Source organism: Ovis canadensis, chromosome 19, assembly GCF_042477335.2.
Source record: "Ovis canadensis isolate MfBH-ARS-UI-01 breed Bighorn chromosome 19, ARS-UI_OviCan_v2, whole genome shotgun sequence".
In the NCBI taxonomy this organism is placed as follows: domain Eukaryota; kingdom Metazoa; phylum Chordata; class Mammalia; order Artiodactyla; family Bovidae; genus Ovis; species Ovis canadensis.
This window is the reverse complement of record NC_091263.1, coordinates 21880593-22151101: the sequence shown is the minus strand read 5'-3', so window position 1 is coordinate 22151101 and position 270509 is coordinate 21880593. Positions and strand designations below refer to the sequence as shown.

The 270509-nt window shown below is 45.4% G+C and overlaps 5 protein-coding genes and 1 non-coding gene across 7 annotated transcripts; 4 read left to right on the top strand and 2 right to left on the bottom strand.

Moving 5' to 3' along the window:
• Window positions 1-30685: 30685 nt before the first annotated feature.
• On the top strand, window positions 30686-77868 carry SUSD5 (sushi domain containing 5). The gene is made up of 5 exons (XM_069561334.1): window positions 30686-31248; window positions 40257-40434; window positions 50466-50584; window positions 61881-62069; window positions 74694-77868. The coding sequence occupies exons 1-5, from the start codon at window positions 31158-31160 to the stop codon at window positions 75986-75988; spliced, it is 1872 nt and encodes a 623-aa protein (XP_069417435.1). The 5' UTR covers window positions 30686-31157; the 3' UTR covers window positions 75989-77868.
• A 5869-nt stretch (window positions 77869-83737) lies between these two features.
• Window positions 83738-121433, bottom strand: CRTAP (cartilage associated protein). The gene is made up of 7 exons (XM_069561335.1): window positions 118920-121433; window positions 114967-115116; window positions 110517-110688; window positions 105920-106048; window positions 92608-92753; window positions 91608-91691; window positions 83738-84703 (listed from the first exon to the last, which is right to left on the bottom strand). Exons 1-7 carry the CDS (start codon window positions 119388-119390, stop codon window positions 84650-84652), a joined length of 1206 nt encoding a protein of 401 aa, XP_069417436.1. The 5' UTR covers window positions 119391-121433; the 3' UTR covers window positions 83738-84649.
• Window positions 121434-134959: 13526 nt separating this feature from the next.
• On the top strand, window positions 134960-236289 carry GLB1 (galactosidase beta 1). The gene is made up of 16 exons (XM_069561332.1): window positions 134960-135257; window positions 161050-161219; window positions 162866-163016; window positions 163556-163616; window positions 164798-164892; window positions 172464-172644; window positions 177902-177960; window positions 179671-179792; window positions 179903-179943; window positions 182128-182240; window positions 205297-205371; window positions 207614-207703; window positions 210261-210374; window positions 213217-213348; window positions 215224-215478; window positions 235735-236289. Exons 1-16 carry the CDS (start codon window positions 135186-135188, stop codon window positions 235942-235944), a joined length of 1941 nt encoding a protein of 646 aa, XP_069417433.1. The 5' UTR covers window positions 134960-135185; the 3' UTR covers window positions 235945-236289.
• Window positions 135437-144082, top strand: TMPPE (transmembrane protein with metallophosphoesterase domain). Its single transcript, XM_069561333.1, has 2 exons — window positions 135437-135550; window positions 137295-144082. Exon 2 carries the CDS (start codon window positions 137404-137406, stop codon window positions 138736-138738), a length of 1335 nt encoding a protein of 444 aa, XP_069417434.1. The 5' UTR covers window positions 135437-135550; window positions 137295-137403; the 3' UTR covers window positions 138739-144082.
• Window positions 236290-260190: 23901 nt separating the features above from the next.
• LOC138424965 (U11 spliceosomal RNA) lies at window positions 260191-260320 on the top strand. The gene has a single exon (XR_011251056.1). It is a non-coding gene; the product is annotated as a U11 spliceosomal RNA (small nuclear RNA).
• Window positions 260321-261182: 862 nt separating this feature from the next.
• On the bottom strand, window positions 261183-266552 carry CCR4 (C-C motif chemokine receptor 4). 2 transcript variants are annotated; one of them, XM_069561330.1, is made up of 3 exons: window positions 266408-266552; window positions 266069-266215; window positions 261183-263648 (listed from the first exon to the last, which is right to left on the bottom strand). In XM_069561330.1, the coding sequence occupies exon 3, from the start codon at window positions 263596-263598 to the stop codon at window positions 262519-262521; it is 1080 nt and encodes a 359-aa protein (XP_069417431.1). In that variant the 5' UTR covers window positions 263599-263648; window positions 266069-266215; window positions 266408-266552; the 3' UTR covers window positions 261183-262518. The 2 variants fall into 2 exon arrangements, with proteins under 2 accessions (XP_069417431.1, XP_069417430.1); XM_069561329.1 differs by having other exon boundaries at window positions 266069-266333; window positions 266408-266456.
• Window positions 266553-270509: the final 3957 nt, after the last annotated feature.

Sequence of the window (270509 nt, the reverse complement as noted above, 5' to 3'; positions counted from 1 at the left end):
TTTGCCCCAACCAGTAATGCTGAAGAAGCCAAAGTTGAACAGTTCTATGCAGATCTACAAGACATTCTAGAACTAACACCCAAAAAAGATGTCCTTTTCATTATAGGGGATTGGAATGCAAATGTAGAAAATCAAGAAATACCTGCGGTAACAGGCAATTTGGTCTTCTCCAGTAGACCACATTCTGTCAGCCCTCTCCACCATGACCTGCCTGTCTTGGGTTGCCCCGCAGGCATGGCTTAGTTTCACTGAGTTAGACAAGGCTGTGGTCCTAGTGGGATTAGATTGACTAGTTTTCTGTGAGTATGGTTTCAGTGTGTCTGCCCTCTGATGCCCTCTTGCAACACCTACCATCTGACTTGGGTTTCTCCTACCTTGGACGTGGGGTATCTCTTCACGGCTGCTCCAGCAAAGCACAGCCGCTGCACCTTACCTTGGATGAGGGGTATCTCCTCACCGCCGCCCCTCCTGACCTTGAACGTGGAGTAGCTCCTCTCAGCCCTCCTGCGCCCACACAGCCACTGCTCCTTGGAATGGCAAACCACTTCAGTATTCTTGCCTTGAGAACCCCATGAACAGTATGAAAAGGCAAAATGATAGGATACTGAAAGAGGAACTCCCAACTCCAGGTTGGTAGGTGCCCAATATGCTACTGGAGATAAGTGGAGAAATAACTCCAGAAAGAATGAAGGGATGGAGCCAAAGCAAAAACAATACCCAGTTGTGGATGTGACTGCTGATAGCAGCAACATCCGATCCTTTAAGAGCAATATTGCATAGGAACCTGGAATGTTAGGTCCATAAATCAAGGAAAATGGGAAGTGGTCAAACAGAAGATGACAAGAGTGAATGTTGACATTCTAGGAGTCAGCGAACTAAAATGGACTGGAATGGGTGAATTTAACTCAGATGACCATTATATCTACTACTGCGGGCAGGAATCCCCTAGAAGAAATGGAGTAGCCATCATGGTCAACAAAAGAGTCCAAAATGAAGTACTTGGATGTGATCTCAAAAATGACAGAATGATCTCTGTTCGTTTCCAAGGCAAACCATTCAATATCACAGTAATCCAAGTCTATGCCCCAACCAGTAATGTTGAAGAAGCTGAAGTTGAACAGTTCTATGAAGACCTACAAGACGTTCTAGAACTAACACCCAAAAGAGATGTCCTTTTCATTATAGGGGACTGGAATGCAAAAGTAGGAAGTCAAGAAACACCTGGAGTAACAGGCAGCTTTAGCCTTGGAGTACAGAATGAAGCAGGGCAAAGGCTAATAGAGTTTTGCCAAGAGAACACACTGGTCATGGCAAACACCCTCTTCCAACAACACAAGAGAAGACTCTACACATGGACATCACCAGATGGTCAACACCGAAATCAGATTGATTATATTCTTTGCAGCCACAAATGGAGAAGCTCTATACAGTCAGCAAAAACAAGACCAGGAGCTGACTGTGGCTCAGATCATAAACTCCTTATTGCCAAATTCAGACTTAAATTGAAGAAAGTAGGGAAAACCACTACACCATTCAGGTATGACCTAAATCAAATCCCTTATGATTATACAGTAGAAGTGAGAAATAGATTTAAGGGCCTAGATCTGATAGACAGAGTGCCTGATGAACTATGGAATGAGGTTCGTGACATTGTGTAGGAGACAGGGATCAAGACCATCCCCATGGAAAAGAAATGCAAAAAAGCGAAACAGCTGTCTGGAGAGGCCTTACAAATAGCTGTGAAAAGAAGAGAAGCCAAAAGCAAAGGAGAAAAGGAAAGATATAAGCATCTGAATGCAGAGTTCCAAAGAATAGCAAGAAGAGATAAGAAAGCCTTCCTCGGCAATCAATGCAAAGAAATAGAGGAAAACAACAGAATGGGAAAGACTAGAGATTTCTTCAAGAAAATTAGAGATACCAAGGGAACATTTCATGCAAAGATGGGCTTGATAAAGGACAGAAATGGTATGGACCTAACAGAAGCAGAAGATATTAAGAAGAGGTGGCAAGAATACACAGAAGAACTGTACAAAAAAAGATCTTCATGACCCAGATAATCACGATGGTGTGATCACTCATCTAGAGCCAGACATCCTGGAATGTGAAGTCAAGTGGGACTAAGGAAACATCACTACGAACAAAGCTAGTGGAGGTGATGGAATTCCAGTTGAGCTATTTCAAATCCTGAAAGATGATGCTGTGAAAGTGCTGCACTCAATATGCCAGCAAATCTGGAAAACTCAGCAGCAGCCACAGGACTGGAAAAGGTCAGTTTTCATTCCAATCCCAAAGAAAGGCAATGCCAAAGAATGCTCAAACTACTACACAATTGCACTCATCTCACACGCTAGTAAAGTGATGCTCAAAATTCTCTAAGCCAGGCTTCAGCAATACATGAACCGTGAACTTCGAGATGTTCGAGCTGGTTTTAGAAAAGGCAGAGGAACCAGAGATCAAATTGCCAACATCTGCTGGATCATGGAAAAAGCAAGAGAGTTCCAGGAAAACATGTATTTCTGCTTTATCGACTATGCCGAAGCCTTTGACTGTGTGGATCACAATAAACTGTGGAAAATTCTGAGAGATAGGAATACCAGACCATCTGACCTGCCTCTTGAGAAACCTATATGCAGGTCAAGAAGCAACAGTTAGAACTGGACATGGAACAACAGACTGGTTCCAAATAGGAAAAGGAGTATGTCAAGGCTGTATATTGTCACCCTGCTTATTTAACTTCTATGCAGAGTACATCATGAGAAACGCTGGGCTGGAAGAAGCACAAGCTGGAATCAAGATTGCCGGGAGAAATATCAATAACATCAGATATGCGGATGACACCACCCTTATGGCAGAAAGTGAAGAGGAACTAAAGAGCCTCTTGATGAAAGTGAAAGTGGAGAGTGAAAAAGTTGGCTTAAAGCTCAACATTCAGAAAACGAAGATCATGGCATCTGGTTCCATTACTTCATGGCAAATAGATGGGGAAACAGTGGAAACAGTGTCAGACTTTAGTTTGGGGGGCTCCAAAATCACTGTAAATGGTGATTGCAGCCATGAAATTAAAAGACGCTTACTCCTTACAAGGAAATTCATGACCAACCTAGATAGCATATTCAAAAGCAGACATTACTTTGCCAAGAAAGGTCCATCTAGTCAAGGCTATGGTTTTTCCAGTGGTCATGTATGGATGTGAGAGTTGGACTGTGAAGAAATTGAGCGCCAAAGAATTGATGCTTTTGAACTGTGGTGTTGGAGAAGACTCTTGAGAGTCCCTTGGACTGTAAGGAGATCCAATTAGTCCATTCTAAGGGAGATCAGTCCTGGTGTTCTTTGGAAGGAATGATGTTAATGCTGAAACTCCAGTACTTTGGCCACCTCATGCGAAGAGTTGATCATTGGAAAAGACTCTGATGCTGGGAGGGATTGGGGGCAGGAGGAGAAGGGGACGACAGAGGATGAGATGGCTGGATGGCATCACCGACTCGATGGACGTGAATTTGAGTGAGCTCCGGGAGTTGGTGATGGACAGGGAGGCCTGGCGTGCTGTGATTTATGGGGTCGCAAAGAGTCGGACACAAGTGAGCGACTGACCTGAACTGAACTGAAGCACTATGGATGGAGATTCGTGACATTATACAGCAGGCAGGGATCAAGACCATCCTCAAGGAAAATAAATACAAAAACGCAAACTGGTTTGCCTAAGGAGGCCTTAGAAATAGCTATGAAAAGAAGAAAAGCAAAAGGCAAAGGAGAAAATGAAAGATATATCCATTTGAATGCAGAGTTCCAAAGAATAGCAAGGAGAGATAAGAAAGCCTTTCTCAGTGATTGATGCAAAGAAATAAAGGAAAGCAATAGAATGGGAAAGACTAGAAATCTCTTCAAGAAAATTAGAGATACCAAGGGAACATTTCATGCAAAGATGGGCTCGATAAAGGACAGAAATGGTATGGACCTAACAGAGGCAGAAGATATTAAGAAGAGGTGGCAAAAATACACAGAAGAGGTATACAAAAAGATCTTCAAGACCCAGATAATCATAACGGTGTGATCATTCACCTAGAGCCAGATATCCTGGAATCCAAAGTCAAGTTGGCCTTAGGAAGCATCACTATGAACAAAGCTAGTGAAGGTGATGGAATTCCAGTTGAGCTATTTCAAATCCTCAAAGATGAGGCTGTGAAAGTGCTGCACTCAATATGTCAGTAAATTTGGAAAACTCAGCAGTGGCCATAGGACTAGAAAAGGTCTGTTTTCATTCCAATCCCAAAGAAAGGCAGTGTAAAAGAATGCTCAAGCTACCTCACCATTGCACTCATCTCACACACTAGTAAAGTAATGCTCAAAATTCTCCAAGCCAGGTTTCATCAGTGCATGAATCATTAACTTCCACATGTTCAAGCTGGATTTAGAAAAGGCAGAACCAGAGATCAAGTCGCCAACATCCATTTGATCATCAGAAAAGCAAGAGAGTTCCAGGAAAACATCTACTTCTGTTTTATTGACTATACCAAAGCCTTTGACTGTGTGGATCCCAACAAACTGTGGAAAATTCTTCAAGAGATGGGCATACCAGACCACCTGACCTGCCTCTTGAGAAATGTGTATGCAGGTCAAGAAGCAACAGTTAGAACAGGACATGGACCAACAGACTGGTTCCAAATAGGAAAAGGAGTACGTCAAGGCTGTATATTGTCACCCTGCTAATTTCATTTATATGCAGAGCACATCATGAGAAATGCTGGACTGGATGAAGCACAAGCTGGAATCAAGATTGCAGGAATAAGTATCAGTAACCTCAGATATGCAGATGACACCACCCTTATGGCAGAAAATGAAGAATAACTCAAGAGCCTCTTGATGAAATTGAAAGATGAGAGTGAAAAAGTTGGCTTAAAACTCAACATTCAGAAAACTAAGATCACGGCATCTGGTCCCATCACTTCATGGCAAATAGATGGGGAAACAGTGGAAACAGTGACAGACTTCATTTTTGGGGGGCTCCAAAATCACTGCAGATCGTGCCTGCAGCAATGAAATTAAAAGACACTTGCTCCTTGGAAGAAAAGTTATAACCAACCTAGACAGCATATTAAAATGCAGAGACATTACTTTGCCAACAAAGGTCCATCTAGTCAAAGCTGTGGTTTCTCCAGTAGTCACGTATGGGCTTCCCTGGTGGCTCAGAGGTTAAACTGTTTGCCTCCAAAGCGGGAGACCGGGGTTCGATCCCTGGGTTGGGAAGATCCCCTGGAGAAGGAAATGGCAATCCACTCCAGTATTCTTGCCTGGAGAATCCCATGGACGGAGAAGCCTAGTAGGTTACAGTCCACGGGGTCGCAGAGAGTCGGACACGACTGAGCGACTTCACCTTCACGTGTTGATGTGAGAGTTGGACTGTCAAGAAAGCTGAGTGCCGAAGAACTGATGCTCTTGGAGGTCCAAGAGAGATGCTTTTCATGTTCATGAAAAGACCCTGATGCTGGGAAAGATTGAAGACAAGAGGAGAAAGGGGTGACAGACGATGAGATGGTGGGAAGGCATCACTGACTCAGTGGCCATGAGTTTGCGCAAACTCAGGGAGACAGTGAAGGACAGGGAAGCCTGGTGCGCTACAGTTCGTGGGGTCTCAGAGAGATGGATGTGATTAGCTACTGAACAACAATTGACAACTTAAAATTGGACATATTTAATGGTACAGTGCTATGATTTGATATGTATACACTGTGAAATAATGACCACAATTCAGTTGATTAACATATCTATTACCTCGTATAATTACCACTATCTTCCCTTTCTTCCTTACTTTCTTCCTTCCTCTCTTTCTTCCTCGTGGTGAGAACTCTTAAGATCTACCTTCTAAGAAAATGTCAATACACAAAACAACACTGCTAGCTATATTCACATTGTTATACATCAGATATCCAGAACTTACTCATCTTGTGTAACTGAAATTTGCACCCTTTGTCCGGCATCTCCCCATTTCCCTCTACCTGCAATCCCTGATAGGCACCATTCCACTCTCTCTGTGTGTATGCCTATTTTAGAATACACTTACAAGTGAGATCATGCAGTAGTTATCTTTCTGTGTCTGGTTTCTTTCAATTAGCATAATATCCTCAAGGCACATCTGCTGCTGCTGCTGCTGCTGCTGCTAAGTCGCGTCAGTCGTGTCCAACTCTGTGCGACCCCATAGACAGCAGCCCACCAGGCTCCCCCGTGCCTGGGATTCTCCAGGCAACAACACTGGAGTGGGTTGCCATTTCCTCCTCCAAGGCATGAAAGTGAAAAGTGAAAGTGAAGTCGCTCAGTCGTGTCCGACCCTCAGTGACCCCATGAACTGCAGCCTACCAGGCTCCTCCGTCCATGGGATTTTCCAGGCAAGAGTACTGGAGTGGGGTGCCATCGCCTTCTCTGACAAGGCACATCTATGTTGTCACAAATGGTAAGATTTCCTTCTTTTTAAACACTGAATAATAGTCCATTGTGTAGTATATAGATTGCCCTTTCTAAAAGTTTATATGAATGTATTCACACAATAGTTGAACTTTTGTTTTAATAGCTGGGTTCTTTCAGCACAACATTTTCAAGATTCATCCAAGTTGTAGCATCTATCAGTATTTCATTCCTTTTTATAGTCAAATAATAGTCCTTGAAAGGATATATATCACACAGTTTTGCTTATCCATTTGTCCACTGAGAGACATTTCAGTTCTCTCCGTCTTTTGGCTATTGTGAATAATGCTGCTATGAATATCTATGAACATGGTTTTATACAGACACGTTTTTCTGCCTGTTGGGTGTCTATCTAGGAGTGAAATTTCTGGGTCACATGGAAACTGTGTTTCAGCATTTGACAAACTGCCAGACTATTTTCCAAAGAGGCTGCACCAGTCTATACTCCCGCTAGTAGTGTGTGAGGATACCAATTACTTCACCAGCCTGTCACATGTTGAAGAAAAAAGTAGTAATAATTAAGATAGTTTAAGACAATTAAAAAATAAGCCGCAGATTGGGATAATGTATTTGCAAAACACATATTTGATAAAGAACTTGTATCCAAAATACAGAGAACTTTTAAAGCTCAACAATAAGGAAAGAAACAACTCAATTTAAAAATGATCAAAAGATCTGAACAGACACTTCAACAAAAATGATATAGAGATAGCAAATAGCATATGAAAAGATAATTAAGGCTAAGGTGGCCAAGAAGGCAGAGTAGGAAGACCCTTAGCTTACCTCCTCCCATGGGCAAACCATGATCACAACTATTCACACAGTGACTGTCTATAAGAACAAACTAAAGACTAGCAAGAAACATTTTCAAAAGAAGGACCCACAGTGAGATGGATAGGAGGGGCAGAGATACAGTACAGTCAAGACCCATATCCTCGGGTAAGTGACCCACAAATGGGAGGGTAATTACAACTGCAGAGGTTCTCCCCAAGGAGCCGGGGGTCCTAGCCTCAGACTGGGCTCACTAGCCTGGGGTCCTCCACCAAGAAGACAAGCTCCCAGAACATCCAGCTTTGAAGGCCAGTGGAGCTTGCAGAAGAGAGCCGGAGGATGGTAAGGAATAGAGACTCTGCTCTTAAAGGGCACAAATAAAATCTCACACATTCCAAGTCTCAACCGAGAGGCAGTAATTTGAAAGGAGCCTGGGTCAGATCCTGAAATTGAAGACAATGTCAGGAGATCAGTCCTGAGTATTCATTGGAAGAACTGATACTGAAGCTGAACCTCCAACACTTTGGCCACCTGATGCAAAGAGCTGACTCATTGGAAAAGACCCTGATGCTGGGAAAGATTGAAGGCAGGAGGAGAAGGGGACGACAGAGGATGAGATGGTTGGATGGCGTCACCAACTTGATGGACATTTCAGTTCTTTCTGTCTTTTGACTATTGTGAATAATGCTGCTATGAATATCTATGAACATGTTTTTATACAGACACATATTTTTATGTCTATTGGGTGTCTATCTAGGAGTAAAATTTCTGGGTCCCACCAACTTCTGGAGTCTGCTGATAGACTCCAGCAGTTGGTGATGGACAGGGAGGCCTGGCATGCTGCAGTTCATGGGACCTTTGTCAACAAAGGTCTGTCTAGTCAAAGCTATGGTTTTTCTAGTAGTCATGTATGGATGTGAGAGTTGGACTATAAAGAAAGCTAAGCACCAAAGAATTGATGCTTTTGAACTGTGGTGTTGGAGAAGACTCTTGAGAGTCCCTTGGACTGCAAGGAGATCCAACCAGTCCATCCCAAAGGAGATCAGTCCTGGATGTTCATTGGAAGGACTGATGTTGAAGCTGAAATGCCAATACTTTGGCCACCTGATGCAAAGAGCTGACTCATTTGAAAAGACCCTGATGCTGGGAAAGATTGAGGGCAGGAGGAGAAGGGGACAACAGAAGATGAGATGGTTGAGTGGCATCACCGACTTGATGGACATGGGTTTGGGTAGACTCTAGCAGTTGGTGATGAGAGGGAGGCCTGGCGTGCTGTGGTTCATGGGGTTGCAAAGAGTCGGACACGACTGAGCGACTGAACTGAACTGAACTGAACAGAGGGCCCAGAGATGAACCCACACTTATATGGGCAATTAATAACTTGCCCTAAAACAAAGGAGTCTAAAATATACAATATGCCTAGGTGTAACTTTCTTTGTATTTATCCCACGTGGCTTTGTATGTCTTCAAGTATCTGTGGCTTGGTATCTTTAATCAGTTCAGAAAAACTCTCAGCCATAATCTCAGGATATTCTTCTGCCCCATCCTTCCTCTCCTTTGCTTCTTGCACTTAAGGTATCATATGACTGATCTTCACACAGAATTTTCTATACCTATTACTTCTTTATTTTATATTTTTCCTTTTGTCTCTTTATGCTTCCTTCTAAATATTTTCTTCCAAAATATCTTTCAGTTCACTAAATCTCTCTATCAGTGTTTAGTTTGCTGGTAAAAATATTCATTGAGCTTTTTTTTTTTTTTTGGTTGCACTGGTTCTTTGTTGCTGCATGCAGGCTTTCTCTAGTGATAAGTGGAGTCATTCTTCACTGCCGTGCACAGGCTTCTCACCGGGGTGTGTTCTCCTGTTGCCAAGCACAGGCTTCTCACTGGGGCGTGTTCTCCTGTTGCCGAGCACACGCTTCTCACTGGGGCGTGTTCTCCTGTTGCCGAGCACAGGCTTCTCACTGGGGCGTGTTCTCCTGTTGCCGAGCACAGGCTTCTCACTGGGGCGTGTTCTCCTGTTGCAGAGCACAGGCTTCTCACTGGGGCGTGTTCTCCTGTTGCAGAGCACAGGCTTCTCACTGGGGCGTGTTCTCCTGTTGCAGAGCACAGGCTTCTCACTGGGGCGTGTTCTCCTGTTGCAGAGCACAGGCTTCTCACTGGGGCGTGTTCTCCTGTTGCAGAGCACAGGCTTCTCACTGGGGTGTATTCTCCTGTTGCCGAGCACAGGCTCCAGGCGTGTGGGCCTCAGCAGTTGCAGCACACAGGCTCTGTAGTTGCTGCAGGCTCAGTAGTTGCTAGAGCATGGGCTCAGAAGTTGTGGTGCTCAAGCTTAGTTGTTCCGTGGCATGTGGAATCCTCTTGGACCAGGGATAGAACCTGTGTCCCCTGCATTGGCAGGGAGACTCCCATTTACTGCACCGCCAGGGAAGACCCTCATTGAACTTTTAATTTCAATTTTGATTTTTAGTTGCAGACTTCACATTTTTTAATTTTTATAGTTTCTAGTACTCTGACATACTTCTCACAGTTGTCTTTTATCTCTCTGAATATAATGAATAGATATTTTAAACTATGAATCTGATAGCTCCAATATGTGGTTTCTCTATGCTTCTTTTCTTACCATCTCTTGTTTCTGTTGGTTTTCATTATTATTTTCTTTTCGTCCCTCATGCGCCTGTTTTGTTTTAATTATAGATCAGACATCTACTTGCAAAATTGTTTGTAGACTAATTTCTTCCCCAGAGTGATATACTCTTCCTCTAGAGAACATATTTTTATTTCTGGTAGGCACATACATGCCCAAGTAACATGAGTTAACTTTAAACCAAATTCATGACTGAAGGCCAGACACTGTAAACCTCTTAGAGGAAAACATAGAACACTCTTTGACATAAATCACAGCAAGATCTTCTTTGACCCACCTCCTACAGCAATGAAAATAAAAACAAAAATAAACAACTGGTACCTAATTAAAAGCTTTTGCACAGCAAAGGAAACCATAAACAAGATGAAAAGACAACACTCAGAATGGAGAAAACATTTGCAAGTGAAGCAACTGGGAAGGGATTACTCTCCAAAATATACAAACAGCTCCCACAGCTCGATATCAAAATAACAAACAACCCAATCAAAAAATGGGAAGCCTTAAATAGACATTTCTCCAAAGACATACAGATGGCCAATTGACACAGGAAAAGGTGCTCAACACGCTAATTATGAGTGAAATGTAAATCAAAGCTACAACAAGGTATCACATTACACCAGTCAGAATGGCCATCATCAAAAAATTTACAAACAATAAGTGCTGTAGAGGATATGGAGAAAATGGAATCTGATTACCCTGTTGGTGAGAATGTAAATTGATACAGTCACTATGGACAACAGTATGGACAGTCCTTAAAAAGCTAAAAATAGAACTACTGTATGAACCAGCAAGCCCATTTCTGGGCATGTACCCAAAGAAAACCGTAATTCAGAGACACATGCACCCCAATGTTCACTGCAGCACGACTTAAACTAACCAAGACGTGGAAACGACCTAAAGGCCCATTAACCGAGGAAAGGATAGAGAAGATCTCATGTATAGATGTAGAACTGAATATTACTCAGCCATTAAAAGGAACAAAGCTGTGCCATCTGCAGAGATGTGAACTGACCTACAGACTGCCACAGAGAGTGAAGTAAGTCAGAAAAACAAATATCATATACTGATGCATATCAGTTTAGTCGTCGCTCAGTTGTGTCTGACTATTTGAAACCTCATGGACTGCAGCACGCCAGGCCTCCCTGTCCATCACCAACTTGCCGAGCTTGCTCAAATTTATGTCCATCAAGTTGGTGATGCCACCCAACCATGTCATCCTCTGTCGTCCCCTTCTCCTCCTGCCTTCAATCTTTCCCAGCATCAGGGTCTTTTCGAATGAGTCAGTTCTTTGCATCAGGTGGCCAAAGGATTGGAGCTTCAGCTTCAGCATCAGTCCTTCTGATGAATATTCAGAACTGATTTCCTTTACAATTGAGTGGTTTGATCTGCTTACAGTCCAAAGGACTCTCAAGAGTCTTCTCCAATACCACAGTTCAAAAGTATCAGTTCTTCAGTGCTCAGCTTTCTTTATAGACCAACTCTCACATCCATTCATGACATCCATTTCTGCCATAAGGGTGGTGTCATCTACATATCTAAGGTTATTGATATTTTTCCCTGCAATCTTGATTCCAGCTTGTGCTTCATCCAGCTCGGCACTGAACTGAGTAAGTGAATTGAGCAAGACTAATTTATAGCAGCAGGAAGATAAGTATTCTCAGGCTTCTATCATGTCTAACAGTAAGATTCTCACTTCTTTAAAGGTCACAGAGTAACCACTGAGCTCTGTCCTTTTGCTCTGGGAAAGCAGGGCAAACTGACCATCTCTGCTGAATTCCCTGTGGAACTCTCAGTCTGCTATTCGGGACTGTTCTTCCTAGAGCTCCCTCAGATAGTTCATGTATTAACAGTAGACTGTCCTGTTGTACTCACTGGTGTATCTGTACTTGTCAAGCAATGCGTCCAAGCCTTCATTTCCAGAAGAATGGTCATCACACACATGGGACATGGTGAGAAGACAGGAAAACCCAATCCAACAATGTGACATGTTAAATATCTCTTATCTTAGCCCATATGTTGATTTTTTGCTTTTTGCTGAAGTACAGCAAAGACAGAGACATGGAAAATTTTTCTTTGAGAAGTAGTGTGATAGGAGAGCCCAAGATGCTCGGCTTCTCCTCTTAGTCTGTCACCAACCCACCGGGTTAATCATGCCTTTGCACTCCATTTCCTGTTCAGCAGAGCCAAGCAATGAAGAGGTGGCTTCTAAGGAGACTTCCACTATTCTCTTTGAATCCAATGGCCCCTTTCCTCGTGCATGGTGGTTTTCTGTGTTTAGAATGCCTCCTGCTGGCCAGACCAGAATCCCTACCCCTACACTCTCCAAATTTGTCAGCACATGGGACTAAACTGTGTATTCTGCTGGAAAGAGAGTTGGGTGGCGGTGTCCTGGTCCTGCTACACAAGACTATCTGGAAACAGAAAGAGACCCCCGCAGGAAGAGGACAGAGGTTTATGTAAGTTGCCCAAGGGCTGTAGGGGTCCCCAAAAAGGGCTGTAAGGGGTCCCCATAAAGAGCTGTACTGCTGCTACTGCTGCTGCTAAGTCGCTTCAGTCATGTCCAACTCTGTGCAACCCCATAGACGACAGCCCACCAGGCTCCCCCATCCCTGGGATTCTCCAGGCAAGAATACTGGAGTGGGTTGCCATTTCTTTCTCCAGTGCATGAAAGTGAAAAGTCAAAGTGAAGTCGCTCAGTCCTGTCCGACTCTTAGCGACCTCATGGACTGCAGCCTACCAGGCTCCTCCGTCCATGGGATTTTCCAGGCAAGAGTACTGGAGTGGGGTGCCACTGCCTTCTCCGAAAGAGCTGTAAGGGGTCCCCAAATAGTGATGCGCCACAAAGGACCCAGGAGCCCACACAGGGAGAGGAAGACCTAATGCCAAACAAAGTCGTGCGTTTCTATTGCAAAGTGTCTAGTGCCAATTTCTGAAACAAAACCGTATCTTCAAATCTAAGTGGTAGTGTGACTGTTAACCTTGAAGTGAGAAAAAAAATCCATGGACTCACTGGGAATTTGGGGGCAGGGATGATTATGCTCATGAAATAATGTTCAAAAGAACAGTTGAAGGTAAAAACAAACCTGTGTTTTGATCACAATCCATGTATCACCTCTGTTCAGTATGCCAATTCATATACTTTAAAGATATACATTTTATTCATTTTGAGCCTCTGTTTACTGTCTAAAGATATGTATCAAGCTGTGGGCAAATATTTTCTCTTTTTGGTATTAGGTACTGGAAGCTAAAACCACTCACTGAGAAATTAGCAAATCGTCAATAATTAGGTTAAATTATGTACAAATAACAGTAGGAATGCACACATGACAATTTTCCAGGCGCTTAACTAGAACTGACTTGGACCCAGGTAGGCAGTGGGAGAAAGTTATGCTTGGTGTTTCTCCTCTATTCCCTACTAAGTGGGTAGCAGGGCGCTGAAGAGAGAAACAAGTGCATTCTGCTACTGGGTAGTACTGTGAACAAGGGCAAATTGCTTTGCTCTCATTTATTCATTCAACAAACAAGTGATGGGGAAACAAGATGTTGAGAGGAACATGCACGTTGGAGGAGGTTGACAGCTAAAATCTAGGGATGCTGCTGGGTGTGATCGAGAGAGGGAAGCTGGAGCACTTGGGAGGTGCTGCAGAGGCCACGAGCCCGGGGGGACCCACCAGACATTGAATGAAGACCAGAGGAGCATCCCTGTTCAGGGGAGACTTGCATACGTGCCTCGGGTTGCTAGGCATGCCATCGGCTGTCTTAGTGCCTATTAACTTTGCATTCCAGCCTTTAAAAGGTGATCAAGCTTGCTTTCATTTATTTTTAAAAGGTAGGAATAGCCTTGAGAGAATAATTAAAAGCCCACTGTTTTTTGTTACATTATATTTTAAGACAGCATATTTTTCTGTCTACTGACTTTTAAGAGGGCCCTGCCAAATAGTCTGTGTAAGAGTAAATGAGCATATAAAAGGTTTGCTCTGTAGCTATTTGAACTTGGTTATTACAGAATTTTATCTTCATTCACATGAAAAAATAAACAAATTCTTCACTTCAGCTTCTCCAGGCTCACCAAAAATGCACAATGTGTGCCTACAGAAGCAAAAGGGGAAAAGATGAAAAAAAATAACTCAGTGTGCAGGGGAAAAGATTCTCTTACATGAACAGAGGGCAACATACGGATTGGTTAGATGGTGATGTTGACCAAAGTATTGGGGAAAAAAACGGAGGAATAGGATCTTTTGAAATACTGCAGGGGAAAAGCTGCTACAAACACACAGTGTAGAAAATAATCTGTAAATGCCAGGGAAGTTGTCTGGCAGAATGACACTCTCTTTCCCCAAAGGTCTTCTGTTTTTATTCCAAAATGCGCTTTTCACCCATATAACTTTAATGCTTTATCAAATTTTAAATTTCACAAGTCAAAATGAATTCATTGACTTCTCTAAAAAATGTCATATAAAAGCCAGAGTACCCTTTGACTGCTGATTCTATCAAAGACAAACCCTCGACCTTCTAGCGATGTCCACTGTTAAGAGTTCAGCGGGTACTATTGAAAGAGAACGAGGAAGATCTATACGTTCTAAAATAGAAGTCTGTGGAGAAAACGAAATTTACTGAATATACATTATGATGCTACTCTTGTGAAAGGTGAAAACACACTCAGCAATTCTATCAATATATTATATCTATATCTGTGTATCTATATTATAGTTATCTAGTTCTATTTATGTCTATACTATCTACATGCTGTGCTGTGCTTAGTCGCTCCGTTGTGTCTGACTCTTTGGGACCCCATGGACTGTAGCCCACCAGGCTTCTCTGTCCATGGGGATTCTTCAGGCAAGAATACTGGAATGGGTTTCCATGCCCTTCTCCAGGGGATCCCTTGGAGAAGAAGGATCCATGCCCTTCTTCCCACCCCAGGGATTGAACTCAGGTCTCTTGCATTGCAGGCAGATTCTTTACCTTCTGAGCTACCAGGGAATATCTAAATCTATATCTACTGAGTAGAAAAGGTTTAAAGAAATTTTCACTTCTGGTAATGGTGAAATAGATGAATTTCTTTCTGAGGGTAAGGGACATTTAGAAACGTGTGCAAATTTTGATAAAAGCATTGCTCATCTAATAAGATGGTGAATAATTGTTAGACCAGGGTCTATGGAAGAGCAGGTGCTCAAAGTTATCTTAGGGATTAAAACTTCTTTCCTTCTGGAGGATTATTTATTCATTTTAGAGGGGACTGCTGAGAGGATAGGAAACTGAATGGTTGTTTTGATAGCCCTGTCAGGCTAAGGAAATGGAAAATAACACAGTGCAACCAAGAAGGGGTGTTTCTTTGCTTTGTGTTGGGACCTCAATGCTCCACATTAGTGATAAAGTTATACCAAAAAAAGGCTGGTTCTTGCAGAGATTGCAACTCAGCTTTGAATAATCTCAGTCATGGATTTTTCTCTTAAACTTTTATTTTGTATCGGGGTATAGCCAATTAACAATGTTGTTAGTTTCAGGTGAACAGTGAAGAGACTCAGCCACACATACACATGTATCCATCTCCCCCAAACTATCCTCCCATCTACGCTGCCACATGACATTGAGAGAAGCGCCATGTGCTGTATAGTAGGTCCTTGTTTGCTATCCCTTTTGACTACAGCAGTGTGCCCATGTCCCAAACTCCCTATCTCTTCCCCTCGTCGGCCATAAAAGTTCATTCTCTAAGTCTGAGTCTCTTTCTGTTTTGTTAAGTAAATTCGTTTGTATAATTTTTAGATTCCATATAAAAAGGATGTCAGACTCTGTTTCTCCTTCTCTAACTTATTTCACTCAGTATGACAATCTCTAGGTCCATCCATGTTGCTGCGAACGGAGGTATTTCACTCTTTTTAATGACTAAGTAATATTACTTTGCATATAGTTACCCATCTTCTTTATCCATTCCTCTCTTGGTGGACATGTAGGTTGCCCCATGTCTTGCTTACTGTAAACAGTGCTGCCGTGAACATTGGGCTGTATGTATCCTTTCAGATCATGTTTTTCTCTGGATATATGCCCAGGGACGCGATTGCAAGGGCATATGGTAGCTCTGTTTTTAGTTTTTTGAGGGACCTCCACACTGTTCTCTATAATGAGGGTACCAAGTTACAGTCCTATGAACAGTGTAGGAGGGTTACCTTCTCTTCACACCCTCTCCAACATTTATTGTTTGTGGCTTTTTTTTTTTTTTATGATAGTCATTCTGATTGGTGTGAGGTGATACCTCATTGTAGTTTTGATTTACATTTCTCTGATAATTAGCACTGTTGAGCAAATTTCCATGTGCCTCTTGGCCATCTGTTTGTCTTCTTTGGAGAAATGTCCATTTAGGTCTTCTTCCCATTTGTTGATCGGGTTGAACAAAACAATCATTGGTTGAACATAGGCAGAACACTCTCTGACATAAATCACAGTAATATCTTCTTCAGTCTGCCTCCCAGAATAATTGAAATAAAAACAAAAATAAACAAATGGGACCTACTTAGACTCAGAAGCTTTGCACAGCAAAGGAAACAATAAACAAAACAAAAAGACAATCTACAAATTAAGAGAAAATATTTGCAAATGGTATTACTGACAAGGGATTAGATTCCAAAATTTATAAATAGCTCATGATGCTTAACAGCATCAAAACAAACATCCCAATCAAAAAATGAGCAGAAGACCTAAATAGTCATTTCTCCAATGAATTTTTTAAATTAATTTTTAGAGGTGGCAAGAATACACAGAACTATACAAAAAAGATCTTAGTGACCCAGACAACCACAATGGTGTGATCACTCATCTAGAGCCAGACATCCTGGAATGTGAAGTCACATGGGCCTTCGGCAGCATCACCACGAACAAAGCTAGTGGAGGTGATGGAATTCTAGTTAAGCTATTTCAAATCCTGAAAGATGATGCTGTGAAAGTGCTGCACTCAGTATGTCAGCAAATTTGGAAAACTCAGCAGTGGCCACAGGACTGGAAAAGGTCAGTTTTCATTCTATTCCCAAAGAAAGGCAATGCCAAAGCTGTTCAAACTACAGCACAATTACATTTGTCTCACATGCTAGCAAAGTAATGCTCAAAATTCTCCAAGCCAGGCTTCAACAATACATGAACCATGAACTTCCAGATGATCAAGCTGGTTTTAGAAAAGGCAGAGGAACCAGAGTTCAAATTGCCAAAGCTACCAGATAATTGAAAAAGCAAGAGAGTTTCAGAAAAACATCTACTTCTGCTTTATTGGCTATGCCAAAGCCTTTGACTGTGTGGATCACAACAAACTGTAGAAAATTCTTAAAGAAATGGGAATACCAGACCATTTTACCTGCTTCCTGAGAAATCTGTACGCAGGTCAGGAAGCAACAGTTAGAACTGGACATGGAACAACAGACTGCTTCCAAATTGGGAAAACAGTTCGTCAAGGCTGTATATTGTCACCCTACTTATTTAACTTATATGAGAGTACATCATGAGAAATGCTGGGCTGGATGAAGCACAAGCTGGAATCAAGATTGCAGGGAGAAATATCAATAACCTCAAATATGCAGATGACACCACCCTTATGGCAGAAAGTAAAGAGGAACTAAAGAGCCTCCTGATGAAAGTGAAAGAGGAGAGTGAAAAAGTTGGCTTAAAACTCAACATTCAAAAAATTAAGATCATGGCATCTGGTCCTATCACTTCATGGCAAATAGATGGGGAAACAGTGGAAACAGTGACAGACTTGATTTTCTTGGGCTCCAAAATCACTGTAGATGGTGACTGCAGCCATGAAATTAAAAGATGTTGCTCCTTGGAAGAAAAATTATAAGCAACCTAGATAGTATATTAAAATACAGAGACATTACTTTGCTGACAAGGGTCCATCTAGTCAAAACTATGGTTTTTCCAGTAGTCATGGATGGATGTGAGAGTTGGACTATAAAGAAAGCTGAGCACTGAAGAACTAATGTTTTTGAACTGTGGTGTTGGAAAAGACTCCTGCGAGTCCTTTGGACTGTAAGGAGATCAAACCAGTCAATCGTAAAGGAAATAAGTTTTGAATATTCATTGGAAGGACTGATGCTGAAGCTGAAGCTCCAATCCTTTGGCCACCTGATGCAAAGAACTGACTCATTTGAAAAGACCCTGACCCTGGGAAAGACTGAAGGCAGGAGGAGAAGGGGACGACAGAGGATGAGATGGTTGGATGGCATCAGCGACTTGATGGACATGAGTGTGAGTAAGCTCCGGGAGTTGGTGATGGATAGGGAAGCCTGGTGTGCTGCAGTTCATGGAGTCGCAAAGAGTCAGACATGACTGAGCGACTGAACTGAATTCATCTACCCTTTATCGAGCACCTACTCTGTCCCATGTACTGAGTTAGAAAGTGAAAGTGAAGTCACTCAGTCGTGTCCACCTCTTTGTGACCCCATGGACCATAGCCTACCAGGCTCCTCCATCCATGGAATTTTCCAGGCAAGAGTTCTGGAGTGGGTTACCATTTCCTTCTCCAGGAACCAAACCCGGGTCTCCCGCAATGCAGGCAGACACTTTATCATCTGAGCCACCTGGGAAACCCACTGAGTTAGAAGCAGATACTTAATATGACACAGAGCGATGCAAGTGGCTAAGGCACCATGCATGTAGAAACTATTATGGATAATCATTCTTTCTGTAGAAAGGTTTTTTATTGACAAATTCCAGTCTCAAAAACCCTGTATGTTAGGTGGCACTTCCATCTCTATCTTACGGGTAAAAAGATACATTCATTTAGTTGCAAAAGTCAGACTGAAACTCAGATACCTTTTCATAGGTGTCCCTCAATAAGGATCTCAATAAGGATCAAAGACTTCAGCGAATGAAGCAGAATTCAAATTGGGGATTGCAGGAGATGTCGGGAAGCCTGGAGTCCTCCCCAAAACGCCAGCACAAAAGGAAGGTGTAGGTAATACCACCAGGAAATCAGCCTTGTCCTGAGGGGCAGCACTGTAGGGCCACTCCTCGGCTGCCCTGAATTGCCTTCCTGCCCAGTCCAAAGCCTGTCTTCCTTCAGAACCAGATCTTCAGAATTGTTTTCTGAGTTCTCATTCCTACTTCTCCTTAGATTAGGTGCAAACACTCTGAGTAAACAAAATAAAATTTCCTGACCATTGGCAGCCTGCTGCTAACTGTTATACCCTGGACGATTTCCTTTTAGTTAGTAATTCAATTGCTGAAAACAGGGGTGGGCGGGTGGGGGGGGGGGGCTTGGTTGGGACTTGGCTCCAGCTGCAAATCAAGTTCAGACCCCAGAGGAACTTGAAAGAACTCCCAGCGCCCACAATGGCTCTTCAGTGTAGCCTGTGTTTACTCAGGACACAGCCCACAACCTCTGTAGCCCTGAAGGCAGCCTGCATGTAAATGCTACATTGTGCAGTGATTTCTCGGTTAGGTGGCTTCAGACTGGAGGCAGATGATTTGCAAGACGGCTTTGGATCCATCACGTCTGAAATCTACATTGGCTGATGTATACTGCTTTTGAGCCTCATTTATTAATCTTTCTGCTCACTGCAGTTTAATTAAATGCCTACTAGCTATCAGAAACAGAAGAATATAAGTGGACTTGGTCACAGCCCTAAAAAAGAAGACACTAAGAAGAGATTCGTGCAGTCCCTTGGCAAATGCATTGTTTTACTGAGAGCATTACCATGACCCTTGATCTGCTCTCTTCTTGGATGAGTTAACCCCATGGAGCTGGGTGTATGATGAATTCATCAAGAAGAGGTTGAGAACCTACCACGACCCAGGTACTTCCCAAGACATCAGAGATAAAACCACAGAAAAGACACGGTGTCTGTCACCAGGGACATGCAGACGAGTGGAAGAGACAGATCTATAGGACAGTCACTCCATTAAAGATCCATCGACTTCCCTGGTGGTCCAGGGGTCAAGACACTGTGCTTCCACTGCAGGGGGCAAAGATTCAATCCCTGATTCGAGGACCAAGATCCCACACGCCACGTGGCATGGTCACATAAATAAATTAATTAAATCAAAAATTTTAACTAGCTGTACAGCACAGGTAACTCTACTCAATGTTACCTGTATGTTACCACAGAGTAACAGACATGGGAAGGAACATACATGGTAACATACATGGGAAGGAAATCCAAGAAACAGGCGATCTGTATGTATATATGTGACTTACTGACTTTGCCATACGGCAGAAACGAACACAACACTGTCAAGCAACTCTACTCCAATTAAAGAATAAAACCCAGAGGCTTCCCTGGTGGTTCAGTGGTAAGGAATTTGCCTGCTACTGCAGAGTCACAGGTTAGATCCCTGGTCCAGGACGATCCCACAGGCCACAGAGCAGCTAAGCCCGTGGAGCAGCTCAGCCTGTGCACCACCACTGCGGAACCTGTGCTCTAAAGCTCACGAGCCACAGCTTCTGAGCCTGCACACCTCGAGCCTGTGCTCCGCAACAGGAAAAGCCATTGCAAAGAGAAGCGCAGGCACTGCAACCAAGGGCAGCCCCACTCGCTGCAACTAGGAAAAGCCTGCACGCAGCAATGAAGACCCAAGAGCCGAAAACATTAAAAATCCATGATTACTGAGATGATGTTCAGGGTACACTGGGAACACAAAAGAGAGCACTGTGAGTGGGGAGACTGGACTGGCCCAGAAGAAGACTTCTCAGAGGAGACGGTGCTAGGATTGAATCAAGAAAGATGAACATGCGTTCGAGCAGGTGGGTCGAGGGAGGCAGGGTGCCCGCAAAACCATGGGGAGTAGGGACTCATTCCTTTATCAGGCACTTGCTGAATATTTATTATGTGCCAGGCACTGGGATAAGGGCTGTGGAGACACTGACATACAGAGATAGTGAGCCACAGCCCCTACTCTCTGGAAACTTATTCTCCAGAGATAAGGGAATAACCCGTAAATAGCATTGACCTACACGGTACAGTCACAAAGAGCTGGAGAAGTTATGGTTTCTTGTTCACACCTGCACATAGAATGCAGTAAAAGCGTTTAAACTACATACTCAGTGCTCCAAAACAGGAGTTCTCAGTCTCTATTTTCTGCACAGTTTTCATATTAACCTAACTTATAAGGTCCCACACTCCTGACCTGCTGGTGGTATGGTGGGCTCATGCCTAGTAAACTGAGTGGCTGGAGGGGCTTTGAATACTTTTCCCACCATGACTAGAGACCATAAAGAGTGAGCTGCCCCTCACTCCATGTGTCTGCGCGCACTTGATTTATATCACTGATCATTTCCGCATACTGCGCTTAAAAGGGTGAGGTTGGTTACAAGGCCTCAGAGAATGACCAGGGAACATGGGATGGGTCACTGCTTATCATTCCTGTTTAATCATGTTTTCAAGTGAGAAATACACATGCATCTCAACCACTACTAGACGAAAACATACAGAAGCCGGGAGTGCAAAATTGAGGACTGCCATTGTGGCTTATGTTAGTTCTAGTGTTAATAATATTTCTCTAGAAAATGGAAACTCTGGGTCACATATGAAACTGGATGGCACTCTGTGACAACAGGTGCAAAAACGAGATGTAAACCAGGACTTTTTGTCACTTAATCTTTCTTTCCTGTTTGCCAGAGCAAAAGCCGGAAAATATTATGGAATTATTGGAAAATATTGCCAGCTTATCTTCAAACTAATCAGAGGCTGATGCCAATTGCATCTGCTCTTGCAGGTATACTGTCATTACTAGAATAAATATGGGCTTTGGCATCCGTTATGTTATTAACCCACTAAATGGTTCATTTTTCATTCCTTCAGCCACAAGAATAGCAGCACATTTTCACTGTTTATTTCAGGGCTGTATCTTGAGAGAAATTGACAGCCACGAACTACATCATGAATAAAAAGGTACAATGGTTATACAGCAAAGGAAGCCATAAACAATACAAAAAGACAACCTATCGCCCGGGAGAAAGTATTTGCAATTGATGCAACACGGCTTGATTTCCAAAATAAACCACAGCTCACATAACTCAACAACAAAAAAATCAAGAACCCAATCGGAAAATGGGCAGAAGAGCTGAAGAGACATTTCTCTGAAGGAGACATACAGATGGCCAACAGGCACATGAAAAGATGCTCCCCATTGCTAGTTATTAGAGAAACGCAGATCAAAATTACAATGAGGTACCTCCTCACACCAGTCAGAATGACCATCACAAAAAAATCTACAAACAACAAATGCAGGAGAGGGTGTAGAGAAAAGGGAATCCTTCTGCACTGGTGGTGGGAACATAAGTTGGTGCAGCCACGATGGAAAAGAGCTTGGAGGTTCCTCAAAAAACTAAACTTAGAGTTGGCACATGATGCGGCAATCCCACTCCTGGGCGTATACCTGGACAAAACTCTACTTCAAAAAGATATGTGGTGGTCCAGTGGCTAAGACTTTGATCTCTCAGTGCTGGGGCCCTGGGTTTGATCCCTGGTTGGGGAACTAGATCCCACAGGCCACAACTAAGACCCTGTGCAGCCAAATAAGTAAATAAAAATAGACATTAAAAAAAATATATATATATACACGGGATTTTCCTGGTGTCTACTGATTAAAAATGCAACTGCCGGTGTAGAGGACATGGGTTCAATTCCTTGTCTGGGACGATCCCACATGCTGCAGAGCAGTTAAGCCCACGCAGCACAAATACTGAAGCCTGCTGGCTCTAGAACCTGTGCTCTGCAAGAGGAGCCGCGCACAGTGATGAGAAGCCTACACATGGCCCCTGCTCGCTGCAACTAGAGAAAGCCCACATGCAGCAACAGAGACCCAGAGAAGCGGAAAATCAAGTACGTTTTTTAAAAGGTGCCTGCACCCCTGTATTAAGAGCAGCACTATTCACAATGGCCAAGACACGGAAACCACCCGAAAGCCCATCAGCAGAGGAATGGATAAAGAAGATGCAATGCACACTTCCCTGGTGGTCCAGTGGCTAAGCATGTGCGTCCACCGCTAAGGGCATGGGCTTGATTCCTGGTGGGGGAGGTCTCCCATGCTGTAAAATGTGGCCAAAACAGTTTTTAAAAAGATGTGGTATACATACACAATGGAACACTGCTGCTGCTGCTGAGTCACTTCTGTCGTGGCCAACTCTGTGACCACATAGACTGCAGCCCACCAGGATCCCCCGTCCCTGGGACTCTCCAGGCAAGAACACTGGAGTGGGTCTCCATTTCCTTCTCCAATGCATGGAAGTGAACTACTCAGCCATAGAAAGAATGAAATAATGCCATTTGCAGCAACATGGATGGACCTGGAGATGACCACAATGAGGTAAGTAAGTCAGAAAGAAGAGAAAGACAAATACATAGTATCAACTATAGGTGGAATCCAAAATATGACCCAAGTGAGCTTATCTACAAAGCAGAAACAGACACAGAGACATCGAGAAAGGCTGCGGGGAGGGAGGAGCGATGGACTGGCAGTGTGGGATTAGCAGATACAAACTGTTATATACCGAATGGACAAACAACAAAGTCCTACTGTAGCGCACAGGGAACTATATTCAAAATCTCGTAATAACCTGTAACAGAAAAGAATCTGAAAAAATATATATATATACACAGGCATATAAGTGAAGATATAATCACATGTACATATACATGTATAACTGGAGAAGAGAATGGCAAACCAGTATTCTTGCCTCGAGAACCCCATGAACAGTAAGAAGAGGCAAAGAGATATTACAGCAGAAGATGAGCCCCCCAGGTCAGAAGGTGTCCAATATGCTACTGGGGAAGGGCAGAAGGTAATTACTAATAGCTCCAGAAAGAATGGCACAGATGGGCCAAAGCAGAAACGATGTTCAGCTGTGGATGTGACTGGTGGTGAAAGTAATGTCCAGTGCTGTAAAGAAGAGTATTGCATAGAAACCTGGAATGTTAGGTCCATGAATCAAGATAAATTGGACATGGTCAAGCAGTAGATGGCAAGAGTGAACATCATCAACATCTTAGGAACTGGCAAATGAAAATGGATGGGAATGGGTGAATTTAATTCAGATGACCATTATACTACTACTGTGGGGAAGAATCTCATGGAAGCAATGGAGTAGCCCTCATAGGCAACAGAAGAATCTGAAATGCAGTATTTAGGTACAAAAAACAATGGATGATCTCAGAAAACCCATCACAGTAATCCAAGTCTATGCCCCAACCACCAATGCCAAAGTAGCTGAAGTCGACCAGTTCCATAAAAACCTACAAGACCTTCTAGAACTAATGCCAAGAAAAAGATGTCCTTTTCATCACAGAAGATTGGAATGCAAAAAGTAGGAAGTCAAGAGATACCTGGAGTAACAGGCAAGTTTGGCCTTGGAGTACAAAATGAAGCAGGGAAAAGCTAACAGTGTTGTCAAGAGAATACACTGGTCACAGCAAACACCCTTTTCCAACAACACAAGAGATGACTCTACACATGAATACCACCAAATGGTCAATACTGAAATCAGATTGATTACATTCTTTGTAGCAGAAGATGGAGAAGCTCTATGCTGTCAGCAAAAACAAGACCTGGAACTGACCATCCAGATCATCAGTTCCTTATTGCCAAATTCAGGCTTAAACTGAAGAGAGTAGGGAAAACCACTAGGCTATTCAGGTATGACCTAAATCAAATCCCTTATGACTGTACAGTGGAGGTGACAGATAGATTCAAGGGATTAGATCTGGTGGACAGAGTGCCTGAAAAACTATGGATGGAGGTTCATAACACTGTACAGGAGTCAGTGACCAAAAGCACACCAAAGAAAAAGAAATGCAAGGAGGCAAAGTCGTTGTCTGAGGAGGCTTTACAAATAGCTGAGAAAAGAAGAGAAGCAAAAGGCAAGGGACAGAGGAAAGATATACCCAACTGAATGCAGAGTTCCAGAGAACAGCAAGGAGAGATAAGAAAGAATTCTTAAATGAACAACACAAAAAAATAGAGAAAACCAGTAGAATGGGAAAGACTAGAGATCTCTTCAGTAAAATTGGAGCTATCAAGGGAACATTTCATGCAAAGATGTGTATGATAAAGGACAGAAACAGTAAGGACCTAACAGAAGCAGAAGAAATTAAGACAAAGTGGCAAGAATACACAGATGAACGACACAAAAAAGATCTTAATGGCCCAGATAATCACAACAGTGTAGTCACTCACCTAAATCCAGATACCCTAGAGTATGAAGTCAAGCGGGCCTTAGGGAGCACTGTTATGAATATAGCTAGTGGAGGTGATGGAATTCCAGTTAAGCTATTTCAAATCCTAAAAGATGATGCTGTGAAAGTGCTGCACTCAACATGTCAGCGTATTTGGAAAACTCAGCAGTGGCCACAGGACTGGAAAACCTCAGTTTTCATTCCAATCTCAAAGAAGGGCAATGCTAAAGAATGTTTAAACTACTGTACGATTGCACTCATTTCACTCGCTAGCAAGGTTGTGCTCAAAATCCTTCAAGCTAGGCTTCAGCAGTACGTAAACTGAGAACTTCCAGATGTTCAAGCTGGGTTTAGAAAAAGCAGAGGAACCAGAGATCAAACTGCCAACATTCATTGCATCATAAAGCAAAGGAGTTCCAGAAAAACATCTATTTCTGCTTCATTGACACCCCACTCCAGTACTCTTGCCTGGAAAATCCCATGGATGGAGGAGCCTGGTAGGCTGCAGTCCTTGGGGTTGCTGAGAGTTGGACACAACTCAGTGACTTCACTTTCACTTTTCACTTTCATGCATTGGAGAAGAAAATGGCAACCCACTCCAGTGTTCTTGCCTGGAGAATCCCAGGGACGGCGGAGCCTGGTCGGCTGCTGTCTATGGGGTCGCACAGAGTCGGACACGACTAAAGCGACTTAGCAGCAGCAGCAGCAGCTGCTTCATTGATTATGTAAAAGTCTTTGACTATGTGGATGACAACAAACTGTGGGAAATTCTTAAAGAGATGAGAATACCAGACCACCTTACCTGTCTCCTGAGAAACCTGTATGTGGGTCAAGAAGCAACAGATAGAACTGAACACGGAACAACGGACTGGTTCCAAATTGGGAAGGAGTATGACAAGGCTGTATATTGTCACTTTGCTTATTTAACTTATATGCAGAGTACATCATGCAAAATGCCAGGCTGGATAAATCACAAGCTGGAATCAAGATTGCTGGGAGAAATAACAACCTCAGATATGCAAATGATACCACCCTAATGGCAGAAAGCTAAGAGGAACTAAAGGGCCTTTTGATGAAAGTGAAAGAGAAGAGTAAAAGAACTGGCTTAAAACTCAACATTCAAAAAACTAAGATTGTGGCATCTGGTCTCATCACTTGATGGCAAATAGAAGGGAAAAAAGTGGAAGCAGTGACAGATTTTATTTTCTTGGGCTCCAAAATCACTTAGGTGACTGCAGCCATGAATTTCCTTGGAAGGAAAGCTATGACAAACCTAGGCAGTGTCTTAAAAAGCAGAGACATCACTTTGCTGACAAAGGTCCCTATAGTCAAAGCTATGATTTTTCCAGTAGTCATGTACAGATGTGAGAGCTGGACCATAAAGAAGGCTGAGCACCAAAGAATTGATGGTTTCAAATAGTGATGCTGCAGAAGACTCTTGAGAGTCCCTTAGACACCAAGGAGATCACACCAGTCAATCCTAAAGGAAATTAACCCTAAGTATTCATTGGAAGGGTTGATGCTAAAGCTGAAGCTCCAATACTTTGGTCACCTGATGCAAAGAGCCAACTCATTAGAAAAGACCCTGATGCTAGCAGAGATTGAAGGCAAAAGAAGAGAGCCGCAGAGGATGAGATAGGTAGACAGCATCACCAACTCAGTGGTTTTGAGCAAACTCCAGAAAGACAGTGAAGGACCGGGGAGCCTGCCGTGCTGCAGTCCATGGGGTCGCAAACAGTCAGGCACAGCCTAGCGCTGAACAACAATATAACTGAATCTCTTTACTGTACACTTGAAGGTAACACAATGTTGTAAATTAACCAGACATCTTTTTTTTTTTCTTTTTGGCCTGGACTGGTTGACCACTTGAGTGTGAGACTTCAGCTGATCTCATGAATGAGGCATTCTGAATAACACGCAGAGTTCCACTGTTCAGTGGAAATGGTGTGTACAAGAGCAGGCCTGGAAGGAACAAATAACTTACTTGAGCAGGTGGCTTGGGTCCCCAGGGCACTCGCTTCTGCTGCTTTGCTATCTCTACCTCAACCCACATCTATGGGCTCACAAGGGGAAAATTGGGGCTTGCTCTACCCTTGAGTGTCCATGGTGTGGCACTAGTCTTCTCTACTCTGGTGCAGAAATAAAAACAGTAGGAACATAAAAGGACAAATATTGTATGATTCCATTTACATGAGGCTCCTAGAATCGTCAAATTCATAGAGACAGAAGGTCGGACAGCGATGGCCAGGAGCTGGGGGTAGGGAACGGAGGAACAGGATTTACTGTTTAATGGGTACAAAGCTTCAGCTGGGGGCAATGAAAGAGTTCTGACGACGAACAGGAGTGATGGCTACACAACAATGTGAAGGTATTTAATGCCACAGAACTGTACACTTAAAAATGATTAAAGTGGTAAGTTTCATGTTATGTATATTTTACCACACAGTAGCACAAGAAACTTCTCCCAACATGCGGGACTTTAGTTTACATGAAAGGAGAGATGGCCTTCTCCATGGATCTGCACTGGTTTATGCACAATGCCTAAAACAGCTAGTCAGAAAATTGAAAAGCTCAACGCTGAAAAACTGGTAATAAGATGTCAGTACGGACCTCTTGAAATGGGCAGCCTGGAAATGTGCACATAGCCTATGGCCCCCAGAGGCCTTCAGTGGGGAGGGTGCCCCTGGTAGTCCAGTGGGCACTTTGGCGCACTGAACTTGTTCTCTGGTTGGCAGTTGCCTCTGTCTCCAGCCATATCTGTGCTTGTGTAACGCAACCATGCACGTCGGGGCCATGGTGGCAGAGACGGAACCCAGGCAAGAGCACAATGACACAAGCTTCTCTTCTTCCTTAGATTTGACCTGGTTACCATTGCTGCTCAGTGTCCAACATGCCAACAGGCAGAGGCTACAGTGAGTCCCCAAACAGCATTGATTCCCTCGCTGGCCCCTCTTGTTGATTATGTGGGATAAAAGCTTATACTGGATCCCTTTTCTCACAGCGGTTTTAGTTATTAATATTTGTCCTCATTGGAACAGATTCTTAATTTCGATACGATTTTGTCTTCTTTGCCTGCCTTGCTTCTTCTGGCATCATATTGTCAACTCAGAATGCCTCATTGATGGCCGTGGAATCACACAATACATCATCTGTAACCAAGAAGCTGATTCTGCCACAAAGGCGGTAGGGAATGGAGTCATGTTCTTGAGTCCTACTGTGCGCACCTCACCCGGAAAGAGATGGCTTGATCAAAAGGTAAGGTCACAGGGTACTAGCTGAGCTAACACTCTAGAGTGTTTAGGGCGCTTGCCCAGGATACAGTATATGCCTTAAACCAGTCGCCAATGTATGGTGTCATTTCTCTTATAGACAGGGTACACTAAGGACCAAGGAGTGAAAGTAGGAATGACCTCCCTTCTATTGCATATGATAAATCACCTATCAAAATGCTGCAAATCAGCCCCACAACCTTTAGACTGGTGAATTAGAAGGGCTGGGTAGGCAAGGGAGATATATTTCCACGAGGAACACACGGGCATGTGCCAGTAAATTGGAAACTCAAATTGCTCTCCAACAGACAGAGGAGGTCCCTCTACTGGCTAGTGACTGGTCCCGATTACCGAGGGGGTTGCTGCTACCTGATGGGGGAATGGATGACTATGTCTAGATCCCAGGAATCTGTCCAATAGCAACAATCCGTGAGAAATCATGGCAAACTAATAAAGGTGGGTCCTCAGCAGGAATGAAGGTTTGGATCTCTCCTACCAGTTAAAAAAAATCACCTTGGCCAAGAGGGCAAAAGGGCAATATTGCAATGATTACTAAATGACACCTCTTGGCCAGTTGTGGGATTGAGGACTGTACTATCTACATTTAATGGTAAGCATTTACTTTTTTCTCTGTATGTGAGATATAGCACTAATGTGTAAATAAGCAGTGATGGTGGTTAATATTATTGTTTAGCTCCGAGTGAAAGTCTGATTGAATGGACATATTCCCAGATCATATAGAAAGTGATAGAACTTTGCGTTTCCCCTGTTTTGTTTCCAACTGTGCTCATGCAAATGAAAGGAAAAAATAGATGGACTGTGCTGGTTGATTTCCAGTTGCCTCTCCGGATCCACTCTGCACCCACTCTGCCTGACTCTGCAGGCAGGATTACCTGGGAGGATGACTGCTGAGGATTGTGGCACCAGTGCTCCCTTCCCTTTCAGCTATCAAATGGTTCAGCCACCAGGGGGCATCAGGGGAAATTTGAAGGGTAGAAGAAGAGAGATATTGGGGTATTTCTTCCCCACTCCCTCCCCACCAGACCACTGGCAACCATTATGTTCTTCCACCTGTGGTTAACCTCTGCTTTCATGACCACATTCCTGCTGGGTTTTGATAACACCTCCACCTCCCCTCACACCGTCAGACCTCAAGGTGGTACCCCTTCCTGCTGTTGATAATCCCAAGAGCTTTAACATCCCTTACTGGTTCTCTCTGTCTGTGGTCCTTTCATTAAACTCTCTTCTGTTAAACCGACTTAATTTTTCAGGGCAAGAACTGAACTCGTTATTTTCGAAATAGTTGTTATTAAGGTATAAAAAACATGCAACACAATGCACAGAGTTTAAGTGTACAGTTTACACTTAAACTGACCATCATCCCCATCATACAGAAAGCTCTCATTTCTTCAGAAGCTCTGTATGTTCCCACCTCCTCAAAGTGACAACACCATTGTTTTCACCACAGATTAGTCCTGCCACTTTGTGAACTTCATATAAAAATGGAATCATGCAGGGACTTGCCTGGTGGTCCCCTGTACAGTAAGAACTCTTCTGCTAAATCTTCTTTCACTCATCATATCTTCAAGATTCATCCATGTGATTGACTGCATCAATATTTACTTCCTCTAATTGATGAAGGGTATTCTATTGCATAAACGTAATACAGTTTGTTTTTCTATTCAGTCAATGGATGACATGTGGGTTGCTCCCAGTTTTTAGCTATTGTGACTAAAGGTGCTATGAAATTTGAGTATAAATCTTTTTGTGGACATTCACTTTTTTTTTTTTTTTAATATACACCCAGGAGTGGAATTCTCTGTCTTTGGGGAGGTGTATTTTCACTTTATATGAAATAACCAAACAGTTCTCTAAAACAATAGTACCAATTAAACCTTTAGAGCATGCTATGTCTCCAAATCAGGCCAGGCGAAGCCAGGGCCTGAATAAAGGCAAACTTGAAAATGTCATTCGGATTCGCTAGTAATATCCAATGGACTATTCTAAAAAAACGGTGGCAGGCGCAGTTCCTGAAGCAAGCAAAGCGCAGCTCCTCCTACAGGCGCCTCCTGTCCCCTCCCCACTGTTCTCAGCGATCACCAGGCGTCAGAAGGTCCCCTCCAGCCCAGACGTGTGAATTCTCACTCCTCAGCTTACCAGCTAGCTGTTAGAAGATGAACAGTTCAGTAAATTCATTTACACTTACACGTGAATGACTGTCAGGCCTTTTAGGGGAAAAGGAGTCTCACTAGTCAGTGCGTGTCACTCCTCGGAATGAGCTTGGCCAGTTAGTTTTCTTAAAAAAAAAAAAAAAAATCCACTCCAGGAGGACCCCAGCTGCAAAGTCAAGAAGCAGAGGACAGAGTTAGGCAGCCGACTTTTCCCGGTCCTCCTGGAGGGGCTAGGCCTCTCAAGACCGCGTCCCCCTGTCTCAGCGGGTCCCCAGGCAGGCGGGGATTCCCTGAAGCCGGTGCTCCGGTCTCCCGCCTCCTCAAGCCCTTCCCCTTCGTCCGGGAGGCGCCCTGGGAGCCTGCCGTCCGTCCGGCGCAGCCTCCTTTGGCACCGAGACCTCCAGGTGCCCAGCGCGAAGGCGGAGCCGGGCTGCCGCCGCCTCCCCGGCGCCGCCGACGAGACCCCCGGGAGTTTGGGCCCCCGCGCTGCGGCTCCGGCGTCCCCAGCCTCCCAGGCCCGCCGCGCTCCCCCCTCTCTGCGTGCGCGGGGCTAAGCCTGCGACGCGCGAACACAGCGCAGCGCGCGGAGCCGAGGGGCGCGCGCCGGGCAGCGGCGCGGGCAGCGGGATCTCAGCGCGGTCGGAGCCCGCGCTCCAGCTGCGGGCCCACGGACGCCCGCACCATGGCTGCCGAGGGACCCGGCCCCGGCGCCCGGCTCTGGGCGGCGGCGCTGCTCCTTCTTGGCCTGCCGCGCCTCTCCACGCCGGCGAATGGTGAGTGTCCGTGGAGCGTCCACGAGGCGGCGGGCCCCGGGTGGCTCATAGGGTCTCGGTGGGGAAAGCGAAGCTCGCCTGGGCTGCCCCCTGGGACGAGCCCAGAGCACGGCCATCTGGGGCGAGAACGAGGCGAGCGGCCGTCCTGCCACCCTGCGTCCCCTCTCCCGGCTCCTCGAGTAGCCTCGAGCCGAAACGCGCCCCGGAGCCCCTCAACCACCCCTTCCTGCGGGGCGCGCGCCGGAGAAAGCCTGTGCCTTGATCTCACAGCCCTGCCGCTAGCTTTCCAAGATCTCCTTGAAAAGTCTGTGAAATGACATCACGTCTAGGGTGCCTGGAACCTCCGCTGCAGAGATACGATTTCCCACGTCTATTAAATGTGCTCCTATGCACCGCCGGTGATTACAGGACCCCCTCGTAGTTTTGGCTTGGTCCAGCGAGAGCTGAAAGATGAGAGGAAATCAGCTAGGCGAAAGAGAGAGGAGAATATACTGGGGAGAGACGACGGCACGTGCAAAGGCCCTGTGAATGGCAGGGGAAATGGGATAAATGATAGAGTGGCTAGAGTGCAAAGTTCAAGGTGAGGCTGTCCTTCCACAAGAAGCTGGAAAAATAGGTAAAAACCAGATTATTGCAGATTTTTGAGAATTGACCCATCTTTTTGTTCGTTTGTTGAACCTGAATTCAGCTTTCAGTACTTCTCTTAAATTAGCAGAATCACCACCTTAGATCAGTTCAGTTTCAAAAAGCTAATTTAGCTGTCTTTTGATTTTGAAACAAAATCCCTATTGATTTGTGCAGAAGGATATGATGAAAAAGAAGCCATGAGTTCTCACATCCATGAGGGATTTTTAGTAAATCAAGCTTGGGACAAGTTAGGTTGATGAAGTAAAAAAAACCCTTGGCTGATTCAGGATGCTTTGTATATCTTAATATGTCATCACTATTTAGCAAACAAATTGGGTGAAAGAAGATTTGACAAAAAAGAAGCACAGTGGTTAGGGAAAAGAGAAAGCCAGAGGAAAACCTCCAGGTATTATCTTAGAAGTTTTGTCTTAAGTGCCAGATTGTAGGACTCGTTGCTCATAATTAAGGTCAGTGTCTTATTTCTCCATATTCTCAGAGAGAGTGTGTGAGAAAAAAACAAACAAACACTGTTAACTTTGAAAGCTTCTAGTGAACACTGTTAATTTTTAATTAAGATAAAATTCATGTACAATTTACTGTTTTAAAATGCGCAATTCAAGTGTTTTTTAATATAGTCATTTTGTTTTACAACCATCACTACTCTCTAATTTCTGAGTATTTTCATCACCCCCAAAGAAATCCCGTCCCTATAAGCAGCCAAGCCACTCTTAGTTCTTTGCTGTAGTAGTTTTTGGCCTAACATAGAGTCATGAAAAATTAAGCTGATTTTAAAGAATGCAACTAGAATACATTGGAGCTGGTACTAACTTTTGAACAATGTATACTATTGTACCCATTTTATTTCCTTTTAAAGAAATATCCTGCAATCCATGAGACTTTCATTTCACCCCATTATAAGTGCTTAAGTGGAATGCCAGATGGATATGGAGCCGTATGGATATGGATGTGGCTTGATTTGGGTCATAGAAAATTTAAGACAGAAATATCATCAGACAAGGAGAAAGCACCAAGCCTGGCTGTTGTTCAGTTGCTAAGTTGTGTCTGACTCGCTGCCACCCCATGGACTGAAGCACACCGGGCTCCTCTGTCCTTCCCTATCCCCCTTTTCTTGTTAACACTTGCCAGAAATGCCTCCATTTCTCCCTTTTCTCCTTTTCTTCTCCCTTCTTCCCCGATGGCGAACTATAGGTACCTTTGCTTTCAAGAAACTCCAGTTGCTGAGCTCCAACTTTTATAGCAGAGCCACTGAAGAAATTAGAATCTATTTATGAAAGGAATCTTTTCTTTACTAAATGTATGCTTAACTACCACCACTTTTCACACTCAGGGATTTGTGTTCTACAGGGATGGAAGGAGCAAGATGAAATGTGCAGCTAACCTGATGTGTTAGGACATTTGAAGAGAGAAGTTGGTGTTATTAGAAATTCCATAGGCCTATTAAAAAATAAGTCAAACTCAAATGACAAACATTTAGTTTTCCATTGGACTAATTAGATATGTATCTTATACATACAAGAGACCTGCTACTGTAATTTTAAAATACTTTTGAAACTGAAAAAAAATCTTCTCATTAACTGGATGCAGATTAACTGTGTTTGGGTAATGACTGCAGGAAAAGATCATTAATTCAACAAGTAATTTGAGTGTCTACCTTATGCTAGGTTACTACCCTTGCTGTTGAGGATAGAATGGCAAGGAGAAAAAGGTCCTTGTTATCAGGGAGCTTAAAATCCAACGGGGGAGGGACTTCCCTGGTGGCTAAGACTCCATGCTCCCATTGCAGGGTCCCAGGTTCAATCCCTCGTCAGGGAACTAGATCCCACATGGTGCAACTAAAGATCCCTTGTGCTGCAACGAAAAGATTCCACATGCTTCTGCTAAGCTGTGGCCCAGCAAAAGAAAAAAAAATCCAGTGGGGGGAAGAGACTCATTAAGCAAATAATTATGTGAACAAAATGTGAAACTGCAGTTCTGATAAGATTAAAAGACAGAAGTACTATGACAGCATGTATTAGGAGATTTTTTTCATTTGGCGTAGGAGGGTCTGCAAGATGAGCAAGAGCTGACCAGGCAAAGGGGGGAAGAAGAGGGATCTGAATAGAAAACGATGTACAAAGAAACTGTGAGTCACAGAGGAAATGGGACATGTGATAAGAAACGGAGTTCTGGAGTCCAGAGCCCAAGGTGGAAGTAGTTTGAGATGATGCTAGGAGAATTGACAAGGGGCCGAGTTTTGTTTCAATCCGCAAATGGAAAGGAAACCACTGAATGGCTTCCAATAGTAGAGTGACTGATCAGGTTTGCATTTTTAGAAGCTCATCCTGAGAGCAGGAAGAATGGATAGGACCAGGGCAAGACTGGATGTGGAGAGACCATACAGGATGGTATTTCACTTGTCCAGGTGAGAGAGGCTGGAGGTGGAGAGAAGGCTGGGGTGAACAGAACGGGTCTGGACTGAAGAGAAAAATGTGAGTCATCATCTCAAGATGGTCTGTGAAATGATGTGTGTAAATGCAATCCTAGGGAAAGATTTTATAGCAAGATGACCTACTTTAGTTTCTCCACATATTCACTGAAGTATAAATACTGAACTAGTTCTAGTAGTTTTTTAGTGGATTCCTTAGGATTTTCTACATTCCAAGATTATGTCGTTTGCAGATACATTTTTCTTTTTTCCAGTCTGGATGCTTTTTATTTCATTTTCTTGCCTAATTGCCTTGGAGAGAACTGCCAGTACAGGGTTGAATAGACGTGGCAAGAGTGGATAATCCTTGTTGACAAGGATCATAGCAGAAGGCACTCAGCACTTCACCATCAAGTGTAATGTCAGCTATGGGATTGTTGTAGATGCTTTTATCAGGTTGAAGAAATTCCTCTTCATTCCTAGTTTGTTGAAAAGGTATTGAATTTTGTCAAGTACCTTTCTGTATCTATTGAGATGATCATGTAGTTTTTGTCCTTTATTCTACTGATAACGTAATACTGGTATTACGTTAATTGATTTGGGGGTATAAGTCAACCTTCCTGGGATAGATCCCACATAGTCAGAGTGTATAATTCTTTTTTTTTTTTTAATTCTGCTGGACTTTGTTTGCTGGCATTTTTGTTGAGGATTTTTGTGTCTATATTTATGAGAGATAATGACCTATAATTTTCTTTTCTTGTGTCTTTTGTCTGGGTTTGGCATTAGGGCAATGGTGGCCTCCTAGATCAAGTTGGGAGGTATTGCTCTCTGCTAATCTATTTTTCAGTTTTTGTATTCTAACCATTTTTTAAATTGAAGTATAGTTAATTTACAGTGTTGTATTAGTTTCAGGTATAGAGCAAAGTGATTCACTTTTTAATAGTGTTTTCTATTATAGGTTATTACACTATATTGAATATAGCTCCCTGTGTTACATAGTAGGTCTTTGTTGTTAATCTGTTTTATGTATATTAATCCCAAACTCCTAATTTGTCTCCTCCCTCAAAAAGGATGAGGGCATCCTTTTTGGTAACCATATAAGTTTGTTTTCTGTGTCTGCGAGTCTATTTTTGTTTTGTAAATAAGCTCCTAGCACCAAGAGGACTCCTCCAGCAGTCTTCAGAATGAGGGGAGGGGGTATAGTTGACCCTTGTCCCCTCTTTCATCTTGAGAGGTGAACGTCGCAGACTCTCAGAGTCACGTGTGCTTGTAGCAGAGCTGGAGCAGGGAAGCGAGGGCTGTCAGACTTCTTGCATCATGTGAACCCTTGGCTTTCACTTTTATCTCCGGGGTTTGACCATCAAAACCTGTGTCTAGTTTCATAGCCCTTTTTTTCCAGATACACAAATGCTACTGATACAAAAGTGTCTTGAGGGTGCATGCTTGCTTCTTCAGGTAGGACTATCAAGGATTAATATAGTTATTCAGGCCGTTTTCTGCATACTGGTACCATGTCTGAGGGAACCCCAGTCACCTACAGGTATGTTTACTGTGAGAAGTTTTTGCATTTCTTTTATTATAGCTTTTGCCTCCAAAGCTCGGCAGATTACTGTGTTTGTGGTAGTAATTTTGCAGTAGACGACTGCTAAGTTTCTTTGATTAAGATCAATAATTTATGGTAATTTTGCTGACGGAAGTGAAACGTGACATTTTAGGTGGGCTTTTTCTCCCTGCCTTTACCTTAGATTTGACAGGGTCTTGACTTGGTCCCTTCAGGAGGTTGCTGGGGGCCCCAGCACTCCCTCCTGCACCATGGTTTTCTTGCCTAACGCTGTCCTTTGCCTTTAGACTCAGCTTTCACCTCTCCTGAGTTCACGTCCTGTTCTGCCCATCTCCCTATGTCTCTTGAGGCTTTTTGCGCGTAGATTGATGTAGTGCCGGCGGCCAGGGTGCAAGAGACGAGGCTACTGCTCTCTTGGCCGGTGGGGAGAAACGCAGCAAACACAAGCACACTCATCGTGGGAAGTGACGATGTCCTGAGACAGGAGGGAAGCAACCTGCTGGGTGTGAGGTCACCCTCCAGGGCCGGGCAGCAGAGGAAGGCAGAGCTGAGGCTGAATCAGGGCCTTGGACACCAAGTGACCCTACCCAGGGGAACCTAGGACACTTAGCCTTAGCATACACTGTTTGTAAGATGCCTTTTAATTTGTTTTTATTCAGTATTTTGATTTTTATACAATTTTGAAGGTTACTTTCCATTTACAGATGAGTGATCACACCATCATGGTTATCTGGGTCGTGAAGATCTTTCTGTATAGTCTTCTGTGTATTCTTGCCACCTCTTCTTAATACCTTCTGCTTCTGTTAGGTCCATACCATTTCTGTCCTTTATTGAGCCCATCTTTGCATGAAATGTTCTCTTGGTATCTCTGATTTCCTTGAGAGGTCTCTAGTCTTTCCCATCCTATGGTTTTCCTACATTTCTCTGCACTGATCACTGAGGAAGGCTTTCTTACCTGTCCTTGCTATTCTTTGGAACTCTGCATCCAGATGAGTATATCTTTCCTTTTCTGCTTTGCCTTTAGCTTCTCTTCTTTTCTCAGCTATTTGTAAGACCTCCTCAGACAACCATTTTGCCTTTTTGCATTTCTTTTTCTTTTTCTTGGGGATGGTCTTGATCACTGCCTCCTGTACAAACACGAACCTCCATCCATAGTTCTTCAAGCACTCTATCAGATCCAGTCCCTTGAATCTGTCGCTTCCACTGTATAATCGTAAGGGATTTAATTAAGGTCATACCTGAATGATCCACTGATTTCCCCTACTTTCTTCAATTTGGCAATAAGGAGTTCATGATCTGAGCCACAGTTAGCTCCCGGTCTTGTTTTTGCTGACTGTATAGAGCTTCCCCACCTTCGGCTGCAAAGAACATAATCAATCTGATTTTGGTATTGACCATCTAGTGATGTCCATGTATAGAGTCTTCTCTTGTGTTGCTGAAAGAAGATTTTTTGCTATGACCAGTGTGTTCTCTTGGCAAAACTCTATTAGCCTCTGTCCAGCTTCATTCTGTACTCCAAGGCCAAACTTGCCTGTTATTCCAGGTATCTCTAAACTTCCTACTTTTGCATTCTAGTCCCCTATAATGAAAAGGACATCTTTTTTGGGTGTTAGTTCTAGAACGTCTTGTAGATCTTCACAGAACCATTCAACTTCAGCTTCTTCAGCATTACTGGTTGGGGCATAGACTTGGATTACCGTGATATTGAATGGTTTGCCTTGGAAATGAACAGAGATCATTCTGTTGTTTTTGAGATTGCACCCAAGTATTGCATTTCAGACTCTTTTGTTGACTATGAGAGCTACTTTGTTTCTTCTAAGGGATTCTTGCCCACAGTGGTATATATAATGGTCATCTGAGTTAAATACACCCATTCCAGTCCATTTTACTTCACTGATTCCTAAAATGTCAATGTTTACTCTTGCCATCTCCTGTGTGACCACTTCCAATTTACCTTGATTCATGGACTTAACTTTCCAGGTTCCTATGCAGTATTATTCTTTACAGCATTGAACTTTACTTCCATCACCAGTCACAGCCACAAGTGGGCGTTGTTTTCACTTTGGCTGTGTCTCTTCATTCTTTCTGGAGTTAGTTCTCCACTGATCTCCAGTAGCATTCTGGGCACCTACTGACCTGGGGAGTTCATCTTGCAGTGTCATATCTTCTTGCCTGTCCATATGTTCATGGGGTTCTCAAGGCAAGAATACTGAAATGGTTTGCATTCCTTTCTCCACTAGACCATGTTTTGTCCAGACATCCTGGAATGTGAAATCAAGTGGACCTTAGGAAGCACTACTACAAACATAGCTATTGAAGGTGATGGAATTTCAGCGGAGCTATTTCAAATCCTAAAATATGATGCTGTTAAAGTGCTGCACTCAATATACCAGCAAAGATAACTCTGCAGTGGCCACAGGATTGGGAAAGGTCAGTTTTCATTCCAATCCCAAAGAATGGCGATGCCAAAGAATGTTCAAACTCTCGCACATATTGCACTCATCTCACACGGTCGCAAAGTAATCCTCGAAGTCCTTCAAGTGAGGCTTCAGCAGTACGTGAACCAAGAACTTCCAGGTCTTCAAGCTGGATTTAGAAAATGCAGAGGAAACACAGATCAAATTGCCAACATCCATTGGATCATAGAAAAAACAAGAGAGTTCCAGAAAAACATCTACTTCTGCTTTATTGACTGCACCAAAGCCTTTAACTGTGTGAATCACAACAAACTGTGGAAAATTCTTCAAGAGATGAATACCAGACCACCTGACCTGCCTCCTGAGAAATCTGTATGCAGGTCAAGAAGCAACAGTTAGAACCAGATATGGAACAATAGACTGGTTCCAAATTGGAAAAGGAGAACATCAAGGCTCTATATTGTTACCCTGCTTATTTCACTTCTATGCAGAGTACATCATGCAAAACGCCAGTCTGGATGAAGCATAAGCTGGAATCAAGATTGCAGAGAGACGTATCAATAACCTCAGATACGCAGAAGACACTACCATTATGGCAGAAAGTGAAGATGAACTAAAGAGCCTCTTGATGAAAGTGAAAGAGGAAAGTGAAAAAGTTGGCTTAAAACTCAACATTCAAAAAATTAAGATCATGACATTTGGTTCCATCACTTCATGGCAAATAGATGGGGAAACAGTGAGATAATTTATTTTCTTGGGCTCCAAAATCACTGAAGATGGTGACTGCAGCGATGAAATTAAAAGACGCTTGCTCCTTGGAAGAAACACTATGACCAACCTACACAGCATATTAAAAAGCAGGGATGTTACTATGCTGACAAAGATCCTCCTAGTCAAAGCTATGGTTTTTCCCATAGTCACGTATGGATGTGAGAGTTGGACTATAAAGAAAGGTGAGCGCCGAAGAATTGATGCTTTTGAACTGTGGTGCTGGAGAAGACTCTTGAGAGTCCCTTGGACTGCAAGGAGATCCATCCAGTCCATCCTAAAGGAGATCAGTCCTGGGTGTTCATTGGAAGGACTGATGCTAAAGCTGAAACTCCAATACTTTGGCCACCTGATGTGAAGAACTGACTCATTGGAAAAGACCCTGATGCTGGGAAAGATTGAAGGTGGGAGGAGAAGGGGATGACAAAGGATGAGATGGTTGAGTGGCATCACTGACTGGATGGACATGAGTTTGAGTGAACTCCGGGAGTTGGTGATGGACAAGAAGCCTGGAGTGCTGCAGTCCCTGGCCCTGCATTTACAGATGTTACAAAATACTGGCTATACTCCCTGTGTTGTGCAGCACATGCTTGAGCCTGTCTGACACTCAGTGGTTTGTGCCCCTCCCCGCACCTCCCCTCCCCCTTTCATCCCCCCACTGCTTTGCTCTCTGTATCTGCGAGTCTGCTTCTTTGTTGTTATATTCACCAGTTTGTTGTATTTTCTAGATGCCACATTTAAGTGATATTGTCTTTGTCTGACGTGTTTCCCTTAGCATAATGCATTCGGAGTCCACCCATGTTGCTGCAAATGGCAAAATTTTGTTCTTTTTTATGGATGAATAGTATTCCGTTGTGTGTATCTCTCTATCCATTCATCTACTGATAGACAGTTAGGATGCTTCTTTGTCTTGGCAAGGAAATTGCCAAGCATTGTAAATAATGCCTCCAAGCATCTTTTTAAATGGAAGATTTGAAGGACTTATCCAGATAAACATGCCAGCGCACTTAATTTTTTTTTAAGAGTGAAAAATTGTAATTGTCATCACCTGGTCCCAGGGATGAGTGCACTGTGGTAGTTGCTGTGCTTCAGTCTTTAAGCAAGTGGGAGAGACTACAGTCCTGACAGGTGTTTGCCCGGGGGGTGTCTGCTGAGGTTAAATTCCCTTGGATCCTGGAATCAGCCTGTGTCCGTGCTTGTCCTCACACAGGGAAGCTCTTCGTGCTGGAGTCTCAGAACGGCTCTCAGGGCCTGGCACTGGAGGCCGCGCGGCTTTCCTGCAGGAGCAGAGGTGCTCACCTGGTGTCTGCAGATGAGCTGCGGAGGGTGGTCCAGGACTGCGCCTTAGCGGTGTGCACCACGGGCTGGCTGGCGGACGGCACCCTAGGGTAAGTCAGGCCAGCTGGGGGCACTCTCCTTCCAACTCATCCCACTACCCCATCAGGGCTGATTTGGTGGCTCAATAATTGTTCTCTTGAGGCACCAGGATAGACAGAGGGCAGTGGGCTATGGCTTGCAGTTTATTTGTTGTTTTGAGTTCTCATATAAAAACATATCTCTGGAGCCCTGTTGCAGTCTTTTCCCCCTTGCTTTGTTATTTTGAATTGCCTTTTAGGTTACAAAAATAATACATGCTCATAAAAATTTCAGATAATTCATATCTATAAAGCACAAAGTGAGTTTCTCTCTTCTTCCCTATCTCCGAGTTAATGACCCTTAACTGTTTGACATATGTTCTTTATCTCTTTTTCTCTGTGGATGTTCATCTGCATCCATGAGAAAAGAGGAACACAGCATGGAGGTTTTAAAATATAATTACAAATTCTTTCACATTACTCCCATTGAGAAGTGGGGTCAGTGTCCCTTCCCTTTGTATTTTGTTTGTTATTATATCACTCCTTATTTTTTGGGCCTCACCATGTGACCTGCGGGATCTTCATTCCCCACCCAGGGATCAAACCCTTGCCTCCTGCAGGAGAAGCACAGGTTCGTAACCACTGGACTGCCCAGAAAGTCCCAGTGTCCTCTACCTTGGAATGAGGGACAGCATAGAATCGCCTCGACCAGCAGAACACAGCAGGAGTGATACTCTGAGGCGAGGTCGCAAAAAGCCACTCTCTGATTTCTGGGGACACTCACTTTTGAGATGCTACCACTGAGAAGTCCTCGGAAGCCCAGGCCACATGGAAATGCCCTGTGTATGTACTCTCGCCAATAGCCCCAACTGATTTCCCAACCACTAGCAAGCATTAACTGCCTCTGGGTGATTCCAACCGCCTGCTATTGAGTGAGCCAGCCCAGCTCAGCCTTAGACATTGTATAGCAGAGGCAAGCCTTTCCCATCGTGCCCTATCTGAATTCCTGACCCTTGGGATCCCTGTGGAGAAATAAGTCTGTGGCTGACTAGGAGAAAACATCCCATTAGTGCTGCTAACTGCTCTGTTTATTAGTCATAAACAGAGAGGGCAGGAGCCGTTCCACTTTTCCCTTCATGCCACAGGAATGTGAGAGAACAAATGGGCTCCAAGAACTACTTGACCCTGAAGATGTCTGGCTGGGAATTAGCCATAGAAAACACACACAGCCATGCTGATTCACATCCCCAAAGGTGAAGCAGCAACTGGATAAAGAGAAAAATGAAGCCACCTCCAGAACTGTTCAGTGAGTCTGGAACCGTGACTATCTGCCTCCCATTTTACTTCCAACGTCCTAAATCAACAAAATATGACCAGTGATAGTACATGTTTCCCTAGTGTAGTTAAGTACGGATACTTTGAATAACTCTGTTACTATCATTGAATCAGATAATCAAGGTATTCAGAGATTCTAAAGAGCCAGCTTGGAGCCAGACTTACGTCTCCTAGGCATTGCAAATAGAAACGAAGTCACGGGAAAGGTTTATCTTCTCTGGGTTTGCTGTAACGTGTTAAAACATATTACATAGTGGATCTCTACCTTGCTTAGATGATATTTCTTTATGCAGTAAACATGCTTATTTGAAATATTTACTAAATGACATATTAACATAGTTTTCTGTGTTAATATTTCTGGAACCATGAAGTATCTGACCATGAGTAGTACATTTCACTGTGGGTCCATCTCCCCTCCCCACCAAAAACTATTAAATGCACAGTGCAAGGACTTCCCTGGAGGTCCAATGGTTAGGATTCCAAGCTCCTAATGTGGGGCCCTCAGGTTTGATCCCTGATCAAAGAACTAGATCCCAGATGCCACAACTAATAAAATAAAAAATCCTGCATGCCACAATGAAGATCAAAGATCTCACATGTTACAATTAAGAGTTGGTGCAGCCAAATAAAATAAATAAATACGTATTTTTAAAAAACTTCTCTAGAGGAAAATAATATTATCCTAGACAATTTATTTCTACAAACTATGTTAGCAAATAAAAGACTTGTCACATAGTATAAAATAACCAGTCACATGGGGAGGCACCAGTCACAGGAGGTCAGTTTTCATTCCAATCCCAAAGAAAGGCAAGGCCGTAGAATGCTCAAGCTCCCGCACAATTGCACTCATCTCACACGCTAGCAAAGTAAAGCTCAAAATCCTCCAAGGCAGGCTTCAACAGTACGTGAACCGTGAACTTCGAGATGTTCAAGCTGGTTTTAGAAAAGGCAGAGGAACCAGAGATCAAATTGTCAACATCCGTTGGATCATTGAAAAAGCAAGAGAGTTCCAGAAAAACATCTATTTCTGCTTTATTGACTATGCCAAATCCTTTGACTGTGTGGATCACAACAAACTGTGGAAAATTCTTCAAGAAATGGGAATACCAGACCTCCTGAGAAATCTGTGTGTAGGTCAAAAAGCAACAGTTAGAACTGGACATGGAACAACAGACTGGTTCCTCATAGGAAAAGGAGTACATCAAGGCTGTATATTGTCACCCTGCTTATTTTACTTATATGCAGAATACATCATGAGAAACGCTGGACTGAATGAAGCACAAGCTGAAATCAAGATTGCCAGGAGAAATATCAATAACCTCAAATATGCAGATGACACCACTCTTACGGTAGAAAGTGAAGAACTAACGAACCTCTTGATGAAAGTAAAAGAGGAGAGTGAAGAGTTGGCTTAAAACTCAACATTCAGAAAACTAAGACCATGGCATTTGGACCCATTATGGCAAATAGATGGTAAAACAGTGGAAACAGTGACAAACTTCATTTTTGGGGGGCTCCAAAATCACTGCAGATGGTGACTGCAGCCATGAAATTAAAAGACCCTTACTCCTTGGAAGAAACACTATGACCAACCTAGATAGTATATTCAAAAGCAGGGACATTACTTTGCCGACTAAGGTCCGTCTAGTCAAGGCTATGGTTTTTCCAGGGGTCATGTATGGATGTGAGAGTTAGACTATAAAGAAAGCTGAGTGCCAAAGAACTGATGCTTTTGAACTGTGGTATTGGAGAAGACTCTTGAGAGTCCCTTGGACTGCAAGGAGATCCAACCAGTACATCCTGGAGGAGATCAGTCCTGAATATTAATAGGAAGGACTGATGCTGAAGCTGAAACTCCAATACTTTGGCCACCTGATGTGAAGAACTGACTCATTTGAAGATCTTGATGCTGGGAACGATTGAAGGTGAGAGGAGAAGGGGACGACAGAGGATGAGATGGTTGGATGGCATCACCAAGTCAATGGACTTGAGTTTGAGTAAACTCCAGGAGGTGGTGATGGACAGGGAAGCCTGGTATGCTGCAGTCCATGGGGTAACAAAGAGTTGGACACGACTGAGTGACTGAACTGAGCTGGGGAGACAAGGCAACAATAATAAAAATAGCCAATAGAAATTCTAGATGTTAACATTGGTAGATGCAGACTTTAAAATAACTCTTTAAAATGCTCAAAATACAAAGGACAAAAAAGAGAATTTTGGCAGAAGACTGAAAACTATGAAAATAACCAAATAAAAACTCTAGAAATGAAAAATGCAATAGCTGAAATTAAGAACTTAATGGCCAAATCTAACAGCTGATTTTAAGAGTCAAAGAGAAAAGTAATGAACTGGAAGATATTTTAGAGGAAAATGTCCAGAATAAAGAACAGAAGAAAAGGGATGAAAATATAGAAGAAAGAGTACAAAGCAAAGAAGATGCATGTAACTGGAAATCCAAAAGGAGAAGAGAAATAAGATGAAGCAAAATTAATATGAGATTTAGCCACAACGGTGGAAAAATACTCACACCGATTTAAGAAGCCCTGCAAAGCCCAATCAGGATAAATAAGAGTTTCACAACCAGGAACAAAACAGTAAAACTGGTAAGGATCAAATATGAAGAGAAACTATTAAAAGTAATATGGAAAAGAAAGAGTACCTTCAAAGGAGCAGCAATAAAGTAACAGTGAAAGCCCAAAGACCACTGAATGATGCCTTCAAAGTGCTGAAAGAAAATACTACCAAACTAGAATTCTATACCCAGTGAAAAATCTTCAGAGAATAAAGGTAAAATAAAGAATTTTCAGACAGATATAAGTTGAGAGAATTGATTACATATGACCTGCACTAAATGAAACCCTGAAACACGTTCTTCTGGCAGGAGGAAAATAATTGGAGGTGGCCAACTGGAGACGCAAGAAAGAATTGAGTGGTAAAAGTAAATATAGGGGTGAATTGAAATTACATACAGATGGTCCCATCGCTTCATGGGAAATAGATGGGGAAACACTGGAAATAGTGTCAGACTTTCTTATTTGGGCTCCAAAATCACTGCAGATGGTGACTGCAGCCATGAAATTAAAAGACGCTTACTCTTTGGAAGAAAAGTTATGACCAACCTAGATAGCATATTCAAAAGCAGAGACATTACTTTCCCAACAAAGGTCCATCTAGTCAAGGCTATGGTTTTTCCAGTGGTCATGTATGGATGTGAGAGTTGGACTGTGAAGAAGGCTGAGCGCCGAAGAATTGATGCTTTTGACCTGTGGTGTTGGAGAAGACTCTTGAGAGTCCCTTGGACTGCAAGGAGATCCAACCAGTCCATTCTAAAGGAGATCAGCCCTGGGATTTCTTTGGAGGGAATGATGCTAAAGCTGAAACTCCAGTATTTTGGCCACCTCATGCAAAGAGTTGACTCATTGGAAAAGACTCTGATGCTGGGAGGGATTGGGGGCAGGAGGAGAAGGGGACGACAGAGGATGAGATGGCTGGATGGCATCACTGACTCGATGGATGTGAATCTGAGTGAACTCTGGGAGTTGGTGATGGACAGGGAGGCCTGGCGTGCTGCGATTCATGGGGTCGCAAGGAGTCGGACACGACTGAGCGACTGAACTGAACTGAACAGATGGTCCCTGACTTATGGTGGTTCACCTTACAACTTTTTAACTTTATGATGGTAGGAAAGCATTATTCTTTCAATAGAAATGGTTCTTCAAGTTGTGAATTTTGATCTCTTTCTAGGCTAGTGAGATACTATCTGATACTTTTTTGTGATGCAGGGCAGTGTCAGTAAGCTGCAGCTCCCAGTCAGCTGTGCGATCATGAGACTAAAAAACTGATACGCTTACAGCCATTCCGTGGTGAGGCGACCATTCAGCTTTTTCACTTTCAACATCAGTTCAGTCACTCAGTCATGTCCAACTGTTTGTGACCCCATGAATCGCAGCACGCCAGGCCTCCCTGTCCATCACCATCTCCCGGAGTTCACTCAGACTCACGTCCATTGAGTCTGTGATACCATCCAGCCATCTCATCCTCTGTCGTCCCCTTCTCCTCCTGCCCCCAATCCCTCCAAGAATCAGGGTCTTTTTCAGTGAGTCAACTCTTCACCATAGTATTGGAGTTTCAGCTTTAGCATCAGTCCTTCCAATGAACATCCAGGACTGATCTCCTTTAGGATGGACTGGTTGAATCTCCTTGCAGTCCAAGGGACTCTCAAGAGTCTTCTCCAACATCACAGTTCAAAAGCATCAATTCTTTGGCGCTCAGCTTTCTTCACAGTCCAACTCTCACATCCATACATGACCACTGGAAAAACCACAGCCTTGACTAGACGGACCTTTGTTGGCATAGTAATGTCTCTGCTTTTTAACATGCTATCTAGGTTGGTCATAACTTTCCTTTCAAGGAGTAAGCGTCTTTTAATTTCATGGCTACACACCATCTGCAGTGATTTTGGAGCCCCCCAAAATAAAGTCTGACACTATTTCCAGTGTTTCCCCATCTATTTCCCATGAAGTGATGGGACCAGATGCCATGGTCTTAGTTTTCTGAATGTTGAGCTTTAAGCCAACTTTTTCACTCTCCTCTTTCACTTTCATCAAGAGGGTCTTTAGTTCCTCTTCATTTTCTGCCATAAGGGTGGTGTCATCTGCATATCTGAGACCTACAAGACCTTTTAGAACTAACACCCAAAAAAGAGGTCCTTTTCATTATAGAGGACTGGAATGCAAAAGTAGGAAGTCAAGAAACACCTGGAGTAACAGACAGCTTTAGCCTTGGAGTACAGAATGAAGCAGGGCAAAGGCTAATAGAGTTTTGCCAAGAGAACACACTGGTCATAGCAAACACCCTCTTCCAACAACACAAGAGAAGACATCAGCAGATGGTCAACACCGAAATCAGATTGATTATATTCTTTGCAGCCAAAGATGGAGAAGCTCTATACAGTCAGCAAAAACATGACTGGGAGCTGACTGTGGCTCAGATCATGAACTCCTTATTGCCAAATTCAGAGTTACATTGAAGAGAGTAGGGAAAACCACTAGACCATTCAGGTATGACCTAAGTCAAATCCCTTATGATTATACAGTGGAAGTGAGAAATAGATTTAAGGGCCTAGATCTGATAGACAGAGTGCCTGATGAACTATGGACGGAGGTCCGTGACATTGTACAGGAGACAAGGATCAAGACCATCCCTATGGAAAAGAAATGCAAAAAAGCAAAATGGCTATCTGAGGAGGCCTTACAAATAGCTATGAAAAGAAGAGACGCGAAAACCAAAGGAGAAAAGGAAGGATATAAGCATATGAATGCAGAGTTCCAAAGAAAAGCAAGAAGAGATAAGAAAGCCTTCCTCAGCAATCAATGCAAAGAAATAGAGGAAAACAACAGAATGGGAAAGACTAGAGATCTCTTCAAAAAAATTAGAGATACCAAGGGAACATTTCATGCAAAGATGGGCTTGATAAAGGACAGAAATGGTATGGACCTAACAGAAGCAGAAGATATTAAGAAGAGGTGGCAAGAATACACAGAAGAACTGTACAAAAAAAGATCTTCACTACCCAGATAATAACGATGGTGTGATTACTCACCTAGAGCCAGACATCCTGGAATGTGAAGTCAAGTGGACCTTAGAAAGCATCACTTTCAGCATGGCATTCAATAAATTACATGAGACATTCAATGCTTTATTGTAAAATAGACTGTTAGATGATCTTACCCAACTGTAGGCTAATGTAAATGTTTAGAGCATGTTTAAGGTAGCCTGGGCCAAGCTCTCAGAGAAGGCGATGGCCCCCCACTCCAGTACTCTTGGCTGGAAAATCCCATGGACGGAGGAGCGGGGTAGGCTGCAGTCCATGGGGTCGCGAAGCGACGGACATGACTGAACGACTTCACTTTCACTTTTCACCTTCATGCATTGGAGAAGGAAACAGCAACCCACTCCAGTGTTCTTGCCTGGAGAATCCCAGGGACGGGGCTGCCGTCTATGGGGTCACAAAGTCGGACACGACTGAAGCGACTTAGCAGCAGTAGCAGCAGGCTAAGCTCTGATGTTCAGTAGGCTATGTGTATTATATGCAGTTTTTACTTACCATATTTTCAACGTATTACAAGTTTGCAGGGATATAACCCCCATTGTAAGTTGAGGAAGGTCTATAATTATATAAAGCAATAACAGTAATACTAAACACTAAAAAATGGCATATAAGTCAGGAAGTGTTTGAAGTATGTTAATACATTGTACTTTAAGTTGTGTTGTTGGGAAAGAGGGTAAAAGAAACATTAAATTTTAATAAATCAAAGAAGCATGTTATAACCTCTGGAGTAACCACTAAAATCATTCACCAAAAAATCACATATTGTATGATTCCATCTATATGAAATATCTAGAATAGACAAGTCTTTTTGAGATAGAAAGCAAATTAGTATTTGGTTAAGGTGGTAAGGGGAATGAATTGAAGGGAAATGGAAAGTAACCTAATGAGAATAAGGTTTCTTTGGGGATGACAAAAATGTTCTAAAATTGCAAGAATGGTTATGCAACTCTCTTCAAAAATTAAAAAAAAAAGAATTATAAAAGGAAATGTAACTTCCAAACCAATACAGAAGAAGAGATTGCTGAAAAGGAATTCAAACAATCAAAATCTGGAAAAGAAAAGAGGAAGAAAGAATGGGCAGGACTAACAGAAATACGGCAGATTTAAATTCAAAGAGATATGTGATTAAATTAAGCAAATATGATGCTCTGATTAGAAAACAAGGACCATCACCTCCTAACCTGTTGGTGGGAATGTAAGTTAGTACAGCCACTCTGGAGAACAGTGTGGAGGTTCCTCAAAAAAAGTAAAAACAAGAGCTGCCATATGATCTAGCAACCCCACTCCTGGGCATATATCCCCAGAAAACCATAATTTGAAAATCGCGATACACCCCAGTGTTCAGTGCAACACTGTTCACAGGAGTCAGGCCATGAATGCAATCTAAATGTCCGTCAACAGGGGAATGGGTAAAGAAGTGGGACATGTAGGCAATGAAATCCTACTCAGCATAAAAAAGAAACAGCACCTTTGGCAGCAATATGGGTGGACCTAGAGATGATCGTACTAAGTGACAAAGTCCAACAGAGGAAGACAAATTTCGTATGATGTCACTCATATGTGGAGTCTAATTTTAAAAAGATACAGACTTCCCTGGTGCTCCAGTGGTTAAGAATCTGCCTGCCAACGCAGGAGACATGGGTTCAGTTCCTGGCCCAGGAAGATTCCAGATGCTGCAGGGCAACTGAGCCTGTTGTGCCGCGCTACTGAGCCCACGTGCCGCAACCACGGATTCCACTCTCAAGAGCCTGTGCGCCACAAGGGGAGCCACTGCAATTAGACACCCATATACTACAAACAGAGAGCAGCCCCACTCTCCACAGCTCGAGGAAGCCTGCACGCAGCAGCAAAGACCCAGTGCAGCCGAAGACAGATAAGCATTCTTAAAAGATACGAATGAACTTATTTACAAAACACAAACAGACTCAGCGGCAGCTCTTTCCTCCCTTTCTACCTCCATCACCCGTTCATCCACCTCTGTGCCAGATAGCTACTGATCAGGTTTCTGACACCTGAGGCTAATTTGTATTTCATATAAATAGAGTCATACAGCATATGCTCTTTTTCTGACCCCTTTCACTCAAAAATTATTTTGATATTCATCTATAGTTTATGTTATTAATGGTTCATTGTTTTTTTACTGCTAAATAATATTTGACTGCATCAAGTATGCTGCAATTTATTTATCCATACACTTCCTGATAGGCATTTGGCTTGTTTCCATTTTTGTTCTGTAACAAATAAACCTGTTGTGAACATTTATGTACAAGCTTTTCTATGAACGTGTGTTTTCATTTATGTTAGGAAGTACATAGATGTGCTGTGTGTCTACATCATACGGCACAAATGAAAAAAGAAAAAGAAAACAAGAACCATCAGGTGGATTTTAAAAAATTCTATTTGTTGATTTAAGTGATACCCCTAAACAAATCATGGGACAAAAATAAATTATAATGGAAATTTACATATATGTGGAAATGAATGATGTTAAAATATAACAGGGACTTCTCTGGCAGTCCAGTTGCTAAGACTCGATGCTCCTAATCCAGGGGGCATGGGTGCCATCCCTCTTGGAACTAAGGTCCTACATGCCACACAGCGTGGCCAAAAATTATATATATATGTGCACACACATACATGGACACACATATATAGCACACCCAAACTCATGGGATGCTACTAGAACTATACCTGGAGGAAAATGCATTAAATGCTTTAACAAAAACATTAAATGCTTCTGTTAGAAAAGGAAAGAGTCTGAAGGTTCAGGAACTAATAACGATCTATCTTAAGAAATCTGAAAAGAACAGCAAAACAAACCCATCCCCCCCAAAAGAAGGGAGCTAATAAAGAGCAGAATTTTATGAAATAAAAAACAAGCAAATACTGGAAGAGATCAGCAATGTATTTTACCTGAAACTTGAATCAATTTATGTGACCTGAACTCAAGCATCACCTACAACTTCCTGCTTTTAGACCTATCTCTGGGAAGAGTATTGATACTTTCAGCCAAAACTCCCGAATCAGAAAAATACTTGCTGATTCAGAGCTGATGGCAGAGGAGAGTTCTTTCCCAGTTTTGGTTAGCTCTCCTAACCCACTGTCGTCTTTGTTTCAGGACGACTGTGTGCAGCAAGGGGAGGGGTGAGCAGCAAGCCGTGCGAGCTGTCGATGTGAGGGTTGAAAGCAGCCCGGTTCCTGGGGGTACCTACAACGCGCTGTGTATTAAGGATGAAGGTCAGTGCCGGAGCCTCTGCAAAGGTTTTGGAGGGTGTGCTTGTGGGGGTTGACCTTTCGGTTGTGTTCTATTAGAAGCCAGCTTTACGATGAGGATTCACTGAACATTGTGAATCAGGCTTCTGAAGAAAAGCCAGCGGGGCAGTGGGGACAGGGAAAGAAAGGGGGCCAGAAGGAGGGGACACTAATCAATGTCCACAGGGCTTGGGAGGTGGGGGAGGTGGGGAGTAACTGGTGCGGTCCTGCAGCGGCTCTCTGGAGACAGTGCCCACAGGTCATCATGGGATTCCTGATCAGGAGCAAGAGCAGGGCTATCTATACCACTGCTTCTGTCAGTCACTGGGTAAGGGCTGCTTCAGGGAGCTGTAAATTCCCAGACTCTTCTGGATTTCAGTGTGCTCAGACAAAGCGTTCCAATAGGCAAGCCAACCTCCAACAGAGATGCACAGATGCCTACCTAGAGCCCCCGTCCATGGACCCCTGACAGCATCTGCTACAGCTGCTGATACTGCTTGCCCTTCAGTCTGCCTTCATGGTGGAAATTTTTCTATGAAGAAAAAAAGAAAAAAAAAAAAACTTTTTCCCTGAAAAGAAATTTATAGGGTTTAGGAAACTGCTCCTAGAAAGGAAAATTGGACTTTCTTATGGGAAATCAGCTGAATGATGAGGAGAAAACCATAAGGGAGTCTCCAGGGCCGCGTATCATGAGCCCTGGGGAAAGGACACCTTCACTGCCAGAAATTCTCGCCACTGAAAGGGAATGTCCGTGCACAGCGGGAGAAAGCAAGCTGCTTACTCATCAGTCATAGACATCACCACAGCTACTGCCTGGCTGCACAGTGTTCTCACCTGGGAAGTTTTAAGAAATACTGAGGCCTGAGGGTCAGCCCTAGAGATTCAGATACAAATGCTGTGGACGTTGGGGCTTTTTAAAGCTTCCCTAGGGGTTCCCAGCTGGCTCTAGAGGTAAAGAACCTGCCTGGCAGTGCAGGAGATGTTAAGAGGTGCAGGAGATGTTAAGAGATACAGGTTCAATCCCTGGGTCAGGAAGATCCCCTGGAGGAGGACATGGCAACTCACTCCAGTATTCTTGCCCAGAGAATCCCATGGACAGAGGAGCTTGGCAGGTCGCATAGAGTCGGACACAACTGAAGTGATTTAGTGTGCACGCACACACTCAGTGGTTATAAGACATAACCCAAGTTGGAGAAATACTTCACTAATGCAGTTTCCCAAAGCTCTTTGATGGTGAGCAATACCAGATGAACATACTAGAAATACAAACCCTCAGGCTACATCCAAGAGGCACCAAATCCCAGTCTTCAGGGAAGGGGGTCAGAGGAGTTGACAAAGCAAAGAGCCACAGCGGGGATTTCCCTAGTGGTCCAGTGGGCTGAGACTCAGCACTCTCAGTGCGGGGGGGCTCTGGTTGGATCCCTGGTCAGGGAACTAGACCCCACATGCTACAACTAAGAGTTCACAAGCCAAAGCTAAAGATCCTGTGTGCCGCAACTAAGGCCTGGAGTAGCCAAATAAAGAAATACATATATGTATTTTTTTAAAAAGAGCCGCAGTGAACCCTACAGCCCCGGCTGGTGCCTGTTAAATGTGTCTTGGTGGTAGATTTCTCTGCTGCTACGGCATCTCCCTCCAGAAAAGATTCTACATCTGTTGGCTGCAGTCAAATGACTGAACGACATGCCCTGGAAAGGTCTGGGGAGAACAATACCCGTGGTTTGTTTTTAAACCACATAAGTAAATGAAAATGATTTTTTGAATCTCAAACCGAGGCAGAGGTTCAGATCTCTGAGGGAGACAGGACAGAGCTAAAAGAAAGCCAGCCTGACCTTCTTTCTTTCGTGATCGCAATGGAGATGCAGGCCTTCTGAGTCTGAGCTCTTTCCCCTGATGAACAACGGGTATCTGCTATCCTTTGCTGTGGAACATACCATCCATGGGAGAAGGAAATGGCAACCCACTCCAGCATTCTTGCTTGTAGAATCCCAGGGACAAAGGAGCCTGGTGGGCTGCGGTCTATGGGGTCACACAGAGTCAGACACGACTGAAGCAACGCAGCAGCAGCAGCAGCAGCATACCATCCATAAATGTAGTGGCTTAAAGCAACAACCCTTTGTTTAGTTCACTGTTTGGGGGATGGGGTGACAGCAATCTGTGTTTCTCTGCTGGGCTCAGCCAGGCTTATTCATGAGCCCACCATCAGCTGCTGGGTGGGGGCCTTGCTTCTGGACGTTGGCTGGCTGTTGACTGGGGTGATGGGGGCCACTGATCATCCAACCACATGTTCCACACCATCCGAAAGGAAATCCTGGGCCTTCCACCTCACAGGCCCAGGTTGTGTGTCTGTGAGTGTGTGCCTCACTGTCCACAGCTGTAGTGCGGGAAGAAGCCAGAGGTTGGCGATACCTGTTCACATCCTATAGGGCACCAAGCTAAAACCCATGAGTGTGACTCTAAAACTGGGTTCTTGTCAAACCGATGAGATGTGTCTCCTGATATCTTGCACTCTAAGGAGCACAATTTGATTTCAGTAGCCAAAAATGCATACCTCGAATCTGATCATGAAGAGACAGTAATCAGACTCAAACTGAGAACCATCATACAGAACGACTGGCCTACAGGCTTTCCAAAACATCAAGGGCGAGGAAGATAAAGAAGGGCTAGGGAACTGTTTTGAATTAAAATAGACTAAAAAGACTTGACGGGCTTCCCTAGTGGCTCAGAGGTTAAAGCGTCTGCCTCTAATGTCGGAGACCTGGGTTTGATCCCTGGGTCAGGAAGATTCCCTGGAGAAGGAAATGGCAACCCCCTCCAGTATTCTTGCCTGGAGAATCCCATGGACGGAGGAGCCTGGTGAGCTACAGTCCATGGGGTTGCAAAGAGTCGGACACAACTGAGCGACTTAATTTTCACTTTTCTTTCAAAAAGACTTGACAACAAAATGCAGTCTGTGATCCTGGATCAGCGGAAACAGCTATAATTGATGAAGTCTGAATATGGATTATGAATTAGACAGTAGTGTTGTGTCAGGGCTTAAATTCTCTAACTTTGGTAACTATACTGCAGTTATGCAAGAGAATATCCTTGTTCTTGGAAATGTGTACTAAGGTTTTTGGGGACAAAGGGACATCACATCTACAAATCATTCTCAAGTGGTGGAGAAAGGGATTACAGATACACATATATACATATTTGTACATGTATATATACACAACCATGCAGCCAGGAAATTAAAAGATGCTCACTCCTTGGAAGGAAAGCTATGAGAAATCTAGACAGAGTCTTAAAAAGCAGAGACATCACTTTGCTGATCAAGGTCCATATGGTCAAAGCTGTGGTTTTTCCAGTAGTCATGTATGGATATGAGTTGGGCCATGAAGAAGACTCAACACTGAAGAATGGATGCTTTTGAATTGCGGTGCTGGAGAAGACTCTTGAGAGTCCCTTGGACAGCAAGAAGATCAAACCAGTCAACCCTAAAGGAAATCAACCCTGAATATTCATTGGAAGAACTGATGCTTTAGCTGAAGCTCCAATCCTTTGTCTACATGATGCAAAGAGGCAGCCCAGTGGAAAAGACCCTGACGCTGGAAAGATTGAAGGCAGAAGGAGACGGAGGCAGCAGGGGATGAGACAGTTAGATAGCATCGCCAACTCAATGTGCGTGAATTTGAGCAAACTCCAGGGGATGGTGGAGGATAGAGGAGCCTGACATGTTGCAATCCATAGGGTCACAAAGAGCTGGACATGACTCAGCAATTGAACAACAAAGCCTACACATATATGTATGTGTGCATGTATATATGATATATATTTTCTCTATATATAGATATCTATATACATATCTATATCTGTCTAGAGAATGATAAAGCAAATGGCACAAAATGAAAACACATTAGTAAATGTGGATAAAGCATTTATGGGAGTTCCTTATTCTTAGAATTTCTCTGTAACTTTGCGATTATATGTAAATGAAAATTTCCCCTCAAAAGGTCTACATACTCCTCCCAAACAACAAAAACAATAGGGAAGCAAAAAAGAAAACCAAAAAAAAAAAACCAAAACTGAAGCAAATTCATGACGTTTGTCAGCTTATGTGAGGACTGTTGCCACTTTAGCAGAGTGAGCTCTGTGTGGGGATCTTTGAATCACAGCGCTTGAGCCCTGCACCGCAGGGCAATTTTCTGGAGCCTAGCCTGCCCACCCCCATCACCTCCAGACCAACAGGGAGAGGCTTAGGTGGGAAAATGTGGGCTCAGGAATGCATGCTGAGGCGGGATTGGGGTCAGAGGGATGCTGTTTCTTGGGCCTTCCAGGAAAGCAGGATGGGTTCCCCAAGTTTTCCTTAGAGAGCTCTGTCCCTGATGCTCTGCCTTTGGCCCTTTGGAAAGAGCATGTAAACCACTCCCATACGGCCCCCCACTTTTCCCTGGTTGGAACCATGTAGACAGTCAACAAGAGATTATCATACTAAGCGAGGTAAGTCACACAAAGACGAATACCGTATAATATCACTTATATGTGGAATCTAAACTTTGATATAAACGAGCTTCTTTACAAAACAGAAACAGATTCTCAGACCTAGAAAACAAACCCATGGTTACCAAAGGGGAAGAGGGGTGGGAGAGAGGTAAATTAGGGGTTATTAGCACACACAGACTACTGTGTGCGTGTTTGCATGTATATGTGTGTATACAGCATGGAATCACTTGGCTGGACACCAGAAACTAACACAGCATTGTAAGTCAACTATACTGCAGTTAAAAACAAAAAATCGAAAACAAGGGAAAATCTGTGTGCCGAAGGAAGGTGGTGGGAAGCAAGGAGAGGCTCCTGGGGAGTGCACATGAGGTCTGGTTCAGCAGAGCCCGGGTGCAGCATCACCTCTAAAGGTTGCCTTTTTCCTAAAGATGCTTCACGACACTTAGCCCTGGGCTGCCACTTCTTCTCAGCAAGACAGGGAGAATGAAGGGTGCTCGCTCCAAAAACGGCAGACCTGTGCCTCACAAGCTCTGAAGGCAAACAGAGCCTGTGGCACGTGCAGGCAGCTTCCTCCTGTGTGTCTTTTTTTGAGCTAAAGCTCACCATGAATGTAGACGTTTCTGCTTCCTTCTACTATTTGTGTTTCACTGACAGTGAATTTCCAGCCCTGTAGTGATCTCACTTAAACTAATAAGGGAAGTTATTTTTAACCAACTGGATGCTGATTAAATGAGCTGGCTCCACTTGGGTTCTCCGGCTTTGCTTCTCTTGGCAGCTTGTTTGTGGGGTCAATGGTGTGGGGTCTGGAGGATTCAAGTCCCCTCTTGCCTTCTCCCTGTTGCACCCCAAGGCTTACTTGAGGTGTGCTTCTCTTTCTCCCCCTCCAAGCTAGGGCTGGCCTGGCTGCTCCCTCCACCAGCCCACCTCATTCTCTTAGCACTGCATTCCACCCTCCCCTGCACATGCTACTCCTGCCTGTATTTCCCATAAAAACAGAAATGGAATGATCTCTTCGTTAATGTCTTCAGACAGAGAACTGAATGCTCACTTCTCAGGGCAAGCAAGAATTTTTGAGAACAGCTAATTCCCAGGTCTGCCTGCAGGAGGGGCTATGCCTCCAGGTGGGCTTTGGGGAAATTCTCCAGTGGTGATGGGAGACTGAGACCAAAAAATTGCAATACTTTGAGCAGCTGATAGAACCTATCCAGTTTAGGGTCTCCCAAGGAAGTGTGGAAAATTCTGTACCCATTACCAGCTGGCACTGGCCAATTGTTAATTTATTTGTCTAGGGTAATGCAAAGCAGTGCTCAGACTTACAGGTGCTTTCAATGGATAGATAGATATACAGACACACAGACCGTTGGATGGATGGATAGATGGGTGGATGGCTGAGTGGACAGAGAGATAGATGAATGGATGGGTAAATGAATAGATAGATGATAGGTAGATAGATGAATGGATAAATTCAAGATAGATAGATGGATTGTTGGATGGATGGGTAGATGAATGGAGAGATAGATGAATAGATCAATGACAGGTAGACAAATAGCTGGATGGGTGGGTGGATGGATGGATGAATGGATAATTAGAGAGAAAGATGAGTGGATAGACAGATAGAGATAGAGGACTTTTCACCCTTCAAGGAGTTGACAGTGTAATGATAAGTAAGAGCCGAATGACACAAAGGAGGAGGATAATTAGGGAGACTTCCTGAGGTGGTGGCAGTTGAGGTCGAATTTCATGGGGATTGTGGTTAGGGAAAGGAGGAGAGGACACTCCACACAGAGAACAGCCGGAGCACAGGCCAGACGAGGATCTTCAGACAGACAGAACAGTGGTTCTGGGCAGACGAGCTCTGGATGAGCCCTAGTCCTAGCGCTTCAGAGAATGAACTGGGCTTGGCACATCCCTGAGGGCATCCCATCCCTGCTGGGCAAGTCTGAGGAGGCTGCAGAGGGCAGCCCAGATAATCCTATCGTAGTTGGGATTCCCAACTTGATCTATAGATTCAGTGCAATCTCAGTCATAATTCTAAGCAAGTTACTTTGTGGATATGAACAAACCAATTCTGTAATTTGTAAGGAGAGACAAAGACTCAGAATAGCTCACTCATTATTGAAGAACAAGGTTGAAGAACTGAGATGATGACTTCCAGACTGGCATTAAGATGCAGCAGCCAGGACCGAGTGGTGCTGGTGAAAGAAAAGACAAATATCCGTGGAAACCAATAGCCCAGAAATAGACCCACATAAATGTAGTTGACTCATCTTTGACAAAGGAGCAAAAGCTAGTCTTTTAAACATAGATGCTGGGACAACTGAACATCCACATGCAAAAGAAAAGAATCTAGACCCAGACCTCACACCTTCACAAAGTTTAACTCAAAGTGGATCATGGACCTAAGTGTAAAATGCAAAACTACAAAAATCTTAAAAGATAACACAGGTGAAAACCTAGAGACCATGTGTACGGTGATGGCTTTTTCAAGACAACACCAACGGTACAATCTGTGAAAGAAATCACTGATAAGCTGGACTCCCTTAAAGTTAAAAATTTAAGCTTTGCAGAAGACTATCCAGAGAATGAAAAGACAAGCCACAGACTGCGGAAGTTCTTTGCAAAAGACATATCTACTGAAGACTCTCATGCAAAATATACAAAGTGAAGTGAGAGTCGTTCAGTCGTGTCCGACACTTTGCGACCCCACAGACTATACAGTCCTTGGAATTCTCCAGGCCAGAATGCTCGAGTGGGTAGCTGTTCCCCTTCTCCAGGGGATCTTCCCAAGCCAGGGATCGAACCGAGGTTTCCCGCATTGCAGGCAGATTCTTTACCAGCTGAGCTTACCCGAGAAGCCCTAAAATATACAAAGAACTCTTGAAATTCCATATTAAGAAAATGAACAACTCAATTACAGAAGACACAAAAGGCATTTCCCTGATGGTCCAGTGATTAAGACTCCGTGCTCTGAATGCAGGAGGCGTGAATTCAATCCCTGGTCAGGGAACTGGATCCCACATGTTGCAACTCAAACCCAGGGCAGCCAGATAAATAAAAAATAAATGTTAAAAAAATATGCAAAAGACCCAGACAGATACCTCACTAGAGAAGATATACGGACGGCAAGCAAGCATATGAAAAATTGCTCCATGTCATATGTCATCAGGGAAAGGCAAATTAAAACAAGATACAACTACATCTCTAGTAAAGTGGCCAAAATTCAGAAGACTGATGACACCAGATGGTGGCGGGGATGTGGAGCAACAGGAACTCTCATTCCTTGCCGATGGGAACGCAAACTGACACACCCCTTTGGAAGACAGTTTGGCAGGTTCTCACCAAGCTAAACATCTTTTACCATGCAGTCCGGCAGTCACAGTCCTTGATATTTACCCAAATTAGTTGAAAACTTTGTTGTTTAGTTGCTCAGTTGTGTCCAACTCTTTGTGACCCCCATGGACTGTAGCTTTCTAGGCTCCTCTGTCCATGGGATTCTCCAGGCAAGAATACTGGAGTGGGTTGCCATTTCCTCCTCCAGGGGATCTTCCCAGCTCACGGATAGAACCTACGTCTCCCCCGTCTCCTGCATTGCAGGTGGATTCTCTACTGCTGAGCCAGTACTGAGGAAGGCCCAGCTGAAAGCTTAAGTTCACACAGAAACCTGTACATGAATGTTTATAGCATTTTTGACAGTTTTCATAATTGTTAAAACTTGGAAGGAACCGTGATGTCTCTTCGGTAGGTGAATGGATAAATAAACCGCGGCACTGCCAGACAATGGAATATGATTCAGTGCTCAGAAGAAATGAGGGGACTTCCCTAGTGGTCCAGTGGTTAAGATTCTGTACTCCCCATGCAGGGGGCCCGGGATCGATCACTGGTCAGGAAACTAGATCCCACATGCCACAGCTAAGACGGGCACAGCCAAATAAATGAATAAATAAGAAAAAGTTATTAAAAGAAGTGAGCTATCAAGCCATGAAAAGACATGAAAGAAACTTAAATGCATATTATGAAATGAAAGAAGCCCGTCTCCAGAGGCTTCCTACTACATGATTCCAACTAAATGACATTCTAGAGAGAGCAAAACTAAGGGGACAGGAAAAGGATTGATGGTTGCCTGGAGTTAGGAGCAACGAACAGACGAAGCACAGAGGATTTTTAGGGCAGTGAAACGATTTTGTGTAATACTACAATGGTGGATATAGGTAATTACACATTGCTCAAAACCCATAGAATGTGGAACATGAAAAGTGAACACATAGGTAACCGTGGACTGTGTGTGATAATGACATGTACGCTCATCAGTTGTAATGAACATACCACTGTGGTCCACGCTGTGCCCGGTGGAGAAATCTCTGAACCTGTACCTTCCACTCAATTTTGCTGTGAACCTAAACCAGCTCCAAAAATTAGTTTATTTTTTTTAAAGCAGGGACTCAGTAATAAATATTCAGTTCAGTTCAGTCGCTCAGTCGTGTCCAACTCTTTGCAACCCCATGGACTGCAGCACGCCAAGCTTCCCTGTCCATCACCAACTCCTGGAACTTACCCAGACTCATGTCCGTTGCGTCAGTGATGCCATCCAACCGTCTCATTTCTCTATCATCCCCTTCTCCTCCCGCCTTCGATCTTTCCCAGCATCAGGGTCTTTTCCAATGAGTCAGTTCTTCGCATCAGGTGGCCAAAGTACTGGAGTTTCAGCTTCAGCATCAGTCCTTCCAATGAATATTCACGACTGATTTCCTTTAGGATTGGCTGGTTGGATCTCCTTGCAGTCAAAGGGACTCTCAAGAGTCTTCTGCAATACCACAGTTCAAAGGCATCAATACTTCGGCGCTCAGCTTTCTTTATAGTCTGACTCTCACATCAATACATGATTATTGGAAAAACCATAGCTTTGACTAGATGGACCTTCGTTGGTAAAGTAAGGTCTCTGCTTTTTGATATGCTGTATAGTTTTGTCATAGCTTTTCTTCCAAGGAGCAGGAGTCTTTTAATTTCATCCCGATCTAACCCATTTATGGGCTTCCCCAGTGGCTCAGCAGTAAAGAATCCACCTGCCAACGCAGGAGACGTGGGTTTGATGTCTGGGTTGGGCAGATGCCCTGGAGGAGGGCACGGCAACCCATTCCAGTATTCTTGCCTGGGAAATCCCATGGACAGAGGAACCTGGCAGGCTGCAGTCCATGGGGTTGCAAAGAGTCAGACAGGTCTAAGCACACACATGCACACACATACACACACACACAGATGCACAGACACATACACATATATAATTGTCTTTGTGTGTGCTGTAATGTAAATGTTGTTGAGTCACTAAGTCCTGTCTGACTCTTAGTGACCCCATGGACTGCAGCCTGCCAGGCTCCTTTGTCCGTGGGATTTCCCAGGCAAGAATACTGGAGTGGGTTGCCATTTCCTACTCCAGGAGGTCTTCCCGACCCAGGGATTGAATCTGCTTCTCTTAGTCTCCTGCATTGGCAGAAGTGTGTTACTCCTTGGAAGAAAAGTTATGACCAACCTAGATAGTATATTCAAAAGCAGAGACACTACTTTGCCGACTAAGGTCCGTCTAGTCAAGGCTATGGTTTTTCCTGTGGTCACGTATAGATGTGAGAGTTGGACTGTGAAGAAGGCTGAGTGCCGAAGAATTGATGCTTTTGAACTGTGGTGTTGGAGAAGACTCTTGAGAGTCCCTTGGACTGCAAGGAGATCCAACCAGTCCGTTCTGAAGGAGATCAGCCCTGGGATTTCTTTGGAAGGAATGATGCTAAAGCTGAAGCTCCAGTACTTTGGCCACCTCATGCGAAGAGTTAACTCATTGGAAAAGACTCTGATGCTGGGAGGGATTGGGGGCAGGAGGAGAAGGGGACAACAGAGGATAAGATGGCTGGATGGCATCACGGACTCGATGGACGTGAGTCTGAGTGAACTCTGGGAGTTGGTGATGGACAGGGAGGCCTGGCGTGCTGCGATTCATGGGGTCGCAAAGAGTCGGACACGACTGAGCGACTGAACTGAACTGAACTCCAGGAGATCTTCCCAACCCAGGGATTGAATCTGCTTCTCTTAGTCTCCTGCACTGGCAGAAGTGTTCTTTACTGCTAGTGTTCCCTAGGAAATGCTTTATATCTGTATCTGCATTTATTTGTAAAAACCAAACCGGTAGCAGGGTTATCTTCAGGGTCAAGGTTGGGGGAAGGGAGAGGCAACTTCTATTCTATAGTTTGTAACAGTTTGAAAGTGAAAGTGAAAGTGAAGTCGCTCGGTCGTGTCTGACTCTTTGCGACTCCATAGACTGTAGCCCGCCAGGCTCCTCCATCCATGGGGTTCTCCAGGCAAGAGTACTGGAGTGGGTTGCCATTCCCTTCTCCAGGGGATTTCCCGACCCAGGGATCGAACCCGGGTCTCCCGCATTGTAGGCAGATGCTTTACCATCTGAGCCACCAGGGAAATCCGAGTTTAGTATTTGTCAAAGAGCATCTACCATTTATATAAATAAGGCAAAAAGGAACTTGCTGCTGGGCATTGCCTCTGGTCCTGTTGCCTGGCAGTTTAAAAATACAAAGCTATATTGGAGCGCACACAATTCAGTCAACATCTGAGTGCCTGCTTCATCTGAGCCAGGCCCTCGACCAGGTGTGGGGGATGCCAGGGTGAAGGCGATCTCCATTCAGGGTGCAGGCAGCACCCGTGAGGGAAGAGGGGGGTCACTTTTTCGGTTTTTTATTTCTCTCAGGGTGAAAAAGTTCTGCGGAGTTTGGGGAAACTTACTGTGCTTCCTTGTCCACAGAGAAGCCGTGTGGAGACCCGCCCTCCTTCCCACACACCATCCTGCAGGGCCGCACCGGCTTGGAGATGGGGGACGAGTTGCTGTACGTGTGCGCCCCGGGCCACGTGACTGGCCAGCGCGAAACGGCCTTCACCCTGCTCTGCGACAGCTGCGGGGAGTGGTACGGGCTGGTCCAGGCCTGCGGGAAAGGTAAGCAGGAAGGCAGCTCCATGACCGCTGTGTGGATGGCGCCCCTGCGGCCTTGCTCTACCCCCTACGCTGCCCCTTGTGTCTGATTGAAATGATACGGTGGTGGTTTAGTAGCAGAGTCATGTCCAACTCTTGCGACCCCATGGACTGTGTCCCGCCAGGCTCCGATGTCCATAATCCAGGCAAGAGCACTAGAGGGGGTTGCCATTTCCTCCTCCAGGGGATCTTCCCAACCCAGGGATGGAACTCAAGTCTCCTGCATTGGCAGGCGGATTCTTTACCACTGAGCCAGCAGGGAAGCCTGAATGAAATTATAGCTGAGGCTAAAAAGACTCCTGGTGGGCAGAGCTCCCCAAACCTGATCTGACTCCCCGAGACGTTCCCCAGTCCCTCAGCAGCATTTACCTGGGGGAGTGAGTCTTCTGCCTCCCACCCCTGCCCAGCCCCTTGGGAATTCTCCCAGAGAATTAAATTTCTCTCTCTCTCCTGTGACTCCTGCACTGTGGACCTCATGCCGACCCTGCATTGCTCCCTGACCTCACAGGTCTCCTCCCTCCCCAGGACTCCTTCAGGGCCACCTTCCTGATGCCCATGACATCTGAGTACCAAGCGGAAGTTGGCTTTCTAGAGGGGGAGGACTCCAGCACCACGATGCTACTGAATTTATAGGGCAGTTTGTCCCCAGGATGCCCAGCAGGTCATGCGGTAGAACCGTGATGACACTAGGGTGCTGTCCTGTCTGTGAGCTTCACCCGTGTTGCGGCCTGAGCTGTGGTTTGTTGTGTTCATTGCAGTTCACTCTCCATGGTGTGAACACACTGCCCGTGGCGTCTGCTGATGGTCATTTGCCTTGTTCTCACGTTCTGACCGTCACAAGCTTACGCTGCCATGATCGTTCCCATCTACATCATTCATTTCACACCTGAACACCTTTCTGTTGGCTTTTGGGAGAGGCGTCACCGCCCATGGAATGGGTGGGTGTCCAGCTTCTGTGGACGCTGCCAGAGAGTTTCCTAAAGGGTTTTGACCATTTTCCTCTCCCACCAGCTGTGTGGAAGAGTCCTGCTTCAGCACCCTTCCTCACCAAGCTTCAGGAGCGTGAGACTTTCTACCTTTCTGCTAAGCTGGTGACTGCTCCGTCAGATCCATTTCTCTACCCAAGTAGAACCTCTGTCCAACATGTTTGCCCGTTTCTCTGATTGACTTGATTAGGCATCTTCCTGGTGGCTCAGATGGTCAAGAATCTGCCTACAATGCAGGAGTCCCCGGGTTCAATCCCTGGGTAGGGAAGATCCCCTGGAATAGGGCATGGCAACCGACTCCAGTATTCTTGTCTGGAGAATCCCATGGACGACGGAGGAACCTGGCAGGCTACTCTAGTCTGACTCCAAGAGTTGGATACAGCTGAGGGACTAACATGCATATAACGTAGGATTTCTTCTTTATATAAAACCTTATGTGTTAAAATTTTCTCTCTCACTCTGTGGCTTATGTTTTTCCCCTCGGAGTGTTTTATGATGAATACTGAGATTTTGTCATTGTTGTCTCAAACTCTCTGTGTGCAACTTTAAATTTTTTTTTTCTGTGTGCAATTTGTAAACAAATTTCTGTTTTTTAGTTATTATAGACTGACAGGTTTTGGTAAACTGCAATAAAAGTGAATTAGCATAAAGCTAAAGCAAAGATATTCCAGATATAAATAAAAATAGACATAAAATTCCCCCATCGAATTGTTACAGAAACTTCTAAAAACTTCCTACTTGCTTGTCACATTCTCGTAACAAAGTGACAGCCTGGGACAAGTCCTTGAAACACAGTTTGAGCCATTTCCCAGCACTTTCCTCGGTTGCTGGTGTCTTGTGGCAGGCAGGAGTTCCTCCAGTCCTAATGGATTCACCCGTCCGAGAAGAATCAGGCTGAAGACCTGCCTTCCTGTTTGCTGAGGGTGTCACCTCACAGCAGACCCGTGCGCACCCCGAGGTGTGAGTGAGTTGGCTGCATCTCTGGCGCTGTATCATCCCACGAGCCACACCCACCCCGCCAGCGGGCTGTTTACTGGCCCCAGCAGAATGAGCACTATAATGCAGGTCTTGTGTGTCTGAAATGGTGTTTATTTTCTCACCGCAAAGCAGAGTTGCTGGAGCTTTCAGTTGCTGGTCAGGAATTTTGATTTCTACACTTGGCTGAACACACAGACTGTTATGGTTTTCAGTATCTGTGTCACTGGAAGTGTGCATTACAAGAACATTGTCACCAGCTATTTGACTCCCCCTTTACATGTTCACTTTTCCAGTGAACTTTTTTGATTTAAGGAACTTTTTCAAATTGGAGAGGAGTCATCTTGGGGAGGGTGGACCAAACCAGATTTTGGAGTTGGATGTGTCTGACTTTGAACAACAACATGCTTTGTACAACTGCCCGGCCATTCATTCATTCACTCTCTCCCCCTCCCTTCATCTGGCAGGGTCCAAGCTACTGTGTAATCAAGATTGAGCAAAATTGTCCCAACCCTAAAGGTAACTAGTAAACTGAGTGCCTTAGAAGAGACAGAAAAGCCACAGATGATGAGGCAAAAGGCAAAGCTAGAAAACGAGGCTTCATAGAAGGTGAAATTTTAAAGGAAGTGTATGTTTCCAGGTGGAAGAAGTGCTCAAAGGATGTACAGATCCAGTCCATGGAAGCTAAAAGTGTACACTGGCTTCCAAGTATCAGAAGATTCTGGAAGCCTCATGTTTTCAGCGTGTATCTGAGGCATGGAATATACCTAGGCAGCACTGCAGTGATCCCAGGAACGAGCTGGAGGGAGGAAGAGAGCCAAGGCAGGCAACTGCTGCTGTTCACCAGGAGGACGTGGGTCGGGTGGGGTGCAAAGGGTGGAGCCGGAGGAGGATCAGGCGCCCAGCAAGGAGGCGAGGTTTTGTCTGCCTGCTGGCTGCTGTTATTCTAAGATGGGAAGTACATCACTCAGAACAGGACCTGTGATATGGTCTGAGCCCAGTGGAGCCCAGTGAAGCTCCAATCTTTTGGCCACCTGTTCCGAAGAGCCGACTCATTGGAAAAGACCCTGAGGCTGGGAAGGATTGAGGGCAGGAAGAAAACTAGGCAACAGAGAGTGAGATGGTTGGATAGCATCACTGACTCAATGGACGTGAGTTTGAGCAGGCTCCGGGAGATGGTGAAGGACAGGGAAGCCTGGTGTGCTGCAGTCCACAGGGCTGCAAAGAGTCAGACCTGACTGAGCAACTGAACATGAAGGGTCCTTCTTTCCCTTTCACTCTTGTGCTGATGGAGGAGGGTATGAGGCCCCTGCACTGAAGGATGTAAAGATTTGTGTGATGCTGGCCTCGTTTCCCCATGCATTATTGACTCCAGCCCCCTGCACAACAGACAGTCAAAGGCAGGCAGTGACTCTAGCTGTCTAGTACTTGGGTGAGAAATTAGTCGCCGCCAGCAGGCGTCTCAGATTCTGGAGACAGCCGCTGATCGTTCCAGAAAGGCATGGCCCGTGTGGCTTTATGACTCAAGGGAGACCCCGTGGGCAATCAGCTGGTAACTTTCTAACATGTGGCTCCCAGGCTCTCCAGACCTGTGGCCCTGCTGTCTCACCTCCCCAGGGAGCACGTGTCACCTCTGCCCTGGGCTCAGCCACTACCCCCCACTCACTACACATTAGAGCCCCCACCACAGAGCATTTCCTTCTGTTCCCTGTGAGCTGCTGGAGCCCACTCCAAGCCCTCGGCAGAACCTGCTCCAGAGCTTCCTGCCCTTTATTCCCCTCACAACCTCTCCAGATCCAGAGAGCCTCAAGGCTTGGGAACCTTGGAGGTCAAGTGTTAAAAGAACCTGGAGCTCAGATGACTTTGGTCTGAGATTCTAGCGGCTTGGAGGCTCCAGGCTACTAGGAAGACTGTTTCACTCAAATTTGTCTAGTTTGGGCATGTTGAAGACTTGAGTTAGATTCTCTAAAAGCAGAGCCTAATCACACGTAGATGGCCTGTTGAGGGGGAGTAGGGGAGGCAGGGAAGGTGAGGGGAGGAGTTAAGGATGCAGTCTCAGGTGGATTCTTGCTTTGCCTGATCCCTTGGGGAGCTAGGGAGCATGAGCTGCACCGTGTGGTCCCACTTGGAAGCACGGGGACCGGCCTGAGCTCCTCTGTTCTAGTCTGTCATTGGCTGCAGGCTGCTGTCCATGGAGGGCAAAATGAAAGTGTTACTCACTCAGTCGTGTCCAACTCTGTGCTACCCCATGGACTGTAGCCCACCAGGCTCCTCTGCCCATGGAATTTTCCAGGCAAGAATACTAGAGTGGGTTGCCATTCCTTTCTCCAGGGGATCTTCCTGACCGAGGGAATCGAACCCAGGTCTCCTGAACTGCAGGTATCAGGTGGCTTGTAATTAAGGCTCCCATTCCTCCAAGGGCATGCATGTTTATTAGTGTTTTATGAATCTGTAAGAATAAAGATATTTCACCTAGTGTTAGTAATGCCTTATACTGCACATTTTCCCATTTACAGAGTTTTCAAATGTATTATCACACTGACTTCAGAGCTACTGTAGGCACTAGAAAAAATTATTTGCTATATACTAGATAGGTAAACTGAGGAACAAATAAACTGATAGTATTGAATATATATCAAATACAATTTTGACTTGGGGATATTTAACCTAATGACCTCTGCTACCAATATATTGAATATTAATAGAAATGAAGATTCAGTGATATTACTCTTCTTTCTTTTTTCATTACTTGGGTTTTTTTTAAAACCTTCTTTTTCTCATCACTCATAGAAATTCTCCCTTCTCTAGAGGAAGGGCAGCTGTTGCTTATTAAGGCATCAGTTCAGTAGAGCAGATGTTTAAAAAAAAATGTTTTTAATCCATTAGTAACATGGGGACTGCCTGAATGGGTGTGATGAAATTTAAACTTTGTAATGGTGGTCACCAACTTGATGGACATGAGGCTGAGCTAGCTCCGGAAGTTGGTGATGGTCAGGGAAGCCTGGCATGTGTGCTGTGGTCCATGTAGTCACAAAGAGTCGGATGTGACTGAGCGACTGAACTGAACTAAATGGTGAGCAGGCGTGAATGCACAGGGGCACATCCACCCAGAGGGGTCAGACAGTAGCTGGTGCAGGAGGGCGCCTCAGCCATACACCAACCACCCAGGTTGTCCGTTCACTGTGACATTAAGGTCCAGCCTCAAGTGGTGATGGTGAGGTCTCTCACTGACGCACAGGGACTTCAGCCTTGACCATCAACCTGAAGGGTGGGGGCTTAACTGCCACTTTTTCCCTCCTCTCTGTTGGTACTTCTCTAGTTTTGGGTCCTAGAGTCCAGGGTTGGGTCTGGCCATTTTCTTTTCCCTTCTATCTGAATCCACACATCTTCTTGGTTCACGTTCCCAGTTGGGCAGCACAGAACATCCGTCCTACCTCTCTAATGTTCTCAGTGTTAGCCGCTCAGTCGTGTCTGACTCTTTGTGACCCCAGGGACGGTAGCCCACCAGGCTCCTCTGTCCATGGAACTCTGCAGGCAAGAATACTGGGGTGGGCTGCCTTTCCCCTTCTCCAGGGGATCTTCCCAACCTGGGGATCGAACCTGCAGGCAGATGCTTTACCCCTGAGCCACCAGGGAAGCCCAGTGTTCTCAGTGCTACATGCTCGGCATCTGACTGTAACTGGCTATTGCCTCCCTATAGAAAAGTCCCGGTGCTTTGCGCTTCAGCTGTGTGTGCAAATTTCCATGTTATGTTGCGTTTTCCTTGGGCTTTTTATTATACCAAGTCCCATACAGTCTTCAAGGCCATATCCATCTCTGGCCACTGGTACCCTAGGGACAGCCTCTGACCTCCCACCACTCCACGTGGCTGCCCCTGGCCACATGACCACAGGGCCACGTGCAGTTTCCAGGGCACGCTGACTGCTCCCTGCTCGCTGTCCTGGCCCCTCGGGGCCTCTGACACCGCTGCCCGGTGCTTTCCCTGGTGGCTCTGCCGTCTCCTGACTCAGCACCCTGTGGTCCCGTGGCCTCTGCAGAGTAGCCCAGGATTGACCCCCCAGGATGGGAGAGGCTCATAGACCCTTGCTCTCTGATTTACCCCATGTTTCTCCCTGGAGAAGGAGATGGCAACCCACTCCAGTATTCTTGCCTAGAGAATCCCATGGACAGAGGAGCTTGGTGGGCTACAGTCCATGGGTCGCAAAGTGTCGGACACGACTGAGTGACTTCATTTTCACTTTCTCCTTTAAAGGTGGCTTCCCTGGTGACTCAGACAGTAAAGAATCTGCCTGCAATGCAGAAGACCCAGGTTCAGTCTCTAGATTGGGCAGATCCCCTGGAGAAGGTAATGGCAACCCACTCCAGTATTCTTGCCTGGAGAATCTTATGGACGGAGGAGCCTGGCGGGATACGTACAGTTCATGGGGTCACAAACAGCGCAGCACGACTGAGTGACCAACACTCCACTTCTCTAAAACTTGCCCTGACAAAGGGTATCTGCTAGGCTCTGAAAAGCCTTTGAGATCTTCCACCCCAAGCTCCATGGTTCTGTTTGTGCATTCGGGTCTGTGGCATCAGGAAAGTGAGCGACCCCAAGCTTGACCTCAGTCTGCCAGCCCCACCACCTCTGAGTCCCACAACAGATAGACTGAGGTTCTCACTCCCTTCTCGGGTCTGCTGCGGCTATGGCAACAAGACTTGTTCCCCCGTTGGGCACTGAGGGCACTGTCATAAACAGTGCCAAACCTGTCTCATGTTATCTCTGTCTTGGGAGTTGTCTTTTGTTTTTGTTCTGTTTTTTGACAACTCTCTTGAGGCTTAATTTGCATACAAGAAATGGTACCCATTTAAAATATAAAAGTCCTGGTGGTTCAGTGGCTAAGGTACCATGCTCCCAAGGCTGGGGGCCTGGGTTTGATCGGTGGTCAGGGAAGTAGATCCCACATGCTGCGACTAAGACCCGGCCTAGCTAAATAAGGGAAACCACCCGCAGAACCAGATTACAGAATATGTCCATCTTCCCCAAGCCTCCTCATGCTCCTTTCTGATAGGGGAGTTTGATATGCTTTAATCCTAGCGCATCTTCACAAGTCTGAGTAGAAACAGCCACCTCCCACTGACAGATGGGACCACCGAGGGACAGAGAGGCTCGGTGACTCCCTGTATCAGCCAGCCAGAAAGCAGCAGAGCCAAGATGTAAAACCAGGCACGCCTCATCCCGGCATCTGCGTCGTGTCCGTGTGCTTCTCTGGGGCCGCTCAAAGCGTGAGGGCAGAGCAGGGCTGGCTTTGCAAACGAGCTGTTCTCTCACCAAGTTTCTTTGCTATTTTCTCTCATTTCTGAAGCCCTTCTTTTGTTTTCTTAAATTAACTTCAATGTCTGTTTTTCTCCATCTTCTAGACTTCCTTCATGGAATAAAAGCCAGACACTGAACTGAATTTAGAATTGCCTTGTCAATGTTGCCATATTTGTTCAGAAGTTCATTGAACCGGTGGTTATTTCTGGCGTGTCTGGTTGCCTTTTTTCAAAATTACTATTTTTAAAGGCTGTGTAGCCAAGACCAGAGGGGAAAAAAGAAGGCATGTGTGGGCTTCCAGAAACGCAACAAGAAAAAGCATGGAAGCGGCAGCACTTGGAGAGCCCAGCATTCTGGGCTCCGGCTTGTACACTCCTGCCCTGGATAAAGGCATGGCCTGGGTGCCCCTTTTTACCCCTGACTCCTATTGATCTGTAGTCTTGTGTTTTCCTAAAGTAACAGTTAATTATAAACACAGGGAGGGATTTGATTTTTCCCAAGAGAGTCCATGAAGTTTATATGTCCTGGACCCGTTGGTCTAAACCAGAAGGCTGGGCATTGTGCAGGCCAGGTTTCAGGAGGGCGTGGGGGAGGGGAGGGTGGGGCAAGAGGAGGGGGGCACAGTTTCTGGATGGTTCGGGAGAGCTCAGACTGGAAAGCAGGGAGAGGCGAGAGAAATAGCACCTCGACAGGCAAAGAGCTGGTGTTCCCCATCGTGATGGCAGAATGTAACTTGGGGTTGACATTCAGTGAGTAACTTTACCGTTACTCAGGAGGGGAAAAACAGCCTTGGGATACTTTGTCATGAGTAGACTCTTTGTAAACAGTTGGTGTCTGTGTCTTCATTTGAGGTTTTGGTGTGGCTGAGACTGTGACATAATGAGAGCCTGTTTCTGAGTCAGACCTTGACCTGAGAGCCTGGGCAGACAGGAAAGGCTTGGCTCTGAGCCCCGGGCTGCTGTCCAGGGATGCTCTAGACCCAGAGAGCTCTGAGGGAAGAATCTCCAGATGGACAGAGAGATACACACAGAGCTCAGAGTGACCCTAAGAGTCCAGGTCAGGGCAGGCCCACCAGGCAGGAGGGGGCTTATTGTTGTAGTCCAGTCACTAAGTCGTGTCCCTCTCCTTGCGACCCCATGGACTGCAGCATGTCAGGCTTCCCTGTCCTTCACAATCTCCTGGAGTTTGCTTCAATTCACATCCATTGAGTCGACGATGCCATCCAACCATCTCATCTCAAATCCCCAGCTCTAACATCATACACTAGGCCAGTGTTCCCTATATAAGAAGCAAGGGTGGATGAGAACATGGCTCCTTTCCTGCCCATATTCCAGGTGCCTTTTGACTTCTTGAGCTCATAGGGTGGGTTACATGGGAAAAGGAATTTAGCTGAGATTGATTATGTCCAGTCCTGGGACTCAGAGGTTTACCATTCTTTAATACTATCATAAACCAAATAATGCCCTGGCTGAAGACAGCCAGTGCCGAGCAGGGGAGAAACCAGGAGGACCCCCGAAACAAATGGGTTTTGGCAGCTGCTAGGAACGTCCCCCAAACTCCCTCCCGGGGCCAGCAAACCGTGAGCATCATCTCCTTGAATCCACCTCATAGCGTCATCATGGCGGCAGCTCTGCTTGTGGAAACCTGGGGAGCCAGATATCGCGGGAGTGCAGCCTCACGTGGGCACCAAAATCTGTTCTCTAAAGTGGGTCCAGGTGCTGGCAGCTCCAAAGCCAGTAAAGAAAAGGTTGATGGGAAGGTAAGTTTGCATTATTTTGGAGGCCGGCAACTAGGGGTAGGGTGTTGTCCAAAGGCGGACTCCTTCCCCCACCCCCACCCCCGACAACCAGTGGGCAACAGCTTTTAAAGGGGAGTTTGGCGAGGCATGTGGGCAGAAGGAAGGAGCTACATACAGAAACAGCACAGTCAGCTCCGAGGCTTCTTGATTGTTTTAAGTACCGTTAATCTTCATTTCCAGGGTTGGCTGGTTCCCATTTCTTTGAGGCCAGTTCTCAGAATTGTGGCAGCTCATGTCAGGCTACCGTCTGGTCTTCTTCCACCTGCTGGGTCTACAAAACAGCCTTCTTTGAGTTGTAGTAGTAACATCAAAGATCATGGGTCGAGCTTCCCCGGTGGTCCAATGGTTGTGTCCACCCTGCAATGCCTGGGACACTGGTTCGATCCCTGACCTGGGAGGATCCCACGTGCTGTGCAGCAACTAAGCCCGTGCACCGCAACTACTGTGCCTCCGCTCTAGAGCCCGGTAACTGCTACTACTGAAGCCTGCATGCCTAGAGCCCGTGTTCTGCAACAAGAGAAGCCAGCTCAATGGAAAGCCTGTGCACCACAACGGCAGAGTAGGCCCTGCTCTCTGCAACTAGAGAAAGCCCTCGTGCAGCGACGAAGACCCACCATAACCAAAAAACAAATAAATCATAGAAAAAATCGTGGATCACCATAACAAATATAATAAGGAAAAGTAAAATGAATGGGCAAATGAGTGTTTTAAAAGATACATATTTAGTTAAACATGCAATCATGTCACTTATGTGAAATCTAAAAACGAACTAGTGAATAAAACAAAATAGAAGCTGAGTGGAACTTCCTTGGCAGCCCAGTGGTTAAGACTGTGTACTTCCACTGCAAGGGACGCAGGTTCAATCCCTGGTTGGAGAACTAAGATCTCACATGCCGTGCAGTGTGGCAAAAAAAAAAAAAAAAAGCCAACTCAGATATGGGAAATGAATGGTTACCAGTGGGGAGAGGGGAGTAGGGTGAGCAACATAGGGGGAGGGGATAAGAAATGAAATCATTATGGAATTTTATGGACTCGTGTGTGAAACTTGAAAATTGTAGAGCACTGTAGAATTTAAAGAATCTTTCATCCAATTAAAAAGTTTGAAAAGCCATACATCCAGATCATAAGAGAACAGGTTAGTAAATGGTCAAAAAATACAGCAATTTTGCCACCACACAGGTCAAGAAGTTGAATGCTGCCAGTGCCCCCAGAAGATTGTGCTCTTGTGCAGGATTTCATGGCAGTGGGAGTCCATGTTGTGTGTGCCAAAATGTGTGTGTCATTTCTGCAGTTAGTGGCCATTTGCAGTATGTCCAGCTTCTGGCTATTATGAACATGCTCGCGCGTGTCTTTCGGTGCCTATGTGCACACACACTTAGGAGGAGAACTGCTGTATGTCATATCCGCTGGAAAAGGGATAGGCTACCCACTCCAATGTTCTTGGGCTTCCCTTGTGGCTCAGCTGGTAAAGAATCTGCCTGCAATGCAGGAGACCTGACTTTGATCCTTGGCTTGGGAAGATCCCCTGGAGAAGGAAAAGGCTACCCACTCCAGGATTCTGGCCTGGAGAATTCCATGGACCGTTTAGTCCATGGGGTCCCAAAGAGTTGGACACAACTCAGTGACTTTCACTTTCCACTTTCATATCCTTGTTAATACAAGGATAACAGAGCCTGTCGGTCTATTTAATTTTAGCCATTCTGGTGCTAGATAATGGAATCTCACTCTGGCTGTGATTAGCATTTCCCTGTTACTAATGAGGTTAAGCATCTTCACACATGTATAATGACTATTTAGATTTTTTTTTTTTTTTTTTTTAGCCATGCTGCATGGCATGCGGGATCTTAGTTCTCCAGCCAGGGAACAAACCTGTGCCCCCTGTAGTGGAAATTTGGAATCTTAACCACTGGACCACCAGGGAAGTCCCAATACCTTTTCTGTGATATGCTGATTCAAGTATCTTGCCAACGTATCTAGCATTTGTCTGCCTATTTATTGTTGATTTGTAGGAGTTCTTTATAAATTCTGGAACCCTCCAGAGGTTATATGTGCTGCTGCTGCTGCTGCTGCTGCTAAGTTGCTTCAGTCATGTCCGACTCTGTGCGGCCCCATAGACGGCAGCCCACCAGGCTCCCCCGTTCCTGGGATTCTCCAGGCAAGAACACTGGAGTGGGTTGCCATATATGCTGCAGTTATCTTCAAATATGTGGCATGCATCTGAACGCTCTTCATGGTGGCTTTTGACGAACAGAAGTTCTTAAAGTTAATGTAACTTGATTGTCTATCTTTGTGCCAATACCAAACACAGTCTTTGAAAGTACTCCAGTTTTATAGTAAATCTTAAAATCTTGTAGCATACCTGCTACAGCATTTCTCTTCTTTTTTCCTTGTCTCTTCTTGGCCCTTTGCATTTCCGTAAATTTTAGCATCAGCTTGTCAATATCTGAGATTTTTATTCAGTTTCAGTTCAGTTCAGTTGCTCAGTTGTGTCTGACTCTTTGCAACCCCATGAACCGCAGCATGCCAGGCCTCCCTGTCCATCACCAACTGCTGGAGTCTACCCAAACCCATGTCCGTTGAGTTGGTGATGCCATCCAACCATCTCATCCTCTGTCGTCCTCTTCTCCTCCTGCCCTCAATCTTTCCCAGCATCAGGGTCTTTTCAAATGATTAATTTGGGCAGATTGACAGCTTAACAATTAAACTTCCATTATACTACTGTGGAATAGCCCTTTACTACTTACGGTGAAGATCGCCCAGTTGTGTCTGACTCTTTGCAACGCCATGGACTGTAGCCTAACCAGCCTCCTCTGTCCATGGGATTTTCCAGGCAATAGTACTGGAGTGGATTGCCATTTCCTTCTCCAGGGACCTTCCCGACCCAGGGATCGAACCTGGGTCTCCCACATTGTAGACAGACGCTTAACTGTCTGAGCCACTAGGGAAGTCCCTTTACTACTTAAGTCATCTTTTAATTTTGCTCAGAAATACTTTGTACCATTCCATGTACAAAATCTTACACATCTTCTGTTAGATTTATTCCTAGGAATTTGGGGTGGGGGGTTGGATGTGCAGTGATAGTCTGCTTCCCTGGGTGGCACAGTGGGAGAGAGTCTGCCTGCTAATGGCAGAGAGGATCCCCTGGAGTAGACAATGGCAACCCACTCCAATATTCTTGCCTGGAAAATTCCATGGACAGAGGAGCCTGGTGGGCTACAGTCCGTGGGGTCGAAAAGGAGAGCACACACATGCGATGGCAAACAGTATCTTTTAACTTTTTTTCTGTTTATTGCTGGTATACGGAGACACAGTTGGTGTTTTATGTTGCCTGTAGAACCGGTGTCCTTGATAAACTCATCTGTTAATTGTAACAGTTTGTATGTAGGTTCTTTGGGTCTATCTGTGATACAGTCATAGCATCTAAGAATAACAGGTTCATTCCATTGGTTCCAGCCCCTGTGCTTTTTATTCCCTGTGTTCCATGCTGGCTCTGTGCCTTGGACCTCATGAGGCTTTTCCCTCTTTCCTTCCAGATGAGGCAGCGGTACACATTGACTATGAAGATAATTTCCCTGATGATAGATCCGTGTCATTCAGAGAGCTCATGGAGGACTCCCGCACAGAGGCAGAGGACAGGAGTCAGGGAGAACCCTCTGAGGAGGCTCCAAAACAGGACCGTCTGGTCTCTATGCCTGTGGCAAGGGAAGACAGAGCCCAGGATACAGGCTTTGTGCCAACCACAGGCCTGCTGGGCGCTGGGAGCCCTGTCCCCACAGAGCTTCCGGGATCCCAAGGCAGCGGGAAGGATGTGCTCTGGTCTCCTGCTGGGACCTTCCACAAGCCTGAGTGGGAAAAGGAAATGGATGATGACGCCAAAAAGCACCTTCCTGCTGCAGACCACCACAGGGGCAGCACGTTGGCCCCAGGGGAGCCGGAAACCAGGGTCGTCTACCACAGCACTGATGGTCCCTCGGGGCCCCCGGTGGGCAGGAATGACAGCAGGGCTGGTGACGCCATGGCGAGCAGCAGCGATGAGTCCTGGTTAGATGGCTACCCTGTGACCGACGGGGCCTGGAGGCAGACAGAGGCAGGAGAGGAGGAAGATGAGGAAGAGGAGGACAAAGGGAACGGGTCAGCCAGGCTGGAAGCAAGCATGCTGATTACGCCCAGCCAGCCCGCTCTTGCGGGAAGGAAGGGGTCCAGGAGCACCGCCCGCACACCCAGTGAGGACGTGACTTCACTTCTTCCATCTCAAACGCTAGATGGAGAAGCTTTGGCTCTCAGACCCATGCATGTGTCTGAAACTGAGGGTCCTGGCAAAGGGGCTGGTGACTTGACGGGAAATCAGTCAACCGTTCCCTGGAGATATGCCGCAGAGAAGCCTCCCACGTCCACCCTGCCCTATGAACTCACCAGCTCGACCCTGGAGACCGAGACGACCGCCATCCAGAAGACGCCCAGCCTCACTCCCTCAACTGTCGTGGCGGCCACGCAGACCCCCCTGGAGACCACTGCCCCTGCCGTCCAGGACACCTTCCCGTACCTGCTGTCGGAGGACTTCCTGGGACAGGAAGTCCCCGGCCCGGGTGCAAGCGAGGAGCTTCTCCCGACCTTGGAGCCCTGCGCTGGGGGAAAGTGTCCCAGCCTCGGCAGAGGCCCCATCGTTGCCACGGTTGTCACAGTTCTGTGCCTGCTGCTGTTCCTGGCAGGCGTGGGGGCCGTGTGGGGCTACCGAAGGTGCCAGCACAAGAGCTCCGTGTACAAGCTGAATGTCGGCCAGCGGCAGGCTCGGCACTACCATCAGCAGATCGAGATGGAGAAGGTCTAGCCGCCTTGGGGCGGGGGCTTCCCCCGAAGCCCCCCGGGGAGAATAAACGGTGACACATCACAGTGAGAACCGCTGGCCTTTCACTAGCACACGAGACAGGGGAGTAGGGCGGCTCTGCCTCCTCTCAGGGCTTTTTTCTCTAGGCTGAGACGTGGGTCTGGAAGCACCCGGCAGGCTTGGGCGGGGTCAGCACATGTCAGCAGCCTGTGCACCACCTGACCTGGGCCCGGTTGCCCTAACCCCAGACCTGTGCTTTGGCCCTAATTCCAGCCAGAGGTCAAAATTCACCTCTTTATCATACTATTGTCGTCTTCTTTTTTTCTTTTAAAGAAAGAAATGAGTCTGCAACCTGAAATTTTCAAAACAGGCATGACAGAGTATTTAAGAGCAGGGTTATTTTGGATCAGGTATTTAATTGTTGGGAGTGGGAGAGGGAAGAAAAACAATGAGTTATTTCCTTTCAATGGTGCAATGTTGCTGAGGGCAAATGAGCCAAGATCCAGGACACAGTCTAGAAGCTCTGAGATTTTTTTCAAAATTGTTTGTTGCAATTGGAAAGAATTTACAACTGACATTGGTTTCGGGGAGGGGGGGGGACACTCATCCACCCTGTTCCCTCTGTCCTGTGAGTCCATCTTTTTTTTTTTTAAACAAGGTTAGCTTTGTACTGGTAAGCACCGTTTCCTCTCAGAAGCAGTGGCCTGGCTGTCCTTGACCAGTCTGTGCCTAGGAATGTCTTAGAGTTTTTGCCAGGACTAACAAAACTCAGTCCTCGGCTTCCTCTCTCAGGATTAACCATTTCTCTGAACGCCAGGAAGAAAGAATGACCTAGGAGGGAAAAAAATGTTTAGAGAGGGCCAAGGGCTAGGATATCAAGTGTGGGTACCTACTTGATGGAGAAGCAGAGGAATTTCAAAGGAATATGAAGTGATCTGTGCCGACCTAATCTTTACCCTGTCGTGACGACTGTGAGCTGTCCGGAAACAGCCTGAGTGCATCGCGGGCTCCCCCGGCTGGTGAGCTTCCAGTTCGTGGCATCCCAGGCATCTTATGGTGACTCAGCACGTCTCACTTATGACAGCAGTCCTCAGACCAGCGGCATAGATATCACCTGGGAACTTGCTGGAGATGCAAGGCCTCTGATTCCACCCTGGATGAAGGGAAGGCCCTAGGGTTGGGGCCCAGCCGCCTGTGTGTGTGCTGGCATGTCTGACTCTGTGACCACATGGGCCGTAGCCCACTAGGCTCCTCTGTCCATGGGATTCTCCTGACAAAAATCTTGGAGTGGGTTGCCGTTTCCTCCTCCTGGGGATCTTCCCAACCCAGGGATTGAACCTGCATCTCCTGGGGCTCATGCGTTGGTAGGCAGATTCTTGACTGCTGAGCCACCTGCTGCTGCTAAGTCACTTCAGTCGTGTCCGACTCTGTGCGACCCCATAGACGGCAGCCCACCAGGCTCCCCCGTCCCTGGGATTCTCCAGGCAAGAACACTGGAGTGGGTTGCCATTTCCTTCTCCAGTGCATGAAAGTGAAAAGTGAAAGTGAAGTCGCTCAGTCGTGTCTGACTCTTATCGACCCCATGGGCTGCAGTCCACCAGGCTCCTCCATCCATGGGATTCTCCAGGCAAGAGTACTGGAGTGGGGTGCCATTGCCTCCTCCTAGGAAGCCCATTTACTGATTTAGTGTCATCTAAATTAACGTAAAAACACATGTAGAAAGGGAATGATTGAAACCATGTAAACTTCAATTGTATACCATTATGCATGTTTTGAGGTTGCTAAATGTTCAATGTTCACGAAAATCTGGGGGTGGGGGATGGGCAAGGATCCATTAACACAAAGCTTCTGAGATATTTAAAATAAACAACTATTTCCCCAAATAGTTACCTAGTGTATTTTATATCTGGGTTACATCACAGCTGTTGCTGTTCAGTCGCTAAGTCGAGTCCGACTCTTTGCGACCCCGTGAACTGCACTATGCCAGACTTCCCGGTCCTTCACTATCTCCCAGAGTTTGCTCAAATTCATGTCCATTGAGTCATTGATGGTATGTAAGCATCTCATCGTCTGTCTCCCTCTCCTCCTACCCTCAATCTTTCCCAGCATCAGAGTCTTTTCCAGTGAGTCAGCTCTTTGCATCAGGTGGCCAAAGGACTGGAGCTTCAGCTTTAGCATCAGTCCTTCCAGTAAATATTCGGGACTGATTTCCTTTAGGATTGACTGGTTGGATCTCCTTGCAGTCCAAGGGACTCTCAAGAGTCTTCTCTAACACCACAGTTCAAGAGCATCAGTTCTTCGGCTCTCACAATAAGTTTTTTTAAAAAAAGGATTCTCTAGTAATCTTGAAAGTAGTCTTAATACTTGCTGGATCTAAGACCAGCTTTTCTAAGCCTAATTCTCAGCCACATGACTTTCTGCAGCAGGATTTTAGGGTGTCAGCTGAGCTCCTACCCCTCTTCCATCTTCCTAACACCAACCAGAGACCATGCTTCTCAGTACAATAAAAAGTCCAGGACCTTGCTACTCAAAAGTGTGGTTCCCAGGCCAGCAGCACAGACACCAATTAGGAGCTTGTTAGAAATGCAGAATCCGGGCCTTCCCTGGTGGCCCAGTGGTTAAGAATCTGCGTGCCAGTGCAGGGGACATGGGTTTGATCCCTGGTTCGGGAAGAGCCCACATGCCACGAGGCAATTAAGCCTGTGCTCTAGAGCATACCCATACCCTTCTCATCCAGAGAATTGTCCTCAGCCTAATGGGCGTTCCCTTACCCAGGAGTCAGGCCCCACCCCCCACTCCCACTGGCTGGGCAGCCTGCATGCAGCCAGCGACTAATGGACATGGTCACACGGAAGGTTGGCCTCTTTGCCTCCAGGTGGGAGAGCTCCCGTGAGATCAGGCGGAGGCTGGTCTCCAGTGACCACACCCCTGCCAGCTCCTTCCTGCTCCCCTTCTCCTGAGAGCACTCCATCACTCACACAAGGCTTTGCTTCACGAGATCTAGACCTGGACTTACCTGGTGGTCCAGTGGATAAAAATCCGCCTGCCAATGGCGGGAGACACAGGTTCAATTCCTTGTCCAGGAAGATCCCACATGCCCCGGAACAACTTAAGCTCATGCACCACCACCACTGAAGCCCGCACGCTCTGGAGTCCACGCTCAGGAATGAGACAAGCCCACACACGGCAATGAAGACTGGCCTCGACTTGCTGCAACTAGAGAAAGCCCATGTGCAGCGACGAAGACCCAGCACAACCAAAAATTTTAAGACATTTACTAATAATAACTTTTAAAAAAGTGATCTGGAATTAAGACGTCCACTGATGGGTAAACTCTTACTTCCTACTCCCCCCGTTCCTGCTCGACCCAGACTTTTCCACTGTATCCTCCGGAATTCTTGGGCTGACATCAGCAGAATCCCCCTGTCCTCCCCCTCCTCTTCCAGTGGCTGATGTGTGAGTTCTCTATGCAGAAAGTCCGCTTTTGCCCTAACTGGCTCCTTACTCTTCCCACCTGCCTCCTTCTACTCTTCTCTTTCTCCTCGCTTGTCCTTGGGTGACAGGCATGGAGCACGGTAGCTGTCAGCTGTCATGCTTGGATTGGTCCTTGTTGGAAACAGTAAATACTTTGTTACTTCTCAGACCGTGGCAGGAAGGGGCCAGCTCATTGGACCCAAAGCAAGCCCTAGATTCCCAGTGTTACCCCTTCGTGGGATCCCAGGTATCTGACAGAGAGCCTTACTTGGGGGGGAGGAATGAGCCTGCATCTCCTGAAGGATCCGGGCGGGTAAGGTTCACCCCCTCTCCGTCAGTCAACAGTCTTTGGGGTGAGGACTCTGCTTCTGTAGATGCACGTCAGAAACCTCACAGACCTGAGAAAACAGCTCATGAGACACGTCCTAGGAATTCCCAGGTGGCCCAGTGGTTAAGACTCTGCATTTTCGTTGCCTAGGGCAGAGTTTCAATCCCTGGTAGGGAACTAAGACCCTAAGATCCCATAAGCAGCTCAGTGTGGCAAAAATAAACACAAACAAAAACAAAACACCACTCAACACTATCCTAGAAGAACTGGGTGTGGTTAGGACAGTCCCACCACTGGACAGAGAAAGAAATAGCCAAGAATAAGCAAAGTAAAACATTTAATGTGATTTCTTTTAAAAAGTTTTGTTTCCAACCATTTTCCAAGTTCTAATTTTCCAAAGAGTGAGACCATACCCACTGCCCTGATCCCAGGAGGGAGGTGGAAAAGACATTGGTGACAACGTTTCAGTGTGGCCTGCGGACCACAACTCTACAGCGGGCCATCTTGGATCTGTGGGTACAACTGAGAAACTGCATCAGCGTGGTGGCCTGGGTGGGAGGGGAGTTTTGGGGAGAATGGATACACGTGCATGTGTGGCTCGGCCCCTTCACTGTTCACCTGAAACTGTCACAACATTGTTTGTTAATCGGCTGTACCCCTGTACAATATTTAAAAAAAAATTTTTTTTTAATCAATGAAAAATAGACAAAAAAAAAAGAAATTGCTTCATTTCCTCCCACTCTTTTTCTTGCAAAAGGAGGCACCATCATCTTACTCTGTCAGTTCCAAGAAGATAGCCAGCCAACTCACTCAACAAGACACCCAAGCCAGATCTGGGAGGTAGAGTGGGGGGATCCTTGAGTCTGAGGCCTGCCTCGGGGAAGACGCTGCAACAGTGCGGGCCACGGCCGCTCCTGACTCGGGTTTCTGGGTAGGAGACGGTCAGTGAGGACGAAGCTGGGCTGTCCTGGTGGCATCCCCCTCAAGGAGAGGCCCCGGGGACGGGGCAGCAGGCACAGGAAGTCCTTGCACAAAACCTTTGGCCAAGGCTTGCTTAAGGTCCCTTCCCTTCCCACCCCCCTCCCTCTCCTTGTATACAGTTTAAACTCTCCACACTAGGTCATTCAAGCCTGGAGTCCCCAGAAAAAAAGAAGTCGCTGTTTGGGGGATGGCAGATGGTCAAGAGTTGGGACAGCTGCGATGAAGGATTAGTTGTGGGTTTTTCTCGGAGCCTCGCTACAAACTGTGTTGCCGTTCCATGTGCAAACACTATTAAATGAGAATGTTTTCTCTGGCTGCAGTCCACCTTCTCCCCACAGTTTAAGTATTGAATTTTTTTTTTTTTTAAACCGAAGTAGCTTAGGTTTACAGCTCACATTTGAAACTTAAAAACGTTATTTCCATCCATGTTGGCAGAAACGGGCCACTGTTGATTCCACCGGCAGTCATAATAAACCCTTTCCCACTGACAATCGAACAAATCATTTTCTGTTTGCTGCTGAGTTTGGTTCAATAAAATTTTTGTACTCTTAACATTCCCTTAGTAAGGACTCCTAAAAGCAACATTTCCTAAGGCGGCCTCTGTGGGTGACGGCCTCAGTGGTTCTGGACCCCAGAGGTGAGCCTGACAGGTCGGTGGCAGTAATTAGAAAGCCTCAAACTCAGAAAGACATCACTGCGCTGAATACACTGGTATATGCGACATTTCCATTAGTTGCTTTTAATTCTTTGTGTACACCCAGACCTCCCCCCAGCCCCATCCTTCCCCCCACCAAAAATCTGAACGTTAACATGGGTGCAGGGGGTGCCTTTAGACCCTCCCCAGGGGGGGTCCTTGCCTGGGCTGCCTGAAAGGCCTCGGGGCTGGACAGACTCCATTGCCCCATGGTGGGCAGCCTCCGTGGGCAGAGACCTAACTGGTACCCACTGGGCTGAGTGCAGGTGGGTCAGAGGACAAGCCAGACATCTTAGCCTTGGTCTGGAAACTCCCACACAGCTTACAAATGTGCTTCTTTTTTTCCCTCCAAATGGCTGGCCAGACAAATGCTGAGCCCACGAGGTCTCAATCCAGGATTCTTCTAGGCTCTTCCAAGAAAACCCACTCAGGGAGGTACTGGGCTGAGGTTGCTGAGTGCAGCTGGGCTTTCATGTTACATTTGGAAGAATTGGCCCACCTTCTTCTTTTTTTCAAAAAATTGGTTTGGTTTCTTTTAAAATAAAAACTTAGTAACTTGGTTCCACAGCCTTCAATCAAAGCAAAGGGCTGACAGTATTGATCCCACTGTCCCCAGGGGACAGTCCCTAGGATGGGGGTAGGAGGGGCTTTCAGCCCCCAGTAGAAAGAAGCCAACCTCAGATACCGCCTGCAATGCGGGAGACCTGGGTTCAATCCCTGGGTCAGGAAGATCCCCTGGAGAAGGGAATGGCTACCCACTCCAGTACTCCGGCCTGCAGAATTCCATGGACAAGAGGAGGCTGGCAGGCTATAATCCATGGGGTCGCAAAAGAGCTGGACATGACTGAGTGATTTTCAGATAGTGAACCCAAACCTCTCCCCACACCAGGCAACCCTGTGGAGACACCCTCGCCCCCAAAGTCCCTGGGGAGGCCCTGGGGGAACAGAGAAGTGGAGAGAGTCAAGCCTCCTTGCCTGTCCTCACGCAGCTGCAGAGAGCTGAAGCCTGGAGCTTCGAGGACAGTCAAGCGTCTAGGGCCCAGAGCCTCCCCTGATGGGATCCTGGGGAAGGGTGTCCATGCCCGAGGCCCCCCACTCTGCTTTATATCCCCTCCCTGGGACCCCTCCCCACTGGATCCCTGACTCAGGCTCTGCCAACCACCTGACCTGGGAAAAATCTCAAATCATATTTGCAGCCTGAACCCGGCATCCCAGCCTCAGATGGCTGCAGGCACCGAATGCCCGACTCACCAACCACCCGCCTCCCCATCTCAGTCAATGGCAACTCAGTCCTTCCCATGCGTCAGGCCCCAAACCTTCAGGTCGCCACCAGCCCCTCTCTTTTCTCTAATGCTCTACAGTCAACCTGTCAGCAACTGTGACTGGCCCTGCTTTCAAATCCATGACGGGACCACGTCTCACCATCGCCCCCTGCTATGCCCGGCGTTGCGCCTTCCTCCCCCTGCCTGGATCTCTGTAGCCATGCCCTGATTGACATTCCCGATTCTCCCCCTAAGCGCTTCCAGGTTTCTCACGGTACGGCAGCAGGCAAGCTCCCTGTAAAGTGCCAGGGAGCCCAGGCTCTGCTCTGCTGCACGGCTCCCGCCCCACTCAAAGCAGAAGCCCAGGGCCTTACTTACACTGTCTGTCAAGGCTGAGCCATGCCCCCTGCCAGCCACACACTTACACCACCTTCCACTCTGCCCATGCCCACGCCTCCCCTGGGCTGTGGGCTGTCCCGACGGCACAAGCGCATCCCCACCGCTGGACGCCGTATAAGCAGCCCGCTCTGCCTGGAAGGCTCTGTCCTGAGACCCACCTCCCCAGGTCTCTGCTCTGCTGTCATGCTCTCAGTGATGGCTTCCCTGACCACCCTATTTAAAACCCCAGAAGGGCATGAAAAGCCTGGGTCAACCCAGAGGGATAGGGTAGGGAGGGAAGCGGGAGGGGGGGTCAAGATGGAAGGACACATGCACCCATGGGTGATTCACGTCGATGGATGGCAAACACCACCACAATATTGTAAGGAAACGATCCTCCAATTAAAATAAATAAATTCAAAACAAAACAAAACACTGCAGCCTTGGGACTTCCCTGGGGGTTCACTGGTTAAGACATCACACTTCTAATGCCAGGGGTGTGATCGCTGGTGGGGGGACTAAGATCCCACATACAGGACCACCAAAAAATTAATGAAACAAACAACCCTGCAGCCTCATCTCCAAGCTTCCTTACCCCTCACTGCTTTTTCTCCATAGCAATGATCACCCTCCGAGGCCTTGTATATATTTATTCTTGTTTACCTGTGGTCTGTCTTTCCCTGTAGAATGTAGGCTCTGTGAGGACAGGTTTTTTTTTTTCCTTTCTGTTTTGCTGTGCAGTGTCTCCAGCGCCCAGATCGAGGCCTAGCACATAGTAGGTGCTCAATAAATATTTGTCGAAGACTGAGTGAAACTAGATCCTCTCTCCTCCCTTCCATTTCCAACTCTGAGACTAACGGCTGAGCACTGTCCTCAAAAGGGATCGACCGGCCGCTGGAAGCCTTCGGACACGCACAAGTATTAGGCAAAAGTCACATGTCTGTTCTCCACGCTGTTGCCCCAACTCCGTTCTCAATGGGTGCCAGCAATGATGCAGGTCAGATGGTGTGCAGACCATTATGAAGAGAAGCTTAGCCTTTGTCCTCAACATCTTTGCTGGATCAGGGGATGGGGAGAAAGGAAACCAAAATGGGGGAAAGCAGAAAGGCCAGAGTAGGTTTTTATAATTACCATATTTTAGGATTATTTTTCTTATTTAAAAAATAATACTGATTTTCTGGGGGGGAGGGGGAGCGGATTCCATGGAAAACTGTCCTTCTAACCAAAATGGTGAGAAAGGCAGGTATGAAAATGGAGAAGGCAGGTGTGAAGACGGGGAGGCAGGTGTGATCATGGGGAGGCGGGAATGACGATGGAGAGGCGGGTATGAAGATAGAGCGGCAGGTGTGAAAGGTTGGGGAGGCAGCTGTGGGCACGGGGAATGCAGGCTCACCCCTTGTTAGCTGTAGCAAGAGACGGGGGCTTCCCTTTCACTTCACAGAGAGAAGAGAAGGTTCTGAGGTATCAACAGCCTGGACTATTAGGAAAAGGAAGACAAAGAATTGTGTTTTCTGAACATGGAAGGAACAGCTCTCTGGCTTCTGGGGCTAGCTGGTCTCCTCCAACTCCAGCAGGTCATCCACGTATTCCAGGACCTCTCCCTGCAAGAGCAACAGGACACCTCTGTTAGGCAGCTACCTGACCTTCACAGTGTCGGTGAGCAGAGACTGTTTCCAAGAGGCCGCTGCCACCCGCCCCCGAGGCTGGAGCAGCCTTTTCCCTGCTGCCCTCGGGCCCAGAGGATCTTACTTCTTCTGGGGAGACATGGCTTCCACATCATGTGAACTTGGCGTCAAGTGCTCCAAGACCCCCACAGATGGTGTGTGAAGTGGGGGGCCCAGCACCTTCTGAAAGATCCTGCTTAGCACCCCCTTTTCTGTGCATCCCTCCCTCACCCTTACCCCTCTCCCAACAGCAGTTACCCCACAGGGAGACCTGTCTGTGCCCCTTCTGCCTTGATCACCAGACCATGAGCTTTTCAAGGGACCAGCACCTGGGCTCAGGTTCTTTCCCAGAGCCTGGCACACACAGGTCTCCGTAAACCTGCTAGAGGAAGGATGGCTGACTGCGTGGACACGTGTTATCCTGCTGCAGCTGAAGCCACCACGCACTTTCTTATCTTCTTTGCATTGGCTTCTCTCCCACAAAGCCCTTGGCCAACCCACAACCAAGCCCTTTACTGCACAGAAAGAGTGACTCACCAACAAGGCCCAGCTCCCATGCCCTGGGGTCAGCCCAGGCTGACCTGCATAGCTCCTCCTTTGCCCCTCAGCTCCTTTCCCAAGAGCGCTCCCTCAGTCAGCCACTCCAGCAAATTCTAATCTATTTCTTTGTCAACTACAAATGGGCACTCGCCGTGGGCACTTGCCATCTACCACCACAAGGATTAAGTCAGGTGCTGCTACAGCTACTGACCTTCAACACTCCCTGAAAGGAGTTCAGGGCGGAGAGCAGAAATGAAGCACTCTGTGCTCTAGGAAAGACCGGCAGACCAGGGCTTCAGATACTTAAGATTTTATGAGCCCAATTCTTATATCTCTTCGTTTCTAGAAAAGCACTAAAATCCTTCATGGTGACTAAAGACTAGCAGAAAGCTTCTGTGAAAAATACGTGCTAGATTGCATGTACTCCCAGCTCACCCAATAACATTTATACTGACCGTCCCTCTTGCTTCATTAGCGCAGTTTCTCAGCCATCTGAAATGCTGTCGCCCAGGTTATAGTCCTCATTTTGCCCCCAACAAAACTTAACTCTCAACTCTAATGCTGTGCAGTTTTAAAAAGTTAATACCTTTTAGACTTTCCCAGAGCAAACAATTATCCGAACCTGAAACCTGAAACATCTTGTTGCAGTTTATAAACTTTCTGAAATGGTAACAGGGCCTCTGCCAAATTTTTAACCAGTGTGCAAACTTCCAGATGTTCTTACACACATTTCAAGCCCAGAAAGCTATGAAGAACAATACCACAGATATCAGTAGACTGTATTGATGCTTTGTTTCAAGGCAGCATTTGGTCCTTTGAAACTTTTAAGGCTTAACTAAGAATTTTATTGTGTTAGTTACAGTTTATTTCAAATAAATGATGACTTGCCATCATTTGATATATAATTAAAAAAAACAGGTCATTCTTTAGAAATTATTTCACAATTCTAAAGCCTTGATTAATAACCTAATTACTCTGGGATCTTCAGTGGAGCCCTGTTATCTTGAGAGCACCAAGTTCAAGAATCCTAGGAACTGTAAAGCCTGGAAGAAACCCAGTCAGTTCACCAGATGGTTACTAGGCAGCTGTGTGACTTTCAGTAAGTCACGCTACCTTTCTGAGTTTGTTTCCTCATCTGTGACATGAAAGAACTTTACTGTCTCATAAAGGGGCTCTTCTTGTTCTAATACTTGTGATTTTTCTAGGTCTGCTCACAGATAAACATGATCTTACGCACAGAAACTCCTGAGGAATACACACACAACAAAAAAAGATTAGAACTGATAAACAAGTTCAATAAGTTTGCAAGATTACACTATCAATATACAAAAACCAACAGTATGTCTATATACTACCAAGACACAACTAGAAACTTAAAAAAAAAAAAAAAGGAAAACAGTTCCATTTACAACAGGGCTTCCCTGGTAGCTCAGCTGGTAAAGAATCTGCCTGCAGTTCAGGAGACCTGGATTTGATTCCTGGGTTGGGAAGATCTGCTGGAGAAGGGATAGGCTACCCACTCCAGTATTCTTGGGTTTTCCTGGTGGCTCAGCTGGTGAAGAATCTGCCTGTAATGCAGGAGACCTGGATTCAATCCCTGGGTTGGGAAGATCCCCTGGAGAAAGGAATGGCTACCCACCCCAGTATTCTGGCCTGGAGAATTCCACGGACTGTATAGTCCATGGGGTCACAAAGAGTCAGCCATGACCGAGCAACTTTCACTTCACTTCCATTTGAAACAGCATCTAGAATAACAAAATTTGAGAAAACTTTATTGAAGGAAGTTATTTTCCAGGCAAGACTACTGGAGTGGATTGCCATTTCCTTCCCAACTCAGGGATCAAACCCGGCTCTCCTGCACTGTAGGCAGATTCTTTACCACCTGAGCTACCAGGGAAGCTCCTCAAAGGAAGTTAAAGAAGACCTAAATAAAGAGAAAGCTATCCCATGTTCATAGATCAGAATATTTGATATTGTTACAATGTCAACTGTACCCAAAACAATTTTCAGATTCAGCACAATTCCTATCAAAATCCAAGCTGCTTTTGGAGAAACTGGCAAACTGATCCCATATCTCATATGGAAATGGAAGGGACCCAGAACAGCCAACACAATCTGAAAAAAGAAAATGAAGTTGGAAGACTCACGTTATCCAATGTCAAAATGTAATACAAAGCTATAGCATTTAAATCAGTGCAGTACCGAACTTCCCTGCTGGGCCAGTGGTTAAGAATCTGCCCGCTAATGCAGCAGACAAGGGTTTGATTCCTGGTCCAGGAAGACCCCACATGCTGCAGAGCAACTAAGCCTGTGCACCACAACTTCTGAAGCCCACAAGCCTAGAGTCCGTGCTCCGCAACAAGAGAAGCCTGTTCACCGCAACTAGGGTAGCCCCTGCTTGCTGCAACTCGGGAAAGCCCACACACAGCAACAAACTCAGTGCAGCCAAAATTAAATAAATAAAATCTAGAATACATACATAAATTAATGGGTTACATTGAAAAAAAAAAACAATAAAAACAAAAAGTGCAGTACCAGCATAAGGATAGAAGTCTAGATCAACAGAATAGAATGGAGAGTCCAGAAATGAATCTTCACATTTAACATCAATTGATTTTCCTATGAAGGTACCCAGACAGCTGAACAGGGAGAGTCTTTTCAATAAACGGTGCTGGAACAACAGCATTTCCACATGCAAAAAAAATGAAATTGGACCACTGCCTCATATCATATAGAAAATTAACAAAAAGTGGATTATAGATAAAAATGAAAGTTAAAACTATAAAAACTTTAGGAAAAAAACACAGTATATTTTAGTGATCTTGGATGAGTTTCTTAGATATGACACCAAAACACAAGTAACAAGAAAAAAATTGGTAAGTTGGGTTTCATAAACATCTAAAACATTTGAGCTTCAAGAGTAAAGTGAAAAGATAACCAACAGATTGAGAGAAAATCTTTGCAATTAATGTATCTGACAGGGAACTTTATAAACAGAATATATAAAGAACTCTCACAACTCAAAATGAAAAGACAAATAACCCAATTTGAAAATGGGCAAAGGAAAACAAAAACACTCCTCTCTCAAAAAAAAAGTGGGCAAAAGGTTTGAATAGAATCAACACTTCTCCAAAGAAATATACAAATGGTTAGTAAGCATGCGAAAAGATGCTCAACATCATTAGTCAACAGGGAAATGCAAATGACAACCGCAATGAGGTACCACGCCACACCTACTTCACACCTCTAATAAAAAAGACAGACACACACTCAAAAACAGACAGATGCTACAAATGGTGATGAAGATGAAGCAGATTAGAACTTTCCTACATTTGTTGGTGGGAAATCCAAAATGGGTCAGCCACTTTGGAAAACAGTCTGGAAGGCAGTTCCTTAACAAGATAAACACAGAGTTATCATGGGACCCAGCCATTCCACTTTTAAGTATAAGAGAATGGAAAATTCTTACCCAAACAAAAATCTGTACACAAATGTACACAGTATCATTATTCAAAGTACCAAAGAGTGGAAACAACCCAAATATCCATCAGTCAAAGAATAAACACCACGTGGCACGGCCACACAGCAGAATAGTATTCAGCAATGAAAAGGAATTTTTTCATGTAACGTGATCCATGTTACAACATAGCTAAACTTGGAAAACATACTCAGTGAAAAGGAGCTAATCGCAAAAAGCAAAATCCATTTGATTCCACTCATAGGAAATGTCCAGAACAGGCAGATTCAGAGACAGAGAGAAGGTTAGTGCTTGCCAGAGGCTGGGGGCACAGGCTGTGTGGACAGAGGGGAAAGAATGTAAGGTGACGACTAATAGGTTTCGGCTTTCATTTGGGTGAGGAAAATGTTCTCAAATCTGATAGTAGCATGAATGTACAACTTTATGAATACACTAAAAGCCACTGAATTGTACACTTTAGAAAGGAAAATTGTATGGTATGTGAGTAGTATGTCACATACCAGTTTTCTGTTCTAGAAAAATGTAACAAGGGAAACCGCTCATATCAATGCTAAATGGAAAAGCTCTGATATATAATTACCATTAGGTTTATGGTGAATATATTAATATATTGGAAATATATGGAAAACTTGGAAGTATAAACACCAAAATCTCAATAGTAGTTTTGCCTTTAGATAATCAGGAACCCAATCCATCCCCATTTTCCCGAATATATTTTTCTCTACTTCTTAAACCACAGCGGCCAAGCTAGTTTGTGTCTGGCCTGTGTTCCTTCCTTTTCAGCATCCTTGTGATCTTATTCCAGGATCTGCCTCCAGAGAACCCAACCCAAGACACAAGGCATGTGCGTCACTTCCTACTCTGTAAAGCACTTCCATGTCCAAAGTGGTATTTTCTTCTTCCAACCCTGCCAGGTCAACGTTATCAGCTGCATTTTCCACAAAAGAATTGAGGCTCAGGGCAGCTAAATGCATGGCAATGGTCCATTCAACTCATGTGAATTTGTCCACAAAAAACAAATTTCATGATGCCATTTTACTTACAGGTGCTTCACTGAAAACTGGGGCAGAGGAAAGAGCAGACGTGGAGGCTCGGGGCTCTGGGTCTGGCCGAGCAGCTTCCAGACTTTCCTGTTCCCTGGGGTTCCTCTTCTATGAAGTGAAGGGTCAGCTGAGAACAAGGCCTCAGCTGTCTTCCAACTCTGAAGGATGGCGAGTCCTCAGCTGTCTCAGAAAGAATTCCATGGTCTGTTCCAAACACATCTCTCTAAATGCTACCCCTGCATGCATGCTCGGTCAGTCGTGTTCGACTTTTTGCGAACTGTAGCTCTCCAGCTCCTCTGTCCATGGGATTCCCCAGGCAAGAATACTGGAATGGGTTGTCATGTCCTCCTCTAGAGAATCTTCCCAACCCAGGGATTGAACCTGCATCTCTTACATCTCCTGCACTGGCAGGCAGGGTCTTTACCACAAGTGCCACCTGGGAAGCCCAAACGCTAACCCTGATGATGGCTTTGCTGTGACTAGACTGCCCCAACACAGAATGACTGCCCCATAACCAGCAGAGTCTCCATCAGTAAAGGAATCGGCTGAGTAAGACTTAATCAGGAATTTCAAGAAAATCCCAGAGAAGGATAAAATGCTTCACTCATTAAACACACACACACACACACACACACACACACAAACTGACAGAAAAATTGGGATGTGGGTTTCCCAGAGTCTTCAGAGTGCTGAGTAATTGAATATTCTATTCTTATAAAGTTAAAAAATGAAGCTTGTTGCTCAGACACAAAAAGGAATGCAATTATGCCATTTGCAGAGACATGAATGGATGTAGAGATTTTCATACTAAGTGAAGTCAGAAAGAAAAAAACAAATATCATATATTAATTTATGTATGTGGAATCTAAAAAATGGTACAGATGAACCTATTTGCAAAGCAGAAATAGAAACACAGACATAAAGAACAAAGGTACAGACACCAAGGGGGAAAGGGCCAGGTGGGAGGAATTGGGAGGTTGAGATTGACATATATATACTATTGAGACTACGTATAAAATAGATAACTAATGAGAACCAGCTGTATAGCACAGGGAACTCAATGCTTTCTGGTGACCTAAATGGGCAGGAAATCCAAAAAAGAGAGGATAAATGTATATATATGGCTGATTCACTTTGCTGTACAGCAGAAACTAACTCAACACTGTAAAGCAACTATATTCCAGTACAAATTAAAAAAAAAAAACAATGCCTGGGAGCTTCCCTGGTGGCTCAGTGGTAACGAATCCGCCTGCCAATGCAGGAGACATGGGTTTGATCCCTGATCCAGGAAGATCCCACATGTCATGGAACAACTAAGCCTGTGTGCCACAACTATGAAGCCCGTGCTCTAGAGCCCCAGAGCCTCCACTACTAAGCCCACTTGTCCTAGAACTCATGCTCCAATACAAGAGAGGCCACCACAGGGAGAAGCCTGCTCACCACAACTAGAGAAAAGCCGACACAGCAACGAAGGTCCAGCACAGCCTCAAATAAATAAACAAACAAATAAAACAAAAACGATGCCTGGACGGCTCCTATGACCGTGACTACAGCATGGCTCTGAACTCTGCCAGGAAACGTGGTGCTTCAGCCTGGGTTTCCTAGAAGCCCTTCTTGTCCAGGTCAGTCCACTGACGCGTTAAAACACTCACAGAAACCGTGTTTCCCAAGGCCTCTTCTGGGTCTCATTTCAGGAATGACGGGGCCTCCCAGTGATTTTTAACAAAGATGTAAAGAATATTTTGTCTCAGTCAGTCGTGTGCTAAACATGAAAGCTCACCTCATCGTCATCCATGAGATTTTCCTTAGCAAAGTCATACAGCTCTTTCTGGAGCATGGTCACGTTAAAGAACTGGACTGCTTCCTGTTCAGACACAAACAGAGAACAGTGTTTACAACCAACCACTTAACAGGAAAACTGGGGTGCAGAGGGAACAAGGGGTTGGGGTTTCTCTGGTGAGGGGATGATGAAAATATGCAAAATTAAATAGTGGCAACAGCCACACAGCGCTGTGATTATGCAAAAACCTCTGAATTGTGCACTTAGAATGCATGAGCTTTCAACTATATGAATTATATCTCAATTTGAAAAACAGTGGCCAATCCCAAGTGAATGAAAGAGAAATGTGTGTGTGTGTGTCTGAACAGTGAGGTTGAAGGAAGATGTATGTACAGAAAACCAGGACAGCCAGCACAAATCTCAATGAAAATACAACTTACGGGCACATGAGAAAAGATCCTCTGAAAGTGATAAATAATCCACAAGTTTCCCTGAACACGTGCAAAACTGTGTGTGTGCATCAAAAGAATGAAATGATGATCCATCCATAAACAACCCTGCCATAGAGTTATTAATTATGAAAAAAATATATATATGGCATGAGAGTAACAAGGGAAGCATTCATGATGAAATTCTTAGAACACACAAAGCAAGTTGTAAAACAGTATGTAGGACCCCATTCTTATAAAAATAAAGAATTACATGCTGCATATACGCCACACATACAGCTTTACCACAGCATGAGACAGAGAAAACCTAAAATCAAGAGGCAGTGTCAATTCCTAACTGAAATGTTTCTGCAATGCTTGAAATTTCAGGAGAGTGTGCGGATTTAGAAAAGAGAACAAAGGGGTAAAGTGTTAAAAGACAAAAAAGCGACAGAAGCAAGCTGAGATTCCCTTGTTTCTGAAATAGCCCTTCTCTTCAGGTGCCAAGCTGTCTCCCGGAAGTGAGATGAAGACGAGAGCGGAAACGCGAGGCCCGGTGCGCAGGCGCTCACCGGTCTGGGCTGGAAATGCTCGTCCGCCAGCGCCCACTTGTCCCTGTGGTACTGATAGTACACCAGGTTCTGCTGCATGACCTTGTCGCTCTGGTCAAAGAGTAGGTAGCTGACCGCACAAGGTGCCGCATTCTTCAGGTCGTTCACTGTGGGCGGAAGAGAAAAAACAGGAACAGGAAGTCAGCCAGCCTCTCAGAAGAACAGTTCTCCGGGGAAGAACAGCTTCCAGGAGAAAAAGATCACCAACAAGCCCCCTCTCCAAGCCCCTCCGACGGAACTCCTGCAATGACGAAAAAAACCCCAAAACTCAGCAATGAACGGGCCGTAGACAGGATCTCCAGGGAAAAGTGGAATCCATTTGTGAAAACGACAGGAGTTCCTCGGTACACAGAGGCCAAGGCAGAAGTAACGAATCAATCCCCGTCAGGCCACCGTGACCTGGGCTGGTGTCACATCCCTGGGGCCTGAGCAGGCCTGCGTCTGGAGGCTCAACTCTCACGGGTCTGACGGAGGATGTGCAAGCAAATGAGCCCCCTTGGACCTGTACTGCCCGCTCCCCTCTTGATGGGACCACAATCTCCAAAGCCAGGCAGGCCCACAAAAAGCCACAAGAAGCCCAGGGCACCCAAAGATCTGTGGATCCTCCCGGGCTGGAAGAGCTTCATAAAGTCACCTGGTCTCCCCTCCTCGCGTCCTGGTGTTGGGTTCCCACCTCCACCCTCCTTCCTGACAGTCGCCCCCACTTACGGAGGAGGTGCTCCCTCAGCAGAATGGTTTTCCAGGTGCTGAGATTTCTCCATGGGGGGAAAGGGAAAGGGAAGAAGGAATGAAACACCGTACCCTGGGCGTTTCTTCTGGCACATTCCCCTCTCCTTGACAACCCAGGAACAGGACTTCCCTAAGGCTCTGTCTGCCCAGGTAACCAGATCTGGGTGTGAAGTCAGATCTGTCACCTTGTGGCCTTTTCCCATAACTACAACTTTAAAACCCCCACTTAAGGCCATTTCCTGTTCATCAACTCTGCAAGGACTGGAAATGACACCTACCTTCAAGAAATGTACTGCAGTAGGCTATGAAAAGATATTCAACACTGGGCCGACTTTCAAAATGCCAACTTCAAAAGGTAAATTTCATTCATACTGTTTTTTTAGAAGTAATGGAAGAGCTGCTCCACATGACTCAGTTCAGTTCAGTCACTCAGTCATGTCTGAGTCTTTGCGACCCCATGGACTGCAGCGTGTCTGGCTTCCCTATCCATCATCAACTCCCGGAGACTGCTCAGACTCATGACTACTATTGTATGTATGTGACATATATCCATATGACTACTGTTAGAGAAATGCAAATCAAAAATGCAAGGAGGAATCACCCCACACCCGTCAGCATGGCCATCCGCAAATGGTCTGTATACAGACAACAAACGCAGAGGCAGAGTGCAGCAAAGGGAATCCTCCAACCAGGTTGTTGCGAATGTAAATTGGGTATCAGCCACTCTGGAGAACAGTGTGGAAGTTCATTAAACAAACTAACAACAGAGCTAGCATATGATTGGGCCACCCCAGTCCTGGGCATGTAACTGGAGAAAACCAGAACTCCAAGAGACAAGCGCACCCCAGCACTTAGTGCAGCCCTGATTACAACAGGCAAGACAGGGAAGTCACCACAGTGTCCATCGACAGATGAACGGAAAAAGAAGAGATGCCACATGTTTACAACAGAATATTACTCAGCCATACAAAGGATGAAATGATGCCACTGGCCGCCACACTGACAGACCCAGACATGATCAGATCAAGTGAAGTAAGTCAGACTGGGAAAGACAAATGGTATACGAGATCACTTAGATTTGGAATCTAGAAAATAATAATTCATTTATGCAACAAAAGGAGACTCACAGAGTTGGAAAACAAACTTATGATCCACAAAGGGGAAATTAGGGCAGAAGAGATGAATTAGGAGGTTAAGACTAACGGATGCACTCTTTTATATATAATAAACAGATAATCGAGAGGGACCTACTATACACCACAGGGAACTCCGTGAAACACGGTGTAAAACTACCGGGAAAGGATCTGAAAAACAATACATCCATGTGTGTGCATAACTGAACCAATTTGCTGTACACCTCCAACAAACACTATAGTATAAATCAGTTCTATTTCAGTTATATTTAAAGTTTTTAAAAATTACATAAAAAGCAATGCCTACCATATTGCCCTCAGGTCATGGGGACCTGGGCAGGTGTCCCATCCTAGCACCCTGAGAGGCTTGGGTCTCAAGACTGGACTCTCACGGGGCTGAGGGAGCTAGGGACTACATGCCGTCAAAGCAGAGCCCCTTGCACCTGTAAGGACTGGTCCCCTCAGGATGGGACCACAATCTCCAGATGCAGGCGGGCCCTTCAGAAGCTACATGAAGCCCGGAGCATCCAAAGACTGGTGGGCCCTCAGGCTGGAAGAGCTTCCAGAAGCCAGCAGGTCTCTTGGACGTGTCCTGGTGAGGGAACTCATCACCAGCCTCGGACGACATCACCCTCAGCAGAGTGGTTTTGCAGGGGCTGGGATTTGTCTGTGGGGAGAAGGGGTAAAGGAATGAGACACAGGCCCCTGGGCCTTTGTCCTGGCACCTTCTGCTCCCTTGACAACCCAGGAATTGACTGGCTTTCCTGAGGTTTTGGCTGCCCAGGTGATCAGACCTGGGTGTGAGGAAGTCCTCCTGCCTTGTGGCTGTTTCTTATCACTACAACTTTAAAACCAAGGTTTATGGACTCTTCGCCTTCAATAACCCTGCTGGGCTGCAAATGACACCTGCCCTCAAGAAATGCCCGAGGGTAGGCCACAGGAGAAAAAGTCAAAACAAGGTCGCCTTTCAAGAAGCCTGCTTCAAAATGTAAATTTTACTCATACTGTTTGAGACAAAGTATGAAAAAGATGCTCTCAATGGCTATTACTAGACAAATGTCAATCAGAACTACAAGGAGGTATTAACTTGCACCAGTCAGAATGGTCATCAGGAAAATGTCTACAAACGTAAATGCGGAGACAGGGTGGAGCAAAGGAAGCCCTCCTACAATGTTCTTGTGAATTTAAATCTCCAGGAACTCTGGAGAACATCGTGAGGCTTTTGAAAACTACTGAATAAAAATAGAGTGGGCATATGATTTGGCCACCCCACTCCTGTACAAGTGGAGAAAACGGAATTTCAAAAAACACGTGCATCCCAACATTCGGTGCAGCACTGCTTATAACACCCAGGAATGGAAGCCACAGCAGTGCCCATCGTTAGATGAACAGAAAATGATGTGGCCCAGGTATACAATGGAGTAGTACTCAGCCATAAGGAAGGATGAAATGATGCCGTTGGCAGCCACCTGGATGGTGCTAGACACCTGGATGGACCTAACTCGGACTGAGAAAGACAAATATTGTATGAGATCACTTACAGTTGGAACCCAAAAACTGATACAAATAATTTATGTAACACGAGGAGACTCACAGGTTCAGAACCAATGTATGATTCTATAAGGGGAAACTGGAGTGGGAGGAATGAAGTAGGAGGTTAGGATTGACAGATACACTCTCATATACATAATATAGAAAATTAAAAAGGACCTCCTGAACAGCACAGGGAATTGTGAAACACGCTAACAACCCAGAAGGGAAAAGGATCCAAAACACAATACATCTATGTGTGTGCATCATTGAACCAATTTGCTGGACACCTCAAACAACATTCTCCTTGACAGCCCAAGAACTGACTTTCCTGACGCTCTGGTTGCCCAGGTGACCAGACCTGCACATGAAGTGGTGCTGCCTCCTTGTGGTCATTTCTCTTTACTACACCTTTAAAACAGGCTTTTATGCGCACTGTTAAGTGGGCTTTAGGAAGCATCACTACGAACAAAGCTACTGGAGGTGATGGAATTCCAGTTAAGCTACTTCAAATCCTAAAAGATGATGCTGTGAAAGTGCTGCACTCAATACGCCAGCAAATCTGGAAATCTCAGCAGTGGCCATAGGACTGGAAAAGGTCAGTTTTCATTCCAGTCCCAAAGAAAGAACGCCAAAGAGTGTTCAAACTACCACTCAATTGCACTCATTTTACACGCTAGCAAAGTAATAGTAAAAATTCTCCAAGCCAGGCTTCAACAGTATGTGAACTGAGAATTTCCAGATATTCAAGCTGGATTTAGAAAAGGCAGAGGAACCAGAGATCAAATTCCCAACATCCGTTGGATCACAGAAAAAAACAAGAGAGTTCCAGAAAAACATCTACTTTTGCTTCATGGACTACGCCAAAGCCTTTGACTGTACGGATCACAACAAACTGGAAAATCCTTCAAGAGACGGGAATACCAAACCACCTCACCTGCCTCCTGAGAAATCTGTATGCAGGTTGAGAAGCAACAGTTAGAACCACACATGGAACACAGACTGGTTCCAAACTGGGAAAAGAGTATGTCAAAGCTGTATTGTCACCCTGCTTGTTTAACTTATATGCAGAGTACATCATACAAAACGCCAGTCTGGATGAAGCACAAGCTGGAATCAAGATTACGGGGAGAAATATCAATAACCTCAGATATACAGATGACACCACCCTTATGGCAGAAAGTGAAGAGGAACTAAAGAGCCTCTTGATGAAAGTGAAAGAGGAGAGTGAAAAAGCTGGCTTAAATCTCAACATTCAAAAAACTAAGATCATGGCATCCAGTCCCATCACTTCATGGCAAACAGATAGGGAAACAATGGGAACAGTGAAAGACTTTATTTTGGGGGGCTCCCAAATCACTGCAAGTGGTAACTGCAGCCATGAAATTAAAAGATGCTTGCTCCTTGGGAGGAAAGCTATGACCAACCTAGACAGCGTATTAAAAAGCAGAGACATCACTTTGCTGACAAAGGTCCGTCTAGTCAAAGCTATGGTTTTTCCAGTAGTCATGGATGGATGTGAGAGTTGGACCATAAAGAAAGCTGAGTGCCGAAGAATTAATGCTTTTGAACTGTGGTATTGGAGAAGACTCCTGAGAGTCCCTTGGACTGCAAGAGGCTCAAACAAGTCAATCCTAAAGGAAATCCACTCTGAATATTCATTGAAAGGACTGATGCTGAAGCTGAAGCTCCAATCCTTTGGCCACCTGATGCAAAGAACTGACTCACTGGAAAAGACCCTGATGCTGGGAAAGACTGAAGGCAGGAGGAGAAGGGGACGACAGAGGACAAGATGGTCAGATGGCATCACTGACTTGATGGACATGAGTCTGAGCAAGCTCCGGAAGTTGGTGATGGACAGGGAAGCCTAGCGTGCTGCAGTCCATGGAGTCGCAGAGAATTGGACATGACTGAGCAACTGAACTGAACTTGCCTTCAAAACTCCTGCAGGGCTGGAAATAACACCTGCCTTCAAGAAATGCCCCAGGGAAGGTCAAGAAAAAAAAATTTCAAATAGGGCCAACTTTTAAGAAGCCAAGTTAAAGATGTAAATTTCAATCACACTGTTTGAAAAGAGAAAACAGAAAGACAGTGGTTAAAGTGCCCCACAAAGCTATTATTAGAAAAATGCAAATCAGAACTGCAAGAAAGTAACAGCTCAAACCAGTCAGAATGGCCATCAGCAAAACATCTATAAACAGTAAATTTGGAGATGGGGTGGAGCAAAGGGAACCCTCCTAAGCTCTGGAGAACAGTGTGGAGGTTCTTTTAAAACTGAAAATAAAGCAGGGAAAAGGATCCACGCCACTCCTGGGAGTATAATCTGAGAAAACAAAATTTCAAAAGACACACACACCCCAGCGTTCAGTGCAGCACTGCTTACAACTCACACATGGAAGCCAGTGCAGCGTCCATCGACAGGCGAACAGAAAACGCTGTGGCACGCGTGTACGACGGAATGTCACTCAGCCAAAGAGAGAGACAGCGACACACCGGGAGCCACGTGGATGGACCCAGACGCGCTCATCTGCAGTGAAGTCAGTCAGACTGAGAAGTACATGTGTCATGTGAGACCATCTACAGGTGGAATCTGAAGACTGACACAAACGAATTCACATATGCAGAACAAAGACACTCACAGAGTTACAAAACAAACATATGATGCCCAAAGAGGAAATCAGGGCAGGAGGGATGAATTAGGAGGCTGGGATCAACATATATACTCTCACATACATGAAACAGGTAATCATAGCACAACTGTGCTCAACACTCTGTGATATAAGGGAAGAGGGTCAAAAAAAATACATCCACAACTGAATCAAGATGCTGTATACCTAAAACATATCCAATAGTAAAATTCTACTCCATCTAAGATAAAATATTTAAAAACCCAGTGCCTGCCATATTCCCCTACGGCCTAGGGGACCTGAGCAGGCTAGGGTCTGAAGACTGGACTCTCGTGGGGCTGAGGGAGCTGGGAGCTGTGTGGCAGCAAAGCAGCACCCCTTGGATCTGCAGTCCCTGGAATCCTACCCATTAGACCATAATCTCCAGATCCAGGCGGCTCATTAAAAGCCACAGGAAGCGCAGTGCACCTAAAGACTGGTGAGCTCTTCAAGAGCTTGGAAAAGTCACCTGGTCCCTCCCCATGTCCTGGGGTTCCTACCAACAGCACCCTTAGCGCTGCGGTTTTTCAGGGGCTGGGGTTTCTCCGTGGGGTAAAAGGGTTAGGGAAGAAGGAATGAAACACAAGCGCTGGGAGTTTCTTCCGGCACATTCCGCTCTCCTTGACAACTCCGGAAGGCGACTTTTCTGAGGCTCTGGCTGCCCAGGTAAACCAGACCTGGGTGTGAAGAAGTGCTGCCTCCTTGTGGCTGGTTCTTTTTACTACAGCTTTAAAACACCCTGCGGGGCTGCAAATGACACCTGCCTTCAAGAAATGCCCTGGGGTAGATCACGGGGAAAAAAAGTCAAAACAAGGTCGACTTTCAAGAAGCCTGCTCCAAAATGTAAATTTAACTCTTACTGTTTGAAACAATAACGTATGAAAAAGACGCAATGCTCTAAACTAGACAAATGTGAATCACGGAGGTACCAACACACACCAGTCAGGATAGCGATCAGCAAAACATCCACAAACAGTAAATTCAGAGACAGGGTGGAGCAAAGAGAACCTTCCTACAAGGTCTTGTGAATGTGAATTGGTAACAGGAACTCTGGAGAACACCGTGAGGTTCTTTCAAAACTACTGAATAAAAATAGAGCGGGCATATGATTTGGCCACCCCACTCCTGGGTGTACAAGTGGAGAAAACTGAATTTCAGAAGACACGTGCACCCCAACATTCAGTGCAGCACTGCTTACAACACCGCAGGGATGGAAGCCTCCGCAGTGTCCATCGTTAGCAGGAAATGACGTGGCCCATGTACACAGTGGAACCTTATTCGGCCATAGGAAAGGAGAGACGGCGAAGGACAGCGAGGCCTGGTGTGCTGAAGTCCACAGAGGCACGAAGGGTCGGATACGACCGAGCAGCGGAACAATAAGAAAGGATGAAATGATGCCGCTAGCAGACGTCTGGACGGGCCTAGCCATGATCACACGGAGTGAAGCAACTTGGACTGAGAAAGATGAGCATCGTATGAGATCACTTACAGTTGGAACCCCAAAACTGGCAGAAATGGATTCATTTATGTAACACAAGGAGATTCACAGAGTTTCAAAACAAACATGACTTCCAAAGCGCAAATTAGGGTGGGAAGGATGAACTAGGAGGTTGGGATTAATAGATACACTCTCATATACATGACACAGAGGGTCAAAAAGGGCTTCCTGGATAGCCGAGGAAATTGTGCAACACTCTAAGAACCCTCAAGGGAAAAGGATCCAAAAAACAATACATCTATGTGCATGTGTACCAGTGAGTCAAGTTGCTGTACACCTCAAACACAGCGCTGTAAGTCCACATAAACTAACATTACATAAAAAAGGAAAAGCAGGGCCCACCATACTGCCCTCAGGCCGTGGGGCCCGGCTGGTGTGGCATCCCCGCAGCCTGAGAGGCTTGGGTCTCAAGACTGGCCTCCCTCGGGGCTGAGGGAGCCGGGGACTACGTGCCGTCAAAGCAGCGCCCCTTGGACCTGTAGGGCCTGGTCCCCTCCAGATGGGACCACGAGCTCCAGATGCAGGCAGGCTCTTCAGAAGCTACGTGAAGCCCAGGGCACCCAACGACTGGTGGAACTTCTGGGCTGGAGGAGCTCGCTAACCGGTCTCCTGGACGTGTCCTGGTGAGGGAACTCGGTACCAGTCTCAGGTGACAGCACCCTCGGCAGAGTGGTTTTGCAGGGGGCTGGGATTTCTCCGTGGGGTGAAGGGTAAGCAGGGGTAGAATGAAAGAGACACAGCCCCTCGGCATTTCTTCTCCCACACGGCGCTCTCCTTGACAACCCAGGAACAGGCTTTCCTGAGGCTGTGTCTGCCCAGGTGACCAGACGGGGTGTGATGTAGTGCTGCCACCTTGTGGCCTCGTCACACAACTACAACTTATTTAATTTAAAGAAACCTTGCGTGTGGACCCTTTCTATTCACTAACCCTGTGGGGCTGGAAATGACACTTGCCCTCAAGAAATGGTGGCTCGAGGATAAAGCATCTGCCTGCAGTGCAGGAGACCCGGTTCGATCCCTGGGTTGGGAAGATCCCCTGGAGAAGGCAATGGCAACCCACTCCAGTATTCTTGCCTGGAGAATCCCATGGACAGAGGAGCCTGGCAGGCTACAGTCCACGGGGTTGCAAAGAGTCTGGACAAGACTGAAAGACTTCACTTTCTTTCTTTCTCAAGAAATGACCTGGGGTAGGGCAAAAAAAATCAAAACATGGCCAACTTTCAAAAAGCCAATTTCAAGAGGTACCTTTCACTCAGATGGTTTGAAAAAAAAAACAACAGTGGAAAAGATGCTCCACAAGGCTATTGTTAGAAAAATGCAAGTATGACCTGCAAGGAGATATCACTTCACACCAGTCAGAATGGCCATCAGCAAAACGTCTAGAAACAATAAATGTGGAGATAGCATGGGACACAGAAAACCCTCCTACGCTGCCGTCTGGGATGTAAATTAGTAAGAGGCACTCTGGAGAACAGTATGGAGTTTCTTCAAAAACCTAAAAACAGAGCTTGCATATGATCCCACCACCCCACTCCTGCGTGAATAACCGAAGAAAACCAGAATTCTGAAAGACTCATGCACCCCTATGCTTAGTGCAGCCCTGTTCACAACAGCCAAGACATGGAAGCCATCACAGTGTCCATTGGCAGATGAACAGAAAAGAAGATGCGGCTCAAGCATACAATGGAATATTACTCAGCCATAAAAAAGGGTGAAATGGTGCCACTGGTAGCCACATGGATGGACCCAGACACGATCAAAATAGTGAAGGAGGTCTGACTGAGAAACACAAACGTCACATGATTGCTTACAGTCAGAATCTAAAAATTCATACAAACGAATTAATTTGTGCAACACAAAGAGACTCAGAGTTAAAAAACAAACGTATGATTCACCCTAAAGAAGAAATTAGGGTGGTAGTGATGAATTAGGATGTTGGGATTAACAGATACAAGAAAAGGACCTATTGTACAGTACACAGAAGCCTGCCCGACATTCTGTAACATCTTATACAGGAAAAGGATCTGGAAAACAGCATAACTGAATCAAGTTGCTATACAGCTAAAACACAACACTGTCAATCTAAAAAAAAGCAGTGCTTACCACATCCCCTCAGGCCTTGGGGCCCTGGGCTGGGGCCACTTCCCTGGGGCCTGAGCAGGCTTTGGTCTCAAGGTTGAATTCTCATGGGGCTGAAGGAGCTGGGGAGGATGAGCCAAAGAGACCTTCGGACCTGTGGTGCCAAGTCTGCCTCAGATGGGACCACAATCCAGATTCAGCCAGCCCCTTGAAAAGCTGTTCCAGGTCCAGTGCACCCAAAGACTGGTGGACCGCTGGGCTGGAAGAGCTTGAAAAAGTCTCCACGTGAACTGGTGGCTGGTTTCTGACTCCAGCCTCCCTCAGTTAGTCGTCCCATCTCTGTACAACCGCACCCTCAGCCTAGCCCTTTTGCAGGGGCTGGGATTTCTTCGTGATGTGAAAGGTCAGTGGGAAAAAGGAATGAGACACAAGCCTCAGGCCATTTCTTCTCCTATATTCAGCTCTCCTGGACAACCCAGAAAACTGGTTTAAGGCTCTGGATGCCCAGGTAACCAGACCTGAGTATGAAGAAGTGCTGCCCCCTTGTGGCCACTTCCCATAACTACAACTTTAAAACCCTTGCTTACAGACACTTCTGGGCTTCCCTGGTGGCTCAGAGGATAAAAATATCTGCCTGCAAGGCAGGAGACTGGGGTTCGATTCCTGGGTTGGGAAGATCCGCTGGGGGAGGGAATGGCAACCCACTCCAGTATTCTTGCCTGGAGAATTCTATGGACAGAGGAATCAGACAGGCTACAGTCCACGTGGTTGCAGAGTCAGACACGACTGAGCAACTCACACACACACGGACACTTGCTATTCACAAGTCTGTGGGGCTGGAAATGACATCTGCCCGCAAGAAGTGTCCTGGTGTGGGTCTCGGGAAAGAAATTCAAAACAGGGCTGACTTTCAAGAAGCCAATTTCAAGAGTTACATTTCTCTCACAGTGCTTATTCATACTCCCGAAAACAAAGATTTCTTGCAGAGCAGCAATAAATGCTGAAAATCTCGTTTTTTTAGCTCCTTTGTCCTTGTCAGTTTCTGATAAGCTCGGTGGTTTTTAGAGCAAGTAAAGGTTTCAGAGGCGTGACCAGTGAGTTGCCAGAGCCTGGACGTGTCCAGTACAGTGCTGAACTCCAGTGTTCTGGCGTGTTGCCACTGAACCCAGCCTGCTCAGTGGTTGGAAGAGCCAAGTTTCAGTGTCCATCACAATTAGCTCAGTGAAGTGCTGGCACAGCCTCTCATGAAAATGAAACAAAAACACCAGCTGTATTTTCATCCAACAGAACATGTAGAAACTAAACCCAAGATCGGCAACGTGTTGATAAATGTTTGAATTGGGTGATAGTCACCCCTAGTCCATGGGGCTTCCCTGGTAAAGAACCTACCTGCCAATACAGGAGAGAGAATAGACCAGGTTTGATCCCTGGGTCAGGAAGACCCCCTGGAGGGGAGCATGGCAACCCACTCCAGAATTCTGCTTGAGAATCCCATGGACAGAGGAGCCTGGCAGGCTACAGTCCACAGGGTCACAGAGAGTCAGACACGACTGAAGCAACTTAGGACGCACCCCCTAGTTTATGATACCATCCTTTCTAATATGTTTTTCAATCTTCAGGAAAAAAAAAAAGTACATAATTTTCTGTAATTCTCATTAAAATAAGATTTTTCCGAGTGTGGATAAATATAAGCCAGTAGTTAAATCTGGGGTCGGGTGAGAGGGAGCAGGGAGATTAGCATGGGTGATGTGCTTGACGTTTTTCTGTATATCTCTGTGATGTTTAGTTTACTGCACTAAACCTATACTACAAGCCTTTTTAGGGGAAAAAAAACAAAACCAGTTACCTTAAACCAGGTACTTATTTTTAAAAAGAAGGCTCTTCATAAGCAAAGACATTGTCCGGCAGAAGACCGCCCCTCCACACTAGAATGCAGTCAACAGATATTTGCTGGAACACGCTGTGAACTCGGTGCTGCCCGGTAGGGAAGCGTGTCCACACATTACACAGAAGTAGACTCTTGTTCTCGCTGCTAAAGAATCCTTTACCAGACAGTTTATGCCAGGCCGACAGTGGCAGATAAACTCACCCTTCCCTCCACGAAAGGGGGCACGAGAAAGACACCTCTCTAAAACAGTCCTCGGCCCTTCCCTCCACGAAAGGGGCACGAGAAAGACACCTCTCTAAAACAGTCCTCGGCCCTTCCCTCCACGAAAGGGGCACGAGAAAGACACCTCTCTAAAACAGTCCTCGGCTTCCTGCTGGTCTCTGAAGTGTCCCGACCAAGCGCCATTTCAGGCCGCTTCTTTGCACATTTAGATGGGGTTCAGGCTGGTAAAGATCAGGTTCACTGCTGAGAGAGGCAGTTACCTTCCTCAGAAAAACATGGTGTAAATGTCAGTATCAGAGACTTTTTAGGAACAAAGGAATCATCTTGATTAGCAGCAAAAGTTTAAATTTTTTAGTTAAAAAAATAGAGAGAGAGGGAATGAAGCAAAATTTTTCTCTTTCTTTTTTTCCCCTTTTTTGACCTTCCGCAGGCAAGGCCTCTGGTGTGTCCTGGAGAGGAGACGAGGTGGGATTACCAGGTAGGTGGGCAGGTGTCTGCTGTGGGCAGAGGGAACTCCGCAAAGAACAAGATGCTCACAGCGGGGGAGGAGGGCTGTGGAAGCCAAAGTCACCGGTCAGTCCTCCAAGACATCCCTGAGGCCCCATGACCAGCCACCCGAGTCTGAAAGACAGCCTCAGGGAAGCTAGTCAGACTCCTGCCCACAGACCAGATATATCATCGGGAGAGCAGAGTCTTCCCCGTAGCAAGTGACCCTAGCAACGTCCCATGCTCATTACTGAACCGCCAGGGCACACGCTGCTCAAGCAAGTGGCCCCCGGCTATCTTGGTTACAGGGAAAGAAGGGAAGGCAGGAAATTGGGGCTTTGAAGTCTGAATTCCTCTCTCTCCCCCATGTGAGCCCTTTGTCCGTCTGGAAGGTTCTGATTGAGAAACTCCAAGTTCAAAGCAGGATCAACTGCAATGATCTTAGGGTTAAGAGTCTGAAAAGGTCAATGGTGTGGAGGAAGGGAAATAATGATATATACAGTGGTGGGGGTTTAATCACTCAGTTGTGTCCGACTCTTCTGCAACCCCATGGACCATAGCCCGCTAGGCTCCTCTAAGTCCGTGGGATTTTCCAGGCAAGAATACCAGAGTGGGTTGCCATTTCCTCCTCCAGGGAATCTTTCCCACTCAGGGATAGAAACTGCATCTCTTGCCTCTCGTGCATTGCAGACAAATTTTTTACCACTGAGCTATCAGGGAAGCCATTGGGAATTTCTAAAAGGACTTCCGTTGCAGTCCAGTGGTTAGGACTCCACATTTCCACTACAGGGTGTTCCATTCCTGATCAGGGAACTAGGATCCTGCAAGCTGCATGGAGCAGTCAAAAAAAAAAAAAAAGATTAATAAACAAAAACACCAGTTATATAGAGTTCGCCCTGTGCCAGTATGTGAATTCCATAAGCATTCCACGTCTACCAACTCATTTAATCCCCAAGACAATCTTACAAGGTCGGCACTCTCCACTGAGGTGGAAGCTGAGTCTCAGCACCTTACCCAGATTGCCTAGAAGATGAGTACTCACATTTATAGTAACCGAACTGCAAATAATGATACATGGTGGCCACAAATCTCTCCACCGGATATCCTCCTATGACGGGGGTGAGGTCCTCCTCACACTGCATTTTGCATTCCAGGACCTCCACATAATGATCTGAAAGAAGACGCAGATTTTCAGGCAATGCATTCATTATTTTCTTTATGCCACTTCTGCCCCACCCCCAAAACAAGGCCAAAATGATCATGATAAAATGATACAAGTAAAATAGTTGCACCACTTATGATAAAGGGCCAAAATCTTTAATACATGAAGCATGCTAAATCAATAGGAAAAAGACAAATGCTTGCTATAAAAATAGCCCAAAAGATGCTAACAGAAATTATAAAAGGGGCTAATAAATGTTGTGAAAAGACCTTAACCTTCTGTGTAATTAAGAAATCCTAAAATAATGTAAGCTATTAAATTGGCAAAATGTTTAAAAGTTGACAACACCCAGTGTTAGGGAGAGAATATCAAGATTCACAGTCTCATATTTTGTTGGTAGGAGCAAAAAAGGAACAATATTTTTGGAGAACAATTTGACAAAATTTATCAAAGTTAAAATACACATATTCTCTAACCCAGTAGTCTCCTTCTGGGAAAATTTTCTTTAGACTTGGGCACACATAAGCAAACAAACTTGAAAGTAACCCAAATGCCAATCAGTAGGATGGTGATTAGGAAGTTATGCTACATGCAAACAACAGAATCCACACAGGTTTTAAAGGAGCCAGTTCAGTCACTCGGTCCTGTCCGACTCTTTGTGACCCCATGAATCGCAGCACGCCAGGCCTCCCTGTCCATCACCAGCTCCTGGAGTTCACTCAGACTCACGTCCATCGAGTCAGTGATGCCATCCAGCCATCTCATCCTCTGTCGTCCCCTTCTCCTCCTGCCCCCAATCCCTCCCAGCATCAGGGTCTTTTCCAGTGAGTCAGCTCTCTGCATGAGGTGGCCAAATACAGTCACATAGAAAGATGTGGAAGACTGCATTTCCCAGCCACCCTTGCATTTCAGCTGGGGCCATATGACTGACTGAGCCAATGAAATGTGGACAGTTAACAACAGATGGATACTACTTTTGGGGCTGGTCCCTAAGTCCAGCGTGGTCCTCAGCCCTTCCCTTTCCTCCTTTCAGTGTCCAGCATGGTGGTACACATTTTGCCAGCAAGACTGTGGAGGAGTAGGCACTCTCCCTGGTTGGCAGGAATACAAAACAGTACCTTAAAATACCAAATAATTTACTGAAACATTCACCCTGAACCATCATTCCCACTGATGCTGACTTTGCAAACACATTTCCATACTTAGCAAACAACAACAACAACAAAGAAACTCCCTAAAATTCCCCAGTACAGTAGTAGATATAATACCAAAAGATTGAAAGAAAGTGAAAGTCGCTCAGTCGTGTTCGACTCTTTGCGACCCCGTGGGCTATACAGTCCATGGAATTCTCCAGGCCAGAACACTGGAGTGGGTAGCCTTTCCCTTCTCCAGGGGATCTTCCCAACCCAGGGATCGAATCCAGGTCTCCCGCATTGTAGGTGGATTCTTTATCAGCTGAGCCACCAGGGAAACCCAAGCAAAAGATTGGAGCCGCCCAAACGTCTACCAGACGGTTGAATAAACAGTAGCACACTCCTCCCCGGACCCTCAACGGAGTACTCAGCAGTATGAGAAGAATGACACGATCTCTACCTGCTAGTTAGGATACACTGTTAAGTGGAAAAAGCATAAGACAGAATAGTGTGTAATGTAGGGTATGTATTCTGTATGGAAGAAGCAGGCACAAAAATAAAGGGGAAAGTGGTTTTATAGTCACATAACCTTTCTAGGAAAAAAAGACTCAGGCAAGAATTCTCAACACTGTGCTCAATCAGTGCATGGTCAGGGGTGAGGAGGTGGAGAATATAGAGAATCTGATGGACGGCAAGTTGTCCTAGTCTGGAAGCATCTGTCCGTGAATTATTAATTTCAATAGTAACTATATTGGGGAACTGGAAAGCACTTCTCTTTCTAGCCAGGACCTAACTGAGAAAGCAGGAGACGTCTTTCACATTATATCCCTTCGTCTTTCACATTCGATAGTATGCGCTTATATTAACTATCAAAAATAAAGTTTGAGATTAAGTATTAATCCAGGGTAACCCCCTCAGGTGAGACACTATTTCTTGGGTTAAGAGGTGAGACCACAGTCAGAACACCTGGGTCTAAATCCTAGCCCTTCCCCTGAGGACAAGAAGCACTAGGCTTGGGAGGTGGGGGAAGAAATCAGGAGTTTGGGATTAAGAGATACACACTGCCATGTATAAATCAGGTAAACAAAGACCTCCCATATATATAGGGGGGCTTCCCCAGGGGCTCGGCTGGTGAAGAGGCCGCCTGTCAATGCAGGAGAGGCAAGAAGCAAGGGTTTGATCCCTGGGTGGGGAAGAGCCGCAGGAGAAAGAAATGGCAACCCACTCCGGTACTCTTGCCTGGAGAATCCCATGGACAGAGGAGCCTGGCGGGCTACAGTCCATCGGGTCACAAAAAGTCAGACATGACCGAGCAGGCACACCAGGCACTGTATACATAGCACAAGGAACCCTGCCCAATATCTCGTAATAACCTATAATGGAAATTATATCTGGAAAAAATGTGTGTGTGTATATGTATACCTAAACCACTTTGCTGTACACTTGAAACTAACGCAGCATTGCAAATTAACTACACTTCAATTTTTTTTTTTTTTTTTTGCCAAGCTGGGAGTCTTGTTTCCTGACCAGGCATTGAACCTGTACCCTCAGCAGTGAAAAATGCTGAGTCCTAACCATTGGACCACTGGGGAGGTCCTGGGGACTAGTGTTTAATGGGTACAGTTTCAGTCTGAGAAGATGAAAAAGTTCTGCAGATGGACGCCGATGATGGCCACACAGCAGTGTGAAAGATTAAGAAACTGGGTGCAAGGTGTGGACTTTATTTTGAACCTGATTCAAACCAACAAATTATAAATGTAAGGGACACACACACATATTTATGCCATTTCTAAGACGACTGGGACATTGGATATTTGATGATGAGATCAAGGAAATGTTGTTATAATTCTTTTAGGTATAATAGTTTGGCGGTTATGTTTAAAAAAAAAAAAGAGTTCTTATCTTTTAGAGGTATCTATTGAAACAAAACAAACGAAATGAGGGGACACCTGGGATTTGCTTTAAAATAACGTGAGAGGGAAGAGGGGGGTTTTCAGATGCCACTCTGCCATGAGTTGACAATAGTGAAGCTGAGTCATGGTAAGTGGGCTTTCTTCACACTCTCCTGTATTTTGTGTATGCTTGAAATATTCCACAATAAAAACGTTTTGTTATGAAAAATAAAGGTACTCTGTAAAAAGAGTCCCATAGGCAAAAATTTACTAAAACAACAACAACAGACCACCATCCTGGACTCAATAACTAAAACAGCAGACAACCCGCAGACCAATTCCAGACTTATCTGACCTGGGGCCCCTTCCTGCAAGGGGCAGTGTGAGGGTCTGTGTTCCCAAACCACTTAGAGACATCTCTTGGCCATTTCCTATCCTCTGGAGCACTGCTGCCCACTAATGGTTAAAGAAAATCCCTAGGGCTATTTATGTGTTTTCAATTTTCTTTTCCTTGTTTTGGCCAAGCCAGAAGGAATGCAGGATCTTAGTTCCTTGACCAGGATCAGAATTGAACCAGTGCCCGCTGCAGGGGAAGCTCAGCATCTTAACCACTGGACCACCAGGGAAGACCCCAATGTTCTTTCTTTACTCTCTCTTGTGCTTTCCAAACTTCCTAAAATAAGCATGCATTATTTTATCATCAGGAAATGTTTTCTTTTTTCCCCAAAAGTTACCTTGTGGATATGTGTTAGTCACTCAGTCGTGTCTGACTCTTTGTGACCCCATGGACTATAGACCGCCAGGCTCCTTCGCCCATGGAATTTTCCAGGCAAGAGTACTGGAGTGGGTTGCCATTTCATTCTCCAGGGGATCTGTCTGACTCAGGGATGGAATCTGGGTCTCCTGCACTGCAGGCAGATCCTTTACCGTCTGAGCCACCAAAGTTGCCTTAGTGATCACTAATCATACTCTTCACTCTTGGAGAAGGAAATGGCTACCCGCTCCAGTATTCTTGCCTGGGAACTTCCACAGACAGAGGAGCCTGGCGGGCTACAGTGCATGCAGTCGCAGAGTCGGACATGACTTAGTGATCGAGCATGCAGACTCTGCTTGCTGAGAAATTGCCATAATCAAAGTTATCTCCCTAAGCTGAGGTGTGAGATGCTTTGGGACTCAATTTTATTTTTCTACAAGCCTGTGGGAATCTGCAGTCAAGCAGGACTGATGAAAGACACCTTCTCCACAGGCCTGTGTCTGGACACCATACTCACTATTCCTCTAGAAGCTCCAGCCAAGTCCGAGGCTAATCCATGTCTGTGTCAGCCACCCCAGTGAACCCACTCTCATTTACGCTCAAAAGTTCCTCAGAGGCCACCCGAGTCCCCTAGAAGGCGTGTAGAACTCATAGGGGCAGCCGTGTCCTTTATGTCGAGGATACAACCCACTACCAACCTGCGATGGAAAGATAGAAATCCTTGAAGTCCCTGATCTCCCGGGAGCCCTCGCAGGCAGCGAGACACTCATAGAAGGCCTTGAAGAAGTCAGGAAGGGCCAGCTCCATGTCGGTGATGCACGTCCTCCAGTTCTCGCCATTGTAGGCCCGCACGGCTCGGATGAACAGGCTCTGGAATCAGCAAAAAGTCTACACATAAGGAACGCTGGAGAAGGTGTGGAGAAAAGGGAGGGGTGTCGATTGGGCAGCCACTATGGAGAACACACGATGCATGGAGGTTCCTTAAAACACTAAAAACAGAGCTGCCATATGATCCTGCCATCCCATTCCTGGATGTATGTTCAGAAAAAAATGAAGACTCCAATTCTAAAAGACACATACACCACTATGTTCATAGCAGCACTATTTACAATAATCAAGCCGTGGAAGCAGGCTAAGTGTCCATCAGCAGATGAATGGATAAAGATGTGGTGCATATATAAATATATTAAAAAGAATGGAATAATGCCACGTGCAGCAATGTCGATGGGCCTAGAGATTATCGTGCTGAATGAGGTCAGACAAAGGCAAGTATCATGTGATCCCACTTATACGTGGGATCTAAAAAAATGATACAAATGAGCTTATATACAAAACAGAAGTAGAATCACAGACAGAGAAACAAACTTATGGTTACCAAGGGGGAAAGGGACCAGGAGGGATATATAGGGAATTTGGGGTTAACAGTTACATACTACTATATACTGGGTTGGGCAAAAAGTTCATTTGGGTTTTTCCATAAGATCTTATAAAATATGAAATGGATAAACAAGGATCTACTGTATAGCAGAGGGAACTATACTCAATACTTTGTAATAACCTATAACAGAAAAGAATCTGAATATATATATACATGTATACATTTATATATATATATATGTACACGTATGTATGACTGAATCACTCTTCAGTACACCTGACACATTGTAAATCAATCAAAAACAAAACAAAAAAATGGGCTCTAGAAAGCCGAGAAAAGTCAAGGAAGGTCCAGACATGAAGAGAGACAGACTTGTCCTCCCAAAAGGAATCAGATTATCATGAAACTTGACTCTCCTTAACTCCAGATAAACCATGCTCACTCTTTTTTTTTTTTAATTAAAAAAATTTGTTTTACAATGTTGTGCTGGTTTCTGCCATACAATAAGGCAAATCAGCCATAATTATACATACATCCTCTCCCTCTCTAGCCTCCCTCCCTCCCCCATTCCACCCACCCAGGTCATCACAGAGCACCAGACTGGGTTCCCTGTGCTACACAGCAACTTCTCCCCAGCTAGGAAGGCAATCAGTGACTTACCTACATCTAGATTTTTCTACCCTGTTCACAGTGGTACAGTTATTTTATTTAACTCAAAAACTAGCAGATGTTTGATAATAAAATCAAGTTTGAATCAAGGAAAAAAGGAAAATACCGGGGACAGAAACCAGAGCAGTGGCTGCCAGGGGTCAGGGGCAAAGGCATGACTGCAAAGGGGTATGAGGGAGATTTAAAACAATTTTTTTTTATGCAGGAGCTTTTCAGGGGAGAAGAACATGTCTGTATGATTGTGGTGGTAGTTGTATGACTGCACACATTTGTCAAAACTCACTGAATTATACACTTAAAATTAGAAGATTAGTTTTAAATAAATTATACCTCCATAAAGCTGATTTTAAAAATCAATTCATATGGCAAAACCAATACAGTATTCTAAAGTAAAATAAAGTAAAAATTAAAAATAAAATAAAATTTAAAAAAACAGGTTCAGAAAAAAAAAAAGAATTACAATAGCAAAATACATGAGTCAGAGTTGTGACAAGAATAATATAGGGAATATAGTCACCTCATAGGAAAAGAGATCAGATGTGTGTTTACCAGAGTCATGGATTGGGGAAGAATGGGAATTTGATGAAGGCAATCAATAGGTATAAATTTCCAGTTATAAAATAAATAGTAGGGATATAATTTACATGATAAATAAAATTGACACTGCTTTATGTTAAATATGGAAGTTAGGAAGACAGTAACTCCTAAGAGCTCTTAGGAAAAGGGAAAAAGAAAAAAATATCTTTTTACTTCTGTATATAAAATGACGAGTGTTCATTAAACTTATTGTGATAATTTATGATGTATGTAAATAAAATCATTACCCTTAAAAAAATTTTTTTAATTAAAAAAATAAAAATCAATTCAAGGAAAAGATAACCTAAAGCAAGTGTTAGACACCCCTTGCCCTAACAGCAAAGTATAAACTAGGAGTTTCCACGTGTCTGCACGAGTTCCTGGGTAGGGCAGCCACACGCCACCCAGAGGAAACATCAAGGAATTCCTGCTACCTGTTGCCTCTACCAGGTACCAGGAATAACTAGGGCTGAGGAAGCAGCTTCATCTTCACCAGAAATAAGTAGAGATCTTGGACACATGCAGAAACCTGCTAACTTGGAGGGGCCAGGACAGGTCTTGAAATAAACATGTGGCTCTCCTTTGGGAGTTTTGTTTTCAGCTGCTCTGGATGGGGGTATTTGAGGGTCACCACTGGGGCCTGGAATTTTCACCCAACTTAAAGCCTAAGGTTAGGAAGGTGGATCTCCTTGTATCTCCTGGGCAGGCAGCATCCCCTGGAAGCAAGACAGGCAAAGAACTGAAGCTTTGCCTGGAGATGGATGGGGGGTGGGGGGAAGGGGAGTGTGGGGCAGGGGAAGCAGAAATAGCAGACCGCTGGCTCTGCAGAAATGGCAGGTGGCAGCAGAGAGAGAGCCCTGCAGAGGGCCTTCCCTGGTGGTCCAGTGCTTAAGAACCTGCCTTTCAGTGCAGGGGACAAGGGTTCCACCCCTGCTCAGGGAACTAAGATCCCACACGCCCAAGTCCGGGTGCCACAACTACTGAGCCTGCATGCCCCAGAGCCTGCGAGCTACAATGAAAGATTCCGACGCAGCCAAATAAATAAAAGCAAACAAACAAAGCTCTACAGAGAGAGGATGCCCCTAAGCACAGTGCAATGACCACACACACACAACTCTTTTCCCTGAACCCAGTGAACAATAACAGGGAAGCACATAAAAAGGGGTCAATTCTTCTCACAGGAGATCAGGAAAGGAGCAAGCAGCAGACGAGAGATTTCAACAACTTCTGGAAAGACAGAGAGCCGAATGATCAGAGAGGAGGGTCCTCACGGGAGGTGAGCTACACAACCGATAGACGCCTGCAGGCACCAGCGACCACAGAGGCTGGCTCGAGGTGTGGGATGGAACGCTGGGCTGAGAGTCTGAACCTAGCTGTTGGAGCCCGGCTTCCCCCGCCAGCAGCCATCTGCTCCCCTAAGGGACCACACCTTCCAAGTCTGTTCTAGAGATTCTACCCATAAAGGCTGAAGGCCCAGGGAGCGGGCACAGCAGTCCAGCTGAGGTGTGGGCTGACACCCAGGAACAGGTTAGGCCTCCAACTCAGCCGTGAGACCGCCATCCCTCTCCCCAGACTGGCTCTCAGACACTCCGCCAGCCCTGCAGAAGGCTGGGGAATTCTTCCCTGGAAACCAGATGGGCTCCAGAAAAGAGACTTTGCCCACGATGTTTGAGGGTCACCGCTGGTGAAAAAGTGAGCTTGCAGTCTGGTCCCACGATGGGAAACCCTAGAGTCAGACCTGAAGCTCTAGGAGCTCTGGTGGGCACTTCCAACCCATCCCTCTGTTTTCAACCCCTGCTCCTGCCCCACTGGTACCACACACCTGGAGCCTAGATGCGACAGGCCCCCAGCAGCAAATGCTCTGGACTCGTCCTCTTCTTCCTGTCCACGCTCATTCCCCTCAGAACGCCCCTCTGCAGATGCACAGACGCAAATATCCTGTAATCTGTCGAGTCTGTCCTCCTAGAACCTTATTCCCCTTCCATCTTGAGATATGTGCTGTGTGTGTATAAAAATACATGTTTCCTAGCTGCATTGGAGATGAAGAGCTACTTCCTGTTTCTTCTGTTCTTAGTCATTTTCAGATGATTTCCAAGACCCATTTTTATACCATCTTAAAACTGAATGATCAAATGCCCATATTTCTAAAATGTAGCATTTAAAGGAAAAAAAAGTGACTTTAAAATCACTACGCAATGTAAAATTGGATTCTTAAATGGATCAACTTGGTGTTAAAAAAGCAATAATTTTTTCTTCTTTTTTTAATTTTTTGGCCATACCGCACACCATGTGGAATCCAGTTCCCTGACCAGGGATCAAACCTGCACCCCCTGCATTAGCAGTACGAGGTCTTAACCACCAGACCACCAGGGAAATCCAAGGCAGTCATTTCTATTGTCATAATACTCATTAAATGTCATCAAAAATCACTTTATCAGTCCTTCAGTGTCAATAGCTGTTCACTAAGATACACTTCTTCAAAAATTCACACTGCAACTAACCACTGTGTAAAAACCCAAATGTACCTCGTACGACTTGGTTTCCAAGTCTTTAATGTAGTCCTCGGCATCAGGCAGGCTCTTGTAATAAGCCATGTTTCTCTTCATCATCTCGTCATCAGGATGCTTCAGTAGAAAGGTGTGAGCAGCTGCAATGGCTTTCGGAAGATTATTTGCCTAAAGTCCAGAGAGGAGAGAAAAGCGCTGCTCAGTGGGTGGTGAGCGTGATTTCTGTAAAACAAGAATGTCTGTTCAGTCCTTAGGCAATTTTGTGTTTCTACACAGTGTTTCCAGCTAAGGGCTCAGTGATTTCCAAGGCCCAGCATACCTGGTCCAGCCACAAGGTATGAGCGTTCATTCTCTATGGGTGAGCCGATGTACCCTCTGTGCCTGCCCTGATCTACTCTGCCGTCTCCACCCTGCCCTGCCCAGGAGGCTGGCGTACAGGCTGTCCCTGTGGACTCCCTTGCCCTCCAGCTTTCAGTGGGTTCAGCCCCAACAGGTGCCCAACAGGAGACTGAAGGAAGGGAAGAGAATAAGGCTGCTCTGTTTTCGTCCTGGCTCCTTCCCTGCAAGGTCGCTCCCTTAATTGAAGGTCACAGCCCTTAGTGGAGGGTTTCTCCAGCTAGTCTCTCTCCATCCACGTAACCCCTTCTGGCCTGGGAGGTGGGTCACACCCCACTGTCACCAGCTTTTGTAAGTAACTGCCTTATTCATAAGTATTCCTCCAGTTACCCCGTATGACTATAACACATCTTTTCCGCCAGAACCTTGACGGATAAATCAGTATTTTCCTGGGTCTCTCACAGAACCTCTGTTTCATCTTCCCGAGGACCCCCACCACCTCCTCATTCACTCACCCATTCACTCAGCAAATATTTGTTGAGAGCCTCTACAGGACAGGTGCTGTTCTAGGAAGTGAATCTTGAGGGGTTGGGAGGAAGATCCCTGCCTATACATGTGAGTCCTCTCTTTCTCCACGACCTCAATCAAGAGACTCTTAAATATATATATATACATGTGAAAGTCACTCAGTCATGTGTGACTCCTGGCAACCCCATGGACTATACAGTCCATGGAATTCTCCAGGCCAGAATACTGGAATGGGTAGCCTTCTCCAGGGTATCTTTCCAACCCAGGGATTGAACCCAGGTCTCCCACCTTGCAGGCAGATTCTTTACCAGCTGAACCACCAGAGAAGCCCAAGAATACTGGAATGCGTAGCCTATCCCTTCTCCAGGGGAACTTCCCAACCCAGAAATCGAATCGGGGTCTCCTGCATTGCAGGCAGATTCTTTACCAGCTGAGTTATCAAGGTATATATTTATCAGGGTATATAAGTATACATATTTATTTAATCAATTGATTTGGCTGTGCTGGGTCTTAGTTGCAGCATGTGGGGTCTAGTTTCCTAACCAGGGATCAAACCCAGGCTCTCTATATTGGGAGTGAGGAGTCTTAACCACTGGGCCACGAGCCTCTTTTACGTCATCCTGTCTTCTGCATTCTTGGCAGCTGGCAGAGTTCTCAGGACAAGGCAGGACTTGGTAAGTACCAGTGACATGGACAGGACATCACGACTACATTATATTTTCATGAAATTAATTCATGTTTCCCTCTCTTTCCCCCTCTCTCTCTTCTCCCCATTTGGTGGTGATCAGCTGATTCTGAGTCTCACTGCCTCGGGGGAGGTCAGGACATAGAAGTATGACCAGAGCCCTTGTACTCCTCAGAGAACTTGGCAAGTATGTGAAGAAGGGGAAATTGAGAGAGGGAAGTGCAGGAAGAAGCTGACTGGCCTGGAAGAAGAAGACAGAGGGAGGATTTCCCTGTCGGTTCCAGACCCGAGGTTCCACTGCAGGGGATATAGGTTCCATCCCTGGTTGGGGAACTAAGATCCAGCATGCCATGCCACATTGGCCAAAAAAAAAAAAAAAAAGGAGGAGGAGGAAAAGGAATCCTCTCGGCTAGAAAAAACTCCCTCCTTGGGGTCTGCAGGGGCAGCAAGGCCTGTGGCCCTTGATCCTCAGGTTTGGTACCTGCAGGCAGAGCCCAGAAGTCTTCAGGGAAGAAGGAGGTGCCATGAGGTGAGTGAAAAGGCTCGCAGAAAGGGACAGGGACACCTCCCTGTGTGGATACGCGAGCAGCAAACAGAGGGCCCCTCCCCACCATGGATGTCATGGCCCCTCCATGCCCCAAAACCACAGCACAATTTGAGGGAGGGAGGCGCGGGAACCCACCCATACATGTGCAGGGAGGCTCCTTCAGCCAATCCAGAGGGACCCTCGGGGGCAGGAATTAGGGAATTCTGTTTGGGGAGAGAAAATAAAGGGATATTTGGCACGGTCTGGATTTCTGAGAATCAAAGGGCAGCAAAAAGCCTGGGCAGAAACTGCCCCTGAAACGCGAGCCTAGTCATTTGGAGATAATGGTAGAGCCTGCCCTGGAGTGGCGGGTGGTGATAAGGACAGACTTGCAGATGTCCGTGCTGATGTCTGAGGAATGCCATCTAGTGGCCTGGAGTGGGACTGTCTCCCTGTACCGCCTCCGCCCCGGGGCCCCTCGCCTCCTCTTCGGCCCCTCCCTCCCCCCAACCCCCCTAGACTGCTGTGGAAGCGCATAGCCCTAACCACCTGACCGCCGTGGAATTCCCTTTACTGACTTCAAGTAAGTGATGTCACAAGACCTGTAAATGGTTTTGAAGAGAAGTTATGAATTTCCTAGCCTTTGCGGATGCCACGATGGACGAAACCCCTGCCTTCCGGTCACCCTGAATTAATTGTTCCTCCCCTTTTGCCTCGGTCCACATTCATCCGTGTTTTAAAGAAATCAGAGCTTCCATTATTCTCCAGGTTTAAAAATAAAACGTTTCCCCCTTGATTATGTGACTCAAATTTGGCTCATACTGTATGTGCCAAAAGCTTTACAAAAAAGAGGATTAAATGAGTCTTTTTCAGAGTAAAAATATAGTGCTTGTATGAGTTAGCCATCATTTCTGAGTCCCGGAAAGGTATTAATCTCATCCCTGGTCTATTTTAAAACTGTTTGGGTTTTTTTGTGTTGTTTTTTTTTTTTTTTTTGCTAGGACAAACATTCACTAATCTGATACTTTATATAAAGCTGTAGCAGCCATAGAAATAACCCAGTTTTCCTCCTATTTAGGGTTTTGTGCTATTTTATGGCCCATACGAATGCAACATACACGTGGACCCGTTTCAGAGAGATACGAAAAGCAGATCTTGCAGCCCAAAGACACAGAGTTTACCAAATCTTTCTCCAATAAAGTGGAAACAGCTTTAAGAGGGCTCTCTTGGCAAAACCCACTGAAGACCCGCCAAGCTAAAGCCTCTTTATCCAGTTAACAGGGAATTCAGCCCATTCTTAAAACTTCAGGGTCCCCCGTGTAAGGACCTAGAGGGTAGACAATTGCAATTTGTGGCTATTTTTAGCCAGCAATCACAGACCGGATGCAAAGTCACAAAAAGGAGGAAGACAACCGCGTTACACTGTAGATGAAAGCCAGCGGAGAGCGCCAGCCCTGAGGAATCACAGCGCTTAGGTTCTCCTCCTCCAGGCAGGCAAGTGTCCTTCCAAGGAGCCCTGCCCTTTTAAGTTCCTCTTTAAAAGAGACTGACCGGTTCCGCCCTACTCACTTGAGAAAAGGGATTTTGATGCTATCTACTAAAAACAGAAGTCTGTCTTCAAATAACACTGTGCTAGTCGTTAGATATACATCCTCTGCCTCAGAACCACCCGTCAAGAAAAGTATTTTTCATCTTTATCTATGAACTAGAATACGAGGAAGAGGACTTGAAGGCCTCCCTTAGCGACGCTGAGTGCGAGAGAACTCCTAGAAAGGGCGGTGCGACCGGGCCCAGGACGCAGGCACCAGGCAGGGGTCTAGGGGCGGGCCTAGGCACGGCGGGCGGGGCCTAGGCTCGGGGCGGGGCCTAGGCGTAGGGCGGGGCGAGCGGACTTGCCTTGAAGTAGGCGAACTGCAGGAACTTGTAGGGCTCTCGGCGCTGGAAGTCCGCCAGTACTTCGCGGCTGGGTTGCGACTGGCGGAAGGCCGGCAGGCCCTGCTTGCAGCGTTTGAGGCAGTGCGCGCGGCGCAGCAGGCCCCCGAAGAGACGCAACTCCGGGTAGCGCGCGAGGCCGGCGGCGGGCTCGGGCTGCGGCGCTGCGCTGCAGTTGCGGTGGCAGAAGGCCTCGCTGTCCCGTAGCAGGCGGTGCAGCCGCAGGCTGATCTCCAAGTAGCCCACGCTCTCCGTCCAGTGCTCGCTGCTGTACTGGTCCAGCGCGTGCCGGTAGGCCGACTCGAGCGGCATCAGCTCGTCCCGCGGGAAGCTGCGGAAGCTGTAGCGCTCGTACTGGGCGCGCCCCGAGTGCAGCGCGCATACCACGCATAGCAGCGCCAGCAGCGCCGCGGCCGCCCGGCGCCCCGGCTCCATCGCTCCAGGCGGAAGGAAGGAAAGAGAGGAGAAAGAAGGAAAGGAAAAGGGAGCCGAATGCTGAAGAGGCGGAGACACCAGCCTCAGGCCCGCCCCGTCCGGCCGCCCCTCCCCACCCAGCCGGGGGGTCCGGGCGAAGCTGCCCGTACGGGGAGGGTGTCCTAGGAAGGCGCGCTGCCCTCTAGTTTCTGCGAGTCTAACATTTGATTCCCCGCTCCGCTGATCGCTCCTTTAGAGAAGGCGGTCTGGAAGCCAGATGGATCAGCGCTGCTTAGACTTTAGAATCATTTAGAGGACTTTTGAAAAAGGCAGATTCACAAGTGACTCCAGAGTTTCTCTTTCACCAAATCTGGCTGAGATGGGGATCTGAGGGTTTGCAGTTCTAACCAGCATTCTAGTGAGGCTAATCCTGCGAGTCCACGGCCTACACTTTGATGACCGCGAACGACCTTACATTTCAGTGAGAGAGAGAGACAGTGCATATACAAAATTAATAAGGATGTCGGTGGCACTTTGTAAACTATTGATCAAGTTGAAGATGCACACACCTTATGATCGCGATTCCACGCTTCAGAGTACGCTCGAGAAACTTGTAGGTGTGCATCAAAAGATGTGGACGGAATGTTAAAGGCAGTACTGTTATTTTATTATTATTAAATTTTTTGGCCGCACCGCTCGACTTTCAGGGATCTTAGCTCCCCGACCACAGGGCACACCTGTCCCAGCAGTGGGAGCGCCAAGTCCTAACCAGTGGACCGCCAGTGATTAAGTCCCAGCATTGTAATTTTAATTACTTAAATTTTTTATTTTTAAATAATTTACAAAAAATTGCAAGGATGGTACATACAACTCCTATATATCCTTTATACACATCCACAAATGAATAACTTTTGCCACATTTCTTTTTCTGAATCATTTGAGAGAAGACTGCATACATCAGGCCATTTACCCTTTAATCTTTTAGTATGTATGTCCTAGGAACCGAAACTCTCTGTGTGTGCTCAGTCGTGTTTGACTCTTTGCAATCCCATGGACTGTAGCCTGCCAGGCTCCTCTGTCCATAGGACAAGGCAAGAATACTGGAGTGGGTGGCCATTTCCTTCTCCAGGGGATCTTCCCGACCCAGGAATTGAACCCATGTCTCCTGCATCGGCAGGCGGATTCTTTACCACTTCCCCACCTGGGAATGAAACTACAATGCTCAAATTCACTAATCTATATCCCCTATTCCAGTTTTGTCAGCTAATAATGTCTTTTACGGGCTTCCCTTGTGGCTCCACAGTAAAGACTCTGCCTGTAACACAGGAGTTGTGGGAGATGCACTGGTGGCTCAGTGGTAAAAAAAAATCTGCCTCCCAATGCAGGAGACATAAGGGAGGTGGATTCAATCCCAACTGTTGTTGTTTAATCCAAACATGTATATAGCACGTGTATAAACGTGTATAGCACGTTTTCCCCCTGGGCAGGAAACAGTCCAATATCATGTGCTGTATCTAGTTGTTTATTCTGTCTAATGTTCTAGAATCTGAACCTTCAGATTTTATTGTTATGTTATTGACACTAAGAGTACAGGCCAAAACAACAGTGAGATCCACCACACGCCTATTAGAATGGCCAAAATTCAAAATACTGACAGCGCCAAATGCTGACAAGGAGGCAGAGCAACAAGAACTCGGTTCCTCGCTGGTGGGAATGTCGAATGGTACAGTCACTTTGGAGAGACAGTCTGGCCGTTCCTACCAAACTAAACATGCCCTGCCATACCATCCAGCAAAATTACATTCACTGGTATTGACTGAAATGAGGTGAAAACGTCTATTCATACAGAAATCTACACATGAATGTTTATAGCAGCTATTTACATGATGGCTAACACTTGGAAGCAAACAAGATGTCCTTCAACGGGTGAATGAATGAACTGTGGTACATTCACATCTAGCAATGGAATATTACTCGGCACTAAAAAGAAATGAGCTATTCCACCACAAAAAGACATGGAGGAAACTTAAATACATTTTACTACATAAAAAAGGTTATATATGAAAAGGCTATATACTGTATGATTCCAACTATAAATGACATTATGTTTGGGGGGTTTATTTATTTGTTTTTTTTGTTTTTGTTGGCTGCACCACACTGCTTGTGAGATCTTAGCTCCCCAGCCAGGGATTGAACCTGGGCCCTCGGCAGTGAGAATGTGGAGTCCCAAGCAATGGACCATCAGGGAATTCCCCCAAATATATGACATTCTGGAAAAGGCAAAACTTTGAGAACAGTAAAAGGATCACTGATTGTCTGGTGATACGGGGAGAGAGGGATAAACAGGCACAGCACAGAGGACTTTCAGGGCAGCGAAACTATTCTGTGCGATACTATAATGGTGGATGGCTATCATTATACATTTCCCAAAACTCAAAGAATATGCAGTATCAAGAGTGAACCCTGATGGAAGTCATGGGCTTTGGGTGATCATATTGAATGAAAGCAGCTTCATTGGTTGTCCTAGGCTTACCCGTCTGGTGTGGGATTCTGATAGCAGGAGAGGCTGTGTGTACGTAGCGGTGGAGGGTAGATGGGAAACCTCTACCGAGTTTCACTACCCCTTATCACTTTCATTCAGCGTTGCTGCAAACCTAAAACTGCTCCAGTCTAGTTTGAAAAAAGAATACAGGGGCCTTCCCCTGGTGGCTCAGTGGTAAAGAATCCGCCTGCCAATGCAGGAGACACGGGTTCGATTCCTGGTCCCAGAAGATCCCACATGCCTCAGAGCAACTAAGCCCCCGCGCCACAACTACTGAGCCTGTGCTCTAGAATTCAGGAGCTGCAACTATTGAGCAGCTACAGCCCATGCTCTGCAACGAAAGCATGAACGCTGCGACTAGAGAGTAGCCTCTGAGACAAGAAAAGCTGCACGGCTGGAAGACCTAGCACAGCCGAAAATAAATAGAATTATTTTTAAGAATACAGGCCAGTTATTTTATAAAAAGTCCTCCACTGAGGTTTCTCTGCTGTTTCTTCATTATTAGATTCAGATTAAGGTCTCTGGACTAGAACAGGGGTTCCCAGGCAACAGACTGATACTGGTCTGTGGTCTGTTAGGAACCAGGCCACAACAGGAGGTGAGTGAAGCTTCATCCGTATTTGCAGCCGCTCCCCATCACTCTCCCTTCACCCCTGGAAGGGACTGTCCAGCTGCAGGAAAACAAGCTCAGGGCTCCCACTGATTCTGCTTTATGGTGAGCTGTACAATTATTTCAGTCTATCACAATGTAGTAATAATAGAAATGAAGTGCACAGTAAATGCAATGCACTTGAATCATCCCAAAACTGTTCCCCCGACACAGCCTCCCACGCCCCAGTCCACGGAAAAATTGTCTTCCGTGAAACTGGCCCCTGGTGCCAAAAAAGATTGGGGACCGCTGGACTAGAATACAGCCCTTCTCAGACGTCACTGGAGGAACCCACTGTCAGCCCCTTATCACTGATGTTAATTGTGGTTACCTTGTTAAGGTTGTATCCATTTTCTCCACTTCATTTTTTTCTTTTGTATTTAATAAGTGTTTTCGGTATGAAACAGCAGCACAGTTTCTGATAGCAGAAAGCAGAAATAACTTGTGTAAAAACAAATGTGGATTTTTTTTGTTTGTTTTTTTAGAGAGAAGATACACACGTAGGAGAAAATTTTACAGCAGGGAATAATAAAAGAATTACAGCTATGCATAACAACACAGTGTAGCCTTAAAAAGAATGATTCCACTTGTTTAAAGTTTAAAAGTATGCTAAAGTACACAAAATATTATTTAGGAATGCAAGTAATAGCATCTTACCTCATACAAACAAATATGGTTTTTCCAGTAGTCATGTACGGATGTGAGAGACCATAAAGAAGGCTGAAAGTGAAAGTTGCTCAGTAGTGTCCGACTCTGCCATCCCATGCACTATACAGTCCATGGAATTCTCCAGGCCGGGATACTGGAGCAGGTAGCCTTTCCCTTCTTCAGGGGATCTTCCCAACCCAGGGATCGAACCGAGGTCTCCCGCATTGCAGGCGGATTCTCTACCAGCTGAGCCACAAGGGAAGCCCAAGGACACTGGACTGGGTAGCCTGTCCCTTCTCCAGCAGATCTTCTTGACCTAGCATTGAACCGGGGTCTCCTGCATTGCACGCGATTCTTTACCAACTGAGCTATCAGGGTGCTTTTGAACCGTGGTGCTAGAGAAGACTCTTGAGAGTCCCTTGGATGGCACAGATCAAACCAGTCGATCCTAAAGGAAATCAACCCTGACTGTGCATTGGAAGGACTGATGCTGAACCTGAAGCTCCAATCCTTTGGCCACCTGATGCAAAGAGTCGACTCATTGGAAAAGACCCTAATGCTGAGAAAGATTGAGGGCAGGAGAAGAAGGGGGCAAGAGAGGATGAGATGGTTAGATAGCATCACCAATTCAATGGACTAGAGTTTAAGCAAACTCTGGGAGAAAGGATAAGGAAGCCTGGTGTGCTGAAGTCCACGGGGTCGCAAAGAGTCAGACGCGACGGAGAGACTGAACAACAACATACAAACATACAAGATAAAACTGGAATAAAAAAGGAACCAAAAGGATGAAAAAGGAACAGAACTTTTGTATCATGAGATCCTATAAGGGGGAAGGCCCCTCAGGTGACTTAAACGACAAATTCTCTTTAGTATAATGAATTTATTCATTTTTTCACTACACTGGTCAGCACCTACCTTAGACCAGGTCCTGCCCTTGGCACAGAATGCAAAGATGAATCAGACATACATCCTTGACTACAAGGAACTTCCAGTTCAGTAGAGATAAGACATCTATATATATATATATATTTTTAAATTTTAATATCTTTAATTCTTACATGCGTTCCCAAACATGAACCCCCCTCCCACCTCCCTCCCCATAACATCTCTCTGGGTCATCCCCATGCACCAGCCCCAAGCATGCTGCATCCTGAGTCAGACATAGACTGGTGTAGACATCTATATTTTTTTTGCATTTGTCCCATTAACCTATAGTAAATTGTTGTGTGACAGGTACTGTATTAAAGAAATATCAACGCATACCCTCAAAGTCTTGAGAAGACAGATAAGCAAACCCTTAATTACCCACCATTAGAGCTGGAAAGAGTGTTATGTGGACCCCAAAGAGGGCGGGGTAACTACCTTAGTGACTTCCGGCTGCTATCACAGGCACAATGGATGGCTCATAGACTGAAATTTATTTCTCATGGTCTGGAGGCTGAGAACCCCAAGATCAAGGTGTTGGCAGGTTTGGTATCAGGTGAGAACCTGCTCTCTAATTCATGGAAGGGGCAAGGGAACTTTCTGGTGTCTCTCCCTCTTTTAAAAAAAATTAATCAATTTTTATTTGAAAGATAATTGCTTTACAATATTGTGTTGGTTTCTGCCATACAGCAATATGAATCAGCCATGGGTACCCATACATGCCAGGGTCCCTGAAATCCAAGCAGCTCTGCCACCTCCACACCTGGGGCAGACCTAAGTCCTCAAGGAGTCTCTCTTTTTTTTTAATTTTGTTGCATGGCTTGCTGGATCTTAGTTGCCTGACCAGGGATTGAACCCCGGGCCACTGCAGTGAAAGCACCTGGTCCTAACTACTGGATTCTCTCTCTCTTTTAATAAATGTTTGGCCGTATCTCATGGCATGTGGGATCTTAGTTCCCCAACCTGGGACTGAACCCACGGTCTCTGGATTGAAAGGCAGCCTATCAGAGAAGTTCCTGGGGATCTCCTTTTCAAGGGCACTAATCCCATCCATGAAGGCCCCGTCCTTATGAGCTAATCACCCCGAAGACATCAAAGACCTCATTTCCAAATACCATCACTTTGGGGATTAGGTTTCAACATATAAATTTGGGGAGGGGCACAAACCTTCAGTCTGTAGCACTAACCTAGTCTGAAGGTGAGTCTGGGAAAGTTTCTTGCAAGAGGTCTTTCTCTAAGTCTTGAAGGACCTGAACAAAAGGAATAGAAGACTGCTGGAGGCAAGAAGGGAAAAAGGAAGAAGATTCTTGGCAAAAGAAATAACAGTTACAAAGGAGAAGAGAGGTGATGGCATAAAGACCCCATATGTGATCCTATAAGAAAGATGAATGCGTGGGAATTCCTTGGTGGTCCGGTGGTTAATACTTTGCGCTTCTACGGCTGGGGACCCCAGGTTCAGTCCCTGGTCGGGGAACTAAGATCCTACAAGCCTCGCAGTGTGACCAAAAATAATTAATTCATTCATAATTAAAAGAAGATGAGGGTCTGAGTTAAGGCACAGAACATAAAGAGCCATAACACAGAGAAAGATAAATGTCATAAATCAGATGTATGTAGGGTGACATGGAAAATGTTGGGAGGAAAAGAGCCCTTCCAGCTAGTGCAAGCACTAAGTACTTCATTCTGAAAGAGGCATTAAATCTGGGATTTGAATTGGGAATGAATTGTGACCTGTGGTCCTAAAAGCAAAATCTAAGAGGATATGCCCAGAACCCACCGATAGAGAAAGCTTAAGAAATACACACAGGCAATAATAGGCTGCACAGTAGTTTCCTCGTATTCAACAAATAATGGTCTCATGCTGGGTGGGCTAGAAAACAGAGACTGAGGCAAGTATTAAGTGCTCAGACTTTATGTGGAAGGTAGAATGCATGACTGGGAGAGAGGAAAGGAAAGGAAAAGGAAAGAAAAAGTGAGATGCAAAGTATGTGTGTGTGTGTGTGTGTGTGTGTGTGTGCGCTAAGTCGCTTCAGTCATGTCCGATTCTTCATGACCCTATGAACCATAGCCCGCCAGGCTCCTCTGTCCATGGGATTCTCCAGGCAAGAATACGGGAATGGACTGCCATGCCCTCCTCTAGGGGATCTTCCTGACCCAGGGATGGAACCTGCATTTGTTACATCTCCTGCAGTAGCAGGCCAGTTCTTTACCACTAGAAGCACCTGGGGAGCCCCTGAGATGCAACGCAAAGATGCAGAGTAACGTGTTCCCACACTGGCTACAACTTCAGAACAGCTTCAAGACATGGGGGCCTTGGCAGGTGCGCCCACTAGACCATATGGAATGTCTCTGGACAAGCTATACAGAGAAACCACTCCTTGAAACAGTTGATCTGAGCGAAGAAGGGCAAGGAGGACATTTATTTACTGGCTCATTCCCTGCTCTGATCCCCACTGCACTGTGGTTCTCCACGAGAGAGTGAACTTGCCTGCCCCTGTGGGTTGCATCACCCAGCCTCTGGCAGCCACAGAGGAAGTGTGGTGCTCAGTTCCAATGAGCGCACAGGTATCTGGAGGAGCCAGAAACTCCAAGTGGCTGGTTTGGGGCGATAGATGTGCAGCCAGGCTAGCTGGATAGAGCAGGCAGCTGAGGGCTCTGGAGACAGGTAACTAGGGGATCTGATGGGTCACATCAATGTGTTTGATATAGCAGTCAGAGAGATGGTAATCAAATTACCATGGATACTCTTTGGCCCAGAAGTTGCAAACTTTCGTGTCTGCTGGGGACTGCAGGCCACGGAAAAGGTGCAGCAGACCAGAAGGAGATGTTGCAAACAGAAAGAATCTACCTGCCTAAAGAATGTCCCAATGCTATATATGATCTACTGTTACCCCAAGGGACCTTGGGCCTTTTGTGGCTAGACTTTCTGATCATTTTTTCTTTCTTTCTTTGGTCGAACTATGCTGCATGTGGGAGCTTAGTGTCATGACCAGGGATCAAACCCTCGCCCACCACAGTGGAAGTATGCAGTCCTAAGCACTGGACCGCTGAGAAAGTCTCGAAAGAGAGAGTGTGTGTGTTGAAAACAAAATCATTCCGCCTCCCATCCCCTTCCCCCATTAAGAAGGGCCTCACTTGGGGTATTTCTGCCTTTGGATCTTTTGGTTTTAGACTCCTGAAAGGGAGTTTGAGGACATGCGGACCAAGGCATCCTAACCTCGTGAAACGTGGGCCAGTCCTGGGGTACAGCTGCCAACTTTTATTGAGATTGTGAGGAAACAGCAAGCTGATGATTTCACAATTTCATTACTTATTGCAAATAGATGGGGAAACAATGGAAACAGTGAAAGACTTTATTTTTGGGGCTCCAAAACCATTGTAGATGGTGCCAGTAGCCATGAAATTAAAAGACGCTTGCTCCTTGGAAGAAAAGCTATGACAAACCTAGACAGCATATTAAAAAGCAGAGACAGTCCTTTGCCGACAAAGGTCCGTCTAGTCAAACCTGTGTTTTTTCCAGTAGTCATGGATGCAGGTGAGAGTTGGACCATAAAGAAAGCTGAGCACCAAAGAAGTGATGCTTCTGAACTGTGGTGTTGGAGAAGACTCTTGAGAGTCCCTTGGACTGCAAGGAAATCAAACCAGTCCATCCTAAAGGAAATCAGTCCTGAATATTCATTGGAAGGACTGATGCTGAAGCTGAAACTCCAGCACTTTGGCCACCTGACGCAAAGAACTGACTCACTGGAAAAGATCCTGATGCTGGGAAAGACTGAAGCAGGAGGAGAAGGGGACGGCAGAGGATGAGATGGCTGGATGGCATCACCAACTCGATATACATGAGTTTGAGTAAGCTCCGGGAGTTGGTGATGGACAGGGAAGCCTGGTGTGCTGCAGTCCATAGGGTCGCAAAGAGTTGGACACAACTGAGAGACTGAACTGAACTGAACTGATCGTTTCATATTCATACCCATTAGTTGGTTGCACAATTTAACCCCAGGATACAGGTCTTGTGACTTTCTTCATCAGAAAATTTTAAAGACTTGTGAGAAGCATAAGGGATTGCTACACAGCAGAACTGTCTGAATCTGTAGGCAAGAGGCTTTATTTTATAAATAAGCTCTTTATTTTGATATAAGAATTTCTATATGCCCTTTGCCCAATTCATCGATTGTTAACATTCTGCCTCATTTGCTCCATAGTTTGCTCTCATCCTATACATGTAATAATATGTATAGTATGTATAATTATATATATACATGTAATAAATACATATTTATTTTAATGTATAATTATATATATGATACATACACATGAGGCTTCCCAGCTAGCACAGTGGTCAAGAATCTGCCTGCCAATGCAGGAGACATAAGAAATGTGGGTTTCACCCTGGGTTGGGAAGATCCCCTGGAGAAGGAAATGGCAACCCACTCCAGCAATCTGGACTGGAAAATTCCACGGACAGAGCCTGGTGGGGTACGGTCCGTGGGGTCACAGAGTCAGACACAACTGAGCATTGCACAGCACAGCAGCACATACTGACAAGAACTATAAATAGAGCAGGCACAGAAGCATCATGGCCTTGTGAAAATAACCCGGACTCTAATAAACCATAATGAAAATGTATGAAAAAGAACATGTATATACATGTATGTATGTATATAAATAAACTGGAATCACTTTGCTATACTCTAGAAACTACTAATAACATAACATTGTAAATCAACTATACCTCAATACAAAAATGAAGATAAAAACTTGGGGTTTAAAGTCAGGCAATGAGACTGGAGGTCCCGTCACTTCCTGGCTCTGCGGCTACTGGCAGGTACCTCCTCTGTGACTCAGTTCCCTCCTCCGTGAAATGTGGATAATAACACAGACTGACTCACTGCTGGTAAAGCCTTTAGCACAACCACGGCTCTTTTCACTTCCTGTTCAACTATAACACAGAGTCTGGCACTAAAATCTCAGAAACACACTGCTATCTATACTCTCTGGGCAAGCTTCTACTGTAAAGGGTCAGATGCGATCCATTTTTAGGTTTTGTGGCTCATAAAGGAAAGCTATGACAAGCCAAGCCAGTGAATTAAAACGCAGAGGCATCACTTTGCCAACAAAGGTCCGTACAAAGCTGTTTTTTTCTAGTAGTCATGTATGGATGTGAGAGTTGGACCATCAAGAAATCTGAACGCCGAAAAAGACTCTTGAGAGTCCCTTGGACGGTAGGGAGATCAAGCCAGTCAGTCCTGAAGAAAATTAACCCTGAATATTCATTGGAAGGATAGATGCTGAAGCTGAAACTCCAGTACTTTGGGCACCTGATGCAAAAGTTGATTCACTGGAAAAGACTCTGATCCTAGGAAAGACTGAAGGCAAAAGGAGATGAGGGAGGCAGAGGATGAGATGGCTGGATAGCATCACTGACTCAATGGACATGAATTTGAGCAGATTCCTGTAGAAAGTGGAGGACAGAGGAGTCTAGCGTGCTGCAGTTTATGGGGTTGCAAACAGTCGGACACAACTTAGGGACTGAACAACAGCAACAGCAAAGTCTCTGTTTCAGCTGCTCAACTGCCCTTGTGATCCCAAAGCAGTCACATGCAGGACGTAGTGGGTCAGAAGGGGTGGTAGTCTAATACAGCTTTATTCATGGATGCTAACATTTGAATCTCATATCTTTTTTTTCTGGCCATGCCTCAAGGCCTGTGGGGTCTTAGTTCTTAGACCAGACAAAGGATTGAATCCTGCCCCCCTGCAGTGAAAGTATGGAGTTCTGCCACTGGACTGCCAGGGAAGTCCCCCTCATCTTTTTTTTTTTTTTTTTTAGGTTTTTTTATTTTTATTTTTGGTTGTGCTGGGTCTTCATTGCTGGGGGGGCTTTCTCTAGCTGCAGAGAGTGGGGGCTACTCTGTAGCTGCGGTGCATGGGCTTCCCATTACGGTGGCTTCTCTGTTGTGGAGCACAGGTGTTAGGCACACGAGCTTCAAGTACTTGCAGGTCCTACAACACAGGCTCAAATGCTGTGCACAGGCTTAATTGCTCTGCAGCACGTGCGATCTTCCCACAAAAGGGATTGAACCCGTCTCCTCTATTATCAGGTGGATTCGTTATCACTGAGCCACCAGGGAAACCCCCAAAATAACTTTTAAACTAATTTTAAAAACAACTACAGGGAATTCCCTAGCAGTCCTGTGGTTAGGACTCTGTGTTTCCACTGCAGAGGGCATGGGTTCTATCCCTCATTGGGGAACTAAGATCCTACCTGCCGTGAGGCGAGGTCAAAAAAAAAAAAAAGGTACAGGAAGTGACACAAAACAGATGAATGACTAAGTGGTGAGTACTCCTGTAACCACCCTCTAGTTCCAAAACAAAATTTGGGGGGCCCTTCCCATTTCAGGCCCTCACTCTCATGAGTAATTACTATTCTTTATTATTACTACTTTATTTATTTATTTGGCGGTGTCGGGTCTTAGTTGCGGCCTGCAAGCTCTTAGTTGCAGCATTTGCTTGCTGCGGGAGCTAGTTCCCTGACCAGGGATCGAACCCTGGCCCCCGGCATTGGAAGCTCAGAGTCTTAGCCACTGGACCACCAGAGAAGACCCGTAACCACTAATCTTGTCTGATAACCATCACTCTCATTGTTAAAAACCAACCTAAGTTTGAAAAAGCTCCGAAAATTGTAAAAAAAAAAAAAAAAAAATAGTGCTAAAGAAAAAAAATTGGATACGTGCTAAAGTGGTAAGGAAGATTTTCTTCAATATTTTTGTCATAACAGTCAATTCTACTGCTACAGGTGGAGAGGGATGGTTCCCAATTCTAACTACAGCAAAGAGAGCTGGGGATTTATAGCCAGCAGAGTTAGGGGCTTGTGGGTGGAAAATTGTAAGAGGAGGTCTCAAGGGATTCTTGCTAAGGGTAGGTCAAAGAGTTAGATGTCAAGGAGAGGTGGGGTGGGGATGAGGAACTTGATCAGATAACAAGAACTGGGGGATTATTCCCAAACTGATTTAGCAGGATGCTTTGCTAAGATTTTTTTTTTTGCTAATTTGCTAAGACTGGACAGTTCGGGTCAGGCAAGGACAGGTCAGGCACAGAAGGCCAAGATCCAGGTCTAGAAGAGTCTCGAAGAGTCTCTAGTGAGAGAAGCCTAATTAAAGTTTAGTCAAGGAGTCTATCAATAAACTGTAATTCAGGGTGTGGGGGGGAGGTGCTCGCAGTTTGGCTTGTGGGACCTTAGTTCCCCTGCTGCTACTGCTGCTGCTAAGTCGCTTCCATCGTGTCCAACTCTGTACGACCCCAGAGACAGCAGCCCACCAGGCTCCCCCGTCCCTGGGATTCTCCAGGCAAGAACACTGCAGTGGGTTACCATTTCCTTCTCCAATGCATAAAAGTGAAAATGAAGTTGCTTGGTCCTGTCCAACTCTTAGCGACCCCATGGACTGCAGCCCACCAGGCTCCTTCGTCCATGGGATTTTCCAGGCAAGAGTACTGGAATGGGGTGCCATTGCCTTCTCCATCAAATCCTGGGACCACTAGGGAATTCGCTAACCCTATACTGTTATTGTTAACCTCAAGTCTCAAGTTAACAATATGGGCTTCCTTAGTGGCTCAGTGTTTAAGAATCTGCCTGCAATGTAGGAGATTCGGGTTCCATCCCTGGGTAGGGAAGATTCCCTGGAGAGGGAAATGGCAACCCAGTCCAGTTTCCTTGCCTGGGAAATCCCATGGACAGAGAAGCCTGGTGGGCTACAGTCCCTGCTGCCACAAAGACTCGGACACAACTTAGTGACTAAACCATTAGCAAGTCAATACATTTAACATGAGTGATTTTTGTAGTGTGGGGGCCAGTGTGAGGAAAGCAGGAGAGACTCCATCTTGAAGCCTGCCATCTGTCTTAAAGACAGGATGTAAACTGGGCCTGAACCCTGCCCAAGAATGAGAAAACCATTGCTAATAAAAACCAGGTCTCCTGGAGACTTCCCTCCATACAGATGGCAAACGGAGACTGTAGTTGAGGTCAGGCTGCCCCTGTTAGATTAACCATGGAGATATCCCCCCTTGATATATAAGCATTGCTCCCCACCTTTAACCTTAATTGTTTGTTCTCCTAGCACATACTTGTTGTAATACTCAGTCATACACAACAAAGAGGTTGCTAACATGTAACCACTCACGTGGTGGGGGCGGGGGTGGGGGGGATGGTTATGAAACCCGGCCACTGGGAAACATCAAGGTCCTTGTTGGGAACTGATTCCCTTGGACCTGCTGGCAGTAATAAACGGTACTCCACACTGTCTTGTGTCCTCTGAGGTGTGTTTTGTGATTCCGGATTCCACAACAGTAGAATGTTAATCGTAACTCAATAAAGCTGGAAAATATATATACATATATATATTTGAAAGTGATTTCCCTAAAGGCGCCTTCCTCTGAGATTCAGTTTTCATTAGAGTTGATTAAAGTGCAGTGATGTCAAAGGTGAATTTGCAGAGAGTTTTGGCAACCAGGTAGGAAAAGACAACGTTAGGTTCAGATCTAGGGGTAGCCAGCGGTCCTGGACTGGTTAACTCACAGTAGGGTCTCCCTTTCCCCAAGTGTAGAAAAGAGATCATACTAGATATTGTACGTCCACTTGACAGTTCTGCTTGCATCACAGGGATGTTGAGTGGCTTAAGTGCCAAACTGAAAGACGGGACCTTTTGGTACTCTTATCTCTTATCTCTCAAAATCCGGCATGAAATGAAAATTCCACAGACCCGGGTGCCTTGAGGGTTGGCCGGCATTCCTGAAGATTTCGCCACAGTTGAACCACATCTCTTAATGTATCAGTAACCTGGAACCTGCCTCTTGAGAAATCTGTATGCAGGTCAGGAAGCAACAGTTAGAACTGGACATGGACCAACAGACTGGATCCAAATAGGAAAAGGAGTACGCCAAGGCTGTATATTGTCACCCTGCTTATTTAACTTCTATGCAGAGTACATCATGAGAAACACTGGACTGGAAGAAACACAAGCTGGAATCAAGATTGCCGGGAGAAATATCAATAACATCAGATATGCAGAGGACACCACCCTTATGGCAGAAAGTGAAGAGGAACTAAAAAGCCTCTTGATGAAAGTGAAAGAGCAGAGTGAAAAAGTTGGCTTAAAGCTCAACATTCAGAAAACGAAGATCATGGCATCCAGTCCCGTTACTTCATGGGAAATAGAGGGGAAACAGTGGAAACTGTCAGACTTTATTTTTTTGGTCTCCAAAATCACTGCAGATGGTGACTGAAGCCATGAATTTTTTTTTTTTTTTTTGCAGCCATGAAATTAAAAGACGCTTACTCCTTGGAAGAAACGTTATGACCAACCTAGATAGCATATTCAAAAGCAGAGACATTACTTTGCTGACTAAGGTCCGTCTAGTCAAGGATATAGTTTTTCCTGTGGTCATGTATGGATGTGAGAGGTGGACTGTGAAGAAGGCTGAGCGCCAAAGAATTGATGCTTTTGAGCTGTGAGAGTCCCTTGGACTGCAAGGAGATCCAGCCAGTCCATTCTGAATGAGATCAGCCCTGCGATTTCTTTGGAAGGAATGATGCTAAAGCTGAAACTCCAGTACTTTGGCCACTTCATGCGAAGAGTTGAAAAAAGACTCTGATGCTGGGAGGGATTGGGGGTAGGAGGAGAAGGGGACGACCGAGGATGAGATGGCTGGATGGCATCACTGACTCGATGGACGTGAATCTGAGTGAACTCCGGGAGCTGGTGACGGACAGGGAGGCCTGGCGTGCTGCGATTCATGGGGTCACGAAGAGTCGGACACAACTGAGCAACTGAACTGAACTGAACCGAACCTGGAATAATGGTTCTCAAGCTTTGCGTGCTGTCAGAATGACCTGGAGGGTTGTAAAAATAGATTTTCTGGACCCTATCCCTACTCGGAAATGAATTGTCTGAGGAGACACATCTGCTGACAAAGCAAGAGATTTTATTGGGAAAGGGCACCCGGGTGGAGAGCAGTAGGGTAAGGAAACCCTGTAACCTTATTCTGAGCAATATGATTAATGACATTCCAATTATCTGGTGCTACTAGGTAGAAATAAGATTTTCTAATATACTTGTGTTTGCATTTTACTATTTATAGATTCGTGATTATCTTTCTTCTTTGCTGTTATGCCTTCCTTTGCTATCATGAATATCACAAAAATACCTACAACAGCTTCATTTGATTTTTTCCCCCTGTGATAGGTATTCACAATTTCTCTTCTGAATAGTTTTTAGATTTGAATCTAAATAGTTTACTCATGTCAGTGAAATTATGCTTTAAGGGGGAAGACAGTGTTGCTGAAACCCCAGATAAAGGGACTTAGTTTCAAAAGTGTCCAAAGACTCTTGTGAGAAGGACATTTTTACTCTTAAAGGTCCGTCTAGTCAAGGCTATGGTTTTTCCAGTAGTCATGTATGGATGTGAGAGTTAGACTGTGAAGAAAGCTGAGCATTGAAGAACTGATGATTTTGAACTGTGGTGTTGGAGAAGACTCTTGAGGGTCCCTTGGACTGCAAGGGTTTCTTGGGCGAGGACTCGTTATTTCCAATTCCAACACGTACCAGATAGAAGATTGGATCAGGGACCACACTTTGGCGGACTCCTGGTTGTTTTCCAGACTGCCCCTATGAAGGGCTGAGGATCCATCTAGTCCACTTAGGTTTAACTGCTCCGTTTCTGTCGTGTCCGGGAAGCCGGGGAGCAAGGAGACCCTTGTTAAAGTCCAAACCCGAGGTGCGTTATCAAGCTGCTGACAGCGAGTACTCCTGAGGCTTTGCAAAAGGTTCCTCCCTCAGGCGGAGGCCGGCGGAGGTCAGATAACACTGCCCTGCGGTCCCGCGGCCGCGTGTGGCCCCAGGCTCTCGGCTCCCCCGGCTCCGGGCTCCGCGGCTGCGGCGGCGGGGCGGGGCGCGGGGCGGGGGCGGCGCGGGGCGGAGCCAGGCCCCGGGTCCTCGGTCAAGCGTCACCGAACGGCTGCCCCGGCTGACTGCGGAGCCGGGAGGCCCGAGAGCGGACGGACATGCCGGGGGTCGTGCGCCTCCTCGCCCTGCTGCTGGCGCCGCTGCTGCTGGGCTCCGCGCGTGGTTTGCACGTAAGTCCACAGGACCCCGCGCACAAATGATGAATCGGGGGAGCGCAGGCGGGGAACCGGGCTGGGGCTGCGGCCCCCTGCGGCCCCCTGGGCGGGGGTCCTGGGACCCCGAGGCCCGCCCGGGCCCGCCCGGCTACGCGGGAAGCTCAGGCAGTGGGCCGGCCCTCCCGCCGGGGCCGGGCCGGGCGGGGCGCGCGTCCTTGCCGGGCGCTCTGTCGCTGGTGAGTTCCGCTCCCGCCGCCTCTGTCGCCGAGAGCCACTTCCTTATCGGTGCAACCAGGGGCCGAGATGAGGTGCTTTCCAGCTCGGCGGGTTTCCGGGAGTGGGATCGGAGTCGCGCGCGCTCCTGGAGGCCGCCGGAGCCTCGGGCTTGGCGCGCCTCTCCTGCCTGCGCTCTGCGGAGCGCTCCGGAAGGAGAATAGCGGAGTCACGAGAGGCCCCAGCAATGGGAACACTGGGTTAATTACCTTCGGGGTGTGCTCTTTGAGGACGTCTCTTGCCCGTCTCGCTACTTCCCCCCGCCTGCTTTTAAGGCTTGGATTTTTCAAAGCCTCAGCGTTTGACGGTGGGCCAGGGGCAGGCTGCAGGTGGCCGCCAGCGTTGCTGGAGGGAGGCCTGGCCCGGCGGGCTGTGTGCTGGGGCGGGGACGCGGGGGCCGGGGAGGTGGGGGGAGTCGTGCACGGCTTGCGGGAGGACAGCCTCAGTCTGCCCGGCAGAGCTAAGGGAGCGGCCGAGGGAACTCGGGGTCTTGGAAAGGTGGGGGTGAGGAAGATCTGAGCTGGGAGATGAGAATGGGGACTTGAAACGGGCGCCTTTCTCTCTACACTTTCTGGGACCTAATTTTGGTTCCTCCAGAGTTCCGATGGGCTGAGTCTGGGGTTTGTTTTATAAGTAGAAGCTGGTGAACTTGACAAGGCCTACATTTATCTAAAAGCAAGGTTGAGAGTTTTACTTGGAAAACAACTGCTGAAAATATTTTCGTTTGGGGTCTTATTGGGAAAAGGTCACCTCAAGTGAATATTTGCTAACCTTTGTCTATCCAGGTCTGTAGTTCCCTTGCAGTTTTTTGTCTGGGAGCCAGCCAGCTGTAAGAACCAATCAGGAGACTGGCTCCACCCCAGGAATCTTTATGTCAGTTGCCTCGGTTCTCCTTCTTGGCCTACAGCTGAAAAAAAAATACCAGCAGACTAGCTTTCCATGGCTCCCTGGTTTACACGTTAGAACAGCGGTTCTCAAACTGTAACTGTCCTAGAAGTTAGAACATTTAAAACTATATGTTAATAAACAATATATATATATATTTTAAACAAGTTGTTCTCTCCAGTTTTTAGGGCACAAAGTGACATTGTACATTTTTGCAAATCTCTTTCATGTTTTTTTTTTTTTTTGGAGATTAGACTTTGTTTTTTTCAAACTTTAAATTTTTTATTTTGTATTGAGGTATAGCTGATTAACAATGTTGTGGTAGTTTCAGGTGAACAGCGAAGGGACTCAGCCATATGTATACTTGTATCCATTCATGTCTGTCTTAATAGATGACTGTTGAATGCTCGTAACTAATTCTGCATTCAGTTCTGCCATTTCACATGTCACGTAACCTCTGGAAACTTCACTGTACATTCATGAGAGAATGATTATGGCTTAGTACTGTTTTTGAAAACAGTCAGTAGACACCCCCCCGCCCCCCCCCCAGCCCCGCTTCCCCCGCAACCCCAACAGCCAAAGGGTCTCCCTGGACCACACTTTGAGAACCGCTGATTTAGAATAATGTTTTTCTTATTATAAAAGTTCATATACATGTTGTGGAAATACTTGAAAGATGCAGAGAACTGTAAGAAAAGTGAAACTGCCCATCTTGTTACAATCAGGTGTGTTTGCAGTTCACTGGTAAAGTGTAGCAGCTGACTAGTTTTGACTGGTTTGAGTGAGTGGCTTGGAGTCAAGGCTGGTTGGGCAGATGTAAGTGGTCTTCAGGTTTTGACAGGGGACTAGAAAGCTCTCATATCCCACAAAGCTGACGCCGGTTCCTGGTTGCAGGAGGAGCTGACCTGGAAACCTGTCCTTGGCCACTGTCCAATCTAAGGAACTCACCTTCCAGAGCTCACCCACACAGAGCTGGAGGGGTATCCTCTTAGGAGCTGAGGCAATGGCGATCTTCAGGCAGCTGTCCCTGGGGGCAAAGGCCGCCCTGGCTGCCGGGACTGTCTTCGTGTCCATGATTGTCTCCCGGTCCTACCTGGCGGAGAGCTTGGAGTTCAGGGCCTGGCGATGCCTGTTCCGCCTGCAGCTCGCCCTGTTTGCCAACTCGCTCATGCTCCTCGGCTCCATCTTCATCTGGCGTAGCACCGTCAGCAATCTCAAGCATTCCCAGGCTGCAGAGTCAGCCTGTTTCCAGCTCTGGAAGATGATCGTCGTGGCCTTCCTGGCCCTGGCGCATTCCAGCTTCTTCACCATGATATTTCTAGTGGCCGAGGAGCCCTATCTCTTTTCCCTGGTTGCCTACACCTGCCTTGGGGCTTATGTCATCATGCTCTGCTTCCTCTGTGTGCTCAGCGGCATGGAGCAGGCCTACCAGCTCCTGGCCTGGCGTGCCGGCAGAGCAGTGGGCAGCCTTGATAAGACCAGGAAGCTGGCCCTCCGGCCGGCACTGGCAGTGGTGGTAACCACTGTGCTCAGCGTGGTGGGGCTGCTGAACGCCGCCCAGCCCCCAGTGGTGATCACTGTGGAAGTACCCGTGCATCGGCTGCACCCCTCCATGAACAGCCTCAAGATTGTGCTCCTCTCGGACATCCACCTGGGCCCCACGGTGGGCAGGACCAAGATGGACATGTTCGTGAGGATGGTGAACGCGCTGGAGCCGGACGTCACGGTGATCGTGGGCGACCTGTGCGATTCTGAAGCCTCTGTCCTGCGCACAGCTGTGGCTCCTCTGGGCCAGCTGCGTTCACGCCTGGGCACCTACTTCGTCACAGGCAATCACGAGTACTACACGTCAGATGTCAACAACTGGTTTGCGCTGCTGATGTCCCTGAACGTCCAGCCCCTCCACAATGAGAATGTGAGGATTTCTGCTCCCGGGGCCCGCCGTGAGGATGACGGCTGGATCTGCCTGGCTGGGGTGGACGACATCGCAGCGAACATGCTGCACTACACTGGCCACGGCATGGACCTGGAGAAGGCCCTGGAGGGCTGCAGCCCAGACCACCCCACCGTCCTGCTAGCTCACCAGCCCCTGGCTGCCAAGAGAGCCCTCCAGGCCCGGCCAGATATTAACCTGATCCTTTCTGGGCACACGCATGCTGGGCAGATCTTCCCTTTGAACGTGGCAGCCTATCTCCTGAACCCCTTCTTTGCTGGTCTCTACCAGGTGGCCGAGACTACATTTGTATATGTGAGCCCAGGCACGGCCTATTATGGGATACCCATGCGTCTGGGCAGCAGGGCAGAAATTACCCAGCTCATCCTGCAGCCGGCCCCCTGACCCCACCCCTGTCTGCCCCCCGGGCGCCTGCCTCCTCGTTGCCCTTGCCCTCTGTCCCCATCCCTCTGCAGAGCAGGCTGTCCATCTACCCCCTCCAGCCTCCCCCGCCAACCCACACTTGTCACAAGACTGGCTGGCACTGTGATCTGTGCTGGGGCTGCCTGGCAAGTCCAGGGAGGTTAACTCTGCAGATGACCACCTGCTTTTTCATATGCATGTGAGGCCACTACAGTAACATGTAAGGACGGGCATCTGTTTTCCAAATAATGTGGAGTAAGCCCTCCTCCTCTGCAGAACTCACAAGGATGCCCTGAAAACAGGCATTGCTGAATAGGGATGCCTCTGGCAAGTGGAATAGGGAAGGGACTCTTGGTGTTCTAAAAATCTTTTGGACTTAAGCAAAACTGCTTGTTTCCAGAAATCAGTGATCCTGAACTTTCTGGGAAAGGGGCAGTGGGGCTAGGTAATCTGGGAGAACAGGCAAGATGGAGGTCCCTCTGGCTGCTGGAGAAGAGGGTTTACTGTTCCCCCTTGATTCTATTAGAGTCACCTTCACTGAGAGCATCAGCCAGACTGTCTGGAATACAGGGTTCTTCCTGTTCCTCTGGGCCTTGATTAATGCTGTCTAACTGGCTGCTGGACCTTTGGGCTTGGGGGTGGAGTGGAAGGACGTGAGCACTGCGAGATGAAGGTCATGGTGCTGCTGCCTAGAATTCAGAGGGCGTTTGCCAACCTTGACTCCATTTGTATTACGACACTTGGATGGAGTGATTAGGGACGGGCAACTTGCCCTTGCTGAGAGAGGAGGACACTAAGGCAAAGGGAAGTTAGGGCACTGGCAACATTGTCCTCCTCTCTCAGCGGGGCTGAGAGCCAGGTTTCCGCCTCCCAACAGAAGGGTTCTTCCCACTGCCTGTATCTTTACAGGTGAGAACAGGGTTCAAACACAAGTAACAGTGTAACGAGAAGGGCCTGGAACCTGATGTCCTTTCCAAGTGCTCTCCTTGAGGCTGATTTCAGTTCATCATAACTACATGGGCCCTGAAAGGGGGTTAGACAGTTTCAATGTAGGGCAACTATTACAGGGGAGGGGCAGCCAGGAACCTGAAGACCACACCCTCCACCCCAGGTTGGGGTTAGAAAGGGAGGTTCGCACCCTTCCAGTGGGGAGGTTGACACTTGCATCAGGAGTGGCAGGGGCCTTTCCTCCCTGGGGGTCCTGGCTTTGGGATGCTGGGCTCTCCTTCCTGTCCAGCTGACCCCATCAGAGTTACCCTTGCGCTCTGGTGATGGAACCAGATGGCCATCTCTGCACTGGATCCACAGAAAAAGAGGCAGGGGTCAATATGTCTGGAGCAGCCCTGACCCCACCGGCTGGCCTCTGTGCCAGAGGCAGGGGACCCTGTGACCCTGGGCTAGCAATAAATCCTGATAGAAAAGCCTCACTGGGAATCTTTCTGTGACCTCTGACCGGGTTGGGGTGGGGCTCCTCACCTTCCTGCTCACTTGTCAGGCAGCATTGGGCAAACTTGAAGTCACTGAGCCTCAGTTTCCCTCACCCTGCAATGGGGATAATTACTGTATGTACCTCAAGATTGTTTTGAGGGGAGGGTATAAAACATGGTGCAAAAAACAAAAACAAAAAAACACGTGGTGCAACAGTTGCCAAGGCTCAGTCACAAGGAAGCACTTGATGTTGCCAATTTTAAAATATCCCATGGGGTGTGCAGTAATACTGTTGGTACCGGGTGCCCAGAGAATCTATGGAGCAGCCACTCCTAGGGAATGGGAGTGGACGCCATGCCCAGTGATTTGTCAGAGCAGCAACTGCTGGCATTGCTTTCCTCTGCCTGTTGTTTGTCTCCCTGTTCAGAGGGAGGCAAGGCCTGGCCAGGGCATTTCTCCATTTTCCCAGGCAAGTATCATTTGCTTCTGTTCTTGGTCAGTGGAACCTTGGGGGATCCTGGAGACCACCTCCCTTGTTTCCAGGCAGCCAAAGTGTTGACAGCCGGCCTTCCAGGCAAGTTTAAAATGCATCTTTGCGTGGAGATTTCAGTGGTTTCCTTACTATTTACCCCCTTGTGTTTAATTGTTCTTACAGCCAGGAGTATGTTTGGAGAAAAAATTTATCTACAACCAAGGAAGGGACCCTGGTGAGCCTTTCTTTGAACACATTTTGCAGATGGTGGGGTCGTGGGAGAGGGAAGTGCTTTGCCCCGGGCAGCACCCAGCTCAGCTCAAGTTCTCTGACTCCCTTCTCCGTGGCACCACCCAAGCTCCATGCCTCCCCCTGTCTCAGAAAGGCCGCTCTTCCAAACCCTCTCAGTCCCTCGTGCCTGGCCCAGTTGAGGTCCCTGGCTCTCTGACTCCCTGGTTTGGGTCTCCCCAGTCTATGTGAGCTCTGCCGTTTGTCTTCCACCTTGTGGTGCAACAGGCCGTGTGCGTCTCTGCTGCTCCAACAAGTATTATTTCACTGGTTTCCTAACTGCGGATCTTTCTTTCCAGTGCCTGAGCCGGATGGAATTTACTTCCCTCAGTCCTGGTTTCCTCTTGCAGCTTTGTCTCTTCTCTTCCCCTTGACTGCCAGTACTTTTTGGTCCTGTGCCCTGTCGTCCTTATTCTGAGGTCCTTGGTTGACCGATTCCTGTCTTAACAGAAACAGGACAGGTCCATCTTCTGTGCCCAAGGATTAGTCAGCAACACCTTCTCACGCTTGGTTTGTGTTCCTTGATTTTATGGGGGAAGCTTTCCGAGCAGAAATTTTCCATTTCTGTTCAGATATGATCTGTGGAGGGGTAGATCTGTGTGGTTTGCTCTCCACGGCCCCCAGGCGCCTATGTTCCCCCGTTCTTTGCTCATTACCTTCTCCGATTTATTTATGCCAGGGGAGGTGGTGAGAAACATTTACTTGAAGCTTGAAAAGGCTTTCAATTTCATTCTAGTTTTTTTTTTTTAACATATCTGTTAAATGCAAGTTAAACAAAAAACTTTCTAAAAATTAACAGTAGCATGTGTAGTATGGTACTATTGTTAGAAAATCTTAGTACATTTATCCTTCTGCGGTTTATTCCAAACATCCATCCATCCTTCCTTCCTTTTCCCCTCTTATTTTGTTTATTCTTTTTAAAGTCTTTTACTGGGAAAATTTGAAAGTATTCATAAAGTAGAGAAAACAGCAACTGAGTTTCTATGTGCCCATCACCCAGCTTCAACACTTGTGACTATTCCACTGTTCTTTCTCATCTACCCCAGCCCCACACTTTTTGTTTTTGTCCGGAGTATATTAAGACAAATCTTAGAAAATATGATTTTGCCCTAAAATACTTCAGTACGAATCAGTTTTTAAAAAGCATATCCATAATGCTGTTATATCTGATGAAATTCACAGTAATTCTTTAAAATTGTCTAAGTCTTGGGGCTAGAAGCCATAATAGGTCTTCTACCTCTTAATAAGAGTATTTTTCCCACTATCTGAGGATTAAGTAGCTATATCTATTATAGGTAAGTATAGGATTCAAATGCAGTTAACTGGATAAGGATTAGTTTTCAGGTTTTTTCTGACTATTTCAATTGTCTTTTGTGTGTGTGATTTGAAAAAACACGTAAGATAAAATTAATCATCTTAATGATTTTTTAAGTGTTCAGTTCAGTGGTATGAAGTATATTCACATCAATGTACAACAGCTCTTCAGAGCTTTTTCATCTGCAGATATAAAACTCTGTACCCATTAAACAGTAATGCCCCTGCCCACCCCCAGCTCCAGGTAACTCCCACTTCACATTCTGTCTCTATGAGTTTGACTACTCTGGGTACCTCCTGTAAGCAGAATGATACATTATTTGTCTTTTGTTTCACTTGGCATAATGTCCTCAGGTGAGTCCATATTGTAGCATGTGACAAGACTTCCTACCTAAGGCTGAGTAATATTGCACTGTACGTGTCTCCCACATTTGGTTTACTTGTTCATCCATCAGTGGACACCTGGATTCCTCTCACCCCTTGCCTGTTGTGAATAGTGCTGCTTGAACACGGGTGTGCAGATATCTCTTTGAGACACTGCTCTCTCTTCTTTTGGATATATACCCGGAAATGGAATTGCTGGGTCGTGTAGTAGTCCAGTTTTTCACGTTTTGAAGAAGTTCTATACCGCTTTCCATAGCAGCTAGCCCACTTTACAGTCCCACCAGCAGTACGGTGTTCCAGGTTCTCTGCAGCCTCACCGAAATTTATCATCTCTGTTTGTTTCTGGTAGTACTGTGAGATGCAGACTTACTGTGGGTGTTGATTTGCATCCCTCTGATGACTCGTAATATTGAGCATGTTTTCGTATGCTTGTTGGCTATTTGTATAGCATCTTTAGAGAAATGTCTATGCGGGTCTTTTGCTCACTTTAAGTCAGAGTATTTGATTTTTTTTGTTTTTTTGTTTTTGAGTTGTAGGTCTTTATATATTCTGGATATAAACTGCTTATCACATATATGATTTGCAAGTATTATCTCCCATAGACTCACCTTTAACTGTATTGATTTTATCCCTTGATGGGAAAAAGTTTTTAAGTTTCATATCCTATTTGTCTATTCTGATTTTGTTGCCTGTGCTTTTGGTTTCATATTCAAGCAGTCACTGCCAATCCCAATATCATAAAGTTTTTCCCCATGTGTTTTTTTTTTTTGAGGAGTTTTAAATGTTAGGTTTTATGTTTAAGTATTTAATCTGTTTTGAGTTATTTTTGTATATGGTGTAAAGTAAGGATCCAATTTTATTCTTCTGCTTGTGGATATCCCGTTTCCCCAAAACTTTGTTTAAGAGATTGTCCTTTCCCCAGGGTGATCTTGGCTCCCTTGTTGATGACCAGGTGAACATATACGTGACAGTTTATTTCAGGCCCCTCGGTTTATTCCAGTTGTCTCTTTTATCTGTCTTTATATCAGTAACTCATTGTTTTTATGATTATGGTTTTGTAATATCTTTTGAAATCAGCAAGTATGAGTCTTCTAATGTTCTTCTTTTCTAAAATTGTTTTAGCAATTTGGGGCTCCTTGAAATTCCATATGAATTTGAGGATGAATTTTTCCATTTCTGCAAAAAAATCCTGTTGATGTTTTGATAGAGATTACGCTGACTCTGTAGATCACATTGGGTAATACGGACATCTTAACAATACTAAGTCTCTTGATCCATTAACATGGGATGTCTTTCCATTTATTTGAGTCTGTTTAAAATCTCAGGGATTCAGGATTGGGAGCTCGTATACACCCGTGGCGAACTCATGTCAATGTATGGCAAAACCAATACAGTATTGTAAAGTAAAATAAAGTAAAAATAAAATAAAATAAAATCTCAGTAGTGTTTTGTAGTTTTCAGAGTATGAGTCTTTCACCTGCTTCATTAGGTTTATTCCCAAGCATTTTATTCTTTTTGGTCCCATTTTGATTGGAATTGCTTAATTTCCTTTTTGGATTGTTCTTGTCAATGTATAGAAATGCAGCTGATTTTTGTATGTTGATTTTATTCCCTGCAACTTTGGTGAATTCATTTATTCGTTCTAATAATTGTTTGTGTATGGGGGCTGGGGAAGACTCTTTAGGGTGTTCTACATGTAAGATCACGTCATCTGTGAACAGAGATAATTTTACTTTTTCCTTTCCAACTGAATGTCTTTTTTCCTTTTTCTTGCCTCGTTGCTCTGGCTGGCACTTCCGTTAGTATCTTGACTGGAGGTGGTGAGAATGGGCATCCTGATCACGAAAGAAGAACTTGCAGTCTTTCATATTGAGTAGGACGTTAGCTGTTGATGTTCATATGTGGCCTTAATCGTGTTGCGGTAATTTTCTTCTATTCTTAGTTTAACAGAGAAGGGAATGGCAACCCACTCTAGGACTCTTGCCTGGAAAATCCCATGGACGGAGAAGCCTGGTGGGCTGCAGTCCATGGGGTCGCAAAGAGTCGGACACGACTGAGAGACTTCACTTTCACTTTTCACTTTCACGCTTTGGAGAAGGAAATAGCAACCCAGTGTTCTTGCCTGGAGAATCCCAGGGACGGGGGAGGCTGGTGGGCTGCCCTCTATGGGGTCACACAGAGTCGGACACGACTGAAGCGACTTAGCAGCAGCAGCAGCATAGTTTAAGTGTTTTATCATAAAAAGGTATAGAATCTTACTAAATAGATTTCTGCCTCAATTGAAGCAATCGTGTTTTTGTTCTTCAACCTGTTAATGTGGTGCAACCCGTTGATTTTCATATGTTGAATCACTCGTGTTCTGAGTCCCATTTGGTCATGATGTACTGATATAAAGAGTTGCTAAGGGAAACCCCTCGCAGTCTAGTAATTAGGACTCGGTGCTTTCACTTCTGAGGGTGCCAGTTCAACCTCTTATCAGGCAACTGAGATCCCACAAGCCAAGTGGTGCAGCCAAAGAGAAAGAAAAAGAGTTGTTGAATTTAGTTTGCTGATATTTGTTGAGGATTTTTGCATCAGTATTAACCAGGGATATGGATTTCTTGTTCTGTTATGTCCTGTCTAGCATTGATATCAGGATTATGTTGTTCTCATGGGATGAACTTTAAAGTGTTCCCGCCTCTTTAATTTTTTGAATAGTTTCAGGAGGATCAGCATTAATTATTCTTTAAATGTTTGGTAGAATTCCCTAACTCAGTTGGTAAAGAATCCGCCTGTAATGCAGGAGATCCCAGTTCAATTCCTGGGTCAGGACGATCCGCTGGAGAAGGGACAGGCTACCCATTCTAGTATCCTTCCGTTTCTCTTGTGGCTCAGCTGGTAAAGAATCTGCCTGCAATGCGAGAGACCTGGGTTCGCTTCCTGGGTTGGGAAGATGCCCCTGGAGAAGGGAAAGGCTACCCCACTCCAGTATTCTGGTCTGGAGAATTCCATGGACTGTATAGTTCATGGGGTCACAAAGAGTCGGACACAATTGAGCGACTTTCAGAGCATCAGGCTCTTGGTTTTTCTTTGAGATTTTCAATACTGATTCAGTCTCTTTACTAGTTTTTGGTCTGTTCAGATTTTTTATTTCTTCATGATTCAGTCTGTGTAGGTTTTATGTTTCTTGGTAGGTTGTATGTTACACAATTTGTAGCCATACAGCTGTTCATAATAGTCTCACAATCCTTTTTATTTCTGTAGCATCCATTGTAGCATTTTTTCTTTAATTTCTAATTTTGAGTTTTATCTCTTTTTTCTTAATCCAGCTAAAGATTTGTCCATTTTGTTGATCTGTTTAAAAGATGAACTCTTACTTTCATTGATTTTTTTTTTTCCTATTCTCTATTTCACTTGAAAAATGAAAGTGTTGCTCAATCGTGTCTGACTCTTTGCAACCATAATGGACTGTAGCCTGCCAGGCTCCCTTGTCCATGAAATTCTCCAGGCAAGAATACTGCAGTGGGTTGCCATTTCCTTCTCCAGGGGATCTTTGTCACCCAGGGATCAAACCTGGGTCTTCTCCTTTGCAGGCAGATTCTTTACTGCCTGAACCACTTATCCCTGCGTTAATTTGCATTATTTCCTCCCTTCTGTTAGCTTTAGGTTTAGTTTTTTCCCTTGATTCCTTGAGGAATTGTGTCACTTTATAGTTCTTTTGTTTGAATCAGGATCTAAAAAAAAGGTCTATATATTATATATGATATATTTCATAAGTCTCTCTAAGTCTTTAAGATGTCTTCTTATTTTGTGTCAGTTGTTTGTTCAAGTTATCTGGATTTATATCTTGGTATTTCCTACACTTTGGATTTGTGGCGGTGTTTGACATGTACTACCCTTCATATTCTCTGTAAACTGATAGAGGTGGACATCTGTTAAAGTTAGAGCTAGAAGCTGGACAGATTCGTGTTCAACTTTTGCCCTTTTTGGTAGGAAGACTCCACTGTTTTCGGTGAGGCTGAGGTTGATCAGGTGTTCTCAGCTTGGCCCCACCACTAGAAAGTTGCACATCTTTTCATCTAAGGTTTCAGGAGTCGTTGATGATTGTTGCCTGAAGTCATTAGTCTAGTAGGGATTGTAAAATGGTGATTTTTTTAAAGTTTGATACATTTAATACAGAATTTAGTAGGCCAAAATACCAGGTAGACTTTCTAGGAATAATTAGGTGGCTTTAATGTATTCAAGAGACAATGGAAGCTTCTTTTACCTCAGTTTTGTATTTTGAAGGCATTTTTGTGGCACTTAGAAATATAATCCTGGGAATTCCCTGGCAGTCCAGTGGTTAAGACTCTGAGCTCTTGCTCCTGAGAGCCCAGGTTCAGTCCCTGATTGGGGAACTAAGATCCCACAAGCCACACAGTGTGACCAAAAAGAGGTATAATTTGGCCATCAGCCCCCAAAACGAGGGTTTTTAATTACATCATTTCTTCTGTATTTACTAGCTATGGTTTTTCTACAAAGAATTCTCTGCATCAGTTTTTTGGTTATTCTGAAAAAGTCTGTAGCAAAGGCGAGAGAGACCCGGATTCTTCCCCTTCGGTCTTCAGTTTTCAGGATAATGAGCTGATACCCCAGCAAACTTCAAGGATGACCAAAAAGCTTTTCTTTTGTGTGAGAGGGAGTATTCTGAATTTGGCTATTTTTACATGTCTGATGTGTTTCAATCCAGTGAAATGTTAAATCTTTTGCTGCTCAGAATAACCCATCTTCAGCCAGTAGGAGCCCTTTCAATTTGGCTTCTATGTAATTTTGTTGTTGATAATAAATTGATTGTTTTAGGCCTATTTTGTATATATTCTACCCAGACTTGGATTAAGTAATTTCTTGGGGAGCTCTGGTTTCTTTTAATGGGAAATATTTAGAGACTGTAATTTAAGGGACTAGATGAGCTAAGTGCTACTGGCTATTGTCATTTCTAAGCCGTTTCTGTGGCTATTGCTGGGAAATAAATATTTTTTTTAGAAAAAGGAAAACTTTAGCTTATATTATTTTTAGAGCAGTTTTATGTTCGTAGCAAAATTGAGTGGAAGGTATAGAGATTTTCTGATTATAGGATTTTTAATTAACCTTTGATTTTATATTTGCTTCTATTTTATATTGAAAATTTTGGTTCCTAACAATGCAATATAATTCCATATGTATCCTACTATGTATTTTATGAATTCAAAATAGTCATGAAATATTAATAGGATGAAATCTACTGGTTGCGGGTTTGTTTGTTTTAATGCAGCTCAGGATATATTTTTATCCTTAGTTAAAATACTATTTCGAATGGACATGATTCTTTCCTCTATGGAAAGTTAGGTCTGTTTTTAACTTTTAAAAATTATTTTATATTTTTAATTTTTAAATTTTATTTAAAATTAATGAAATGTGCACTTCCTTCTTCTCTGAGAGGAGCGGGTAGGATTAAATCTGTGAATGTCTGTGAGTCCCGGAGGGTAGGGAGCTGATCCTCAACCGTGCTCATTTCTTTTCTATTCTGCCATGTTTCCTTCCCCTTCCACTGAAATGTGTTCTTTCTATCCACGGTCATTTGGAAGGCTGAACAAAAATCTGTTTGGAATAAAAGAGGCATAAATAAATGAGTAAATACATAAGCTATAGCAGATGATTCACAAATTCCTCCAGATCCGTTGGTTATCACTGTTCATTCCCTGTGGCGGTTTTGCCCCTCCAGCCTGTCTGATGTAATGATGCTTCCAGGAGGTTTGATGTTTGAAAGGGCTTCTGCTCTGGCACAGTGGAAGTGTGTTTCAGAGTTGTCTGCAACACTGCTGCTCTTTCTCCTTGTTCTGTGAACTGAGGGATCTGGGAAGCCCGTCAGTGCAAACACCCTCACCCCTGTCTTCTCCCCTTCTCTTAATCCCATTTCCCTCACCCCTGGGGTCCTATCAGCCTGGGAGGGTTGTGTCTCTGTCACCCTGGAGCTGAGCAGCTCGTGTCAGGGATTCTCCGGGCTGTGGGGCCTCTGGGGTGGGTTGAGAGGGTATGTACGGGCTAGGGATGGAGGTCCGTGAAGAGGTGCTTAACCGAATTATCGTGAGCAACTTAAGTATCTTCACATAATCAGCATGACCCATAACTGTGATAGCACCGACCTCCTTTTCTTTCTTTATTCAGGTTGAGGAGTGTGCACTAATAATGCAAATATAATCATTTTTAGTCCTGAGGATCAGGAAACTTGAGGCATTACCTGGTGATGTAAATACTGATGTTATGTTTAATTTTTTAAAAGAAAGGCTTATTTACCCCTGAAATAATCTTAAACATTATCAATAACTTTAAAACTGTTGTACTGGACAGTATGAGTTACCTGATATGTACGTGGACTGGGGTTGCTTTTACTCTGGCCTTCTTTTTCTCCGGTATTGGATGCAGTGTGCTCATTGGTTGGGGGTGGTGGGTGGCTTGGAAAAGCGTGGGCTTTGACTTGCTTGGAATTACTTTTTGTGAATGCTATGACTTCATGCATTGTAAATAGTGATGCTCCCACACCTGAGCGCATGTGAAATAAAACTGTGACTCTTCAGTATTTGGTTCCAGCGCTAATTATTTAAAAGGGGTGGAATTTGCACAGAAGGCTGATTTCCCATTATATATATATATTGGGGGAGTAAACTCTGAAGACAGCTTTCGCTCCTTCTCCTCTCCCCACTCGATTGCCTTCCTCCCATTCGTGGTGCCACAGCCCAGGGATTAGGGAAGCTGGATCCTTTCAGGTCCTTCTGCATGGAGAGGGGTCGTTTTGGAGCCATGAGGTGGATGTTCCCTGTTGACAGGCACCAGTTAGAGGTCTCTTAGGTGATGTCTCTTGCTTCTGCATCTGTCCACATTATCCCCCTTTAAAAAACTGTCTTAAATTTGTGTGGCTGAGTTGGGTCTTGGTTGCGCACCCAGGGTCTTCCTTGCAGCCATGGGCTTCTCTAGCTGTGGCACGGGCTTCGTTGCCCTGTGGCATCCTGCTTCGGGGGCCAGGGACTGAATCCACGTCCCCTGCATTGGAAGCTGGAGTCTACCACTGGACCAGCAGAGAAGTCCCCCCATTTGCTACTTTTCTAAGCTTTCTTTCAGAGGCTTGTCACTGCTCCCCAGGTCTAAATAACACACTGCTGCTTGACTACCTGACAGCTCAGAGAGCGTCCTGGCAGTCAAGGTCTCAGGGGGCAGAGCAGGGCAGGCACCAGATCCCTGCAGCAAGAGAAAGAAGGTGCCCTGCTGTCACGCCCACTCACAGCCTGCTTCTGATGCTCTTTAGTGAGTCACACATGCCAGAGGCGGGGTTGGCGTTCCACGGCCACCCCTGGGGCTGGTGCGTGGTTAAACAGGTGGTCTCCCCGCGTCAGCCTGTTTCTGGCAGGGCTCACAGGGGATCTGACTGCAGATCTGGTGAGGGTGTCCACTGAGTCTCTGTGGAAGAGGCACCAGGAATCTTCAGTTTCAGGAGGAACTGTGGGCTTGTTCAGATTTCTCTTGGGTGGAGGTGGGCAGTGGGTAGCTCCAGGGCAATCGTCTAGCCCTTCCCCCAACAGCGGGCTCTTAACTCAGGTGGAAGGTTCGGGAGGTTGTTAAGTAAGCTGAGTTGAGTGCATGCTCAGTCGTGTCCGACTCTTTGTGACCCCATGGACTACAGGACGCCAGGCTCCTCTGTCCACGGGATTCTCCAGGCAAGAATACTGGAGTGGGTTGCCATGCCCTTCTCCAGGGGATCTGCCCAATCCAGCGATCAAACCCACATCTCCTGCATTGCAGGCGGATTCTTTACTTCTGAGCCACTGGGGAAACTATCCCAATTTACACTCATGACTGGGGACATTGCCATCGGGTAGGTCCTCGGACTTGTTGTGAAAAGGACATGGCCCTTTCCCATGGTCTCCCAAAGAGCAACAAGGTGGGGCCTGGTGTCAGTGTCAGCCCAGACTGCATCGGACAGGCCTCACAAGGTCTAGGGGTGCCCTTTCCTTAGGACAAAGGTGCCCTAAGTCCCACTGGGGAAGGAATTTTTATCATGTGTACTTGGGTGGCATCACAGTACATCCGCAAGGGGATCCTCCCTTCCATCAGTCAGTTCCCTCCTCAGAGCTGGGGCCTGGATGAAGGAGCTATGATTTCCCATGGTGGTGGCTGACCTCAGCCGTTTGTTCATGAGTGACTGATTTTTTTGTCTCTTGTGAGACTCATCAAGCTGGAGCCCCACTGGCTGCCCAACTGTCCCCCCCTCTCGGAACGCTGTGGTTTCTGAGCCCTTGCCTGAGGTCATCTCTCAACACGCCCCGGTTGCCACCACCGTCATAGTGATGGTGATTATGTCCACCAGCCCCTGGCGGCTAGGTGGCCCCTCTTTGGGTCAGCATTTCATCACCCTCGAAGACACAGAGTGTCTTCTGCCCTGCCCTGCCCACAGAGCACAGCCCTCAGGGGACCTGAGGTCTCCAGGGCCTCCTCACTGCGGCCTTCCTTACGGAAGGGCGCCCTATCTGGCCAGGCTTGGGGAGTGTAGGCAGATGGTGGGGTGTCTGGTCACCGGCTTTACCTGCTCATCTCTTAGAGCCGTCTCACACGTTCCTTAGGATTGCAACGCAGTCCGGGCACCTCACTTCATTTCCTGTAGGTCAGCATCAAGTGCGAGTTCCCAGGCACCGGGTTCCAGCAGCACAGGGGCCGGGTTGAATGCCTTTCCCAAGATGAAAGCTCACGAATCTTGGGAGAGTGAGCCACGTCCATACGCTCCCGTCTCTCCTCCTCGTGTTGTGTCCCCTCGAGATCCTCTCGCCATGTTCCCCCCCACCCCATGAAGTCCTGGCCTTATCTTTCTGGCAGGAGATGTACGTCTCTTTCAACATTGCCACGGAAGCCTCTAGCATTCACAGCATGCCCTGCGTGGACGCGTGATTTGAGCCTGTCAGCCAGTCTTTCTTCAAAGCTGCCAAATGGTTAAAAGCCAGCCAAGCCCACAGTCCTTACAGTTAGCAGCACCCTGTCCTTCAGCCCCGTCCCACAGGGAGAGCTAAGGCAGATGCCAGCTCCTGTCTGCCTGTGTCTCCTCCCAGCCCTGTACAGGTGGGGCCTCGGTGCGTGTGTTTGCATTACCAGAGGCTGTCGCCCCCTCCACTTAGCACTCCTTTAGGGTTCTCACTGCTGTCTTGACATAGAGGAAATGAGAAATCCGGGTATAGACTCAGCATCATGAGGATCTGCTGTTTAGGCCACTTCTGGAACAAGCTGTCTTAATTTGGGTTCCTCTAGAAGTGAAACCACCAGGGAAGTCCTAGAAGTAAGACAGGCTTCTTTGGTGGCTCAGACAGTAAAGAATCTGCCTGCATTGCAGGAGACCCAGGTTTGATCCCTGGGTCAAGAAAGTTCCCTAGAGAAGCGAATGACAACTCACTCCAGTATTCTTGCTGGAGAATGCCACGGACAGAGGAGCCTGGCGGGCTACAGTCCAGTTCAGTTCAGTTCAGTCACTCAGTTGTGTCCAACTCTTTGCGACCCCATGGACTGCAGCATGCCAGGCTTCCCTGTCCATCACCAACTCCTGGAGCTTGCTCAAACTCATGTCCATCCAACCATCTCATCCTCTGTCGTCCCCTTCTCCTCCTGCCTTCAGTCTTTCCCAGCATCAGGGTCTTTTCCAATGAGTCAGTTCTTCGCATCAGGTGGCCAAAGTTTTGGAGCTTTAGTTTCAGCATCAGTCCTTCCAGTGAATATTCAGGACTGATTTCCTTTAGGATGGACTGGTTTGATTTCCTTGCAGTCCAAGGGACTCTCAAGAGTCTTCTCCAACACCACAGTTCACAAACATCAATTCTTTGGCACTCAGCTTTCTTTATAGTCCAACTCTCACATCCATACATGACTGCTGAAAAACCATAGCTTTGACTAGATGGACCTTTTTTTAGCAAAGTAATGTCTCTGTGTTTTAATATGCTGTCTAGGTTGGTCATAGCTTTTCTTCCAAGGAGCAAGGATCTTTTTCATTTCAAGGCTGCAGTCACCATCTGCAGTGATTTTGGAGCCCCAAAATATAAAGTCTCTCACAGAAAATTGGATTAAAGATTTATTGAGCATGGCCCCGCTCATCAGAACAAGACCCAGTTTCCCCCACAGTTAGTCTCTTCCACCAGGAAGCTTCCATAAGCCTCTTATCCTTATCAGAGGGCAGACAGGATAAAAACCACAATCACAGAAAACTAACCAAACTGATCACATGGACCACAGCCTTGTCTAACTCAATGAAACTATGAGCCATGCCCTGTAGGGCCACCCAAGACGGACGGGTCATGGTGGGGAGTTCTGACAAAACATGGTCCACTGGAGAAGGGAATGGCAAACCCCTTCAGTATTCTTGCCTTGAGAACCCCATTTATAGTAGGAAAAGGCAAAAAGGTATGACACTGAAAGATACACTCCCCAGGTCTGCAGGTGCCCAGCATGCTACTGGAGAAGTGTGGAGAAATAACTCCAGAAACAATGAAGGGACGGAGCCAGAGGGAAAACAGTGCCCAGTTGTGGATGTGACTGGTGATGGAAGTAAAGTCCGATGCTGTGAAGAACAATATTGTATAGGAACCTGGAATGTTAGGTCAATGAACTTGGAATGTTAGGTACATGAATTTCTCGTGAGGCAGGTAAGGTGGTCTGGTATCTCTTTTAAGAATTTTCCACAGTTTGTTGTGATCCACACAGTCAAAGGCTTTGGCATAGTCAATAAAGGAGAAGTAGATGTCTTTCTGGAACTCTCGCTCTTTCAGTGATCCAGTAGTTGTTGGCAATTTGATCTCTGGTTCCTCAGTTGTGTCCGACTCTTTGTGACCTCATGGACTGCAGCACACCAGGCTTCCCTGTCCTTCACTGTCTCCTGGAGTTTGCTCAGATGGAGATAGTTTGCTCCACTGAGTCATTGTGCCATTCAACAATCTCATCCTGTCTCTCCATTCTCCTGTTGTCAGTCTTGCCCAGCACCAGGGTCTTTTCCAACGAGTCAGCTCTTGTATCAGGTGTCCAAAGTATTGGAGCTTCAGCTTCAGCATCAGTCCTTCCAATGAATATTCAGGGTGGATTTCCTTTAGGATTGACTGGTTGGATCTCCTTGCAGTCCAAGGGACTCTCAAGAGTCTTCTCCAACACCACAATTCGAAAGCATCAGTTCATTGGCGCTCAGCCTTCTTTATGGTTCAACTCTCACATCCATCCCTGACTACTGGAAAAACCATAGCTTTGACTAGAGGGACCTTTATCAGCAAAGGGGTGTCTCTGCTTTTTATTACGCTGTCTAGGTTTGTCATAGCTTTTCTTCCAAGGAGCAGGCGTCTTTTAATTCCATGGCTGCAGTCACTGTCTGCACTGACTTTGGGGTGGGAAGTCACAAAGACTCGAGGGATGAGTTTGAGATGAGACCCTATCAGCATACAGTACAATGAGCTCCCCAGGGAGTAGCCACAGGAGCTGATGTAGATGTGTGTGTTTTTAATTTAAAGTATTTATTTATGTGACTGTGCCAGCTCTTAGTTGCGGCACTTGGGATCTTTAGTTGCAGCCCGTGGGATCTAGTTCCCTGACCAGGGATTGAACTCGCACTCCATGCTTTGGGAGCAGAGTCTTAACCACTGGACTGCCAGGGAAGTCCCCTGAGTTCACATTTTAAGCCTAATTTTTTCCCAGTTTTATTGAGAAATAATGGCACACATCCCTGGATAAGTTTAAGGTAAACAACATGATTGACTGATTTACATACTGTGAAATGATTGCCACAGTAGGTGTTAATATCCCTCTTCTCGTACAGATACAATAAAAAGGAAAGAAGGTGGAGGAGGAAATGGCAACCCATTCCAGTATTCTTGCCTGGAAAATTACATGGACAGGGGAGCCTGGTGGTCTACAGTCCATGGGATTGCAGAGTGGGACACTACTGAGCACACACACACACAGTCCCTTATGATAAGTTTTTATTTCTGTGATGTCTCCTCTTTGATTAACTATTTTTAAAAAATTATTTTTGGAGTATAGTTGATTAACAATGTTAGTTTCAGACGTACAGCAAAGTAATTCAGTTATACATATATCTATTTTTTTCTCTTTGATTTCTAATTTGATTATTTTATCTTTTTTCTCAGTCTAATTAAACGTTTGTCAGTGTTGATCTTTTCAAAAAAATTGGTTCATTGATTTTTAAAAATCTTTAAAATTAAAAAAAGAAAGAAGGAAGAAAGAAAATTTTTTCTTATGACGAGAACTCTTAGAATTTACTTTCTTAACAATGTTCCTATAGATCCTGCACCATTCTTAGCTGGAGTCATCATGTTGTACATGACATCTCTGGTACTTATTTACCTTGTAAATGGAAATTTGTGTCTTTTGACCACCTTTCTCCAATTCTTCCTGCCCCGATTTTTTAATTTGTGTCAACATTTCACTTGGAAAAGTTCTCACACTTACAGAGAGTTGAAAACATTTCATATCCTCACCATTCAGATTCTCCCATTAACATGTTACTGTCAGTTATCCCTCCATTCATCACTGCATCCATCAACTCTGTCTTATTCTGGGGATGCATTTGGGAGTCGGTTGCAGACATCGGTATACTTCCTCTGAAATATATCAGCATATAAATCATTACCTAGAGGTCAATAATTGTTTAGAGCCCTTTTCCCCTTTAAGGTAAACTTTACATGGGCCTTCCCTGGTGGCTCAGATGATAAAGAATCTGCCTGCAATGCAGGAGACCTGGGTTCGATCCCTGGGTCAGAAAAATCCCCTGGAGAAGGGTATGGCTATCCACTGCAGTATTCTTGCCTGGAGAATTCCATGGACAGAGGAATCTGGCAGGAATCCTACAGTTCGTGGGATTACAAAGAGTCAGTCAGTGAGCGACTTTCACTACTACAGACTTTACATACAGTGAAATGCATGAGAGATTTTTTAATTTAACAGTGTTTTGGGTTTTTTTTTTAAGATTTGTTTATTTTTGGCTGTGCTTGGTCTTTGCTGTATGCAGGCTCTCTCTAGTTGCGGCGAGTGGGGGCCGTTCTCTAGGTGCAGCGAGTGGGGGCTGGTCTCTAGTTGTGGAGACTGGGGGCTGTTCTCTAGGTGTGGCGAGTGGGGGCTGTTCTCTAGGTGTGGCGAGTGGGGGCTGTTCTCTAGGTGCGGCGAGTGGGGGCTGGTCTCTAGTTGCCATGCATGGGCACAGGCTTCAGTAGTTGTGATGCACTGGCTTGGTTGCCATGAGGCATGTGGGATCTTCTCCTGGCAGGGATTGAACCCGCGTCCCCTGCATTGGCAACAGAATTCTTAACCAGTAGACCATGAGGGAAGACCACTGCTTGATGAGTTTTGACAAACGCATACACCTGGTAATCCCAAACCCTGATTCAGCGCTAGGATGTTACCATTGCCCCGGAAAATTCCCCAGCGTTCCTTCCCAAGCATTGCTATTTTCAAAAATATTTTATTTTGTTTTAATACCATCAACATTTCAGAGTAACTCTTATCACTAGACTTTAAAATGTCCCACATGTTGGATTTGGCTTCTGACTTCCCCGTGTTAGAATTAGATTCAGTTCAGTTGAGGTTGAAGTTCAACAATGAGCACTGCTTTGAGGTGGGGCTGTGTACATCTGCCTGAATCACAACGTGAGAGTCACGTCTGCTTGTTCCACTTTTATGAGGTTGACATGAACAGAGGGATCACATCTGCCTGCTCCCTCCTTTATAAGATTCCTTCAACCTTGATGATGGTTTTAGCATACACTGCTGATTACCCACAAAGGTCCATCTAGTCAAGGCTGTGGTTTTTCCAGTGGTCATGTATGGATGTGAGAGTTGGACTGTGAAGAAAGCTGAGTGCCGAAGAATTGATGTTTTGAACTGGTGTGGAGAAGACTCAAGTCCCTTGGACTGCAAGGAGATCAAACCAGTCCATTCTGAGGGAGATCAGCCCTGACTCTTCATTGGAAAGACATGATGAAGCTGAAACTCCAATACTTTGGCCACCTGATGTGAAGAGCTGATTCATTTGAAAAGACCCTGATGCTGGGAAAGATTGAAGGCAGGAGGAGAAGGGGACGACAGAGGATAAGATGGTTGGATGGTATCACCAACTCACTGGCGATAAGTATGAGTAAACTCCAGTAGTTGGTGATGGACAGGGAGGCCTGGCATGCTGTGGTCCATGTGGTCAGGAAGAGTTGGACATGACTGAGCGACTGAACCGAACCGATGATTACAGCTTAAGTCTATTATTTCACTCAAGGTTAGGAAAGGATGTTTTTCAGATTCTGTTATTCTGTTGCCATTTATTAGCTAGAATTCTGTGAAGAATTCTCCATTGTCAACTTCTTGGTTACCCTGAAATATATTTTTTCTGTGAAAAGGGAAATAACCTGCTTGGCTTTTTCCCTTTGCTTGTCATTTTTGGAGTAATGAGTTGGTACTCTCGCAGTCTCCAAAAGTGACTGGTGAATTCTTTTTTCCCCTCTGTGAATCATTATGAACTCATAAGTGTTAATATTCTTGCAGTCCTTTTGTTCCAGATGATAGCTGTTAAGTTTCTCTCTTTTAAAAATAATTTTTTAAAAAATATTTTTTGATCTCTTGGCTGCTTTGCACGGCATGTGGGATCTTAGTTCCCCGACCAGGCATTGGCAGGGTGGAGTTTTAACCACTGGACCACCAGGGAAGTCCCTCTCTCTTTTTCAAAGAAAAAGCTCAGTTTTTTCTGCCCAGAATCAGGGGGAGCCTCTGGCTTAGGGTCAAACCCATGAGTTCTGTGGGGTCTACTTCCTGCCCACCTGACCCCTCGCTACCGCCATCAGGGTCCACAACTCTGCTTCTTTGATTGCTATTTCAGGAAAAGAGCAGAGTGCCAAATATTTGCAAACCCCACACGTCTGATCCTATCAGTCTTCTGTTCAAGGTGCTCTCTGTGGCTCTCGGCACAAAGTCCAGGCCCTTGGATGGGACGTCAGAGCTCATTCGGTCTGGCCTCTCCCGTCTCCCGGTTTTGGCTGTCACTCTGCTTTATCTGTGTGGTCCACCACGCCCTGCCCGAGTGCCGCACCCTCTTCTGCTGCCTGCCTTGTACCTCTCCTTGGCTAACTCTTCTTCATCCTGGGGCTCAGCTTAAACCAGGCATTCTCAACGCTGACTGTATGTTACATCATGTGGGCAGTGTTAAGAAATGCCAAGGCCTGGACTCCACCCAAGATCAATTAACATCCGCATGTCTGAGCAATGAGGCTTGACTTTGCTATTTGTAAAAGCTTGGGCAGGTGATTCTGTTGTGCAGCCAAGGTTGAGAATCACAATTTGAGGCGTTCCTTCATCTGGAAAATTCTTTGTCTCCCAGGCCTGGGTTACAAGCTGTTCATTACTGTTGTGTCTTCTGCTCTTGTCCCGTCCCCCAGCAGTACTTGATATAATTGGATAACTGTGTATGTTTAAGGTATACAATCTGGTGGTTTTAGCCTCATTTAATCATCTAAGACTCGTTGTGTTGATTCTTGGGTTTCTTCCTCGCTAGACAGAAGCTTCACGTGGGCTGCGGCTGCATCTGTGTGGTTCCCCTGTTATTAAATTACTTGTGTTTGTAATTTTTATAAGTAGTTATTAGGTTGATGTTTGGGCTGTATTTTGAGGTTGTTTGAATGCAGAGATGGTGGTGCTGCTCTGTTCTCTGGGATTAAGCCAGATTTCACCTTCTGCCCAGATCACTTCTCTCTAAGCTCATTTCCTACTTCTCTGAACTACTTCTCTTAGACAAGGAGATTTGTGGGATCTTAGTTCCCCAACCAGAAATTGAACCTACATCCTCAGCTGTGAACAGACTCCTAATCACTGGACAGCCAGGAAATCCCCAACCAGCAGACTTTAGACAGCCCTTTCCTCTTCCCAGTTCTTTCCGAAGTCGCTCCCTCCCTTTCTATCGGTCTAAAGAATTTCCCCAACCTCTGAGCTGCCTTTGAACTCACAGAACTTGTAGGAAACCTTTATTTGATATTTATTCATATACGTGTTTTGAGATGTTTTCAAAATCATCCATTGGGCCACATGGTATAGGAAATAATTCTTATATTTTTGTTAGTTTCCGGTTTTTGAATGGCGATTAAAGCATTGCTTACTGAAAGAATAAAGGGATATTGACACTCTGGCATTTGAAAAAATGACTCTTAAATTAGTTTTTTGTTTATTTTTGGTTAGTAAAGCTTTCCAGTTGTCCCTTAGCAGTCTCTGAATTGTTTAACTTTTAGTCACTTTTTTTTTTTTTTTGCCATGCCCGCAGCAAGCGGGATCTTAGTTCCCCAACCAGGGATCACATCCACGCACCCTGCAGTGGAAGTGCAGAGTCTTCACCGCTGGACCCCAGGAAGTCCCACAGTCACAGGACTTTAACTTTCTAGTTGGATTTCAAGCCAAGTAGGATCTAGGACCCCTGCTCTCATGGTTGTTTCCAGATGCAACACTCAAAAGTTTCATGGACTGTTATGATGCTATGAAAAAAAGACTTAAAAAAATGGCTAAAGATGCACAAGAAATTTTACCAACACTTGTTCAGTCGCTAAGTTGTGTCCGACTCATGGACTGTAGCACGCCAGGCTTCCCTATCCTTCACTGTCTCCCTGAGTTTGTCCATTGAGTCGATGATGCCATCCAGCCATCTCATCCTCTGTCGCCCCCTTCTCCTCCTGCCCTCAATCTTTCCCAATGTCAGGTCTCCTTTCCAATGAGTCAGTTCTTCAAATCAAGTGGCCAAAGTATTGGAGCTTCAGCTTCAGCATCAGTCCTTCCAGTGAATTCAGGGTTGATTTCCTTTAGGATTGACTGATTTGATCTCCTTGCTCCCCAAGGGACTCTCAAGAGTCTTCTCCAGCTCCACAGCTCAACAGCATCAGTTCTTTGGTGCTCAGCTTTCTTTATGGTCCAGCTCTCACATCTGTACATGACTACTAGAAAAACCACAACCATTGTTAACAGTGGAGGACACTAATTAAATGGTTTCTTGTATCCTTGGGTCGGGAAGGTCCCCTAGAGAAGGAAATGGCAGCCCACTCCAATATTCTTGCCTGGGAAGATCCCATGGGTAGAGGAGCCTGGTGGGTTGTACAGTCCAGAGCATCGAAAAAGGGTTGGATGTGACTTAGCGACTGAACAATTTGTAACCCTGGTCCTGTTGCTACATGAGGTCTGTTGCTGCCTTTTTCCGTCCACCAGAGGGCAGTGCTCTATTTTACCTAAAAGTTGGCCTCCCCTTTGAGGTCTTCACTTTCAACTCCTAGCATTTCGCCTTCTGAAGTGATCCCCAAACAGTGTTTCTTGAAATTTGATTTGATTCAGAAGTATAACTTACATTGCAACACCACAGAGATATACATCCATATGCAAATCTACATATGCCTATATAACTAAAGTTTTATAAAATAACACTTACCTTTGTAGAGAAGAGACTTGTGGTTGCCAAGGAGAAGGGGGTTGGGGGAGGGAACGGATGGATTGGGAGTTTGGGGTCAGCAGATACAAACTATCATACAGAGAGTGCAGAGACAACAAGGTCCTGCTGTATACCACAGGGAACTATGCTCAATATCCTGTGATAGATCATAATGGAAAAGAATATGAAAAAAAGATGTATATATAGGTATATCTGAATCACTTTGCTCTACAGCAAAGATTATTACAACATTGTGAATCAACTACTTCAATAAAATACAATTTTTTAAATAACGCTTGTCTTTACTATGTGTAACACTGAATTTTTTTTTTTCTTTCTTTTTCCTATTCTCTTTCATTTAAAAAAGTTCTGATCACCCAGATTGAGTTCACGATTCACAAACTGGGTCATGGATATTGCCTTCGAGTTCATTTAGTCTGGCATCCTGCATTTTTATGGATGGAGAGACAGAGGGTTAGAGAAGGATGCTCGGTCACGGCGGGGCTCGGAGCAGCAGCTAGGAAGTGGTTTCAGGGCTTCGGACTTCTGGTCCGTTGCTCTGAGCACAGAGACGTTCCTGCTGAGGGAAATGCAGGGCTCCGGCAGGGCGCGGCCACAGGGGGCGGGGGGAGGCAGTGAGTGTGTGCGTGTGTGTGCATGCTCGTGTGTGTTGCCGCCGCAGTACCCTGGGTATGAGAGGAGCCCCCTGTAGCAGGGGGACTCTTTGGTAACGTGACTTGGGCATCTCACCCGCTGATTGTCACGTTGGCGCCAGCCTCTGGAACTCGGCATGTAGGTTCCTCCTCGCCCTATCTCCGCCGTGGTCTGTTTTATAGCCCAGAACCGGGCACGTACACAAACTAGATGGGTAGGGGGTCCCTCATCACCGTAAACATCTACTTTCTGAGGGTGGAAGTTCTCATGGGGTCCAATCCTTGCTCTGTAGAATGCCACCCAGAGAACATTCCAGATCGACTACCGCCGTAACCGCTTCCTCAAGGATGGCCAGCCCTTCCGCTACATCTCGGGAAGCATTCACTATTTCCGCGTGCCTCGCTTCTACTGGAAGGACCGGCTGCTGAAGATGAAGATGGCTGGGCTGAACGCCATCCAGACGTAAGTAGGAGGGCACTGGGCGCCCCTCCAAGGCAGAGACACCCGCAGCTGGAGTGGGGGACCAGCTGCATCTCTTTGTGCAGAGGTTTCGTTGCTCAGAACGGGAATAATAGTCTGGTGTCCCACTCGAGTAGTCTTGCCTGGGAAATCCCATAGACAGAGGAGCCTGGCAGGCCACAGTCCATAGTATCGCAGAGAGTCGGACCCAACTGAAATGACTTAGCATGCACGGTGTCCTGGGAGACGTTTGTCTTGGGCTTGGGTGTCGCTTCCTTAGACCGTTAACTACTTCTTCCAACCTTGAACTTTGTCAGCAGAAATCATAAAATGAATAGCAGCTTAAAAAGGCAAAGGGAAGTAACAATGACTGAGGGTTTGCTGTGTGCAGGACAAGTGACATGGACGATGCCATTTCTCCCAGTTCACCATTACCGAATGCAGCTGATAAAACTGAAATTTGCCGAGGCATGTGCTTTTGGACAGAAATCCAGCTGAGATTTAAAGATAAGGGTGTTTGTAGGCGGCCGTAGCTCCTCTCAGCTCCTAGGGGAACACGCCTTGTTGGGTAGATCCCTGAAACCTAGTTTGTCTTTGTGGTTCTGCTGGGGTGATTCTATGGCCCAGGGTTACAGAATCACCCCCAATAACTATCTCTCCTCATCTCTTCTGTTTGTTTCAAAATGACTAATTGAGAAGGAAGTTGGGGTGGCTGGCCACTCTGGTTTTTGCATTGCTGATGTGAATTGCTGATAACTTTTCAAAGATAAAGTATGAGAAAATCCAGCAGCAGATTCCTGGGACAGATGGTTAGGGAGAATCCCACTCATTCTTCTGGTTGTCGGACCACTGGGGCCTGTCTGTAGTTTTAGCCCTAAAATTAAAGTTTTAAAACTAAACTAAGTTCTGGGAGACCACAATGGCTCCAGGGAACCCTGAAACCATAAGTTAGGGGTCACCAGAGAGACCTTTGTGATGGCAATGGGTAGCTTCGTGTTTAAATCTGTGTCCCTTGCTGCAGGCAGTCAGGGGAGCTGGTCAGAGTTTTTGTTACTTCACCTCGTTCAGGATATTCCTGATAAAATTTCTGGTTAGGAGGACACAGGGCTTGGAGGCTCTTCCATTTTTATTGAAAAACATTTTTCAAAAAGTAAGTATATCGCTTCTGACCTTAACACAGATACTTGAATTTTTCCTAAGCCTTACACAGGCATATATAATTTTTACGCAGTAGAAGTTTGCGTCAATGTAACTATGTATTTTTTGTGTTTTGGCCACGCCTTGTGGCTTGCAGGATCTCAGTTCCCCAACCAGATATGGAACCCCAGCCCTGTCAGTGAAAGCCCGGAATCCTAACCACTAGGCCACCAGGGAACTCCATATATATAAAAAATAAACATATATATATATATGTTTAATCAAGCATTAAATAGAAATGGGCATCCTTTGTGGAGCAGACACTTAAAAGTGTCCCCACAAGTTTGATTATCTGGGTAGCTGCCATGAAAACTCAAAACAAGTGTTTTTTCTCAAGAGGATGTCTGTGTGTGTCCTGTGGGTTTATAGTTATGCAGAGTGGTTCAGAAATGTGTACGGGACACCTGGAATTTTGAGCTGTTTTCAGGAAGGGGCTGTGTGCGTCTTGGCAGGTACGTGGCCTGGAACTTCCATGAGCTGCAGCCTGGACAGTACAATTTCTCCGGGGACCATGATGTGGAACATTTCATTCAGCTGGCACATGAGCTGGGACTGCTGGTCATCCTGAGGCCTGGACCCTACATCTGTGCAGAGTGGGACATGGTGAGTGTGGCTAACCTGGCCTTGTCTGCCTGGTGCGTGGACAGATGGGGCTCTGGGGGAAAGGGAATGAAAGTGGTGTGGATAAGTCTCATTCCAGATAGCACGGGCCTGTAGCTAAGAAAGCCCAGGTGTCTTTTACCTTAGGTAGTGGCCAGGCAGAGAGGAGCAGGGAGGGGTGAGAAGGCGTGGGTCCTCCTCTTGGTGGTCACAGACAGAAGTCAGTTTCATCTGTTAAGAGCAGTTCATGAAGTGGCCTCTGTCTGCCCCACAGGGTAGATATGAGGTTCAGTGGAGCAATCTATAGAAAAATCTTTGATTCTCAAAACATTGCATTCATGCAGAGTGATCTTATTTTTTATTATGTTTACAATCTCTAATTGCCCTGAAAGTTACAAACCAGAAAGCCTAGCTCAAATACCCATTTTCCGTGACACATTTCTCCTTTACTCTCACTGCTAGTAGTAGTAATAATTTCTATCTCCCCTAAGACCTTAAAGTGGTTTCTTTTTTTAATTTGTTTGCTTGTTTCCCCATCCTAGGGAGGATTACCTGCTTGGCTGTTGGAGAAAAAATCTATTGTTCTCCGTTCTTCAGATCCAGGTGAGTTGTTACAGGTGTTGTAAGAGAATTTAAGAAAGTTCAGATATTTTATATCCAGAGGGTCAGATACAATATTTCAAAGGCTGGGGTACTCCTGGGTAAATGCTTCTGAAAGTTTAGTAAAAGTGTGGGTGTCCATCATTCTCCACCAGACACTGAGTGTGTAGGAAAGAAGGATTGAACAGCTCGACGAGATCTTGTCGATCCCCTTGGTAACTCTTTGAATTAGCACTGGGCCCCATTTGCGGTTGACTGATTGACGTTAATGCTTTCTCTCCCTCCGTTCTCAGTCTGCGACTTGATGGGGGATGACTCCCAGCTAACCAGAAGGGCAGACGTAGTTTCTGTGGTGGTGTCCCTGGATCTCTCTTCACCTACTTTCACAGAGTGATCTGTGAGTGATAGGTTTTTCCCTTATCTAGCTATAAACCCTGATCAGTCTGCAGGTCCTGATTTGCTGTATTTATTTTTTGCGGGCATATAGTTGACTTACAGTGTGGTGTGTACAGCACCATGAATCAGTTATGCATATTTTTGAGATTCTTTTTCCATGTAGGTCATTGCAGGGTACTGAGTAGAGTTCTTAGCTGCATTTCTGTCTTCTGAAGACTTCATTTCTCTTGGGGATGACGCTGGTCATAAGAGCAGCTAACAGTGATTAAATCTGCTGTATAAAAGGCTAGTACCTTGTGCTCTGTGTGGCTTTTCTTCTTAGCGTACTACGCGCATGTTTCACACTCTTAGCGTATTATCAGTGTTTTCCCACGTACTATCTCATTTAATACTTACAGCAGCTTTGTGAACTGCATACTTATCCCCATTTGACAGTGTAAATGTATAGTTGATTAGAACTTTATTTTTTTAAAACTCAGCTGTGACAGAGAAGGACCCGTCACTCAGTCATTCAGCAACCTCGGCAGATGTCTCCTGTGCCGCAGGCTTGTGGCCTAGCGGCAGGGGCCGATACCAGGCACACTGGTCCTCCGAAGGCCCCGCTGAGCAGACAGCTCCAGGCAGGACAGCTTTTACCAGACTTGTGGTGCACGTGACACCCCTGTTTCAGAAGGTAGTGGTTGAATCAGTCTGTTCGACCTCTGCTGCCAGCCCCAGGATAATAGGGTGCATGGTGCCTCTTTGTAGAAAAAAGGTGTGTGATGGTGTTAAACCTGGTTGTTTTCCAGATTACCTTGCGGCTGTGGACAAGTGGCTGGGGGTCCTTCTGCCCAAGATGAGGCCCCTCCTCTATAAGAACGGAGGCCCGATTATAACAGTGCAGGTAATCATGGAGCCCGGGCTGGTAGGGGGAGGCTTCCATTTATCCACACAGTATATGGGAGCGAAGCAGACGGGAGCCGCGTGTGACTCTTTCTTTCTTTCTTTTTTAATTTTTAGAACTGAAGTGTAGTTGATTTGCTATGTTGTGTAAGTTTCAGGTGTCCGGCAACATCATTCGGTTTTATATACGGATATAGATTCTTTTCCATTATAGGTTATTACAAGATGTTGAATATAGTTCCCTGGGCTCTACAGTAAGGTCCTTGCTGTTTATCCTCCTATGCCTATCTCTAAGAGGCAGTGCCACAGACGGTACTTTGATTTGAATTGCATTTGAGGGGGCTTTACCGTTTTTGAACGCCCTCTGTGTGAGACTCCGTGCTGGCTGCCCTACAGATGCCATTCAGTTATCCCAGCCACTGTTGCCAAAGAGGTTAAGTGACTTGGCCAAGGTCACGCAGCTGGCAGGTGGCAGTAAGGATTGCAGTCTGGCCCCTTTCCACTCCCACAGTGCCTTCTGGCTGCAGGGACGCAGCCCGGACCAACCCACTTTGGCGTCTGTATCGCCTGGGTTCCCATGGGTGTGGAAAGAGGATGCGGTGAGCTGGGGCCACTGTGTTTTTCTCTCCCACTTCCTGCGCTCGCCTTCCTTCTTCCATGTGTGTTTCTCCTGCAGTGACTGGCAGAAGGAGGAGTGTGTCATATGGCAAGGGTGTCCCAAGAGAAAGGTCAGTTCACGTGACCTGCAGTGATTGTCGATGTTTGTGAAATGACTTAAGTCAAACGAAACCGTGTCTGTTGGTCCTTTTGCAAGGGGTCTCTTATTGCAGAGAGTATGTTATGTAAAACTGGCTGTGTCCCGGCCCAGCATGGGATGTGTGCAGCGCTCCCTAGGGGGATGTGGGCCGGCGCTTGGGACCAGCACCGTTCACTGTCTGCAGGGAAGGTCATTGTGAGGAGGGAGCCTGGCCACTTCTGTGCACTTAAGGTACAGGCTGTAAGGCGCTTCGCGGCGGCCCAGCGGTTAGGACTCTGCGCTATCACTGCTGTGGCCTGGGTTCACCCCCTGGTCAGGGAATTAAGGCCCCACAAGCTGTGTGGGATAGCCCCCCTCCCCAAAAAAACCTAACAAATAAGTATGCAGGTTGCAACAAGAGGGCTGGGCTGACCAGGGTGCCTGTTCTGACATTGCGTGGTGGAGAAAGGCCAGGCTGCTATTCCCAGAGGGATGTACTACTGGTAGCATTCACTGCCCCCCACCTGTCCTGAGTCTGTAGCAGTTAAGCTTCAGTTCAGTTCACATCAGTCGCTCACTTGTGTCCAGCTCTTTGCAACCCTATGAATTGCAGCACGCCAGGCCTCCTTGTCCATCACCAACTCCTGGAGTTCACTCAAACTCATGTCCATCGAGTCGGTGATGCCATCCAGCCATCTCATCCTCTGTCGACCCCTTCTGCTCCTGCCCCCAATCCCTCCCAGCATCAGGATCTTTTCCAATGAGTCAACTGTTCTCATCAGGTGGCCAAAGTATTGGAGTTTCAGCGTTAGCATCAGCCCTTCCAATGAATACCCAGGACTGATTTCCTTTAGGATGGACTGGTTGGATCTCCTTGCAGTCCAAGGGACTCTCAAGAGTCTTCTCCAACACCACAGTTCAAAAGCATCAATTCTTCAGCGCTCAGCTTTCTTCACAGTCCAACTCTCACATCCATACATGACCACTGGAAAAACCATAGCCTTGACTAGATAGACCTTTGTTGGCAAAGTAATGTCTCTCCTTTTTAATATGCTATCTAGGTTGGTCATAACTTTCCTTCCAAGGAGTAAGTGTCTTTTAATTTCATGGCTGCAATCACCATCTGCAGATAAGAATACCAGACCACCTAACCTGGGTCTTGAGAAACCTATATGCAGGTCAGGAAGCAACAGTTAGAACTGGACATGGAACAACAGACTGGATCCAAATAGGAAAAGGAGTACGTCAAGGCTGTATATTGTCACCCTGCTTATTTAACTTCTATGCAGAGTACATCATGAGAAACGCTGGGCTGGAAGAAGCACAAGCTGGAATCAAGATTGCCGGGGGAAATATCAATAACCTCAGATATGCAGATGACACCACCCTTATGGCAGAAAGTGAAGAGGAACTAAAAAGCCTCTTGATGAAAGTGAAAGAGGAGAGTGAAAAAGTTGGCTTAGAGCTCAACATTCAGAAAATGAAGCTCATGGCATCCGGTCCTATCACTTCCTGGCAGATAGATGGGGAGACAGTGGACACAGTGAAGCTTATCGGAGCCCGTTTTCCTATATGATGATTTCAAGGCTGAAGCTGGATGTGTCTGCCTAGCTGAATCTTCCTCCTTCCTCTTGATCTCAGGTTTTCCTCAGTTTCCACTGTTTTATAGTTTGTTGTTGTTGTTGTTTAGTTGCTTAGTCACGTTTGACTCTTTGTGACCCCATGGACTGTAGCCCACCAGGTTCCTCTGTCCATGGGATTCCCCAGGCAAGAACACTGGAGTAGGTAGCCATTTCCTCCTCCAGGGGATCTTCCCAACCCAGAGATCAAATGTCTCTTGCGTCTCCAGCATTGACAGGCAGATTCTTTACCATTAAGCCACCTAGAAAGCCCTTTGCTTCTAAGTCACTTAAAAAAAAATTATGTATTTACTTGGTTGTACTGGGTCTTAGTTGTAGCCTGCAGGATCTTCAGTCGCAGCATGCTAACTCTTAGTTGGGGCATGTGGGATCTAGTTCCCTGAGCAGGGATCACACCCAGGCCCCCTGCATTGGGAGCAAGAGGTCTTAGTCACTGGACCCCCAGGGAAGTCCCCCCTAAATCACTTTCAATTTTCACTCACAAGTTTTCTGTATCTTTTGGTTATTGAAAGCCACTAAAATGTCATTCCTGGAGAAGGGAATGGCAGCCCACTCCAGTATTCTTGCCTGGAGAATTCCACGGACAGAGGAGCCTGGTGGGCCACAGTCCATGGAGTAGCACAGAGTTGGACACGACTGAGTGACTAACACTTTCACTTTCACTTTAAAAATGTCATCAAATACGAACTCTGCACAGGAGAGCAAAGTTGACTGATTTAGAGGGGTGGACGGTGGGCATGTTTCCTCCTGTATCCATCCCTGGCGACCTCAGGTGACATGAACTTAACTGTGGGTCCTGCCAGGGGACTCGGTTCCCTCCTCTTTCTTCTCCCCACATCTCTCTGTCTGCTCAAATCCCAGCTAATCCTTTTGCCCCTTGGTAATCAGGAATGGGGGCCTTCTACCGTACAACCTAATTTGTGGGGCACTCGTCATGAGGGATCCCCTCTGTTTACACCTGTTGTTTTGGAAGGTCAACAACTGAAGACGTCTTTGTTGCTTTACAGTAAATCCCCTATGTATGAACGAGTTTCATTCCAAGAGCACGTTCCTAAGTCTAATTTGTTCCTAAGTCCAACAAAGTTAGCCCAAGTACCCAACTAACACAATTGGCTATACGGTACTGTACTATAATAAGTTTATAATACTTTCCACACAAATAATACATTTTAAAAAAACACAAAAAAGAAAACATTTTTAATCTTACAGAACAGTGCAACAACTGGGACACGGGGGTTGGCATGAAGCGAACAGGCAAGAAGAGCAACTGACTGGAGAAGGGAGACGAGGTGGGAGACGGTAGAGCTGAAGAATCGTCGGCAACGGGGCAGAGTACAGGCTTTGATTTCATCCATGCCTGATGTTGACGGCAGAGATTCTGGTTCCTTGCTGGATCAATTCTGTCTGTTATTGTTCAGTTGCTCAGTCGTGTCTGACTCTCTGTGACCCCATGGACTACAGCACTCCAGGTTCCCTGTCTTTCACCATCTCTCAGAATTTGCTCAAACTCATGTCCATTGTGTTGGTGATGCCACCCAACGATCTCCTCTTCTGTCGCCTCCTTCTCCTCCTGCCTTCAGTCTTTTCCAGTATCAGGATCTTTTCCAGTAAGTCGGCTCTTTGCATCAGGTGGCCAAAGTGTTGGAGCTTTAGTTTCAGCCTCAGTGCTTCCAATGAATATTCTGGGTTGATTTCCTTTAGGATTGACTGGTTTGATCTTCTTGCTGTCCAAGGGACTCTTCAAGAGTCTTCTTCAGGACCACAGTTTGAAAGCATCAGTTCTTTGGTACTCAGCCTTCTTTATGGTCCAACTCTCACATCTGTACATGACTACTGGAAAAAACCATAACTTTGACTATACAAACCTTTGTCAGCAAAGGAATATCTCTGCCTTTTAACACTGTCTAGGTTTATCAAACAATTCTGTCTACCCTCTTGGAAAGTGACCCAATGATATCTAGGTTGTAGCTCTTTTTTTCTTGTCATAAAAGACAATGGTAGCCCTGGATTGCATTCTGAACAGCTCCTGCAGTCTTTGTGAACTGTTCTACGTTTGGGTCCCATGCCTCAAAACCTAACAGACAGTGGCTCCTCAAATAAAGCAAATCCCCTTGCCATTTCCCTGCATTGTGAATCTTTTCGGTTCTTCCGTTTGTTCATCTTCCTCTTGCTTCTCTTCATCCTTTCTCTGGGCACATTCACATCTTTGATAGTTCACAACTTGAAGGTTCGTATGTAGGGGACTTAGGACCTTACAGGGTGAGATAATTATCCTGGAGCAAGCATCTGTGAGCTGCAGTAGGGGCCCCCTGCCCGTTGCGGTAAATCAGTGCCATTGGCACACGGCCATTTATGCATTGTCTAGGGTGCTCGGGCACCACGAGTATGGCCCCAAAGCCCCTGGTGTTTACTGTCTGGCCCTTAACTGATGAAGTCAGCAAACTCCTGCTCTAGAAAAATCAGTGTTCCTCGGAATCTCACTTCGACTTCTGTGTGTCTTTCAAGCCCTTTTCTGTATGTTTCTCCTCTCACCTGCCCCGCCTCTCCTCTCCCCTCCTTGGCAATGATAGAGAGCTTGAATACACGCTTTGTTGCCAGTGTTTTGAGCCCTCACAAGGTGCCAGGTACCGTGTATCGGCTCAGGGACTCCTCGTGCAGCCCAGTGGGGAAGGCACACTCACCTCTGACAGACAGAGACGGTTTACACGTGGAGCCACATGGATGAGAAGAGGCAGAGCTGAGATTTGCCCGAGGACTCTTGGGCCTTTGATGTCCGTGCCTGCGACCGCAGCGCTGAGCTGTCTTGCCATTGTGGAGCTTTTCTCTCTTTCTCTAAAAAGCAAACCAAATTATGTGTATGCATGAATTACAATCCTGTTTAAAATACCCTCCTATATTTTACTGTAATATAGTGATGTTAATGGATAAACGAGGCTTGAAAAAGTAAGTGAAGATCAACAATGTCAGCTTGGGCGTGGCCAGAAAAGAACTCGGGGTGCAGAGGCTGTGAGCCCACTTTGTTGCTAGAGTTGACCTTAAAGTTAGCTCTGAACTTCTTGGCAGCCAGATGATGAAGGAAGACACAGCCATATAAGTACCTGTTTTTTTTCCTTTTTGGCTATGTCGTGCAGCCTGTGGGATCTTAGTTCCCCGACCAGGGATTGAACCTGTGCCCCCTGCATTGGGAGCACAGAGTCTTCAGCATGGGACCACCAGGGATGTCCCTGTAAATAGCTCTTAATTTTTTAATTAAAAGGAGGAAAAAGAAAATGAGGGGGAATGTACCTTGCCGGTATTTATGAAGCTTTTCTTAAGATTTATTTCACTTATTTTCGAAGGGGCTGCTGATGAGGATCAGGTCATCAGGGTATCAGGATCAGTCTCCCAAGGAGCGTGTCCTGCTCTGAATGGAAGCACCTCCTTTTTCAGGACGGCTTCATGCCCTGTGACGCCGTTGGTACTGGCTGCCACTGCCTGTTTTCTTTCTTCCTAAGAGCATCCAGAAGACAGGGTATTATTTTGGCTGTGCTGGGTCTCTGTTGCCGTGCTCAGGCTCTCTCTGGCTGTGGCGCTCGGGCTTCTCCTTGCGGTGGCTTCTCTTCTTGCGGAGCGCAGGCTCGAGGGCACGCAGGCTTCAGGAGTTGTGGCCCATAGGCTTAGCTGCCTCGTGGCATGTGGAATATTTCCAGAACAGGGATTGAACCCAAGTCTCCTGCCTTGGCAGGTAGATTCTTAACCACTGGACCGCCAGGGAAGTCCCAGAACATTTTTATGTTATTTTATTTGCCGTACCTGGGGGCGTATAGAATCCTAGTTCTCCGACTAGGGGGGCTTGAACCTGTGTCCTCTGCATTGGAAGCATGGAGTCTTAATCACTGGACCACCCGGGAGGTCCCCGTTTTGCTTTTTGAACCCATACCATGACAGTATAGTCAGAGAGATTCTTGCTGAGAAAGCCATCATGCATCAAGCCAATTTGGAAGGTAGCACTTTTAGACACTGATGGTGGTGTTGGGTTCCTCTGCATCACTCCCCTCCCCTCCCCACACCCCGACTGTGTCCACAGGCTTCCTGGAGCTGCCAGCAATTCTGCAAACAGCCTGCTCTCTGAGCGGCGCTCTCCACCTGTCTCGCCTCCTTGACCAGTGCCTTTCTGTCTAGAGCTGCCTCGGGTAACCCCTCTGGGGAAGCTCCGTTAACCTCCTCTCCCAGCTTCCCTCAGGCTGGACACCTGTTTTCCGGGGGCTCACGGTTTCTTTTTCTTTTAACTTTATATTTTGTATTGGAGTTTCTAACAATTACTAGCAATGTTGTGATAGTTTCAGATGCACAGCAAAGGGACTCAGATATACATGGATCCATTCTCCCCTGCCAGCCAGGCTGCCGCATAACACTGAGCAGACTTCCCTGTGCTGCACAGCAGGTCTTTCTTGGTTATCCGTTTTAAATACAGCAGTGCATACGTGCTAATCCCAAACTCCCTAACTATCCCTTCTTGGGTGGGGCGCTCGGTTTCCTGTGCTCATGTGCAAAGACAACGTATTCCTTCTATCACAGAAGTTTGTTTTGTGTTGTGTGCCAGTTGAAGTTTTTATGTTTGGGCAATTTTTAAATTTCTGTAAACTTGTGAGCTGTAGCACACACACATCAATGTGCAGTGAATGAAGCACTGTGGAGAGAACAGCCACAGAATGACCACCCAGGATGGGAAATGGTCTGTGACCAGGACCCTAGAAGCTTCCTGATCGTGCTCTGCTTTTTCTCACTGTCCTGACTTTCATGACCATCAGCTTCATGCTTTTTTTTTACACTTCTACCAACCAACTGTCCTCACACCCGCACTTACAGTTTGGTTTTAATTGGTTTGGATTTTCTGTTTGGGAAGTTGTATTATGTGTATTTTTTTAGCGTCATGCTTCCTTCATTAAACTCTATAGCTCTAAGATTTTTTTAAATATTTATTGATTTATTCATTTGGCTGCATTGGGTCTTACTTGTGACTCACAGGCTTAGGTGTTTATGCTGAGTTGCTCTTTGGAAAATGAGTTTTGAGGATCAAGTGTAGGAGATATTTAGGGGGAGGGGACCACTAAGCGTCATCATCTCAGAGAGGCTCGGGGAGTTTCTCCAAACAACAGTTTGCCTTAGAACGTTGGAGTCTTGATTTCCTTCCCCTCCTCTTTTTTAAACTTGCAGGTTGAAAATGAATACGGCAGCTACTATTCCTGTGATTACGACTACTTGCGTTTCCTGCAGAAGCGTTTCCAGGACCACCTGGGTGAGGACGTGCTTCTGTTCACCACGGACGGGGTGAATGAGAAGTTCCTGCAGTGCGGAGCGCTCCAGGGGCTCTACGCCACCGTGGACTTCAGCGCAGGTTGGTGTCTGCAGAAACCCAGCTCAGCAGGCGGATCTGGGCCTTTTACTCAGTCGATTGCTCTAAGCAGCTATTGTTTAAGTGGCATGGGCATATTGAATAGGATTTCCCAAATTTTCCTTCATTTGTAATGGTAAAATAGAATACCTGATAAAGCACCCCTTAGTGGCACAGATGGTTTGATGTCAGCTGAGTTGGCCCTTAGGACACAGGCTGTGTTTCCAGCCCTGGCAGAGCTGGCTGCAGCCTGGAGTCCTGTTTTCTTAGGGGCTGCTGCCAGGGGTTCCCCTAGCTGGAAGAGCTCCACCTTTCAGGCTGTGTCTGGGATGTGCTGTTCTTCTCTGCACCTGCCCCCTTACCGCCTCCATCCCCCCAAGTCATGGCTGGGTGCTTGGGCCGAATTGAGGCCACTGTGAACTCTGAGGTCAGCTCTGGAGTGCAGAGAACATGCCTGGCACTTCCGCCTTCTTTCTGTGTAACTCATAGCACTGGGAACTGTGATGGGCCGGAGGTGGTTTGGTTGATGCTGCAAAGAATCATCTTTCCTGACGCATTCGTGCTGCATGAGCCACCGAGGTTCTGCACGTGAAAGCATGGTTGGGGTGCTCGGGGTGCAACGACATTAAGAGATCTTCACGTGGGTTGAGAGCGGCTTTTATAAAAGGCATCACGTCTAAAGGCAGTGTGATCCTGAAAAGTGTCCTGGACTTTTTTTTCTGTTTGTTTTGGTTGTTGTTATTATGAAGGACATTATTGAGACAATTGAAATCTTTGAATAAAGCCTTTAGATAATGGTATTCTATTAGATAATGGTATTCTATTTTAGATAATGGTATTCCATGTTAATTTCCCATTTTTTTAAAATCATTGTATTGTATTTATTTAAAGAATGCTCTTGCTCTTTAGGGGATACATGCTGAAGTATTTAGGGGTAAAGGACCATCCTGTCTACAACTTATTCTCAAATGGCTCAGAAAAAAAAATGTGCATATTTATATAGAGAGGAAGAAACCAATGATGTGGTAAAATGCTAACAGTTGGGGAACCTGGGCGAAGGAGGAAATAAGTTCTTTGTATTATTCTCACAGTTTTCCTATAAATTTGGAATTATTTCAAAATAAAACGTTATCCCACTCGCCCAAAAGACCAGCTCTTCAAGTAGCTTAAAGACCCCGCTGTTGTCCTGTCTGAGGGAGGAGACACACGTCCAGCATTGCCTTCTGTAGAGAAGGATGTTGACTGAAGTTGCATTTTTAAAGAAATTCTTCTCCACTACGAACAAAGAGATAACTGGCTCCTGAGTGTTTCTAGAAACGTGGTACATTGCTCAGATCACTTGGTGATGAAGTAAGTCATCTACAAAGAGCTGAACAGGAAGTGGCATGCTGGTTTCCTCCTGCTTTGGCACATTTCCTAACACAGCAATGAAAAAGCACAGTATTTTTCTGTTGGGTGGACCAAATTGAGGATTATCACGAGTTAGTTATAAGTGTTATTTGTATGTGGGGTGATAGCATGGTTGCTACCGCTGTGGGTTCAAGGACAGACACTCAAGGCCAGTGTGCCTGGGGCAGGGGGGATGGTGGCAGCTTCATTTCCTGGAGTGTGAGAGGGGCAATGCCTGGGGTCAGATCCCAGGAGAGGCTCTTGAGAGCAGGTTTCAAGATCTGGAAGCCAAAAAAAAAAAACCAACAAAACACCAAGTTACCCAATTAAGAAATGGAGAAGACATCTAAATAGACATCTTTCCAAAGAGGACATACAAATGGTCAAAAGCACATGAAAAGAGGTTCAACAGCACTAATATTAATAATTACATAAATGTACGTCAAAACTACCATGAAGTATCACCTCACACCAATCAGAGTGGCCATCATCTAAAAATTTACAAGCAGTAGATGCTGAGAAGGTATGGAGCAAAGGGAATCCTCTTAGACTGTTGGTGGGAATATAAGTCAGTAACAGCCATTATGGAGAACAGTATAGAGGTTCCTTAAAAACCAAAACTCCCATACGATCCAGCAATCCCACTCCTGAGGTTTTAGAGCAAAAGAAAATTAGAATTCAGGAAGATACTTGCGCCCCCATACGATCCAGCAATCCCACTCCTGAGGTTTTAGAGCAAAAGAAAACTAGAATTCCAGAAGATACTTGCGCCCCCATCGTGAAGTGCAGCACTGTCTACAATAGCCAGGACACAGAAGCAACCTAAATGTCCATCAGCAGAGGAGCGGAGAAAGTAGATGTGGTGGAATATTAGCCACACCAGAGTGAGATAAAGCCATATGCAGCAACGCGGATGAACCCAGAGACTGTCATACTGAGTGAAGTAAGTCAGATACAGAGAGACAGATGGCGCACGATGTCCCTCATATGTGGAATCTAAAAAAGGGGGGTATAAATGAACTTACAAAATAGGAATAGGGTCACAGATGTAGAAAACAAACATGGTTATCAGGGGATAAGGCGGGAGGAGGGATAAATTGGGAGGTTGAGACTGACATATACATACTGCTGCTAAGTCACTTCAGTCGTGTCCGACTCTGTGCGACCCCATAGACAGCAGCCCACCAGGCTCCCCCGTCCCTGGGATTCTCCAGGCAAGAACACTGAAGTGGGTTGCCATCGCCTTCTCCGGACATATACATACTACTGTGTGTTAAATAGATAACGTATAAAACCTGCTGTATAGCTCAGGAACTCTACTTAGTTGTCTGTAATGACCTATATGAGAAAAGAACCTTAAAAAAAAAAGTCAGAGAGTAGATATATATATATGTATAACTGATTCACTTTTCTGTGCACCTGAAGCTATCACCACATTGTAAATCAACTATACTCCAGTAAAAACTTAAAACAAAAGATCTAGAAACCACCTAATGCTTAGTTAATAGTGAGAAATTTACAGCCGTAAAGTAAATGAAATTCCACTCTTTCTTGATCATCACTTTCTCTCCTGAGAGCTAGCCTCACAGAGAAGCCCGAGATTTGTCCGACGGCAAGGGGTTGTTTGGAGGCTGGGCTGGTGTGCTTGCACTCTGGGACACCTGCAGGAACTGGTGCAGGGTGGGCCAGGGTGTCCTCGACTCTGGCTGGAGAGACACTGTCTGTGCTCATTACTTCTCTGTGGAGAAACTTTTTCTCTTTTTAGAGGAGGAGGGGATAACAGAAGATGTGGGAAGCAAGATGAGACATAGACATCCTAATGGAACACTTCAAAAGACAAAAATTGAGCACAAGTGGTCTGGAATGGCTTGAGATGTACAAATTAAAATACAGAGTGTACTCTGTGACTCAGGATAAATGTATTAGAGCACGATTTGTCCCTTTGATTTGTTAATTTGTTGTTGTTGTTCAGTTGCTCAGTCATGTCTGACTCTCTGCAACCCCATGGACTGCAGCACACCAGGCCTCCCTGTCCCTCACCATCTCCCGGACCTTACTCAAGTGTATGTCCATTGAGTCGGTGATGCCATCCAACCATCTCATCCTCTGTCATCCCCTTCTCCTCTGCCTTCAGTCTTTCCCAGCATCAGGGTCTTTTCCAGTGAGTCAGTTCTTTGCATCAGTGGCCAAAGTACTGGAGCTTCAGTTTCAGCATCAGTCCTTCCAAAGAATATTCAGGACTGATCTCCTTCAGAATGGACTGGTTGGGTCTCCTTGCAGTCCAAGGGACTCTCAAGAGTCTTCTCCAATACCATAGTTCAAAACCATCAATTCTTCGGTGCTCAGTTTTCTTTATGGTCCAACTCTCACATCCATACATGACCACTGGGAAAACCATAGCTTTGACTAGATGGACCTTTGGCAGCAAAGTAATGTCTCTGCTTTTCAATATGCTATCAAAGTTTGTCAACTTTTCTTCCAAGGATCAAGCATCTTTTAATTACATGGTGGCAGTCACTATGTGCAGTGATTTTGGAGCCTGAAAAATAAAGTCTGCCACTGTTTCCACTGTTTCTCCATCTATTTCCCATGAAGTGATGGGACCAGACGCCATGAGCTTAGTTTTCTGAATGTTGAGCTTTAAGCCAGCTTTTTCACTCTCCTCTTTCACTTTCATCAAGAGGCTTTTTAGTTTCTCTTCGCTTTCTGCCATAAGGGTGGTGTCATCTGCATATCTGAGGTTATTGATATTTCTCCTGGCAATCTTGATTCCAGCTTGTGCTTCCTCCAGCCCAGTGTTTGTCATGACGTACTCTGCATAGAAGTTAAATAAGCAGGGTGACAACATACAGCTCGATGTACTCCTTTCCCGATTAAGAGCCAGTCTGTTTGTTGTTCCATGTCCGGTTCTAGTTTGTGGCGCTGTGATGCATATGCTGCTGTAGGGCCTACTGGGAAGTGTGTTCAAAGCAGGGTCATCGTGTAGGGAGCAGCTTGGCCACCCAGATACCTGAGTGGAGAGAGCTGCACACCAGCCGTGTGTCTAGGCTCTGGGGGCACAGAGGAAGCACAAGGCCTGTGTCATGATCCCCCAGAGGAGTGCAGTCAGGAGAGGCCCAGACACTGTTCACAAAGGGAACATCATCCTGTGGTCCCCACAGTCCATCGAATGTATGGTCTGAGTCCTCACCTAAAGCTGGCTTGGAGGTGTGCAGGCCCACGGGGGTATGAGGGAGGGCAGGGAGCCTGAGGCTCAGGTCCTGCAAAGGAATCTTTTTTTTTTTTAATTTTATTAATTTATTTTCAACTGTGCGGGGTCTCCGTTGCTGCACACGGGCTTTCTCTGGTTGCAGCGAGCGGGGGCGACTCTTTGTTGTGGTACACGGGCTTCTCTTGTTGTGGGCTCTAGGTGCATCGGCTCCAGGGGTGGCAGCACCTGGGCTCAGTAGATGTGGCGCATGGACCTAGCTGCTCTGCTTCATGTGGGATCTGTCCAGACCTGGGATCGAACCCGTGTGCCCTGCATTAGCAGGAGGATTCTTACCCAGTGTGCCACCAGGGAAAGTCCCCTTTTTTAAGAAATGAATTTATTATACACTTGGCTGTGCCAGGTCGTAACTGCAGCACTCAGGATCTTTCGTTGTAGAGCACAGATTCTCTGCGGTGTGCGTGGGCTTAGCTGCTCTCCTGCACGTGGGAATCTTAGTTCCCCAACGAGGGATCAAACCCATGTCCCCTGCATTGGCACGTGGAAGTCCCTGCAAGGCAGACTTAACGACTGGACTCACTTCCTTTGGGAAGTCTCCAAAGGAATCTCTTCTTGAACTTGTCACTCCCATGGCTGACCTCTCTCCTCTTTCTCATTGTTCAGGTTCCAACCTCACAGCTGCTTTCATGCTCCAGAGGAAATTTGAGCCCAGAGGACCCCTGGTAAGAGTCAGCGGTGAGGCATGGGGAGACCAGTTGGTTGTACAGACTTCTTTTCTGCTGTTGGGGGAGAGTGATGAGGTGCTGTGAAGGGTGGGAATGGATCCTTGGTTTCCCTGGGTCTGGAGTCAGAACTGATGGGGCTGTAGAGACCGCCTTCTGGACACATGGAAAACAGCTGAAGCAGTGCTACTGCTCAACACTAAGGCCCTGCACTGGAGGGGCAACCAAGCCCATGTGCTGCAACTATAGAAGCCTGCTTGCTGCAATGAAGACCCAGTGCAGCCAAATCATTAAAGAAAGAAAGAAAGAAAAAGAAATAAAACTGATTTTTTTTAATGCAAAAGAAAAAAAAAAGCAGAGCTTAATGAGGGGGGATGCTCACCATGGTCCCCATTCTGTCCCCTCCAGAATGGATCCTAGTTCTTCTACCAGGGATCAAACCCACATCCCCTGGATTGCAAGGCAGATTCTTAACCATTGGACCACCAGGGAAGTCCCAGGCTCTGCACCCTGGCATGCCTCGTCACCTTTGGTCCTCGTGGTAACTCTCAGAAGTGGTGTTAGGAGAGCTCGCTCTTTTCAGTGAGACTCAGAGGCTATGTCACTTGCCCGTGCTTAAACAGCTGGTGAGTGGCAGGGATCTGAGTTCAGGTCCGTGTTTCTTGAGAGCTCTTTGTGACAGAGCTGCTCCGCCTTCAGTCTACTCAGAAATCACATAGGAGTCTTGTGAAAATGCAGACATTGATTACTGGGTCTGAGGCAGGGGCACTGAGTTTCTGACAGGCAGCCAGGAGATGTGGGGAAATAGGGTGCTGATGCTCTGGGAGTTGCCGGGCTCTGTGGCATCTCCGTAGGCGGCTGGGAGCCAGAGACAGCAATAAGGTCCTGGCAGGTATGCTCAAGCCCATCACTGAATGTGTCTCTCTCTCCGCTTCCCTTCTCCCCGAAATTGTTGTTGTTACTTGGCCCCACGTAAGGGATGTTTTCCGCGCAGCAGGTCAGGCTGCCCCGCCTGTGTACCCACCTTTGAACAAAGCAGCCTTTTTTGAACCTGGCCTCTGCTTCCTGAGTCATGCAAAACTCGTGTTCACAGACTGAGTGGAGCTGTTTCCTGCAGCCTGAGACAAGAAGTCCCCAGAACACATCCAGATTTCTCTTTTGTAGACAAGGGCTTGGCAGGGTCATGCCCAACAGAAACACCAAGCGCTAGAATATTTGGACAATATTTCTACAACACATTCAGTCAGTCTGAGACCTAAAGAATGTCTATATGTCACTTTGCTGTACAGCAGAGATTGGCACAACATTGTAAAACAAGTATTCTTCAATTAAAGTAAGTCAACCTGAGATCTGAAAATCTGGATTCTCACAAAGGGTGAATTTGGAGCTAATTATTTCATAAACATATTTTGTCATCTGATTCTTTTGCCCAACAAACTTTCCTCCCATATTCACACTGGGGGTGGGTTAACAAGATTTTGATGCAGGTACAGCTTTTCAGGAACACCTGCATTGTCCACACCTGAGACCTCAGTTTAGGCAATGCTATTATGAAATGTCCTCATTGGTCCCCCAGTTCCCAGCAAAACAGTGAATGTCAGCTGCCCCCTCTTCCTGTTCTTCAGTGGGTAACCTAGGGTGGTAGTTACTGGGAAGCCCAGCGTGTGAAGGTTTAAGTCTGTCCTAAGCTCCATATCCCTTTCTTTTTAGATCAATTCTGAATTCTACACTGGATGGTTAGATCATTGGGGCCAACGTCATTCAACAGTCAGCTCTAAAGCGGTGGCTTTCACCCTTCATGATATGCTTGCTCTTGGGGCAAATGTAAACATGTGAGTGTTAATTTTTGGAGGGAAGGGTGTCCTCTGTAGCTGTGGGCTCATGGTGAAGCTGTGGGTTCATGATGAGCTCTGGGCTTATCTGTTCTCTTGTTTCCTTGTAGGTACATGTTTATAGGTGGCAGCAATTTTGCCTATTGGAATGGTAAGAGCGATTTAACATTTGTTTGTAGAATCTAATGGTAGAATGTTTCTGGTGCTTGATTTTGTCCATGCGTATGGCCATCTGTGATTCTTCTGGTTTGGTTTGTCTTCTCCTAAATTTTCTAATATGTAAGATTGCCTATATAATAATAAAAAATCACTTTAATTTTTTATTTATTAGGAAGAGAGATGTTGGATTTACTTTCCTATTGAGAATGATTTTTTTTAATTGAGTATGCAGGTGTTATGAAATAATCAGTGTTATATGAATGAGTAGCTTTAGGCTGCTTATGAATTACCCTTCTATACTTGTTTTAGATGTTCAAAAGTTACTTTTTACAATTTACTTCAACATTTCAATTTAATTTACAAATGTGTAAGAATCATAGAAGTGGAATTTTTTTCCCTATGTAAATTTGAATTTTTCTAGGTTTTCTTAATCTTATTGACGTATAGTTGCTTTATGTTGTATTTCAGGTATACAGCAAAGTGATTCATATATATATATAGTTAGATAGATAGACAGATATAGATACAGATACATATATTTCTTTTTCAGATTCTTTTCCCTAATATGTTACTATAAGATATCGAGTTCTCCGGCTATACAGTAGGTCAAAAAATCATTTTTGTTTTATTTGGTCACACTTCATGGCATGTGAGATCTTAGTTCCTTGACTGGGGATCAAACACATACCCCGTGCACTGGAAGCATGGAGTCTTTTTTTTTTTTTTGGAAGCATGGAGTCTTAACCACTGGACTGCCAGAGCATTCCTACAAAATCATTTTTCTTTAAAAAAATTTTAAGGGCTGTAAGTTGTGCATTTAGAAACTATTGTTTAAAATCAAGCTAACTGGGCAAATCATAGTCTCTGGCTATAACTTACTTGTTCATATATTTTGGTGTTTTTTTCTCTTTCTTTTTTAAAAAACATTTTGTTGAGGCATAATTCACATACCCTAAAACTGATGATTTTTAAAATATATGATGTAGTGGTATTTAGTTTAGCACAAACTTGTGCAGCCATTAACACCATCTAATTCCAAAACATTTTCATTACCCCCATAAGAAACTTCATACCCAAGAAATGCCCCCCTGCCCCTTCTCCCAGCTGTTGGCCACCACTGCTTGTCTTTATGGATTTGCCTGTTCTGGACATTTAGTACAAGTAGAACCACACAGTATGTGGCCTTTTGTGTTTAATTTCTTTCATTTAGCATAATCTTCTCAAGGTTCATCCATATCACAGTGGGTATCAGTACTTCATTCTTTCTTATAGAGGAATAATATTCTATTATGCGGATATACTACATTCTGTTTCTCCATTCATCCGTGATGGACATGTGGGTTGTTTCACCTCTTTTGGCCATTATGCATAATGTTGCTATGAACATGGTGTGTAAGGATTTGTTTGAACCTCTGTTTCAGTTCCTTTGACTGTACACCTAGGATTGGAATTGCTGGTTCACATGGTGACTAACTAACTCTATTTTTAGAGGTAGAGGAACTGCCACAGTATTTTCCAAAGCAAATGCACCGTTCCTATACTTCCTATATGGTCTTTTTTTTTGGCCACACCACTTGGCATGTGGGATCTTAGTTCCCTGACCAAGGATTGAACCCTCGCCCCCTGCAGTGGAAGCACAGAGTCTTAACCACTGGACCACCAGGGAAGTCCCTCCACGGTCTTTTTTTGGGGGCAGGAAAAATTATGATAAAATTCTCCGAGTTTACTTGGTCTGATAACCCCTTAGTGGTTTGCTGCTGATCCTGGGCCCAGAAACCTGTGGGTCTATCATGGACCTTTTTTTTAGCCACAGAGGAGGTCATCAAGATCACAGCTGCAAGGTTAACAGTCAGACATGTGAGTCGTGCCATAGGCCTGGCCACTGCTGGCTGTGAGATGTCTGGGGGCTGTTCTGGGAGCTTCGGATGCCCTGCAGATCCAGTGCAGGGATATCTGCTGGGGTTGCTGAGAGGGTAAATGGGGAAAGTCCTTTGTAGACACCAAGGAGCTTAGTGAGGGCCACCTGCAGGAAGACCTTGCATCTGGAGGGCCACCTCTCTGTCACTGACCAGTTGGCTCTAATGTGCTTCCTTATTCACCCCCTCCACGAATCCATAAGATCTTGTCACAGGAGAAGGCCTTCTGTAGTAACCAGGGGCATGCTTTTGTCTTCCAGGAGCGAACACGCCCTACCAACCACAGCCCACCAGCTACGACTATGATGCCCCGCTGAGCGAGGCTGGGGACCTCACGGAGAAGTATTTTGCTCTGCGGGATATTATTCAGAAGGTGAGTGCTTTGTACATGCTCCAGGGGCTGGTCTTGGACCAAGCCTGCCTGGGACTCACGATGCTCTGTAGACATCTCCTGCAGCCTTTGTGTGTAAAAGGATGGATGAAGGGAGGCATCAGCTAGACTTGCCCTCGAGTCTTGGCCACCCCCACCCCCCACAAGTAAGAGTGAGCCTGTCAGCAAGTGAGGCCACAGCACGCGGTTATGTTGTAAAGATTAGAAAGAACATAGGTAAAGCCTCGGGAATAGTCCTTACACATATGCTCTCCTGTAAGTGTTAGCCGTTACTATTATTTTTACTAAAGGTATAAATGTGTACCCGCATAAATAGCTGAAGTGTGCAGGAGAGAAAATCTATGGGCATTGTGAACACAGGGCAAGTGTGAGCTGTCAGCAGAGCTTCATTTTTCTGCTTTGGAGCAAGTGATTGCTATTTCCTCCTGGTCTGACACCTGAACACTTAGTCCTGCTAGCATTGTGACCTTTTGAAGCATCTAACGCACCCAGGTGGGGTTTCCTGTCTCTGTGTGGCTTTAAAAAAAAAACCCACAGTTTTTCTGCTCAGTCACCTGCGTTTTGAAGTTAAAAAACAAAGGTTTTCTGCCTATAAATGGTATAAACTTTTTTTTTTGTTTTCAGCATAGTCTCAATTTAAGCCTAAGTGGTAATGTTAATATTATGAAATACTTTAAGCCTATTAAAAAGTAGAGTCAATACCTAACTACTCAGAGTTTGTTCATTTCATCTGCATTTTCAGATGTGTGGTTGAAATGTTGCTCGTGTCATTTTTATTGTGGGTTTAATCTCTAGAATTTAGAGTGATGGCTCCCAAGTTCTGCCTTGTACATTTGTTCTCTGTTTCAAAGCTCTTTGTTCCTGTCTTTATAGTTTCCTTCCTTTATTTGAAGCTTGGCTTTTTAAACCAGACTTTGTTCTTTTCTAACATAAATACTCAAGTCTGTACCTTTCCTTCAAGTACTGCTATCTCCATCTCTTAAGTCTTGATGTATAATATATTTATTATTATTTGCTTTTAAACATGCTTGTTTTGACTTCTCTTTGACCCTTCAAATGTTCAGAAGTGAGGTTTTAAAATATGAAACACAAATATTTTTCTAGTCTGATGGTTTCTCACATAGTTGCATTCTGGTTAGAGAATGTTTTGAGTATAATACCAATCCCTTGAAATGTATTGAACATCCTCATACAGCCTGGCTTATACCAATATGAACAAATATTCCATATATTCTTGAAAAGACCGCATGTTTTATAACTGTTGGCTATAATCTGTATAGGTGTTCATTTGATTAAGCTTATTAATGGTGCTATTGGTATCCTTTATATCCTTCCTAATTTTTGTGAGTTTATTCTATTAGTTATTGAGAGAGTTGTGTTTATGTATTTCTCCTTGTAGTTCTGTCAGTTTTTGAGGTCATATTATTAGAATACAAATTGAGAATTAAATCTTTTGGTATCATATGGAAACTATCTCTGATACTGATTTTTGCCTTAGAATCTGTTATGTCTGATACTAATACACTTACCTGCATTCTTTTACCTGGTATATCTTTGCACAGAAAGATATCCTTCTATAGCCTTTCTTAAAAAACATCCCCAAAACTCTGTCACAGACATAGAGAACAGACTTGCAGCTGCCAAGGGACAGCAGGACGGATTGGGAGCGTGGGGTTAGCAGAGAGAGACTATGACGCCTAGGATGGATAGACAGCAAGGTCCTTCTCTAGAGCACAGGGGACCAGATGCAACATCTTTGTCATAAGCCATAATGAAAAATAATGTATAAGTGTATAACTGACTTCGTTGTACAGCAGAAATTAACACAACACTGTAAATCAATAAAAATAAAATAAAAAATAAAAACATACATCCTTTGTAAACAGGATATAGCTGGAATTTTTAGAAATCTCGTTTGAACATTTTGTCTTTTAACTGGTGCACCTGCTCATCATCATTTCATTACAACTCTGGATACACATCGATCATCTCAGCCGTCTTGTAGTTATCTGCTTGCCCACCTTTTCTGTTCCGTCTTCCTCTCTTACTTTCTTTGACCTGTTTATTTTTGTTTTCTTATAGCACCGCCCCCTCCACACCCGAATTTGGATGTTATCCTCTGTATTTTTGTTTCTTTAGGGGTTACCTGTTGAAGTGTGAAGTATGCGCACCCCACCCTCCCCAGAAAAGCACAGCTCGTGAGTGTAGAGCTCAGTGAATTTATAAAACACAGACTCCTGGAGCCAACACACAACCCCTCAGAAGCTTCCCTCATGTTTCTTCCAATTACTGACTTTCCACTGACTTTGATCACCACAAGTTAGCTGTGCTTGTTTTTTGACTTTATATAGATGGGTTCATACAATATGCACTCTTTTATATCTGGCTTTCAAAAAACTTTAACATTCAGTTTTATACTAATTTAAAATTAATCTATATCTTTACTTCCTTCCTACAACCAGAACTTTAGCTGACGTTAACTTCAATTACATCCCTCCTGACTTACATGCTCTGAATGGTGCGTATTTTAGTAGTGGGCTAGTTGTGGATGTGAATCTTCAAGAGACATTTGTTTTCTCCCCAGTTTATCTCTGTGCAACAAATTACCCACAAACTTAGTAGCTTAAAACAACAGATGTTAGGAGTTCCCTGCTTACCTGCTGGTTAGGATTCTGGCTTCCACCGTCATGTCCCGGGTTCAGTCCCTAGCTGGTGAATCCCCCAAGCTTCGTGCCATGGCCAAACATGTATATATACGACCTCACACCGTTTCTGACAGTGAAGAATATAGGGTGGCTTAGCTGTATGTTCTAGCTCATGAATTCTCCTGAGGCTGCAGTGAAAGCTGTTAGCCAAGCAGCAGACTCTAAAGACTTGCGTGGGGCTAAAGGACCCACTTCTTTCTTTTTTTTTTTTTAATTGAAGTATAGTTGATTTACAATATTATGTTAGTTTCCCCTATACAGCAAAGTGATTCAGTTATACATATATATACATATTCTTTTCCACCATGGTTTATTAGAGGATACTGAACATAGTTCCCAGGGCTATGCAGTAGGTCTTGTTATCTATTTTATATATACAGTAGTGTGTCTGTGTAACCCCAAACTCCTAATTTATCCCTCCCCCGCCCTTTTTCCCCTTTGGTAACCATAAATGTGTTCTCTTTTGAACTGTGTTAATGACTTTATGTTTGGCTGCACCGGGCCTTCCTTGCTGCGTGAGGGCTTTCTCTGGTTGTGGCGAGCAGGGACTGCTCTTCACTGCGGTGCACAGGCTTCCCATCGTGGCGGCTTCTCTTGTTGTGGAGCACAGGCTTCAGGAGTTGTGACTCTCGGCTGTAGAGAGTGGGCTCAGTAGCTGTGGCGCCTGTGGGATCTTCCTGGACCAGGTATCAAACGCGTGTCCTCTGTGTTGACCAGCAGATCCTTAACCCCTAGACCACCAGGGAAGTCCCCGTAAGTGTGTTTTCTATGTCAGTGAGTCTGCTTCTGTTTTGTAAACTAGTTCATCTGTACTAATTTTTAGATCACATATAAGTGGTGTTATATGGTATTTCTCTTTTTCTGTTTCTCGTAGAATGATCATCTGTAGGTCCACCCTACAAAATGGCATAATTTTATTCTTCCTTATGGCTTAGTAATAGTCCATTGTATATCTGTACCACATCTGCTTTATCCATTCATCTGTCAGCGGACATTTAGGTTGCTTCCATGCCTTGGCTACTGTGAATAGAGCTGCTACAAACACTGGGGTGCATGTGTCTTTTTTGAATTACAGTTCTGTCCAGATACAGTCTTAGGAGTGGCATTGCAGGATCACATGGCAGCTCTATCTTTAGTTTTTGAGGAACCTCCATGGAGACATAGTGGCTGCAACAACTTACATTCCCACCAGCTCCCCTTTGAAAGGTCCATCTCACATGGCTAAGGGCAGGTCACTAAAGTTCCTTGCCATGTAGGACTCTCCATGAGGTGGCTCACAACGTGGCTTTCCCCACAGATCTGTGAGAGAGCGGGCACCTCCAGATGAAAGTTGCAATATTTTTTTAAAAAAAATTTTTTTTTAATTTATTTATGCCACATGGGATCTTGTTTCTCTACCAGGAATTGAACCCATGCCCTCTGCAGTGGACGCACAGAATCTTAACCACTGGACTCCCAGGGAATCACTGAATCACTGAATTCCCTAAGTTGCAGTCTTTTAGTTACCTAAACAAAGAATGACATCCCATCCCTTTTCCACATTCTTTCCTCCAGAAGCCAGTTGCTAAGTCTGGGCCATCTTCACAAGGCCTAAGTTCCACTTACTGAGGTGAAGAGGACCAGAGAATTTGGGGCGTATTGTTAAGCGATCGCATCCCCCTACAGTCAGGGCCAGATCTGTTACGGTCAACACTCATTGTAACCAGAGGTAACTTTTGGTTATGCTGCTAATCAAACAGGTTCATTTATTTCCTTTAAGGAAACAAAGGAAATTTATAGAGGTTGCTTTTTTCCTTTTTGACCTAATTTTGTTTAATTATATAAAATTACAAAGTATCAGTATCTTTAAATGTTTCCTCAATGACCGTTAAGATTTTCAAGAAAGATGTCTTCTGATTTTCTGCCTGGAGCAAGCGGCTGGCTGCCAGCATCCTGCACCCTGGAGCAGGGCTGGGGTCGCGGTAGTTACTTTTTACTCTGTACATGATCACAGTCTCCCCTTTTAAAATGCTCCATGTGTCCTTAACTCTGCAGGTTAACCAGGAACCCAAAGACCATGTTTTCTCCTCCCCAGAAAATAAATCTCTAGCCCCAGGTGGGAGAGGGCATTGCACACGAAGAGCAGTGTTTCTCAAATACCAGCACATCAGAACCATCTAGTAACTTGATGGAAATTCCAATTCCAGTGAATCAGAAACTCTGTGGGTAGGGCCACCAATCCAGGATTTTACAGTCAGAGGAACCTCTGACATGCGCTAGAGTTTGAGAACTCTTAGCTTGGAGAAGAAATCTGTGGATCATGCTCCTTATTTACTTAAGCACCGGTACCTCCCAGGTTTGGAAGTACCTGGTGCCGCCAGTTTTGAGCCTTTTAGTAATTCTTCAGAACCAAATTGAACTGGTTCTTAGTTTCCTCCCATTCTCTTTGCCTTTCTTCCTACTGATTTGCTATACATTTGTCCCATTTTCCAGCTTCCAAAATTTTGTTGCTGTTGTCTCCTCTCCTGTTCTTCAGTTCTGTGTATTTACGTCTTAAACAAAAATCTGTTCACTGAGATTTTACTGGTGTTTTGGGCAAGAATGACATCAGAAGTTCTGTTTAGTGAGCCTTCTTAACCTAAATGGTCTCATTCTCCGTAATGAAATCATCACCTGCTATTGTACATGTACCATGTACTTGGCTACATGCTATTATACTATTCAGATCTACTGCCATTTACTGAAACCGTTTCTCATTGATGGGCATTTAGATTATTTTGAACTTTTATTTTACTTATTTAAAATTTTTTAAATTAATGTGGCTTCACTGGGTCTTTGTTGCAGCATGTGGAATTTTTAGTTATGGCATGTGGGATCTAGTTCCCCCACCAAGGGTCGAACCTGGGCCCCCCCGTGTAGTGGAAGCCCAGAGTCTTAGCCACTAGAAAGTCCTAGTCTTCCGTCTATAGTCTTTCAGAATTTCCCCAGCTATTATAAACTTTCATATTATTCTATCAACTTCAAAACAAAAACTCAGGATACCTGTTGATGTTTTAATTAGTTTTGTGTTAAATTTATACATCAACTTAGGGGTGATATTTACTGTATTGAGACTTAGCCAAGAAAATGGTTTTCTGTCTATTCAAGTCTTCTCTGATGTCCTTGTTTTAAAGTTTTCTTTAAAAAATAGTCCCTGTCCATTTCTGAATATGTTTATTCTCAAGTATTCTGTGTTCCTAATTCTAATATTATTATAAATGGAGTCTTTTATTTCTTCATGAAAAATATTATGATATATATTTGTCTTCAAAATATGACATCTTGAAATTTTTTTAATATATAGAATAATGTTGCAGACACTCATGTACCCAATACCTAGATATAACACAGGTTATTATGAAATCTTTGCTTCTAATTGTTTAAGAAAATAATACAATGCAGATAAAGCTGGGTCTATCTGCTGTTTCTTGCCCTCCCTGCTCAGATGGAGGAAGAAGGAATGGTATTTATCCTTACATACATTTTGTGATTTTACCACAAATCCTCATATACTATATTTAATTTATTTAGTCTCTTTAAATTGTACATGAATATTCCATTGTACTTTCCTTTTTAAATTATTGACTGATTTCTAGGATTTTATTAATGTTATAGTGCCTGTGGACTTATTTCTGTTGCTTCATCTCACAAACCATTTCAGATTTATTTATTTATTTTTTAACAAATTTATTTAGATATAAATCACATACTGTGAACTTCACCCATTTAAAGTACACAATTCAGTGGATTCTGAACGTTAATTTTTTTTAACTGTGGTAAAACATAAATCACATTAAATTTGGCGTCTTCATCATTTTTAAGTGGTTAAAAGTTCAGTGGCATAAATTTCATTCATAACGTTGTGTAACCATGGACATTATCTATTCACGAAATCTTTTCATTCGCCCAGACAGAAACGCTGTTATGCAATAAGTCCCCTCTATGGCCTCCTTTCAGCCACTGGGAAGCTCTCGTCTACTTTCTGCCTCTGTGGATTTGCATACTCTAGGTGTTTCAGAGAAGAGGCACCATACAGTATTTTCCTTTCGTGACTGACTTATTTCATTTAGCATGTTTTCAAGATTCAGCAACATTATAGCATGTATCAGAATTTAATTCCCTCTTATGGTGAATAATACTTTATGGTATATATACAGTCAGTGCTCCGTATCTGTGGGTTCCACATCTGCAGACTCAACCAACCACAGATTAAGGGGGGAAAAAAGCAAAACAGAAAGTTCCATAAAGCAAAACTTGAGGTGGTTGCATAGCACCAAGTTTTACATGACACTTACATTGTATTTACAACTATTTACATAGCATTTATACTGTATTATAGGTAATCTGGAGATGATTTAAAGTACATGGGAGGGCTTCCCTGGTGGCTCAGTGGTGAGGAATCCACTTGCCAAAGCAGGAGACTCAGGTGTGATCCCTGGTTTGGGAAGATCCCTCACACCTCAGAGCAACGAAGCTCGTGTGCCACGACCACTGAGGCTGTGCTCTAGAGCCTAGAGTGGCATCTGTTGAGCCTGCTTGCCACAGCTGCTGAAGCCCACGTGGCCTGGAGCCTGTGCTCCGCCACAGGAGAAGCCGCTGCCGTGAGAAGCCCATGCACTGCAACGCACCGCAGCCCCCGCTCACAACTAGAGAACAGCACGCACAGCGCAGCCAAAAAAGTGTTTAATTATTAAAAAGTACATGGGAGGCTGTGCACGGGACACATGCAGATATACTCAGATTTCTTGAACATCCTGGAATTTTGGCATCTGCAGGAGTGCTGGTGGCAGTACCCTGCAGGTACGAAGGGAAACCTTGTGTACCAGTTTATCTGTTCATTTCATTCATCTCTTGATGGACACTTTGAATTGTGTGACACTCTTGGCTATTTTGAATAACACTGTATTAAATATCAGGGCACAAATATCTGTTCAAGTCCTGCTTTCCATTCGTTTGGCTATGTACCTTGCAGTGGTATTGCTGGAGAGGCTTATTTTTAGAATGCTTTTGGATGAGATGGCTGGATGGCATCACGGACTCGATGGACGTGAGTCTGAGTGAACTCCGGGAGGTGGTGGTGAACAGGGAGGCCTGGCGTGCTGCGATTCATGGGGTCACAAAGAGTCGGACACGACTGAGCGACTGAACTGAACTGAACTTTCTTTCTGAAATAATGAATTTTTCTATGCCTAACAAGAAAAAAAATGCAAATCAAACTTACAAACAGATATTTACATGTGCTTTTTTGCACGAAACATCGTCTTATCTTTGGCCTCATCACAACCTCACACTCTTAATCTCCTGTTCGTTTAGCTGCTGCTTTCTGCCTCTTCCCCACTCCTGCAGCCCCTCACATTTTCTTGACCTTCCCTGGCCTTATGATTGCTGGCTGTTAGAGTCACTGTCGCCCTGCATAGCTCTCTCTGCTGCTGTTCAGGGTCCATGCTCCATACACCAGCCTGGGCCATTCTGCTGCCACACTCTGGCCCTGGAAACAGGCAGGAGGATTGTGAGCATCAGTGTCAACTGGCTGAAACAGGGACTTGTACTTCCAGCCTCAACTGGACCTTTAACTGTCTGCACTTCTCTGTCTCCACCCTCATCTCTTCTCCCCGTCCAGTGTGAACCATCACGGCCACACTTTTCCCATAATGTACAGGTGATGCTGTCTCCTCCTTCATCAAGAACATTAATGTTGCTGAAAAAGCCAGGTGGCATAGCTATACATTTCAGAGAGGGTATCGGATGAGGCATGAAAAGCGAACGTATATTTAAATGAGCAAAAACAAATCATTAAAATTTATGGATACCAGAGAATAAGGGGGGAGGAATAAACTGGGAGGTTGGGATTAAGGTATACACACTGCTATATATAGACAACTAATAAGAACCTGCTGTATAGCACAATGGCACCCCACTCCACTACTCTTGCCTGGAAAATCCCATGGACGGAGGAGCTGGTGGGCTGCACTCCATGGGGTCACACGACTGACGCGACTTCACTTTCACCTTTCACTTTCATGAATTGGAGAAGGAAATGGCAACCCACTCCAGCGTTCTTGCCTGGAGAATCCCAGGGACGGGGCAGCCTGGTGGGCTGCCGTCTCTGGGGTCGTACAGAGTCAGACACGACTGAAGCGACTTAGCAGCAGCAGCAGCAGCTGTATAGCACAGGGAACTCTACTCAATACTCAGCAATGGGAAAAGAATCTGAAAAAAAAAAAAAGAGTGGATATATGTATATGCATAACTGATCCCACTTCATAGATCACAGCCTATGGGTCATGCCATACAGGGTCACCCAAGATGGACAGGTCATAGTGAAGAGTTTTGATAAAACATGGTCCACTGGAGGAGGAAATGGCAACCCACTCTGGGAGTCTCACCTGGAGAACCCCATTAACAGTATGAAAAGGCAAAAAGATATAACACTGGAAAATGAGTCCCTCAGGTCAGAAGGTGTCCACTATGCTACTGGGGAAGAGCAGAGGGCAATCACTAATAGCTCCAGAAAGAATGAAGAGACTGGGTCAAAGCGAAAACAATGCTCAGGTATGGATGTATCTGGTGGTAAAAGTAAAATCCAATGCTGTAAAGAACAATATTGCATAGGAACCTGGAATTTTAGTTTCATGAGTCAAGGTAAAGTGGACATGGTCAAGCAGGAGATGGCAAGGTTGAGCATCGAAATCTTAGGAATCAGTGAACTAAAATGAACGGGAAGGGGCCAGTTTAATTCAGACGACCATTTTGTCTACTACTGTGGGCAAGAATCCCTTAGAAGAAATGAAGTAGCCCTCACAGTCAACAAGAGTCCAAAATGCAGTACCTGGATGCAACCTCAAAAACGACAGAATGATCTCAGTTCATTTCCAAGGCAAACCATTCAACCTCACTGTGATCCAAGTCTAAGCCCCAACCACTGATGCCAAAGAAGCTGAAGTTGACAGGTTATATGAAGACGTACAACACCTTCTAGAACTAACACTAAGAAAAGATGTCCTTCTCATCATAGGGGATTGGAATGCAAAAGTAGAAAGTCAAAAGATACTTGGAATAACAGGCAAGTTTGGCATTAGAGTACAAAAAGAAGCAGGGCAAGGGAAAGAGAACATGCTGGTCATATATCAAATACCCTTTTCCAACAACCCAAGAGATGACTCTACACATGGACATCATCAGATGGTCAATACTGAAATAAGACTGATTATGTTATTTGTAGCCAAAGATGGAGAAGCTCAGTACAGTCAGCAAAAACAAGATGTGGAGCTGACTGTGGCTCAGATCATGAACTCCTTATTGCAAAATTTGGGCTTAAGTTGAAGAAAGTAGGGGAAACTATTAGGCCACCCAGATTCGACCTAAATAAAATCTCTTATGATTATACAGTGGAGGTGACAAATAGACTCAAGGGATTAGATCTGATAGAGTGCCCAAAGAACTATGGATGGAGGTTCATAACATTGGACAGGAGGCAGTGACTAAAACCATCCCAAAGAAAAAGAATGCAAGAAGGCAAAGTGGTTGTCTGAGGAGGCTTTACAAATAGCTGAGGAAAGAAGAGAAGTGAAAAGCAAAGGAGAAAGGGAAAGATACACCCAACTGAATGCAGAGTTCCAGAGACGAGCAAGGAGAGACAAGAAGGCCTTCTTAAATGAACAATGCAAAGAAACAGAGGAAAACAACAGAATGGGAGAGACTAGAGATCTCTTCAAGCAAATTAGAGATATCAAGAGAACATTTCATGTAAGGATGGGTCCAATAAAGGACAAAAATGATAAGGACCTAACAAAAGCAGAAGAAATTAAGAAGAGGTGGCAAGAATACACAGAAGAACTATATAAAAAAGGTCTTAATGACTTGGATAACCACTGTATTGTGGTTACTCTCTTAGAGCCAGATATCCTGGAATGTGAGGTCAGGTGAACCTTAGGAAGCATTATTACAAACAAAGCTAGTGGAAGTGATGGAATTCCAGCTGAGGTATTTCAAATTCTAGAAGATGATGCTGTTAAAGTGCTGCATTCAGTGTGTCAGCAATTTTGGAAAACTCAGCAGTGGCCACAGGACTGGAAAAGGTCAATTTTCATTCCAGTCCCAAAGAAGGGCAATGCCTTAGAATGTTCAAGCTACCACACAATTGCTAGCAAGGTGATGCTCAAAGTCCTTCAAGCTCAGCTTCAGCAGCTCATGAACCGAGAACTCCCAGATGTACGAGCAAAGAGACAGAGGAACCAGAAATCAAATTGTCAACATTCACTGGATCATGGAGATTGCAAGGGAGTTCCAGAAAAACTCTACTTCTGTTTCACTGACTACACCAAAGACTTTGACTGTATGGATCACACCAAACTGTGGAAAATTCTGAAAGAGATGGGAATACCAGACCACCTTACCGGTCTCCTCAGAAACCTGTATGCAGGTGTCAAGAAGCAACAGTTAGAACCAGACATGGAGCAACTGACTGGTTCAAAGTTGGGAAAGGAGTATATCGTGGCTGTATATTGTCACTCTGCTTATTTAATTTATATGCAGAGTACATCATGTGAAATGCTGGGCTGGATGAATCACAAGCTGGAATCAAGATTGCCAGGAGAAATACCAAAACCTCAGATATGCAGATGGTATCAGTCTAATGGCAGAAAGTAAAGAGGAACTAAAGAGCCTCTTGATGAGAATGAAAGAAGAGAGTGAAAAAGCTGGCTTGAAACTCAGCGTTCAAAAAACTAAGATCATGGCATCTGGTTCCATCACTTCATGGCAAATAGAAGTCGAAAAAGTGGAAGCAAGACAGATTTTATTTTCTTAAGCTACAAAATCACTGTGGACGGTGACTGCAGCCATGAAATTAAAAGACACTTGCTCCTTGGAAGGAAATGTATGACCAACATAGACAGCATATTAAAAAGCAGAGACCTCGCTTTGCTGACAAAGATCTGTATCATCAAACCTATGGTTTTTCTAGTAGTCAAGCACGGATACGAGAGTTTAACCATAAAGAAAGCTGAGTGCCAAAGAATTGATGCTTTCAAATTGTGGTGCTGGAGAAGACTCTTGAGAGTCCCTTGGACAGCAAGCAGATCAAACCAGTCAATCCTAAAAGAAGTCAACTCTGAATACTCATTGGTAGGACTGATGCTAAAGCTGAAGATCTAATACTTTGGCCACCTGATGTTAAGAGCTGACTCACTGGAGAAGACTCTAATGCTGGGAAAGATTTAAGGCAAAAGGAGAAGAAAGCAGCAGAGAATGAGATGGTTGGATAGCATCACCAACTCAATGGACATAATTTGAGCAAACTCTGGGAAATAGTGAAGGACAGAGGAGCCTGGTGTGCTGCAGTCCATGGGGTCACAAAGAGATACAACTTAGTGACTGAACAACATTACTGATTCACTTTACTGTAAACCAGAAACTAACACAACACTAAATCAATTATACTCCAATGAAAAAAATTTTAATCATTGCAAGTTAAAATTTTTTAAAGATTAAAATAATTGGAAACGTCACAAAACTTAAAAACGTATTTTGATTTATTCACTGCTTGAAACACCTCTGCCATCCTTCTTTGCTTTTGGCTTCATGCTGTTTTATTGTCTCTTCAAATGACAGCAATGTTTGTGATCTTCTCTAGTGAGATTGGCTCTTGAGTGTGGTTGATAGAAATTTCTTTTTCAGTATTGACAGTTTAGAAAAACAGAAAAGCTTCACATTTTGTTACCGATAGTGTTGTATGACTATTTAGTATTGTCATGCAAATTGGGAAGGTGTCTTTCAAGTTCTTGCATGCATGAGCGATAATATTTGGAAGAAATTACAGACAGGTGCTGGCTGCATAGCATTTCAAACCCTGTTTCCCTTACACAACCCACATATTTCTGGGGGTGGATGCCTTAGAGCACAGTCATGTTGCAAGTCAGCAAAATCTGTTAGCAATAGTTTACCTACTCATGGGAGTGACAGTGCAGCTTGTAAATATATTTTCCACCCAAATTAAATAAATCCCCACCTCAACTGTCCTTTGGTTGAATCAAGGCCTGTAGCCACTCTAAAGCCCCTTCACCTAAGAGCATGCTTGACAGAGGAAAACTAGTGCAGAAAAAGACGAGTGTTTTAGCCTTTTGTGGTTAAATTGTGTTACTTTGCAAATTTTACAGAAACCTCTGATCACGCACTGCTAGGACCCTCCCTTGGGGAGGGAGTTACCCTTGGGGGCACTTCTGGGTGCAGGAGATGAGTTCAGAGGCTGCTAAAGTAACCAAGGAATGAGATGACGGCACAGGCAGCAGGGAGTGGAGAGACAGCAATTGATTTGAAAAATATTTGGGAGGTAAAATTGGTGACAAAGGGAAGCGAGAGTGTTAGTGGCTCAGTCATGTCCGACTCCTTGCAGACTCATAGACTGTAGCCTACCAGGCTCCTCTGCCCTTGGGATTCTCCAGGCAAGAATACTGGAGTGAGTTGCCATTCCCTTCTCCAGGGGATCTTCCTGACCCAGGGATCAAACCTGGGTCTCCTGCACTGCAGGCAGATTCTTTACCATCTGAGCCACTAGGGAAGCCCAAAATTGGTAGGATTTAGCAACTGGCTGAATGCAGGTGTGAGGAAGAATGAGGAGTCGTTGATTGGTCCGTGTTACAACGTTAGCTGGATAACTGGATGGGTATTGGGGTTAGCAACTAAGACAGAGAGCTACAAGGAAAACACGGTGGGAAGTAGGGTGGGGGAGAAAAGTCAGTTATGCTCAGGATGCCTCTGGGGACAACTAGGGGAGGCCTGGCAGGCAACTCACTTAAGAGTGAAAAGTTCCAGGAAGAAGTCGTTAGGACAGACATGGATTCCACAGTCATTGTGGAGGCGGAGGAGAGAGGCTGAGATTGCACATGGGGAGCTGATCAAGAAGGGCAGTGGGCCAAGCAAAGGACCAGTCCAGAGGATCCCAGGTGTTTAACCAGTGGCCACAGTAAGGTGAACTCATGAAGGAGACCAAATCTTCAGAAATTTACGTGATTCAGTAGCTTATGATAGATTGCAACGTAACGTGTAGTTGTCTTTCCGCTCGTTCTCTGTGTTGATATTTTAGGTATAGGAAGAGAAAAAAGAACAACTTCAAAAGTGGGCTCTTTCTTAGGAGACGTCGTAGATGTTCAGCTAGCTGGTTTGTTAGATGGTGTTCAGAGTATTTGTTTGCATGGGGGAAAAGAAGTGGGATCATAAATATCCCCATATACACCTTTTCCTGCCTCTTTCCTTCCCCAAAGACTTACAAAGTTGAATGGGTCTCTTCTTTAGTCCATCTCAAGACTAAGCTGGGTGGAGATGGACAGTCTCTTTCACTGATGTGGACTCCTTCCCAGAGGGCTCCACCAGCCTGTGCTCAGTGGTGAAGGCTCCAGGCAGCCCTCCAGGCAGCACAGGACTCTTTTAAGGCATGACAGTGCTCTTGATATTTGCATTTTTAAAGCTATTCTCTTTGCTGTGGGTAAAACTCAACCAACTTGGTTAACACTTTGACCTCGAGGATGAACCGTAAGACTGTAGGGTAAGCGCCCTCCTACTCATTACCAATTCCTGAGAGGGGCAGTGGTGAGTTTATTTTCATATGCTTTTGAATGAGAGTTTTGTTCCAGTTCTTAATAGGGGTTCTATCAAAGATGAGTCCAGCTGACTTTTTGAAGATGGGTTATTCTGTAGAAATTAATCAAGTTGTAGTTGATGACCTTGATGAGTGGAGTGAATCCTGGAATTCCTTGAGGGTGGCATTGGGGCTGGGTGGTAACGGGGCATGGGAGAATGGCCAACGTGATTCTCAGTATTTCAGAAGCTTAATGACATTTGAACCTTGACCCAGGACTAGTCACACTGGCTGAATGTCCCCTTGGTTTATGGCTAGAATGACATTAGTTCAGTGGGTGAACCAGCTGTCTCTTAATGGTGCTGGTGGAAACATAGTGTTTATGTCAGATAATTAAGGATGACAATGTCAATGTTGTTTAATGAACGTTAGTCTTTAAAAAAAAATTATTGAGGCACAGTTGATTTATAGTGTTGTGTTAATTTCTGCTGTACAACAAAGTGACTCAGTTATACATATAGATACATTCTTTTACATATTCATTTCCATTATGGTTTATCAGAGGATACTGATTATAGTTCCCAGTGGTACACAGTAGGACTTGTTGTTTATCCATCCTACGTGTAATAGCCTGCATCTGCTAATCCAAATAAATAGTCTTTTAAAGCATCACCTAAACTCCTGTGGCATTAGTCCATTCATTTCCTGCATACCTGGCTTTTTCAGTCTGTCTTCCGAAGTGATTTCTCTGAAACACTGATCTGGTCAGGATGCCTTCCATGACTCCACCTCTATTTTCATCAAGCCTCATCTTTCAATTCTCCTTTCTATTTAAGCCATTTTTTAAAAATTTAAGTATAATTTACAATGCTGTGTTAGGTTCTGGTATACAACAAGATGATTCAGTTCTTTTCCACTCTTTTTCAGATTCCTTTCCTATATTACAGGTATTGAATATAGTTCCCCGTTCTATGCAGGTCTCCCTTTCTTGTACATGACTGTCTAGCCTGAAGATAAAGGCACATAAAATTCCTCAAGTTCTACAGGAGGTGCTGCTTCTACTCCTTGGCCTCTGCACAGAGTGGCCCCTCGTTTATCCATCTGGAAAATGAGGACTTGCCTCATTACCTTCTCTGGGGAGTCATCTCTCTGCAGACTTAGTCACACTTTGCTTTCTGCTACTATGTTACACTATGGAAATCTTGAATACACAACTTCTCCTAGTGTGAATATAACTCGTTTATACACACTGTCACTCTAGACTTGAGGCTGTTATTATGCTTAGTACCAAGCACAGGACCTGACACAAAGTACTTTCTTTTCTTTTTTTTTTCTGTGCCACGTGGCTTGCCAGACCTTAGTTTCCTGACTAGGAATTGAACCTGGCCCTTCAGTAAAGTGCAGAGTCCTAAACACTGGGCTCCCAGTGGATTCCCCAATTACTTTCTTAAGAAGAGTTTACTAGATCAATGAACAAAAACGTTAGAGGTCTTGGGGAGAGAATAGTTGGTCACCGTTGTATCTGTTGGATTCTACTAGGAAAAGAGCAGCTTCCCACGTTGAGTTTGTCCCTCTAAATAAGTAGGATAAGAAGCAATATGATTCTTAATTCTCAATTCTGAAAACTATGATTAAAATACAAATTACTATGGAGACATAAAGGTTCAGAAGTTAATTTTGCTATGTTTGTCTATTTCTTTTCTGACACATTGGTTACTTGGACAGAAGATTAGAATTTTGCTATATGATAATCAGTGAAAACTCACTATAATAATTTTTTTTAAGGTTGTGGCAGATGTGATCGACAGATGGAGGCTTAATATGGAGAATATAGTGAGTTCATCCTAGTGAGTTAAAAAATCAAGATCCAAATAGATAACTGGAGAAAGACACAAACAAGTATAGACCTCCTGTGAACACTTTGCACACCTCATATTAAGAATCATATAAAATGCTTACATTTGACCTAATGACCCCGCACTTGACTGGAGGAAGAAATGGCAACCAACTCTAGTATTCTTGCCTGGAGAATCCCATGGCCAGAGGAGCCTGGCAGGCTACAGTCCATGGGGTCACAAACAGTCGGACATGACTGAAGCGACTTCACATGCACGCCCCTTACTTGGAACTTTCTTTTAAAAATTCTGAACATGGAAAATATTATAGACAAGAAGTTGTTCATTGCAATATTATTTATAGTATCAAAAACTGGAAATAATTCAGTGCCTAATATTGAAAAGCGATGGTTATATAACTTCCGTTATATCTGTTTGAATATAATATGCAAGTAAGTAAAATTGTTGTTACTGTTTGGTCCATGCCAAAAGTGCTTTTGGTAAGTGGCAGGAGTAAATTATAAAATTATCTCATCTTTATGTGTGCATAAATAGAGGGGGTATTGCTGATTATTGTTCAGCAAAAAAGGAGGCTAGATGGAGCTGTAGATGGGACTTACCTGGTGATCCAGTGGCTAAGACTCGGAGCTCCCAATGCAAGGAGCCTGGGTTCAATCCCTGGCCAGGGAGCTAGTTCCCACATGCTGCAACTAAAGGTTCTGCAAGCCTCAACAAAGATTCTTGAGTGCCACCACTAAGACCCAGCGCCGCCAAAAAAGTAAATAAATAAAAATAGTGAAAACAAAAAAGACAGAGCCAGAGGAACAGCACTAATCTTGGAGTTGAAGTCCCAGCTCCCTCCCTTGCCCCTTTTCAAAATCTTGAGCAAGCTCCTCAGTCTCATCTCTAAAGAGGAAATATGATCGCAAGCTGTGAGGGCCTATGTAAGGAGTAAATGAGATGACAGAGCTGGCACATCAAAGTTAGCTGAGTGTAGGTTGAATAAAAGTGTCTGTGCAGTTGACTTTTTCATCCAGTGTGGTAGAGAGGTTGCAGTCCTGGCCACACCTTGACTTTAGAAATTAGGTGGGTCGTGGCCCCCTACCACGCACAAGTAAATAGGGGATCTCAGACTGCTGTCAGGCCACCTCTGAGGGTCTGTGCTGACTGCTGTTATCAGCCAGAATGTTGGGGGGGAGAATGCAGTATGTCACCTGGCAAAAGAGAAAGAATGTGATCGAGACTTTAGGCAAAGCTGGGAAGAGAGACCCTGCATCTTGCTCTAAGGTCAGGAGTCACTCTGGCCTCATTTGTGTTACTGTGAGTCATAAAGTTCACTGTAACATGATCTTTTAAATTTCACAGAAACATAGACTCATAGAATATTAGAAATACCCAGCTCCAGATGGCTGCCTGTCTACGTATCTATCTCTTCCTTTCAAAATGTGACTAATGACAAAAAAAAAAAAAAAAGATTTTTAAAATGAAGCCAACAAGAAGGGAGCTGTCCATGCATGAGAGATTTCAGCAGATTTCTGGGAAACAAAAATAGATGGAGCAATGGTAACTGAAGAAGTAAGATAAGGAAATCTAGGTTCCCACTGAGCATGGAAGAGGGTTATAGGAACAGGGAACAGGGGGTAGATTGACCTTAAAGAAGCAAAAAGAGCTGGGGTCTTGGAAATGCAAGTAAAACAAAGGATGGAAATGAAAGCTGAAAATGGAAGATCTGGATAGTCCAGTGGTTAAGATTCTGCACTCCTTATGCAGGGAGTGGGTGTTCGATCGCTAGTCAGGGAACAAAGATCCAAGGTCCCACAGGCCATGTATCATGGCCAAAAGATTTCTAAACATCAGGGGTGGCAGGGTGGGAAGGCTGATGAAACTCTGCGTATTCCCTGCCAGATCCTTCACTCCTTCACTCCACTTTCCAATGAACTGTCCATCAGAGAAGCATCTTTCTACCAGCCAGAAAACTGGAAGATTAAGAAACAACAAAAAAAAGTGCACAGCCCCAGAGCAAAGACCCCACATATTATGTCTGATTCCCTGTGAAATCATCCTAAAACAAAGCTCCCCACTGGACAAGCCTGGCTCCTGTACGCATAACAGGACTGGCACATAGAAGCTGAGTGTGCAAATGCGAGTGCATTCATCTGCATTACCATTAAATGTGAACAGACAACTAAGGAGGATGGCCAGATGCTTGTGCAAACCCAGAAAAACTGCACCCAGGAGGAGGAAGACCAAGATTAAGTAAGCAGGAAAATAACCCTAGAGGAAACAGAGAATCCACAGGACAGATCTTACACAAGACAAAGCAAACCTTCTCAAATTTATATCCTTCAGAGATATTTGAGAAGATATTGCATCGATAAAATAAGAAGAGAATACTTTGATAAAGGAGACCAAGGAAAAGTTATTGGAAGTTTTTAAAATATCCTAGAAATTAGGGTGAGAAGACAGATGGAAACAGGAAAGAAAAGATGAGACACATAGAAGAATAATCTGGGAGGTGCAGGTTACTTACAAGGAAGGGGAGAAATGGAGAAAAAGAAGACATCAAAGAAATAATACAGAACTTTCTCCAAAATAAAAAAGACTATCCGAGTTGCCTAGCACAATGAATGTAAAAACCGTGTGTGTCCATATGCATCTTTACAAAAATTTAGGATATTGGGAATAAATAACCTACAAGCTTCCAGAGAGAAAAAGCTGGTCACCTTTTTCAGGAATGTGCTTGGCATGAGCCACAGCAGATGAGAGAGGACGCTGAACAGCACCCTGGTCTTTCTGAGGAAGATGATTTTTTAGAAAAATATTTATTTATTTGGCTGCATTGGGTCTTAGCTGCAGCATGCGAACTCTTAGTTGAGGCATGTGGGATCTAGTTCCCTGGCCAGGGATTGAACCCGGGGCCTCTGCATTGGGGGTCTTAGCCTCTGGACCACCAGGGAAGTCCTGAAGATGATTTTCAACATAGAATTCTATACCTATCCAAATTGCTAACTAAATATGACATACTCAGACATTCAAAGATTCAGGAAGTTTCCCTCCCATGTACCAGTTCTTAGGAAGTAACTTGAGATTGCTCTAGTGAAATGAGGAAGTCATGAGATTCTAGAAACAGGAGGGAAAAGCCAGAATAATGATAGAGCCTGAGGGACTTCCCTGGTGGTCCAGCAGTTAAGACTCCACACTCCTGATGCAGGGAGCAAGAGTTTGATCCCTGGTCAGGGAATGGCGATCCCACAAGCGGTGCAGCGGGGCCATAAATAAATGAAGTAGGAAAATAATCGTGGACTCTCAGCCCTTGGAGCAGAAGACTGAGGGTCCCAGTAGGAGGATTTCTAGGAGAGAAAAGAGTATTGGAAGAAACTTGATACCGTCTTTGGAAATTTGGAACCATCTAAGCACCGTGTGACCGAACAGCGGAGAGGAAAAAAGAAAGGCAATTAGAAACCCCAGGGAAGAGAAAAGAAAAATAACGTCTGCAAGGAGAGAGAATATGCCATCCTGGTACATACCGGCCATGTAGCTGTGCAGAGAGCAGTATTTATAGAATCGCAATAATGTGAGCACACGTGATTAATTTTAATATAAGGTCAGTGTACACTTGCAGGGAGGACTTGTGACTAATAGGATAGACCTTTAACCCTGACATTTAAAAAGCACAGCTGATGGTTTGGAGATGGGAGTGGAGAGGAGAGCTAAGGGGAAGGATGCAGACAGCCTTATCTTTAAATGTGTGGAGACAATGGATAATGTCCTGGTCGGTAAGAACTAAGAAAAAAAGGTATAGGGTATTATTTAAAGCTACAAAGATAACCAGTAGAGAAAAATGGTGACATAACCATATTGGCAAGAAAGGGTGATATTTGAAGAGCACAACTGAGCTAAATCCCATGGATTAAAGAAATAAATGATCATGCTTTAAGTTGCTCAAACAAGAAGTAGCAGATAAATTTAGAGACTAACAGAAGCAAAAATCGAAACAGTGAAATGATTTTAAAATGGTTTCCTCTGAAGAACAGAGCTAAAAGAATATTGCAGGAAACCGCTGCTTTTTACTACGCTTTTAAAAATTGCTTTTAAAAAGGGAAGCTGAGAGCCGGCAGTGGGGTGGGGGGCGGGCGGGGAAAGAAGGAAAGAACTAAGAGCCTGATAGATCATAATACAACCCATTAATACTTGGAGATTCCAGATGGACACCGACTTTTTTTAAGACCTGGGAATTACACCTGTATCTTCTGACATTAATATAAGTTGTGTGTGTATGTATTTAATAAGGTTTTGTTTTTATTTAAAAATAATTTCAAACTTAGAGAAATGCTTCAAGAATAAGAACAGCAGGACAAACACTTGTGTGTTCCACACCCAGATTCACCCGTGTGAATGTTTCACTACGTTTGTGTCACCATTTGCCCCTCGCCGAGCCCGTATGCTCTCTAAACCTGTGGAGGGTTTTAGACATCAAGACTCTCGACCCCTACATACTTCAGTGTATGTTGTTTAAGAATAGGCAAGAATATTCTCTTATATAACCACAGCAAATTTAACATTGACACAAAACTTTAATCTACTCATAAGATTTAATTTGCAAACAGCATCTTTTCCTACTATAGACTCGCCCCTCCCTTCGGAGTCGGTTTTGCCATGTACCTTTTTTTCCCTCTCCACTCGTCACTTTCATCCTCTCTGCTTGTTTTTGCTCTTTTGTTTTACCCCATTCCTAATTCAGATCTCAGTTTTTGTTGTCGTTTTTAAAAATAATTGTTTCTCCTTTTGGCTGTGCTGGACCCTCTTTGCTGCAGGGCTTTTCTCTAGAGCAGGGCCAACTCTGCGGTTGTGGTGTGGGCTTCCCTTGCAGGGCACTTGTCCTAGGGAGCACGGTCCTCAGTAGTTGCAGCACGTGGGCTCAGTAGTTGTGGCTCCTGGGCTCTAGACACTGGCTCACTAGTTGGGGTGCATGGGCTTATTTGCTTTGCGACATATGGGACCCTCCCAGACCAGGGACCGAACCCACTGTCTCCTGCATTGGCAGGCAGATTCCTTACCACTGGACCACGAGGGAAGCCCCTGTTGTCATTGTTTTTAATGGCAGCATTTAAAAATTTTGTTTTTGGTGTATAGTTGATTTCTCCTGGCAATCTTGATTCTAGCGTTTGCTTCATCCAACCCTGCATTTCTCATGATGTACTCTGCATAGAAGTTAAATAAGCAGGGTGACAATATACAGCCTTGACGTACTCTTTTCCCAATTTGGAACCAGTCTGTTGTTTCATGTCTAGTTCTAACTGTTGCTTCCTGACCTGCATATAGATTTCTCAGGTCAGGTGGTCTGGTATTCCCATCTCTTTCAGAATTTTCCACAGTTTATTGTGATCCACACAGTCAAAGGCTTTGGCATAGTCAAAGCAGAAGTAGTTGTTTTTCTGGAACTCACTTGCCTTTTTGATGCTCCAACAGATGTTGGCAATTTGAGCTCTGGTTCCTCTGCCTTTTCTAAATCCAGCCTGAACATCTGCAAGTTCACAGTTCACGTACTGTTGAAGCCTGGCTTGGAGAATTTTGAGCATTACTTTGCTAGTGTGTGAGATGAGTGCAATTGTGTGGTAGTTTGAACATTCTTTGGCATTGCCTTTCTTTGAGATTGGAATGAAAACTGACCTTTCCCCATCCCTGTGGCCACTGATGGGTTTTCCAAATTCATTGGCATATTGAGTGCAGCACTTTCACAGCATCATCTTTTAGGATTTGAAATAGCTCAACTGGAATTCCATCACCTCCACGAGCTTTGTTTGTAGTGATGCTTCCTAAGGCCCCCTAGACTTCACATTCCGTAGACTTCACCACCCTTATGGCAGAAATCGAAGAAGAACCAAAGAGCCTCTTGATGAAAGTGAAAGAGGAGAGTGAGAGTGTTGGCTTAAAACTCAACATTCAGAAAACGAAGATCATGGCATCTGGTCCCATCACTTCATGGCAAATAGATGGGGAAACAATGGAAACAGTGACAGACTTTATTTTTGGGGGCTCCAAAATCACTGCAGATGGTGACTGCAACCATGAAATTAAAAGACGCTTGCTCCTTGGAAGAAAAGTTATGACCAACGTAGACAGCATATTAAAAGGCAGAAATATTACTTTGCCAATAAAGGTATATCTAGTCAAAGCTATGGTTTTTCCAGTAGTCATGGATGGATGTGAGAATTGGACCATAAAGAAACCTGAGCGCCAAGGAATTGATGCTTTTGAACTGTGGTGTTGGAGAAGACTTGAGAGTCCCTTGGACCGCAAGGAGATCCAACCAGTCCATCCTAAAGGAGATCAGTCCAGAATATACATTGGAAGGACTGATGCTGAAGCTGAAACTCCAATACTTTGGCCACCTGATGCAAAAAACTGACTTATTGGAAAAAACCCTGATGCTGGGAAAGATTGAAAGCAGGAGGAGAAGGGGATGACAGAGGATGAGATGGTTGGATGGCATCACCAACTCAATGGACTCGAGTTTGAGTAAGCTCCAGGAGTTGGTGATGGACAGGGAGGCCTGGCGTGCTGCAGTCCATGGGGTCACAAAGAGCTCGAGAGTTGGACACGACTGGGCTGAACTGAACTGAGAGCTGATTTACAATGTTGTGTTAGTCTACTTGTTTCCACTTTCTGTTTTCAGGTGTTTTGTTCTCTAATTATTTGAATGATTCCTGGAGCTTAAAGCACAGACATACACAGACGTGTGCTTAGAATTCTGTTCTGGAGGGAGTTTTTGGTTCCTTTGCCTTTCCAAAAATCGTTGGCGCTATTTGAATCTTTGATGGTTCTTTTGAAACATGAATTGTAGAGATGTGTTTCTAAGAGTTTAACAGCCGTTTTTCTTTTCTTTTTTCCACTGTGGTTTATAGTTTGCAAAAGTACCGGAAGGTCCTATCCCCCCATCCACACCAAAGTTTGCATATGGAAAAGTTGCTCTGAAAAAGGTAAGAAAAAAACTGACAGAAACATGAAGAGTGAGGAAGTGGAATTCAGTAGTCATGAGTCAAAGTGTTACGCCTGGCAATCGGTTCCTTATATTTTTGTGAACTTGTTTTCTATGAGACTGATGGGGTGGGTGATGTTTCTGGGAAAACGGGGACACAGGCCACGAGATGCTGCGTGATGCTGACAGGGTGAGCATGTCAGGAGTGAGTGGGCATTCTTAGATCATTTTGTTTCCATTATCAGTGTCAAAACCAGCATTAGGAGCCCTTGTGGGAATAACATGTAACCTTACTGTTATGGCTAGTGACATTCGTGTCTATAATTCTCCTTTTCTAAAAGCAGTTCTCAAAAGCCACGAACATTAACTCTAAATTATACACTGCCCTCCATCTCAAAATCATGTCTTCAGGAAAAAAAGAAAAATCTTGCCTTCATAGCTTGTGGCTTGTATGGTAATTGGGACATCGAGTGGGAAAGCCAGAAACGAATCATAAATATTAGCGAAGAGCTTTTTCTTCTAGGGAAAGAGAAAAAGAGGAGAGGCTAAGTTTGATAGGAGTGACGTAAGCCCAAGGCAATTTGTTTTGACCATCTTCAGGTTTTCCCCTCTGATAATCCCTAACTCCTACCTGGGTTAACTAACAAGAAAAAAAAGTTACACATTTCTTAAGAATCTTGATATGCTACAATAGCATCATAAGTTTTTATCTTTAAGCAAAATGCCAAACATGATTGTATAATATTTCCATTCGTGAAGCCCTTTGATGTTTGTTTGAGGTGTTGTAACATTTTCCACCTAGTGTCAGATATGTGTGTTACATTCTACAAAGAATGTGGTTTCTCTGCCTGATAGGAATCTTGCTTTAGATTAATCAGACTTTAATCACATTTGTAAAGGGAGTACCTTCTACTTTTTCATTGCTACTGCTACTTAAGGAAAAGTTTGGTTTGCGTCTTTTTAAAAAAGCTGTGAAAAGTTTATTTTTATGCAACAGAAAATAACTGCAAATGTTTTAAACAATATTGCTAACCTTAGTACCAAAGCACATTCTGTTTACCAGGAAGGAGAACTGTGAGACCAGAAACTAAATACAGGATTGAAGACAGCAAATTGACATAAAACTGTGTAGTTTGGGAGTTCCTTGGTGGTCCAGTGTCGAAGACTCTATGCTTCCAACACGGGGGGCCCAAGGTTTGATCTCTGGTCAGGGAGCTAGATCTCACATGCTGCAACTAAGACCCAGTGCAGCCAAATAAATGAATAATTAATTTTTAAAAATACTGAATGAAGTTTATGTAGATCATAGTTATATAGGATAAAAGCTTTGACCATGAGCTCCTTTAGTTGTCCAAGTAGGAAAGCACTCACTTAGCTGAATTGATGGGATTGTACCTAACAGATTTTTTTTTTTTCTTCCATGCTACCTATCAGTGAGGTAGCTCTAAAAAGCGTTTATAAAATTCCTAACCAGTTTCATGCTGGGAAAAGCCCTGGGTTTGAAGCCAAAGCTAACTGCAAATCCCGTCTGGGCCATGACTCAAGTGAAATCCTGAGTCCCCAGTTCTTTCTTCTTCCCTAACAAGGGACAGTATTGCCGTCCTTGCCGGCTTTTGTGAAGACTCAGTGAGGTGTGTGGGTAAAGGGAGGTCTCTCCTAGAGTTTGGTGAGGCACCCAGGGTTGTTTTGTGCATCAGAGTAAATATCATGGGCTACAAGAAAACACAGTCATTTAGGCTGAATATAAAAAGTTTTAATTGGGTGTCTGTTATGTGCTGGACATTGGAGGTGAGCACAGTACGGACCTTGGTCTTAAGAAGCTGGCTGCCCACAAGGAGTGCAGTGGGGTCAACAAGTGCAAGGCGATCCCTTAAGTGCAAGGGAACGTGCTGCTGACACGCTCTGAGGAGGGCACAGCTGGGGCTGCTTCACTCGGGGGTGGTGGGGAGGTTTCACAGAGCCTTGGTTTTCATGCATTTTATGGACCTTTTCTATACAGGAGGTTGTGATTGTGAATAGGTATGTTTAAAACTCTTTACAATATCATCTGTTATTTTTCATCCAGAGTTAGGGACTGGATAGAATTGATTGAAGGTGACTGTGGGACAGCCCTGAGTGGAATTCAAACCATTTCATTTTATTTAGGGGTTTGGGCAAATCTGCTGTCTCTGGTGATGACGTTATTTCTACTGTGATTAAGTGAGGGGTGACAGTGAGTGAATGCTGCTTTTGTTTCTTTCCAGTTAAAGACGGTGGAGGATGCTCTCAACATCCTGTGTCCCTCTGGACCCATAAAAAGTGTTTATCCCTTGACGTTTGTTGATGTGAAACAGGTAGGGCTTCAGAGGTAATGCTTTACCTTTTTTCTACCCTCAAAAAAATGTGCTTTCTACCTACCTGTTCTGAACACAGGGACCAAAATGGTAAGCAGATAAATCAGACCCCATGTAAAATCACCTCGGATCTCCAGGCTCTAGCTCTGTGGCTGATCTTTCCTGTTCTCCCCACCCCTATTTCTTATCACATAGGTAATAACCTGCTTTAGCATAATTCTGTGCAGGTTATACATTGAGTATATGTCTCATATAATTAATCTTATTAGATTTCAGAGTAAAACCACTGGCGGGTGTGTGTGTGTGTATGTGTGTGTGTGTGTGTGTGTGTGTGTGTGTGTAACCTCCAGGCACAGCTCCATCTTTATTGTAAAGAAAACTTCCAAGAACAGTACAACACCCATAGAGCTTTAACCTAGATCCAGCAAGTGTTAACAGCTGCTTCATTTGCGTTCTCTTTGTGTGTATGGTTCGGAGTCAGCTGCTTTTTGCTTTTTTTAAGCATTTGAGGTAGTTGTCAACATCATGACACTTCCACTCTTAAATATTAGAGCATATATTTTTAAGAAGGACATTATCCTACATGATCACAGATAATGATCACCCTTAAGAAATCTAGCATGGATACAGTCCTATTATCTAATGTACATTCTACGATCAGGTATCCCAGTTTATTCCAGTAATGTCCTTTATAGCGTATCACTTTTCAGTCCAGTTGCCAGTCCACGCGCACACATTGCGTTTAGTCTCCTTTCATCTGAAACAGTTCCTGAGTCTGTTCTTCCTCTCTCTCTCGTGACATGGTCATGTCTGAAGAGTTCAGACAGTTTCTGAGTTTTGTAGACCACGCCTCACCGTTAGATTCAGTGAGACATCTTTGGCGCACACACGACGGCAGCGGTGTGTTCGTCTCAGGGTACCGTAGTAGGATCACTCGGTGTTGGTTCAGTGTTCTGTTTGATCACTTAGTTAAGATCTCAGCTCTGGTTTTTGAAATGGAAAATTATCTAGGGGCTCCTTTCTGACTTTCTGAGGAGCTCACCTTCTGGAGGATGATATAATAACAGCACATTTGATCTTGCTTTAGCTTATTTTGCTTCCAGTTACTATTGTTATGTTTGTGATTTCACCCCAGCATTACTGCTTTGTGATAAATAAAAATGATTAATTAAGCTCCCCCTCACTTTTTTATTAGCGTTGGGTAGTGTTCTTTCTCTGGTTCTAACACACACTGGTTGTACACCCATGTCTCCATCTACCCGTCCTCTTCACCGAGTAGGGTCGGAGCACATCAGATAAGACACAGCTCAGAGCAGTGGGAACCTGGGAAGTGGATCCCAGGTTAGTCTCCTTCCTTTTTCTCAGCCCCTTTCTGCTCTCTCACCTTTAGGCCAAGGCAGTGGTCTCAGATCACGTGTGGCTCCTGGGCCCTGACTGCTCAGATCTGGGACAGGCCATAGAAGATTTACTTCCAGCAAACCTCTCCTCTCGGCGAGCACAGCTGCAGGGAGTGGGGTGCAGCTTTGGTACCCCTGCAGCTGCCTCCCCATCAGCCCCGACCCTGGAGTTCTCTACTTTGCCATTGCAGGGAGCATCTCACCTTCTGGTCCCCTCCTGGAAACCCCTAGTCTCTAAGCTAGGACTCACCACTCTGCTCCATTCAAAAGAAAAAAAGAAACAAGAGATGGAGATTTGGGGGTCTGGAAGGGAGGCATCCTTGTGCTTGAAGGTTTGGGTGATGACAGTGGCGTTTCTTGAGTTCAGCACTTTCCTGCAACACAGGAACATGGGCTAGCATTTTCCTTCCGCTCTCGCATATCACCCCTCCCCTTTGCTGGGCTGCACTTTCTTGCATTCAGGGCTGAGGAGTGGGAAACTGTTTTTCCTGATGAGTTTCCATTTGGATTCTCCTGTATGACTTGATTTGTCCAGCTCTCCCAGCTAATGACCACTCAGGAAGCCATTCACCCAGGCTGGTGTTTGGGGGCTTCCTTTCCGACCAGGGGTCCCAGCATCTCAAAGTACTTTCTGAGGCACACTGAGAGGCACATTTCGCCCCCACCTCCGTCTTTCGCCGCCTGTTTCCCCCTCGCCTCCACTTGAAACAGTTTCTGATTGACTCTTGTTTTGTATGTTAGCCCAAGAAGCTGGAGAATGTTCTACAGAGCATTCTGTTGCTGTTTACCTTTTGTTTTTGTTGTCCTTGGTTTTGGTTTTTGAGATAATAGCAGTCCTTTTGATCTGTGACGGGATTCCCCCCAAGTGATTCTGGGCACATCACCTAACACGTTCCAAGGTCTGGTTCCCTCTTGTGGGAGGGGAGGGATGTTTGACAGAGGCCTCCAGGCTTCCTTGCAGTTTGCTGCTGTGATGGTTATTCTGTGATCTGAAAACTGAAGCCAGTTCCCTTCTTTCAGACAGAATATTTGCCGAGGCTGGGGAAGCATTTCATTCCTATAGTTTTAGAAACGTTGCTTTCACGCGGATGGAGGGTGACCCCGTTCTCCTACGGTGAACTGCAAGAGTGATATCTTCTCTTGCATCCTTCTCTAACCAGTACTTTGGATTTGTGCTGTACCGAACAACGCTCCCTGAAAACTGCAGCCACCCTACACCCCTCTCTTCTCCATCCAGTGGCGTCCATGACCGGGCCTACGTCTCTGTGAACGGGGTAAGAATTCTCTCTGAACTTGTGTGTCTGCCCTCACGGTGGGGGAGAGTTGTGGGTTGCACTTGGTGATGATCTCAGAGAGACAGCAGTAAGCAGTCCTGAGGAGAGATCTTATTCCTTGCCCAGGAACTGGACCTGGGTAACCTGGATGAAAAGCAGAAATCTTAGCCGCTGGGCCACCAGGGGCTACAGGCAAAGTTCTCCTGGCTCTTTCCCCTGTGTGAACACAAGAATGTTTCAAGGAGGCAAAAACTGTAAAAACAGGTAGCAAGTTTATCCTTAGAGACACAGCATAGTGAGGGGGGCAGCGCACAGAGAAACAGCATGTTTATCCGCGTTCCCTGGCCGCCTAGTGGTTAGGAGTCAGCATTTCACTGCCAAGGCCTGGGTTTGATCCCTGATCCAGGAACTGTCTTGCATGCCACACAGCAGGACCAAAATACAAAAAAAATAAATAAATAAAAATAAAAGACTGAAGCAAGGCAGAAATACACACCTGGAGAGGACAGCAGGTGTCCTGAATGAGGAGTGTAGTAAAGAGGTAATTTAAATCCCTTATATAAGACAGTCCTTCTGGGTCTTTGTGTACCTTTGGCCAATTATCGTTTCTTTTTTCACACTTGACCTGTCCTCGGGCCTTCCCTAACCTGTGTGCGTAACTTTTTGCTAAAATGGATCCCACTGCAGAGGCCTCTGGGTGCATATCCTCACTTGTCATGGGGTGGCATGTTGTGACCCCCAAGGAGCCTGCCTGCACGTGTACTGACAGGGAAGTTTCCCTTGACCTCAGGAGTGGTCATCTTATTGCTTCTCTTCAGCAGAGATCAGCTTCTGCCACTAGCTTTGTCCTTGGAGTGTCTTCAGTTTGACCCCACTTGACAAACGCCAGATGTCCAACCCAAGGGCCCATCTGTCTTCTGCCTCAGTAACATGACAGTCAGGGAGACTGTTGCCTTCCCATCCCCAGGCTCCACCCTCCTCGTGACGCTCCTGAGCTGTCCCTTGCTGGCTGATGCACCCTCACCTGCACTCCATCTGCCCGAGGTATATACCCCCTCGTCCATCCGAACTTCCTGGTCACTCCCCTAGTCCAGGGCCATCCCCTCTGACTGACACTGTCTCATTCACATCTTCTTTACTCCTGGATGGCAGAGTCTGTTTTGTACACGCTAGATGAGTCATTTTAACTTAGGGTCTTCATCCTACATGAGAAGTTATATTCTGAAGGGCTGTTCGTGATAATCAAAGCTAGGAGATACAAAGACTTTGGCTTCATAACGTTATACGATTTCCATTCCTCTCACTGAAAACAATCATGTGAAATAAACACATGAAAGATTGTTCCTAACCAAGAAAATTTGTTGAGAAAAAAATTTTATTTTTCTTAAAAAAAAAAAAAAGAATGAAGTGATTTTAATATATGAAATAGGCAAACAACAAGGTCCTATTCTGTAGCACAGGGAACTGTATTCAGTATCTTACAATAACCTGTAATGGAGAAGAATGTGTAAAATGAAATCACTTTGCTGGACACCTGAAGCTAACACAACATTGTACATCAACTATGCTTCAAACACACCACAAAAGGAAAGAAATTAAGGGTCAGAGAAGGGAAGTGATTCACCCAAGGTTACTCAAGAACTATCAGAACTAGTTCCCGGCTTCTTTGATTTCTCCACAGCAATCTCCCATGTCTCCCAAACTACTTATTCTTTTTTTTTTTTTTCAGATTTTAAACTTTTTCTTTTGTGTTGGGGTATAGCCAATTAATGTTGTGGTAGTTTCAAGTGAGAGACAATTTTAAAGGAAAATATTTCCATCCCATTGTCATGAGTGGTTTTGAGTGGCAACAAATGTCTAAAGCACTATGAGTATGTATGGCAACGGTTTCTAAAATTCCAATTTGAGGGTTGTTTTCGTGATATACTCTTTTTTTTTTAAAGAATCTTGCATTTTAAAAAGTTAGGAATATGTTGCTGCTAAAATACCTGTTATTTCCCCTCATTCTATTACTTCATCTTTGTGGTTAATGCATCATATCAGGTATTTTGAAGTAAAACAACTCCACCTAACCCTCTGATTTTATCTCGTTTGTCTTATTGTGTCCCATCTCCATGCAGTTTAAAACCTATTTTTTATTACTGCCTTTTTTTGCTGTGAGCACATGAAGAGATTCCTGTATTAGAAATCTTCCCCTGGAATTTCTGCCTCCATCCCCTCTCTATTAAAAATAGATGCACAGCCTACTCAATACTCTGTAATAACCTATATGGAAAAGGAATCTGAAAAAGAATTCATATATTGATATGTATACATATAACTGCACCACTTAGCTGTACACCTGTAATGAACACATTATAAATCAACTATACCCCAATATACAATAAAAATTAAATTTAAAAAATAAGGGACTTCCCTGGAAGTTCAGTGACTCTGATTCCACTGCAAGGAGTGCAGGTTTGATCCCTGGCTGAGGAACTAAGATCTTGTGTGCTTTGTGGCATTGCCAAAAATTAAAAAAAAATGAATAACATTTAAAATAATAATAAATACAAAATAAAAAAATTAAAATAGACATACAGGAAAATAACCCAGAGGTAAGGAAATCAGCCTCAGCCCTTCCCTGCTGGGAGCTGAGTCTGGCAACCCTCCTATGAAGAAAGCAGTGGTTGCCGGAGCCTGGGCATCTGGCTGAGGACTTGGGCAAAGGAGCCATCAGAGCATTTCTGTCCGAAGTCTGGTGACACTTCAAGGTAGGAATATGAGTGTGGAATTGACTGAGCAGACTGCCTCTGCTGACCCTCCCACCCTAGTTAATTCTCATTTGGTATTGAACCCACAGGTTGCCCAGGGAGTCCTTGAACGAGAATCTGTGATCACCCTGAACATAACAGGGGAAGCTGGAGCGACCTTGGACCTCCTGGTGGAGAATATGGGGCGTGTGAACTATGGCTCATATATCAACGATTTCAAGGTAGGCCCACCCTCCCTGTTGGGAGTGAGACTCAAAGGTTGACAGAACTGTGCCCAAGTCATTGGGGAAGTTTCCGTAAATCCACTTAAGGGCTGTCCTGCATACACTCTTTCCTTCCAGCCCTGTTCACGTAGAAGTGATTTTCTGCTCTGGTCGTGCTGGGCCTTTGCTGCTGCGCACAGGCTTTCTCTAGTTGGGACAACTCTAGTTGCAGTGCATGGGCTTCTCATTGCGGTGGCTTTTTTTGCTGGTGCAGTACAGGCTCTAGGGCTTAGGAGCTTCAGTAGGTGCAGCTTCTGGGCTTGAGAGTCCAGGGACTTCAGAAGTTGTGACTCATGGGCTTAGTTGCTCTGAGGCATGTGGAATCTTCCCAGACCAGGGACTGAACCCGTGTCCCTGGCACTGGCAGGCAGATTCTTATCCACTGTACCACCAGGCAAGTCCACATAGAAGTAATTTTTAAAAGCACACCCCCTTTGCCAAATTTGATGAGTAAACTTACCTGATTTGTTTTGCAGCCTAGAAGTTGGGTTATTTTGAAGATCTGTTTTCCTCTGTAGATGATGAGAAAGTTGAGCTTTGCAAACAGAACCCTTGCATTTGAGTTCAGCCATCCTTTAGCAAGAAACAGAAGGAGGAAGCCACTGCACCATGCTTTTCCTTTGCTTAAAAAACCCACCGAGCCTGCAAAAGGCACTCCCATGCCAACAGAGCCAACTTAGCATTTGTTCTGCTGTTTTCTGGGTGTGGACAAACTCTTGAATTTTAGAAAGCCTGTCCCTCCGTGCACTGTTCTCACCTCTCTTGGTTAGTCTGTGCCTAGGCGTCTAGTCCAAGTATGTTTTTCTGATGTACATTTTGAGAGCATTGTTCAGTAAATGTTTGTTATGCTCATCCTCTGTGTGTGTGCTCCATGCGGTGCTTTTGGGGGAAGGCAAGGATGTTGAGATACAGGCTGCCCCTTGGGTAGCTCACCATGTGCTAGAGGAAGGAAGCCTGCACCTCCAGAATGATGGCAACACCCACGACAGGACAGGTGTCTGGGGCTATCTCCTGACCCTCCTGGTGGCATCTCAAAAGCAAAGCAGTGACACTCTTAGAGAACAGTCATGCAGGGGCCACTTTTGTCTCCAGTATAAAAGAAATGTTCCTGTTACCGTCCTTGTGGTCAGACTAATTAATGGTCGTCCTGCTTGGCTATCATAGGCCACACTGACCCACAGAGTGACGGGGACTCTTGTAAGATGACTGAATCCCCAGGACCCAGCAAAGAGCCTGGCACACAGCTGCATGGTTAACGCTTATTGAATTACTGATTGGGCCATTGAGACATGGTATTGAGAGGTGTCGTACAACAAATATGGGATCCCACTGGGATGGAAAAGTTCCCCTCCTGAAAGGCTGGGAAGAGGAAGCCAGATGAGCCACGAGCAAAGGCTTCCATGCAGTGTCTGGTGCCATGGACACCGCAAGCCCTTGCCTCCACTGGACAAATAGAGCAACTTCAGAATATGCGTCTCAGGCTCCCCATCATTGTCACAGACTCTTCTGTCCTTTTAACAGTGGGCAAAGTGTTCCTTTGCATTCTCCCCCCACCTCCATTCACTCCCCCATCCTCGAAACCATCATTTCCTCTGTTCTGGCCACATCTCTGAACCAGACACTGAAGACTGGGGATCTGAGGTCGAAAGCTCTGGCCTCGAGCCAGATCTGCGTCACTCTGACGGACACACAGTTTGAGCTTCATGTGCTGTTGGCATTTCACATCCCAGTTTGCTTTTACCAGGAATTCACGGCTGGAACACAGAGTCACATGAAGCCTCTCTCCACCCCTGTCTTTACCCCCCAGCTCATCACTCTGTTTCTCTTTTACAGGGTCTTGTTTCTAACCTGACCCTTGATTCCAAAATCCTCACCAACTGGGAGATCTTCCCGCTGGACATGGAGAATGCAGTACTCAGTCACCTGGGGACCGGGGGTGGCAGTGACAGGCGCTACCACAATAAAGCCCGTGCACACAGTCCCCCTACCTACGCGCTCCCGACCTTTTATGTGGGTAACTTCACTATTCCCAGCGGGATCTCAGACTTGCCTCAGGACACCTTCCTCCAGTTTCCTGGATGGACCAAGGTATGTGTCTTCATGGAAAGTATTTGCATTTAGGCCTCAGATGTCTTCTTTTCTGTGTCTGATATGGCATTAAAAAGACTGCTAATGGTGTGCTGCGTGAGACTCAGGGGAGTGGAGGGTTTTCTGTGGAAGTTTATCCATTTCTCAGGAGCAGGGCCATAGCAGATCTTCAGAGATGCTGTGGTCAGCCTGAAGGTACACCGTCTAGCCCATTTTCATTGACAGCTTTCTTTAGCAACTTCCTCCTTCCCCTAAGAAAAATCATACCTTCTTTGAAAACTGACTAGGAATAGCATTTCTTGTTTATACTGAAGAAAGTCTGGCCCAGGCAAAGGGGCAAATCTCCGGGAAGCCTGTTTTCTCTTGTTCATGCCTAACGCTATACTCTCCAGAGCACCCCACCTCTGTATGGGGATGCTCCCGTGCCCGGGCTGCACCCACCCCTGTCTGTGGGGTCCCCAGCTGCCCCCAGCCACTTTACTGCCTGCTTCATTCTCCTTTATTCTTTGAAGACATGTCTTCTCTACTTCAAGCCCTGTTTTCATCCTAGACCTTTTCATGACTCAAGTTATTCATTCAACAAATATTTTTAGTGGTTTCTGTTTCTGAGAGTGGGTCCAGCTGCTCGCCGCCCTAAAGCCAATGAAGAGTTCAGCTTGGTCAGAGGCTGGCAACGCTGGGGGAGGGCAGAGTTCTGTCACAGGCTGACTCCCCCACCGCTGACAGTCAGTGGGCAAGAGCTTTATAGGCGGAGGGAGGAGCTACATGCAGAAACAGCACCGTCAGCTCTGACAGTCATCTTGAAATTGGTGGTGCAGTGGTCTCAGCAGTGTCATTGTTTTGAGTACAGTTAATCTTCAGTTCCAGGGGTGGTTTGTTCCCATTTCCTAGGGGCCAGTTCTTGGAACTGTGGCACCTCATGTCATGGCTGCAGTCTGGTCCTCATGTAATTAAATTCTTCCATCTGGTGAGAGTTTCAGTGTCTACAACACAGCTCCAAGGATATGACTCAGAATATTATCTATAACCCTTGAGAAGAAACTAAAGGTCTTTAACTTTGCTTACTGACTCAACCATTATCATTTTGTCCTGTTTGATTGTTTTCCTTTCCTTCTGTATTTTCCCAATTCTCTGATTAAACTGGTTAAAGTTTTCTGCAGATAAAAGGCAGGCAGAGGACATGGGAGGTTGGGGACCATAGGGTCTTCTTCCCTTTCAATCCACCCCTTTTTGACACTCTTCAAGATTAAGGAGAGACAGATACAAAGCAAGAAATGGGATAAAAGTTTTCAATAGAGAATAAAGTTATTAATAAAGTTGGCGGAGGAACTTGGTTTTAGTTCCTTTTTTCTTCCAGTATTCCCCAATTCTTTGAGGCAGTGGGGTGTGACTGCTCTGGTTCCTTCCTGCTGAAATGGAGCGAAGTCCTGCCTAATTTGGGGAATGGACACAGAGTTGGAAATAATCTCAAGTCTCAAGTTTAGCATCAGTATTTTGTATTGTGAAAACATGACCTCTGTCTGATCGCCTTGTCACAGGGCCTGGATAAACGCTTAAAAATTAGTAGACATATTATGGATGAGGATAATAATCAAAATGCATCTTTATATTATTCTCTGAATGTATTTTCTTAATGGTTAAAGCAGATGTACAATGTATGTCTAATAGGCCATAAGCCGGCTATTTGGAATACTGGAGCGGGCTGCCATTTCCTTCCCCAAGGGATCTTCCCACCCAGGGATCGAACCCAGGTCTCCGCATTGCAGGTGGATTCTTTTCCATCTGAGACACCAGGAAAGCCCTGGTTAGCCTAAAGTTCAAATTAAATCATGTATAAGCCAGAATGACCCTCACACCTCAATGCGTGAAAACTTCTTCTACCATTTTCTCCTTTCCCATAAAAAGCACTGATAATCAATATATTTTTCCACTGCCGCCAGAGTCGCTCAGTTGTTGCCTGCTCTGGGTCCATTCATGTCCCTCGGTGCTAGGCCAACTTTTTGTTTATTTATTTATCTAGTCATCCACACTGGGAGAAAACTAATTAGACGTAACAAACAAGCATAGAGAGGTATGCTGACAGGGAAGCATTTTATAGGTCATACATTTTACTGATTATACCCAATCTTTACACCTTGTACATGTGCTTTAAGTAGTAAACTTAAAGGCAGCAATGATACACATCATGAGTGTTATACTCTGTGATAACTTCATTAAACAATTTCTTCCATCCTGAACACTGGGGTCAAAAGTATGATTAGAAGAAAAACAACAGCTTTCCATTAGAATTCTGTCAATTTCTTAACAGTATTTTTCTCTGAGATTCCTCAGGGGCCCTCTGGAAAACTCAAAGCTACCTAGATAAAGAAACTTATGATCTGTTATCAAAAGCAGCACAATATTCCAGGAAAACTCTGTTCTTGTAACAGAGAGAAAACCAAATTGCTTCCCTGTATCAGCTCACTGTTAAAATTCATTTACCTTATTAAATTCAATCTAATTTTAATCAATCTTAAGTGTCCAAAATTCCTTTCTCATAGTACTTTGATTCTTTACAAAAAAGGATATTTTCTATATCCATTTTAATTTCTAATTTTCTTCCCACCCAAAAGTTATTCTCCTTTTATCCTTCAACAAAAATATCTCCAGGGAATTCCCTGGAGGTGCAGTGGTTAGGACTTTGAGCTTCTACTGCAGGGGCACAGGGTTGATCTTTGGTGAAAACTTAAGATCCTGGAGGCCACACGGTGGGGCCAAAGGAAAAAAAACAAAATCTCCATCCTTTATATTTTCTCTGGCAGACAACATATGTCCTACTTGCTTTATATACTGAAATGTATCCCTTATCATTTTTACATATTACAATTTTTAACCCTTTAAAGCCTTAACAAAACTAAGAAACAAGTAGTTGAACTGTTATACCAGCATTTCTGATTCGCAAACTTAAGAACATATTCCATAACCTCTAAAAACATAATTTTTTCTCATAGCACAATTTCTCTTTAATGTGGTACAATATGTGTATTTAATAATATGCATTTATTGTGTTTAAAGCTAAGCCCTCTTTCCTTTTTTCTTTTTGTTTAAAATTGTACTAAATAACCCAAGTCTGAAGTCTCAACGTGAGCTGTGTGTGTATTTCAAAGACAAGAGTTAACTTCAAGCTTTCTCCTAAGCATATTTTTGTTTCTATCAGGGTCAGAATTGTGAAAAGAAAAAAAAAAGTTTTCTCTAATTACATATGCAAAAATAAAAGACTTTCATCATAACCAATTTTTTTTGGAGTTTAAAGAACACTTGGTGGCCACCCGTGTTTAAAAAATCTTTTTCTTTAGTCATAGTTTCATAGCTAAAATCTTTCTAATGAATTGAACCTGAATTTTTCACTTTACAAAGACAAGAATACCAATCACACAAACAGAATACACACTCACACACCAGAAAGAACTGTGATAAATCCCCTGAGAGGATGACGGATATGGAGTCCCAAATAAACACTTTCCAACACAAACAGTCCTCAACATCATACATACATCAGAACCAGTTGGCAAAAATGCCAAAATAGCACTTCAAGCTCAAAAGAGAAGTTAGCCAGGTGCACACCTGTGGACTTACTGGGTCTGGGAGCTCCTCAACTCGTCCTGAGGTGTCTTTCCGTTCCACCAAGAAAGCGCATGTTGGCGGCCAGTGCTGAGCAGGGGAGAAACAGGGAGGATCCCCGAAACAAATGGTTTTGGCAGCTGGTAGGAATGTCCCCCAAACCTCCTCCCCGGACCTGAGAGCCATGAGCAATGGCTCCTTGAAGCTTTCCTGGCGTGTCTTCATGGTGGCAGCTTCCCTTGGGGAAAACCCCCAGGAGGCAGGTGTTGCAAGAGCTCAGTCTCACGTTGCGTCAAAATCTGTTAGCGAAAGTGGGTCCAGGTGCTCGGAGCTCAAAAGCTAATAAGAGGCAAGGTTAGTGGAAAGGAAAGTTGTCTTTTTTTCAGATGTATGTATCCAAAGGGAGGGCAGACTCCCGTCCATAGGCCAACTCATTCCTCCTCCCACTGACAAGCAGTGAGCAAGAGCTTTTAAAGGGGATCTTCAGAGTTGTATAGGTGTTAGGGAGGGGGCTACAGTCAGCTCTGACAGTCACCTTGAAATTGACCATGCAGTGGTCTGACCAGCATTTTGGGTGTTTGTTTTGCCGCACTGCTTATCTTGGGATCTTAGTTCCCTGACGAGCGATTGAGCATGGGCTCCCTGTAGTGGAAGTGTGGAGTCCTAACCACTGGACCACCAGGAAATCCCTGACCAGTGTCATCTTGATTATTTTCAGTACAATTAATCTTCAGTTCTGGGGTCAGTTTGCTTCCATTTCCCTGGGGCCAATTCGTGGAACTGTGGCATCTTATGTCATGGCTAGAGTCTGGTCTTCATGTAGTTAACTTCTTCCACCTGGTGGGGGTTTCAGTATCTACAACACAGCTCCAAGGATATGGCTCAAATATTATCTAAAGCCCCTGAGAAGAAACTAAAGAACCTTGACTTTGCTTACTGACTTAAGTTATTATTATTTTATCCTACTGGATTGTTTTCCTTTGCTTCTGTATTTTCTTAGTTCTCTGATTAAACTTATCCTTTGGCTAAAGGTTTTCTTCAGACAAAAGGCAGGCAGAAAGCATGGTGGGGGAAGGCCCATAGGGTCCTGCTCCTTTTCACTACCACATGCCCAGACTTTGTGCCAGGCACTAAGGATCCAAAAATGAAGAGAACTGGATGTGGTTCTTGCTCCCTTGGAACTTAAAGTCTGGGTGTGTGCTAGTCACTCAGTCGTGTCCGACTCTGTGACCCCGTGGACTGTAGACCACCAGGCTCTTCTATCCATGGGATTTTCCAGGCGAGAATACTGGAGTGGGTTGCCATGCCCTTCTTCGGGGGATCTTCCCAACCGAGGGATCAAACCCAGGTCTCCTGCATTGCAGGCAGATTCTTTACCATCTGAGCCATGAGGGAAGCCCTCTTGCTCTCATGGAACTTAAAATCTAGCATACCCAAATCATATCATCACTCAAATTAAATGATACAATTGCAAATGCAACGGATGCTAAGAAGAAATATAGAGGTTGACAGTAATTGGGCATTTGACCATGTTAAGGTGGTTAGGGAACATGCTGGACATGTGAACATGATGCTTGACAGAGAGGGGTTGAATAGGACTTAACATGGCAGAAAGGGGAGGGAAACATACGCCAGGCAGAGAAGCCAGCATATGCCAAGGTTATGTGGTTAGAGGGAAAAGTGGTCAAAGTGAAGAACTCATAGAGAACTCAACTGTATGAAACACAGAGAAGAGGGAGTGTGGTTCAGAGAAGCAGCTAGAAAGTGGGTAGACACTAGATCGGGACAGGGTATTTAACCACATTATAGTTTTATCTTTCTTTTGAGAGCCACCAAAACAGAGTGACATGGCATGGTTGTGATGCAATGAGTTTCTGTGACCCTGGGATGGATTGGGCTCAGGGAAACTGTCTAGGAGACGGGGTTGGTGGGAGACAAGATGGTAATGACAGACTATTTGAGAGATGTTTGTAGTTAAATCCATAAAGAGGTAGTGACAGATTGGACAGAGGCATTTAAAGAGAAGGACATATCAGGTGACTCTCAGGTTCTAGGCGTGCTGCTAGGAAGATAACACCATTTACTGAAAGAAGAAATTTCAAAAGGATTTGTGCTAGAAGAGCATGATCATGACTTTGGATGTGGACAGTTGAGTTAGGCCATGGGGAATAGCGGAGAGAAGGTACTTGAGGAGGCTGTTGTATTTATGGGTGGATATTCGGAGGAGGGATCTGGGCTGGGAATATATGTATGAGATCATTTGTATATGGATGGTCATTGAAGACATGGCCAGTAGACAAGTTCCTCTAAGGAAAGATGATGTAGAAGGAAGAAAGGGAGACACTGAGCTGATCTCTGAGAGACACAAACATGATGGAGAGTGAGGAGAGAACAAACAAATAGGAGGAGAACAGCATTATGCTGCCAAGAGGCAAGTGAGATGAAGACTGAATCATCTCTGCTGGGTTTAGCACCAGGGGTCACAGGGACCCTCAGTAAGGGCTAAGCCAGTGGAGCAAACATTGCAAGCCAAACAGCCTTCTATTGAGGACTGAAGGGGGAGGAGATGAACACATGAAAAATATAGATACTTGACGATAAACAATCTTCTTGAGAAGCTTGAAGGAGAAGAGGAAAAAAATACTGGAAAAAAAGCTGCAAGAGAAGATGCGCATGTGAAAGTGAATGTTGCTCCGTCGTGTCCGACTCTTTGCCAGAATACTGGAATGGGTAGCCATTCCCTTCTCCAGGGGATCGTCCCAACCCAGGGATCGAACCCATGTCTCCTGCATTGCAGGCAGATTATCTACCAGCTGAGCTACCAGGGAAGCTGAAGATGCACATGGCATGTGTTTAACAAGTGCCCTTTTATAATGTTTGATTTTTCCATATGTTTTCATTATCATTCGGTCTGAAATATTTTCTAATTTCCCTTAATATCTCTTCTTTGAACCATAAGTTATTTAAATATGCATTGTTTAATTTTCATATTTTGGTGGGTTTTTTTGGCCATACTGCACAGCTTTTGGATCTTAGTTCCCTGACCAGGGATTGGACCCAGGCCCTCAGCATTGAATGCACACAGTCCTAAGCATTGGATCACCAAGGAATTCTCTGTGTTTTTGTTTTTGTTTTAGAAAGCATTTATTTTTTTATTTCTAACTTAATTCTTCTATAAAACTTCTGGAAGAAGGAGAAAAATCTTCCTGATTTTGAGTTAGGCAAAAACTTCTTAGACTTGACACCTAATACATAATCCTTAAAGGAAAAAATTCATGAATTGATTTTATCAAAATTGAACATGTTTTCCCTTCAAAAGACATTATTTAAAAAATGAATATCCAAGCTTCAGATTGGCAGAAAATGTTTTCAATGCATATATCTGACAAAGGACTTATATAGAATATATAAAGAATTCTTATAACTTAGTAATAGAAAGATAACCAAACCCACTCAAAAAATGGACAAAGGACTTGCATGGACTTTTCACCAAAGAAGATAAGTATGTGAAAAGATGCTTAATGCTTTTAGGAAGTGCCAATCATTAAGGAAATGCAAATCAACCACAATGAAATACCACTTCACACCCACTAAAATGGCTATACTATTAAAAGATGGACAAGAACAAATGTTGGCAAGGATATGGAGAAATGGGAACCCTCCTACATTGCTAGTGGAAATGTAAAATAGTACAAACACTTTGTAACACAGTTTGGCAGTTTCTTCAATTTCTCCTAAAATTACCATAGGATTCTTCAATTCTACTCCCAGCTGTTTCCAAGAGAAATGAAAACATGTGTCTACACAAAGAGTTACATGCAAATGTTCATAGTAGCATTATCAAAATAACCAAGAGTTGGAAATAATTCAAAATGTCCATCAACTGATAAATAGAGAAATAAACTATGGAATATCCATACAAGGGAATGATATTCCACAATAAAAAGGGGCAGACTACTGATACAGGTACATCATGGATAAATCTGAAAAACATTATGCTAAGTAAAAGCTGCTGCTGCTGCTAAGTTGCTTCAGTAGTGTCCAACTCTTCAAGACCCCATGGACTATAGGCTCCTCCATCCATGGGATTTTTCAGGCAAGAGTACTGCAGTGGGTTGCCATTTCCTTCTTCAAGGGATTTTGCAGGGAGGAAGCCAATTCTGATTCCATGTTCAAAATTGTTTCTTTGACTTGATTTTCATCGCTTTATTATTATAATCATACTTAATGGCCTCCCTGGAGGACCCTGCCCCTCTGCTTGACAGGAAAGTGCCTTTGTTCAACTCTTGGAGAGACAGTTTGTCCCTGCCCACCTGTGAATAGAGATTAACACACCCCATCCAAAGGCTGACCATTCCCTTGGAGGTGTTTTGCAAGACTGAAGACCCTTAAGTAAAAGCAGCCAATCATAAAAGACCGCATATTGTGTGATCCCATTTGTCTGAATTCTTCAGAAAAGGCCAATCTATACAGCCAAAAAGTAAATGAATGGCTGCCTAGGACTTAGGGTGGGAATAGAGAGTGACTGAAAATGGGTATGGGGTTTCTTTTTGGAGTGATGGAAATGTCCCCAAATTAAATTGTGGTGATGGTTGCAAAATCTTCTTAAATTTATTGAGACTTGGTTTATTGCCCAAGCATGTATTTCCTGGTGAACATACTTCTGTAATTTTAAGCTCTACTATCCTCTCTCCCAGAGGAGATGGCACCCCACTCCAGTACTCTTGCCTGGAGAATCCCACGGATGGAGGAGCCTGGTGGGCTGCAGTCCATAGGGTCTCGAAGAGTCGGACACTACTGAGCGACTTCACTTTCACTTTTATGCACTGGAGAAGGAAATGGCAACCCACTCCAGTGTTCTTGCCTGGAGAATCCCAAGAAGGGGGGGAGCCTGGTCGGCTGCCGTCTACGGGGTCACACAGAGTTGGACATGACTGACGTGACTTAGCAACAATCCTCTCTCTGGCCGTATGTTTCTATCCCTCAAAACTCTCAAGGCTCCCAGGTCTACTCTTGGATCCTGTGGATGACCTGAAACTCCACCATCAGGGCCACAGTTCTTCCCTATCCTGCCTAGACGACACCACCATTTTTTTTTTCCTTAGGAGCCCTCAATCCCCTGGCCCCCTTGCCCTTCCACTCCTTGTTTAGGCTCACTGGGAGTGGGTTTAGCACTGGCCTCTCTGCTGCTGCTGCTGCTAAGTCGCTTCAGTCGTGTCCAACTCAGTTCATCGGTAACTGAGGACCCCAGGTGTGGCCTCTCTGGCATATTCGTCCCCTCACTGTCTCCAAACTCTGGAGGTCCCAAGCTGCCCGGCAGTCCTTGGCCTTAGTCTTCCCTATCCACAGCTGGCCTCTAACTCTCACCACCTCCCTTACACCACCAGCCTCCTCCACTGAGGACTCACCCTACTTGACGCTATCAGGTGAGATCCTTTGTTCCTCAGCTTCCTGTCAGACTTACAGGACTTCCTGCCTCCACCCTCACTTCCTGCCCAGTGGCCTCTAGAAGGAAGTGCGAGCTCCAAACCCCCTCCCCACCTTCTTCCTCCAGGCCGAGATCCTGTTCTCTCTCTTCCTCCTCCTGCACTTTGTCAGCTTCTCCATCTCTCCAACTCCTGTCCGCTGGGACCCGGAAACGAAGTATAGCCTGACCCGGATGCTCCCAGTGGATTGCGCATGCTCATTCTTTTCTCCCTCCCGCTTCCTCGCCCCGCCCTTCCGCCACGTCCCCCTCCCCCGTTACTGCCCCCTCTTCTCCCTCTTGGTGTCCTCTATTCACTCTTTTTCATTCCCTTTCTGTGCCCACTGGGTCTTCACAACTTCAAGGCTGGCATTAACTCCTGTCTGAAACCTTCCTGCACCCTTTATCCCCTTTGATCCCCCTGGAGCCCAGTCTGGACTCAGCACCCGTGGCACTTTGTCACTCAAGCTGGCGCCCCAGTTTCACCGCTGAGCGATAAGTTTCACGAGGGGGCATTTTTTTTAAGTGCCTGGTTTATTTGGCCTCCTCCCTGGGCCTGGTTGCTCTGTAACTGCCTCCAGGTGGAAGGGGGGACTTGCTTCTGTTGCTAGGTCCCTTTCAAGAAACCTCTTGGCGGTGAGTTTGGAGGTGAGTGGAGTGCAGGCCTTCCGAGGGTCCCGTTGGTGAAGAGAGGCTTGGCTGTTGCTGGAGGACCAAGGCCCACGAGAAGACCCAACACAAACGGTGGCTTTCACCAGGTGGCATCAGTTCCGTGGCTTAGAGAAAGAACCTTCAAGAGATGAAACGCATAAAGACAGCATTATCTTTCCCAGGAGCTATGAGAAGGGCTGAGGGCTCAAATGGAGCCTGAAACACACCCTAAGGATGGATAGTCCTTCATCAGAATCAGAGGTTATGTCAGGGAGGGAACTTAAAGTGAAAGAATAGTAGATACAAAGGAAAATAAATGGAAAAGCATAGCATGTTTTTGGAGGTCAAAGGGGTTCACCTTGGCCCGGTCATGGAAATGTCACACCCAAGAGTTACTGACCCAGGCATTTTGCTCAGCACTTAGGAAACACTATCTTTATAATCATCAAAGGAGGCCCCTGTGGTAGGATGTCCTGGTAGTGTCTTCAGTTTGCAGATGAGCAGATAGAGGTTCAAAGACCTCAGTATCTGGCATGAGGTACAGACATGCTGGTGGAAAGGCTCCCCAGCCCTAGGTCTGTCTGACTTGGAGGCCCAGATGAAAAGGCTGGCAGCATGTACAGGGCCTCGAAGGCCAGGGGGAGCTTGTACTAATGATCCAGGCAAAAGCTCTTCACTTTCTTAGTCTGATGGGTTTTCTGCACCTTTATGCTTGAAAAGTTCATGTACAGGACTCGCCTGGTGGTGCAGTGGATAAGAATCCACTTGCCAGTGCAGGGGACACGGGTTCCATCCCTGGGAAGATTCTGCATGCCGTGGAGCCATGAAGCCCGTGAGCCACAACTACTGAGCCCACACTCCAGAGCCCACTGGGCTCCGAAGCAAGAGAAGCCACTGCAATGAGAAGCTCCTGGACAGTAACGAAGAGTAGCCCCACAGCCCCCCTCGCCACAACTAGAGAAAGCCCACACAAAGCAACCAAGAGCCAGTGCAGTCAAAAGTTAAAAAAAAAAAAAATTAATCTTAAAGTACATGTGCGCACAATATTTATGAATGTGTCAGGGTGTTTAGAACCCAAGAAACTGATCTAATTCATATGTCTGATCAAAAACTAGTATGCAGGGGAACTAAGATCCCACATGCTGCATGGTTCAGCCAAAAATAAAGGTAAAAACTGGTACACAGATGTACAGAGCAGTATTACCCAGAATTATCCAAAATCAACTAAAAGGTCAAAAAACCCAAGTGCCCATCAACTAATAATGAATAAACAAACTATGGCCTATCGGTTTAATGGAAAATTATTTGGCAGTAAAAACAAATGAACAGGACTTTCCTGGTGGTTCAGTGGTAAAGAATCCACCTGCCAATGCAAGAGACACGGGTTCGATCCCTGATCTGGGAAGATCCCACATGCTTCAGAGCGACTAAGCCCATGCACCACGACTATTGAAGCCTGTGCACCCTGGAGCCCTTGCTCCACAACAAGAGAAGTCACCACAGTGAGAAGCCTACACACCACAACTGGAAAGTAGCCCCTGCTCACCACAACTAGAGAAAAGTCCGCACAGCAGTGTTAATACATAAAAATGCTAAAAAGACGAATGACATGGATGAACCTTGAAAACATGTTCCGTGAAAGAAGCTAGTCACAAACCATATAAACCATGTGATACCATGTATGTGAAATGTCCGGAACAGGCAGATCTATAGACCCAGGAAGATTAGTGGTTGCCTAGAGAAGGGAAAAGGGGGTATTGAGGGAAAATGGGGGTGGGGAGCAGATACTGAAGACTGAAGAGTTTTTCTTTGGTTGGATTGCTCTTTAGTAAACTAATAACCTCTGAGTTGCATACTTGAAGTGAGGGAGTTGTATAGTATGTGAATTACATCTCAGTAAAGCTATACCTCCACACACACACACACACACACACACACACACACACGCACACACACACCAGAAGGCCTGTCCTTGAGATTTGTGAGCCGGGGTTGCCTAGGTCGGAAGGTCAGAGAACACACGTTTATCATCCCTAGGACAGGGCATGCGCGATTTCTGTTCTATTCTGGCGAGCGGTGGTCCCTATTGCCATGGACCGTCCATACCAGCTCCTGAGGTTCTGAGCAATCGGCAGACGCACGGCAGACAGATCACACCCCCGCTCCCCGCTCCCCGGGCACGGAGTTCTGAGTTTGGGAGGATGCGCACTTCAGCAGATCAGGGGGATGCAGAGGGGTTGGACCACCCAAAGCGTGGGCGGTTTCTAAGACTCTGCCTCTCGGCACCAAACCCTCTGTATCCTTCAGCTGGGAGGCCCTGTCGAGGCCCCTGTTCTGGCCCTTTGACTTCTGCCATTCACTTGTTATAGAGAAACTACTTTGATGGGGTGAATGAAGTCACTGATAAAGAGATTCAGGAGATTTAAAAAAGTCACTTCTGATTAATCGGCCGTACTTGAGTCGGATGTGGCTTTCTGGTTAAATGCCCGAACGTCAACTGGGATTTCTTTGGGAAGTGGTCTGACATGTTTGGCTTCATCCAAGAGACACAGACCAGCGCTTGGTCTGCACAGAACTCTCGTCAGACCACAAACTCCCCACAGTGAGCATTGCTCCTCAGTGATCCAGCGTGCCAGGTGGGCCAGACCTAAAACCCTTACTCTGTCTCGGCAGTGACGTGTGTGCTGTTTCTCTCTCCTTCAGATGCATGTGGAGGACGCCACATGAATATCCTCTGTAGACTTCCTGCACTTTTTACCACTTGCACTAGGTCTGCCTGCTTAGCAGAGCATGGGGGTGAGAGGGCTGGGATAACTTCAGTTTTTCCTCTACCAGAATTAAGCTTTGAACATTAAGAAGCAACATAGAGGGACCTCCCTTGTGGTCCAGTGGTTAGAACTCCAAGCTTCCATTGCTAGGGTCACAGGTTCAATCCCAGGTCAGGGAACTAAGACACCAAATGCTGGTGACCAAAAGAAATCAACATTGAATATAGATGAAAAGCAAGAAGCTGTAAAAGAACCAGGGATAAAAGAATTTATAATGAAGGTTTGATAATTATCTTCTGTTTGGAGACTCTTTTTGAATCTTGCTTTTGAAATTTCCAGCTCTCTAATCATTTGGTCTTTCTGGTGATCAGTCCTATCCTGAGGCCTAGTCACCAGAAGACAATGTGATTAGACATTGGAACTTTCAGCCCATCCTTCGTCAACCTCTGGAGTTAGGGTCAGGGACTGGAAATGGAATTCTATTAAAAAAAAAAAAAACAACTTTAGAACAACAAGATTCAAGGAGCTTTTGGGTCGGTGAACACTTCCAGATGCTGAGAGCTTACACCTGGGCGGGAGGTACACAAGGAGACGGCTGGCAGCTCAGTCCCACACCCCTAATACCTTGCCCTGTGAATCTTTTTTGTCTGGCTGTTTCTGAGTTGTATTCTTTATAATAACCCCATAGATATCAGTAAAGTGTTTTCTGCATTCTGTGAGCCATTCTAGGACATTATTGAGTCTGAGGAGGGGCTCATGGGAATCCCCAGCTGGTTGTTCAGAACTAGGACTCCAGAGTTTGGAGCCTACACATGTGGAGGTATGGCACTGTCAGCCTCTGAGGAGGACAACCCAGGAGCACGGTGGGGGCCAGAGGCCACTCCAGTGCTTGCTGCTCATTCAGGAAGAGCTGTCCGCTCTTGGTCATCACAGGGGGTGGCCATGAAGTCTGGAAGGCAGCAAAAAAGGGAAGCTGCATTCAGCACAATGAAATTGTGTCATCTCTGTTTCCAGACCTGATGGCCATCTTCTAGATGGCCCGTCAATCGAGTCTCTATGGATAATTCTGTACGGGTTGCGGGGGCCGGGCTGTATGAGGCAAGTTTTAGGGGAGACTTCAGCATTGATGGGAATGCAGCGGGAAGGTGCCTGTTCAGGAAAAGACTCAGCCTGTAGAGTGGACGGCAGTGGGCAGGAACTCTGCTCCCATGCTCCTCCGAAGCTGTCCCCACTGAGACCACTGGCACCCACATGGTGACATGCTCCCCAGACATGTCTCACTTAACTTCTTGGCAAGTAACATCTGACACAGATGACCACTCCCTCCCTTGAAGCTCTCCTGATGCCTATGACCAAGCTTCTGCTTTCCTACCCTGTCTTCATTCCTTCTCAGGCTTTCCTTTCTCTGTGTTTCAGTTCTCAGGACCTGATTCAGGGCCCTCTGCTTACACTTTGAGGGGAGCTCATCCCCACAGATGTAACACCTTGATTTCCAGCTCATCATTTTTGAGGGCGGGGAAAACCACATCCAACCACCGGGATGGACTGACCACTGGAGCCTCAGAGGCACCTCTCGTCTGATACATATAAGACAGACCCTTCTTCCTCATTCCCCCAACACTTGCTTTTCAGCAAGAGAAGTGGTCCAGGGACAAGGAAGGAAGCTGGACTTTAGCACAGCAGAGAGGGTGAAAAAGGGGCCCAGCTGCGGGAAACAATACCAGCAGTCTTGCTGTGGAGAGCTCCCTGCGCACCAGCCACCGTGCTGAGTGGTCACCTGAGTCCTCTCACTTGCTTACAATACCCCTGAGAGAGGCACAGATGCGGCAGAGGTGGGGACTTGGAGATGGATGGGATCTGGAGGCTAATTGGTGAAAGAGGAGCTTACTAGGAGAGGATAACCCTACTCTTGTGAAATTGGGTTCAATGACGTCATTTACTTTACTGAAAAGTAGCATGCTGGTGTACATTGATGCCATGGAGTTGTGTTATCAGTTAGCTTTCGCTGTCTAAAAAACCACCCCAAGCTTAGTGGTTTCAAACAGCAACTTTGTATTTAGCTCCTGATTGGGAGTGTTGGCAGACTGGGTTGTGGTTCCGCTGGTCTTGGCTGGGCAAGCCCTTCTAGTCGGTGAGGAGGCCCTCGTCTTGGGGCTTGGCTGGCTGTCTGCTGAGGCCGTACAGATCGGTCTGTGTCTCTCTCATCATCTAGCAAGCCAATCTGGGCTTGCTCATAGGATGACTGGCAGTGTCCAAAGAAAAAAACGCAGATGTGCAAGGGTTCTTAAGACCCAAGTCAGAATTCACGTGTGACTTCTTCCATGTTCTTTGCCCAACACTTGACCAGCCCCATCCAAGATTCTACTTCCTGAGTGCATATGCTGTGAAAAGTTGTGGGCATTTCTGCAGCCTGCCACGAAGTCTTAGCCCTGTTTGACCCTACTTTCATTCTGAATTTGACATGCTTTTTCAACTCTTTTGGCCTGATTTACAGTTATCCTACCCCTAACAAAGTTTACTATTTCCACTTTATTCATTGTTTCTGATCACAAGTCCTGTGAACTTGGAAACTAGATAGACACCTTTGCCCAAATGTGTATTAATTTAGTAACAAGGCTTGTAAGAATTGTATGCCAACAGGAGTAAATGGGCTCTGAGTAAAGGAGAATCTCCTTCAAATTATAGTGCATGGACTCTGCAACAAATAGTGTATGGCTGCCTAGAGATGGTTTTCGCTTACCGATTCTTAGCTTCATTCCAGGAGTGTGAAGACACATGGCAAAGTCATAGGGGAGATGCTCCATAAAAAGATCAGGCAATGGTGGCACCCAGGGGGAGTTGAAAAGGAAGGAATGGGTTTCTGAGAGCAGGAAGTGACTCATCTTTTATGTTAATATTCTGTGTTTTCGTGGCTTCGATTCTATCTGGGTCTGTCCTAAAATACAGAGACATCATAAACTTTTTACTCTAAGACAAAGGAAGAAGGAAAGGATTTGCATCAGCTGCAGACTTGGGGTCTGAAGGAAGGGGAGATTTTGGTTTTCTCCTGTGTGAAGGTTTATGTAACATCTTATCTCTCACTCTTTTACTTTTTTTCTTTGTTTTTTCCTCCCAAGTTAGCACCATAAATACTCATGAATCATGCATGTGAGAACCTTGTAACCTTGAGAAATGGACTTTTAAGTCTTCCAAGTATCAAATGTCTTCTTCCAGAGTAGAACAGAGTCAATGTTCAACCCAAGTGTGGTGTTGTTAAAGGAACTCCTGACCACATTTGAAAATGTTGAAGCTATGACTTAAACCAGGATTGAATCTTTTGTTTTACATTCTTCTCAGAGGGTTCTATTTATCTGGGGAATTGAAAACATGTCTGTCTGTCTGATTAACACAGAAGCAAGTCAGTCACTGCCAGGAACCTGTCATTCACTGGAACTGTTACCACCTTGGTGATAATATTTAGCAGAGAGTGGGGAGTCTGTCAGGGGTCAAGCCACAGTCAGAGAAAGTCAGCATTTGTCATGGAGATGTTTCAGCTGGGACAACCCGGGGAAACTTTGCAGCCATCGGTGTTCACTCTACAGATGCTCAGCCTTAGTATGTATTAATACTTAACTGTGTTGATTAAGAGTGTGTCTACTTTTAGGAATTTTCCTGGAGGTCCAATGGTTGGGACTCCGAGCTTGCGCCTCAAGTGGCACAGGTGCTATCCGCAAACCACATGGCTAGAACAAAAGGAAAAAAAAGAGTTACGTCTATTTTTAGATCACATGGGCCTACTCTCCCCCCACCGATAATTTCAGCATAATTTTTTAAAAGAGAAACAAGAATCAGAATGTGTATATATATATATATATTTTAATAAATTTTTTTTTTCAGTTTGACTCTTTTAAAGTGATTTTTTTTTTTTTTGGCTGCGCTGGATCTTAGTTACCAGCGCAGCTAGTTTCTCTTGGTTAGTTAGTTTCTCTAACCGTCTTAGTTAGTTTCTCTAGTTGCGCTCTAGCAGCACTGCGCCGGCTTCTCATTGCGGCGACGCCTCTTGTTGCAGAGCATAGGCTCTAGAGCGTGGCCTTCAGAAGTTGTGGACACGGGTTCAGTTGCTCACAGCATGCAGGATCTTCCCAGACCTGGGATTGAACCCACGTCCCCTTCATTGGCAGGCGGATTCTTAATCACTGGACCACCAGGGAAGTCCTAAACTGATTTTTTTTTGCGGTAAAAAATTGTGGTTTAAAAAACTCACAGTGTTAATCAAGGGAGCAGGGAAGTGCTGCGTTCTTCTGCCTGTGGGCAGTAGTCCCTAAAATTCTTAAGCTGGGAGGGGAGGGACAGGAGTATTCTTGAAGTGGGGCTGGGCATTTGCCTGGGCAGAATCGTCCACGAGTCCTACCTCCTGGGTGTCGTGGGTGTGTATCGTATGTCTCGCTGCTGGAAATAGCTGCTAAAGCAGTAGTGAAACAAGTGACTGCATGTGCAAACAATGCCAATAACTAGAAGAACAATATCAAAGGGCAAGCGAGTGGCTGGGAATGGAAGGCCCAGGACTGAGGAGGGTGACATGACTTTCTCTCTGCGGAGGTGGTGATGGGGTGGACGCTTGAGGGGTCCGAAGGCTTGGAGTGGGGGGGATAGCCTTTGAGGCTCGGGGTGAAGCACGGGGCACAGGTGAGTGAGCTTGGGGTGGGCAGGAGGAAAGCAGGGAGCTGACCACAAGGGCGAGAGGACCGAGGCATATGCCCGTGGGCCACATACGGAGCTTAGAAGCAGGACCTCGTGAGAACTGTTTGATGTTCATGTGGCTGCTACGTGGAGCCTGGGATCTAGAGTTAGAGGACGTAGGGGGACCTGCCCAGGCGGCAGGGGGTGGGGGCTCCAAGCTCCTGAGCCAACGCTGCCCGGAATGTGTCTGAAGACCTGGCTGGGAAAGTAGAGGGGAGCAGGGAGATGGGTCTGACGATGGAGTGCTGGGCATTCACCCCACCTCTGCTGAGCTGCTCAGCACAACAGTCACCGGGCACCTGCTATTTTACATTTACCTTTGAATTAATTCAAAGTGAAAACTTAGTTCCTCCCTTGCACCAGCCACTGGTAAGTGCAGGTAGCTACCCTGCGGAGCAGCACAAGCCCTCCATCTCTGTGCACAGTTCTGTTGACCAGCAGGGCCTCAGAACTCTGTACCGTGACCTGTGCTCTCCGAATCCTTCATTCCTCCGGGTTGGAAGGGCAACCAAACTGTCATAGGCATCCCTGAACGCCCATTCTGTTCAGGACGGAGAGTAGAGGGAAACTGTCCTGAAGACTTTCCTTGCTTTGGAGAATTAACCAAAATCAAAGAACTCGCCTGCAATGTAGGAGACACAGGTTCGATTCCTGGCTCAGGAAGATCCCCTGGAGAAGGAAATGGGAATCCACTGCAGTATTCTTGCCTGGAGAATTCCATGGAGAAGCCTGGTGGGCTACAGAATGACCCTACAGCACGGGGTCACAAAACAGTTGGACACGACGTAGCGACTAACCACCAACAGCAAAGATCCTGTAACCCTGAATTTGGGGAAGGTTGGAGAGAAGGTGCCAGGCACGATATCTACATGTTAGAGTCACTTAGGTGAGTAAGGAGGCAGAATGCAGATGGGAGCTGAAGGGTCCAAATGGGTGATAATTTGGGAGAGAAAAGATAGCTTAAACAGATGGTGCAAAACCAGGAGGATCAGAAGAAAAATTACATCTACTTTGATGAGCAACTAGGAGTGACAGTTAGGGGTTACTGAGGGCACCAAGGGCAAGCTGAGCCCATAGGTGCCAGTCCCTCGTCTACCCGTGCAAACCCCTGACAGTGGCCCAGCTCCCCTGCCACCTTCCAGTGTCAAGCAAGGTGCTCCTGGGGTCCCAGCCCACTGCGCCAGGTGAATTGCACCCCCCTAACCCTGGAGGAAGCTGGGGGGAGCCTTTTCCCACCCAGCTCCCCAGTCCCAACAACCAACACAGGAGACCAGCTCCGTGCAGCGGGAGAGGTGTTGGAGGGGCAGCATCTTGGGAGGGACTGGTCCTCGGTGTGGCCAGGACGCAAGGTGGAGCCGGGGTGGCCCACACGTGGTGCTCACAGCGCTCTCCCTCGCTTCCCTTGGAGCCCATCTCCCCCCACCCCGACTGCAGAGTCGGCCTCTGCCGTTCTCTAACTTGGCGGAAGCGGGGCGCCACCAGATCTTCAATGTGATAAACCCTGGTGAAGCTGACGGTTGCGTGTACCGTCAGCATGGATCGAGACAGCATATCCCGTGGTAAAAACAAGAGTAAAATAATTCTGAGAAGTGTGAAACTGTCATCCTTTTTCTAAATGACTTATCCCAACAGACAGGTGGCTTTCCATCACTGGCTTCCTTTCAAGGGGCCGTGGAGGCCAAGGTCTTTTCACTGGGTGGCGTGAGGGGTGCAGCCACGCCATGCTGACCACACCCGGCTTCCTCCTGCCTGCCACCCATCCCCGGGTACCAGTGGGAGTGGGGACCTGCCCAAGGTCACATAGGCAGGAGGCGGCAGGAATAAGGTTGGAAGCCGGGTGGGAAGCTCGCATCCAGGGGCCACCTGGGGGCTGAAAATTACCCAAAGGTGAGAACTGAGTAGGTAGCTCCAGGGTGAGCACCCAGAGCTGGGTTCAGGTCTGGGCTCCAGGGGGCAACTGGGGCGGGACCTCTCCAGGATGTATCCCCAAGACATTAGGGGCCAATTTTGGTGCTTCTTCCTCCCTCCCATCCTCTCCCAGGTATCCTTTCTCCCTCTAGTGTGTGACCTCCTCTCCTTTGCTCCCTTGCTTTCTCTGTAACAGAATGGTCCATCTGTCACATCAACTGCTAAGTCTCACCGGACAGCAAATTCTAGCTCCTGCCGTCACGCTGTGCAGACACACCCGGGCCCAGTCCCCATTCCTGAGAACTTTCTCCTCCTTCTGGGTTTTGCGGAGGAAGCAGCTTTTCCTACTCCTAAGTGTCGGGCACGACTGAGCGACTTCACTTTCCCTTTTCACCTTCATGCATTGGAGAAGGCAATGGCAACCCACTCCAGTGTTCTTGCCTGGAGAATCCCAGGGCCGGGGGAGCCTGGTGGGCTGCCATCTATGGGGTCGCACAGAGTCAGACACGACTGAAGCGACTTAGCAGCAGCAGCAGAAGTCTTCGCAGCTTGTAGGATCCTCTGTGCTCCTTGAAGCAAGTCCTCACCCCTCACTCTTATGCTGGTGTGAAAACCATCAAAAGGCAGCAAGAAGGTAGACGCCCACCTGGGCAGCCAGCCTCTCCCTCCTCGACCCCCTCTATCTTTCCAGAGGAAGCATGTGTCTGGGCTGCTGGGCTCCTGCTTACCTCGGGCAGCAAGACCCCTACAGCCTGGAGGAGGGGGGAGCACAGAGGCAAAGCTCGTCTCCTGAGGAGGCAGGGAGGCGACTGTGTACAGAGGCCTCGGGCAGAGGCGGGTGTGTGCAGACAGGCACCCCACCCCCACATCGCACCGTACCCAGGACAGAATTCGGAAACTTGGTGACTGCCGCAGCGTCATCCAGTCCTGACCTGCGCAGCACCGAAGCCACAGGAGGGACCAAACACATCTCCTTGTGAAGCAGGGTGGGTACTGGGATGAGGGGATTCTCTCATCCAACTCCTGCCCAACTTGAGCATCTTCCTGGGGACACTGCCTGCTTCCCCACCCCACCCCGCCGACCAAGGTTCTCATGCCCCTCAGAAGGGTCAGCACAGCTGGGTTGATGGTTTTCTCTCTCTCCAGGGTCAGGTGTGGATCAACGGCTTTAACCTCGGCCGCTACTGGCCAGTGCGGGGCCCGCAGATGACCCTGTTCGTGCCTCAGCACATCCTGGTGACCTCGACCCCGAACATCATCGTGGTGCTGGAGCTGGAGCATGCGCCCTGCCAGGACGGTGGCCCGGAACTATGCACCGTGGAGTTCGTGGACAAGCCGGTTTTTCGCACAGTCTAGACCCACAGACATGCAAACTAGGAGCAAGACTCATGGCCGACTCCCTGGGACAAAGACTGTGACCCTTCAGAGTTCCAGCCTTGCACATACCTCACCTGCCACTCGGAAGGCCAGCATTCACTTCTGATTGGAAGATGGGCTAGGCGTGTGCTTACCTAGGTTTCCCTGGCGCCCGGCGGTGCCTGACACACCCCGTCCAGGCTGCGTGGTCATGGGGCGGGGCTGGTAGCCCAGCAACACAGAGGCATCCACAGGGTTGGAAGGGAAGCATTTGAAGTTTTTCTGATTTTTATTTTGTTAAGAATCATGTAGCCTTTTTATTAAATAAAATTTGTATTCAAATGATCTTACTGTTTTTAATGTTGAGCAGGTATTAAATTATAGCTTCTGATTTAAATCATAACTAGACTTGAGTGGGCTGAATAAGCCACTTCACTAAGTTGAGGTTGGTTCAAAGGAGTGGAAAATAGTCTTGTTTTGATCTAGTGGACCATTGCTTTTCTGATCTTTGACTTCCTTTAGAATTTCTGTGCTACCCACCAGGAGAGCTCATAAACACAACCCCAAATGATTATGCAGACCAGCAGCAGTGGGAAAGCATAGATGGGGTGGGAGACCCCAGAGCCGCTAAGATGCAGATGGAGATCTGTACTTATTTACTTGAAAATATCTTCACGGTAAGTGGTGTGGAAAAAGCATTTGCCCTAAGTTGGATCCTGTGTTGTCAGTTTGGACAGAAGAGCTGCACACACGCACACACTCAGGCCAGGCCTGTTCACCTGTCAACAGACAGGGGCACACATGTGGACGTGCAGACCCCAGCAACTATGGGAGACGCTCTTCCTGCTCCAGGCGTCCTGATCTCACACCGTAAGCACTGTCCTCCACCATGTCCAGTTCTGAGCATATTGTGTATTTAATCCGCTCCTCCCTCCCCAGAACTCAGAGGAGCTTACTGTCCTCTTCCCTGATTTACCAGGTCGTGTGTCTACATACTGGTCTTCCCTGGTAGCTCAGGTGGTAAAGAGTCTGCCTGCAATGCGGGAGACCCAGGCTTGATTCCTGGGCTGGGAAAATCCTCTGGAGAAGGAAATGGCAACCCACTCCAGTATTCTTGTCTGGACAGTCCCATAGATGGAGGAGCCTGGCAGGCTACAGTTCGTGGGGTCTCAAAGAGTTGGACATGACTGAGCGACTAACGCGTTCGCTTCACGTCTGCACGTTGTGGAGACGTGGTCTGAAGCCCAGTCCTCTGGCTCTGGTGTGGCACCTGTCTTATATTGACACGTGCTCATGTTCCCAGAGGAGAAGACTAGTGAGAGAAACGGAAATGTTGGCATGAGCATATCTGGGGGCAGGGGACGCAAGTTAGATTTCACATGCTGCAGAGCAACTGCTGAGCTCACGCCCAGCTAACGAGCCCACACACCCTAGACCCTGTGCTCCACAGCAAGAGAAGCTGCTGGAGTGAGAAACCCACACACCGCACTAGAGAGGAGACCCGCTCATGCAACTAGAGAGAGCCTGCGCACAGCAACGAAGACCCAGCACAGCCAAAATCAAGTAAATAAATAAAAATTTTAAAAATATATGCGCATATCTGGGTGGTGGGTGTTTGAGAGGTTGTTTACAATTTCTTTTTTTGCTTACCTGTATTTTAGATTCTGTGCAGAGATGAGGTCCACTTTCTTAAGAGAGGAAGAAAGATGTCTGTTGCTAACCAACAGCGTCTTTTTACAGGAGTGTGTTTCTCTGTCTCCCAGACATCAGTGATGACCGGGAGTCCGGGAACTCTGCAGGAGGCATGTATGTGCTGAAAAAAATAGCCCAGACCCGGACCGAGGGGTGTCTCCGTAGCATCTTCTGCTGGATGTCCCGCATCCTCTGGGTGTTGGGCAGAGTGCAGGCACTGCTCCCTGCGCCTAAGCCTCAGTGCATCCCTCTTCCTTCCACTAAGTTCCTGAACACTGAGAAAGTGATGCTCAAGAGCTGTACCTTGTGACATGCTCTGGGGAGACGAGAGACTAAAGCCTTGCGTGCGTTGGTCCCCTGCACATCCCCCGTCCCAGAGAGTCCCTGTTGTGGCGTCTCCAGAGGCTCGGGCCCTGGAGTGAAACCGCCTCGGCAGAGTGTTTCCCTTCCATTGCCTTCCCTGGTTCCCCTCATCCAGCCTTCAGAACCGCACCCCACAGGTGGCAGTGGAGAGCCCGCTTCACGGATGAAAACGTTTAAACTTCAGGGAGAGGTGGAACTGGATTCCAATCTGGTTTGTCTCCACCGAAAGTCAGAGTGTTTTCTTTGTTTGTGTGAGGGAGTCTTTGGGGGTTCTCCCCCTTGTCCAGGGTGCTATGTTCTGGAAAACAATCTTTTTGAATTTTTAAATTAATTTTTATTGGAGTATAGTTGCTTTACAATGCTGTGTGTGTTTCTGCTGTAAAGAGAATTCGCTCTACATATATCCCCTCTTTTTCAGACTTCCTTCCCATTTAGATCACTCTAGGAGAAGGCAATGGCACCCCACTCCAGTACTCTTGGCTGGAAAATCCTATGGACAGAGGAGCCCAATGGGCTGCAGTCCATGGGGTCGCTAAGAGTCGGACACGACTGAGCGACTTCACTTTCACTTTTCACTTTCATGCATTGGAGAAGGAAATGGCAACCTACTCCAGTGTTCTTGCCTGGGGGATCCCAGGGACGGGGGAGCCGGTGGGCTGCCATCCATGGGATCACACAGAGTCGGACACGACTGACTCGACTTAGCAGCAGCAGCAGCAGCAGCAGCAGAGCTCTGACTGTGCTGTACAGTAGGTTCTCATCACTTAACTACTTTATACATAGTATCGATAATGTATATAGTTCAATCCCAAACTCCCAATTCATCTCACTGCCTTCCCTCCCCCTTACCTCTGGTATCCATACATGTGTTCTCTATATATCCGTGTCTTCTATTGCTGCTTTGCCAATAAGTTCATCTGTACCATTTTTCTAGATTCCACAAATAAGCGACATTCTACGACATTTGTTTTCCTCTGACTTTCTTCACTCTGTATGGCAGTCTCCAGGTCCATCAATGTCACTGCAAACTGCATGATGTCATTTCTTTTGATGACTAAGTGGTATTCCGTTGTATTTCTGTAGCGCATCTTTATCCATTCATCTGTTAATGGATATTTAGGTTGCTTCCTTGTCTTGGCTATTGTAAAGAGTGCCGCAATGAATATTGAGAAACACGTATCTTTTTGAATTATGGTTTTTTCCAGGTATATGCCCAAGAGGGGGATTACTAGAGTCATATGGTAGTTCTACTTTTAATTTTGTTTTTTCTTTAAGGAACTTAAGGAAATGGCACCCCACTCCAGTACTCTTGCCTGGAAAATCCCATGGGCAGAGGAGCCTGGTGGGCTGCAGTCCATGGGGTCGCTAAGAGTCGGACACGACTGAGCGACTTCACTTTCACTTTTCACTTTCATGCATTGGAGAAGGAAATGGCAACCCACTCCAGTGTTCTTGCCTGGAGAATCCCAGGGACGGGGGAGCCTGGTGGGCTGCCGTCTATGGGGTCGCATAGTCGGACACGACTGAAGCGACTTAGCAGCAGCAGCATACTGTGGAAAACAGAATCTTAATACTAAATGACCCTACCCTGGACTCTACCCAAACCAATCCAACTCTTTGTTTGTCTCTCAGGGGCATACATTTCACCTTCTACAATGTCATTTGTAAAATTCAATGAGCCTCTGAAAATAATAAGGACAACATCTTTATTGACCGATGTGTAAACCTTTTATATTAAATTTACCTTAAGCTGATTTTTAATATGTCAGAGCTTTCTGGGGCCTTCCCTGATGGTCCAGTGCCTAAGACTACACACTCCCAGTGCAAGGGGCCCGGGTTAGATCCCTGGTCGGGGAACTAGATCCCACATGCAGCAACTAAAGGTCCCATGTGCTGCAACCAAGACCTGGTGCAGCCAAATAAATAATTTTTAAAAATATGTCAAAGCTTTCTGAGCAGGCCTGAACTAACCCATCCGTAACACTGATGTTCCTGGAACATTACTGTATTTTCAGCCATCCTTGTGAACAGCAGGGCTTTTTCCTTGGCCTCCTTGGCCCAGATTTGCACAACCAGCAGATCGTCTTGTTTGGAAAAGTGTTGTTGAAGTATAATTTACGTACCATTAATTTCACTCATGTTAGGGTACACTTTGATGGATTTTACTAAACTTGTGTGGCAGGGGGGCGGTTCTCAGTCATGTCTGACCATTTGCAATCCCATGGACTGTAGCCTGCCAGGCTCCTCTGTCCACGGGATTTTCCAGGCAAGAACACTGGAGTGGGTAGCCATACCCTTCTCCAGGGGATCTTCCTGATCCAGGGATCAAACTGGCATGTCTTTTGTCTCCCGCGTTGGTGGGCGAGTTCTTTACCAGCTGAGCCCCTGGGGAAGGCCTTTACTAAATTTATTCAGGTGTAAATCCACCACCACAATCCAGTTTTAGGACACGTTTTTCACTCAGAAGACTCTCTCAAGCAGGAAGTCTTCATTTCCACCCCACATCAGGCGACCACTAACGTTTTCCATCTCTGTGGTTCTGCCTTCTGCTGGAATTTCATAGAACTAGGGGCTTCCCTGGTGGCTCAGACGGTAGAGCGTCTGTCTACAATGCAGGAGACCTGGGTTCGATCCCTGGGTCAGGAAGATTCCCTGGAGAAGGAAACGGCAACCCACTCCAGTACTCTTGCCTAGAAAATCCCATGGACGGAGGAGCTTGGTGCAGGCTACTGTCCATGAGGTCACAAAGAGTCAGGCACGACTGAGCGACTTCACTTCAGCCATGTGAAGTCTTCTGTGCCTGACCTCTTTCACTCAGCGTCGTGTGTTTGAGGCTCATTCCTGCTGCAGCACGATGTGGAATGTTCTCCGTTTTCCTGCTGAGGAGTGTTCCATGTGTGAACATTGATTCGTCAGCTGATGGGCATTCAGACTGTTTCTAGCTTGGGACTCTTACAAATAATGCTGATCTGAACATCTGTGCCCAATTCTCTGTGTGATCAACTGTTTTCCTTTCCCTTGGGTAGGCACCTGGGAGTGGAATTCTTCAGTCGTATGATAAGTGTATGTTTAACTTTTTCAAGAAACTGCCAGACAATTTCAGAAGATCTGGCTTGAGCCGAGGAGGGAATGAAGAAGACTGCTCACACCCCTCCCACCTCCCTCTGTCTCTTTGCCTTGCTCTGAGTCAGGCCAGTCACTGTCTCTCTCTCTCTTTTTATCTGTCAGCAAATCCAGTTTGTTCAGAATGAGATTGTTTCGTGTTCATCTGAGTCTGGGTTTTTCTTTCACTGTTTCCCCAACAAGCGCTAGGTCTTCTGGCAGACGACATACATAGGAAATGATTTTGTGTGGCCTTTGTTTCTTGCCTTACAATCATTAAAAAAAAAGTCATTTCCTGAAACTGCTTTTTCAGCTCGTACTCTGAGGGATTCTGTCTGGTCTGTGGTAGAGAGGACGGCTCATGCGGTCCAGCCACTCGTGGGCTGTGAGGAGAGTCTGGTCAGCGTCCAGATGCTCAGGGTGAGGGGTTCTGGGTTCCGCCCAGCCTCTGCTCTTGATCTAACTGAGTGTGTTCCCGGGTTGTCCCCTGCCTTCCAGCCTTTGGGGCCTGAGGTTTGCTAACTAGACACCCAGCAGCCATCTGTGACGATTCTCAGCTGATTCCCCAGCAGACAGCTGCTCTATTTGTACCCCCAGGGGCTTTCCATGTGTAAGGAAGTCCCCTAGGAGCCCCAGACTTGTAAGCCCCCAGGCCAGCACCACTGTCTCCTGGGTGAAATGGGACAGGCTGGGGGCGGGGGGGTGCTGCAAAAACGCAAGTGGGTGCTCCCCGCTCATCACTCACCATCAACATGATCTTAAGCAAGTGATTCACTTATTAAGCCCTCATTTCGTAAGGGGGCCTCCACTTGTGGAGTTTTTACATCAAAGGCAATAATCATAAAAGCACCTCCCAGGTCACTTGCCATGGAGAAAGGGTTTCCTGAAGGCTATTTGGATGCTTTCCCATCACATTCCTCCACAGAAGCAGGTAAAGGGTCATCTGGAAACCTGAGGGACAGGCTGGGGAGAGAACCCACCAGGAGCCACTGCCCTCTCCTTGTACCCCCCTTGTGCTCAGTTCAACAGCTGGGCCCTTCTGACTGGACACTGCGCTTGACTGAAGGACGCAAAGCCAAAGAGATAGTTTGGTATCGAAGACGGACACGGACCAGAAAAAGGGAGGGCAGAGGCTGCACCGAAAACGGAAGGTGCTTCATCCCTCAGGACCCTCCAGCACTGGCCTGACCTTGCTGGGGGCAGCTTATGCCGACAGAAAACACTTGAAATCCAGCGTGGACGTCAGAAACCTCAGTGTAGACTGAAGGGTCCTCCATTCCTTTAAAGCCTCTGTTCACCTGTTCTCAAAATTGAAGCAACTCTCTGGTGCCAACACCTTAATTTCTAATCCGAAGGGCACGTCCCATCACTATGTGCCTGCCGCTCATGGTCTGTTGCTACACATCCAAGCACTTCAATACATTTGTGGAAGTGGCACAGAAAACTATCTTGTGATGCGTGTGATTCCATGGATCCGGAATTCAGACAGACTCTGCAGGATGGCTTGTCGGCGTTGTGGCACTGCGGCCTCTGCCGGGTCCTAGAATCGTCTGGAGGTTCCTTCACTCCAGATGGCCTTTGGGCTGGCGTCTCTGAAGGCTGAACTCAGCTGGGATTGTCAACCAAAGCTTCCACCCATGGCCTAGGACTTCTTACAGCCTGGTAGCCAGGTTCAAGAGGGTGTGTTCCAGGAGGAAATTCCAGAGTGCTATATGTATTTCCATTCTTCCCACTCAAGTCTGAGAACCGGGTGAGCATGAATCGGGTCCTTTCACCTCTGGTGCCAGGTCCTATTGGCAGAGCACTGTGCTTCTTCCATAGCAGCTGTGTTTCACCTGTGTTAATGAGTGGGATTCGTCATTTTTTGCAGATTACTGGCCTTTGGTGGTCCTGCCAGGTATTAGTCAGATGGGAATTGTGACTCTGAACACAGACCTCACCAGGAAGAGTATACGGCGGGGTGAGATGACAGGAGTGTGCCCTGCGCTTAAAGTTCAGTTTGGTTTCCCGTTTTATCTTTGGCAAAGCCTTTGGATTTAGATTTCTGAGCAGGATGTGCAGTTCAGTTCAGTTCAGTCGCTCAGTTGTGTCGGACTCTGTGAACCCATGGACTGCGGCGCAGCAGGGCTTCCCTGTCCAACACCAGCTCCCAGAGCTTGCTCAAACTCACGTCCATCAAGTCAGTGATGCCATCCAACCATCTCATCCTCTGTCATCCCATCATTCTCCTCCTGCCTTCAGTTTTTCCCAGCATCAGAATCTTTTCCAATGAGTCAGTTCTTCACATGAGGGGGCCAAAGTATTGGAGCTTCAGCTTCGGCATCAGTCCTTCCAATGAATATTCAGGACTGATTTCCTTTAGGATTGACTGGTTTGATCTCTTTGCTGTCCAAGGGACTCTCAAGAGTCTTCTCCAATACCGCAGTTCAAAACACATCAATTCTTTGACGCTCAGCTTTCTTTATGGTTCAACTCTCACATCCATCCATGACTACTGGAAAAACCGTAGCTTTGACTAGATGGACATCTGTCAGCAAAGTAATGTCTCTGCTTTTGAATATGCTGTCTAGGTTTGTCACAGCTTTTCTTCCAAGGAGCAACCGTCTTTTAATATCATGGCTTCAGTCACCATCTGCAGTGATTTTGGAGCCCAAGAAAAAAAAGTCTCTCACCGTTTCCATTGTTTCCCCATCGATTTGCCATGAAGTGATGGACCAGATACCATGATCTTAGCTTTCTGAATGTTGAGTTTTAAGCCAGCTTCTTCACTCTCCTCTTTCACTTCCATCAAGAGACTCTTTAGTTCCTCTTCACTTTCTGCCATAAGGGTGGTGCCATAAGGCAAGATGTGCGACCTGCCCAATTTACTTCACCTTGGCTTTAATTTTTACTAGGCAAGAGGATCTTTATCCAGGTAGTTGGGCCATTCTGGCTCACCTGTCCTCCTTTCCACACCTTTGAAGACATTAAGTGTTCCAAGAAGTGCCAGAGAGGACTCCTGGGGGGTTCAGATCCTGTCCCTTTTAGGGTTGGTGTGCTCCTCACCTTTAACTATGAGCAGAGTGTCCTCACCCACACAGTAAACGTTCATTCAGTACTTACTCTGAACCCCATGTTACTGAGCAGGATATATTTCTTGCCCCTCGAGGATCACACAGGTGTGTATGAATGGACGAGGCAGTGTTGTGGGAAGACAGTTTCAAGGAGAGCAGCATGCTGTGAGCATGCCGGCTCTAGACCTGGCCCTGGCGCAGAGCAGGTGTTGGTCAGGGTAAGCCTGCTGGAGTGGAGACACACGGGGAATGAGAGGAGGAGGAGCAGAGATGAAGAGAACAGAAGGCACTTCAGAGAGGAAGCAGCAACTGCAGAGATCCAGAAAGACAATAGAGAATTCCACAGATATCCAGACCCCAGCCAGTCTTACTCAACGAGTTCCCTTGCTTCTCACCAGCTCCAACTCTAATGCTCGATAAGCAACTCCTGAAACTCACTGGAACCTGTGGGTTTTGCCTGGATCAGCCTCTCTCATTTTGTAGTCCAGCAGAACAAACTCTGGTGCTTCTCGAGTCTGTGTCTCCCAGGCTACAGCCTTAACAAACCCCAAATAAACACCTTTTTATTTCAATCAGGCATTGGTTTCTAAAATTTTAGTTAACATGCTTCTATCAGGGTCCCATGAATCCCTCTGTTGCAGAGTCTGAAATACAAGAATTTAGTTTCCTCCTAAACTGTTGACACTTAGAAAATTTATTTTCTTTCTTTCTTTCTTTTTTTGATTGCTATTGTTATTATTGAAAACGGGAGGGGAGAATTCTTCTTTGCCATTCTCACTTAAAGAAAGCATGTCCCACACAATCCCTCCATCTCTAGCATGTCTCATAAAATCTCTCCATCTTCAAGCTAAATGTGCTAAGAATCTCATCAGTCTCTTTGGGACAAATGCCCACCCCCCTCCATGCTAACTATGGACATCAAGGCAATTATCTCACCCAAAGGTTTTTGAGATGATGGGCAATATCCTGTTTTGGTGACACTTGGTCTCCCATCAGCTTAACTATAACATGGGATCACCATGGAGCTTCTGCAGAGTTGTCCTGTGCTCATGAACCAACAGGCAATGATAATAACAATCAAAAAAGAACAGAAACTTCCATCGTTTAATTAGGCAAAGGACACATAAGTAAATATCCAGGGCACTGTGTCAGAAATTCAGACGTGGATTAGGACCAGGTTGGCAAAACATTCTGTGAGCCTCAGGAGCAGATGAGGAAATGAAAGAGCCAGGGTCCCTGATATTTGTTAGTGGAGAGACTGTTAACCCTTTCTCTGGTTACATCCCCTCTATGGCACTTAGCTCATAAAACTGTAGTTCTTTCTTTACCACTGACCAGAGAGCCTTCATGACAACTACCATGTGATTTTCATTCTTGTATCCTTGGTACCCACTTCAGCACATCTAGCCCACAGTAAGTCGTCCATCAATGCTTCCTGAATGCAAAAAAAAAAAAAAAAAAAAAAAAAACTTCTATATACTCACAGATTGGGAGTGGGCCCATGTGTTTTTAGCACTCCTTTAGCCATGTCTACCAGATGTCAGCTGAGGTTTCCTTCTCTTTGAAAATCTAGAAAAGACTTGTTTTTAAAACCTTCCCAAGATTTCTGTGAACCCCTGGAGGGCTTCCTTCTCATCGTTTCCTCTGGCTAGACACTCTGCCTCCACTGAATGAGTTCAAGGCATGAACGAGCTCACCGTCCCACATATTTTCTTGCAGTATCTTGACTCAAATGTGGAACTGAGTCCCTTGAGTTTCACAAAACCTCACCCACACTGGCCCTTTCATCTTTCGAACTTTACAGAAGCTTAAAGAGACAGGGGTGGGGGCGGTCTACAGAGTAATAGCATAAGCTTAATTGTACTGAATATCAGATATTCCAGTTTTTACAAGACATTTTACCATGGTCCATATTGCTTGGCCAGCTTTTCTTAATCTTCACTGCTCTTTGTCCACTCCCATCTCTCAGTTTCTAATGATTTTAAAATTAAGCATGCCCCAATCTTTATTTCTGAAATGACACATGCTTGCCTTTCTCCTTCAGATCTAACTTCTTAGGAAGGGGCCCTGAGAGGGAAGAGGCTTCCATGGGCTGAGAGAGAGGAGTCAGAAGGAAAGCAAAAGTCAGATGCTAGGAAGTACACCTGGGAAGGGTCCTTGTATGGCCACCGCCCATAGCCAGGCTTTTAGAGCTAGAGAACACAATGGAATCCCTACCAAGGTCTTGAAATTTGAGCAAAAAGGGAGGACGCAAGATCTCTGCATTTTCCATTGTAGCTCAAGTCTGGAGGAAGCATAGCATAGGTGTCTGCACAAGGACCAAGGTCCCTTCAAGGTTTCCTATGATCCAGAGATGGACCAGGGAGAAGAAGGGTGATCTCTCACGCCAGCCAGAGCAGCAGGAAGTAGCAACGGCTCCAGAAAGCCCTGCTATGTCTGCTGAGGCCACAGAGGAACACAGGGGATAATGGAGCGTTTCCAGTGTTGCCACAGGATCGGTGAATAAACTCAGCAGGTCAGTCCATGGATTGATGGTTGAGGCCTGGGCGGGATTAGGCAAGTCTCAGCAGTTGCTGACAACAGATGACGAAGACCATTTTCCAAAACTGTAATACCAAAATGCCACTGAAGCAAGGCGGAGTGGGTGAAATGCTGAATTGACTGAGATTAGGTCTCTGATTTCTGGGAGAGAAGTCAGATCTCAGATCTTGAAATAGAAGTTCAGTTCAGTTGTAGAAGAAAGTTCACTGTTAACACTCGAATTCATCTCTCCTAACACCTTTGGGTAGGGTCAGTTCTATCAGGTGTCAGTAAAATGCTTGTTCTTTGTTAGTGGGTGTTATTACTTCCTCCAAATGGATCAGCATGTTTATTTAGAAATATTTTCCCTGCTATTTTCTTATATTGAGTTCATCTCAAGTGATCTCGTTTTGAGTGTTGATCTTGTTCATTGTACAATCATATCTCTTCCTTGGAGTAAGGAATGTTGGATTGCAGGCTCGTTTTGAATGGAGATTTCATATTAGTTTGTTTATAAAGATTTATTTCTCTCTCCCTCTGCTCCTCCATCTCTGCACTGGAATTTTGAGGTTGCCTCTGTAGTGGATGTTGTTGGTATCCTACCCAGAAGCCTCTGCCTACTGCTGCACCCTTCCTTTAGCTGCTGTGAGTGTTAGTTGCTTTTTTTCCCCCAGAAAACTACTCTCTTAATTAATTTATTTATTTATGGGCTGCATGGCATGTGGGATCTAACTCCCTGACCAGAGATTGAACCCAGGCCCCACACTGGACGTGCAGTCTTATCCAGTGGACCAGCCACCGAGGAAGTCCTACCACAGATCTACTCTTGGCTTAAGTAGGAAGACGCCTCACTGACATGTGGATACAAAAGGCCAGCCTCTTTGCCTCAGAATGGAACTAATTCTGTGGAGCAATTCATGCTCCAGAGCCCCTGTGAAATCAAGCCAGTGCAGGCAACTTGTAATGGTTAATTTTATGTGTCAACTTGACTGAGCCACAGACATTTGGTTGAACAGTATTCTGGGTATGTCTGTGAGGATTTCTGGATGAGGTTAATATTTGAATAGAAATATTGATTTATGTTGATCTTGTATCCTGTAATCTGCTGAACTCACTTAATAGCCCTAAGAGTTTTCCTTTTTTATGGATTCCTTACAATTTTCTACATAAAAGATCAGGTCCTCTGCAGAGAGACATAGTTTTACTTCTTCCTTTCCAATCTGGATGCATTTAATTCAGCAGTTCTTTTTCTTGCCTTATTTTCCTAACCAGAACCTCCAATATGCAATGATACAAGTGGCAAGAGCAGACATCCTTGTCTTGTTCCTGACTTTAAGGCAAAGGCAACTACAATCAGGTATCAGCTCACACTGGTCAGAATGGCCATCATCAAAAAATCTGCAAACAATAAATGCTGGAAAGGATGTAAAAATAAAGGGAACCCTCTTCACCTTTGGTGGGAATGTAAACGGATACAGTCACTGTGGAGAACAGTATGGGGATTTCTTTAAAAACTAGGAATAAAACTACCAAATGACCCAGCAATCCCACCACTGGGCATACACCCTAAGGAAACCACAATTGAAAAAGACACATGTACCCCAATGTTCGTTTGCGGCACTATTTATAATAGCCAGGGCAGGGAAGCAACCCAGATGTCTCTCAACATATGAATGGATAAAGAAGTTGTGGTATATATATACGATGGAATATTGCTCAGTCATAAAAAGGAACACATTTGAGTCAGTTCTAGTGACATACAGAGTGAAGCAAGTCAGAAAGAAAAACACAAATATTGCATATGAATGCGTACATATGGAACCTAGAAGAATGATACCGATGAACCTAGTTGCAGGGCAGGAATAGAGACTCAGACAGAGAGAGCAGACTTGCGGACACAGCGGGGGCAGGAGAAGGTGGGACAAACTGAGAGGGTAACATGGAGATAGATACATTACCATGTGTAAAACAGAGAGCCTGCGGGAAGTTGCTGTATGACACGGGGAGTTCAGTCTAGTGCTCCGTGACAACCTAGAGGGGTGGGATGGGGTGGGGGGAGGGAGGGAGGTTCAAGAGGAAGGGGGCACATGTATATACCCATGGCTGATTCATGTTGATGTATGGCAGAAACCAACCCAATATTGTAAAGCAATTATCCTCCAGTTAAAAATAAATAAAAATTTTTAAAAGGGGAAAGCATTCAGTCTTTCACCGTCAAGTTTGATGTTGTGAACATTCTTGTACAAGCCTTTTTATGGGGAGGAAGGTGGGAGGGGGGTTCATGTTTGGGAACACATGTAAGAATTAAAGATTTTAAAATAAAAAAAATAAAAAATAAAATAAAAAAAGAACTAAGATCTTGCGCAAATACCTAGATATAGAATTCCTGGATCATAGGGTACATATACGTTCAACTTTACCGTTGTCAAGGTATTTTCTAAAGTGGCTTTTGTATCCAACCATCTTTTAAATTTCTCTTGTTACATCCCAGTGAGTTTTGGAAGACAGAAAGGCCCCCAAACTGTAGACTTATGTTGCACCTTAATTGGAAGTCTTCTCTGTGATAGACTCAACGTGTCTGTAACCTTCAAGAAGCTTTCAAGAGATTATTTTTTATTTTCAGCTTAAATCCATTCCCTCATAAGCTCACTATTGGTCGACTGTGCAAACCCTGTCAAACTCCTCCTCAGTCATTCCCCCAAGAGAAGCCCAGCGAGACCACAAAACGCACCACTGGAACCACCATTCACTTTATTTGCATGAGATGTTTTTGTAGCAATGTCATTACAATTAGGAGGAATCCCTCAAACCAAGGCAACCATGGAGAGGTAGCTGTACAGTCCAGCGTTGGTGCAGAGCTTTTTCCTGCTTGGCGGGGCTCCAGGCATCACCTTGGCTTATCTCCTGTGAGATCAAAAGAATGCAGACATTCTGCAGGTTCCCACAAGTTATCTTGTAACCATCTCATATGCAAACTCCGCTTCCCATCCCACGACTGACATCAGCATCTTCTTCAAAGAACCCATCTCTGTAGGCAGGTATCATACCAGGATGAGCAACCACCTGCTCACCTCACCTGGGAGCCCTACTTTTTAGATTCTCTCTGCAGTTCATTAGTCAACTTTCCCCAATCACAAGGCCTCCCTCTTTTTATTTTCTAAAATGGGGAGATCCTGATTGTTTTGGCAGGCTGTGAAAATAAGGCATGTCTGTTTAAAGAAATAAAGAAGCCTAGAAATTGTAAAGTAGTATAATTGTTCCCTCTATAAAAATGGATAAAAGACATCCTGGTGGTTCAGTGGTTGAGAATCGCCTGCCAAAGCCAATGCAGGGGACACAGGTTTGATCCCTGGTCCGGGAAGGTTTTGCAGGCCACGGGGCAACTGAGCCGGCATGCCACAACTGGAGAAAGCCCACGCGCAGCAGTGAAGACCCAGCGTAGCCAAAAACAAGTAAATACATATTTTCAAATTGTATAAAATTTTTTAATTAAAAATAATTTCAAGAAATGGCTAACATCAATAATATCTCAACAAATCTAGAAAAATTTTAAATGAATAAGAGTTTGGGATTTAAGTTTTAGGTGTATCATTCCAGGTTTTTATAATGCACTTACAGGAATTCCTTGGTAGTCCAGTGGTTAAGACCAGACACTTTCAGTGCCGGGGCCTGCGTTCACAAAAAGCCACATGGCCAAACAAACAAACAAAAAACAATATATATCATGAACTTTTGTGCATAGTAGTAAGTTTATAGCTGGAAGCCATTCTTTTTTTTAATGGCATATTCCATAATATATATTAATTAGTTTTTTATGAAATGATTTAACCATATAGAAAAGTATTGAGAATGATGTAACAAACGTCCTTTTGCCGTTTAGCAGTAGAAAAACTGCTCAATTGCACATACATATTTACTCCAGTTTGTCACTTGTCTTCTGAGTTTTATTTGGGGATGTTTCATCACGCATATTTTTGTTTTCACATGGTTGAATTTATTACTCATTTCTTTTATGGCTTCTGAATTTTGAGAATGTTCTTGCCTGTGCCATAATTATGAAGAAATTCTTCCATGTTTCCATTTAGAATTTATATTGTTCCAATTTTTACATTTACATTTTTATCTATTTGCCACTCAACCATGCACGTATGATGAATGAATCAAGCTTAATTTTTTTCCCAGATAACAGTCCAACTTGACCTACTCCTTAAGTAAATCTGTTGTGTCCCTCCTTTGATTTATGATCCCATCTTTATTTTTTTTATTGAAGTATAGTTTATTTACAATTTTGTGTTAGTTTCAGGTATATAGCAAAGTGATTCAAGTATATATGTATAAATATTCTTTTTTAGAAGATTTAGATATAGATACAGGCAGAGATGGGCTTCCCTGGTGGTTCAGATGGTAAAGAATCTACCTGCAGTACAGGAGACCGGGGTTCGATCCCTGGGTCAGAAGATCCCCTGGAGAAGGGAATGGCTACTCACTCTAGTGTTCTTGCCTGGAGAATTCCATGAACAAACAGTCCATGGGGTCACAAAGAGTTAAACATGACTGAGTAACTAACACTTTCACTTGTTCACAGGTTAAGATATGCAAACAACGTAATATTACTCAACCATAATAAAGAATGAAATATTGCCATTTGTGCAACATGGGTAGACAGAAATGGTATAGACTTAATAGAAGCAGGAGATAATAAGAAGAGGCTGCAAGAATACACAGAAGAACTGTACAAAAAAGATCTTCACAACCCAGATAATCACGATGGTGTGATCACTCACCTAGAGCCAGACATCCTAGAATGGGAAGTCAAGTGGGCCTTAGAAAGCATCACTATGAACAAAGCTAGTGGAGGTGATGGAATTCCAGTTGAGCTATTTCAAATCCTAAAAGATGATGCTGTGAAAGTGCTGCACTCAATATGCCAGCAAATTTGGAAAACTTGGCAGTGGCCATAGGACAGGAAAAGGTCAGTTTTCATTCCAATCCCAAAGAAAGGCAATGCCAAAGAATGCTCAAACTACCACACAATTGCACTCATCTCACATGCTAGCAAAATAATGCTCAAAATTCTCCAAGCCAGGCTTCAACAGTACATAAACCATGAACTTCCAGATGTTCAAGCTGGATTTAGAAAAGGCAGAGGAACCAGAGATCAAATTGCCAACATCTACTGGATCATCAAAAAAGCAAGAGCGTTGCAGAAAAGCATCTACTTGTTTATTGACTATGCCAAAGTCTTTGACTGGATCACAACAAACTGTGGATAACTCTTAGAGATGGGAATACCACCTGACCTGTGTCCTGAGAAATCAGTATGCAGGTCAGGAAGCAACAGTTAGAACTGGACATGGAACAACAGACTGGTTCTAAATCGGGAAAGGAGTACTCCAAGGCTGTATATTGTCACCCTGCTTCTTTAACTTATATGCAGAGTACATCATGAGAAATGCTGGGCTGGAGGAAGCACAAGCTGGAATCAAGATTGCTCGGAGAAATATCAATAACCTCAGATATGCAGATGACACCACCCTTATGGCAGAAAGTGAAGAGGAACTAAAGAGCCTCTTGATGAAAGTGAAAGAGGAAAGTGAAAGTGTTGGCTTAAAGCTCAACATTCAAAAAACTAAGATCATGGCATTTGGTCCCATCTCTTCATGGCAAATAGATGGGGAAGCAATGGAAACAGTGTCAGACTTTATTTTGGGGGGCTCCAAAATCACTGTAGATGGTGACTGCAGACGTGAAATTAAAAGATGCTTGCTCCTTGGAAGAAAAGTTATGACCAACCTAGACAGCATATTAAAAAGTAGGGACATTACTTTGCCAACAAAGGTCTGTCGAATCAAAGCTACGGTTTTTCCTGTGGTCATGTATGGATGTGAGAATAAGTAAGTAAGTAAAGTCACTCAGTCGTGTCCAACTCTTTGTGACCCCGTGGACTGCAGCCCACCAGGCTCCTCAGTCCATGGGATTCTCCAGGCAAGAATAGTGGAGTGGGTTGCCATTTCCTTCTCCAGGGGATCTTCCCTACCCAGGCATCAAACCTGGGTCTCCCGCATTGGAGGCAGACGCTTTAACCTCTGAGCCACCAGGGAAGCCCTGAGAATAAATGAACAAAAACAAAAGAAATGAACAAACATAAAAAAATAGAAACAGAAGGGAGGGTATGGGGGAATGAGTAAACCAGGTGAAGGAATTTAAGGGGTACAGGTTTCCAGTTACAAAATATATGAGTAGCAAGCATAAAATGGACAGTGTGGGGGAATATATCCAATAATTATGTAATATCTTTGGTATCCTTTTTTAAATTTCATATCTCTATAAGCAGATGGATATTCCCTAAACTTACATGCTAATCATTTCATGATATATGTAAGTCAAATCATTATGCTGGGGACTTCCCTAGTGGTCCAGTGGCTAATATTCCATGCTCCCAATGTAGGGGCCCAGGTTTGATCCCTGGTCAAGAAACTAGATCCTACATGCAGCAACTAAGAGTTCACATGTTGCAACTAAGAACTGGGACAGCCAAACAAATAAATATTTTAAAAACCATCATGCTGTACACCTTAAACTTAAACAGTATCCATCTCACTCAGTCGTGTCTGACTCTTTGAGACCCCATGGACTGTAGCCCGCCAGGCTCCTCTGTCCATGGGATTCTCCAGGCAAGAATACTGGAGTGAGTTGCCATGCCCTCTTCCAGGGGATCTTCCCGACCCAGGGATCGAACCCAGGTCTCCCACATTGCAAGTGGATTCTTTACCTTTTGAGCCACCAGGGAAGCCCAGGAATACTGGAGTGGATAGTCTATCCCTTCTCCAGGGGAACTTCTTGACCCAGGAATCAAACCGGGGTCTCCTGCATTGCAGGCAGATTCTTTACCAGCTGAGATGCCTGGGAAGCCCAAATGTATATGCTGCTGTATGCCAATTATATCTCACTGAAACTGGAAGAATAAAAGAAAATTATGAAGAAAGTAGAGTGTTCCCATATACCCCATGCGCCATTTTCCCTATTGCTAATACCTTACATTAGCGTGATACATTTGTTATACTGAATGAACCAATATTGAGGCATTATTATCAGCTAATGTCCATACTTTATTAAATGACCTTAGTTTTTAGCTAATGTTCTTTTCTGTTCCACAACTACATTTTATCATCACGTGTCTCAGGCTCCTCTAGTCTGGGACAATTTCTCAGACTTTCTTTGTTTTTACTGATGTTAACAGTTTTGAAGGATCTTGGTCAGATATTTTGTAGAATATTCCTCTTTCCAAATTTTTAAACCTCTAATTTATCCCTAAATAAGAAGGAGCTGGTATCTCAAAGCCTGGTATCGTGTAGCAGCAGTGATAGCAGGCATTCTTGTCTTCTGTTTTGAGCTAAAATATCTCAGGAGTGCCCTGTTAAGCATTTTAAGAAAGTGAAAGTGAAAGTCTCTCAGTCGTGTCCAACTCTTTGTGACCCTGTGGACTATGTCCATGGAATTCTCTGGGCCAGGATACTGGAGTGAGTAGCCTTTCCCTTCTCCAGGGGATCTTCCCAACCCAGGGATCAAACCCAGGTTTCCCTCATTGCAGGCATTCTTTACCAGCTGAGCCACAAGGGAAGCTGGGGATAAATATATTTGATGATAGTAATAAAACATTATATTCCTATACTTCTATAGTACTCCTATCCTGATTATAGTCAGTATGATTTTTCTGAGTGTCGCTCTTTGAATTGTTAAGTATGAGTATGCGTGTGTTTGAGGCAGGGTGTCCGTTCTTTTCCAGGAGGCAAGCTGTTTGCACAATCCAATGACTCTCTTCTGTAGCCACAGAGATAGATTGCATCCTGCCTGCAGATCTGAAACTGAGCAAATCTGCCTCCTCTGAACCAAACTGGGCCTCGGAGGGCTTCTGATTCAGGCTCCACTCCTACCAGCGCCTGCTCCTGGCGGTAAAACTCTCCCTATGGGAAATGAGTTCCTGCAGAGACTGGGAGCTCTGTCACTGCCGTCCTGGCATCGAGCGCTTTTAGTAGGCCTTTCATGTATATTTTAGGCTCTGAAAATATTTCTCTCTCCAAGTTTGATTGAAAATGGAGTTTGTGGGGGTTTTTCATTCTTCTTGCTGATATTTTATAATTTCCCAGAGAAGATGAAAATGCAGATTTCTGCAACTCTGTTCATACCAAAAGTCATAATGAAGTCATTTTTGACCCAAAGACCACCCACTAATTTCTGGAACTAGGAGGCAAGTCAATCAATCTTTGAACTCTGTCACACAAAGTTTTATTAGAAACATATTGGGGATTTTGGAGAGAGGACTGGTGAACTTTGTGTAGTGAAATAGAAACTTGAGTTGCCAGCATAGAGTACTTAATTAAGAGATAAGGAAATTCACTCATTCACTAAAAAATAATTGAACAACTGCTCTGTGCTAGGCATTTTACTAAGCAGTTAGGTGATGATTATTGTTGCTGGAGCTGGTTTACTTCATTATTAAAATGTTGTTTCCCCTGAACTCAATTGCTTGGGGATAAAAAAACACCAACCTTATCTGTAAAGAGAAGGCTGAAATGAGTTTCAAAACTAGTTAGTGGAGTTCTGATATTCTGAAAGGGGAATTTGAAGCCATTAGAAGCTTTTGAGGAGTAAAGTATTTTTTAAAAAACTTTATTGAAATGTAGTTGATTTGAAATGTTGTCTTAGTTTCAGCTGTACAGCAAAATGATTCAGTTATACATATATATCTATTCTTTTTCTGATTCTTTTCCATTACAGGCTATTAGGTTATTACAGGATATTGAAGATTGTTGCTTGTGCTATAGGTCCTTGCTGGTTATTCCATGTGTAGTAGTGTGTGTATTTTGACCCCAAACTCCTAATTTATCCCTCCCCCTTTGCTTCTCCCTTTTTAACCATAAGTTTGGTTTTTACATCTGTGAGTCTATTCCTGTTTTGTAAATACATTCATTTGTATCATTTTTTTTAGATTCCACATGTAAGTAACATCATAGGATATTTGTCTTTCTCCGTCTGATCTACTTAGTAAAATAATCTCTGGTTCCGTCCATGTTGCTGCCAATGGCATTAGTTGATTCTTTTTACAGCTAATATTCTATTGTGTATGTATATATATACGACATCGTCATGCATTCATCTGCAGCACTTAAGCTGCTTCCATGTCTTAGCTATTGTGAATAGTGCTGCTATGAACACTGGGCTGCATGTGTCTTTTCGAGTGGGAGTTTTCTCCAGGTGTATGCCCAGGATTGGGATTGCTAGATTATGGCAGCTCCATTATTCATTTTTTAAGGAACCTCCATACAGTTTTTCATAGTGGCTGCACCAATTTAGATTACCACCGACTGTGTAGGATGGTTCCCTTTTCTCCACACGCTCTCTAGCGTTATTTTCTCCCCATTTTTGGTGATGGTGGTGGTGGTCATACCACTTGGCTTGTGGGATCTTAGTTCCCCGACCAGGGATGGAACCCAGGCCTTGGCATTGAAAGCAGTGAAAGTGAAAGTCCTAACCACTGGACCATTAGGGAACTCCCTCCAGCATTTACTGTTTACAGACTTTTTGATAATGGCCATTCAGGAGTGAAGTATCATGACCCCAGAAATGAATGGAACTTGTGTCTGGTTCATCTGAGTCCAGGAAGCCACAGACCAGTGCAGAGTACAGGACCTCATGGCCAAGGGTAGAGCTGAGCTGTTACCATAACAGAATAGGGATGATGGCTCAGGGTTTGAGGCAGGTGAATTATGACAGCAAAGGCGAGGCTGACTGAAGGAAGCACATGAACCAAGAGTCAAATGGGGTTGCTAGCCAGAGGGTGATGAATGGACAGCCTGATGCAGACTCTGTGCATCCTCATTTTCCCACACCTGGGGTCAAGCCTATTTATATTAGGTGATGATCCAGAACTCCCATTTTAGACTTGAGTTCCTGGGAGCAGACCCTGAGACTGAGATGAGCATACAGGAGATTCACTGGGGAGTCCTCTTGGGAACAACATCTGTAAGGGCATGAAGGAAGCAGGACTGGGCAACAGAGGCTAATCTTATGGGCAGCTCTGCGGCTGGAATGGCTTGTCAGCATGTCCCAAATTAAAGCAAGGGAGCAAGTGTTTCTTTCCCCTCAAGACTCAGGCACTGGAAGTGAGCTGCACCCCTGTGAGGACAGTCCTGAAGAGACCAGCCGAGAGCCCCAGGTGTCAGCGCTCCTGGAGCCAATGGGGTGAGTACTCCTCATTCTGCACAGGGTGTGTGGACAGCACCCCACAACCCCAACAGTCTCCTCCAGCCTGATGCAGGAGGGCCGCTGTCCCAGGAGCTCAAAACCACGGCCAAAAATGAGGTCCCTAAGTTTTCCTTTGTCTCAGCTTTTCCTCTTTTGCCCCTCTCCCCACCCAACCCCCCTTCACTTTAACTACAAAAACCCACGCACCCCTCCCTGACCACAAGGGGCAGTCTTGACACAGCATCTGCCTTTTCACGTGCAATTTCACCAGCTTAGAATGTCCTTCCTCCCTTCCATTCACCAAAATCAGGCTCCTCTTACAAGGCCAACTTCAAAAGCTAGTTGAAGTTTGACATTTGACATTGGTTCCTTCTTTGTCTGGGGTCCTGAGGCATTTTGTTTGTGACTCGGTTATTGCATCTGTCCTGCTTGCTTCTTAGTTGACCTTGTTCTTGTGTCTTCCCTTCTCAGGTTACAATCTATACATGCAGCGCTCACTCCTTTATCCTATCCTCCTCTCCACTACCTACCATCCCGCGTGGTACAAGACAGACTCCCAGCAAATCAAAAATCATTGCATAAAATGTCCCAGAGTGTTATTACAGTTTCTTGTGAAAAATCTCCATAAAGGTCTATACATCAACCAGCATTCTTCCTTCTCTTGGGAGAATTCTTCCTTCTCTTCTTCTCTCTATTTTATTTAATAGAGTTTGAGTAGAACTGTACAAAAAAAGATCTTCACGACCCAGATAATCATGATGATGTGATCACTAATCTAGAGCCAGGCATCTTGGAATGTGAAGTCAAGTGGGCCTTAGAAAGCATCACTACAAACAAAGCTAGTGGAGGTGATGGAATTCCGGTTGAGCTGTTTCAAATCCTGAAAGATGATGCTGTGAAAGTGCTGCACTCAATATGCCAGCAAATTTGGAAAACTCAGTAGTGGCCACAGGACTGGAAAAGGTCAATTTTCATTCCAATTCCAAAGAAAAGCAATGCCAAAGAATGCTCAAACTACCACACAATTTTACTCATCTCACATGCTAGTAAAGTAATGCTCAAAATTCTCCAAGCCAGGCTTCAGCAATACGTGAACCGTGAACTCCCTGATGTTCAAGCTGGTTTTAGAAAAGGCAGAGGAACCAGAGATCAAATTGCCAACATCCACTGGATCATGGAAAAAGCAAGAGAGTTCCAGAAAAACATCTATTTCTGCTTTATTGGCTATGCCAAAGTCTTTGACTGTGCGGATCACAATAAACTGTGGAAAATTCTGAGAGAGATGGGGATAACAGATCACCTGACCTGCCTCTCGAGAAACCTATATGCAGGTCAGGAAGCAACAGTTAGAACTGGACATGGAACAACAGACTGGTTCCAAATAGGAAAAGGAGTATGTCAAGGCTGTATATTGTCACCCTGCGTATTTAACTTCTATGCAGAGTACATCATGAGAAATGCTGGACTGGAAGAAACACAAGCTGGAATCAAGATTGCCGGGGGAAATATCAATAACCTCAGATATGTAGATGACACCATCCTTATGGCAGAAAGTGAAGAGGAACTAAAAAGCCTCTTGATGAAAGTGAAAGAAGAGAGTGAAAAAGTTGGCTTAAAGCTCAACATTCAGAAAACGAAGATCATGGCATCTGGTCCCATCACTTCATGGGAAATAGATGGGGAAACAGTGTAAACAGTGTCAGACTTTATTTTTGGGGGCTCCAAAATCACTGCAGGTGGTGACTGCAGCCATGAAATTAAAAGATGCTTTCTCCATGGAAGGAAAGTTATGACCAACCTAGATAGCATATTCAAAAGCAGAGACGTTACTTTGCTGACTAAGGTCCGTCTAGTCAAGGCTATGGTTTTTCCTGTGGTCATGTATGGATGTGAGAGTTGGACTGTGAAGAAGGCTGAGCGCCAAAGAATTGATGCTTTTGAAATGTGGTGTTGGAGAAGACTCTTGAGAATCCCCTGGACTGCAAGGAGATCCAACCAGTCCATTCTGAAGGAGATCAACCCTGGGATTTCTTTGGAAGGAATGATGCTAAAGCTGAAGCTCTAGTACTTTGGCCACCTCTTGTGAAGAGTTGACTCACTGGAAAAGACTCTGATGCTGGGAGGGATTGGGGGCAGGAGGAGAAGGGGACGACTGAGGATGAGATGGCTGGATGGCATCATGGACTCGATGGACGTGAGTCTGAGTGAACTCCGGGAGATGGTGATGGACAGGGAGGCCTGACGTACTGTGATTCATGGGGTCGCAAAGAGTCAGACACGACTGAGTGACTGAACTGAACTGAACTGAGTGCCTATTATGGGACAGATATTGATAGGGCTAATTCTTATTATTCTTTTTGTTGTTGTTGAGGTAAAATTCACACACTATAAAACCAATCATTTAAAACTGTACCTACCATTCAGGATTTCTCTGGCCATCCAGAGGTTAAAACTCCAGGCTTCCACTGCAGGGGATTTGATCCAAGGATTTGATCCTTGGTCAGGGGACTAAGCAGAGAAGGCAGTGGCACCCCACTCCAGTACTCTTGCCTGGAAAATCCCATGGGCGGAGGTGCCTGGTCGGCTGCAGTCCATGGGGTTTCGAAGAGTCGGACATGACTGAGTGACTTCACTTTCAATTTTCACTTTCATGTACTGGAGAAGGAAATGGCAACCCACTCCAGTGTTCTTGCCTGGAGAATCCCAGGAACAGGGGAGCCTGGTGGGCTGCCGTCTATGGGGTTGCACAGAGTTGGACACGACTGAAGCGACTTAGCAGCAGCGGCAGCAGGGAACTAAGATCGCACATGCTACATAGTGTGATGATAAAAAAAAATTCTTTTTTTAATGTACAATTCAGTGGCATTTAGCACATTCACAATGCTGTGCAGCCATAACTTCTATCTTATTCCAAACAATGACATCATCTGAAAAGCAAACCTCTATCTTTTGTTCTTAAAGAAATTACACCTAGTCTGTGACTCATTTGAAAAGACCCTAATAATGGGAAAGATTGAGGGCAGGAGGAGAAGCGGACGACAGAGGATGAGATGGCTGGATGGCATCACTGACTCGATGGACATGAGTTTGGGTAAACTCTGGGAGTTGGTGATGGACAGGGAGGCCTGGCGTGCTGTGGTCCATGGGGTCGCAAGGAGTTGGACACGACTGAGCGACTGAACTGAGCTGAACTGAACTTTGTTCCCCAGAGGCTAGACATGGTGCAGCAAGAGAAGAATGGTCCTAATGAAAACATAGTTAAACTCACCTTAAAAAGAGTTTCTGTCACAAGAGGCACTCGTAGGACAGCTCTTGTTCTTTGCAGAATCAACATCAAGAGATTTTGGAAGTATAATTTTTTGGTTCTTGGGTAGCTGGTGATTGTTGTTCCTGGCACCCTTTAAAAAAAAAAAAAGCAAAACCAAACTTTGTGTAGAAATCAAGCTAGGGTTTCTATGCTTGTTACTGAAGGGGAAGGAACTTTCTTTCCAGTGAGCTGACAGGGTTATGTTTGGGTATCACCAGAGGTTCTAAATTCCCATCCTGAAGGGTCAGCTCCCAGCTGTGGAGCAAGGGAGGCCCTGAGGTCCTGGAGGTGATAGGTGAGCCCATCCTCAGATGGGGCGCAGAAGCTGTGTGGTCTGCAGCCTCGGTGAGCTTTAGATGTGATGTTTTTACACTAAGTAACACCCTGTTGGTTAGTCTTTGCCTTTTGGTGTCCTTACACTTCTGTCTCCTACTGATTAAATGAATGAAACCGCAAGCTCTAAGAGGAAAGGGGAGGCAGCCACTGGCTGGGAAGTTCAAAACCACACTTTATGACCAAGGAACATAGATACTTTGAGTACTCATCCTTTTTTACAATCACTCTGAACTCTATTCTGCTTTACAGATAAGAGGAAACCAAGGCTAAGAGAGGAAAATAATGGCTCAGATGCACAAGGAAACACAGAAGTATAATTTGCAGACCCTGCCGTGTCCCGTGGGGTTTTCTAAGGACTGCCCAGGAACCCCTCCTGTCCCCACTCCTCATCCACTCTCACCCCCAAGCACTTTTGTGACGGTGAGTAGTGCCTCCTTTCTCCATCCCCAGTGGTTATCTTAACACTGAAGCCTTTACTTCTTCCTCTCGGGGACGTGGACCTCTTCTATAACATGTAGCACGGATGATCCAGCCAGATAGCGGGAACATTAGCAGCTCAGATGCTCATCCCCAGTGGTAGACTAAACATACACATAAGCAGGAAAAAACTATACACGGGCTTATTTATTGTCTTTTATTGTATTTCTAGAAAGGCAATATCAACTTACCCTGTTAAAAATCACCTTCTGAAAATAAATTTTCTGGAAATGCATTCTTTATAAATGGAAAGCATGCGATAATGTGTAAATTTACAGAAGCATTTTAAACTGGTTAGCTCAGGTAATAGTTTGCAAAATAGGTTTTGTTTTGGAGCAATTACAGATATCCTTAGACTTTGTAAATCTTAATTCTGATTAAGGCTGTAAGAACAGAGAGTTCTCTTAATCATTAATTACATAATTAAAATGATTTGTAAGAAGTGACTGATTGAAATTTTGAATCATCCAAAAGTTAAGAAGCAGAGCCAATATTTTAAAAGATGACACTTTTCACAATTCCAAATTTTTTGGAAGTCATTTTTATGCCACATCAGCATTAACTTTTAGTGGATTATTTTTGCCTTACTTTATGGCAGGCACTTTGAAATGATTAAGAAAGCGTTGTCTTCTTACTTGATTAATCCTTGTTATGTTTTGGTTTTGAAGGAAATGTTTGTAAATTTGTAAAATGTATGTGGGCCTACGTATTATTTCTTAAATTTGAATACTCATGTATTAATGAAAATAAAACACACCACAAGCGTATGAAACTGTGTTTGAATTTCCACAAGTTACATTCAGATTTGTTAATGCCTTGCATTTCATGTTTAGAAACCAGACCATTCTAATGCTTTCTTAAGCTTATACTTGTTATCAGCACTGGAAATTTGGCTTTCATTAACAAATAATCCTTCACAATAAAAGATTCCAGATCTAATTTCATTCCATTACTATTTGTTTCTGCAGACACCTGGCTTCATGGAGTACACCGTGCTTCAGAAATACGATTAGGAAAACACTGGGACAGTGTGCCGAAGTATTTCTATATTGTTTCACAGAAGCTAGTAGAAGTTTAAAGGCCTCATTTTCACAGCAAGAATTAGCGCTTTACTCCCCCAGTCAATTTTCAACAAACCCCTCTAAAGAATCCCATGAGTTCAGGCTGGAAGGGAATGGTCTTCCCGTCCCCAAATCATCTCTCTCCTCACTGAAGCATGCTCAGAAGCCTCCTCAGGTTTACCCATCCCTGCAGGAAAGCCTGGCGCAGCAAGGAAGGATGCCTCGGTCCAGGTGAACTCCGGTCATGCTGAACTTGTACCTGGCAGGAAGAAAACGTGACTGCCGGGTGAGAAGCCCTACTTTTTGCAGTGTGTAATTCTTCTCGCCTGTACTTGCTCAGGAAACTGTTACTTTGATACAATTTTAAATAAGCTCTCAACTTGGGAAGCTTATTAACTGTTTCTTGCGTTTCCAGTTTTTACAGAGCATCGCGGAGATCATGGTCCACCGTGGACTGCGTGTAAGATGAGCTGGGGGTGTCGGTGTACATTGGGAGCAGTCGACAGTATTGGCAGAGCACCAGAGTGCCGCGGCAGGTTTTGAAGAGCTGTATGATGTACTTGCGAAATTTCTCCCCCAGGAAAAAGTAGATGACAGGATTGAGGCAGCAGTGAACAAAAGCCAGGGTCTCTGTGGTCTGAATGGCATAGTCCAGGTGTCGCTCAAAGGTGCAGTCCTGCAGGACCTCCAGCTCCACCAGGGTCTCCAGGAAGAGCACCACATTGTAAGGGGTCCAGAACCCCAGGAAGAGGACCACCACAGCAAAGATCATCTTCACTGCCTTGTTCTTCTTCTCATTCTTACAGTGCTGCAAGGTCCTAATGATCATGGAGTAGCAGAACAACATGATTCCCAAGGGGATCACCAGCCCCAGAATGTTGATCTCCAGGGAGCTCAGCACCTTCCACCTCGTGGAGTTGAAAGAGTACTTGGTTTTGCAGTAGGTGTGGTTGCGCTCAGTGTAGCACGTGCTGAACAGGAGGCCTGGGAGGGAGGCGAGCACAGCCACTGACCACGTGGCCACACTGGTGATGACCCCGTAAGTCAAGGTCCTGGCTCTCAGGGAGAAGACGGCGTGCACGATGGCCAGGTACCTATCGATGCTCATGAGTGTGATGAAGAAGATGCCGCTGTAGAAGCCCACCAGGTATATCCAAGAAATGAGCTTGCAGAGGCCAAGGCCAAACACCCACTGGTCTGCAGCATAGTAGCCCCAGAAAGGGAGTGAGAGCACGAAGAGCAGGTCCGAGATAGCGAGGTTGAGCAGGTACACGTCAGTCATGGACTTGAGCCGCTTGTACTTGAACAGGACCAAGACCACCACAGAATTTCCAAGCAGACCAAAGAGAAAGACCAAGGAGTAAAGTGGGGGCAGGAAGAGCTCCCCAAATGCCCTGATGCCGTCCTTGTTGCAAGGCTTGGGGATATTTTCATAGAGATAATAATTGTTATAGATGCTCTCATCCACGGTGGTGTCTGCTGTATCCGTGGGGTTCATTTTCAGATTTACAGGCTCCTCAAGGCAGGTCTGAGCCCAGTCAGAAGAACCTAATGAGGGGAAGAGCCAACAGATTTCTATAAGAACAGAAACAAATCAGAACAGTGCTGTGTGCAGAGCACAGCTGCTTTGCCCAGATCATCAGGCACTCTTCCCAAGCTTCCGGCATTGAGGGGCTCAGGTCCTTGAACTGAAGAGCAGTTGGCCACTGTGCAGGAATCCTGCCCGTTGGCGGCTGGCAGACACCAAACTCCAGCTCTGCCACTTTTCCTGCCCCTCTGCTGGGAGCTCTGGTTCTCCCATTTGTAAGTGGGAGAAGTAAAACCTTTCAATGAGCTGTTTTTCAAGGATGTATTTCTGAAAGCTAGTCTGGCATTTACTGAAATCACTCACAGAAATGACAAGACCAGATGACCTGCCCAACAGTACCACACCCAGGGCATTTCTGACATGAAAGCAAAAAAAAAAAAAAAAAGATAGAAAATCTATGCATGTTTCCCCTTCAGATTGTAATGCCCAAAATTCAGAGATGGCTAGAAAGGAACCAGGTTGACCTTTTGCTTTTGTATAAAAATTCCAATTCCTTCTGTGTGCTTTGCACTTTACAGATTCCAGAACATGTTCACTGGTACTGTGCATTCAATCCCAGTCGTGTGTTCCTGTACTCACACCCCTTCCAATGAAAACCTGGTATTCTAAGCCGAATAACCATACTGAGCTGTGCTGTAGATGACTCACGAAAGCCTCAGAGAAGTTCAGTGTCTTCCGAAGACCACGCAGCCACCCAGAGAATGTATTCTTTGGGCCCAAGTCCCAGTGACGTGCTGCAGGTGAACCAGGTCTGGGAGGCCGAGGAGGTGGGGCCGGGGGGCTCTGGCGTGCGGCTCCTGCTGGTTTCCACGCTGTAAACACTCGCACCATGTGTGTGTGCTAAGTCACTCAGTCGTGTCCGACTCTTTTGCAACCCCCTGGACTGTAGCCCACCAGGCTCCTCTGTCCATGGGATTCTCCAGGCAAGAATACTGGAGTGGGTTGCCATGCCCTCCTCCAGGGGATCTTCCCCACCCAGGGATCGAACCTACATCTCCTGCATTGAAGGCAGATTCTTTACCATCGAGCCACTGGGGAAGCCCAAACACTCCCACCAGGGCAAAGGTCAAATCACCAACTGCCCCACAAAACTTCTGAAGATTTAACAATCAGCTCCTGAGCGCTGGTACAGGTGGGCCCCAGCACACTGCACCCAAGTCCTATGTTCGCTCTGGAGCGCTGTCTCACCTGGGATGCACCTGGACTCCCTGGCTGGGTGACTGGTCACTCCTGGGCCAACCTGACACTAAAGCAGCAAGTGTGGTTTTCCAGGCCCCAGGGAAGGTGGCCGTATTCAGTTGGGTAAGTTGAGGGAAATTTTTGGTCTTTTCATCAGAACTGCCTATAAAGATCAGTTTTATGCACGAACCCTATCAGAGTGGCAACTAGCAGGATGGATCTAGAAAAAGCACATCATAGCCAGAAATAAAATCTCTGCCTTCCCAACCACCCTTATTTCTTATCTAAATTGTCAGATGAGGTTATAATCTTAACCTTACACACCTGCTCACAACCACCCTCATTTCCTTTCTAAATTGGCAGAGGAAGAGGTTAAAATCTTCTGAAAGTTACACACATGTCCACATGTGAATCAGAGCAAAGCAGGAGGCTTTCTGCCTCAAGGCCTCCTCTCCTTGCATCCTTGTTAGTGGCACCCTGATATTCTTGATCAAAACCCTATCACATTGTTCAATAATTCCACATACATTCCCCATCTCCCACTCTGACCACCACACACCCAAACACTCAAAGTATGTGTTTCTCAGAGAGGTTTTGATTTATTCCTCCAAAGACATGCTGAAGACCTGGGGCATCGCAGTCTCTCAAAAAAAAAAAAAAACTGTGTTAAATGATTATCAATTCCAATTAAACAAATAACAATTCTGGTCTATTGCCATCATTTTACCAGTGAAAATGAAAGGAATAAAAGAGGCTGAGGAGGTGTTAGGAAATTCTCAGGAGAAGAAACAAGTCAACACAGCTGGTAAATGTCTGGAATTATTCTGCAGCCCTTATTTGGCTGGTGCTTCTTGAGCCGGGAGTCTTGATAGAAGCCAGAAGGGGAAAAGTATATATGGTGAATGAAAATTAACTGTGTGTTCTGAGCACATAGTTTCAGCCAGATGTGTGCGGGAGGAAAGCACTGTTAAGTATGTGAGAGCCAGTGCCCCAGCTGCCCCCAGATGAGGGCTGGGAGGGCTGTGTGTGAGCAATAAGGACAGGTGCCAACTGGGATGAACCAGCAGAATGACCGGGCTGCCCAAGTGATCGGCTGGCTGCCTCGCCGGGCAGCTTTCAGCGCTTCCAAAACCCACATGGCTGTGGGCCAAGCAGCATAGGGTCCGAGGACCTAAGCGCCCCGCACCATCTGCCCCCTTACCTTGCTTTTCTGAACGTGGCTCCAAGGCAGGTCTGTGAGGCAGTGCCCGACTTGCTCAAGAAGCAGTGCACTAAGAAAGACAGGTGTCTCTGAAGGGCGCGTGGCTTCCTGTGAACACCAGCTCTCTTCCTCACCCATCTACGCACACTGAGTTCAAGCGGGGTTTTTTGATAGAAGTAAGAAGCAGAAAATGAGTGACTCTCCGCTTGGGTTCAGGTTACTCACTCATTTCCCCAAACTGAAAGCTGGGAAGCTCTGCACTCTGCTAGATGAGGAAAGTCAGGTTTTCAAGACAGAAACTTTTTGATGTTTTAAAATTTTGTTGGATTTTTAATTTACCTTTTTTTCCAGTTTAGCTGGCTGTGTGCAGTAGAGATGACCTTTGTATTCTGGATCAACAAGCGGTTTGTTATTTCCCCGTCCTGGATGTGGCATGACCAGCAATCAAGATATGCCACGATACGTTCTCTAAACAGTGGGCTCTGAGGAGGGCAGAGTGAGAAGCCAGATTTATTTAAGAATAATAGTTAGGGGCAGGGAAGTGCATTCAGATGTGTGTGTCTGGCAGTGACACGGAGGCTCTGGGCAACCACAGTCAATAAATGTCCTGTCTGGTGTAAGTGACCCGACAACACAGCTCCAAGCCCCCCGCACCACAGGAAGACCCTTCCCCAAGCCTCTTCTACTTGGAAATGGCAGCGCTTCCCCTGGACAGTGATCCCGGCTGAGAATCCCTTTGGGTTCACCTACCAGTCATAGCCAAGGGGCTGACACCAGTCCTAAGCTTTTTCTATATGGTATCCTTGGCCCCTGCCAGCTCTGTTATTTCCTTCTGTGTATCTACAGTTGCTTGGCTCTTTGGTTCAGCTTTTTTTTAAAAAGAGCCACAAATGTCATTTTTCCTGAGGAAGGTGCATGAGTAAGAACCAAAAAATTGAACTAGAGTGGTGTTTATCAACATTTTTTAAATTACTCCATCCCAAAGAGTTTTTTCAGACATTTTTTTCATCATCACCTCCCCATGATATATTTGGTTTTTGTTTTTTTTTTGGTCACGTCATGTGGCATGTGGACTCTCAGTTCCCCAATGCAGTCTTAACCACTGGACCACCACGGAAATCCTCCACAAAATATTTTAATACCACGTATAAATAGGGGAGTTCCCTGGTGGTCTAGTGGTTAGTGCTTTCTATTGTTTTCACTGCTGTGGCCCAGGTTCAATCCCTGGTTGGGGAACTGATATCCACCAAGATGCACAGCATGGCCAAAATAAATAATAATACCACAAATAAATAGTAAATCTGCTTGTTATATATATATATGCTTTATGTATAAAAGAGGAAGATTTATTTAGGGTGGGGGAGTTGCTTCTGGCTTCTAATGGGAAGAGACTGGAAACGCTGCTTAAAATCCTACCACACACAGGGCAGCCCTCGACGATGGAGTCACCCAGCCAGGAAGACCGGCAGTCCTGAGGCTGAGGACTCCTAAGCTAGAGCAATGTTCCCACAGGTAAACTGCAGAGCCAGGTGCACAGAGATTCTGTAAAAGGAAACGGACAAAGAAGCTTGGGGACTGTTTGGCTTGGGCTCAGGTTAAATGCTGAGCATGGTACAGTTCCTTATCGTTGTGCTTTTCCAGTGCTCATATTACCAGGAACTCTGGTAGCAGATAGAGAGTAAAAATGTCTCAGGTATATGTTATTGCCAGAGCTGACACCAGACCCGTGGACAGGAGCTAATGCATATCTTTAAGTCACAGGGTCCAGAGGCAAAGAAGGGAATCTATAGAAAAACAAAAACCCATACGGAATCACTTGGAACCAAGACGAATCTGACCTCCAGCAGCCCTTGAGTCTCATTCTACACTGATTTTACTACATCAGCTACTAAATGACCCCTTTGCCCCCAGCCATGGCCCAAAGTTGTGCCATGTTGGGAAGAAGCTCCTCTAAAGCACAGCTCGCACTTCTCCATTCTCAGGCCATTGGATAAACATCAGTCTCAGCTTTGGTTCCGTCTCTGGCTGCATGAAGCTGAAAGGAGTGAGAACCTTCCCTGTTGAGGTGGGGGCCTCAGCTGGGCCCAGGCCCCAGCAGGGGTCCATATGGGCTGACTGGGTAACAATTTGACAAATACATTGATGCCCATCATACCGAGTAACCTATAAAATGGACATATTTTTAGAAACTCAGTGCCTGAGGAAGGTTCCACCATGGAATTAGAAGCCTTGAGCAACGAGTTGCCCTGGGCAAGGCCATCTGAGTGTGTTGTCTAAGTCTCTGTGGACCCCTCCATGGAAGGGGAGAAGTGATGAAGTTCTAGAAAAACTGGTGCTATCTGGATGTCCAAGTCGTCATCAGCAGTGGTTGGTCATTATGGGTCTGGAGATGGTCCCTTAAACCAGTCGGTGCTCCCTTGACTGACTTGCCATGTGACAGGCCGCTGGCCCCATGTGTGAGTAAGTCAGAGGTCTGAGTCTGTGCTGGCTAGGGCATATGTCTGCTCAGTCTGGGTTTGGATTTCAGGGCCACCGTGTATGCTATATGAACCTCAATTTTCATATCTGTAAAAATGGGGGTGATAATGCATGAAGATTGTGAGAGGATTAATGAGCTAAAGTTTGTAAAACACCTAGCATGGTGTCTGGTCCAGAAAGGTGTTCAAAACGGCACCAGCTGTGAAAATTAGTAGGTTGCATAAAACACACAGGAATATACTAGCTTCGCCTCTTGAAATGGCTGAGCCTGGCATGTTTCCCTTAGCCATCATTAGGAGTCCAGAAAATATTTTGATTTAGACTTAGAGGGCCACAATCAATTTTCACAATCACAGAATTCAGGTTAAAAGCAGGTTTCAGGTTTCCAAGCTGCAAAAATTACTGTTCTGGAGAAAGTCATTCTTCAGGTTTGCAAAATAATAATGATACTGTCCTGAAGAAACACAAAATAGGTTTTCCCTCCAGTAAGGGTTTCAAAACTAAACAATATTCCCACCCCTACACATACAGAAACAGAGGATCACATTTTAAGAACCCATAGAGGGGAGGTGGTGCATTCAAGGCAACACAGCCAGAGACACAGTGCATTTCATGGACAAAATCTTTTGATTTTGAGCCGAGTTTCTGAAACTTGATCAGAGAGAAGGTGACCAACAAAAATACCAAGGGCAAACCCTTCTCCAAAGCAAGGTGACAAGCCTCATCACACAGACCTTCACTAGGACGCAAAGCAATAGCATGAGACTACTGCACCCCCTGGTGGACCAAGCCTTACTTCAAGACCAAAGACATCAAAGTACCATCCCCATAGCCACATACGGGACCTGCAAGTCTGACACTGGAAGCCAAAAACTCCCAAGGCCTTCAGGAAGAGCTCCACGAAACTCTGCTGCAGAGTAGTGGTGATAAAACATTCAGGGTCTGATGTCAGACCTGTAACTCACAGCTTAAAATGAGAGAAGGCTGCCAGGCAGGGCCACACAGCAGGTGGACCCAAGGACAGAGTAACATCAAGTTAAGAGTTGTAGGGATCAGGTTATATATGGCAAGCAGGTTGGGATTAGTTTTCAAGAGTTCTCTGTTGACCAAGCTGAAAAACTCTGTAGGCTTGAGACAGAAGGGTTGTCCCCAGTCATCTGGTTCCCAAGCCACAGGACAATTAGGGCTGGTTCCTAATGATTCCAGAGTATCATACAAGAGGTTGATAGGGGAAGTGACTGCAGGATAGTATAAATGACATGATCATAAAATACCACTTAACCAAAATTGTGGTCAGAGGTTTCTTTGCAGTCCAGTGGTTAAGACTCCAAGCTTTCACTAGGAGTGAAGGTTCAATCCCTGCTGAGGAGACTAAAATTCCACATGGTGCAAAGCGCCACCAAAAAGCAAAACACATGACTTCCCTGGTGGTACAGTGGATGAGAATCCACCTGCCCACGAAGGGAAAACAGGTTCAATCCCTGGTCTGTGACAATTCCACATGCCCCCGAGCAACTAAGCCCGTGCACCATAACCACTGAGCCTCTGCACTAGAGTCCTCAAGCCCCAGCTCCTGAGCCTGCAGGCTCCAGGGCCCGGGAGCCACGCTACTGAACCCACCGCTGCAAGTACTGCAGCTTGTGCACCGCAACAGAGGTCCCGCACGCCGCACCTGAGACCCAGGGTGGCCAAATACACAAATATTTTTAAATAAAAATTTAAAAAACCCTCAGGACAGATGGTTTGTAGGAAAATCCTACCCAACATGCAAGGATTTTTGTTTCATTGTTAACTACACATCTCTAGCACCTAAAACAATGTCACACATGGGGTTATGCTTAATATTATTTGCTGAATGAATATCTTACACAAATTATATTAAATAACAGAAATTTAAATCAAAATAGATGGGGAAACAGTGGAAACAGTGTCAGACTTTTTTTTTTTTGGCTCCAAAATCACT

Coding starts and splice junctions, on each gene's coding strand:
- SUSD5 (XM_069561334.1), top strand. CDS start 31,158: ATGGCTGCCGAGGGACCCGGCCCCGGCGCCCGGCTCTGGGCGGCGGCG. Junction 40,435..50,465: donor CTGGCGGACGGCACCCTAGG/GTAAGTCAGGCC, acceptor TCTTTGTTTCAG/GACGACTGTGTGCAGCAAGG. Junction 62,070..74,693: donor GGTCCAGGCCTGCGGGAAAG/GTAAGCAGGAAG, acceptor CTTTCCTTCCAG/ATGAGGCAGCGGTACACATT.
- TMPPE (XM_069561333.1), top strand. CDS start 137,404: ATGGCGATCTTCAGGCAGCTGTCCCTGGGGGCAAAGGCCGCCCTGGCT.
- CRTAP (XM_069561335.1), bottom strand. CDS start 119,390: ATGGAGCCGGGGCGCCGGGCGGCCGCGGCGCTGCTGGCGCTGCTATGC. Junction 115,117..118,919: donor TGCAGTTCGCCTACTTCAAG/GCAAGTCCGCTC, acceptor TCTGGACTTTAG/GCAAATAATCTTCCGAAAGC. Junction 91,692..92,607: donor AGCATTTCCAGCCCAGACCG/GTGAGCGCCTGC, acceptor GTGTCTGAACAG/GAAGCAGTCCAGTTCTTTAA.
- GLB1 (XM_069561332.1), top strand. CDS start 135,186: ATGCCGGGGGTCGTGCGCCTCCTCGCCCTGCTGCTGGCGCCGCTGCTG. Junction 172,645..177,901: donor CACCGTGGACTTCAGCGCAG/GTTGGTGTCTGC, acceptor CTCATTGTTCAG/GTTCCAACCTCACAGCTGCT. Junction 215,479..235,734: donor AGTTTCCTGGATGGACCAAG/GTATGTGTCTTC, acceptor CTCTCTCTCCAG/GGTCAGGTGTGGATCAACGG.
- CCR4 (XM_069561330.1), bottom strand. CDS start 263,598: ATGAACCCCACGGATACAGCAGACACCACCGTGGATGAGAGCATCTAT.